General features: G+C 41.4%; 6 protein-coding genes across 18 annotated transcripts; 2 read left to right on the top strand and 4 right to left on the bottom strand.

The window, feature by feature from the left end:
* Positions 1 to 16,101: 16,101 nt before the first annotated feature.
* Positions 16,102 to 17,253, top strand: LOC147327651 (uncharacterized). The gene has a single exon (XM_086297568.1). It carries the CDS (start codon positions 16,181 to 16,183, stop codon positions 17,036 to 17,038), a length of 858 nt encoding a protein of 285 aa, XP_086153694.1. The 5' UTR covers positions 16,102 to 16,180; the 3' UTR covers positions 17,039 to 17,253.
* A 37,939-nt stretch (positions 17,254 to 55,192) lies between these two features.
* gab1 (GRB2-associated binding protein 1) lies at positions 55,193 to 114,069 on the bottom strand. Of its 11 annotated transcripts, none has more exons than XM_086295429.1 (14): positions 113,571 to 114,069; positions 113,282 to 113,437; positions 73,827 to 73,955; positions 73,233 to 73,398; positions 68,282 to 68,483; positions 68,011 to 68,103; positions 66,885 to 67,567; positions 65,519 to 65,613; positions 65,128 to 65,428; positions 62,888 to 62,971; positions 59,635 to 59,728; positions 58,065 to 58,140; positions 57,182 to 57,310; positions 55,193 to 57,086 (listed from the first exon to the last, which is right to left on the bottom strand). In XM_086295429.1, the coding sequence occupies exons 2-14, from the start codon at positions 113,351 to 113,353 to the stop codon at positions 56,928 to 56,930; spliced, it is 2,283 nt and encodes a 760-aa protein (XP_086151555.1). In that variant the 5' UTR covers positions 113,354 to 113,437; positions 113,571 to 114,069; the 3' UTR covers positions 55,193 to 56,927. The 11 variants fall into 11 exon arrangements, 10 of the variants coding, with proteins under 10 accessions (XP_086151555.1, XP_086151554.1, XP_086151556.1 ...); XM_086295428.1 differs by lacking the exon at positions 58,065 to 58,140 and adding an exon at positions 58,975 to 59,101 and having other exon boundaries at positions 55,194 to 57,086; XM_086295434.1 differs by lacking the exon at positions 55,193 to 57,086 and adding an exon at positions 58,975 to 59,101.
* Positions 114,070 to 117,541: 3,472 nt separating this feature from the next.
* Positions 117,542 to 127,104, bottom strand: usp38 (ubiquitin specific peptidase 38). 2 transcript variants are annotated; one of them, XM_086295425.1, is made up of 11 exons: positions 126,742 to 127,104; positions 124,868 to 125,558; positions 122,499 to 122,634; positions 122,002 to 122,131; positions 121,771 to 121,872; positions 121,210 to 121,368; positions 120,828 to 121,018; positions 120,646 to 120,739; positions 120,436 to 120,542; positions 118,906 to 120,238; positions 117,542 to 118,295 (listed from the first exon to the last, which is right to left on the bottom strand). In XM_086295425.1, exons 2-11 carry the CDS (start codon positions 125,547 to 125,549, stop codon positions 118,125 to 118,127), a joined length of 3,105 nt encoding a protein of 1,034 aa, XP_086151551.1. In that variant the 5' UTR covers positions 125,550 to 125,558; positions 126,742 to 127,104; the 3' UTR covers positions 117,542 to 118,124. The 2 variants fall into 2 exon arrangements, with proteins under 2 accessions (XP_086151551.1, XP_086151552.1); XM_086295426.1 differs by lacking the exon at positions 126,742 to 127,104 and adding an exon at positions 126,215 to 126,369.
* A 1,864-nt stretch (positions 127,105 to 128,968) lies between these two features.
* Positions 128,969 to 139,466, top strand: smarca5 (SNF2 related chromatin remodeling ATPase 5). The gene is made up of 24 exons (XM_086295423.1): positions 128,969 to 129,252; positions 130,224 to 130,352; positions 130,439 to 130,605; positions 130,706 to 130,806; positions 132,752 to 132,852; positions 132,975 to 133,154; positions 133,656 to 133,811; positions 133,913 to 134,044; positions 134,164 to 134,232; positions 134,322 to 134,431; positions 134,551 to 134,777; positions 134,932 to 135,053; positions 135,163 to 135,315; positions 135,428 to 135,560; positions 135,709 to 135,857; positions 135,948 to 136,070; positions 136,171 to 136,278; positions 137,289 to 137,402; positions 137,492 to 137,614; positions 137,726 to 137,858; positions 137,950 to 138,068; positions 138,419 to 138,631; positions 138,757 to 138,867; positions 138,976 to 139,466. Exons 1-24 carry the CDS (start codon positions 129,181 to 129,183, stop codon positions 139,039 to 139,041), a joined length of 3,111 nt encoding a protein of 1,036 aa, XP_086151549.1. The 5' UTR covers positions 128,969 to 129,180; the 3' UTR covers positions 139,042 to 139,466.
* frem3 (Fras1 related extracellular matrix 3) lies at positions 138,911 to 170,962 on the bottom strand. Its single transcript, XM_086295422.1, has 24 exons — positions 165,946 to 170,962; positions 165,019 to 165,108; positions 154,129 to 154,275; positions 152,430 to 152,660; positions 152,229 to 152,354; positions 151,736 to 151,987; positions 149,204 to 149,353; positions 148,908 to 149,117; positions 148,314 to 148,511; positions 148,036 to 148,200; positions 147,478 to 147,660; positions 147,255 to 147,385; positions 145,234 to 145,392; positions 144,801 to 145,104; positions 144,589 to 144,720; positions 144,158 to 144,489; positions 143,358 to 143,550; positions 143,163 to 143,267; positions 142,724 to 142,851; positions 142,499 to 142,633; positions 142,278 to 142,404; positions 141,996 to 142,183; positions 141,751 to 141,897; positions 138,911 to 141,009 (listed from the first exon to the last, which is right to left on the bottom strand). Exons 1-24 carry the CDS (start codon positions 170,960 to 170,962, stop codon positions 140,452 to 140,454), a joined length of 9,408 nt encoding a protein of 3,135 aa, XP_086151548.1. The 3' UTR covers positions 138,911 to 140,451.
* Positions 170,963 to 176,287: 5,325 nt separating this feature from the next.
* On the bottom strand, positions 176,288 to 203,624 carry LOC147327646 (uncharacterized). Of its 2 annotated transcripts, none has more exons than XR_015129872.1 (10): positions 203,463 to 203,624; positions 202,401 to 202,610; positions 202,103 to 202,252; positions 201,485 to 201,526; positions 200,509 to 200,588; positions 200,133 to 200,220; positions 199,908 to 200,018; positions 193,910 to 194,156; positions 190,991 to 191,075; positions 176,288 to 177,836 (listed from the first exon to the last, which is right to left on the bottom strand). XR_015129872.1 is itself a non-coding variant. In XM_086295424.1 (10 exons), exons 1-9 carry the CDS (start codon positions 203,488 to 203,490, stop codon positions 191,014 to 191,016), a joined length of 1,014 nt encoding a protein of 337 aa, XP_086151550.1. In that variant the 5' UTR covers positions 203,491 to 203,624; the 3' UTR covers positions 176,289 to 177,836; positions 190,991 to 191,013. The 2 variants fall into 2 exon arrangements, 1 of the variants encoding a protein (XP_086151550.1); XM_086295424.1 differs by having other exon boundaries at positions 176,289 to 177,836; positions 193,914 to 194,156.
* Between the last annotated feature and the right edge of the window lie 55,160 nt (positions 203,625 to 258,784).

Here is a 258,784-nt window from a genome sequence, read left to right as displayed (position 1 = left end):
GTCACTACCATCTATATCTGGATTGATCCGCCTATCACTAATTGGCACACCTGTCATGCACTGGTTAATGAGATTCTCGCTATTTCACATGCAGGAGACATGCACACACACACACACACACGCAGAGAAAGACGCAGTGTCAGTGACACGTCTGTTGGCAAGAAGCCGGAGTGAGAGCTGAGAGAGAGAGCGCACCCTGAGCCAGCCAGAACAGCGGGGCGACGGGTGCCAGTGAATTACATGCGTGTGGTTGTAAATAAAGAAATGTGTGAACTTGAGAAGCTGTATCTGTGCTGAGAGAAACTCGCCGGTAACAGTTTTTTGCTGCACTCCCATAGCAAGATGCTCGCTGGGCTATTGGCATATGTTTGTGTGTAAGTGAGCTTGGGGATTTATGAACCAAACTTAGTGTTCAAAGCAGTGGAAGGATCAAACAATGTAAAGCATCTTAAAGGTCAGGAAAAAATAACACAAATCTAAAATCAACACACTGGCTTTAATATTTCCTAAACCTTGATGTAGTGCGCTGGAGATGTCTGTGTGTATGATCAGTGGATTGCTGCTGAATGTTTAATTCTTGACAGCTGGGTCCAAGCGCTTTAATTCTTTTCTTTTCTTTAACCGACAGCTTCAGAAATTGATGTTGCTTTAAATAAACAACTGAATTTAATTTTACTGTTTCAGCAACACTTGAAGACGCCATCCTCATTCAAGAGCTAGCTAAAGAGCTGTTCTTCATCTTCAAGACAACACTATCTGTGCTGCGATGTTAAATGTGTCAATGTTTATGAATTGTCCAATCAAATACTTAAACAAGGCAGGTAATCCCTGAACATTGGTCAGGGATTGGATTTTCTTTTCTCTTGACGTTCAAACCCTCACCTGCTTTACTGCATTGCTTTTAAAATCTGTTTTTCTCAGCTGTAATTTTTGTGTTGCTTTGTTTTTCCTTTGCTTTCCTTTCTCTATGCTGCACAGTAGCTTTGGTAAAGCACTTGTGACCTTTGTCTCTGTGTGTATTAAATTCACTTACAGAGTTGCTTGCTTGCAGTGTTGGGGATTTTAAAGGATAGAAGGGATTTTGTGGAAAATGATACAAGTAAAAAAAAGTGCTCAATAATCAGGAATGACTCCCATTAGATCAATGTATGAACAGTCGCTGCTACAAACAACACAAACACCTCTCTTTTCAACCAATGACAGCTTGAACTGTTATAAATAATATAGCGCTGCAGGTGGTTTAACTGATCCACAGTCTCCTGATTAGTTTTTACTCAAACAGTGCTTTCAGACTGTATAATGCATAATTCATATACAGATGGTCAACCAAGTTAGAAACAGCCCAAACCTGGGTCTATATGGACTTTCCTAAAAGACCTTTGCTTTACTGCAAGGAGACTGCACACATTAGGTTAACTGTGGTATGTATTTGTGTGTAGTGTGGTGTTTGCAGTGTGTTCTTCTTCGGACTTCAGTGGTCTTTGCAGTGTTGTATAAGCTGAGCTGTAGGTTTTATAAACATTATGTTATGGGAATTATTGCTCCATCGACACAAGTGGAAGAAAGGAGTGAGGTGATCAATGTGCTTAACGGGTGAAAAACAGAAGAGAGAAATGATTTCTGTATGGATGGCGTGGAATGACTTGTTAAGATAATGGAAATAAAAATGCATGTTTGCTTAAAGAACTAACAATAACATTATATTATTATATATAGTTATATACATTATATATAGTTATATTATTGACATTCTGCAGATCCTCCTTTTGCCACCAATGAACCAGACCTGCTGGCAACTAATTATGGAATTAATTAACCAGCCTTCCTGGAGGACACTGTTTAAACCGCATCCTAAAAATTAAACTTTTACTTAGATACAAATTACTAGCAGAATTGATTGGCTGATTTTGATGAGATCATTAAATGATAAGAAGGTACAGTGAGAAATACTGGTGTTTTGTTGGAAATAATCTGGAGTTGAAGGTTGTGTGCTTTTATAGAGCCCAGCTGATCTGTAAGTATTAATCCACATATATTAATTTAGTTGCAATTATTTTATTCACAGTGTTACTGTATCAGTTTAGATACCAACAAACCTGGATGAGGCTTTAGACCAGGGGTCTCCAACTCCAGGCCTCGAGGGCCGGTGTCCTGCAGGTTTTAGATATAACTGTGGGTCAACACACCTGAGTCACATGATTAGTTCGTTACCAGGTCTCTGGAGAACTTCAGGACATGTTGAGGAGGTTGTTTAGCCATTTGAATCAGCTGTGTTGGGTTAGGACACATCTAAAACCTGCAGGACACCGACCCTCGAGGCCTGGAGTTGGAGACCCCTGCTTTAGACAGACAAAACCCTGGTCAATGAACGATGAGCCACGCTGACGTCATAACTGGCATCAGGTTGGAGATGATGTGAATATTTAAATGAGGATGAGAGCAACGAAATGACTTTAAGACTCCAGCTTTAGATATTATGGAAAATTAGAGTTAAATACAATAAATGCTGACTGAATGGACAGTAGTATAGTGCTGAATTTTGTCTGCACTGACACATACTGTTCATATTTCAGCTTCACTGGGTTGAAATAGAGGCTCAGCTCTTTATTTACCCGTTACTATGGTGAATCCTGGTATCAGAGCTCCATTGACAGTGGATTTCTTTCCCTACCCTTGCACACACTTAACTCGGGGTGAGCATAATTAGAGGTTTTTTTTTTTCTCAACTAACTCTGAAAACTCACACCATCTGAAAGTTCAGGGTTAGAGTAATTGTTAAGCCTATTTCTGGAGCAGGGCCTGGACATTAGCCATGCAGAAGCAGAATCTCTGCCTCTGCTCAGAAAGCTAAGTGTCTTGTTGAATTATGACAGAACTTGGAAGGATTGCAGAACACCCACAATAAGAAAGTTGAATAATGAGACTGAGATTTTATTGCAAGACACAAAATGAACCAAGAAAACTTCTTTTGGAGACTATTACCATGTGTAAGGCTGGACACTTCATGAACATGACACCCTCGTCTGTTGTTATGTCCAAAACATAAGGAGGTTAATATGAATGAATGAATACATTACCTCTTAAGTTACAACGTTTGTTTGTATTGTGTTCAGGAAGTGGGGACAGTAGAAGGAAGTCTTATTTTAAGCATCAGTAGGACCACACAAAGACAAATGTGTCCGACAGTTAGAGGTATAAGAACATGGAATTCTCTTCAAGAAAATCTCAAGAGTTGTACAAATACGCACCGTTTTAAATTGTGTTACATGCTTAAAACGATAAATCAATATGAAGAACACGAAAGTAATTTGGGCTAAATGTGGAAGGGACATTTTTTCTTTGCCATCCAGTAGTGCTGTCTATTGTTGATTGTACTGATTTCTTTTGTTTTGCATTGTTACATATTGATAAATGTTAGAGTGCTTTTTTGGGTTGTTGGCACCCTCTTGTAAGATTATTTGGAATTCAGATAGGCAGGTGCTAATAAGAATTTATTCTTCTTCCTGCTCCTTTTCACTCATGGGTGCAGTGTTATATAAATGGGAAAGAGGATTTATATGTAGGAAATGAAATGTAACAAAACAAATCCCATGGTTTTGAAGCTGAAGAGGATCTACTTCTAATGCTGAAATTTTGGGGAAACAATCTTAACACAGGTCATCTCGGGCCCTGCTTTCATGTGAGGGTGGTCAGTGTACTTTCAATGAAGCGAAGCACCAAGAACTCTCCAACTTTTTTTTTCTTTGAAGGTGAAAGCTCTGAGTGCTCCGAACCTTTGCTCTCCTTTACTCTCTGACTGACTGTCTTTGACACTTACAGGAGGATTTCTCATGAAAGAAAACTGAATCATCTCTAAGGGCTCTCTCAGCCCTTGAAGAATGATTTCCACTGACTTAGACATGTCAGCGCTGGAGACCACCTAGTGAGTTGAAAAAGAGGGTAAAAGCCCATTGGGCGCCATGCATCGAGGTGAGGACAGAGTCTGGGATGGACTGAGGCAACTGCAACAAATTCTGTCACATTCCCCTGGAAACAGGTCTCCTACGTATGTGCCCGAGGCTGCAGAGGGAAACAGAGAGTCAGCAGCTGAACAACAAAAGGCCTGGTGAAGGGTCTGATGGAGCAGTGATGGGAGCAGAGAGGTGGCTCGCAGCAGTACCAGGGGAAAAAATTAATTAATCCTGGCTTTGAAAGTGAAATATGGGAGCTGCTGGAATAACATGTTTCAGATGCCTGTTTGTGATGACAGGTGGGCAAGTCTATGTAGGCGTTTTATGCCCCAGAGATCAGAAAAAGAAAGAGCGAGTCGCGGAGAGTGACATGAAAAGAAAGAGAGGGAAAGCGAGACAGCCTGAGAGCTGAGGACATGGCATCGGGTGACACATGCTGCAGTCTAACCTTCATATTTGCTCCTGAAATAAGAGCCGAAAAGGAAGCTGAAGAAAAACAAAGTTAGTACAAAGAAAAACAATAAGAACTACTGAGAGCCTAACTTGACCTTTGAGGATTTGCATTTACATACAGGGAGTGCAGAATTATTAGGCAAGTTGTATTTTTGAGGAATAATGTTATTATTGAACAACAACCATGTTCTCAATGAACCCAAAAAACTCATTAATATCAAAGCTGAATGTTTGTGGAAGTAGTTTGTAGTTTGTTTTTAGTTTTAGCTATTTTAGGGGGATATCTGTGTGTGCAGGTGACTATTACTGTGCATAATTATTAGGCAACTTAACAAAAAACAAATAAATACCCATTCCAATTATTTATTTTCACCAGTGAAACCAATATAACATCTCCACATTCACAAATATACATTTCTGACATTCAAAAACAAAACAAAAACAAATCAGCGACCAATATAGCCACCTTTCTTTGCAAGGACACTCAAAAGCCTGCCATCCATGGATTCTGTCAGTGTTTTGATCTGTTCACCATCAACATTGCGTGCAGCAGCAACCACAGCCTCCCTTCAGAGAGGTGTACTGTTTTCCCTCCTTGTAAATCTCACATTTGATGAAGGACCACAGGTTCTCAATGGGGTTCAGATCAGGTGAACAAGGAGGCCATGTCATTAGTTTGTCTTCTTTTATACCCTTTCTTGCCAGCCACGCTGTGGAGTACTTGGACGCGTGTGATGGAGCATTGTCCTGCATGGAAATCATGTTTTTCTTGAAGGATGCAGACTTCTTCCTGTACCACTGCTTGAAGAAGGTGTCTTCCAGAAACTGGCAGTAGGACTGGGAGTTGAGCTTGACTCCATCCTCAACCCGAAAAGGCCCCACAAGCTCATCTTTGATGATACCAGCCCAAACCAGTACTCCACCTCCACCTTGCTGGCGTCTGAGTCGGACTGGAGCTCTCTGCCCTTTACCAATCCAGCCACGGGCCCATCCATCTGGCCCATCAAGACTCACTCTCATTTCATCAGTCCAGAAAACCTTAGAGGTTGTTCGATGATCACGCTTCAGAAGCTTTGCAATTTTGAGACTGCTGCATCCCTCTGCAAGATATCTCACTATTTTTGACTTTTCTGAGCCTGTCAAGTCCTTCTTTTGACCCATTTTGCCAAAGGAAAGGACGTTGCCTCATAATTATGCACACCTGATATAGGGTGTTGATGTCATTAGACCACACCCCTTCTCATTACAGAGATGCACATCACCTAATATGCTTAATTGGTAGTAGGCTTTCGAGCCTATACAGCTTGGAGTAAGACAACATGCATGAAGAGGATGATGTGGATACTCATTTGCCTAATAATTCTGCACTCCCTGTATAGCAACTGTACTAGTGCATCTCAAAAGGTGTATTTCTTTTTATGATTTAATTTAAAAAGAAAGGCTTTCACATGTTTTATATTCATTGGATGTGAAGTGAAATATTTCAGGGCTCATTTCATTTTATTTTATGATGATTATGGCTCATAGCGCATGAAAATTCAACATGTAAGATCTGAAATTATTAGAATATGTCATGTGTGTGTGTGTATGTATGTATGTATATATATATATATATATATATATATATATATATATATATATATATATATATATATATATATATATTACAGCACATTTGAAAACCATGTTCATTTATACATTTGGTACTTGGTTGGGCCTCCTTTACTATGAATGACAAGGCAATCAGCATATTTTTGGAAATATAATAATAATTTTAGTGCACCATTTTCAGTGTCCACGAGAGTTCCTAATCTGCCTCCACATCCCAAAATCCAGCTGTTTTAGGGCACCTTTGCATGAGCAACTTTTACTGAGGTTTCCTATGTCTGAATGTACTGCACATTGAAAAGATCTACCAATATAAAGTGAATAGGACTCAATTCCAGTTCAAATAAAGTTCCAGTAAACACCTTTCCACTGAGCTTTCACCTAGATGTTACAAAGACAGATTCTATCATCAGCTACTGATTCCTGGTTGTCTTTGGTTATGTGAAAAAAAAAATTGTTCTGTTTTCTGTAAAGATGATCCCACATTGCTTCAGTAACATAGAGGCCTGGGGAGGCCAGTCCATGACCGATAGGTACAAGGACTGGCATGAAAATGAGGGAAAAAGCAGCCAACATAAAATATATAAAATTGAGGGGCGGCTAAAGACTTTTGCACAGTACTGTAGCTATAACCCTCCAATAAACAAGCATAGCGTTTCAGTCATTCATGCATACTGTCTTCTCTTTTTCATTCCCACATGATCTTTTACAGATACTGCATCTAGGGCTGAAGACACTGATGCTAAAATTATCTCCTTCAATTTTTTTTTAACCCAGCGAGCCTTTTTGTCAGCCCCAAACTGATGCTGCGTGGGCGGCAACTGTAATGTACAGCTGATGGCTTGCATTTCTCTTTCACATTTCAAGAGCCCACATCAAAATGAGCGAGTTTCTGAGACTATCACAGAAACAAGAGAGCAAAGTATATGGCTGTGAGCACAGACAGCAAGTAATATGGGCTTTTGCTCTGGACTGAACTTTAGCTTGCTAAATAAAGAGTAAAAAAAAACATCAGTTCACTTCAATCTTTGGCAGCCCACCCTCTTAAAACCTTACACGGTGAAGCAAAATGAAATATTTAAATGCTCAGTTTGAAACATTTATCTGGTCACATTTGTTTTGTATTTTTATATATTACCTTACAATAAAATCCACAGTACTACAAACATTAGACTGGACTTCTAGTATTCAGAGCTCTGCAGCTAAAAAGAAAACATAAGAAAAGCAATTAAATGAAAGTGTATGAGACAGAAATGTGTTTGTGTCTTATGTGCATGTCTGTGAAATCTCTACAAATCATAAGTTACAGGTGAAGTGCCAGATATTTAATGGGACAGTATGACAGCTCACTAACTTTACATGCGTGGTTTCAGCACAGCACAGACATGGGATAAATTACTTTTTGACGTCAAGGTGCCGAACAACCCACAAACTACACCCTTTTTGGCTCCTACCTCAAAGCACACTGTGTTCTGTTGATCTTATGTGCTGCACAATAATGTTTAACATTTAGTATTTACTGTCATATTCCCATATATCATTGTGATGTTGTTTATTCTATTACTCTTGTTCTCTTCTGCTTGCTTTCTTTTTTCTTTCTCAGCAGGTGACCCAGGTGATTGATATATGCATTTTTTTTTTCTCTGCCCGTTCTGTTGGTTTTTGTCTTTTGCCCTTCTCCCCCGTCCCTCTTCTCAGCTGTTTCTCTTTCCCTCTTTCTTTCTCCCCTTCTTTCCCCCAGTCAAGTCTGTCCCGTATTCAGTAAATGAAAATAAAATAAACAATAAAAGGTGAATCAAATGGACCATTACGGCAAGGCTGGGATGGTCAGTTTGGTAAAGTAAATCCGCTGGGCATCTTTCTTTGCCTTTAGACAACAATTCTGATGGCAAAAGAGCCAAACGGGACAGGCCAAAAAAAAAAAAAAAAAGGTGCCGAACGACAAGTCCTCATAGCGGCAGTGATTCTCTGCAGAGGTTTATACAGTTCCTAACTTTAGGGTACACGCAGATATGGAGCCACGAAGCATTAACAGAAGATAACAGGAATGAGGAATGAAAACAATCACAGTCCAAACACTTAAGAACATCACACTTTAATCAGGCAGACTGTTTGTATTAAGTATAGTAAATATACGCTGCTCAAAGAAAATTAGGGGAGCACTTGGTCATCGCAGTCTAACACACAGTAAAGTGAACTTCACGGATATCATTCTGTTCGGTTAGGAAGGATAAAGCATTGTGAATCAGCTTCACCTGCTTTGGTGCGAGGGTTTACGGGTGGTGGCCACAGACCATATCTCCTTTTTCCTCCAGACTTATTTTTTGTCTTGTTTTGCAGTTTTTTAGTGTTCTTGTCACTGTGAGCGCCATGAGAAGGTACCCGCAGGCCATTCAGGGTCCAACTACTCCAGGATGGCGCATCCGTAAGCAGCATTACAAGGTTTGCTACTATATGTGTCGCAGCACATACCAGACCACGGCAATTACAGGAATAGAGAGCATGCATGAACAGTATTTGTTCCTTTGTGTGAGGACGAACAGGATGGGCGCTGCCAGAGTCCTACAAAGCTTTCAAAATTATCACATTAAGACTCCGTGAGGGTGGCGTGAGGGTTCAGCATCCTTTAGTGGGACCCGTGTTCCCAAGCCAGCACCACGAAGCCAGAACTGGCAAGTCTGCCACTGGCACTCTCTTCACTGATGATGGTGCAGAAAGCATAATGTTCACCACAGTGACTAGTTTGCATCCGTCACATGTGCTCAGTGTGAACCTGTTGATGTCTGCCCTTTTTTTTTGTACTTTTTATTTTTATAGGATCCATGTCCTTGCTTGACTGTTTCTAGTCTAGTTTCCTTGGGAACAATAAAGTATCTGATCTTACAGCATATCTTGTTAGCAGTATATTTCTAAAACATACAGTAATAGGTGATATAATAAAATCTGCTGTGAAAGTTCACTCATAGCTAACCAGATGATGCCTTTACATTTTTCCATACTTTCCAGTTGCAGTTGTGGCGATCCCTGATGTCATTAAGCTGGTTCACCAGTGACATTAATCTCCATCATCCTGGACTGCAGCTGTTGGTGGTGATAGTCCCTGTTCTGGCCTCCAGAAGACGAGCTATGAGCAGGAGAGCCACTCTAACCAAGAGCTGTTATTGGTGCGTGTGCCAATTCACCAAACTCACTTCATTGCAAAAAAAAGTGCCATAACGTCCGATGATTGATCAGCCATTGATCAGTCGCAGTCTATGACTGTCCAACACTAACACCGCAGGACAAGAGACTCAACTGGCTCACAGCTGAATATATTGTTCAGTTATTTGTTTATTTAGTTAACGGATCTGTGGGAAGAGTGCATCTGTGCATTCGAACAATGACTTTTATGAAAGTAGAAAGAACACAAAGGTCACAGAGATCAAAGGAGACAGGACAGGCTATTTTTTCCCACATTACTGAAGCACCTCGGATACACACATGTCCACAGTTGACGTTTGGCTTTTTGTGATATAAAATGTTATCGCTTTATTTATATATATTTTATTCTGTGAGACATTCGAAGGTCACAAATGACAAAGTAAGTAATTTTGAAATAACATTTTTTGATGGTGACTAAATAGAATTGGACAACTGAATGCAGGAGCAAATTGAAGATTGAAAATGGAAGCAGTGTCAGTCACTTCATTTTCAGATTATTGGGGAAATGTCTCTCTTTATGTAAAGGCAGAAACAAATAAATATAATACTGTATAATGCAATAAATAAACAAAATGCAGTCAGCCTCTAAGGAATTCTGTCTTGCTTTCCAAATATTTATTCTCTCGAAAGTCAACTTTTCTGATTTAATATCATCCCTGCTGAGTCAGCTCATACACAGGAACCATCCAGTCTTCTATTCTCGTTTGCATCTTTTATTTGGGTAAGCAGCCTCCTTAAGTTTGCTTGCTAATGAGTTAAACCATTTCTGATGTTTATAAGATGCATTTTTATGAATCATGTTGGACTTCTGTTATGTTACTCAAGCAGCATTTCAGTAAGTTTAGTTACCAAAGCAGCAAATAAACTCAAACAATGTCACCTGCTTTACAGCTCACTGGATGTTGAAAAGCTATCCAGAGGGGTGTGTGTGTGTGTGTGTGTGTGTGTGTGTGTGTGTGTGTGTGTGTGTGTGTGTGTGTGTGTGTGTGTGTGTGTGTGTGTGTGTGTGTGTGTGTTTAGAGGATAAATATGTAAAATATATACATTAATATATTAAACTCACGTGGATATTTTTGCATTAAAAAGACCTTTCCCTGTTATTCTACGTGAATGTCGATGCTTATTTTTAATGGGAGGACAAATGCACATATTCTCAGTAACGAATGTGGCAGATATTGTGTCCGCTATTTTTTCGTGGTGTAAGATGCTAAAAATAGCCTGCTGAGCTGTCTTCTTCAAGCCAGATCAATGACGCAGGCATCCGAAAGACGAGAGCGCAGCTTCTAAATGTGAATCTGCACATCAACTTGAAAGGTCACTTCAGTGGCAGATGACTGCACTTCTACTCACCTTTCCCCCTGGTTGGAAACTCTATTCTGTAATTGCAGGCAAAGTCACACACACAGAATACAAAACAACAAAATTTAGAAAGTTTAGGCCGTGCAGTACAGTAGACTCGAGAGATCAGGACAAGGACACTAAAACAAAACAAAGAACCTCACTGAAGAGCAGGTTTGTCAATGAAAATCAGTCACATGTATTATTGGAATGAAACTTTGCTGGGCTGAGGTTGAGCTGTTTGGAGACAAAGACAGAGAAGTAAGGTTGAGACGGTCTGGATAATGCAGGGGAGGGTTAGTGGATATGTTCAACAAAGGTTGTTGTAGAGGGAGCTGCGAGGCAGGAGGGGAAAAAGGAAGACTCGAGGACATGCAGAGGGTCGGTGTGATAGAGGACGATGCTAAGATTATGTAAAATGTTTTTCACAATAGAAATACAGATTTTTAAATTCTCCATTCTTATTGAGGACCAGATATTCATTGAACCCACTGAGCCTGACTTTACTGCTTTACACATTAACATTTTACATGTTAATTTCTTGTAAAAACAAAAACAAACAAAAGTACAGCAATCAAAAACAATTAAACAAAGTCAAATAAAGTCTTCCAAGAGCCCCGAATGTTGTCTGTTGTGTGCACAGCCCTGCTATGGTGTGGCTGACGTTTTAAAAGTAGCCAGTGGTAGACCCCTCCTGCCTGGCTGCTGTTTTTACGGCATGTTGTGATAAGACAGCAACATGTCAGCGTGTTATGAGCTGTCTCCTGTATCAGACACATCCTGCACTCATAGTTCAAACATCTTTCTATCAACCATGTGCTGCTCTACACATATAAATATATATATATATATATATCTGTGAGCTGCTGCTCTATATTTTAAGGACTTTTGGAGTGTTCAAAAATAATGAATGATGCAGCCACTGGGAACAAGCTATGAGCCATTATAAATAGCTTAAAATCGGCTATAATTGCATTCATTTCATTTGCCTCCTTGAAAACACTACAGATAGATACAGAGTACTGGCTCTACCCAAACTGGTCAGAAGTGTGGAACTAACAAGCCCCAAAGGATGTCGAATTTAAAGTCCATTCCTTTAAGATTCAGCATTTTTATCTGTGTTTTACTAATTACAGAGAGCTTCCTGGTCTCAGCAACGCACCATCATTGTCCTTACATACTCTAACACAGCTAAATGGATGGAAAAACATATGAGCAGTACATCATATACTTGTGGTGCTCTGAATATTTGGACAAAACATTCAGGATCTTTCTTTTTTTAAAAAAAAAAAACAACAACTGAGGACTGTGTATGTTAATCTGCAGAGATTTATCCTCAAAATAACATCTTTAGCCCGTTTAACCAGTCTGTGGGCCTGAAGACGAGTCTCTGGGCCGAATGCAAAAGATTTCCTTTAAATCTGGTTTACCATGACCGCCACTGTGTATTCTGACATGTTTCTATCAGAACCAGCATCAACTTTTACAACTTGAGCTACAGTAGTTTGTCCATTGGATCAGACCACACGGGCCAGCCGTGGGCGCCCATGCCCACCTTCACTGGTTCACCGCTGTTCTTTCCTTGGACCACTTTTGATAGATACTGACCACTGCAGACTGGGAACACCTCACAAGATCTGCTGTTTAGGAGATGCTCTGACCAGTCGTCACAATTTTGTCACAGTTTGTCAAATTAACTCAAATTCTTGCTCTTTTCTGCTGCTAACACATCACCTCTGAAGACAAAATGTTCAACTTCTCCCTAATACGTCCCACTCAGTGTGTATCAGTACATTGGAAGAATCGAGGCGGAAATATCACTACAGTCTTCTGCAGCTTTTAGGGAATCTTTGAAGTTTTGATTTTAATGAATAATCATCACAACAAATGTGGCAAAACAGGATGCATGTGGCCAGCAATGATTACTTTTTCATAGTAATGATGAATGTGCTAAAAAGGTACAGTGATGTACAGCCATGCACCAGGAAATAATCATGCGTTAGGAAATTTGCCTGATGTGACACATCTAAGAAAATTCCAGCACGCTGACATCAAGCTTTTGCTTTGCTGAAGCTTCAGCTCCTGAGTTAATAATTTAAGCAACATCTTGTGCTTTCTCTAAATGAAAAAAAAAAGAAAAACGCCTTGTGTTTATTGAAAGAAAAGCAATTATAAATTCTGCCTTTCATTCTCATTGCAAAGTGTTTCTGCGCAACAACGCATTATTGCAGAGACAAACCAGGCGTCTAGTAATAGGACTTGTGTTTATTATTCCATTAGAAGAGTATGAACTTATCCAGAGTCAGTTCGAATATTCTCCAAGTAGTAAACATTTTATTTAAACCGTCACAAGCTGTTCAAATAAACGCTGATAAAAGAGGGACAGTTTCCATTTATTGCTACAGCTGAACAGCACGCTAGAGCCATGATGTGAAACAGGGTTAAGTCATGTTGTTATATCAAAAAGCTTTATCATCTACTCGGTCGATATTTAAAGACACGTTTTATCAATTCAGTGGTGGATATAACACAACATGCTGTGTTGCCGACCATATCAAAAAGCGATCACTTACCTAATTTGGGCAAAATGGAAAATGGACTGGTACTTAGGCTACTGCTTTTCTACATTGAGGACTCAAAGCACTACAGAAAACAATCACCCATTTGCACACACATATTTAGCAGCACTTTTATTCTGTGCCTTTGAGACACACACAGATACATCTTGCCCAAGAACATGTCACGATGTGGACTGGGCCCTGGGGATTGAGCTATCAACCATCTGATTAGTAGTTGACCTACTCTACCTCCTAATCCCCTGTTGGGAATCTTGTTAATGTTGGGAATTGTGTAGCAGGGTGTGCATACACTGGTGTGTGTAGTTGAGTACCACCTGAATACCACTCAACCTGCAGCTGTTGGGCTGAACGTTGTGATCTGATGTACTTACACGGTCAGAAGACTTCCACTTTAGAAAATAATTTGAAAATATTAGAGGTTTTCTTTGGAATATTACTGAAAATATGAGCAGTGGTAGAGGAGAGCTCTCATACTTGTCAGTAACTACTACCATATTCTGCACTCTGAGCTTATCTGCTCACTTCAGGGCTGACTAAAGTTAAGCGACTAAAGGATTCACTCTTCTCTGGCTTTGGCAGCCGTTGCTACTTCTCTCACACATCAGACGACACTAACTTCTCACAAGTCACACAAAGTCACATATACAGGTGCATTTAGCCACTGGAGATTGGAGAACTGTTGAGGACCTAATTTAGCAACAATCTGCTGTCTCTCTTGTCGTTTTTCCCTCCTTCTCTGCTGCTCCGTGCACAGACTCCTGCCGGCTGCACTGTTAACCTGGCTTATTGTGCCCTGCACTGTGACTCTCAGGTGCCTCTTTAGTTAGTGGCTGGTCTGTAAAATCGAGTCACTGCAGTGAGGTGATGGTTTTAGCTTTATTCTATTTTCTGAACAAGCTGACAAACATTGCATTTGTTTGTGATGGTTTAGCAAAGTACTTTTAGTAGTTTTTGCATTATCTAGTTTTACTTAATATGCCAGTGGATGCATGCCCAGCCATTTTCAAATGGGTTGTACCTCTTTTAAAATGGGGTGTATCGCTTTCATATTCCCTCTCCTGAGGGAAATGTGTCTTTTTCTCTGTCTTTTTTTCCCTCCCATATGTGCTCAGGTGTTTGGGAGTTTGTTTTGGATTTTTTAGGTTGATGTGAATACCGTTTCTTTGATCTGCTTGCGGTTTCTATTTACTGCACCATTTATTGGTCTCTTGAGACACCCATGCGTGTCTGCTCCTTTCAAAAGTCAAAGAGAAGAGCTGTTTCATACCATTACTCTCCCATGGCAATCGGGAACTCATTTGACCAGATTTTTCTGTTTTTCTGTCCTTAATATCACTTCGCTTTCAATCCATTTCCACTGTCACATCTGTGTCCCCCTGTGTGTCTGATTTAATATGAGCAGTGTCTCTATATTGACAGACACCTCTTAGTGTTTGTGTTTTTGCTCGAGAAAGTGCTTTGATAATTGCACTGTTTATGGGTTTGGAGCGCTTTTGCCTGCATCTGTTTTTTGTTCATAAAGCATGGTTGTTCTTCAAGGTGCCATTATTATATGCTGACATGCTGCTGGCTGTCACCTCTATTAAAGGCATTGCTTCATCACGTTTGCTTACAGGTTTGGTTGGTTTACTGAAATAAAATGACTATAATGAATGGATTTTTTTCAAAAACAAAAGCTGAAGATTGCACTTCATACATGCAGTATATCTGATCATAATCAAATCCGAAGCCCAGGCTTATCTGTCATCTGGCATTTGATAACATGTATAACTGTGACAGATGTTAAGACAGTCAATAGTGAATTTTCTGAATATCTAGATACTGCTTTGTCATATCTCATTTTCTATTTATTAAAGGGCTTTGGAGGGACTAGGCTTGATGCGACAAGCACTGCAGCAGTCAAGACAAATCACATCACTCTTGTAGATTCACTCTTTGTATATTTAGATGGCTGACTCAGACTATGAGAGCATTTTTTTCTATACATAAAATTATGTGTAAAAGCAAGCTTTTGTCCTGTGAAAAACTGAGGACAACCCGTTAATCAGTAGCTTGTAGAACCATCTTTGGCAACAATAACTTGAATTAATCCTTTTGTCCATAACTTTATCATCTCTCATATGATTTTGGAGGAATTTTGGCCCATTCTTCTTTACCACTTTGCTTCAGTTCACTGAGGTTTCCATGCATTTGGTAATGCCCAGCTCTCCTAAGGTCCCACCAGAGCATTTCAAACAAGTTGAAGTCTGGACTTGGGCCACCGCAAAATATTGATTCTTTTCTTTTTCAGCCATTCTGTGGTCAACTCTCTGTTGTACTTATTGCCCTGTTGCATGACCCAGTTTGCACCAAGCTTTAGCTGTTGGGCAGATGGCCTCACGTTTGACTATAAAATCCTTTAGTATACAAAGCCATTCACAGTTCACTCATGACTCAATAACAGGTCCCATGGCTGTTAATCAAGCAAAAGTTACCACCCCTCTACCACCCGTATGACAGCCCGTATGAGGTGTTTGTGTTGATATGCTGTGTTTGATTTTCATCGAACGTACTGCTGTGCATTATGTTCAGATATCTTCACTTCAGTCTTGTCTTGTCCAAAATACATAGTTCAAGAAGTCTTGTAGTTTGGCCAGACTCACACTTAAGCTTTGTCATATTCTTTTTAGAGAGAAGATGCTTTCTTCTGCCAGTCCTTCCAAACAAACCATACTTGTTTAATCTTTTTCTGTATTGTCATGAACTTTAATATTTAACATACCAACTGAGGCCTGTAGAGTCTTAGCTGTAGCTCCTTGATTTTTTGCAGTTTATCTGAGCATTGCACAACCTCGTCTGACCTTGTGCTGAATTTGCTAACCCTCGATATGAATTTATATTACTGTGGTGGGGCGTGGTCTGCGGGGCCGTGCGGACGCACCTGCACGGCATCCGCAATCACGCCCGCCGTGTTAAAACACGGGGACTCAGGGGTTGGTGGTGGTGTGGTGTGATGTGAATCAAATAAAGTTGGCTCTGAACGTCGCTCCGTGGTCCCGCCGTGCCTTATTCATGCCACATTGGTGCCGAAACCCAGGAGGCGGCATGGCGGGTACCTACCAGAGCCAGGAAAGGAAAGAGCTGGCCGAGAGGGTGGCCGAAATAGCGGCCACCCAGCGGAAGCAGGCGGCGGAGGTGCGTCGCCAACAGGAAGAGCTGCGGAAGGAGAGCGAACGCCACCTGGGGAAGATGGCAGAGCTGGCAGCGCTGCTCTGGGCCTGGGCGCCACCCCCACAAGTGTGTCCCGAGGACAGTGAAGCGGTGGAGGAGCCGTGTGGGTCACCTCGGCAGCCGGAGGTGGTGGACGAGCCACGCGGGGGTCCGAGCCTGCCGGAGGAGGAGGAGCAGCCGGATGAAGGGCTGCTCCTGCCGGGAGCGGTGGAGGAGCCGCTCCAATCGGAGGCCGAGGACGAGGCGGGCGAGGGTCTACACCTGCCGGAGGCAGAGGAGTCGCTCCACCCAGAGGTGGGCGAGGGGCTGTGCCTGCTGGGGGCGGAGGCGCAGTGCGGGGAGCCGCTCCAAACGGGAGTGGCGGAGGCGGTGGCGGAGCAGCTGTGCGGGGAGACGGAGGTCCCTGCTCCAGGGCAGCCTGTGCAGCCGGAGTGGGAGGCAGAGGAGCGGGACAGCCCCGCTAGGCCGGGGATCGGCGGGCTGGCTAGTCCAGCCTCGCTGCCACCAGTCGATTCTGCGCGCCTGACGTCTGCCCAGCCGCCTGTGTGCAGGAGCTCACGGCCGTGCCTGTGGGGCCGTGTCCGCTTGCTACGCGGCCGACCTCCGGACCAGCTTCGCCGTTGCCGCTGGATGCGCGGGCGGCCACCAGAACGGACGCTTCCCCGTCGCTTGGTCAGGGGCTGGGGCGCCGATGTTTAGGGGCCGAGTCTCGCCCCAGTTCGCGGGGGGGGGAGTAGGTTCAGCCAGATTGCTCCCCGGCCTCAATCGGGCGATGGGGGTATGTGGTGGGGCGTGGTCTGCGGGGCCGTGCGGACGCACCTGCACGGCATCCGCAATCACGCCCGCCGTGTTAAAACACGGGGACTCAGGGGTTGGTGGTGGTGTGGTGTGATGTGAATCAAATAAAGTTGGCTCTGAACGTCGCTCCGTGGTCCCGCCGTGCCTTATTCATGCCACAATTACAAATCCAGAAACTTTTCTTTTCTTTTCTTTTTCCTGAAGCAACAATTTGACTTAAATCAATATTTAACTTGCTGTGTAAAATAAAAATGTAACTAACAAAGGTTGCTAAGATGTGAATAATTCATCATCTGGAGAACTTTTAGTCACATTTTAGTAAAGTTAGATGGTGTGGCTGTAGTAATGAGGAAGAAGACCTTAACAGCTATCTGTTAAGGTCTGTCATAAAGTGTGGTACGAGACTCAGATCTTATTGACAGGGTCAACATGTGTTATTATTTACCAAAAATATATCAATATTAAACAAAATAAAAATCTGGACCATTGTTGGATGCAGATGTCTATAGTGCACTAAGTTTTACAGTATAGGCAGAGAGGCGACACTCTTTCTATTTTAACATTATATTCCAGTGTAATGCACAATGTGATCCCTCATCATGAGCCTAAAACATTTTCTTTTTAAGAATTGTTAATGTCATTTTCATTATAGTCACCATTTACTGCTTAAAGATATAAAAGATTGTCTTTCAAGAGAGCAATTGAATGAAAGCCAAATTGAAAGCAGCCCCTCCAAAAAGCACTATTAAAGAAGATGTGTTAATCACTCTTTTTTGTTTTTAAGAGAGAGCTGATGAGGAGTATGTTTCCTCATAGGTTAATATATCTCATTTAGTAAAATGGCATTTTATGGGAGTGTGACAATACTGAATGCCTAGCCACAGGAGGAAAAACTTGCAAGACAGATATAGCCGAACAGTCAAGATCAAAGTAGCAATAGACTAAGACCATGTTATAATGAAGCAGTTCTGAGCAGATGGGTATTTAGACATGATTTAAAAATAGAAATAGAATTTCTGGTCTTGTGATCTGGTGGAAGAACATTCAAAAGTCTTGGAGCAGAGCAACTAAAGGCTCATAGTAGTGGGGCGAGTAGATTGAATAGACCAAAAAAAAGCTGAAAATGGCCAAGACGGTGCCCTGGGCACACCGTAATTAACCAAAATGGATTGCTATCTGTGAGTATGGATAGTGTTTGCAATAACTGCCAATGAGTCTTTTACAGCGCTGTGGAGGAATTTTGGCCCACTCATCTTTGCAGAATTGTGGAGGGTTTTCGAGAATGAACGGCCTTTTTAAGGCCATGCCACAGCATCTCAATCGGATTCAGGTCAGGACTTTGACTAGACCATTCCAGAGACTTCTTTTTGTTTTTCTTAAGCCATTCAAAGTGGATTTGCTGGTGTGTTTTGGTTCACTGTCCTGCTGCAGAACCCAAGTGTTTTTCAGCTTGAGGTCAAGAACAGATGGCCAGATATTCTCCTTCAGGATGTTTTGGTAGATGGCAGAATTCATGGTTCCATTTATCCCAGCAAACCTCCAGGTACCAAGGCAGCACAGCAGTCCCAGACCATCACACTACCAACACCATATTTTACCTGTTGTTATGATGTCCATTTCTGAAACGCTGAGTTAGTTTTAAGCCAAATGTAATGGGACACACACCTTCCAAAACATTCAACTTTCATCTTGTCAGTCAACAGACTATTTTCCAAATATCTTGGGGATCACTTTTTCACAAACGGCCATAAAGGTTTTTTTCCCCTTAAAAATAAATACGTTAATTTAGAAACTGCATTTTGTGTTTACTTGTGTTATCTTTGTCTAATATTTAAATTAGCACACAGGGGCACACAATTTTTTCAAAACACTGTAGTTGCGCAAAATCTATGGAGGAGGATGTGATGGGAGATTATATCAATAGCTGCAGTAATCCTTTTCTGTTTGACATTTTTAGTAATTCACATGATTGTTGAGAATTTTTTGGGCTTAGGATCATTCAGGGGGCGTAATTTCCAAGGGGGGTTGGGGGTTATGACCAGTGTTGGGTAACTTACTTTAAATTAGTAACTTAGTTACATTACTAGTTACTTCTATCAAAAGTAACTCAGTTGGCTGGGTTACTTTCAAAGTAACTAGTTACTACATAGAATACGACTATGCAGCAAACTGGCGCGAAATGACGTGCACCTGCACTACAGCGATGTTAAAGCGGCAGAGTTTACTTCTACGTTTAGAAGATAAATTATTGAAATTAAACAATGATATTCAGCGAGTTTAAATATTTTACAATGTAACGCAAGTACATTGTAAGTAACTGTAATTAAAATACCTAAAAATGAACAGTAATTAGTTACTCTACTTTTCCAGTGGAAAAGTAATTTAATTACAGTAACACTTTACACCCAACACTGACTGCAGGTCACAACTTCTTACCTGAAGTTCAGTTCACCTGACACTCAGACCGGCGGCCGCTACGGGTCTCTTCTCTTGCCTCCCCTTACCTGCTGCCCTCCACCACTTGCTATTGTCATTGAATCTGTGGAAGCTCTGCGATAGCCACCACACGAAGTAACGAATAACGAGCCTATCTAAATCCCAGTAACGAGTAACGCGTTCCTGATTTTGGCATAATAACTAGTTACCGTGCTCGTTACCACAATAATGACGTAGTTACTGTAACGCGTTACTTATTATTATTAGTCCCAACACTGGTTATGACCCCCCCCCCCCCCCCCCCAATAATCAGACCCAACCAATATAACCCTCCAAATAAAATTACGAATTATCTTGCATAAATAGACTTGATTTTCTTTACTCATTTCAGGTATTACCAGCAAAATAGTTGCATGTTTAATCATCTGGGAATTTACCCAGATTTATTTATTTATTTAAACAGAGCTCTTGACCGCCCCAATGTTCAGCACAAAGTTACGCCGATGGGATCATTGACCTGTTCCATGACCTAATTTCAAACAGATAGCCTCCCACATCACCCTATAATCCTTTAGTATACAGAAAAGTTCATGGTCGACTCGATGAGTGCAAGGTGCCAAGATCCTGTGGCTGAAGAACAAGCCTGGTATCCGTTTAAAACAAGTCATACTTGTTCAGCCTTTTCCTAATTGTTCTGTCATGAACTTTAATATTTAACATGCCAACTGAGGTCAGTGGAGTCTGAGATGTAGTGCTTGGGGTTTCGTTCTGAGCACAGTCTGACCTTGAGGTGAATTTCCTGGGAAGACTGTGGTATTGTATTAACATACAGCTGAACGCTCAAGACAGGCAAACTGCCAAAACTTCTGCTTGTATTGAGACTCTCACACTTGCTAATGATCAGTTAATCAGCTGCACTTGATTAGCAGTACATGGCTGCTACTTACCCTCTCAGCTCCTATAGTGGCAGTAAGGATGTGATTAGTTTAGTTCATCCATTTCTATTGGAACAGTTTTGACTTGCGTACAAAAAGGGGGAAAAATAAAGACAGAATTATACTTGATGACACGCTGTGTAATCAAAAGGAGCAATTGTGCATGTATGGGGTTTAACACTTGTTAAAACAAAATGAACAATGACATGATTTAGCCTGCATGCTGTAGGTGTTTTCTTTCTTACTTTTGGTGACTCTCTTTGATGCCGCCATTCCTATTAAAAGTGTTCTGATTTACATTTTTTTGTGTTTTGTTGCCCGACAACTGAACAAGAATGAAATGGAGACTGACTCGTGGCTCATTAAAACTACATGTTAACCAGCAGCAATCTCAAGCTGTTTCTCTCCAGTGTTGCAATGCTGGTTTTACTATGACAACGACCATGCTCGGATTTGAGCTACATAAAATAATCAATAATCAGAGAAACTAAGAAGGAGCACGTCTTTCCATTGCTCGAGTCACATGCCATGGAAATGCCATATGGATGCATGAAGCCTAAATAAGAATACGTTGCGATCAGAGTAAAATTTACTCCATTCCCTGCTCCTACTGATTGTGATGCTTCAACTGTTACCTATTCAGAAATTCAGTGCAAGTTACCACACGTATACAGCACAAAATGAAATATTAAATCCAAACATATTAAATAGCCCCAAGAAAATTTAGTTTTTGCTATAAGTAATAAACAATTGTAGCACACAGGTGCAGCCGTGGGTCATTCTTTACAAGTAGAGTGGATGTGTGGGTCTCAGCTCACAAACAATGTGTCATGGTCGGCTGTGTGGCAGGCAGGCAGGAGTGGTGGACCCAAAATGCAGGATTCTCAGGACACGAGGTTTAAACAGAAAATGCAGCTTTATTGCTGGAGCAGAACATCAAGATAAAATAAAACTCACAAAAGCAAACAAAACTCTAAAAAGAGATGCAGGAGGACTGGAAATCCTAAACACGCAGCAAGTGAGGGTGAACAGACGTTAACGATGCGACACCGAGTAGGGGAAGACACAGACACTAAATACAAGAGGTGAACGGAGCAAAGAGGAAACAGCTGGGAGACACGGCTGACGTTGATTACACTGACGAGACAGGGAGAGCACAAAGCTGAACGCACTGACAAAGGGCACAGACCTACAAAATAAAACAGGAAGCACACGCCAGACAGAGACAGACTCGTAAAGAGGCATAATAACGTCATGGACAAACAGAGGGACATACGGGCAGAGAAGACTAAGCACAGGCAACCTAAACCAAACATAAGGGCAAGATAACAAAACCTAAACCAGAAATAATCATCATCAACATCATCATCAGATAACTAAAGAATCAGAATATAATTGTAATCAAAACAGTATCACCAGAGAATAACTAATCCATAATGCAAAATAAACCAAAACATAAGAAACTCAAAATACTGGGTCGACCCGACCCAGGACCGTGACACAATGAGTCTTCCAATAACGTTTGGATGCACTGATTAATTATTAATGCGGCTTTGAGAATGGTGGCATTAAGCACCATTAGAGTACACTTTTTTTTTGTGAGAGGAACAAGCTCAGTTTAGTGGCTCAATTCTTATTCAGTACTTATGAATAAAAACATATAATTTATATGAAGTTCCACATGAATAGTCTTAAATTAAGGAGAATAATATTTTGAACTTTTAAAGTGATGGTCCCAAATAATTGCAGTTTGAAGTTTTAGTTGAGTTTAGTAAGTCCAGTGAAACCTTTCAGATAGTAACGAATGGGAGAGACACCCTTCAATTATGCTCTGATTGTTGATGCTGCATAGTTGGCCCACCAGAGGGCGTTCTGCAACTTCCATGTTGGCAAATCCTGTTTGGAACGCCAAAAACACAGTCGGCGTACATAAGTAGGTAAATAAATACATAGCAAATGCCAGAGAACTCTGTTTGTGTTTTGTTTGTCTGAAAGAATATATCCACCAAAAATGTTGGATTTGTGCATCACCAAATATCTGTCAGGCTCTACTTAGGATGCTGTGTATAAACAGTAAAACTGTTCTGCCAACTTGCTGTGAAATTCTTGAGGCTTTGAGAGTGAACTGATATATTTCAATATATTTTGCAACAGCAGGCACATCCAGCAACAGCTGTGACGACTTCAGCGTCTGTCAGTACCAGCAGCTACGCTCAGACCAAGACAGATGTGAAGCCTCCACTCTTGTTAAAACCCAAAAATTATCTCACAGTGGGACTCAGCGTCATAGCTGAGGATTTGAGGCTTGTTACTGCTATTCCTCATTCGTTTTTGTGCTGGAATAACCAGCTGATGTAGCTCTATTTTCAGAAATCATAAATATTGTTGGTATAGGCTGTTCTGCTCTATGTAACAGCTGATCAATCAGTCAAAGAGTTTGATAAAGTGGTCAGCATATGTCAAATAATCCCTTTGAGCTGCCATTAATCAGGCATCAGTCTGCTCTGTATGATGTCTTTAAGTGGTCATCGTTTGGAAAAGGTTTTGGTATCTGCATAACCCACACGGCATGCCAATTAAAACTTTAATTAAAAATGAAAACAGCCAATCAGAAAAAAAGTTGTATTATAGCAGCTGCAACAGCTTGTTTCAGACAGTGGTTGATCAGAAGTACTGCACCAAGACTTAAGTAGCAGAATAGAAAGGTTTATTTGGAAGCATAAAGCATGTAAAGCTACTGTAGTAGAGTCTCAAGGATAAAATATATCAACAGAAAGTAAAATAGGTCCATCTTGGTATATTTTGGACCAGTTGAACTAATTAACCGATATAACTATAATCATACCTACAAAAAATTGAGACACATTTGGCCGGTGTGCAATGCTGGTATTCTAAATACAAATTTCATTAGCATGAACAAATACTGTTACTATAGTCCCGTCATAGAAACAGTATTTGTTCACATGCACAGTGAGACTCTTGGCACTGAACTTCGAGGAGATAGAGTAATGCTGATTTTGACAGCGTATTTCTTGCAAAGGATTTGCAAACAATGGTTAGAAGAGAGATGAAATGCTTCATTCAGCCTCAAACTTCATGTGGCAGCGGGAAAGGCTGAGTGCATGCTAATCAAACCATCTTCATTTGAAGAGCATCCTGACTCTTGCAAAGCCTTAATCCATGACTTGTTCTGAACATTATCTAATAATTGGACCATTTCCCCTGGTGAGAATGGGCCTGCAATCTCTATCCCCACCATGACAGTGTAATGCATTGCTATGCACATTCCATATGGCTTTGAACTTATCTTTACCCCACCACCACCACCCCCAACCAAATTCTTAGTTGCCTCCCACCTCTCACTGAATTGAAATGCGGTACAAAACATTACTTCACCACAATCGCTTGTTCCTTTGAGTTATATACAGCAATGTTAAAGATTAATTTTAGTGTTTGCTGTTTAAATGATGTTTACTCTGAAATAACACGATAAAATAAGGATCATTATCACATCAGTTGCTGCATAGATCTCATTAAGTATGGATTTGGTTTTAATTCCAGAACATGTTTCATTTGCCCTCGTGGTCCTCGTGGCAAACTACCGAACACGTTTGCAGTGACCTAGTACTCGCATGTCACTCAGGTATACACACTTTACTGAGGCTTACAGGCACATTGAGGAAAGACTTGTGCTCCCTTGATCTCCTAATCTCATATACTGGCCTGCACTACGAGCCAGCTGACCAGCAGACAGGCAGCTCTGTGTTTTTTTAGCTCGGTGGGGAAACAGTGGACACAGCAGGTTGCACGGAGCAGGGTTTGGGGGCAGCAAGAGTTAAACATCAGCCCCTTTTCCTGCTTAGTAAACTAACAGCTCTGAGCGTCAACACTGCCTCAGTAGCCTATGTTTCAGACCTGCTGATTGCATCCACCACCACGGGCTCTGTTCAATAGATCATTTATTTTTTTATTTATTATATTTCCTACTTATGCTTTGAGCATTCAGTCAGTTCTATCACCCAGAGTTGAAAATCAGTTCAAGAAGAGAAATTAGGACATTTTTGTAAATAAATATGAAAAACAATTTTCTGGAAATAGCTTTATGAAGGCTGCACACTGAATGAGTAAGTGCTCGCCCAAAGTATGTGTGAACTTTGTCCACCACTGAAAAATCAGCCTTTGGTTCGACTAGTTTCCACCTCCACACTATTAATATATGAATATCGCACTACATCCTGGCACATGACCAAACACAAAATATGTCTCTGAGTGTTGGATGAAGAGAGCAATGGCCGTGGACACGCTGTACTGCCATGTCATGTCCTTGGCATCACTACTGAAGTCAAAAATGGACCTGAATAAAAGAAAAACCATGTGATCGGTCACCTTACTTTCCCTCTTAGACTTTTTTTTTCTTTTACTGAAGATACTTTGGCACATCAAAGCAAAAATGACTGCTGAATTCTCTTCATTGCATCTCTTTCAGCTTCCTGTTATTGTGCATGCTGGTTCAATGTCACGGCTTGCTGGAATACTTAAATAACACAAAAATTAGTGTTAATATTGTTTGCAGCATAGCTTTTCCAGCTGGATGAATCAAAATGGCTGTTTGACAAAAAGTGCAACTGAACCATGAAAGCAATCCAAGAAACTGAACTCACTTCAGAGTGTCCAGATTCTCACCATCATGTGGTTAAATCAGATCCCACGATGGTGAGAATCCGGACACTTGTTTTTACTCTCACAGTTAAAGCCCTACTCACACAGGCCAAGAGACTAGTTGGCAACGGCCTGGCAAGTTGTTGGCGGTTGCTGACCGTCACTGTGAATCCAACTGCTAAAGCCCCAATCATGAAAGCCTGGAGAACAGTTGGGGGATTTAATCGTTTGAAGGCAGTTGGTGGAGGAATTCAGTGGCAATATGAGCTGGTACACGGGAACTCTGTTAGAGAGGAGGCAAGAGAGTAAGTCCAAAAGGAAGATCGGGAACATAAGAGTATGGGTTAACAGTTTTACTTGAATAAGCAGTGAGCAGTGCCGTGGGAGGAGTGAGGAGGCAACTGGCAAGTTGGCTGAGAAGGTGAGTCGAGAGCAGGCAGGTGAGCGGGCACGTTCTTCCTTTGAAGATTACAGAGAGCTGGCGAGTAGCACTGGAGGTTTACGGAGGGGAGCATAAGAAAGGAGCCATCCCAGTAATTTCACCTTAAGCTTCAAAACAAGGAAAATATTGACAAAAACAAAAAGAGGGTTTCAAGCCACCAGCTGCCTCACAACAACAGTCAGTGACACTCTGGTAATCACCGGTGGCTAGGTTAAAATGTATATTCTCTGGCCAGTTGGTGAGTGTTTGTGGGAGACTGCTTGCTGTCACTCAGAGATAGCGGTTGTACAGATGTGTATGATGTTGTGCATAAAACCTCCTTGTGATTCCTTTGATCACCTTGATAGATTACTTGGTTGGATGGAAGACGCAAACACTCAACAAATACTCGGTAAGTGGCAGGAAACTGTGAAAAGAATAATGGAAACCGGGCACGGAGAACATCTGCATTTGACATTAAAGTTGCAGATTTTGAAATGTGTTGCTTTAAGCAGTTAGAGCCAACGTTTACTTTGAAGGCAAACCTCTTCCATTCTTCACCTGTGCTTTGCATGTAGTTAGTAACTTCCATGCAAAGTACAGGTGACTGCAGCAATCTTCTGGTGATTAAAGCAATCGCAAGGTTTTTAGGTTCAACACTTTTCTTTTTGATTGATTTCGCCTGGCAAAAGCCAGAAATCTCTGGCAACCATTAGCCAACCAGTTAGGGAATCCGCATTTTACTTGTGGATGGTCGCCCGCTGGTCTCTAGGCCTGTGTGACTGAGATAATCTAGTTTAGTCCCCAACCAGCCACAATGGCCAGAATAAATCTGAATATCACCAGACAGTGTTGTTTCACCAATCCGACACTGGCTGGAAAATTTGTCTGGCATGTATCACTCTGGATAAGGAGAAGTCCCAATCAGAGGATCAAGCCTGAGGGAGTCAAGGGTCCTAAAAGACATCAGCTAAGTTAAGATACAGCACTTATAATATCCCTAACTCCTCTGCTACATACCTTCTCCTTGCCTCTAAATCAAACACCGGGGTCTTTTATTAATAGCCTGTCAGGAGAGTTAACATTTATTTCATGTGTATTCATCTGAACAGGTTTTACAAATGGCCTCATGCTTGTGAACATGCTTATGAAAAATTAGGCTTGTTTCTTTTTACCCCTCACCTCATGAATTTCAATGAATAACTGAATGTACAGCTATGCATCTACCTAAATGCAGTTTTCTGCCTTGGGGTAAAAATGAAAAACTGCTTTATTTAGAAAAGCTCAGAAATTTTGCAGCTGGTGGTAGTTTGTTAAAGTCTGACAGACTATCATGGGACGTTGTGATGACAGTTCATAGTGTAGAAGGAAATGCTCACTGAACCCCAGGTGAAAAATGCAAATTATCAAAAGAAACTCAACTAGTAATGAAAGATAAATAAATAAAAAGACACTGTTTTTTCCTGGGATTTTCTGTTGGGTTTTTGGGATTTTTTTTTTTAAACAAACAGCTTCAAACAGCCTCCTAGTAATTGAAAGTGGTTGTTTACTCTTGACAACCAAGGCACTTGAAAACTGAGATGTGAGAGAAGGGGAGTCCCACGGGGCCACTGGTACCGGTACAGAATATGTTATCAAGCGTTATCTGGTGGTGATCTCCCTAAACATAAGTGAAACAGACAGCGCCTTTCCACAGAATTTATGGTTATTTCTTTTTGTGAATACCAAGCGTTCTCCCAGCACTGGCACTTTCAGAGAGAAACCTGGTACACTGACACAAATTGATTATGGGAGCGAGTAGACAATCTGTTTCTTCCTCTGAACTGATAGCAAAGAAGGACGGGATGAAAAACACGGGCATGGACATAGACGAAGAACGCGCGACTGAGAAAGAGGCTGAGGGAAAGAAATAATGGGATGGGAAATTAGAAGTGAGAGAAAGGATGCGGCGCAAAGTTTTGCAACAAATTCCCATTTTCAAAGACAAACATGCCAATGAAAGTGTTTTGCATTGCAGATCCATCCGGTGATAGTGCTGTACCTGACAGAATTTCAATGATAAACACATTTCCACACTTTGCTGTTTATAAAACTGATAGCGCAAGTATATTAACTCTACGGGCAAGGCCTATTCTGCTTTCTTGTTCTTACTGCAGCTGATCCGACAGCAGGAGTCACTTTTCATGGCTGTAAAATGAATCAATATTCACAACAAAATGAATGACACAATGTCATGAAAGTTTTATGATTGTATCATGCATAACCTACAAATGGCTTACAAGGAACCATAGTTAAGCATACAAAACATTTTCAGACCTCGTGTTTTCTCACCTAACAATAAAAGTCTAATGTATATGTAATATTCCAGTTGCTGCATAGTAGCATAGCTTGTGTGCCTCAGTAAATGGACTGGACTGGTTCTTATATAGCTTTTTTTCTGCTCATCACTCATTCACCCATTCATACAAGCATTTTTTTTCTATCTAACATTCACACTCTGATGTGACACATCAGAGAGCAATATCTTGCCAAACTGTTACAAACTGGAGCAACCGACGATTGGACCACCAACCTTCCGATTACTGGATCACCCGCTCTACCTCCTGAGCTAAAGCCAGGTGGTAAAGCGACCTTTATCAGCGGGAGCTTAAGCCCATGGAAGATCTAATTAAGCTGAGAAGGGTAGAGTTCCAATGAAAATGACCCTGTCCCAAAACCATCAAGTTACAGAATCAACGAAAATAGTTCATGTATAATGCAGACGTTTCATGTTCTGACTATGTTCAAAACATCAGAAACATTGCAGCTCGTCAGTGAGACATTTAGGTTTGGCTTTCGTGGAATTTGTGAACACCACTGACTCTGGATTTTAGTGGTTAGTGATGGATCAGTCATCCTGTCTTCTGGACATGAGAACCACGATGTTGCAGTGAAGTTGGGTAGAGACGAACTGGAGTCTATCCTGGCTGACATGAGGGTGAAAAGAGGTTTAAGTCCGGGACAGATTTCCAGTTTTGTAGTCTTAAAAATAAACATGTATCCACACAATCTCACACTCACATGCAACAGCCAATTTGGAAGAATATATCCAAGTAATGTTTATCAACAACAACCCTGCTCTGTCACATTTTGTGTGTCATATCTACACGATTTCATCTTTTAGCGTGCCATTTAATGGTTGGCATGAAGGTAAGGGACAAAGCTATGATGATAAAGAGTTCCATAAAATAGCACAAATACCAAGAAAATGTGTATTACCCATTATTTTTCATTATAATCCATTATGCATTATTTACCAGATACATATATTATACATTAGATTTTCTCTGGTCTGATTTAATGAAATAACCTTATTTTGTGTTCTGCAAAGTTTCTTTCCTTAAAGTTGTTAAATAACGTTGTTAAATAACATTTTTTGCACATGTGCCTCATATATCAGCACTTCAATAACCCCCCTCAAAAACATCTATACTGGCAGACTTCAGCAGAAAGCCAGCATCATCATCAAAGACCCCTCGCACCCTGGACACTCACTTTTTTCCCCCCTTCCCTCTGGTAAACGTTACAGGTCCATCAGGTCAAAGACAAACAGACTCAACAGAAGTTTTTACCCACAGGCTGTCAAACATGCCCTACCTCCACCCTGATTGGAGAATAACTGCACTGCCAACACTCATGGACATTACACCTTATTTATAAAGGTCGGGGGTTCGATTCCCCTGAACAGCTACCCTGAGGTACCCCTGAGCAAGGTACCGTCCCTACACACTGCTCCCCGGGCGCCCAATGGCTGCCCACTGCTTCACTGAGTGAATGGGTTAAATGCAGAGAGGGATTTTCCCCACGGGGACCAATAAAGTACACTTTCTTCTTCTTCTTCTTCTAAATTGTATTTCTATTATACTTCAATGCAACCAACACCCCTACCTCTTTAAACTGTATTTATTATAACCTTATTTATTATAACATGTATGTGTATGTATATAGATGTAAGCGTGTAAGTGGGAATGTGTGTGTGTGTGTGTGTGTGTGTGTGTGTGTGTGTGTGTGTGTGTGTGTGTGTACAGATGCATATATGTATATATACATATATGTATGTATGTGCATGTATGTATGCAGGTGTATGTATAACTTGTACATATCTTTCTTGTGTAAATGTAAATTTGTCTGTTATTGTGTAAACACTTACGCTATTGTGTACTTCACACATGGAGAAATGCCAAACTGCCTTTCATTGTTCTTGTAGCAGTGACAATAAAAAGCTATTCTATTCTATATGCATTTGTACATTGCTGTGAAAAAACAATTGCCCGTTTCTTGATTTTTTGTGGGGCATATTTGTTACATTTACATGTTTCAGCTCATCGAACAATTTTTAGTACTAAATGGCCTGTATTTGTATAGTGCTTTTCTAGTCCCTAAGGACCCCAAAGCGCTTTACACAACCTGTCATCCACCCATTCACACACTGGTGATGGCGAGCTACATTATAGCCACAGCCACCCTGGGGCGCACTGACAGAGGCGAGGCTGCCGGACACTGGCGCCACCGGGCCCTCTGACCACCACCAGTAGGCAGCGGGTGAAGTGTCTTGCCCAAGGACACAACGACCGAAACTGTCCAAGCTGGGGCTCGAACCGGCAACCTTCCAATTACAAGGCGAATTGCCAACTCTTGAGCCACGATCGCCCCACAAAGACAAAGATATCTTGAGTAAATACAAATTGCAGTTTTTAGGCGATGATTTCATTTATTAGAGCAAAAAGATGTTCCGAACTACCTGGCTCTGCACTAAAAGTGCCTGAAGTTTCAAAGCTGCGAAAGCTTTGAGTGGGGATGAACACTGGCTGTTTATTCTGGGATCAAAGCACTGCAAGCTCATAACGGCATCCAGTAAGAAGCATGTGACATCACTGTCAAATGCAATTATTAAATTAATGCCAAAAGAGAATTAAAATCTCAGTTCATCACTTCGAGGTTTGCGAGCCAACTTGCTTTAAGAGCTACACAGACAGCACTAATCTCCACTCCTTACTTTATGTATATGACAGCACAGGTAAAGCTGCAGAGATAATACATTTGTCCTTCAGTACATGACACCTTAGCCTTACTAATGAGCCATTTAACATCACAGTGAAGGGAACAGCAGTTTAACGAAAGGCCCCTTGTGGATTTGGTAAGAGCATGTCAAGACTGGAAGAGACAGTAATACTTCACTTTGACAGGTGGAAGAATGAATAATGAGAGGTTTTGCAGGTCTTTCAGTATGAAGCTAATCACTCTACATTTTCCATTCACTATCTATCTGTGGAGGTGTAACAGTACCTGCACAGCATGCCGCAAAACCAGCTCATAATATGCTTCGCATTGTCTTAACTTACCATTATATGGCTCCAAATTCATTTATTATCTGATCTTCTGTGAAGCCAACAGACTTTAGTCTCAGAAAAATGTTTTTGCACTGTAGACACGGAATGACACTGAATATTTAAATACCCTCTAAAGCATATTTCCTCTTCATGTCTGAGCTATTTTAAAATATTCCTCCAAGATGCACTTGAGGGTCTAGGAACCAGAGAACTAGTTCTTGTGAGGTTTTTTTTTTTTTTTTTGCACTGAGGCCTCTTGTATTCATGAGCTGGAATAGGTAGTACTCTCCAATGGGATTGAAGTGTGTGATCAACAGAAACTGTCAGTCATTGTCAGTGTGAGCGGAGAACTCATGGGACATTGTTAACTTTTCATTACAACACAATACTTACAGTTAGACTCCAGCAGCTCGCCTCAAAAGAGCCAAAGCATGTGGAGAACAAACAGAAGAGGCTGGCAACCCGCAGATGTTCATGCATGTTGAAAGTTAAGACATCATTTTATCTCTAACAATTTCATGCAACTTTAGTTTTTTGTGAGGGCAAAAAGTAATACTCCAATTCCATCATCAATTTTCCCCTCAAGGTTAAAAAAAATGCAGTAACAGTGTTGTTATAACCCATTTTCTCATAATTTTTCCCAACCTCACCCACCGGAGCAGCTATTCTTTGCAGGAAATCTAAACCTCTTTCATATTTGTGTTAGGTAGCATATTGTGGAGGGTACCAAAATGAAACATATTGTTCTTATTTTATTTATGCTACATCATTGCTAGCCACTATCCAAGGATGGCTGCCTAAACTCTGTCTGGTAATGGATGTTGTAGATAGCCAAGAGGGAACCAGCAGCATGGTTCAGTACTTTGATTTTTAAAAATAAAAAGTTGCATTAGAAAAACATTTGAACTTAGCCAAGCAACCGAAAGCACAAGGATGTAAATGCTAGCTTGGAAAAAACCAAGACCATTGATGCAAACAGTGCTGAGGTTAGCTAAATTGCAAACTAATCCGACAATGTTTTTGCAATGTCGTATAGTTATTTCACATTTCAGCAACATTTACAAGGAACGTGATTAATCGTCTCATATAGCTAGAAAAATCCAAAAGTCTTCCTTCATCGAGTTTAACGCCTTCCTTTTATCATATGCTGTGTTTAAAATTTTTTTGAAGGATTGTCTGTTTCTTACTTTGATATTTAATATGAAGCAATCTCAAAATGTGCTGTTGATTACACCAGGGGCATAATCCCCCCCCCCCCCCCCAATAATCAGACCCAACCAATATAACCCCCCAATAATATTATGAATTATCATGCATAAATAAGCTGTTGATTTTCTTTACTCATTTCAGTTATTACCAGCAAAATAGTTGCATGTTCAATCATCTGGGAATTTACCCAGATTTATTTATTTATTCAGACAGAAATTTTGACCCCCACCCCCAGTGTTCAGCACAAAGTTATTGATGGATTATACTCTATGATATCCCTTAGAAAGCAATCTGCTTTGATGACAATTTTTTTTTCTGCTTTCATCTGCAGTGTGGTGCCCTTTTTTTTTTTACCCGTATTTACAAATCTCCAAACTGGGAAAGAAGGCAACTCTGTTATATTTACCGAGATCAGCAGCAAACTTTTAAGCTTGAGTTGATAAATATGTGAAAATCACTCAGCTTTGTAGCATGCTTTACAACTTGATGGACTGTAGGTTCTAATTTGTGAATGATGTCGTACGGCCGTGTTGGGAGAGGGTAGTCACTTCTTGAGAGGCGCAACTCATATCTCCAGTAGATGGCAAATAGCAGTGCTGGTGCATGGCTGCAATTGAACAATTTGAAAGAAGGAGCTGTACAACATACCTTTGTAGGAAATTCTGACGTCAACAATTATGCAAGTGGTGTGTCTCCTGACGCTGTCAATCTGTTTCATTTTTTTATTTAGTTCATTGTAGTTTTTGCTCTGAAACAGCAGTGCTCATTGGCTTAAGGAAAAGTTGAAACTAATTAGGATCCAGTGTCGCTGGCAGTGTTTTATGGCATCGACTGCAAGACCTGAAAGTGAAAGTCAGTTTTCTGAAATGTATCCGATCCACCCGGGCAAATCACACAATGCTCATAATTGTAGTTGTCCAGTAAAATCCTCCGAAATTCATGTGTCACTAATAATGTTGGTCATTAATACTAGTTCTGTTTGTACGCTGATAATCTCGATTCTCATTTCTAGTAATTACTGCAACACTGAACATGATACAACATATTCAATTTCTGTCTGAACAAACCTCTGGCTTAACTGCCTGGAAAACCTAATACCGTGACCTGCTCATTAACCACAATCCATTGTTTTATTTGAATTGGCTACTTACCCTCTTACCACTCCACTTGCCATTTAGTGAAAAGTGAAAAAAAATTAAAGAACCACTGTCAATAAACTGTGGATAATACATTAGACATCACGGCATTTCTCTAACTACTAGTAATTTATGTACAGCTTCCTTTCAGAAAAAGGCAAAGGATGGAGAAAAGACTAAAAGAAATTAAGGAAGACGGAGGTCTTGCAGTGGTGGAAGTGACAGCCCAGCATGCAAATGTGCCCATCCATCTTACTGGGGAACACTCACTGTGCTTTATCTCATCTAGAAGGAGCAGTTCATCTCAGTTGGACAGCCATTTGGAAGCATTACACTTAAAAAGCAGGGCTCTAAATTGGATAGCAATTGTAAAACTGCACATATCTGGGTTTGCCTATGCCTAGAAAGTCTCCTCTGCACAAAGCATGTCAGTGGTGACTCAGCCCTGAGCTGCATGCCATGTGAGCTTTAGTTAAGGCTACCTGACCCAATTTACATCAGCAGACTAAAGGAAATAAAACTGCATATGTGTGAGTAGGTTAATAGAATCTGTGTGCAGCATTTTTGTTGCCACTGTAAGAGGGGAACATGTGTATGTATGTATTCTTGAGAGCTTTTTGATATTGGCCACTACACAGCTAAATTAACCTAAACACTGACCTAAATTGTTTTGTTTTTTCCATCAAACAGCTTTTCTTAAATCTAGACTTTCATCCATTTAATAAAGATTAAAATGAAAATCATGGTTATCATTGTTATTCACAGATTTTAAAATTCAAAACAGAAAAGAATTGATCAAGCTAATCAATACATTAACTTGTGAGCTTTAATGAGTTTCTAGGCTATACGATCAAATACAAAAATATAAAAATGTAAAATATTTCTCAGCTGTGCTTCATTATTTTTTCAGTTGTATCATAATTATATATGTGTGTTTAAATACATTTCCTTGTGTCTTTTGTAATACTAACTATGGTATAGAGTCTATAATATTGGCAGACAAAAGCTGCAACAGCATACGATTTGTAGGTAGAAAGGTGTCGTGACAAAGCCTTAGTCACGTCCGACAGCATCCGAGTCCATCTTCGATATTTGTCTGAAAAGGAAAATTCCTGAAAAGGGCCCAAAGGATACTGGACTCACAGGGTGGTAATACTGCAGTATGAAAAACAATTTGAGGGATTTATTTTGATCTTACCTGCAAACCAAACTGATCAAATCAAATCAAATCACTTTTATTGTCACATCACATGTGCAGGCACACTGGCACAGCACATGCGAGTGAAATTCTTGTGTGCGAGCCCCACAAGATTAAAGGGTTAAAAGATAAAGACCAGTTTTGATTACTACTTGTATGTTTATAATATGTAAAAGCACTGCAGGAAATCTTTTTTCAATTGACTTATTGTTTAATGCAAAATGAGCCTAGATCATATTAGAATGTAATGGATACAACATGCTCAGAAAAGTAGTTCTGGGGACAAATACAGTTACATTTTTTTCCTGCTTTAATCATCCCTCTGATGTTCAAGATGAGATAAAATTATAGACTCAAACACAGAACCATACTGGAGGCTTAACACTGAGATTTCCCAGCACTGCCACTGCATTAAAACAAGTGTGGAGACAACACTGGCTATGCAAGACTACATAAATGTTAGCTAATTAACATTTATTGCTCTTAATACACTTTTAGCTAAAGATGCCAGACAAAAAACTGTAAAGTCTGTAGATTTAGTGTTATTACCAACAGCATACTTTATCACTTCATTGGTTTGCTTTTAGCTGACCAAGGTTAGCCATAGGTGGGTGACTCTTGCGTGCTTCACATAAGAGGAGTCATCTTATTCACGCCTTCAACACTAAGCCAGTCAGTTTTCCACTTTTCAGCAGTAGAAGCTGCAGCTGCCTTTGCTGTCTTATTTGCTGGGTAACGTAGGTGAAGGCCAAGCATTTGGGCGTCTTTGGTAATAGTTGGAGCTTTTCTAATAAGGGTACCATTCCATCACAGCAGCCAGTTTCAGCAGAGGTACAGGACTGTCTATCCTCTGCAAGATTACCTTCTTATATGATGTGAACAAGAGTGTTGTTTTTTGTCAGCATCACATGGGCATTTCTCATGGCATTTTGCCCTCGCCTCTATTACTCTATTAATTTCCACAAGCAAAATTTCAGGGTTATTAGATGCTGCTGGAGTCTGCATGATTTACAGATGTTTGGCAGCAAGGAGAAAAATAGCATTAACCAGGCATTGGGAAACAGCTGTGAGCATTTTAGTGTCACTCAGCTGCTTGTTATACTCTAAATGCATGCAGACGTTTAAAAAAGCCTGATAATGGAAAGTGGTGGGTTCTTTTAATAGGCAGCTCATTTTTGTTGATTTTTTTTCTAAATCAGAAATTATTTTTTGCTAAGATGTCAGTAAAGATAAAACCAGGGGGAAACATCAGCAGTTTACACAGTTATACACCACAAACCACATTTACTTCAACCACATTCAGTAACATATCATATAAAAGGGCATAATGAGCGCTGTACACCACACACTTTTTTTTTCCCAATAAGTTGTGTTCTGTTCTGTTTAATAAATTTGCAAGAACTTCAAGACTTTTTTCTCTTTGTCATTATGGAGTTTTGTGTGTAGAACTGTAAGATGAAAATGTAATTGAATCCATTTTGGAATAACGCTGTAACATGACAAAATGTGGAACAAGTGAAGCGCTGTGAATGCTTTCAGGATGTAGAGTAAAATGACAAATGTGGCTTTGAGCTGGAGCACTGTTTGGGTGAAGACACATTAGGTGATCATTGTGTGCAAGGACACCAACCAACACAAGGGTGGCCAATTAATTCTCCAAAGGGGCCACACCACTATGCTTAAAGAATTAGAATTAGTATAGAGTAGAACTGAATTCACCTTATTGGTGTTGCCCTTGACAACAATCACAATTTCTCATGTGCGACCTCGGGAAAATGATCTAACTATCCTTGCTGTGGGAGGAGAAACTATTCTCAAAAGACACCATGGCTTTGAGCTAAAACAAACAAAAAATTACATATAGTATATGGAAAAAAACACAACTGAAATATTGACTTTGCTCTAAGCGAGTGTTAACAATTTATGGTTAATCTTTTCACTTTCCCCTTTGCCCCTATTAGAAATGATTACTATAGCAGCATACATTAAGTGAATCGCACCAAACTCTAACATGGTTTAAAATGCAATTAGACTTTGCAAAGTTTGTCTTTTTGCGCTTTGGGAACAGTCTTTTTTTTAAAAAAAAAAAAGGTTACGTTTGAAACAAAACAATGGAGGCTAGCTTCTTGTTACTGGAGAATTTGCCTCTGCAGCAAATGAAAATCATAAAACACAATTAAGAAAAAAGGACAAAATACACTTTTCCTGAGACATCTGAATAAGGAGTAAATAACATTTAAATGTTAATGCAAACCCATTTTTCTAAAACTAAACTCCTGCAACACTACATTTAACCAAAGTTGATACAGCATTAAACAGAGGTGCTGAGCTGAGGAGAACAATACTGTATCCCTCAACTCTCTTAAATCTAGTGACAGCCTCCTTGTCAATCCCTGCTTTTATATCTTAATAATGATTTAATTTTATAAATAATTATTATATTGGCTGATTTAGAAGAATTGCACAATTATATGTTATGCGTTGTATTATCCACTCCGCATTACCGCAGATGCCACTGTGCTTTGGGCTCATGTCAACAGAGAAAAGCGAACCCTTGAGCATCATTTACCAAATGGAAAGCTTTCGAGAGAAACATATCCCGTGTCCTGCTTCTCTCCCCTCTGCTCATATAAATCAGCGTCATTGTCACTGACAACTGGACAGACTCCAGTTTTTAAAAGGCATCTCAGCGTGCCAACTCTGGGACGCATAAAATGTATCCCTAAACATATTCCTGTCTTTATGCTTCACTGCTATTCATATTGGCCAAGTGTTAAACTGCTTTTGTTGTGAGAGCCTATAACTTCAGAGTGCAGCCAGTATTGTATGATGTAATTTATTTGCACACTATAAATGTATAATGTGGCCCTTTCGGCTTTTTTTCTGGACTTCAAATGGCTGGATGCAAGCCTGGATGAAATGCCCATGCAAATTGGCCTGCACACACGCAAATAAACTCACTTACAACCAAGCATAATAATAGCATCTTTTGACCTTGATTGCCTTCAATAAAGGCTTTCAGAGATTCTTGCAAACGTCTGACATCTGTCTTTGTGCAAAAGCTTCTGACTACCTAATATTTGCCTCCTGTGTTGTCATTGTTTTCTTTAAATGCCTCCAAGGATTTTCAATCCGTCAAATCTTGAGGGATCAGCAATAACAGGCATTCCAGAGGTAACGCCTAAATGATGAAGCTGAGGCAGAAGTCATAAAGTCAATTTTACCAATTAAGACTGATGCAGGCTCACTAGGTAATGAAACTTGTCAATCACACATCGTTAGCTAATGGGCATTCCCTGATTTTCCCTTCTTTGTGACTATAAAGGAAAGCACATTTACAAAATCAACTTCATGTTCTATTAAATACAACTTGAAGCTAGTAATTAAGCCACGATCAAATCAGGAAAGGTGTTGAGTGACCTGCTTGCTGGGCACTTAAGAGAATGTGAGCTTAAGGCACTTCCACACTGCTACACTGTTTGAACAGGCAGCTATTTTGGTCTCTTATATACAACCTATTTCTCCATCACACCATTCATATAACAGGATTGACCAAACTCCGTACTCCATACTGTGAAATTACCCGCACTGATGTCGTTCTGTTGTCGTGATACAGGTACAAAACATATATGTATATGCAGCTACTGTTGTTACTGTTGTGCACATTTCAAATTCCAAGGCCACTTTTTGCATCTATCAGCTTTGAATAAAAGCATGTGATGCATGAATGTTTTACCATATGAGTTTTATTACGGTATGGTGAATTCTTTGTGAGATTTTTTTAACCTCTTAAATCCCAACGGCGTTACCATGATTCTATTGGGCGACCGTGGCTCAGGGGGTTGGGAAGCGCATCTGTAACCGGAAGGTCGCTGGTTCGATCCCCGTACTCTCTGTCCTGGTCGTTGTGTCCTTGGGCAAGACATTTCACCTACTGCCTACTGGTGTTGGCCAGAGGGGCCGATGGCGTGATATGGCAGCCTCGCTTCTGTCAGTCTGCCCCAGGGCAGCTGTGGCTACAACTGTAGCTTGCCTCCACCAGTGTGTGAATGCGAGAGTGAATGAATAGTGGCATTGTACAGCGCTTTGGGTGCCTTGAAAAGCGCTATATAAATCCAATCCATTATTATTATTGGTGCAAATAATTAAAAGGCGGGGTCAATCATGCAAATACACCAATAGAAGCTGAAGTTATTGCTCTGCAGAGAGAAGTTGCAGAGACTGATTTCACTGTGCAAAAACAAGACCAATTGTGCATGTGCGTGGGTAATCCTTAAAAAGTATATTAAAAAAACAACTATTTTTATGCATTTAAATAAAGTTAAATCAGTTCTGCTGTTCAACACCTAAGAAATGTCACCTCTCACAGGTTCTGCCAACATGTGCCAAATGCTCTTTCACTAAAACAGCTGTAACTTTGCTCTGGTGCACAAATAATGTCCATATGTTAATTAATAATTTTCTGGAGTTTATTGTCTCCCGCAGCATATTTTCAAGGTAGTTGAGGAAAAAATATTCTTATTTCTCTGTGTTCCATCCTCAGTTACTTTGACACAATAACATCTGCTGTAATATTTACACCTCTGATGAAATAGCTTTACTTTGATACCAAAATTGTTTACACAGAGTTTATAATCGCAGAAAAATACTCTATTCGTTTTGGGCATGTCATTTTCAAGCAGGAACCTCAGAAATGACCCTTGGGCTTCATTAAACATTGCGTGTGAATGCATGTTGACCACGAGAGACTTGTTCATATTGTGACGCTTTCACAGGTATTTTTGAGCATATTAAAGGTAACGGTTCAAGTGGGTGTGAAACTCTTTAACTTTCAGCTTCTGTGTACCTTTTCTTAACATGATATTCAAGAGGAAGAAAAAAATAAAATAGATTCATTGAAATCTAATCTAGTCTGAATTTTTTTTTATACCCTGTTAACAGGACATGAAATGTTCTTTGTTTCAGTTCTTTCATGGGAGAAAAATAACAAATTGCGTTTCTGGCAATGCGTGGAATTGCAAAAATTAGAGAGGGGATAGAGAGGATAGCCTAACATGTGAAAAAGGAAAAGACCGCTGTGTAATTTATTTCAACAAAGTAACTGTATTCTAATTATCACCTTTTTAAATGGTAACTGTAACAGAATACAGTTACTCATATTTGGTATTTTAATTATGTAACGCCGGCACATGTATTCTGTTACTTCCCAACACTGTGGTCTTTAAAGGACATTAATATGTGAGCACCATGTTAGTATCTCACACTATGTCAAATATCTCCCCCTCTTTTTTTTTTGGTGTTGTTCTTTTTAATTTTCGCTGTGTCTTCTGTATTTACTTATCCGTCTCCTTTTTTGACTGTGGGCTACTCTTGTGTCACCTCTAGTGAGTTCTTTAATCCAGACCTAATTACTTGTGCTTATGTTCTGTTAGTCTATTAGTGTATTTATAGTCCTCTCCAACCCTCAGTCTTCAGCTTGCCTTTTCTCCACATCTTCTTTTTACTTCCTTTAAATGTTTGGAACACCGTCAAGAGCTTTTGTGTTTTATTCTGGATCCACAAAATGCATTCCCTTTGTTGTATTCATCTTCCTGTTAGTACCTTGTATCTTCCATTTGGGTGCTCATGTTGATGAAAACATAATAATTGCTTTTATACCTGGCCCTTTTTTGTGGAGAAATATCTTAGGTTGCAAAGCTCTTTTGAAAGAAAAACTATTGAGTCAGTTCATATATTGTAATTTATTGTGTCAAAGTGTGGCATATCCAATCAGCATAGAGACTTTGCAGAGGGTTTAAGGTCAAACCTCTTTATTATCTGTAAAATATGCCACCAAGATCCGTACTGCAGCTGAAGGACCATTTATCATCAGACCATTAAGCCCCTATCACACATGTAGTGCTTTAATTTCACCGTGCTCTGACCTGCACTCTCTAGTTGACAGTTCAAAGTGCACAGCAGGAGATCCAATGCACCTATTAACTCAGGCCTGTATTTCTCAACAATAGATCCAACTGAAAGCCACAGTGTATTAGCTCTGTTTGCTTATCTGTGCTGAAAAGCTGGAAAGTGTGAAGTAAAAGAAGACATTTTAAACTTAGCTTGAATACAACATACAAAAGTGTTTTTTCTTACTTTGTCAAGGTTAGAAAAATCAATAGAGTCAATTACAGTTTGTTTTTTTAATGCATTTTACTGTGAATGTACATTCACCACACAACCGCTCATGTTATGACCTTAACAATTAACTTTCTGAGTGCTGCACTCTCGAAATGTACAAGAAAAAGTTTGTTTTCTTTTAAACAATTTAAGGTTATATGACAATATTTACAAAAAGCTTATTTTGTTAATATGCATTAGTTATGTTGGGGATGTAAAAGAGACGTTAAATTTTATATAATTTTTACTTACTGAAATTCAATAACAACACAAAGAAATGATGATAATAAAATAATGAATTTGAATAGAATTATAATTAAATTGTATTTTTGATAGTTTTATATTTTGACTAACTAAGATTGACAATAACTAGGTATAGTTATTTTAGCCTAACAAGGCTGCATTAGCCATTTCACATTTTCTATTGAGTATGGTGCCAGCTGTCTCTATAAAGGTCACATTTCATATTCATATGTGCATTTTGATAATATGTTAACATAAAGCTTCCCCTGTTGCTGACATCTGGACTTTCATTGGGCATTTGCAGCACCTGGGCTCTTTAATTTTTCAGCCATTCTGTTGTAAATTTGCTGCTGTGTTTTGGATCATTGATCTGTTGCTTGATCCAGTTTGGGCCAAACTTTAATTATCAGAGCGATGGCCTCATATTTGACTCTAGGATATTTTTGTATATCGATGAGTTTATGGTCATCTTAATGACTGCAAGGTGTCCAGATCCTGTGGCTGCAAAACAAAACGAATTCACCTCTGTCCTTGAAAGTTGGTATGGGGTGTTGGCATGAGACATCTTGTGATTTCACCAAACGCAACTTTGTAAACTTAAGCTATGTTGTGTGTATTTGAACTGTAAAAGATAAAAGTCAGCCTAAATGTCAAATTAAATTCTACTTGATACTTGACATCATGGAGTACAGAGGAGTTGTGTGGTACTAACACTCATGGTCAGTATATCCAAAGATTTTAATAAATGAATCTAATACTATGTTGGATGTAGAATTTTTACTGTGTTGTTAGTTTCATTTAGCACTCATGTCTTAAATTTTAGCAGTGCGCACAACTGTACTGTCAGGTGCACACTGCACTGTGGAGTCACCTCAGTGCTACTCAATCTCTTCACCTTACCTACACATCTTTATTACCTGCATGTGGATTACTTAGTAAACTCTTGAAATAAAGCCAGTAACAGCTCTAGCAGCAAAAACACACTATATAATGTTATGAATCGAATCGAAATGTAAGCCAAGTTCATCATAACAAGACATATTACAAGAAATTTGATCGAGAAAAGAGTCCAAACTCCAAAAGTAAAAGGATTCCTCTAACCAATGTTCAGTATTCGAGCCTGTTGGAATAGCCACTAGTTTTCAAAAGGCACCATTCTGAATTGAACTTTGTATAAAACTTGTGAATGCGCATCGTAAGTGAAAAGCTACTTTGTCCAAATAAACCAATTAATGCTGTGTCAAAACAAAAAGGGTCAAATTAAAGCATTTGGTTTGATTTAAAAATATGTTTTTTTTTTAAACAAAAATATCACTGTTGTCATAAAACAAATCACGATGTCACAACTCTGAAATTTGCTTTCACGCACGGGGCTGTTTGCTTCTCGAGCATTTCCAGGCACAAGCTCCAATTACCAAGAACAATCATCTCTATTCAAGCCATTAAACTTGCATTTTCCAGTTTCCATTGCCTTACAAACTGAAGACTGTCCAAGATGTCAGACATAAACTTCTTCTCTGCTGGTAAAACAGTCTGAAAGATTAGTAGCAGCACAGCTGATATTAGTCCACGTTAGCTAAATTATTTATTGCTTCATATGAACTAGCAGTGAACTTGTAAAGATCAGAGTTCAGCTTGTTCCAAACACAACACACCCATAAAGAGGCATGAAAAATTTTTTTTGACCAATCTGAGCTGAATTTATGACAGCTTAATACATTTTGAGGCGTTTTATAAATAGACGCGTGTGAGACAATTTTCAAGAATTCAAAGGCGGCCGCTACAGCAGCAGCATCATGAAGGAAAATATGTCATTTTCAGAAGTACCAAGTACACCGTTACTGCTCCCACAGGATTATTAGGAAGGCAGGTAGCAGCCAGGTGCTCTAATCAAATATACTTGATTTAGTGCTCATCAGTGTGTGAGCACCTCTATAAAAGCAGAAATTTTGTCAGATGCTAGTCTGGTGCGTTCAGGTGTGTGTTTAAAAAAAAGCCACAATTTGCCAAAAGTGGACATTCTGGCAAAGTCACCCCAAGGTCAGAGCGTGCAATGTTCAGAGAAACTACTAGAACCCAAGAGGTACATCTCAGACTCTACAGCTCTCAGTTAGCATGCTAATGTTAAGATTAAACGTTAAAATTCATAACAGTAAAATTAGAAAAAGACTGGCTTGTTGCATGGCTTGTTTAGAAGGGTTAGCAGGAGAAAGTCTTATCTCTCTAAAATAAACATGTCAGCACAGCCCAGCCTTGCAAAGCAGCATTTGACCAAACCACGAGACGTCTGGAACAATGTCCTTTGGACAGACAAGACCAAAGTTTACATGCTTGCCCATAATGTACAGTACCAATTAGGAGAAAACCAAACACAGCATATCAACACATGGATCTCATACAGTGACTCAAGAGGCCATCTGTCCTACAGCTAAAGCGTGTCATGCAACAGCACCATGATCTCAAACAGTAAATCTGCAACAGAAAGCCTGAAAAACTAAAATAATCAAGGTGCTGCAATAGCCTGCTGGAACAATCAGTCCAGACTTCAACCTGGTTGAAATTTAATGTAACCAGTCCTGGTGTTTGTGATCAGCAAGGTCCTGTTTTGTGTTTCATGTTAAAAACTCTCTTAGCCTTGTTTCCGTAGGGTTGAAAGTGAATAAAAGAAGAAAGAAGAGATCCAGCTTAATGCACTTTTAGCAAATATTAACTAAATAAATCAACTGAGTAAATAATTATCAAACTTTCTGCTGTGTACTAAAGAGGCCTACCTTACACGATGTAATGAAAAACCTTCAGAGTGCTACATTACACATTTCTTCTTATCCATAATGGACGGTGGGTGCTGTCATTTTGTCCCAGCTCAGGCTCATCAAAAGCTGGTCTAGCCTCCTCTGAGCTTTCACCTTCCTGCTCCTCTAATGTCTGGCCGCCCTCCACATAATCCCCTGATAGCAATAAGTCTGACGCCACCTTGGACAATTCTGCATATTCCAGAGGGCATTATCCTTCTCCCCTTACCAGAGACAAGATCAAGATCATTTGTTTCTTTGATAGACTGCCTAGTATTGAAGTATCTCTCTCAGCTTATTGAATTAAGCACCCAGTACATCTGGATCCCCGTGTATCCGAGTCATGCCGTGTACACAAATGTACTGAAAAAAGTTTCAGTTTTAAGCACGTCTTCAGAGACGAGCACCTCCCTGTGGTCCGTATGCTTTGACATTTTCAAAAACACGGTTGCCTAATTAATGTTTTAATGTTGCCCGCTTTCGTGTTTCATGTCAAAAACTCTTTCAACCAAAATTGCAATTATTTGAAAAGGCCCTTATTTCTCCCTCTGCACACTGTAATGCCTAACCCTAGGTTACACCTTTTTTTTTTACCCATAATGGACAGTCGAAAGCTGGTATGTCCTCCTCTGAGCTCTCGCGTCTGTCCTTCCTCCACCTCATCCCCTGACAGAGAAAGTCTGACTCCCCTTCTACAATTTGGAGTAAAATCCTTTTTGCCTCATTCGGCCCTCTGCTTTCTGAAGTGGAGCCACTGGTTGAAAAAGGGAGTTAGCAAGTCCTGCCATCCACTACGAAGGACACTGAATGAAACTTTTGTTTTTAAAAGGGTTAAAACTGTAAAATCATAATAAGATTAATTTAAGAATGTCATATTAAAGAAATAATTTGATTTTTAGCTTCCTTGTGGACATTGCATTGACCATGAAAAGAAAAGAAAGCTATAAAGCCCAGGATGTCCTCTTGACTGTACAGTAGGGCTCAGATAGTAGTCTATCTACTATCTAACTAATACGTTAGCTAAGGTGATGTTCAAGTGTATAAAGGAGTGTTTGTTTTATATACAAAGGGTCTGGATCTACAGGAGGAAATCGAATCTACTCCAAAATTGATCTTAAGTGTTACTCTTAATAAAACAGTGGATTATGTTGGTGCTAGTATAAATGCAAGAGAAAGCTGAAATTCTGTGAATATCTTGGCAACTCAGCTGTGAACAAGATCAATATCTGATTATAATAATAATACTCTTATTACTCAAATACTCAAAATAATGACTGAAACTGGATACGTGAAGCTGCTCAATGAGGTAGCAACTTATTTCGACTGTGAGCAGAGGCGAGCTAATAATTAAGCTATTACTGCATCTCTGACTTGTAAATATCAAATAAGGCGCTTACAAAGAAGAATGTGCACTGATGCCACACAAACCGTGCACAGTGAAGGATTTAAAGGCTTTACAATGGAAGGTGAATGAGAAGAGGACAGCAACTGCCAAGATATCACACGGCATCAAAGCCTGCTCACTGCTTCAATGGGCTTTTACAGCTTATCAGAGTCGCCTTCCATGGCAAATGCAGGATGGTCTCAAAGTGAATTGCTGATTCTCGGTAAACTTTTGACAAGGCCTATTACACAGATGGATAGCTGTTTTCAGCAGGCCTGTCTCAGTGTCCCTCACCAGCACAGCCCTGTTAAAAACACTCCGGGCGACACATATCTGATAAGGCGCCCGCTTTTCAACAGGACCTGCTATGATACAAAATGCTGTTACCTAATCACAGCACTGATGGTTCAATGTATGAAATAAAAAAGTGGTGGGATGCTGCCACACAGCACAGCATCCAGCCCATTACAGATCACATCTTTCAAGGAGCTAAGCTTCTTACAGCCTTCTCACAATAACTGATATTACCTGCATAAGTAGGATAAAAGGTATTAAGACATAACAGTGTCCTCAGCGGTGATGGATCGCATTATGTTTCCCAAAAAATAAAAAGAGTTAGGGCACATCAAGGTTGGAGTGTCATTCACAACAAGGTTTTACGATGCTTCGAGTTAAAATATATTTCGGAAACGGCTTTTCACTTAATATATCCCCCCAACTTAGATATTTCCTGACAATTGTGGGAAACAAACCCCGCTGACACCCTGTCAGACTGGCGAGCTCCAAGATGCTGTGTAAGACAACCACCCTGCAGATGAACAGCTGACACACCACAAAACAAAAAGTGAAGACAGAGACAGAAACATGACCAGATATTTCCAAGACCAGACTCAGGGAGCCGATCTATATTTGAGTCAATGCAACTCCAACAGCAAGTCCTCTGCAGGCAAAAAAATAAATAAATAAAAAATGCCATCATCAGTCATCTGTGTAATCAAAGATTGATATTTTGGTATGCAGAGCTGAATACCCTTTTACGGGAGTTGGAGGGGAATGGTAACAAAATCTTTTTCATAAATCACTCAACTGTTGGGCAACAGTCAGTCCTGTGGTGCTGGAGGGAGGGTTGTTAGCCTCAGCACAACAGTACATTATCAGAAGGGATAAATTTAGCATCGTCTTCAGGCAAACTCCTTAAGCTATTAAAAATTAATAGTACCTCATTATGCAGCGCAAAGTTAGTATGTGGAAAATAGAAATGTGCAGTTATATCCTTGCTAATATAATAATCATCAGCTTAGTTAATGGAGCACTGCCAATGTGCAATAAATGAAGTGAAACACAAATCACACGCAAAACTATGACTCCCCATCGAATACTGCTCCCTAAATACAATTATCACTCTTTCCAATACTGTAATAGCCTTACCGCTCCACATCTGTGCTGATGACATTGCAGACAAACACAAAAACTCCAATCCTCAAGCCTTTGCTAAATCTGATTAGAGCCAGCTTTGGCGAGAGTGAGAGAGCAAGGAGAAAAAAACAGAGAGCGTTAGAAAAAACAAAAGCGAAGAAAATCACTCAATTTTTCTTTTTCTTTTTTTTAATCTTCTGGCCTCTGACCAGGAAGTAGGATCCAGAGTATAATGCCAAAGACGGGGCACGGGTAGGCAGGTGAGGCCAAGTTGTTGCTGAGTGATTGGAACTCGACAGGGGAGGAGAGGGCTGCTTTGATCTGGAGAAATAAAGAGGACATAAATAGAAAACATGCTTCCTTCTACATGTGCAGTGCAATCTTTATACGCACTAACGAGGCTGCAGCACCAAGCTGAAGGCAGATGTACAAAAAAAATAACCTCTACTAAACTTTCTTTTTTTTTTTATGTAGGTTTCAGTCTGTCTTGCTCTTTATTTTGTTAAACCGCTGGTGTTTTTTTATAGCACCTATCCGCCTCTATAAATTCTACAATGGTGCTTTTGGAAAGGAAGTGTCAAGAGGATATTGCTGGATGGCTGATTTAAGAGTTGGACAAGGAGAAGAAATTGATTTTGTCTGGGCATAACACAAAAGAGTAGTGTAGCTGGGCTCGGCGAGCACTGATGGTATGTTGTGGCTTGTTTTAGATTCACTCCAGCATTGGCTCGAGCCATAATGTGATTAGAGGTTTGAATCGGAGACAAAAGAGGAAAAGCTGGGGAGACACTGAGACAAAGAAAAGTGGACACATAGATGTGGAGGGAGCGGGCTGAGGGTAAGGGGAAAGACGGATCGGCTGCCAGGACTGGAAGATGAGGGAGTATGACACGTGTGATAAGCAGAGCTATAGATGGCTAAATACAGGCCTGCCAGGAAGCACTGTAATGAGATGCATTTAATTAAAAGTACATCCAAGATTCGGGATTTTCATTCTGGGAGACAGGTAAGCTGGAGTTGAGTTCACCCAACAGTCACACAGAAATACTGGCAGAGTAGAAAGTGAAGTAAACAAACTGCCAACGGTGTAAAATTTGCCAAAAGAAATGAAAACCATGTTGAGAACATGCCTACTGTTACTAAGAGGGATGCGCTGATCCAACATTTGGTTTTGTTTGGGTTTTTTTGCTTTTGTTCGCAATACCAGCACAGATATGATGGTTTTGGGTAACGGCCAACACAGAGCCACCACAATCTGATACCAGAGACTGGGAATCAGTCATTTATTTGCAACATCAGGTTTGAGCTCAGCATTAATTTCCTAACTTTGTAAAGCAAAAAAATCTAACAAAATGTAGACACACACACACACACACAAAAAAAGCTTATCAACGGTGGATAATGAATAATAATGAATCTTTTGACTCTATTAAGTGGAAAGTTTTATTTGCAGAACTGTCTTCATTATGACGTCTACCCAAGACTTAATTGCTGACTTTGACAGTGATACAGCTGCTGCCTTGAGAGTGTTCTTGACTTGGTCAGACGTTGTGAACTGTGGAAATAATTGTGTCATCGTGAACTTCAGTTGTCTTCTGTGGTCTTTCTAACTGTTTGGTGTTGCTGAGCTGGTCAGTGCATTCATTATTTAGCAGGTTGTTGTTTTGGCCACTTGTAAAGCTTTTGTTGTCTCTCTGAGCTTTATAATCACCTCCCTCACTTGCACTAACGTCTCATATTCAAAACTACTTTAAAATGACAGTGGAAAAGATATAAAATACAAATTCAACACGCTACGTTTGATAACAAAGCGAGCAGGCCTCACCTGAAATTAAAACTGGATGTGAGTCAGCTGTCCCATTAATTTTGAAGCTCTGAAAATGAGGAAAGTGCATAAAAATCGTAATACTGCATTCGAATCACATATTGAAGGTTTGATTTATAATGCACTATAACTGTGGGCAGTTACTATGTTCTCTTAGACATGTTAGCAATGCTGGGAGGTAGTATGAGAAGTATAAGTATTTTTAAGTATAAGATATTTTCATATCCAACTTAAAAATAAAATATAATAAACTGTGCAGGTTACCAGATTTACATTTAGCACGTTAAGGTCAAATGAATGATCTTTGAAAGCAACTTTTCCTGCACTATGGATAAGTAAATACAATAAGGATGAGGGGAAGCTGAAGTTTGTTCTTATGGTCTCATGTGATCGTCTTCATCCTGTATTCTCTTTTATGTCACTGTTATTTCAGCTGTCTGCTTGGAGTTCAGCAGAGATGCATTCATAGGTCATCATACGTTCTTTTGAGTAATATCTAGCAATTTTATCATCCCTTCAAATTCACGCTATATTTTCATTCGTGTGAATAATTCTATGCAAGGAGACAAAACCTGCATTTCTCGGGATAAAGTGCGACTTTGTTTTCTTTGCGGTAGTTTCCATCATGTTCACCAAAATCTGCAAAGCCTGTAACTTCCTGGTGACTTCTTTCCTTGTTGGCTACAGCATTAGAAAGGATAACCTCCACTTGAATAGAGCAAAAAGCCTTCCCTGTTTTCTTCACATGAGGTTGACTTTAGAAAAGCGCACATCCTGCTGAGCCAGTCAAAATGTGGGACATTGTCTCAATATGTGGGACAGACCGACAGACTATCATGTGGTCATAATACTTAGGCATGCATTTCAAAACAAATCATGAATTGTCATGCTTCTCACTACAAATGACGGACTGGGAAGATGTGCAGTTGGGGATGGTGAGGGTGGTGCACGAGTCCTGGATTTTCGGAGCTCCTTCAAAGGCATGAGGACACCTCATCGCTGGTTCCAAGAAATGTAAACAAGGACGACGAAAGACTCCCCCTGCCTGCAGCAAAGGCTTTGTTCCTGTAGCCGCAGAGGTAGGGTAGGCTTGGAGGCTCCTGCTCTCTGATCTGCGGGGCCCCCACAGAGCCACAACCTGCGACAAAAACCTTTTTCCTCCTCCACAGTAGACCAGCTGGAGCAGAGGGCAACTGCCTTTGAGCTCGTCTTTTATCCAGCCGTGCTTCACAAAACCCCAGGGCATCATGATTAGGTTGAGATAAAATTAATGGTTGATTCAGTCTTTTCAGATTGCATTTATAAGTGGTGTTTTGATTGAATTTTTACTTCTTATTGCTTCTGCAAGCATTAAAGAAAGCATATATCCTGTTGAGTAAAGCCTTAAAATCCTTAAAATGACAGTAGCCTCTTCTCAGCGATTTAAAACTTCAGATAATGAGCACCTACATCAGATCCTTAATCGAAGTCTTTAACCTGCTGTCTGTAAATGGAGGAATTAAAATTTCCTCAGTATGAAAGCATACTTCTAGTTTAAAAACTATCCAGCAACTAAGAGCTGTTACAATAATAAGGAAGCTGCTGTGAACCAAAGCGTTTTCATAGGTATTCCTGGGGTGGGCCAGCAGGGGTGCTTATGAAAAGGTAGCAGGGGATGCTTTGGGGAGAAGACAGTTAGCAGCTGGATGAATCTCCTTAGCCTCATCCATTCAGTAAATTGATCTTGTTGATGAGTCAAATAAGCTACGCTCACTATAACATGAAAGTTGTACTGGGGTGTCAGGGTAACACCATGTTATTTGCCTTATTTATTGAATTGCAGCTGCCATTCAGTTACATATTTAATGTGGGAATTAAATTGAGAAGATTGACACATTGTAACACAGACCTGATCCAGCTGTGTGAGCCAGTATAAGGCCAATACAATTACTGGTCATGGAATACAGACTAGTAAATTGCAGACTGGTTAAATCTAATGCAGTATAATAGCTTACGACATTTGTGTAATTGTAAGTTGCAGGCCATGACTTTATCAGCTTGTGGGCAGAAACCGCTGTGGATGCCATGTATGAGCAGTTGTCCCCGTTATTCTGCTTTTTTAGCTCCAATTATTGTCTGCAAGAAGGATGCATGTGTAGTTGGTGCAGTGTGTCTGATGTCCTGCATCACCATTTTCAGAGTGACTTCTGAATCATTCTAACATAAAAAAGGCTCCTTACTCAAGGGGTGAACCTGTGCTGTCTAGTATATGCATAACAGGCAACTTAGGAAAGAACTGATTTTAAATTGTCTCCCAGCACTTTCTTACTAGCATCCTTTCACTAAAACACATCATGTGTTCAAATTTCTTTAGTTGAGTCTATGAAGAATACTAAAGATAACACAGTTCGACAAGCATAGCATTGTATTTCTTTCTTTTTTTTTTTCTTTTTTTTTTACCAACAATGTGATTCCCAAGGAGCTATTAGCTGGAATCTTGGCACATGTCAGCATAGTGTGCAGTGGGAAACTGGACAAGTGGAGGACAAACGTGGCAGGCTTAAAGATCTGCAGCTGATGAACAGTATTTGAAAGTCATGATCTTAAGAAATAGAAAAACAGCAAAGATCTGACACAGGAGCTGAGACATAGCCCTTAAATTGATCTACTGTTCACTGAAGCCTCATCAGAAATGTTCTCAGTGGAAGGGTGGCTGTCAAGAAGCCACTCTTAAGGACTGGAAAGAGAGAGAAAAGGCTGAGTTTTGCCAAAATAACAAGAACCTCACTGAAAATCAGTGGCAGCAGGTCTTGTAAAGTGATTAATCCAAACTTCAGGATGGAGTTATGAACACGAAAAAGTACCAACAGATTTTGATCCACCATCACATACTATCTGCTAAGCATGTGATTGGCAGTTGCTTCATTTTTCAGCAAGACAATGCAGTAAAAGCATACCTGGACAGAAAAACATGTAATGGAACACCATAAGTCATGGATCAGCGTCCCCAGAGCTGGGACTTCAACATAATGGAAGGGGTGTGGGATCATCTTGAGAAAACAGAACGAAAGACAGCCAACATCCAAAGAAGAGCTTTGAATGTCCTTCAAGAAGCCTGGAGAACTATTCCTGAAGACTACTTAAAGAATTAAGAAGAAAGTAAGCCTAAAAGAGTTCAGGCTGTATTGAAGAATAAAGTTGGTCATACCAATTTCCCATTTTCCAAGCAACATATAAAGAAATAAATAGTGGCTCAAGACATTTGCACAATACCTCGTGATCTATAGCATCTGTGTCTCTCCTGCATTCCTTGCACAGTTCTGGTAATGGCTGCTCTCTAGCTCCATGATTAACCAGCAGAGGACATGTGCAGCTGCCACTGTGCCATCAGTTAATTGCACTGCAGCCCAATAACAGCTACTAGGTTAAACATGTCTCTAGAGGAATGTTTATTTTCAAGGCTTGCAGTGTGTTCCCCATTAATATGACCTGCATCTGCATAATCTACTGAAGTCTCGAGTGCTGACTTTTCACTCATACTAATGGTGTTAATTAGCCACGCGAGTTGTTTGGTTTTTGTTGACAAGAGCATCACCGCACTTTCTCATTAAAATCTCCACCCTTACGGCATGTTCACAAGCAACTACACAGTTCCCCGGATTGGTCTGGAAATGATCGTGTTACTCTGCCATCGCTCTCACCCACGTTTAGACCAAAAACACACCGCAGCTGTCCCTGCGTACCTCTGTAACAAGCCCCACGAGGCGGCACCTCAGGCCACCTCAGAGACTGCTCACATCAGTTCAGGCAGAGGTCCAAGTCAACAGGCCCGACCCAATAAAGCTCACAGAGCTCCCCGCTGCCTGGGAGCAGCCTCTCAGCTCGCCTCATAATTATTCTTTGGGCCCCGTTAAGAAGCCAGAGACTCTTTCCTTGCCCCATTACTCACACAGAGAGCCAAAGATGCTGCATAGAGGCTCCCCAGGCTGCACTATCACAAAGCCACAGCGGTGTAGGTAGGTAGAGGCGTACGTGCAAACAAACGCTCGGGCTCAAGTTGTATTTTAATGTTAAACATTCCGTCACTATCACCCACACAAAGTGATTAAGATGCTTTTCTCACAGAGAAACAGCTTGAAGCTTTTAGCTGGATAAAGGATAAAAATCCTCGATGCGCTCTCAGATTCAATCACTCCTGTGTTTGTTTAACGAGATCTAAGTTGTTGTTTTGGGGGGGAGGGGAATGCTGATATGGTTTTTGGGTTTAGACATGCCACTTTGCTGCCTGGGATTTCATTCATTACCACAGACCGGGAGAGCAGCCTTATTACCTGCACGTGTGCAATGGTTGGTTCAGAAGGAGAAGAAGTGACAAAGCAACAAATTACAGCTTTTAAATAGGTAATTTGTGTGCTTGTGGGGAATCTCGGAGGGTGTGGGGTTTTTTCCCAGGTCCCTGCGACCGAGCATGAGGTGAAAATAAACTTGAGCCTAGATGATGACATTATCGGTAATCTAGTTCTCACTCATCAAGCATGCGAGCCAACCACTCACACGAGCACTGAAAAAGTAGCAATCATTAAAGAGAAAATGAGCCAGAAACCTGTCAAATGTTATACGCTAACCCGTCATCCCACGAGCCGCATCTGACAGCGTGACGTGGAAATTCAGGATGGGAAGAAAAAAATTCCACCGTGTGTGACGCTACCTGATGGCAACATTAGACAATCTGCTGCATGTCTTACAAACATTTATAATATATGCCAACGTGACAGTGACATTTGCTTTAATTGGGTTATTTGCACAGTGATTAAAACGGATCATGAAGGACAGATTTCTATACGATGAATTCTATTTCACAATGTCTACTACAGATTTATGGGATTAGGCGTGACCGTGATGCCAATCAGCCCATATGCTGGATTTTAATAAACTGGAGCCCTGCACTGAATCTATAAATCTAAACAATTAGCCAACAGAAGTAGTTGTCAGAGCTGGTACATGTCTTATTAAGTAGAGGGAGAAAACAGGTACATACATCAGTATCAAAGTTAACATGGGGCTGATCTCGCACGGATAACACTTTAAACTCCAAATGCATGGACGCTCACGCACACCTGCTCTGATGCAAACGAGCTGTTTGCTTTTTTTTTTTGTAATTTATGATCACATCGCTCTTGTTGATTTAGTAAGCTGCCTTAATTCAAGGCGCTGTTGCTACCCACATTTATTCCACAAATAAAAGAAAAAGGAGGGAACAATACCTGAAATCAACAGGAATCTGTGATTGTCTCTGGACCTTTTATGAGAGCCTACATTTCAAAGCCTAATCACCCCTCTTTTTATTCATTTTAAGGATTGTAGCTGCTGCACACAGTTTAGTGGAAATGTAGTGCTTCAAATCTTGGTTACTACAATAAATGACAAGGTAAAAAGGTTTATTTTTATGTTTTTGAAATCCTGCTAAAGATGCACCTCAGTAGGCAGAACATTTTGGGTAAACAACATTGAATTTGCTCTGTATATACACTGTAGTGTATATTTAAAATGATCATTGTTATTACATGGGGTCTGTTGGGGGCCTCTGTAGGAGCACAGGGGAGCAGCAGCACAGCCTGTGAAGCTCACGGTGAAGCAGCTGTTTATGTAATTTTGGCTGCCACAGCACTGCAGAGCCTCAAACAGGAGATCAGGGGAAGAGACTGCACTGGAGGGGTGTGGACTGAGGGAAAGGCATGAAGGCAAAGAAGAGCCGCCATGTAGTCTTTCAAACAACAGCTCCATCTAGTGGTCAGCACAGATAAAATAAAAACAGGGGTATTCCTTAAATTTTGGTTGAGCAGTGACTCTTGCTAAGAATTACGTACCGCTCCCTTTGTAGGAGCTTGTGTAAGAACTTGATTTGAGGCTATATCTTATAATACTGTCAAAGCTCTGTGGCTTAAAAACACTGCAGTGAAAAGTGAGAATAGTAAGAACGAGAGTGCAAATGGACTTAATTATCCTTTAAAGCAGATTATAAAACCTGGATTACAATTAGGATGCCGGTTCCCTGTCTTAGTTAAACATCTTTATGAGTTTTAAACCAAGGTTTGCCATGAATAAACAGAATCTCTCAGTTGTGGTTTAAATGTTTTAGCAGTCCACAAATCAAAGATGCACAAGTGATATGAAACTTGACTCTGTCATACAATTATTATATCTATATATAGTGTAGGTCATTTAAGGATGCCACAGATGTTGGTGTCAGACAGATTTTCCCCACACAACCATGTTTTTGGTTTAAAGAGAATGGTCTGAAAAGGAGACAATACCCAGTGAGCTGCAGTTCTCGGAAACGCCTTGTTGGTCACAAGAAGCGTCACAACTGGTTCTTGAAGACGACAGCGAGCTCTCTGTACTCAAACGGCCTCCACAGTCATCAGATGTCAATCCAGTAGAGCACCTCGTGGTGGAACGGGAGATTGACATCATGGACGTGCAGGAACTGTGTGATGATGTCACAAAAATCACTGAGGAGTGATTCTAGCACTTTGTTGGATTTATGCCACAAAGAATTAAGGAAGTTGTAGTGCTCTGCTCTGAATGTAATTTTTATTAGTCCAAATGTTTTACAGCTGCCATGTACGATTAGCTTTACTTATGTTTTAAAGTAGTTCAAAAGTCTTCAACTGTCACAACTGGATAGAAAATGTTTTGACAGTTTTGAGATGTGTCCGTTTCAGATGACCGAGGACTGCCTTGATGTTATTTCCTTATCAGAAATCCCAATGATTAAACATACTTGGAGGGCATAGCTGGAGAATATATGTAGGTCCCAGGTTAAGTGTAAAAGAAATGATTTCTTTAATTATTCTACGACTGGAAAAATTACAGAAAGAAGTGCAAAGAACATAAAAAGAAACTTGTAGATGGGTTTGAGGCTGGATTTTATTTAGTCCACTTTTAAAATGTACATTTCTCTTGAGATTCATTAAAAAAGATAAAGCATTATCAGCTTTGCAGTCCATTTCACGAAGAGACTGCAATAAAGGAAAGAGTGAAGTAGGAGGAAGATGACTTAGTAGGCACATCTTTCAAACGATACATGTTAAATCTAATTGATGGCAAAATATGTACAGCTATGAGTTGTTTTTTTGTTTTTGTTTTTTAAAATCACGTGGTAGCACATGCTTGGGATTTCTGCGGGAGAGCCGACAGTCAAGTAAAGCAGGGATGTATGTAGGCAAAGACTTTCCGTCTCTAAAATATGCATCAAGTTGACTGCACGAGGCAGTCAATTTCCCAAAACTGTATGCCAGTTCAATTTAAAATAAATTAAACCTAAGTGGAGAGAGAAATGAGGAAGAGAAAGGAGAAATGAACCTGTGAAGCTAATTGACTGCTTGTCAAACGAAGCATTTTAGCAGACTTTAGCAAATGTTCCTCCATATCAATCAATACCGAGCTAAAAAAAAAAAAAAAGAGAGAAAAATGGACAAGACCTGATACAATAACTCGAGAAATAAATTAGAAATGGAAAGTTGCATTAATATGCATTCATAAAGAGTACCTGATTTTTCTCTCTCTCTTTCTCTCTCTCTCTCGCTTTGATACCTTTGCATAACTTAGAGAAAACCTGTCACGTTCTTTTAAAAACTCACAGTAATTCATTCATTTATCACAAGTGCTGATACCATCGAGTCAGGTACGGGATTCTACCCTGCAGAATCCATATACCTTAGAGTCAAACATGCTGGATATTCCATACAAATAAAGGACACTTTTCCTGTTTATATACATAACACTATTGTACAGTCTTTGCACTTCCATTACAACAGATCGAAGCATCTCCACTTACTGAATAAATGGAAATCGAATCATGTTCAGTGGATTAAAAACCTCAAGTGAATCCGAAGCTTGAATTTTAGTACAGGTGCCTACGCAAGTGGAAGAAAAATCTAAAGTAATGCTTCTCTGAAATTTTGTCGTACTGGCTTTCCAGTTTGAAGTTCGCCTTAGACACAGTTCGGGGTCAGTTTCCTGAGCTGCTAACAGTGTCCATAGTAACTTCACCCTGCTCAAACAGCAGGGAAACAAAAACGTAAAACAAAAACACAACACCGTTAACGTGCTATGCTAACGTTTAGTGTTGCGCTGACAGAGCTGTGATCATGTTATAAAGTGTTCTCACTTGCACTTCAAAACGACATCAAACAGCATTACAATTTTTAGGAAATGTTAACTCTGGATCAGCCCACAGGCCGCTGAAAGGTGAACGACGACATAACTAATCCAGAAAGAAGGCAGTGAATGTTCAAAGTTGGTGAGTCTGCTCAGGTCAAATCCTGCAAACAAGTCCAGTCTTTCCTCATGCTCTCAAACTGCATACAGCTTATTCCTGGACCACGCCCCTTTCTACAGCTGTACACACAGCGCTCCTTTAAGCCCGACAGCAGTGTAAACTAAACAACGTTGAGTGGCTATGACGCTCCACTGGCTCTTACACACTAGGGATCTTGTTAGGTTGGAACGAGACAGCTGGATCGTTCCAAAGCGAAAACCAGAACCAGCATTAGTGTGGAAGCTGTGGCGTTTTGGTAGTTTAGAGTGGGTTGGGTGGTGGGGTTGTGTTGTTGGGACAACAGGGTCACTTGGGTCCTTTGGAAGGGGTGTCTGTCTCTGTCAATTGGCGGCCATCGCTCCAGGCCTCCCGGGTGCTCTTAAGGGCCTGTGTTCGTTGCTGGTCCACAACTACATAGTCGACACGCTCGTCTGATGCTGTGATGCCAGTTCCGTTGCTTTTCATCTGAGGAGAGATGAGGTCAGTCTTAAAAGTTTGGCCATAAATTTCCTCTAAGTTAGAACGTGTGGTTTGGAGTATGGGCGCTGGTAAATTCCTACCTTCCTAGGTGGGGTAGACTTGCCGGAATCGAGATCCAAGTCCAGGTATTCTACCTGCTTGTCTCCCTTTGGTTTTACCACAGGGCTACTCCCACCGTCAGCATTCATGGGCGGAGCGAGCTTCGTGATCTGCGTAAGTCAGAAAAGGGATTTATTTTTATTTTATTTTTTAATTGATAGCAGAGTCACAGAGAAACACAGCTCATACTCAAATGCACCAATGTGTTGTCACAATGTCTAAAATATTCATGCAAATGGGTTCAGGTCTGGGAGCCCTAATCTATCTTTAGAGGGTTTTTGTGCACGTAGGGTTACAAAAACTCATCATAAAAAGTGCAACTGTTGGGCACCAGTTTACCCCACTGGGTGAGCAAGTGCTCATATGCCTTGCGGCCACTCACTCTCCCTCAATTTACTATTTACTCTTTCCTGCAAGGCTGTCAAAATAGAGGCAAAAAAGCCCCCAAAATATATGTATTTTTTGAAAAGACTGCAATTGTAGAGGAATGAACATATTCAATCAGTGACCATCTTTTCACGTAATTTGTCCCATTACTAATAATAGTTTCAAACCTTTAAAACAAAGAAAATTTCTACTTTAGGCATAGTGACAACAACTTGGGCCTGTAATTAGTGTTAATTATGAAATACAGGTACGATGGAGAGATTAATTCGAATTAGGATGGTGACACAAAACTAAGAAATTCTAACTGTAAGGAAAGTGATGGTAGATAACGTCTGAAAATTCACTGCAACCTTTATATTCAAGCCACAGCTTGTAGGTGGTTTTTGCACAGCAAAGTCTTCGTACTTTCTCATCTCACAATAGCACCCAAAAATGACAGGGCGGGCTATGCACGTCTAACCTGGCAACCCTGCTCACCTCCTCTATGGTGTCAAGTTCCTCCACCTCCCTCTTTACAGGGGTGATGGGGACTGTGCAGTAGAAGGACTCCTCTCTACACAGTAAGAAGAAAGTTGCAAAGGATGAAAGAAAAAAGGAGGAGAAAACAGCAGGTGGTTAAGAACAAAATGCAGGAATAAGGATGACGATGGTAGAGAAATGAGAAACTAGGGAGAAAGCAAGAAATTAAAAAAGACTGATAAAAGTTCAGGAGGTCAGCAGACGATAGCAAAGCAAACGTTGGAAGAAAGTAAAAAAAAAAAATTAACAGCAAAAAAAGAGAAAGGAAAAAAAAAAAAGGAAAACTGTGAATCGATTACTCAAAGTGTAAGAGAAAGTATCCCCGTAGGTAGAAAAGTCAGCTCATATAATAGTATCATTCTTCAGAAAGAGCAGTCAATTTTAAATGAGACACGTTAACTTCATTTCTTAATAGCCAATATTCCGATTTAAGACAACACCTGAAAAGTAAATGAAGAGAAAGAAGGAGCATAAAGAAAGCAGAGCAGCAGGGCAAAAGCAGAACTGCAAAGAAACGGGTTGAAGTGGCGAGGAGTCCATCTGCAGCAGCCAGTAATTTGTCCGCACTAATGTGTGGCTTAGGGAGAAGAGCACTGGAAATGGGATTTCTTAATAGTTTCAGTAAGCAATTACAGCTCAAAATTGCAAGTTGCATGGTGTATGATCCTCCAAACTGTCTGCCTTAAACTAAAGCTTCTGCTGTGTTTATTTGTGTGTTTGCAGATTTAATTTAAACGAGATGAAACTGATTGCAGACACCACAAAAAAAAGAAGACATTTATCAGATTATCAGCTTTGATTATCTGTGAATAGAAAAAGAAAGGAGAAAAGTAATCTCTGTATCAGAGTATAGTTGTGTGTTACATACTGCTTCATCTGTGGACATATTAGGGTTCATGGCTACGTAATTCGGTTCAGTAGAGTCCTCGGAGTCAGTGCTGGAGGCCGTGCTATGCACTGACGGGGGTCTCGTTGGCATTGGAAACCTAGAAGGACTAAGCAGCATTCACAATGTTTACACACTGACTTCCCAGAAATTGCAGTCTCTGGTGAGCACAAAATATAATATAGACATAACAGCCCAAACCCACTGCAGCCAGAAGAGTCCCTACAGCACGAAAGCACACAAATTACCTCGTCTCAGATAAGCCAACAGACTTCCTTCAGTATAATACAGAATCCTGTTTTATGAGCAGTGCTACTTTGGTCACAGAGTGACTACAGTAAAGCATGAAGTATTAGTGCCTACATCTTTAGTTAACTGGATCTATTACAAAAGGGCACGTTCACACCAAAAGAAAAATATACTTTCACTGCATGTTGTGGCAGAGAGTAAAAAAAACAGGACAATCCAGACTTAACATTAGCTGCTATACACATGCAGTATGTTTAAGGTTCTTAACAGGGAGCGAGGGACGGTGTGTCTTCTGGGACAATGATCTTGCTGCAAAGAGATGTGTGAACATGCCCTTATTTGTTAGCCAAACACTGAACTATAGAAAAGCTGAGGAACGTCTTAGGTACTTACTCTCGAGCGAACGACCGTGTCACTGGTGAGCGTACAGGTGTGCTTGGCTCATCCCATTCTGGCACTGGTTTGATCTCTAGTGGAGCAGGTTTTACTGCAGGAAGGAACACACAGCAGTCAGCCACTGCTCGAAAAGCATCCTTAAACTGTACAGGGTGGGCCATTTATATGGATACACCGTAATAAAATGGGAATGGTTGGTGATATTAAAGTCCTGTGTGAGGGGGCAAACTCCTCAAGATGGGTGGTGACCATGGTGGCCATTTAGAAGTCGGCCATCTTGGATACAACTTTTGTTTTTTCAATAGGAAGAGGGCCATGTGACACATCAAACTTATTGGTAATGTCACAAGAAAAACAATGGTGTGCTTGGTTTCAACGTAACTTTATTTTTTCATGAGTTATTTACAAGTTTCTCTTTGTTCGCAGCCATTGACATGTTGAAGAGGTTAACATGTGAGGAGCGGATCGAAATTGTGTTATCTGGTGAACGCAGTAACCGGGTCATTGCAGCAGATTTCAATGCAAGACATCTACGAGACCACCCATCTCCCATGCTACAGTTAGCAAACTGGTTCAGTGTTGGATTTGCCAAAATGTGGACGCAAGAAAACTGTCACTAATGAAGAAACATCAGTGGCTGTCCTAGCTTCATTCAGCAAGAGCCCACAGCGTAGCACTCACCGCATGTCACTGAAGAGTGGCACTAGCCGATCATCCCTTCGGCAGATATTAGCTACTCACAAATGGCACCCTTACAAACTCCAGCTACTGCAGCATCTCAACGAGGATGACCCAGATCGGCGCACAGAATTTGCAGAATTGGCAAAACAAAAATTGGAACAGGACCCTCAGTTCATGCAGAAGATTTTGTTCAGTGATGAGGCAAACTTTTATGTGAAAGGTGAAGTTAACAAACAAAACCACCGCTATTGGTCTGACACTAACCCACATTGGATGGATCCCTCCAAGACTGTTGGACAACAAAAGTGATGGTTTGGTGTGGTATATGGGGTACAACGATAGTGGGTCCATTCTTCATCAATGGAAACATCAAGGCCACTGGATATTTGAAATTGCTACATGATGTGTTTCCCTCTTTGTGCACTGAAGCTGGCACGTTCCCTGAGTTTTTCCAGCAAGAATGTGCACCACCACATTATGGGTGCCAGGGCCGAGTATTCCTAGATGAGCAGTTTCCTGGAAAGTGGATTGGTCGTCGTGGGCCAGTTGAATGGCCCCCAAGGTCTCTCGATCTGACCCCCTTAGACTTTTATCTTTGGGGTCATCTGAAGGCAATTGTCTATGGTGTGAAGATACGAGATGTGCAGCACCTGAAACTACAGATACTGGATGCCTGTGCTGGCATTTCTCCTGCTGTGTTGCTATCAGTGTGTGAAGAGTGGGAGAAGAGGGTTGCATTGACAATCCAACACAATGGACAGCACATTGAACACATTTTATAAGTGGTCAGAAACTTGTAAATAACTCATTAAAGAATAACGTTACGTTGAAACCAAGCACACCATTGTTTTTCTTGTGGCATTACCAATAAGTTTGATGTGTCACATGGCCCTCTTCCTATTGAAAAAACAAAAGTTGTATCCAAGATGGCCGACTTCTAATTGGCCACCATGGTCACCACCCATCTTGAGGAGTTTGCCCCCTCACATATACTAATGTGCCACAAACAGGACTTTAATATCACCAACCATTCCCATGTTATTACGGTGTATCCATATAAATGGCCAACCCTGTACATAAAGACTGACAGAGGTCAAGAGCAGCATAAATGTTTATATTTTGGAGATCTGTGTGTGTATTAAAATGCACTTTTAAATGACAAAACCATATTCAAATCTAATCAAACCAACATTAGAATTAAAAATGTTAAAAATTAAAAGTTTGATTGTAAAATGCTCAATAACACAAATATAAGTTAGTGTTATTTAACATCTCATTCATATTTCTTCATGTGATTGCACTCAAAACTATCCTTAACCAAACCAGAACTTATTTTTTGCTTTTATGAAACGGTGTTGGAATATTTCAGATGTAAACCTGAGAACGATGAGCCATGTGCTGCTTGTATTGTGATAAGTGCCCAATGTGCAACTCTGTTTAGATGTTAGCCAGGGATGGATGATTTCCCAAAGCTTCTTATAAAGGGACTGGACTAAATGCTTTAAGCAGGCAGTGGGTGAGAAACGTGAGGAAAAAACTATATAAAGTGTCTTATTATGGTAGTGGGCAACCTTGCACTATAGCACTGGTTCTCAGAGTTTCTGGAAGTCTTCTGATGAGATGAACTTCATTTTTTTTTTTTTCTCATTTGGTGTCTTGACGGTGTTTACAGGGAGTGCTGTTTGAAGCCAGCCTGAGCCTCCCATAGACATTAAAATGGACTCAGAATTACTTGGTGATTGTATCAGTCCCCTCATGCCCTAACGGTAAGATGCTGTCCTCCTATAAGACAACACTTCAGGACAGAAACTGTGCAAGAAGAGTCAAAGTTACACGTGCACTAAACCTGTGCATAATGCCCTGCACAGTACAAAAGAGTTGCATGATCCCTTCACTGCAGATGGTCAAGAGCTTTGGGATTTTCCCCAAACATCATCTGTATGTACGGAAGCTAGCGATATCGCTTTTATTAGATAATATCGTTGTTCAATTTCCTCCTGAAGAGAAGTCTACTCTTTTCCAAAGCCCTGTGTGAATGCTTCTCTGACAATAAGTGTGTTCTGGCTGTTACATCCCAATGTGCTATGAAAGTAAAATGTGTTGAACTGCAAACAAAAACACAGACACAAATGTTTGAGCAGAGAAACGTTAGTGAGTCATTTGGCTCCACGGAAGAAAAAAACATCACATTGAAAGTGAGGAAATATTTAGGTTAAGATGGTAGAAATGGTTTATTTTGAAAGGCGTGTTATGACTCTTAATGAGCTTCGAAGATGTAACAAGTGTAATCCACCATGCGTGAGGTACACATTCATCCATCCCCTGCTGGGATTTAAAATGATTAGACTGGATTAATGCAACACCTCCGACACTTCATACACTTCATATTTTTAGAACACACACACACACACACACACACACACACACACACCCCTGAAGAACAAAAATTGTAAAAATCCCCACAGTACATTTACTTACAGCATGCAGAGAATCAAGATGAAGTAGAGTGTGAAAAGGTCACAGAATGAAAAGTATTCAGATGCACAGCAGTTCAGTGTGGTGTACCTACCCTTGCGTCGTCGACTTGGGAATTCACCTACGGTTTGAGAGTCAGTTCGCTCTAAACCCGCTCTTATTATTTTAGGACTGTGACCTGATTGGTGAAAGAAGACTTTGCTGATTACAACATCTTTTTGGTGATCATAACAGTTCAGCCCTACTGTAACAACTGCTCTGCCATGCAAAGCGAAAGAGACGAGACTTTGATGAAGAAGAGCAAAACTGCAACCTCACGTACACCAATTTACCTTTTTTTTTTTTTTTGCACAGCACACTTCAAGAGGATGATTGTCATGACAACAGAAGACCCATACTGCCCAACATGCACCTCACTCCATGCACCACGACTTCCCACACAAAGACTGACATCACAGCTGTGCATGCACGACGAGCTGTGTATAAGCGCTGAGAGAACACTGAGAAATCATGTCATGTTGACGAGAGCTCGGACCAATCTGCAGAACAGAGCAACTTGAGGACGACACGCACTGCTCCTTTGCACACTGATCACAACATTTTTCTGCAGTGCTGTCAGAAATGCGCTGCGATTGCAGACAAAGATAATTAATTTTAATGGATCCACGTATAGTGGAAATAAGATGCCGTTTGCTTTGAATACACTAGTCAAAGTGTTTGCAACATACGGCTCAGACATCCAAAGCGGAGAGAAAAGTGCACGGAAGATGAACAGAGGTTGCAGAGATTCAGATTAGTCTAGAAAATGGAAGAAGTGGATGGCTCATTTTAAATATAGAAATGAAAAACATCACAGAGCTGTTTAAAGGTGATGCGACATCCTACCCATGCATAACAATGAATACACCAATGGTCTCTACTTTAAAAAGCTAAGGTCCAAAAGACAATCAGCACATAATGATGCTCCTAAAAAGCAACATCACTAACATTAATATAATACCATTTAAGGATATCAGTTAAAAAATACGAGTTTATATTCTTATTCATGTCTATGTGGCATTTTCTAACACAAGAAGCAGCTGTGCACAGATCCAAATATCTAAAACCTGCAATCCAAGTAGAGTAAATTTATGCCAGGAGCAATGGGATTGAACACTGGATAAATATATTTTAATGATAATTTTAATATTAGCTAAAAAAAATAAAAAGTGAATGAGATAAAACAATACTTTAAAAAAAAAAAAAAAAAAGCAAAAAGATTTGGGCTTAAGCAATAATACAAAACTCAAACTAGACTACAAACATTTACAATTAGCATTTTTATTCGTCTGCTGCCAAAGATATTCAAAAGTGTAAAACCAAGTTTTATTAGCAGTGAGGATTAGGACTGTGTGTGTGTGTGCGCGTCTGTGTGTGTGTGTGTGTGTGTGTGTGTGTGTGTGTGTGTGTGTGTGTGTGTGTGTGTGAGAAATAATAATCACTTCAAAGCGGTTGCTTGAAAAGCAGCTACTTGATATGATTTTTTTATTTAGACACAGCAGTTCAGCAATGACCAAAGCCAAACTTGGAGCTGACTGACTCAAGGGCCACGTGAAAGGGAGAATTCCCAATCTGGAAATGTAAAACTCCAGAAAACTGCTCCGTTTTCGACAGTGACAGTAACAGTACCGGCTTTTGATGTGCCTCTGTGATTATTTCCCATCATTCTTCAACTCTCTTTCAGTCTATGAGGTCCCCAATCAAAAGGCTCCATTCAGATGCTGGGAACAAACGGGATGGAGGTGACCAATTAAGGCCTCAATGACTCCGTGGCACAGACAGCAGACCCCTCCGAAATGGCTAACAGAGCCTCACGGGAGCTGGAGGCAAACGCGGTTTTGACAAGGAACTAACTGTGTTGGATGTAATCAAATGTAGGGAAATAAACTAATTCATCAAGAGGTGAAATAAGCTGGTCAAGGACGGGCGCAGAGGGAGACGGTGGTATTTAATACACCAGACAGACCAAAGAAGACAAAATGAGAGAAACATTTTTCCACATTAATTATGACAACAACTAAAGCAGGATGAAAAATGACACCGCTCTGAGAATGAAATTTTGTGCAGATGGCTTTATGACCATGAGCCATCCACTGTGGGAATAGCAGCAGAGTGTGAGACAAAGCACGTACAGTTGGTGCATTAGTGAACGCTGAGCATACTAAACTAAGCTCACAGCAGCAACAAACTCACACACACCCCTGAAGCAAGAACTCCACACACACACGCACACACTCACACACATCACTTATGAAGTCACAGCTATGCATGCAAGCACACCTACTGTCTGCTCACCTTTGCGATCGGGTTTGAGATTTCGGTCCACAGGTGGGGGCTGGCACTCACTAAGCAACGGCCTGCGGGGAGGGGTCTTCGGGCTTGAGCGAAATCCCATGTGGGCAGGTGGAGGAACCTGTTTTCCCAGGGATGAGAACTCCATAGTACCTGGGGTCATGGGGACGTAGTTGGTTTCGTGCATTGGCTCTGGCAAACTGCCCGAGTGATGATGTGACGGTGAGTTGGCACTCATAGGCACGTAGTTTTGGTCGACCTCTTCTGTAGAATGGCTACCCACTGGCATCATTCCTTTGCTTTTCTGAGGGTGACAAGGGAAAACCGATTAACATACACATTTCTCCCTAAAGCCACAGAACGATTATCCAGCAGTTACACTTGAAATACTCACAAAATAGGTGTTGAAGCTTTCATTGAAGTCAAACGAGCAGCTTTTGTCAGAAGGGAATGATCTAGGAATGTCATAGCAGTCCTGGGATCCAAAGTCTACAAAAAGCAAAACCATGATTACAATGCAGTTTATAAACAGCCCTTCTACACAGAGAGCAGCAAATGATGTGCACTGTACATTATTAGCCTTCTTTCAGGCCCATTTATGCTACAGGACAATTCCCACATAACAGTTGTCCTCTATTGTGTGTTAAGTGTTTTCATGACTTTGCAGATTTAGTCTGTGAGACAAAGCTCAAAGGCACCATGTAAGCACTCTACTTTGCAGCATGTAATTACTGTATTTTTTATTTTATTGTCATCAGGTACTCATGCAGTTGCTAATGCATTCCACTTATGACCACAAGAACCACAACAGCGCGAGAAAAAGCTTTGAAGACAAATGAGAGTCTCTTCCGGGGAAGAGTAAAAAGGAGGGGTGAACATTACAAGGAGACATGAGACTGTTTTGGCTCTCCATCACTCCCCCTGTGGCTACCATGCAAGTCTCCCAAGTTGCTCGAGTTTGCTGCAACTCGCTCAATCTGTGTCGAAGCCATCTCACAGCAGAGGCTGCAGGCCAGCAAAGACCGGTGCTCCTGAGACCGGCGTGGTGTGGTAGGTGAACAGCACGTTCACCTTGTTTTTGTTACTCAGTTATTTGTTTTTCCATGGAGTTCTTTCTAAATAAGGACATCCTGTGTAAAAAAAAATCTCTTTTATGAGGTTTCTTAAGTAAATAAATTATAAAAAATTATAATATTTGCTCGAATTTAAAAAATGTGTTTTTTTCCATAACAGTGCAGCCCTGCCCTAGGCACAATAATCTGCTCTGTCACCAAGACACAAAGCATAAAAGGGAAAAAATTCACAAATGCCCCAAATTTATTGGGGGAATAACCACTGCTCATCTAAAACAATAAAGCAAGACGTAGTCAAAGGACTTTGACTACGATGACCTCGATGACTGAGAACCTTCACAGAAATGAAGCAAGACCTATTTTGCAATTCCGATTGTCACCACAAGAGGGAGAAGCAAGAAGAATCGACACCATGAGTTTCTCTTCTCTTGCCAGACTATTTTAAGGCTCTGTAAAAAGGATGTTGGCCATGGATTAAAGAACTGTTATTAAAAAGGAAACTCAGAACATTTTTATCTGCTTTTGTTAGATTTTGGTGCAACAAATCTTCATAAGATTAAATAATAGAATATCCTGCCTACCACATATATGTGCCGTATTGTCGAAAAGGTAAAGGTGAGAATAGGTTTTGAAATTAAAATAAAGTGAAAAGGGCACCACAAACAAATAAACCTCTACAATACAAACCTTTGCGGAGGCGTGAACAGTCCACAGTGCCAATAGTGTTGCTGCGTAAAGCCTTACTCCCAGCGCTTGTGGGCACACAGTAGTTTCCATCTGTCTCTGAGGCTGATCGAGGCACACTATAGGTGTCTGTAGGTGAGCGCTCAGCAGGAGGCGGCGGGAGTCCTGAGCTGGAACTGAGGGAAGGCTTGGGTGGTCTGGGAGGGGGCACTACATCTCCCCCGCTTTCTGAGCCTCCTACCCCTGTGTTCGATACTGTGCGGGGCACTTGGTAGGTGCTGTTTGCACCGGGTGTGGGCGGGATGTCGTAACTGATAGAAATGTTGCGCATCTGTGTCTCTACTGAGGGCTTCCGTGTCGGCGTGTTGAAGACATAAAGGTCAGAGGCATCCGCGCCGTCTGGATGAGCCGGAGGGGAGGAGGCTGACTTGGGGAGCAGCACAGTGTCCTGGGAGTAGCTGCGAGGAAGATGATAAAAGCCACTGTCAGTTGAGAGGGAGGCACCGCGTGATGGAGGCGAGTCATAGATGGAAGGGGCGGACACAGGAGTCTGGTGCGGTGGGAAGAAGCCATTGTGTGAGGTGTGTTTAGCCGAGGAAGTGGAGGATGTAGGCGTGCGGTGAGATGGAAGGTTGTCATTCAGGTCTGTCTCTGAAGAGGTAGACTTGGAGCACTCAGCATGAGCTCTGATAACACAATACACATAAACACCAGATAATTAATACAAAAAGTAAAATACGTTGATTTGCAGATCACACAGTCACACCAAGCCAAAAACACTAGTATACAAAGGCTATGTTAGTAACTAAGTCATATCCAGACAGCTTTTATCATTAAACTTTTCCAACTCTTGCCATGTCAGCACGCTTTTGTGGATAAAGTGGAAGACTGAGGTTCTTGGTAACTGTTTGTAACCATGCAGGAAATAACACAATTATTACACTGTTAGGCAAAACACCCACGTCTTTTTCTGTTTAGAAGGAAGGCCTTTTGCTAAACAAATGCAACCTAGATTTAATAACCGTCATTTACATTTACAACATTCACAAGTGTTTGGAGATCTGTATTTTATGCGTGTGCAACACTCCACACAAGCAGGCAGTTCCAGCTGGATTGGCTGGCCACTCACAGGCTAGCCTGTGGAGGAACAGTCTTGCTCTCACACTCCTCCAGGAGCAAATACTCCTGGTCCCTCTCCAAGAGAGAGTGATGCTCCACTGAGCTACACACAGCATACGGCAGAGACAAGGACAGGAGTGGCAGTACAGTTGAAAGTATACAAAAAGAATAAATGGCTTGGAAACCACACTGAAAAATGCTTAGCTCACCATGCGACACTCCAACATAGAGAATATGGAGACTTGAACCTATAAAAGAAGCATATTCGGACATGATCTCACCTGCTGGGTTCAGGCTTTTTGCTCTCACAGTTAGCAAGCCACAGGTAATCCTGGGGCTCCTCTGAACTGGACTGTGAGTCCAGGTGTCGCACACTGACTGGCTGGTAAGGGGCCGGCACATTGGTAAACACTCCTGGACCTGGGTGTGGAGCGTTTTCCACCACCAGTCCCATGGCGGACTGGTGAGCAGCTTTTGCTGCATCTGGAGGACAAAGAAATGAAAGCTGAGGATAACTCCTGTCAAAACTTAATGTTATTTAGTGAGTAGTACACAGAACTAAAGAATGAAATACAGTAAAGCTGTCTCCATAACTGACCACAGAGGTTTCAGGCCACTGCCAGTGAATTAATGTCTAAGCAGCAAAGGGAAAATTTAATGAATGACTAAGATTAATTTCTTACACTGATCACACAACTAAAAAAAATAGCCACAAATAATGCCAATAAGACCTGTCACATGTGGCTCAGCAGATGTCAGTAAATGCCTGCTTCACAGTTTTAAGTGCAACACCAGCAGAGCACATTAGCATTTCTGCTACATTTCCAGCTGTTTATTCAACTTTGACTCCACATGCATTGGCAGTCACTGATGAAGAGCAAGGAGCTGCACCTACTGTGGCCCTGTGAAACCCACTGAAAATGAAAGAGAGGCCAGAGATGGTATTAAGCACAAAGTAAAAAGTAAACTGTATGTGCCAATGTCAACTCTAGCAAAGTAAACTTGGACCCAAGCTGTTTCCTAGCAACCCAATTCCAATGTAACGCTCAATTGTTTCCATTCACGCTGACACTACGTCAACTTTGCGACTGTATGTGTGAACTTGAGCAGCTGATGTATATACGCACATTCTGACGAACAGATGTGCGTCCCTCTACTGTGTATATCAAACCAAACCTCAAATTAAGGTCGTTAGCCTGCAGCTAAAACACTGTTACTGACTGACCCAACAAGCTACTACAATTACCTCACTTCCTTCTTGGGGAGAAATCCCACAGGAAATAAATCCAAATGCAGCACGCTGCCCAGCATGAGGCCAGGAACACTGGCACAAACAACTCATGTCAAATTAAAGCAGATGGATGTCACCGATATCACGACTCTGCGTTAGCCTACATCATTTCATGTATAACATGTCACCCGAATAAAAGCTTTGTGTCGACAGACTACTTTCTGTTTTTTGCCTTCCAACAAGCTACTCCTCAGACATCATTTTTAAAGGTCTCTCTGCTTTCCCACATGATGAGCTACTAAACAAACCTGCTGCTCAAGCTGATTGTTCTACTGCACTCAGAGCCAAGATAGCTGATGCGTATATGTGTTTTCGTTCCACATTTCTCTACTTTTTTCTCCTTTTTCACAGCTCTCCTCCCACACTCTTCTATAACTGATGTGGTTTTATCTCATGCAAGGTCCCCGAGTTCTCTTCTTTTAAAAGTCAGTTTCTCTCTTTTACGTGCATCATTTGCTCCTCTCATCTCCTCCGCTATGTCCTTGTCTTTTTTTTTTACATTTGTTTGTTGAAGCTTTAAGTGCTGATTCATACAGGAAAAGGGAAAATCCCCTCTGCGTGTACTAATCTATACCTCCTACACTCGCTCTGAGAGCCTTCATTCCCCTAGCCCTACTAATGTTCCCTGCCCAGCTATGAAGCACTCTACTGTGGCCACACCCACACGCGACAGAGGAGTGAGAGTTCTGTCTCACATGCAGAGAAGTGCAAGAAAGCACAAAACAGAGAGCCAGGGACATTCTTTTGTACTGAGCAGTGAAGGGTATCTGCAAAAGATATCCGTTTTTACACCCAGGCTCTCCTTTAACCGTCTTACTATGAGTTCGTACATCGGGGTTTTCAAAGCCAGCTCTGACATCTACAGAAAAGGTGCCATCAGTGTTGTTATCATGGTTACCCTGCAACACTAGCTATTTAACAGAGCTGGAGGCATAGTCACACTTTGGAGAGAATGACCTTGGAGGAGTATCAGTGACTCAGTTGCCAGGTTTGAAAAGCACCTTCGTCTCCAACAAGAATCAGAGTTGTGTAGCATAGAGCAGGGTGATATGACCAAAAATATTTATCACGATATACATTGTGGGGATAGGTTAACTGGAAAATCCAAATTGCCATTAGGTGTGAATGTGCGAGTGAATGTGAGCGCAAATGGTTGTCTGTCCCCGTGTGTTGGCCCTGCAAAAGACTGGCGACCTGTCCAGGGTGTACCCCGCCTCTCGCCCTATCAAAGTTGAGATAGGCTCCAGCGCCCCCCGCGACCCTGAAAAGGAGAAGCGGAAGCGAATGGATGGATATACATTTGAAAATTTGCGATACCGATATAACTGACGATATAATTGACACTAGACAAAATACTTTACATCTCCACAACTTTATTAGTGCAAAAAACCCCATCAATATATTTTCACTTAAACAAGCAGCTGTTTTTTTATGCGCATTAAAGTTATATAAAAATGTAACAGTGCAAATTCCTTGCTGACAGTTTAACCAAAAGGCATTTCTAGTGGAAATTGGCCAACATATCCTCAGCATAACATCCACAAAACTTTGTTGATAATTGGCGTCTGTCTTGTGTCAGTGACGTAAAAGATGGATTTAATGCGACATAACCATTCAAACAGCAGTCGCTTTCTAAAACATCAGATATATCTCGGATTCAGAGGTTATACACACAATACGGTAATATTATGTTGAAGCACAGTACGTATCAGTCCGCGAGACTCCTGCCTACGGTAGCCGTAATGCTCTGACAATCCATCAAGCGGTGCGGGTTCGTAGTTTAGCAAAGTCGTACTAAAACATTTGACAGATTTTCGAGCGCCGTGTACATAAAATCGTTTCGAGGTCAGTAAACACAACCGGAATTCATACATAAGGCACACGGGATTATAAGGGGCACTGTCGATTTTCAGAAAAATCAAAGGATTGATTTTAAGTGTTATTTTCCAAAAAACAGGGTAATAACGACGGCCCGCTAGCATGCTCTACCAAAAATAGTGCTTTGTTGTGTATCTGACGGACGAAAGCCAAACCAGTTCCACGCCACTGAAGTTGCAGCATTTTTGCAAACCAATTCTGGTTCATCCGTTTCATTCAACGATCCGCTTTCGCTCTTATCATTCTGCGTCGCCGCCATGTGCGTATGTAAACATAGGCACTGCGCATGCGTGTTTTACCCATATTCTATCGCGATATTTCATTTTCCTATCGTTGCCCAAAATTACACGGTATTACCGTGAACGGTATGATATAGTACAGCCCTAGTGTAGCATGTGAAACAGTGAACATGTGCAACGTCTGTGCCAGTTCTCACCACACTAAAAATGCTCATTGCTTCGCTGATGAGGTCAAGAAACTATAGAAGACATTTAGACAATTAGTCTCAAAGACAGAGCGACAAGAGAGGAAAAGAGGAGTGTTCAAGGGAGAGGAAATTAAAACCAGATAAGAGGAAACGAACGAAAGAAGGCCAGTGAGAGTGACAGGCGTACAATGCTTTTATTATCCAGTACTGGGGGGAAAAAAAGAGTAACGTGAGCCTCAATACTGCACAAAGTTCAACACATGGATCATTAGACCTTGGCTGAGAACTATGCTGAATAGAGACCTCTTGACACATTTAACTGGTTCCCTTAGTTCCTTCAGAAAGAAAGATCCTGACATCTGTGAGGTACAACAGTGATATCCAAAAGAGACCCATCAAATGTAAATCATTTATCCTCTACTTTTATCCTGTATTGCTCAGCTGTGGTGATAAACTGGTGTCATGGCTAAAAAGAATCCCCTGATGCTCCATGGCATCTTCACCATGTCCAAGCGCTTTGTTGAGAGACACCAGCGTGGACAAATAGTGATTTCCTGTAGTCATCTTCTAACAGGGGAATCCTTGGATCGCTTAAAGCTGCGGTTCTTACCTGGAGAAACTTACATGGCCATGCTATAGGATCGTTTTGCCTGTTCATGCTGTTGCCATGATATACTGAATCTCACTTAAGGAAAAGGAAAAAAAGAAAAGAAAAAAAAAGAGAGAGAGATGGCACGTGTTGTTCATATGCTAAAAATTATTCATTGCTGTCCACAGCTACTACGCTTCTAGTTACTAGTTACTACTTCTAGTTACATTATGCATTCTGTGGTAATAATGAGATTAGGATGCTTTTCTAAGGTGTTGCAGGTGCATTAACGCTAAAAATGGGTTGCTTTAGCCCGGTGCTAGGTGGCTGCAAACCAACATGATGATGTGAAAATATCCGATGCAGATAAGAGAGCCTAACATGTGCCTGTGCACCACTTTTGGTGGCTCAATTCCTGATGGTCTAGGGCATAGGTGTCAAACTCTGGCCCGCGGGCCAGATTTGGCCCGCAGACTAATTACATTTGGTTCGCGAAGCCATAACAAATTACTATTAGAGCTGGCCTACTGGTATTATACAGCTAATATATATATTGTTTAGTATTAAGCTTTGCTTGTTCCATATTCAGTTTTTCAGCAAAACTTGTTTGAGTCCATAAGAAAAGATTCATTCTTATATCTAGAGGAAGATTTTTTTTTCAATAAATATTAACGTTAGCCCGCGACTTTGTTCCAGTTTTGAATTTTGGCCCACTGTGTATTTGAGTTTGACACCCCTGGTCTAGGGGAAGTTTGTGGAAAAAGAAACACACAAACATGCAAACCGAGATTTTGTGTATTATGGTGAAACATAACCAGGTAATTATTTCTGATCTACTGATGTTCTTAAATAAATCACAGCCTGTGCCACAAATGTAACAAAATCACCCTATTTCAAATATCAACAGTTCAAAGTAAACTTTCTACTCGAAAGACACAGAATATAAGTATATATAAACATAAATATCACTGTGTAACCTCGACAGTGAAGCAAAACATCAGTGCCAATAGTGCCCAAACAGAGTGATGTGTGGCTAATTGTAATTACCGTCATCGGTGGGGTTAAAACCACAAATGTCGCAGATGTGGCGGACCCACTTATTCATCTCGTCTTCGGTGTCAGCCACCAGATAAAAGATGCGGTCAAAGGTTTTGATGTCGAATATGTAGCTGTTCTCCAAATCTTTCTTGCTGAAGGTCAGACCGGCGTCCACCTGAGGGAGAGCAACCGACACGGCTTAGCTTAATGTGGCATCAGCCAAGGAAAGACTGATCACTAATAGAGCTAACCAAAGAAACGAAAAAAAGGGAAAATGTATTAAAGTGATCATTCTTAATTAAGAGAATTTGCAAAAATAATCTAAAAGGTAACTGCTCTCTAAGCAACAAATGAAATTTGGAGCGCTAGAACCCAGCACTTAAACTATTATGCTAAAACATTTGTACACCGCAGTCACGTACAGGGCATTTTCATTATTTTACACAGATTTTTAAGGACAATTAAATTCATCTTGGATATTATGCAAATATTCATCCAAATACATCAAAGTGACATCATGCAAACCTGGATCTATTCAAGATGGTAATAATTTATATAACTTGTGCAATAAAACTACAGGGCAGAAGTAAAAGGGGAGCATACCTGTTCACATAAGTTGAGGTCAATCACACGAATGGGCTTCTTGGCATGGTCATTCTTGTAGTACTCCAACACGTCTGGGTCGCCTGTCAGACGGCCGCTGCGAAGAACAAACCACCGCTTCTTCCATGCCTGCAGGGTGAGCACAGAAATGAGGCCAAAGGTTACATGTGTGTTCTCACAATGGCTTCTCCATTCCCAGATGACCACAGGCTGGCCAAATGCTGTACTTTTTTCAGTTTAGCCACTGTGTCCTATCATAGCTTGTGTCTTTGTGTGCATTCTCCACCAGCTGCACTGCCCTTGCTAAAAGAACAGTGAGCCAGAGGGAAGAGGCCCGCAACCAGAAATATGTGTCTGGGATAACCAGAACAAAAGCCACATAGTTTGGTCTAGCACCCTGGCTGCAGTGAACAACCAAATCTATAATAAGAAACAGGCAATTGGGTCCTCTCTTTCAAATCCAATTTATTGTCTGTGAGAAAAAGACATCACATAGCAGACAAAAGAGTTCAAACTCAGACACAGGGAGGGGGGGAGACATAAGCAGACGAGAGCTCAGCACTGTAAATAAAGGGTTGAGCAAGCAATCTAGCAATATAATCCTTGAATATATTAAGGACATTAATGAAACAATGGAATGGGACCATGGGAGGCTATTTACCATAATCTAATGCATCAGTAATAAATAGTGATGAAAACATTCCTTTGTGCCACTAATTCCACGTACAGTTCATCTGTAATCATGATTAGCTCTTCAGATATAGGATATGTAAGACTGCCAGCTTCATCACTATGTTAAAGTGACAGTTACTGTGATTCACTGCTAGGTTGCCTTTTATAACATTATTCTTCGAGCCATAATAACTGTAATATTTGGAATACGTGCAAGAGTTGTTACACTTGTGGCAGCAAACATTTTGATTGGGTCATTCATCCTGGACTTTCTCTGTTTGTGTGTGTGCGCCTGTCCACTCGGAGCCTCACGTTCACTCATCGATGACAAAACTCAGTGCCATTCATACCCAAGTGGAGCAAAGTACAGCATTATCAGGCACAGGAAGTTTAACCCGTGCTTTAGTATGACAGCATGCATTCAAACTCCAAGGGTGCTCATTCACACCAGAATCACTAAGACTAGGACGGATACAGGGTGTTGCTCCGAAACTGACCCCAAAAGCCTGGATCAGATTACCTAAGGTAAGCATAGCAGCAGCAGTTAGGAGGTATTCCACACCTGGTACACCGACAGCTCTTATTTGTAGGTTTGCAGTTAATTAAAAACATTTTCAAAGTATCGTCAAAGTGAAGCGGCATGACTGAAAAGATCAGAATACGACTATGCTTTCTTTCTCTCTCGCCCACTTTCACTCCCAACATGTTGGTTTGTTACGAAGCTTTTATTTTAGTAACTTAGCATGTTGTCCTAAACTCAGTTAAATAATATTTCACTCCGGCTCTTTGGCAGCTCCACACGTAACTTGTGTTTGTGAAGAGAAAAAAAAAGTAAAATAAAAATATTTTATTTATTTACATTTTACTTTTAAGTGAGTAAGCAGTTTACATCAAACATGAGGAATTAGCAAATTAGGATTTCAGCTTATTATTTTAAAACTATGTTTGGATCAGTATCAGCAGATACCAGTATCAGAGGATCCCTTGTCAAGACAACAAGACAACAGGTTTAGATGCATGAGAGCACCTTATGGGAAAAGCCAATAGTAAGTTCAGGTGGATAAGCAACAGTATTTGGGGTAACTGGACAAAAAAAGTTCCATAATAATAATCAGAACACGGGTTAAAGGCTCTCATCTGAGGCTGAATCCTTTCAGTGCAAACAGGTGAGAGCTGCAGGAGCAGGGCCGTCCATTTTTTTAAACTTTTGTGTTTTACTTCTTTATATTTCTTCTTACTGCAGATTCTGAACTTGTTCACATGTTCACACTACAAATAAAATGTGACAGCAAACGCGTTCTAGTGTGAACCCTCAAAGCGGCCCGCATGCGCAAAAGAAGACGTCACACACAACGCGCTCAGCTTAGATCCAGACCAGACAGTACGGTTTGACTGATGGCCCTTAATATAAAGACTTGTTTCTGACTTAACGTTTCCCAATTTTGCTTTAAGGTATAAAGTTATTTTGTTATTTACAAATGGCCTAATAATTATCCTTATTGCTGTTTTAGAGAGGAGCGGTGCTTCAAAGGATAGTTGCAGATTTCTGTCAGAATCTGCAGATTATACAGTACAAATAAAATGTTCACGTTTCTCCAACGTTGTCTTCCCAACAGTTTTACTGGATCGCCAGGAAGCTTTCGCGATGTCTTCTCGAGCGCTTCTCTGGCGCTGATAACTTTCTTGTCTCAGTGACGTAAAAGATGGATTTAATGCGACATGACCATTCAAACAGCAGTCGCTTTCTAAAACATCAGATATGTATCAGATTCAGTACCACATACAAAAGTGACCCAGGTCAGATGTGAAAATATCGAATTTGTGCTGTTCGTACTGTCACACCATGATCGGATATGGGTCGCAAAGTTTAAAAAAGTCAGATTTGATGCGCTTTTGCTTGCAGTGTGAACGTAGCCTAAGAGTCAGGGGCCCACTTGGGTGTACAAAGCCAAAGGAAGGATTGCTTTGTCACTGCATTCAACATTCAATAAACACACAGACACACATAAATGCTGAGTCAAAGAAGTCATGCTCTCTTGCTTTTGTTGAGTCATGGCAGCTGAAATGAATGTTTGTTTTAGAGCTCAAAATAAGCTCTCTGTGAAATTATTAGTGAGAATTGCCCAAGACAGAAAAGGCGATTTTGTAGAGGACAGAGGATTTGTCCAAAAATATTTCACTTCCTTTTACTGCTAAAGCCAGGGGCCGAGGAAAAAGGGATTTTCTTTTCTTTTTTCAAAGATTTATCAAATGTCTTGCAACACCAAATGGAAACGGCCAACCCAACAGAACCTCTGAGCGATATTTGACATGTGAGTTTAAAATGGCACACGAGATCTAGTAGACAAACAACCACCACTGAGATCAAACAGATAAGGAAGCATACCAGCAGAGTGTGAGGAATGCAAACTAAAGCTTTGTTGTTGCTATTTTGGAATAAGATTTTGACCCTATTAACAATGCTCTGGCCTTGTTTTTTCATCCACAGGGTGTCCTTTGTTAGTGGGCCAAGCGCCACACTGAGACGGCATGAAGAGCATCAGACCTTTCCCTCCACCAACAGGATGAGCAAACAAGCAGACCTGCAGAGCTCTTGGATTTTCAATTACAAGCACACAGATATACAAGAATCAGACTGAAACGTTTAACAAAGAACATTCACATCACACACTTGCATAGTGCACTCATGCATGCAGCCCATGTTTCACACACTCTAGTTCAAAAGGCCTGCATTATATAATCACAAACACACCCACACAATCCGAACTGAGGCTTAAACCTATTAAACCTACATCCTTTGAGGTAGGCCCACTTAAATATCACATTTCAAATATCAAAGTACAAAAGCTTGGGTGGTGAAAAAAAAGAAAGGGAAAAAAAAAAACACAAACAAAAAACACAAGGCTCATGTGCCCGTGCTGGTTTGACCGAGATGGTGGGTGTGGAGAAGGAACCTCTCTCTCTCTTCCATATGACAAAGCGATCCTGGGTCAGGTTACCCTGCAGGGAACAGAAGGACCAAGAGCTTGGGTTACAGCGAGGCCAGGCCCGCCCAGGGAGAGAGTGTTGACAACTGAGTAAGTCGTATACACTCAAGACACGGGCAAGTGAAACCTGCTCCACAAAACTGCTTCACAGCCACAGAGCAAAGTTCTTTTTAAAAATATACACCATCCATCCATCCATCTTCTTCCGTGTATTCAGGACCGGGTCGTGGGGGCAGCAGCCTAAGCAGAGAAGCCCAGACCTCCCTCTCCCCAGCCACCTCCTCCAGCTTGTCCAGGGGAACACCAGGGCGTTCCCAGGCCAGCCGAGAGATATCATTTCTCCAGCGTGTCCTGGGTCTGCCCTGGGGCCTCCTCCCGGTGAAGATATACACAGGACTGATCATTTACGTCATGAAAAAAAAATTATAATAATAACAAGAGACAAATATGTCACACAAGCAGACAACATCTGCAATTCCTGCACAATGACGACTCAAACTGAATACACAACAGCATGAGATGTTGTTGATTAACAAAAATGTGCCTTCTGTTTGAAAAACACACTTGAAGTCATTCATTATAATAAATGATAATACATATGTTAAAGCACCTGTCCAGAGAATAAAAGTACTGAAAATGTAATAATGAGTTATTATATCAGTTAAAATATTGATGATTCAGTCCTGGGACAGATTGTTAAAATATAATAATTTCAAACTATGTATTTACAGTGTAACAACAGATGCAAACAAAAGCCAGTTTTAAACCTACATGCAATACTGTGTTATGGGCCAGCCACAGTTAAAAGCAGTAGTCAGTGTTGCCATGAATCCGTGCGCAGTGTTTCTGCACTGCCACATTAGCATGGTCACAGACTGAAGTGGTTCTAGGAGGACAAGCTGTGTGGTAGCTAGAGCATCTCTCCTCCATCTGTGGGATTTCACACAGTTTTTCTTATGCACAATTATACACACTCGCACTGTTTTTTTTTTAACCAAAGATCTGCATTGCCCAGCCAGCCCTAGGCATATGAATAAAAATTAACACCTACATAGTTAATAACGCACAAATGAAAACACCACCCAGGGTCTTAGCATCCCTGACGGCCAGCTCCTCACACAGCTCCTAAATCGCACCTCATGTCACTGGCATGGATGCATAATCATGTTTATGCACACAAGACAACATGAAAGAAGTAGAAATCAAATCAGTGCAACGAACTGTGGAATATATTGGCAGGAACTGCAACAAAGAAGTTAAAAACCATGCAGTGGTCCGTAATCACATTTCTCATTTACCTCCTACCAGACTGAAACGATTTAAGATTTAAGTGTGTTAAAAAGTGTTCCTTTTTTAAAAGTGCATGGGGAGCGACAGTGTAGTCAGGCACTAGCCGTGAGTTTCCTTTGGATTTACCTTTATATAAATTGAATAGAACAATGCTACAAGTAATCATCTTGACTTTCATTCTTTCAAATGCATGGTGCAGTTTTTGTTTGTTTTTTAACTTTTGGTGATGCAGAGATTTAACTGGGCCTTTTTTTGATAAATTAAAAGTCTTTTAAGCCCCAAAGTAATTGAGAAAGGATGGGTTATGTTACCTCCAATAAAATATGAGATGAAAAAGAAAACAAAATATATAAAAATTCTGCACATCCTTGTCGTTAGTGCATGTACAGTACACAGACAAAATGGTCAACACAAGCACAACAACACAAGAGTGCAAGGCCAATTGATTGCTGCCCACTATTACCCACCTCCTGTGGATGCTGATGAAGACTATGATGGGGTCTTTAGTCCTGCTTTGTGGTTTGTATAGTCCATTGTAGCTGCTGCTGTGTTCAATTCATGGCTAAATCCAAGTTGATCTAAGACTGCTTGCAGTGCCTAATGACTACATGGTCTACGCATGTCTATTCCAGCATTCTCTAAATCACTGTCCTAGTCTGAACTGTGAAGTTCACCCACAGAGCCCGCTTCAGCTTGTAGAAGTCTAGTGTTCGTGGCTCCAGGGCTGGGAATGGGACAGCATGGGACGATGCTGGATCCGGATGGGGAGGGCTCCCTTGGTATGGCAGCTGTGCCTGCCAGCCGTGGTTCATCCCTCAACCCGTTTTCTCCAAGTAAGCCTTCTGATAGGATGGGATGGGACACAGGAAGAGACCCTCTATTTGCCCACCCAGGGCCTGGAGCCTACTAGGAGCAGACAGAGGGGGCATTGAGGGGCTCACTAAGATGGTGACACAGGAAGGGAGGGTGGGAAGTTTGAAAAGAGATGCCAACTGAGTGGAGTCACGCTGCCGTCAGAGCCCTCATGACCCAACATCACTGAGAATGACGGAGGCAAGGGTGGGGGAGAGAAGTGGGGAAAGAGCATAAAGTGGGGGGAAATCTGCAAATGTTACAGTCCTATTTAATTCCACAAAGAGAGAAATGGTGAAAGGCAAATTAGCTGTATCTTCTAGCATCAATCACAACAGAGGGTAGGCCTACCCTAGATTTTATTTATTGTGCAGCGCCTACCTAAACACGTAATCTCAAGATGACAGAAAGAGAGCTACGTGATTTACCTAGAGGAAGCTATAATCGGAATTCGTTAGATGGGTCTGTGGAGGGACCAGGACTCCTCCTCTCAACCTGTATCTCCATGCTGGTCTTTTGAGAGCATATATGAAACCAGCCTGCACCTGCAGACCTCTGATGGTGGAGGCTGCAGCCTACGACAAACTGTAGCTTTTGCTTTATTCATCTGTTTTTGTTTTTTCAGAAATGTCAGTCTTTTATTTTGTAGTATGTTAACCCAACACAGGCAGTTTGAGCTTGTTGATGTGGAAAGTGAAACAACTTGAAGGAGTCTGGAAACATTCCCACTGCACTGGAAGCCAATTAGACAAACTATGCCTTTTAGGCATTGATTGGTATCAATACTGACACTATCCCCTGTTTCAGCTTGTTGGCATTTGCTTGTGTAACATTTCAGTATCTTACTTCTATGCCAACACATGAAATAAGCTAGTTGGGGAAAGTATTGCTAGTTACCAAGTTATGCCAAAGTCCATAACAGAGGAAGAAATGACTGAACCAAAATGATACCACAGTGTGTTGATTAAAGACTAAGCTCCCAAATGCAGTATGATTTAAATAAATACACACTTCTGAGCTATGTGCTTTTCCATGCTGCTGCTGCCAAACTTGACTAAATGCTGAAATAGTACTCAGAGTACAAGAATTTGATGTAATTTATTACTCTGAATTTGTGAAACTGGCTGCTAGTGAAGCACCCTGCCAACAACACTCAAGCTCCAGCAACTCCAGCTTTACTACGCTTAAAAGGCTAATTGCGCTTCATGGTTTAGATAGCTTAATGTAGCTTTAAAGGCCTTTAAGTGCCCTAATTGCTAATGCAAATGTACTCTCATCACAGGCTGTTAAGCTGCATACTTAAACTCCTCCATATGCCTAATGGTAAATGACAGAGAGGAAGGCCTATGTGAATCTACAGTTGCACATGGGCAGTCGGGATGTTACATAACGTCGTTTGTTCAGGACACAGTAAGGTGTGCCGTCTCACTAATAAATCTGTTGGACAACATGTGAAGAGTTATTTCTGCTTCAGGGAGAGTTTGTCAGTGTTTAATGTGTGCCGATCAGTGGTAATGCAAGCACAAGTCGTGACTATGCATATTAAATGCAGTGTACCAAAGTCAATTGTCAGGAGGCCAAAAGGACACTTACAATAACTGATTACAACACTATGCTGAAGGGCTGCACCCTCTGACTGAAACAAATAAGCAGTGCTTTTATTACCACTACTTTAGTGAGAGCAGCCAAACGCTCAAATCAGAGGAAAAAAGACCAAAACATACCTTACTACTACTACTGCTGGTGAACTTAATGGTTCCAAAGTTGTGAACCTGAGGGCATGTAAATCTGGATTGCCAGCAGAAAAATAAACTTGAATATATGTGGTGTCAAAAGACAAATAAAATACCAGAAACTGAAAGTACCAGCGCAAAAAGCAATCCAAGTAAAGGTAATGTTAATCCTCAGGATTGGTAACATTACTAAAGTCAAGCAACAGACCAAAGACAAGTTTCAGTCCAAATGACTCATAACGTACCTAAGCCTCAAACTGCTGATTTATTAAAATAAATAAATAAATAAATAAATAAAACAGTGTTGCAAAGACTCAGCGAAACAGCCAAAGACAGAACACAGGGAAAGAGCAGTTAACATTTCATTAACTTGCTGTGAATTAAACAAACTCCTAAAACTACAAATTGAAAGACGTCGACCCCAAACATCAGAAACTTTGGGTCAGAGCATTAGCAGCTCTCCAACTAGTAATATTAAAGTTCAACTGCCAACTAGTCAAAAGAAGAAAAAAAAGAAAAAGTGCTGCATTTGCACACAATCAAAACATCTGCACAGACAGCATGCAAACAAATCCCATTCACTTTCCTGTTTTGAAGGAAAAGGGGGGCTGCTGGAGAATACTCTAGTTTTAAATAAATTATGACTGTGAGAATTCAGGAAATGTGCTGTGCTGAAAAACAGCACAAATGTTAGTAAGCATTAATATGTCATCCTAAGAACAGTTATTATAAGACGCTGCCTTTAAATTTAATCTCTAACACAGTTCGCAGTAAAGTGTCTTCCAGGGTGGCTACTTACTGTGTTTACTTTAGGTCAGACTCAATAGACAAGTGGCGGGGAAAAAAGGTGATGTTAAAAATCATGTGTTTTGCATAAATTCTTGATCCCCCCCAATCTCTGAATCACAGGCAGAGAATGTCAAGTAAAGACTCACAGAGTCACAACGGCGACATTTACAGGAAACACCAGAAATATCCTTTAACCTTAATATCACAATGCAAAGCTGAACCTTTCAGTCCTGGCGTGAGGCTGTTTTGTCATCGTCATGATCCAAACCACATTGGAGAACAAGGGACACGGTAAAATAAACAAGAAAAAAAAAGTGGCACATGCAATCTGAAAGTCAGCTTCCTGGTTGTTCTGTGCACAAACCGTGCCACATTTGTATTCAGCTATATCCTGGTCTTTTTTTTTGGCCCTCTGTCAATTTTAAGCCTCAGCCTCAAACATGTAACCATAGCTGAGCCGTGCTGTGTCAGGATTTCACACATGACCTTTGCTGTAAAAAGAAAACTCAGTACCTCACTAACCTACAGTCAAGTAAACAAGTAAACGTAGTTTCTATCGTTATACCGAACTCCCGTCTTGAGCTATTGAGTCATCACCTGTGCATTTTTCTCTACCTATAGATCTGTGATTAGCTGAACCCTTTGCACTCAGCGTTAGCTTTAGCTTAGCTCTGGGTGCACAGTTTACACCAAGCAGCATGCGACTGGCTGAGCCATCTGTCCCATCTGAGTGGGCTGCGGGTAAATGACCTGCACCCCAGCTGCACTGACTCATCTCGTCTAAGACAGCTTCTCTGTTTGTTCAGAAAAAGAAGAAGAAGAAAAAAACCACAGTGTGAGGTTTAGAGCTGAAGGAGAGACGGGGCACGGGATACGCACGAGGTGAAGCTGAGGGAGAAAGAGAGAAGGTCAAGATTTTGGTGATAATATGAAGAAAAAACAAAACAAAACAAACAAAAAAAAAGTAAATGATTCTCTTTTATCTGCCAAAAATCACCACCAGACTCAATTTTTATGACCACATAGAAAACACATCTCTTATTGGTTATTTCATATAATATAAAAAAAAAAAAATCCTTGTATTAGCCTCACACTCACACGATAAATCTTTCCACAGCAGGAAATTAAATGTACTGCAGTAACCAGTGTGTCTGTATTGATTTGTGTACTTTTCAGAGTTGTCTCATTCTAAGGGTGCCTGGAGGGAGGTGAGGAAAAAAAATTAGATGTATTAGATGCTCTAATCTTACTTGGTGTTCATGAGGAAAATTATACATGAAATTCAATCCTTAGTGCTGTAAAAGAGGATATGTCGATCTAATCAAATTCTAGCTTCAACCCAAACAATTAAAGCCGCTCCTGTGTAAACACTTAAGCATGTCGCGTATCTGAACGAGTATTTCTTCCACTGTTGATATGCATAACTAATATAGAAATTCTTGTGATTAAGTGGAGTCAGAGAAAGGTCACACTACAGCAACCCCAAAACAGTAACACTGTTTCCTCTGTGCTGCCAAATGCTGGCCAGTTTTATTTTAATAGTTATCAATTTTCAAATCGAGTTGGGGGGGGGGGGGGGGGGGGGGGGGGAGAACTGAAGGAGCGAATTTCACAGAGTCCCTGTGACATTTTCAGCTATTTGGGTTAAATGCCTGATTATTATGAAATTGCGATCGCTGACGCAGAAAGGCAAACAAACTACTACAAAACATTTCCATGACACTGCGATCTTACTGAAATGCGGTAAACAAATGCGCAAATTTTTAGAGACCACACTGCTTCCCTGAGTCTCGCTATCACGTCCTTTATACTTTGCTGAACAAAGGCTGTTTTAAGAGAAGAGTGTCAAGAGCGTCAGAGATTTTGGCACTCACGGCCTTGGTGACGAGGTCTGCAAAAGGAGTAGGAGGGGAGGGACAAAAGCTTCTCTATGCTTGGTGCTGCAACTTGTATAAATCAGTCTTTGTTGGTGAGACATGACTGAGATTCTTGCTAAACAGCTATTTTTACATCCCTGAGCACTGCAGAGGGCAGCTAACGTACCAGTAAGAGTGCATGGCCTTTGGCTAAGTGAGGCCGTTCAGCCAACGTCATCTGCCCCTCCGCCTGCTGGAAAGAGAGGGGACCTCCTGGAAAGCTGTGCATGACCGAGGTCCACGGTCAGTGAGCGGTTGCTAATAGCCAGCTAACGTTATGACCAGTGTCGGACTTCCAGGTAAACACTGGTGATTACGCTGGTGAATCATGGTCATGCAAGCTGGAGTATTGTTAGACCAATCTAATGCAATGACCCAAAGTGAACAGCTGGCACAGCAGATGGCCAGTGCAACAGCGAGTCCTCCATAAGCATAAAAACCATACAAAAAAAAGACAATTTCCTACACAAAGAGCAGAAAGAGCTAGTACATAGGTGTTTTCTTCTAATATTACTGACACGCAAAGGCGCCTCTTTAATTCTTTTCAGCCATCAAATAAGTAGCATTGCCAACTTTATCAAGATTTTTGCTTAACATTCATTTCACTCAAACATGACACCTGTTAGCAGATAGCAAAGAGACAGTGGAGAGTAGAAAAGTTAGGATTAGGAAAAGTTTGGATTCTAAAGAAGACTTTCTTTGTGTCTCACGGCTGCTTCACTAAGATTTAAAAAAAACATTCTTAGCTTTAATGTTGAGCTTCTAACAAAGGATCTACCAATACATCTTTGCCTCGGTCTTAATATTTAATCTTAACTGATGAAAAATCTGCTGCCATTTCAGTTAAACCTGACAGAGCACAAGCGCCGAATGACAGGACATTAAGTTTGGACGGAAATTCTGATTAAATCAGCATTCAAGTTGGATCTTGTTGAATTACAGATGATGAGATTTTCTCTAAATGTCTTCTTGAGAAATTGTTTTTAAAGACAGCCCAAAGAAGGATGTAATTAATGTTTTAAAACCAGCTCTTTCTTTGTATTTCATTCTAATTTATACAGACTGCATGCGTAAAAGAAGGCACGAAGAAAGCTCTTCTTCCTTCATGACTTCAATTTCATACATGGATCCATAAAATGAGCAGGGATTGTTAATGCGCATTACAAATAAGCTTTGATGAACTAATGAAAACTCATTTTCCTGCAGCACTGCTATATGAAGGAAAAAGATGATTTTCAGGTATTCCAGTTACGCTGTATGGCAAACCTTCTAGCCCAAATATCATCATCAAGACTGAAGAAAAAAAAAAGATTTTAAAAAATACAGAATTCCAGAGCTTGAAGTACAGATTGTCCATGACGGCTAAAAATAGTGCCCCTACCTTGGAAGCTGCACATCTGTAGTACAAAAGTTTCTTAGCAGTATTCTGCAGTATTTCTTGATGGTGAAGCGTGTGTGGCGCTGTTTTTGTTGTTGTTTGCGCCTTTTGCCTTTATCATGTGGTGCAGTGTGTGTGAGGGTCTGCAGTTTGTAACCTCTCCCTCCTCCAACTTCCTTTTCAGTGTAATCAGGTTGTCCCAGACCTTCATAGTTGCCACTTCTAAATCAGTGGGGGTGGGACCAGGAGAGCTGCAGTAAGCGCTACGCGTACAGAAATATGGAAGTACCACAACGTATTCCACTTGATATTCAAATAAATAAATAAATCTCGGTGTAACTATTTTTACTTTTACAGTTTATCGTTATTCAGCTGCAACACACTGCATATGTTCAGTGTCTGCATGAAACCCTTTAAGTGATAATTAGGACAAAATATCAATAATTATCCAACAGGGACGTCAATATCAACATCGTAAATTTGATTATATACACAAATATTAAGAAAGAAATATGTAAAGTGACTCCATGGTTCGGTGTTTAACGCGTTCACCTTCCATGTGGAAGATTCCCAGCCCAAGACTGGGAGGACACACAAGCCCTGCCTCTGTGGTCACACGGCAGCGCAGTCGCAGTGCCGATTGCAAACCGGGATAAATAGAAAGATTGCCGTCAGGAAGAGCATCCGGTGTAAAATCTGTGCCCAATCAACCCATTGTCACAACCCGTTGGGAAAAAAGGGAGCACTCGAAGGATATCTTTTAGATCTACTTGAATATTTAATTAAAAAATAAAGACACTTGATGGTGACAGTTATGAAAAAAATATTGTAGTAGCTGCAGCTCTTCTGAGCAGCGCACAAAGCACGATTTCCTCCTGAAAAGTTGTTCGACACGGTGCTGCTGGAGAGTTCCATCTACCTGCAATCACCACACTGTGTGCCTTAAAGTCAAAGTATAATGCTGTATTTGAATGTTTATTTATATATATATATATTTTTTTACGTTTCAAAACGTGATTTATAGCCAGTTTTAACGGCACATTTACCCAGACTATCCGCCTGTGTGATGATGGATATTCAGGATCATTTTTTCCTAACCAGGATCTTGCTTAAATAAATATATGAAAATATGTTTTCCAATGATTCATGTTGTTTTTTGGGATAGATTTCACACATAAAGCTCTTCCCCCAGGTTACAGCAGTGAAATATTAATTTCTTAATTTCCATTCCTAATTAAATGTCTATCCGTAACTCATAATTCTACGGACGTTGCAGTCTTTGCATTTTTTTTTCTGCGGCAGAATCTGAAGACTGCATCCTCTTCCCTGGATCTGAGCCTCCCCCCTGCTTCCCGTGGAGACTTTATGATTTGGTTTCCCATCTGCACTCTCAATAAAAAGAGGTCAGAGATGCCACAGTGTGCATAGCTTTCTGTACTCGCCTCCTTCACAAAACCACTACCGCAGTAGAAGACAGACCCCAAATGCTTCTCCCAGTGCTGCCAACATACCTTGTTGGTGACTGGAGGTCAAGAGACAACAAGGGGTGATGTCTCACTCCAATGTGTTTTCTATGTGGAACAGGCTGCGTGTAATTATATTAAGATGAATGATAATTAAAGCAACTTAAAAAAAATAGTAAAAGCATCCTTGGTAGCTAGGCAACAGTAGGAAAATGAATATAGAGTTATTACAAGCATTACCTTACTGTAGATATCAGACGGTGAGAGAGGTTTGCTCATGCTTAGCTGTGGTTTTTGTGCTTTAAAATGACATAGCTCTAAGCAGTGCAACAACAGTGAGAGTGTACATGAGTAGCTTAACAGATTAAGAGTCACCTGTTAAACAACTGTGACTGATCCAAAGGGTTACAGCCAAGTTACGCAGGTTACGCGAAGTGCAACGGCACAGTGCATTAGCGATGTATGCGAGCAATACATTAGATGGATAAAAGCTGTCACTCTCATTAGACTGCACCAGAAACACTAGTTTGTTAAAATAATAACAATTAATATATTTTGTGATGGGATGAGCAGGGACGAGAGCCGGCTGAGATTTTTGGTAAAATTGATCTGAGCATCTGTTTAGCCAGTTTTTCTTTATTTGATTGGACTGATCGCTCTTTGGTAAAGTGGATATGTAATGTTAATTAGCCGTGTGCTGCTGATACTCCTGCTTCCGTAGTCATATGGAGCTAATGTCTGTGAGCGTAAAAGCTGGTTGTAAAGCATGCTAGTCTGACCCAATTTTAATCCGGTGTGAACTGAAAATACACGAGAAGAGTCGAGTTTATGTTTTTCTTTAACTGACAAAAGTTGTTTTAGCCTCACCATATTTTATATATTTTCATTTAAGTGCATTCAGTTAAGCCAACAGCCCGAAACAGGTTGATATTTAATAGTTGGGTTGCGGTCACATGGTTCTGATGACATGCGGAGGCAGCGCGATTTTTGAGTGGAGGGCGGAAGTAAACATGGAGGACACTGTGGAGAGTCAGGAGAGCAGCTATTGTGCAACTTTAGACCCCGTTTCTCGGGAGAGATATAAACAGATAGTTAAAAAATATATCGGACGTGATCCGTATTCTTTGAAAATGTCCGAATACACCACAGAAGTAAAGGATTTGCCTACTATCGAGGCTGTGGATATCACCAACTACTTGGTCCTCCAGACTTCTTACTACACTAGGCAGCAAATGAAAGCTTTCAAGAGTCTGGAGGCGTACAATTTTTTTGTCAGCGGGTGGGTCCACAACCTTGGAACAAAACGTCTCCGTGATGGATACAGTTTGGTGTTTGCAAGGGTGAGTGTTTGTTCTTATATTGCTTTATCTTAAACACGCTAACAGTTAGCGGTAGCGGCTTTAACGTCAACAAACATGCCACATCCTTAGGACTTCGTTAGAGTGACAGTTGTTTGTTTCAAGGTAAACCATTCTCAGCGGTCTAACGAGACACCTCTGAAGACTTGGGTAATTGCAAAGGAGGATGGAGAAGTGATTGCAGCTCATTGCAATTGTATGGCAGGGTTAGTAGCCTGTTCTCCACTGTCACTAGGCTCAAATCCGGGCTCTCAGCCGTCTGTTGCATATCCAAAATCGCCTCTGCACATTGATGCTGTTCTGCCTTAAGCTTCATTCTTTTCTCTCGTTTGAGAACTGATTCCGATCTGGGTTTTCGTTCGTAGCCGAGATTGACCGTCGGAGCCCAGTCCTCTTCGTCATCCAAAGCACTTGGGCAGCCTATAGTCCCAATCAAGTCAATATTAGACTACTAACTTAAAAGCACTAAGTAAACGAGAATTTAACGACAACCTAATGCTAATAAGTTCGTTTGCAAACATAACATTACCTCTGACGAAGTGGTCGCTGCAGACACGGGCATTGGCAGACTCCGCTCCTCCCGACTGTAAACGTAAATTTAAAATCCATTTTTTCCTACGTTTTTCGGTTAGAATTTTCCATTTTTCTCCTCTTCGTTGGGCTATTTTTGGTACCCTAAAATACCGTTTATCAGTTTCTCGGGTCGACCTACTGGAGCATCCGTAAACACAACAGGACATAGGCATTTTGCGTACTGTCTGTCTGTGATTTTGCGCTTATCTTTTTCACTTCCGACCGCCAGTCAAATTTCGCGCTTTACGTCGACGTCACGTCTACGTCAAATGAAACCTAGCTATTTACTTCCAAGAAGCAAGCTGCCATGACAGAAAGGAAGACGCTGGAGAGTGTTTAGCATTTTCACTGGAAAAATGATTAACTAGTGATTGAAGTTATCATGTATTTAACTAGTCATTTTAGGTATTACAATCAGGAGAGATTAAATTGTCCAAATAAATTATATCATAAGAAATGCACAATTCAATGACCTGCAGTGCTGAGAGGCCAAAGACGGGAGAGGAAATTAACAAAGAGAAATAGAAAACAGAGCTAAAGATAGGACCACCCAGGCAAACAAACCGAAGTAACTACAATACCAGCTTATGTGTGTGTCCCACTGAACCTTTAAATGTTCATCTTAGAAACACCCACAAAAAAAAAAAAAAAATCCCAACTGGTTCTTAACTTCTCAATTATGAACCGTTACCACAGCATAGCCATGCTCCCATCTCAGAGTCAACCTCTTCATTTCTCTCTTCTCCAAGAGAAAACAAGAACCATCACATCGTTCCTTTGTATGCAACTACCCCATCTTCCCACACAGGTCAAAAAACACAACAGTGAGAATCCCAAGTCTCAATTCTTTCAGAAGAGCCAAAGTTCAAGACCAACAATTCACAAGAAAACAGACATTTTCACTTTTAATTGACTGCAAATGACTAACCTTGCATTAAAGTTCTCTGTGTTATTTATTTATTTTTAAATCCTGTGTTCATTTTCAGACATTTTTTAATATATTTCAGCAAAGTTTTATGACGAACAGCAGACACAAAACTGGATGGGTATAAAGCAGTAATATTGATGAATTTTGTGCTTGCTCATTCTGTGGCTGCACATAGCTCTGTACAGACAACAATGATATTTTTACTGCAATATGAGCCTATACCACGGACTCATCAGAAAATGTTGCCCGAAATGCAGGGAATCAGAAACGTCATCCGAGTCACGAATGTCGTGCCAAAAAATTCAACATTACTCAACAAAGCCCATTCAAAATTTCCTGTTATTTCTTCATTTGGTGGGGATAGGCCCGAAACATAAAACAATAACCTATCTAAGTAGCATGTCTATTAAAGTCAAAAGATACAGGGCCTATATTAAACAATGTAGATTAATTTTTATTTTTTTTAACTGTGCAGGTCTTGCATAGCTGGTATATTTTAGTTTTTCTAAATGTAAACAACAATGAATGAATGATCTGCAATATTCAAATATCAATATGGAAATTATTAAAGATGTTATCATGCTATATATTTCACATGGTAAGACTAATGGTTGACTAATTTTCATGGCTTTCTGAGATTTATAAAGCTTTATAAGTTGAGCACATGAGATTTCACACTAGAACAGGCTGGAGACATGTAATTATTCTGAAGCCCAATATTTCAATATAAGAATGTCCTTAAGAAACTGTTTTAAAATGCTTAATTACAAATGATAATATCTCATTATTGCACAACCAAATATCAAGTTAATGGGGATCTGTGCAGAAACTTGTGCAGCAGCTACAGCCAGCCTGGGTAGAGGCTGTTAAGACCAAACAAACATGGCGACATGGCAGTTGTTTTATGCAACTGGGCATATATGATGGAGCTACCACTTGTGCATTCCAACTTTGCCAGAAATAAACCGGTGAACAGACATCTGCTGTGTACAGTAAAAACAGAACGTGCGCTCTTCAGCAGTGCGCTGACCCATTAGGAACATCTACTGCAGGATCAAAACATGCCAGTTCGCTTCCTTCCCCATCAACACAATCAGTCATTCCCTCCCTCGATCCACCATCCTTCGGTCACTTTGCTTTCATGTGCAGCTGTGAAATTCTCACCCAGCCAGGCGCCATCTGACCCCAGCCCCAACAATCTACGGTAGCGGTCCAAAGAACACAGACCCCGGTAGTCATACTGCTATCTTTGCAAATAGCGCACACAAAGATGAAAGACCATCTGAAGGGCAAACAGGTGTTCTTCATTTATGGGCTTTCACAGGTGACCTAATAGTAGGATAACACCATGATTCTTCAAACTCTATTACCTCAAAAACTACTACAACTTAAAGCAAAGACCACAACCACCTAGCCATAACTTCAAATACACAGTAGGACAATCTGAAACAACTAAAAGGTGGTAATTTTTTTAAAGTGTGGCGTGACCTTGAACTTCGAGGGTGAAGAAAAAAAAAAAAGATCTACAATTGAAACGGTAATGCTTACCCAGGTTTGCAACAGCAGGCAGTTTGTTCTCTGAAGCTTTGTTGAGGATGTGCCCTAAACCAACTGCGTGACCTTCGTCTCGTGTCCATACAGCCCAGGACCACAGTATCCCTGTTACTTCTTTGGCTTGGATAGGCAGCTGTGCATTTGCTGTCGTTTCTGCACTAACTCTTCCTCGCAGGGCGGAGACAGGAACTCTCAGCCAAGCAATCATCCCATATCATTCATTAGAGTGTGCTCCGACAGCAGGAGGGAAAGACCGAGAGAGAGAAAGTGAGAGGGAGAAGGTGGGGGAGATGAAACAGATGAGAGCGCGAGGAGGAGAAGAACCGATAAGCAGCTCTGAAGAGTAGCTGAGAGAATGGTGGGTCACCCCGGCCTCACTTTCAGACAGGCTCAGACTTAAACCGTACTCACAAGGTAAAGCATTAACTCCAGTGGAGCGGGTTTAAATATTAACACAGTCTCACATCCCAGTATGACTCAAGGAACACAGAAGTGTCAGTAGTTTCCTATAATGTAGGAAACTACATATACATAGATATACTTTTTTTTTTTTCTCATCGTACCTAAACCAAATACCTCTTGCTAGGTTTTCCAGGAAGCACGAGTCTTTGTGAAATAGCAAAAAGGAGAGAAAAAACACACACAAAGCAAAATAACATCCCTTTGTGGAAGTTTCCACTTTGTAAGCGCTTTTTATCTTCCTGGTCATCTGTTCCCAACACACAAGCCGGGCAAAAAGATTTCCTGTTTTGCCTTCTTTTGTCACCGTGGCTGTGTTTGGGGGCTGTTTTGTCGGGTGCTAACTTTAGAACCTCGGCTAAAAATTTACCTGTTACCGCAACAGGTAATGTGTCGGCTTCTCCATTAAAACTACGTGGCCCAAATGATGCAATTTGACAGTGATGACTGTCTTCTTTGGAAGCTAATGACTCACTGAGGGGATTCCTGTGCACGTTGTGCTATAAATGCTATTAACGTCTATGCAGCGGGTAGAGGAAGCAGAGACGGTAACACATCTGCACTGTGAAAACTTTATAAGAGAATTCAAGGATTTGCTCACGTTGCACAGCCAGTGTTACCTGATACCAATGTGTGGGTGAGAGATTGTATTTAGTATACATATAGTATTACTCTAGTTGTTAAACAAAACAACCAAAATGTCCTTGTGTGCAGCCAGAACCAAAGCACAAACAAGGAAAAACATAAGTGTTTAATAACCATTTTAGAGTTAAAGACATGGCAGGTGAATTGTATGGCACCATGGTCATGGATTTTTACTTCCCAATAAACGGTGCTTGCCATTTCAGGTGGCTTTAAAGTGTCTCTAATGCATTCAATACTGCTCTTAAAGACAGTTTCTTCTCACACAAGAGCTGTCACAGCACTCGCTGGAAGTTGCTGCAGTCAATGATGGTCATTTCCTTTTGCATAGGCAAAGCTCACGCTTATGTTTAAAGAATTTCCAACACAACTGTGGCCATTTTGAACACCTGGCCCTGTCTGTGATAAACAAAACAAAAAAAAGAAAATGCCTTGTGTTCATTTGGGAGCACTTTTTTGTGATACTCATTCATAACTTTTCAACAAGGCACTTGAGGTTGTTCATTTACACTCAATTGTTTACATATGGTTTATTTAAAGATTAATTGTGCTGTAACAACACATTTTTGTGTACAAGTGTAGCCATCAGTGATAGTCACAATCATTTGGTCCAAATACACAACCATAAAGTGGGATTTAGGCTACCTAAGAGTCGTCAAAACTTCCACCCACTTCCTGTCTTCTATATTTCCTGCATACTTTGCCTCAAGTACAAATTTCAATTTAAATGTCTGATAAATACTTGACTCTATTTCTGACCTACTGCAGAGGGTTACAAAGCTACCGCTGTTTGTTAAATAAGCAAAGCAGCAAATCTACAATGACACAAAACAGAATCCTGAATGAGAAGCTGGCTGGTTACTAAAGAGCAATTAATATATCTTTACCTGGTTCTGACGAGTCCAAGCTTAGCTCAGATAAAAAAGAAAAAACGGTGCAAGAGAAGCAAGGTAACCAAGCCGCTGACCAGCCACTGTTGTCGAGTGAGTCTGGTCACTTTCCTGCCTACCCTACTGACTTCCCTCCCCTCCTCTCACTCTGTCAAGTCTCCAACACCCTGCTCCAATAACCCCTGACCCACAGGAAGTAGACACAATGGACTGAAAATAACACACCACCTCCCCTGGCAACAACTGCCCACCGCAAACCCCCCACTGCACACCATTTCTACACTGCAGAACACCTACAACAGGCTGGCTCAAGATAGGTGGGTAGAACCAAAAATATCAGCCACTACTCAACAAGCTGTGCCCACACGCCACAAAGTGCACCATCCCACTTTGCATTCCAAGCATGACTACTACTTTTTTTTTTCTTTTTTTTTTTATTCACTCCTGCAGTACAAAGAGAGACATCAATGATATTATATATTAATATCGTGGATATTCTGGTATATTTATACATCAAGTCTTCAGTTTCACACTACAGCAGGTTGTGCTGCAGACTCATGATGATCCCACTGCACCCCCACTGCACAGTGAGATGAATGACCTCTCCACAGTCAGGACTAAAAAGTAGTGGTGTGCGGATCGATACTGAAATATCGATTCTTCCGATACCAGCAATTTATGTTCTAGAATCGATTCTCATATTATAATATCGATATTTTAGTACTCTGGGGTAAATTTGTAGTTTTTCCATTAAAATGAACGCAGTGGAAAGAAACTATATCATTCAGATCGTCTAATTTGGAAGGAACTACTTTCTCTTATGCCTTTCATAGTCATATGCGAAATACGGCTGTATAAATGTGTTGCAGCCCATGGCGTGCACACTCACAACAATGGCTGAGCGCAAACAGAGTCATGTGTGGACGCGTTTTACCTCCACAAACAGCCCAGACGCAGTTTGTGATATATGTGGCAAGACAGTGAGGTGTTGTGGCAACACCACTGACCTCGTCAAACACCTCGGAGTAAATCACATCACAGAATATGATGAGCTTATGTTGAGGTGAACTGAAGAGGAGGAGAGGGAAAGGTGCTGCTAGAGCGAGACAGACGTCTCTCGCAGAGTCCTTTAGTGCTGCACGCAGGCAACATGCTCAAATAGCGCACAACGTCAGTTTTTTTTTTATTTCTATATGATTATTCTGCATTATTAAGCAATAAAAACAAGTTGTCTGATGTCCTCTAATCATTATGAAGCAATATGGTTATGTTATTATTACAATTACATAATACAATTATATATTGTATTATGTAATGCAATGAAACATTAAGTTTTTGTACAGAGTATCGGTATCGGATCAGTATCACCGATACCACCCTGAATTTTACTTGGTATCGGATCGGAAAGGAAATCAGTGGTATCGCACATCACTACTAAAAAGCATCTGTGAGTGCCTGTGTGGGTGTATGTGTGTAAATGTTAGGCTTATTTGTTATGTTAATAATGCTTGCCCTCAAATGAAGTATACACCAATGAACCCCCGGCAAGATATCTATAAAAAATAAAGATATTTATATTACTATTTAAAAAATGGCATAAAAAAAGAAAAGCTGGGTAACAGACACTGTGTTACTCCACTGCATGTGTGCATCTAACCCAGTTCTTATCCATGTAGCAGTCTAATCCAATCAGTCCAATGAAAATTATTCCAAATCAGATTTAGTGGCCAGTGAGAGGTTGCCTTAGACGTGATCTAATTAGTCGCTCCCTTGGAAGAGTCTGTCCACTAGGAAATGGCTTGAGATGCCGAACGCAGAGATAAGGAAATGGAGTCTGATATGTAATTCTGTGTGGCTAGTGGTGTTGCTTTCAAAAAAGTGGTGCCAGGTTACAGAAGAAGGAAAAACATTTTTTTAAAAAAGCTCGGTGTTATAAAGATCAGAGTTACAAGTTAATGACTCTGCTGCAAAAGATAATTCACTAAGCTGCCTTTCACAGATCTGAAGCGCACCTTGTTGATTCTTATTTTCATTAACGTGTTTGGTGTCCTGTTCTTAGAGCTGATGAGCATGCCCGGGCTTGTTTCTCAGCCAAGGTAAAGACACACCTCCTTTATTCACCAGTCCCCTGAAACTGGTACACACCTCTGCTCTCTGTTGTCACATTCAGATGATACTACTTTACTTTCAGCTGAAAGCAAATTTGTATGTTGTAAACACATACCTGAGAGGTTGTGTGCTGCATCAGTGGCTGTGTGCTTCCCACACACTGGTTCGCCTTTACCAAAGAATGTGTGGAATTTCTTGTACACACTACAAGCGGCAAAGACAACAATGCCAACAATTTTTCAAACTAAATTATTACACAAAACATTGTGGCTTTTTTTTTTTTTTAAGCGTTTACATGTTTGCTGACTTATTCTCACTTATGGGACACTTATCTACAAATTAAACCTTTTATACAAAAGGTTTAACTTCCTAAAACGTATAGTCTATATATAAAGATCTTGCTCTGTAATGTGGAACGGGGGAAAAAAAAATCCATGCAATTGTGCATTTCAAGGTTTTATGGCCATCTAATGCATGCTGTAGCGAGAAAGCCAGAGTTTGATCCACCACTTAAACCGCAATTATGCATTAACTCCTTTGTAAGAGCTGTCTCCATTAAAAACAAAGTGGTGTCCCATACCCTTTAATAAACAATTTACCATTCACCTCAATAGTCCTGACCACAGACTGCCTCTTTTTTTATATGAAAAAATATAAAAAAATTGCAGGACAATGAGGATTTATTCATAAGCTATAACATTTTTGCTGCTTCTGATGATGGTTACAAAAAGATGCCCAATTTATCAGGAGACTATCCTAGCTGTCACTCAGACAAGAGGCAGGATCCACCCTGTTAGTCCTGTGTTAGACTTGGCTGTGTTAGACGCAAAAGGGTAGACAACCATTCCAATTCACATCTACACCTCGAGACAACTTAGAATCAGCAGTTAACCTAACAAACATGTCTTTGGACTGTGGGAATCCAAAGCACAGACAGAACGTGGAAGCTCCACGCAAAAACGCACTTTTTTGCTGTGAGGCGACAGGATGACCCTCCTACAAATTCATATGTTTAATGCAACTCTATAAGATTACACAGTATTTAAAAAGTACAATCAGAGTAAGCTACACTTTAAGATATACTAGTGACAATCATGGTCACATCGCATGTGAAGGAAGAATAATCAGGGGAGTGTATTGGATGCATAAGCAGAACTGATAGCCGCCTATTACCGGCTCCACAACCTTCACTTCAGGGACGAGGAGAATAAAAAACAGCACATAGAAAATGCAGTCATCCTAACAATTATGAACACATCTCCGAAGTGTAATTAAAAGTGCATGAAAAGATTGACTCCAGAGCTGGCAAGGTCACAAATCTGACCGACTGGACTATAAAAATCAGAACAACGATGCTGCATATTTTGATCCTCGGGGAACATGACTGTTTACAGCTTATGGTGAAGATTCTCCAACAAGGCCTGACTCCACGAGATCAAGATTCATGAGACTGACAAGAACGTGGTCATAGATCGAGGAAAACTTGTGTCTGAGAGCGGATATAAGGATGTCCAGCTGAGTAAAGTGACTGAAGTGCCATTTTCATTTATTCCCATTTATTTATCTCAACTGTTTGCCGACAGCTGTCAACAGTTTCTGATTAGTAAGACTAACTTATGAAGTATCCTGAGACATTCCCACTTCCACAATATAGCTAAGATTTCACAGAAATTCCAAATTTTCCGTGTTGTAAAATATTTATTCATGTAAAGATAATTCTAATTTAGACCAGTGATCTCAAGCATTTTTTTTTTTTTGGGGGGGGGGGGGGGGTAAAACTTGAATTTTAATGACACAGTGGTTCATCTGATTCATCACAATCATCACCATTCACAGGTTACTGAATTGTGTGAAGTACATAAAGAAAATTAAGTTGTCAGAACTAGAGATGGCACGATACCACTTTTTTATGTCCGATACCGATATCATAAATTTGGATATCTGCCGATACCGATATGAATCCGATATAGTGTGTTTTAATCAACAAAACTGTTTTTTTAAATATCTTGCTGCATTTTGTATAAGTTCATACTCAAGTTTAAAACAACAACTACACTAAAGCTATTCTGTTATACCTGTATGCAAAAAAAATATTTCATAGTTCAGCAATACTGATCAATCTAATAAACTTAAACCTACACCATCCTCCCTATTCTGGTATTTTAAAGGGTACTTAGCATAAATATTAAGCAACCTAACTAATAGGGTTCCAACTCCCAGCAACAACAAAAATAAAAAAATAAAAAAATAGGGAACCACCCCTCACGCTCCACCTCATGATGCTTAAATAGATTCAACATCTTTCTTCAACAAAATTGCAGACTGCACAGATGGTACCTTCCCAAAGGAAAAAGTACTATAGCTTACTAGGGTATATATATTAGACTTAATAGTCACTATATACAGTAATTGACTTCTATTCATTTTACATCAAATTAAAACTTTGGGTGTAAGATTTGGATAATTATTTATTAAAAGCGAGACATTTTAAATGAGAATAAGAAAGAAAAGTATGTCTTTGTGCCCCCTTTTCCCTGTTAATGCCCTATCGGCCCCCCTGGCTAAACTTTGCTAGATCCGCCCCTGCACAGTTACCAGCGTCAGCTACAGTACGTAGAAAAAGATCCTGGTGTAGAAAGTAATATTAAATACATTCTAACAACAGCTGATCAAGCTTAAACGTGCTGCTGTTGTTCAGCCGCTGGTTTCCTCTTTCTGGTGCAAAGTGGGCCAAAAACAAACAAGAGAGACGGACTCGCGACAGAAAAGCCGATCAGCTGATCATTAAGCAGTTTCATGATTGAAGTAGCAGCAAGAAGAGGCAGTCGCTCGTTAAGCTTAACGTGGGAATGCTTTACAAACATTCAGAGATGGACTTACACACTTGCTTTACTTCTCTCGGGATAACTTTGTCGGAGATGAAATGCCGGGTTGCTAGCAAAGCTCCACATGCTATCCAGACCACCGATAGGTCCCGCATGCCACAGCCGCTCTATCACGTGATGCATACTGCTCCGACGTGCTAACGTTCTGAGGTGAGTTACGGCGTGTTGCAAGTTTTGTGAGGTTATTTCGTGATATTTAATGGATCGGATTACATTTTTTAATTTTCTCCAATATCCGATCCAGTAATTTAGGTCAGTATCGGACCGATACCGATACGTAATATCGGATCGGTCCATCTCTAGTCAGAACTGGTTGGCTCTATTGTACAAAGTAATGAGAATTAAATTGAAGGAGGCTCACGCGTTTACAACACAGAAGGAGTCCAAACATGGATGAAATAATTGCCAAAAAAAAAAAAAAAAAAAAAAGAGTCGCCAATTCTGGATTTCTTTGGCTTTAAACTGGATGAAAGAGGTAAACCTAAGGATGTAACCAAAGCGGTGTGGTGCCTGTGCAGACCTATAGTGCGAGCAAAGGAGTCAAACACAACTAACTTGCATGAGCATTTGATCACAGATAAAAGAGGCTGCTGTTAAAACAGTGCTATTATTTTTTTTATGTTGACTGCTTCTATTAGCTCCATCATTATTAGCAAGCGTACTCATGGGCAAATAAACAAATAAATCGCCCTTGTAAAAACAATCCCTAATAGTCAGGACAAAATAATCTTGTTTTACTAAAATCTCCAATGCTCCAAGAGGAGTAGTGATTTTGTGACTTGTGGTCAGACGGACAGATGCCTCTACATTGCATAAGCTCATCAGCTCATCCAGCTGAATGAGCTGAAGCTTCAGTCACACAAACCTAGAGACAGGGTGCCGACCACCTGGTAACGACCAGTTGTTGGGGGAAAAAACGTGTATTCCCTGACCAGTTGGCGATCACTCAAGGCTATCACTGTCACTAGGTGAAACTGGACACAATTTTTTGGGTTTTTTTTTTTTTTTAAACAACAACAACAACAACAACAACAACAAAAAAACACAGGTAGAAACAGAGGCTTCAGCCTTACTGCTTGTTACCTGATAAGGTTCAGTGGCTAGCTTAGCGTTAGCATGCTGTCTGTGCAGGTACTTGCAAAGAGCTGAAGTTGTGTTACCAGCACGATGCAGCCATTTCTGTCCTGGATGCAGTTTGCACTTTACCATCACGCTCTTGTCCTTTTGTGCAATGCAAATAAAAATTATGTCCGTATCCACACTGTAAACGTGCCTACTAATTTCCTCCTCCAACAACTGAAATCAGCTGATTGTAGCGCAAGTACAAGAACTGATAAGCGGGACAGACAGGCAAGCAGACAAACAATTCCAAGGAATTCAACTAAGAACCGGTTATTTTAGAGAACCTGTTCTTATCCTTAGCTGCACCACCGTACAATTGCTTTGGTTGTGCGTTTGCATGGAAGACACCAACTTGTGTGCAAACAGTCACTAACCAACCACTAAGCCACACTGAAACTTGAGACACAAACTGGAAACAGAACGTTTGCCTTCAAAGTAAAAGTTGTACCTTAATATTAAAACCAACATCTTTCAAAAGACGCAGCTTTTTCTTTGAGAGCAAATGGTCTCCTTTTTAAGTATGCGTCCCACTATTCACAGTTTGACGATGGTTTAGTGAGTAGCTGTCGAGTGTCCACAGTCTTCCACGCAAACTACAGGGTGATCATAGCATCAGCTGCAGATTAAAGTAATTGCACGGAGGTTTTCAGTGCAGCGCCCTAAATCTCAAACAATTGCACTCATTGACAGCAAGCAACCTCAAGCAGTCACTTGCCAGCTATTTGGGGAATACACAGGGGGATGTCACTGACTAGTCTCTAGGACTGTGAGACTCATGGTTTTGGTAGTTTATTTCAATCTCCAGCAACCACTCACAACCAGTGGGGAAATACTAATTACTTCTTAGAGAAGAAAAAAGTTCTTAATGCAAAATTGTAGTCTTTCTTAAATAGTCCAACTGGGCAACTGTGGCTCAGGTGGTAGAGTGGGGTCATTTGATAAGTGTAAGGTTGGTGGATCGATCCCCGACTCCTCCAGTCCACATGCAGAAGTATCATTGGGAAAGGCTAAACCCATAGTTGTCCCTAATGCATTTTTATAAACTAATTGTAAAATAAAAAAATAAAGCCTGTATACAAACAATGCAAAGTCAAAAATTCAAGATACATGTATCACCTACATATGCCATTGTGAAATTCAAAATGAAAATGGAGGCGCATTTGAAATGCATTCACCAAATCATTAAAAGACATCTTCACTATTACTTTAATATCCTTCTCACTTTCTTGTAATTCATACTATTGCTTCTCTGCCATGGTAAACGACCATCAACATTGGCTTGTGGTAGAAAGGGCAAAATCCAGGTTAGCAATCAATGCCTATTACCGACTGAGCAAGAAAACAGCTCAGGACATGAGAAAGACAGACTGTGCATCTATTGCACTTTAGGCCAGGTTTTTGTTATTATTTTAAACATTATCAGAGCTTTTCAAACTAATTTCTTTCCCACTCTGCACGCCGACACACCACAGAAATGTTCTTCACAATCATGCCTGAAAATGACAAAATAACCTCCAATCATTTTCATGATTGCCAAATAAATTGATGAATTGTTCCTCTAATAAAGGTTATGGTTGCTGAGTCACTAACAGATACCAAATACAACTGAAATATAACCAATCAGAATGGTAGCTGAAAATTATTCCCAGACTCAGTGTTGAAATAACCTTGCTCATACAGGGAGGGTGGTTTGTGAATGCAGGCAGCATTCTCGGCCATGAGAACTAAAGCTGTAGCACAGATAACATCTGCTTCTCACTTCAGGACACATTACTCCCTAAAACACAAGTTTATCATATTCCTGCCATATCTCCTTGGCATGTTGGCTTTCAGTTTTTCACTTTTTCCTCCCAGATAAGCAGAAAGTCAAAAGTATGCACACTTTGCCACTCCACAGCCTTGACACTTTAAGATGGTTACCCATTACATTCATCATTTTTGATTACCTGCACATTCATTCAAGGAATTTGCATTTGCACTGTTACATTTTTATAAAGCTTTAATGTACATAAAAACCAGCTTCTTGTTTAAGTGAAAATAAATGGAAGGTTGTCTTTTTGCGCTAGTAATGTTGTGGAGTTGTATTTTGTCTCGCATCAATTATATCATCAGTTATATCGTTATCGCAAATTTTCAAATATATATCGTGATAAATATTTTTGGCCATATCGCCCTGCTCTAGTCACATGCACTTGTCAAAGCCGCATGGTTAGAATTCAACACATTCTTTTGGCATAGCAGACTGTTCACATGAGCATACCGTTTCTTAACCGCTGACGAGACGGGCTCAAACAATTCAGCTTTCAGCCCCCGAAAATAAACAATGCAGTGCAAGCAAACGGGAATCTGACAGAAACAGCAAAATAAGGAACACAGATGTTTCGTTTTTATCATCCTTTAAAACGAATAGAAACTAAAACTGTGCTTGTTTCACACGGGACTTAAAAGCTCAAAATTCAACATAAAAGGTTACCTTAAACTTCAAATACACTGTTTAAAATAGAAATGCAACACCAAATCAAGTTTTATGGATTTAAACACTTTCATTTTCGCTCACCTCAAACGCTTACAAGCATTAGTTGCTTATATTCAAAGGAAAACAACTTATCTTATACACCAACCTTGAATATCAAATGTGACTGGGTTATCCAAATGCCATCGTTTTAGAGTGGAGGCAAAAACGTCAAGGTATTCCACAAGTTTGTTTTAAAAAAAAAAAGTAAAAGGAAGAGAAGTGTGCCCAGGAAACTTTACACACAGCTAAACAAGAAAGGTAGGACCTCCAGACTCTCAGCTTCCAATCAGGCTACGAGTGAATCGTCTACAAGAGCAGGAGTTTTTCTGTCTCTCTCAGCGCGCATGTGTGTGTGTAGGTGTGTTTGTGTGTGTGTACATGACTACAGGTTTAACAACGTCCTTTGGCTGGAGGCCAGGGCAAAGATACTAGGTAGTACCATCATAACTAACGCAATTATGGACAGTAGAAGAAACAGCAGCAGTAGTAAATACCAAAGAGACCCTTTTTTTGATGTTTTGGTTTCTTATTAAATACGATGTTTAAGACCAAATGAAGAACGAGACTATTAGTTGATAAGATTCACTGTAAGAGCGGCCTGTGAGTCACAGTAAGTTAGGAAATTACACAGGTCAGTAGGAATATTTCGCATCTAGTCTCAAAGCTGACTTGTCAACACCCACATGTCTAACTCAGCCTGTCTAAAGAGTGGGACAAACATGCACACAAATTGGTGCTCGCAGAGCGAGGGAAGAGGGGCAAAGAAAAAAAAAAGTACCATGACAGCAGCGGGCTATATTAAGGGGCTGCAGACACAGCGGCTAGGGTCAGATCACACAGCACTGCATAACTCGAGTGCCAGCTGTGTATGTGTGTGCAACAGGTGAAGCGTTAAATGGGAACAGATACAGTCACACATACTTCTACCTTCCAAAGCAACCCTCAAACCATCCAACATATTCAAGTATTAAATTCATCCATGGGCTCAATTCAGGAAGAGCAATACAGAGTATACTGCAAGCCCAGCGGTGCCTAAGTTCACCATCCAGGGGGACTTTGTATTGGGCATATTTTTTAAGCTAAATACAATTATTATACAAATAAAACAGCTCAAAATTGGTTGTTATGACTTGATACCGTTTTATCTTCTTCTCCATCATCCTACTTACACAGGCTGCGGTAGACTAAATCATTCATTGTTGAATGTGAACAAGGTTAACCATGATTTTTGTGCTCTCACTCTCACTGCTGTAGCCTACAGGTCAACCACAGCTGCAGTACAGAGCATCTTATCTAGTGCAAACTCTGGAATAAAACAAAAGTCTTAGGAACAAGCTCGGAGATTCTGCAAACGCACAGCACATGTCCAATTATCCACGGGAACCTCTGGGACCTATTTGTAACACTTGTGTAAGCCATTTGAATATCTGATGTGCAACTACAAGTTTTGACACAATGGAAAATTTCTTGTTTATCTTTGGCATTTGTGAAAGGAAAAGAAAAAAAACAGAAGAGGAAGTTGCCTTTTTTTTCTTTAAGGCTTAGATCACAAGACGTGGCAGCAAAAGCTTCTCTTTGTCGAGCTAACGTGACGATAAACATCACATCAGCAGATACTGTTTCCTGTATGGTATTTACAGGCCTCAGGCTGCATATATGGGTCAACTGCTGATTTAAAATTCAGTCAAATTCAATAATAATCTGTTCCGTATGAAGTAGTAGTAGTAGTAGTACCAAAAACAACCTCAAAACACCAGAACTACAACTAGTTGTTGCTTGCAAAAAGGACACATCTGAAGGTAACATTATGCCAAAATAATCTAGCATTTGGCAGCCAATTAATTAGGATATTACTGACATTTTTAAACAAAAAGCATCCCGCTTTCATTGGCTACATTTTCTTCCTATTTTCTGTTTTACCTATTCAATGTACCACCATGAAAATATGTGCTGTCGTACTCCAGGTGTGTCCAAAGACACCAGCAGTGAGTGCTTCTACGGTGCAAGAAAATAAAACAAAAAAAAACAAAAAAAACACTGCAGTGACTTTTAAAAGAGAGTGTGTCAAGAATGGCTTTTCAAAGTATACAACTCTTCAGTGAGTCACAGATCACTAGTGAGTCACAGTGGAGTCTTTCGTGAGTATAACTCGGAGGTACATAAACAGCTCGGTAACATTAAGTTCCAAATTCATCTTCTCATTATCTGTTATTAACATAAACATTTGCAGCTATATTATATATATAAAACATATTAGAGAGCAGCAGAGGACATATGCAGGAGTTAACAATATAATAGCCAAGGAAAGAAAAAGAAGAGAGCAGGGGACCCTTCCTCTGTCTTCACTCGCCATCTGGTAGCCATCACACCACACACAGGAAGTAGCAGCCATGCCTTGCTGGGGCGCCAGGGAGCGGCTCCTCTTCCCTCATGGTGCTGGAGAAACAACAATCAGCCAGCGCATTGCATTGCAGAGCAGTGCAGTGCACGGTAGTGTAGTCCAGCCCATTCAATCCTCAGCTGAGGAGCCAGCAGCGGCACCACCACCACCAGCAGCAGCAGCAAGGGACCAGGCGCTCACACCCCTGCAGACCAGCAAAGAGGAGCACAGAGCAACCTCGCATTCCTGCTGTCTGAGCCTGCCAAGAAGCACTGGGAACGGAAAGAAAGAGGGAGAGAACAGAGAGCTGCTCTCACTGGAGGCTGCCTAATGGTGGGGCTTTGAGAAGCACTCCAGTCTTTTTCATCTTGATTGCTTTTATTTTTTTTTAAGCTTTGCTCTCCTCCGCAATGACAATAAAATTATTGCCTGCCCGCCTGTCGTTTCCTGCACACATATTTATGGTCCTTCACCTTTAATCTTGGAGAATGTTTGCGCGCTTTGCAAGAATCCAGAAAATGCAAATAATCAGACATTTGGCCCGACTCGCGATAGCTTTCGTTCCCTCAAATGACGTGCGCCAATCTGGTGGGAAGAGGGACCCCTTCGGCCTTTGTGTTTGATTTACTGTAAACCATCTATGGGCCTTCTGTGTTCTCCCTACTAACACTGTTTTATTTCCACACAAGACTACAACTACACCCTGGAAATAGAAGCAGCCTTATGACACGTCCTATTTTTACCGCCTCGTGTCATTAGCTGGCAAGTCGCAACACGAAAACCAGGAATGAGCATTGTGATCAAAAAAAACGTTCAGCTTTCTTTAACCTCGGCCTGTGTCACTTCCTTGCATATGAGACAACCGTCAGTCATCAGAAAATAAGACGCATTATGACGTGTGCAATTAGCCCAGCAGCAAAGCTCTGAGGGTTCTGTCATCTGCATTTAATAATAGCTTCTCTTGAAACTCTTCGACTTGGCGCAGTGACAAAAAAAAAGGAATAAAAGGATCATTTTACAGCAGAAAACACAACTCAGAATCTGTTCCCAGGTTTCGCACAGCAAATCCAAGCCTGCATGAGAACCGCTTTTCTGCAGCCACTCCACGAGTTGCTTTGCGGACTTGGCACACGACACAGTAAACAGCTGCGACAGGCAAAAAGAGACACATCTGTTTACAAAATGCTCCATGTTAGCCTTGACCTACCAATTAAATCAACGGTGTCATTTCTGCACTAAGGTAACAAATTAAGTTTAAAGGGGCATACACAAATGATAATACAAGTGAAAGTTAAGATTTTGGGAGGTAACTCTAAGCATTATCAGCACACAGCGCCACCTATGAATCAAAAACAAGCCGAAAACAGACATGATCACAATGATGATCACATTTCCTTTGTTCTCATACAGAAATGACATTTATTTCTGAAATCTAACCAACTATGCGCTGACGTGCACTCAAAAGCAGAACTTCTTAAATCTTTTTCTTAATGACTCCTAACCGATTACATCCTCCATCCCCTTTCAGCTTAAAATAAATTTGCAAGTAACATACTCACTGTAACCTCTCACTCTTTTTGGAGCGCACACACTAAAGTTTAGTCTGTAACGCGTAAACAATCATCTTAAACTTCAGCTTCATTTTGAAGCAGTGGCGTGCTGGTATAAACAAAGGTTTACTGTGCTCTGAAAAGCAGCTGCGTCGCTCAAGAATTTGCATGAAAGGTTATGCATGCAAGTGTCTAGTTTACATAACAGGACATAATAGTATACATATGAGAACGTGATTTCGAGGTTAGCTCAAGTTCACGTTTGTTGCGTTAAACCCATTTTTTTCGTCATCATGCACATAATATCAGACGCTGCTTACAAACGCCTGCATAAGAGATGAGAGACCTTCTGTATCGACAATGAAGCATGCGCTCACAAAGATCGACAGCACCAAACGCTGCTGTTAAGATCCCACGGAGACGATCAAAAACACAGACTATGTTTTAGGTGACTGACATGCACCATGTGTGTTGTCATCACTCTCAAAACTGATGTCACATGAAGCACCGATGAAAAAAAATGAAGAAAATAAAAAGTGTCATATTTTTGTATACATCACCACTTGAGTAATGCTGTGACAGGTTTGACAGTGATTTACTATGCCCCCCCCCAAAAAAAATAAAAAAAAATAAAAATTGCTCTGTGCTGCCAACTTCCCCAAGGGCTGGCTCCAACTGAATGTTTTGTTTTCATGGCTGTGTTTTTCTTTGTGAGGCAATGACTTGATTTCATGCTTAAGACTATAAATACCCAGAAGAAAATGCAGAACAACCACACTCATGTTTACTTCGATTGTGTTTTAAAACAAAAGACCAAAACACCAGTACAGGACTCAGAACAGCTTTCAGTTCTTTGGGGGGGAAATGGTTGTGAATATTACAGATTCTACACATTTCCCCCCACCCTCATTCCCACAGCTTTTTTTTTTTATCCTTTAAACTGCTGTACCAACAGTTAGGCTACGATGAAAATGACACCGCCTATGTATAACACAGTGACGATAGTCTGTGTCAGGGATAAAAGAGACAACTACTGTAGTAGCACATATATTAATAATTAATGCTTATTTGTTTGTAATGGGCATTGAATAATTAATGGCATATTCAACCCATTTCCAAGCTGTGGCAGATCACACAACAGTAGTCTGCTTGCTCCAAATGGAGAGCTGTGCTGCTGGTGCTGCTGCGATGAGGACACAGTCCAGTAATTTTTCTTTGTTAGCCTAAGAGGCTAATGCTGCACAAGTACCCCTCTGTTGCATCCCGTTTGGGTAGCTTGTTTGTTTGTTTCTTCAAGCACGTAGGGAGGGGCGGGGGGAGGGTTAACAGAAAGTGAGCGTTTGTTCTCTGTTCCACTTGCTAAGCAGATTTAATGAATCCTCTACTTAATCAAATGAGCTATGCCTTTGTTTTCGTTCGACCACGTTGTTACACTGGTGGCATACAGTTTTCTTTAACTGTGTGTAAATGACAACTTTTTACAGTCAGCCACAGACAAAAGCTAACAGCCACTTTGATGTACACTATAAATGCTTTTTTGTTTTTCAGCTAAGAGGCCATAAGACCAGCACGGAGTAGGTCCTCAGTCTCCCTTTAGAGCCAGAGGAGGACCTTCAGGGTTCAATATTTTCCTTCATCCGGTCTACCCTGCAGCCCTGTGCTCTTGCTCTGAGGCCCTTGTAAGGGCTGCACAAAGTGTTCAGCAAAATCCTAATCTGTTTTCAGAAAGTGCATGCCAATAAACTACAGGGACTACAATGGTCTATGAAGCTATGTGCACCGGAAGGCAAGAACTGAGAAACTAAGAGCTAAGCAAAATTATTAAAAATCAAGGAGACAGTTATTTTATACATTTTCAAAACTGCTGCTGTTTAATTAATGTTTTGAACTAAAATTAAGGATTCCTTTCAATAGGAATTGTATTATTGTAATATGAACAAGCCGAACAATGACGTTTAATTGAAACATGGCGGCTTCAAAATGGCACGCATAAACAGCCGTTTGAAGCAGTTATATACATATCTCTCTATCAACTCTAGATTAGATAGAGAGGCTGATTGAGAACTAAAGATTCTCGACAGAGAACCGGTTCCAAACTGTCCAGTTTATATTAATTGTCTGTCTCAGAGCTTATCAATTGCTTTCATCAGTGCTGGCATCTTGTTTCTTGCAGTTTCACATAACAAAGCATGACGTCAAACCCCCGGCAGTGGAGCTTTTTCCACACCTGAAGTACATACCTGTTGGTTTTTGTTTTTTGTTTGTTTAAATCTGGTTTCTACATCCTACATCAGACCCTGATGATAACCAGCAGCACTGATGCTGAAAACCTTTGTAGACCTACATGTTTCCCCAACGCAAAATATTGATCACCGATCAATGAGAGAATCCGTAAAAACAGACCTAGAATAAATAATGGCATCGGTATCAATAAAATGTTACCAGTAACTATCCTTATTCATTTCCTTTATCCGTTTTCACCTACACCTCCATGATGTGGTGGCAGAATTAACTGAGATACACCATTTTATCGAGCAGTGACGACAGCAACCTTGTAACTCGATCTCTGCATCTCCTTGGGTCCATGTGACAACACAACAGATGTCCTGAAGACATCCATCTCGAAAGCTGTTCCTTTAAGGATGCTTACACTAGTGGACACTGAGACAAATATGCACATTAGTTAAGAGAAATGAAAGAGAAAAAGGAGAAATGGATGGAAAAATGCAGTGCCAATGAAATGGAAAACCCCAGGGAGCAAGGCTGTACTGACCCTATGGTATATTTTGTATTTTTTAAAGCTGAGGTGAGTAGTTTTAGATACAAAAAACAAAATGCCCACATCGGTTTGGTACTAAATAGCGTACAGACAGCAGTTTATTCTGGTCCCTGTTCTCAAAGGACATTGACAAACTAAAATGCTTGCACCAATGTAGCTGTAATGTGATTTTACCACAAAAAAAATAAAGTCAGTAATCACTAGCTTACTTTGCCAGCAAACCTCATGTAGCATGTGGCACCAAACTCACATTTAATCTAGGACTGCTCAATTGTGCCAAATAGTGAGACCAACATCAGTCGAACTTAGGGCTGTGCGATATGACCAAAATCTCATATCCCGATATAAGAATTCTATCGTCCCGATAACGATATAAATCACAAAAATGTAACATTTTCTGTAAATTCTGTGAATCTCGGGCAGCTCGTCTTGCGGGAAGTGTTTCCAGCTGCGCGTCATGTAGCTGGAGTCGAGTGTTTTAACAGATGCATGAAACTATACATTTTTAGACATAAGTTGTAACGGCCACCGTTACATTTGTGAGTATTTATTACACGGCGTGCTGCAGGGAAAAGCCTGTTCTAACGTTTGAGTCTAAGGTTTATTTTTTAGCACCTGGCGGCTCTTTTTTTACTTCTCATCCGTAAATAATCTGCTCTTTCACGTGATTCAGTTCATTTTGAAAAGTCTCAACAGGATCTTGAGCTTTATTGTGAAAGGTTTATGTGGAACATAAACAAGCGGACACGTGATGGTGTTACCGTAGTTGTTGCTAACGACAACGCATAAAAACAGGCGCTTGTCCATCCGTAGTGTGGTTATATAAAATATAAAAGAAAGAGAGAACTTTAAGAAATTAATATAGCCACTACAGTGACCATCAGAACGATGAAAAAATATTGCCGTAAACAGTTTATTTTGCGACACCACGAAACAAACGATAGCGTAAAATGAAACGATAAAAGTTTTTATATTATCATCCGATATATATCGTTATATCGAACAGCCCTAGTCCAGCTGAAAACCAAATAATTACCTTAAAAAAAAAAAAAAAGTGGCTTGGGGAACTGCAGATAGAGTCAGGGCCGCCCACATAGCAGCAAACTCGTCCACCTTCGGAAAAAAAAAACAAACTACAAAAGCCCCGGGGAGAGCTGCAGGTTCGCCTGCACCATTGCAGCTCAAAACATACGCTGACCTTTGTGTCGATTACATTAAATGCTGTGTCAGAAGGATAGCAGCTAGAGTTAAAAGGGAACTTTTACAGGATGTGATGGTATGGAGACAGTGGCACTGAAGAAAGAAAAAAAAAAAAAAGAGCTGGTGTAGCTGCAAGCAGCAAAGTTAAAAGACACTAACATTTTTGTTGGGGCTGAACAAGATTAGATAGAAGTACATCAGAGGGACAGCTAAGTCTGGGCGGTTTGGAGACAAAGTTAAAGAGAGATAGGATGAGATGGTTTGGATGTTTGCTGAGGAGTAAGGATAGTGGATATATTAGATAAAGGATGTTGAAGATGGAGCTGCCAGGCAGGAGGAAAAGAGGAAAGGCACAGAGACGATTTGTGGATGTCCCGAAGGAGGACATGCAGAAGTCTAGTGTGACATCAAAAGACGCTCCGAATAGGGTTAGAGGGAAGGTGATGAATTGCTGCGATGACCCATTAAGGCAGTAACCGAAAAGGAGAAGAAGAAGAAAAGGAAGAAGCAGCAAGGAAGTAAAACAATTCAAGAATGTCTCATCTAATCCCACAAAAGCTCTCATGCTTCATAACCAGCTGAATTGTTTCAATTTAAAAAAGAAAAAGAAAAACAAGAGAGAATCAACTTCTCTATTTATTTGAGTTAGTATAATCTGAACAACTTGTAAGTACTTCCACTAATTACACAGCTTCATGTGACCGAGCTTGCTCAAACCACCCTGCTGTGTTTCCCAGTATTTTTAGATTTTAGATTGCTGCACTACTATAGAGGGCATTGTTGAAAGTTAGATCAGAGTATTAGTCACTGAAAAACAACTCTGATATGAACAGTCTGTAGCAGCCGTAGAAAATCTAATAAGAGCGAACAATGAAGAGGAAGAATCATGACCCACAATCTGAAGCTGTATTCTCGAAAGATTTAGCTGAACTCTGCTGTTACACTCTTATGGCCTCAATAAGTCAAACAGAAATCTAAAGTGTAGAAATATATTTTCAAACAGGATTATGTCGCTACCTGTGACAGAAAGACTAAAACGTGGCATTTGCGTTGATAAACCCCCCAAAACGAAAGAAACCAGCTTGCAGTTTGTTCCTTGTTTGTATAAAAGCAATGGCCAACATTTAACTCAAAAATGTTTTCTTAACATTAAACAGGGAAAAAAAGATGCAGTTTATGCAGATATAAAAAACAACAACTATAATTTCGCAGCTTTAAACAGCTTAACTTCTACCTCACAAAATCACGAGTTTCCTCAGAGTTCTTAAAACACTAAAACAGTTACACAACTTGAGCAACAAGTTGTCATAACCATTTGAAAATAACTAGGTCCTCCAGTAGCCTACTTCTTTTTTTCTCCTGAGAAACTAACATTTGGGGTCATATTAACTTTTGTATTGTGGATGCAAACATTATTGTTATTTCAAATCATTTCAAAATAAGAAAGAAATAGCATGTTTTAGTCATTGATATTTTTAAGCGTCCCATATTGTATTATTCCCTCGCACCATGACTCTGTTTGATTAAAGTAAGTCAGGAATCAATATGAGGAGTTATATTGCTGTTGCTTCATGATTCATTTATTAGCCATTAGTTGTGCACAAGGCTGTTGGGAAATAGTGCAACTTTGAAAAAACTAAACAAAAGACTTTTTTGTAATGACCATACGAGATGCTGACTGCAGGTAACACAACAGTGATACCAAAGCCTGCCGCTACAGGCAAGATGCAGGTTTACAGAACTGGACCCCTCCATTTAATGCAAACTTTGCAAACAAAATTTCTAAACTTCTACATTAATAAGCAAAACACAGATTTCATTCATCAATCTTTGGTTTTTCCTATGAATTTTTAACTTGATGATGTCAAACTGTATGCATTCTTTGAATTTCTGTGGTTTAGTTGAAAGAAAAAAAAAAAAGGAAATGGTTAAATATTCGCTTCGAGCACATTCATAAATTATTAAACTTCTGATAAAATCTATGCTAGTTTTACAAGAAAGCATTCGTCGATGACTATTCAGCACGCGTAGCTGCACCGACCAGGGGTTTTTCCCCCTCGCAGCTGAGAGGTTTCCTGGATGAGTACCCATGACAAAATAGTTTGCATGTCTGCCTTGCTTATTTGCAGTTTATGCACCAGAATCTGTTCAATAAACTAAATTTTTCACAGACAGTTTTGCAAGATATCCGCAGACAGTTAAAGATAACAAACACTGGAAGCATTGGAAAGTCCAGTTTTTCTTGATTGCCTCATTCTTTAGCTGTTTTTTGTGCACGAACAGGATTCTTGTCTTCTCTGCATCTATCCCCATGTTTTCTCATGCTGCGTCAGAGCATGCATATGCAATGGGTGGGGTACACTTAATTATGAGTGGTCAGTAAAGGCACCTGATCTCACTTGGAGAAGGATTGTCCATTCCTGATCAAATCCTGGCCAACTCCAGATATGAACAGGGTCCTGGTTTTAAAAAAAAACAGCTGGAAACTGTTGTCACAAAGTACTGTACAACAAGGTGACCTCTGTCATCAAATAAAACACTATTCTGTAATAGATGTGATGCAGGCACTCAATGAACCCTGCTTCTAAGTGTATATTTTATGCTCTCTTGAACTTCTGGTTTCTGCAAAAACATCCCTTCTCTGATCTTACAGCTCTTGTATCAATAAAGATGCCGTGCACAAAGAAATCAAATGGGCTTGATGGCTAACAAAGCAGCTAATCAAGTTATTTGCTTTAGCCTTATATGAGAGGTTCTTCCAATAGCACACTAATTAAACAGAGAGAACAGGAACATAAAACTGTCAGTTACACTTGTGGGGGGGAAAAAAAATCAATGGCATGTCATAACTGATTGCATATCGTTTTAAAAGTATGTAAGACTGAATAGCAGGTGTGAGTAGAGACTGACAGAGCTGCAGATAAGACAACACAGGGATGTAAACAATGGCAGATATAGTAGATGTAATGACAGCCACAACTAGCTCTGATTTTGCAGTTGATTTGTAAATCATTTAACTCTCAGCGACCACCTTTGATACTCTTGACTGCGTGACTTCAAAAGGTAATCAAAGCACTGCGTTACTGGTCAAAGACAATCAAATTCTCCCGAGATAATGCTTGCCAGAGTCTCATGTTTGCTTCCCAAACAGCGGCCATGCGCCCCGCTGACGTGCCCTTGAGCAAAGCCTGTTAAGTCACGCTTAAGTAACTTTACTTTATATAAGTAACGCACACTTTCAGGTTCACCAACAAAAAGGGTAAGGGGGGGAGAGACAAAAGCTGATTGTTGCAATGCACACAAGATGAGGCCTACACATCGTCTGCACCCGGGGAGAGCCTCCAGGGAAAAGCATGCACGTTTTTTTCCTCCCTTTGGTCTAACAGGTTACTTTATTACAACGTAACAAAGAGGATATAAAGCGCACTTACGTAACGTCTCAACTTTTTTTCAGGAGGAGACTTTCTCAGCCACCCCGAGCACACCACCTCTCCCCCGCTCATTTCTGCTCCTTTTCTTGCTCTCTCTGGAGTTTGAGCCCGGATTGACGCTTGGCGCTGGTTGTTTTCGGGAGTGTCTTCTTGTACCTGGGGGGAAAAATAACAATAAAACAGTTAATATGAGGCTAAGACGGTGAAGTCAAAACATACTTCGAATATAAAGTTTGTTTTAAAAAAATGCTGTGCGTGTATGTGTGTTTTTAAAGGCGCAATAACCAACCGTCACTCCTCCGAAAGTGGACTCGCCGACACGTCAGTTCTGTGAAATGCACAGACCAAATTTCCACGAGTTGTACTCAAATAAACGTGTCTCCTTAGCTTGGAGTAAACATAAACCCCGGCGGCACCGCCTTTTGAACAAATATCAGCGGTGACTTTTGTATTTTGTTCAAACTGGAAGGCTGTGGGGGCAAAAAAAAAAGAGGAAAAAAGAAAAGAAAAAACAGGCGCAGACAAATGAAAGTCGGCAAGTTTTTTTTGTTGTTGTTATATTTAACGTCTCATGCTAATTCCCGTCAAAGTGAAGCGATTCCCATCTGGAGAGGTCGGGTGTGCATGTCCCACACTGTACCGGTGCATAGTTGTCGTCTGAACGCAAATTAAAACAAGCTCGACCGTAAACACGGTGGTTTCGCCTAGCTTTCCTACCAGTTTACTCCCATGGTTCCTTAATTGTGATTGACAGGGTGGCTCCGTCTTTCCCTAAACTCACCCTCCTCTGGAACACTACTGAATGGAGTTAACAGCCGCATAGGCGAGAGGACCGGAAGTTATTGGTTTGTTTTCAAAATAATATTAGCACGCTTTGAAGCTGCCTTTAGTTTAGAAACGTAGTAGTGTAAGTTGCTATTTTTAGTCTTGATTGACAGGTTGACATCTACCTTTTCTCATCTAAGCAATACTGTAGTACTATGGCTAGTTCTGTAAATTGATAAAGGCTACATTGTTATAAAGAACATAGAATATATTTTCATTTTTACACTCCAGAATATTTCTTCATGGTAATATTCGCACATACGAGGCACGACTCAACGTGGTTTAATTTCTAGAATGTTATTTTGAAATTCAAAGTCGGAAGTTGATGTTTGTTCCGACTGCTTGATGCGGTTCTTCAGAGCACAAACTGGAGAGGCGGCGGCGTGCAGGGAAAGCTGTAGAGCTTCCATCATGGGACATGTAGTTCAAACAGTTCTCTGTGTCCCGTTCCTAAAAAAATAACAGTGTTGTTTAGCTTTTTTGTAGATGACGCATAACGTTAATACAGAAGCATGCACCTCTTGGTGAAGACAATGAGCTTAAAAAAAGCGACAATGAAAGGACCCGCCTCAACCCCTAGGGTCCCAACAAATCACTGCATGTCTAGACTACACTATCCACAATGCTGCTGGAGTCCCCAGAGAGGAATCTGTATACAATCATGTTAAAATAGACTCAGTAGTCTATTTACATGATAGTTTTTTAACGTTTTTATCTATGAATCCGTGTCTCTATTTATTTACAAAGCTATATCATCTCTGTCACTGCTAAATTTAAATCTACTTCCCATACCATTTATTTGAATCTAAAAATCCACAGAGCCTAAAGCTACCAGCAATCTCCTCACAGGCTACAGTCCAGCACCAAAGCTGTTAGAAAATGTTTTTTCCTGTAAGCCTGGATGTGGTTCACTAGAAATATGTCAATATCCCGGGGGACCAAAAAGACCATCTATAACTGGTCCTTTCTACTGGCAAAGGCGTGTTTCCTGTGGAATCCGAGTGGAATTTGAGGAATCCTATTGGTATGGTTATGCTTCTCCGAAAGGATGTTTCCCTGTTATTCTGTGATTAATGACTTTGCCAGTCTATTGACACATGGCCTGTTTCCACAGCATTAGTCCTGATGAAGAAACAGGGAGCAATTAAAGGCTGTAGACACAACACAGCAACCCCAATTAATTCTCTTTGAGAGCCATATGTGCACATCATCAAAAAGCAAAGGCCCAGAGTCTCCAGAGTTAAGATTTAAAGGTTCATGTGGGTATTATGTTACCTGTTTCCAGCTTTTCAGTATTACCTAGAAAGACAGACCTAAGATATGGTGTCAGTATATTCCAGATGAGCTATAGATTGTCTGCAAATTATCTAACATAGTAACAGGCTACTGAATGGATACAGAATATTGAAAATACATCCACAAAAAGCAAAAAAAATCCACCAAACAGGAGGTTTGCTTGCTTAAAAAGGAGTCTTGAGATTTTTTATTTTCCAAATGTCCTTTGAAGGCTCACATGCCACTGTGTATTTACCACATCAATTAAAAATGTGTAAAAAGTAAACATTTGCTAATGATTTTGTGTTTCTGCATAAAAAAAAGACAACTATAATTTGCCTGTGGGAACAGTATGTGATGGCATGTGACTCTGCAGTTCCCTTTTCCAATACTGGTTTGAGTAGACTCCATTTGACAAAGCGATTTTGAATATATATATATATATATATATATATATATATATATATATATATATATATATATATACACACATATATACACACATATATACATATATATATATATATATATACATAATATATATACACATATATATATACATATATATATACATTGGAGTCTTCTCTCACCCCCGTTCTCTGCGACCTGCTGGAGCGGGGGGGCTAGGAGGAGGAGTTGGCCGTCCGACTGCGGTCTGGAGTGTGGGGCCTCCCTGCTGCTGCGGAGTCGGGGCGGTCTGCCTCCCCCCACCGCAGGGAAAAGGGTAACACCACCTGGGTCTGGGTGCAGTTCCCCCCTCCAGGGGCAAGGGTACCTAGACCCGGTTTGTAGAGTACGCTTGGGGAGTGTGATCGTGTGTACAGCGTCTCTTTATGTCTGTCTCCATGTTGGTTGAGTGTGGAGTAAGTGCATATGAGAGCATGAGGGTGGGAATGGATGTTTGTATATGTGTGTGCCTGTATTTCTGTGTCTATATGTCAGGTTGGGTGTCAGGCGCCACCTCTCTGGGGACATCTCAGGCCCTCCAAGGTTTGGAGGCCTATCTCCCCCTACCACCACTTCCCCTGCCAGTGGCGGACTCCCTCAGACATCGGTGCGTTGGTGGTTCTTTGTGTCCGGGGATGGGCGTCCAGGTACACACCGGCTCACTCCTTGGCGGCCGCTTATCGGGGCCTGGAGCCTGGTGCTCGCTCGGGCCACTTCGGAGGTGGGGTGCCCCCGGCCTCTCGGCCTGGGGCTTGGTCACTCAGGCACGGCTGACTGCCGGCGGAGCTCACGGGCGCGTCACTGCAACTCCCCCTGGCTTCTGCTCCGCGGCTGCTGAGTGAGCCCTCATCTGGGACTCTCCTCAGCTCTTTCTGGGACAGTGGCGCGGCTGCCCCTCTGTTGGTCTTCCTTGGTCTCTTGTGTTCTGGGGGCCTCTGGATGTCTGGAGTTTTGATCTCCTCCATACCTGCTTCATGCCCTGGTGGACGGGGCTGTGGCCCCCCACACCCTCTAGCAGATCATTACATGAAGGAACCTTTAAAAAAAAAACAAAAAAAAACAAGCGCGTCCATGCTCACAGGTGTACACACGGGTGATCACACCCACAAACTACACCCTTTTTGGCTCCTACCTCAAAGCACACTGTGTTCTGTTGATCTTATGTGCTGCACAATGTTTAATATTTAGTATTTACTGTCATATTCCCATATATCATTGTGATGCTGTTTATTCTATTACTCTTGTTCTCTTCTGCTTGTTTTCTTTTTTCTTTCTCAGCAGGTGATCCAGGTGATTGATATATGCATTTTTTATTTCTTTTTTTTTTTTCCTGCTCATTCTGTTGGTTTTTGCCCTTCTCCCCCGTCCCTCTTCTCAGCTGTTTCTCATTCCCTCTTTCTTTCTCCCCTTCTTTCCCCCAGTCAAGTCTGTCCCGTATTCAGTAAGTGAAAATAAAATAAACAATAAAAGGTGAATCAAATGGACCATTACGGCAAGGCTGGGATGGTCAATTTGGTAAAGTAAATCCGTTGGGCATCTTTCTTTGCCTTTAGACAATGATTCTGATGGCAAAAGAGCCAAACGGGACAGGCAAAAAGAAAAAAAAACCAAAAAACAAACAAACATATACATATATACACACACACACACACACACACACACACACACACGTGTGTATCTATATAGATACACACAAGTCAATACCGTAATCAATTTGAAGTTCTTTTATTTGAAGTCATATGTACATTTATTGCATGTCTTGTATGAAACAGAGTACAGATCCCAGGCACAATATCCTCAATAATAAAATACCACAGCTCACAATAAGCTGAAGTAAAAACTTAAAGTATGATAAATAAAAATTAAACAAATCTGTATTTCCAACAGATGAATGCCTTCTGTCTGTTTATTAGAAGATTAATCTGAAGTCGTTTGTATAATATTGAATCATATCCTGCCAAAATTCTTTCATTTGAGACAGAAATATATTTGCACCAGTGAGTATTAGCCACCCCGAGTTTTGACATTTGTAGGATTAACAGGAGATTACAATGTTTTCAAATCACAAAAATAAATAAAGAAAAATCATAGATGAGGACTAACCAAAACTTTTAGATTTAAAGAAAATCAAATGAAGAATCAGAGCCAGTTTTGATGTGTGTTGCTAGATCATTTCAGTGCTCCTCCTTTGCTATACATAGTGAGAAGATTCAGCGTCCTGTGGGATGAGCCCAGAACTCCCTTAGCACCAGTTCATCTGGATTTCCTGCAGCATTTTTATGCCTCTCTCTCTCTTTCAGAAGACCAGTCTACTAATTGTATTGAAGCCTCCGCCTCCTCCTCCTCCTCCTCCTCCAGATGGGCCGCAGCTCCCCGGTGGGTTATTGTCATCTGAACCGTTGGGCCTGAATGAGCAGGAGGATGATGGGGCCTGAAGAGCCTGGGTCCGAGCGCTGAGCTCCTGCTCCTAACGACAGCAAGCAGGGGAGAGAAGTGTTATTTCCAAGCGAGATTATATTTAACCTTAAACAGCACTCAACTTTGCTGTGACAAAGAAGCAACGCTAGTTTGCGTGTGCTTGAAAGTCCATCAGAGCTTTCGCTGCATGTAATTATAGCACCCCCTAGAGGAGATTTACTGCAGTTGTAATGAAAAAAAAAGTGTGGTGGAATGTCAACTCGATGGAGCACAGTTCAATGACTCGTGAAATTACTCTTCACATCTTGTAACAGGACAGTTCAGATGTGCAGTCCAAATAAAAAACTCCTACACACTACATCTCCAAGTTATCCGTAAAAGCACGGCCTGCTTTCCCTTCACCTCTTTCCACCTCGGTGACTCTCTGACTTTTATAACCTCGATTCTTAGAAGTGTTAGTGTTAATGAGGCTTTAAGTCATGTTTGTGTAAAACAGGCAAAATAAGCACAATTTCTATCCAAATACCCTCAGAGTTCTTAAACCACAGATTTAATACGAGCTAATCGCTTCACACTTGAATTTATAGGCAGTGACAGTTTTAAAGGGTAACTGAACACCAGTATATGGAAGTGCATTTCATGTGTTCAACCCAACGTACCTGTAAATAGAGCTTGTTGTCTTTGATAATAGCATCCAGTAGTTCTTTCTGCAGAGGAGGCTCGGCACTCAGTCTCATTCCATTTGCCATTAGTCCCCCATTTAAGCTTTGCCCTGGTAGCTCCTGTTTCCTGTACATGAGCACATAAGCGGTGTCCTTGGGGAAGCGATTAGTAATGTTTTGCACTGATTGGAAAGATGTGAATGTTACTCTGCTATCATTGAAGAGCAGCCAATCTTTTGCCTCCTGGCTACTATTAGGCAGCATTTCGCTTTGTTCACGTGGAAGCGAGGGAGCTGAGCAGGTGTAGAGGTTGGACTCGGCCTGGGCGTTCCCTAAATCCTCTTTGATGCTGTACTGGTTGTCTGGATGCTGTGCCCCATCTGTTCCATTAATATTACGACCATAAGAGTAATAGTGGCCGCTCTCTGACGATATACCAGAATGTATTACGACCGAGCTGAGGACATAGGGGACCGACTGAATCGCCCTGCTCATCTCCTCTGCTCCATCTATCCTTGCCTTCTCCTCTTCCTCATCGTGTTGCGATGATTTGAGTTTCTTGGCCAGATTCTCGCTGCTCTCAGGAGAATCCACTTGCAAAGGAGACGAGGTAGAAGAAGAACACTGTGTAGGTACGGAAGGGTCATGTACAGGAAGTCTGATCAGCGGTGGGATGGTGACATTATCAAGAATCTTCCTACGGACATGGCATTTGGCGTCATATGAAAATCGCAGCAGAGTGAGAATCAAGTATTCAGGGGCAGACACCACTTTAATGGTCTTCTCTGCCCGCTGGAGGGAGCTACACTTCTCGCAGAAATAGGCGTTGTCTCCGTCGAGGATTTCCGGAGCCAGAAAATAATTCACCAGGTCAGGCACGGAGAGAGGAGGCTCATTTGTTACTGGCACAAAATGGGCATTGCTAGCTGGAGCTTTGGCCGAGCTTGGCTCAGGAGCTTCGCTGCCACCATTGACAGATCCCTGACAGAGAGCTTTGGGCTCTTCTGATTGCCTCTGTGTTTGAGGGCCATCCTGTAAAGTGGTACCTGGACAAAAGGCCAAAGAGAGGTCTGTAAAAGGTTCTTCTTTCTCAGAGATGCAGTTGCACAGCATACAGCAAATGCTCGTGATTAGCTTCCCTCCAAACATCTTTTCTATCAAAGTCCTTGTGTCATCTCCAGGTTTGGCCTCTGCTAGAGGCAAAATGGTCTGTTCATTGTCTTCCTGAGCAGACGTTGTTGCAGGGTCTTTGGAGCTCGTGTCAGCTGGGGAGGCAGCTTTTGGTTCAGCTGAATCCAGTGCCTGAAGGGTTTTCTCCTCCTCGTGTAACCTTGGGATCAGAAAACACTCAGCTTTTTATTGAAAAAAAATCAAACAAATTAGTGCAACGGCTATGTCTTTGTTTAAACACAGTTTACAAACAGTATTCATACGCAGTTAGCACTCACAATGCTTTATATTCATTAACATTTATTCCATTCCGCTTTCAGTAATGCAAATGATTGACAAGCTATTAATTTAAAATACCTGTCTAAAAGAAATCTGAGGTACTCTGAACAGTCCTGCTGAGAACCCACGTTGAACCAGGGGGGGCGGGACGCTTCCAAGAAGTTTCTGGGAGCATAGGCCGCCCTCTGTAGGACAGATAAACACAAATGAATGAAACACGTTAATATCTGCTGCTGTAGTTCTCCACTAACAATGCTTGTAATTGCTACTTAACAGGGCAACACTAACCTGAGTGTGTGCGAGGAAAGCAAAGAGAAGCTGAAGCTTTTTCATTAGTGTGTTGGAACCGTTTAGATGCAATGATAAAACATGCCTCCTGAAACTGAAGAAAGAGAAAGAAAAGTTGGTTTCATATTTCATTTCACAACAAGAACACCTGCTTTTACAGATTTTATGTCTAAAAGACTCACTCTGTGGCCATAAAAAGGGTCTGGATGATGCTGTTCATGTAGCAGGTGTTCCCCAAGTTGACTAAGCCTGTTTTGCCCGTCTCAGACTTAGCTTGCCTCAGCAGACCAGAGGCAAACGAGTTGGACTGAGACGTCCAGGCACTTTGATTCAACACCAGTTTGATCTTCTCTTCTGCAGATTTTGGTAGATCCTGAAAAGAAAAGAGACGTTTTTAACACAGTAAAAATGCAAAGTAAAAGTAACAGAAAGTCTAACTGAAGCTCCTCATTGCATATCATGTTTCATTTATAATGATCCAAATAAATAAAACATGGACCTGATGTGTTTTGTTATCGTTGAAATATCCAACTACAGAAAGAAGTGTTCTCCCCACTTGGTTACCTTGATGGCCTCCAGTATGTTGTCATAAAGGTCAGGGAAGCCAGAGTACTGGTACATCATGCAGTGTATGAGCTCAGTGAACTGCAGCAGGAACGCTTTGCTAGTGGGAAGCCCATCTGTCCTTAAGGACTGAACTAGATCTACTACATGTGGAACAACCTAAGAGAGAGAAGGGAATAAAGAGAAGAGAAAAATGTTGACTACACCGTAGCGCTGAAAACAGCAGAAGGTACAGCTAACATTAATCATAAATATCTGTGGTGCGGTGAGCCACGGGGTGGTTGCACATCAGAAACCCCACAGAGGTCTCATTTGCAGAGTATTTTTGAGCCTATTCATGTTTTTAGAATCTAATGAAATTGGCCAATTCAAGGGCTATTGCTCTGCATTTAAGTGCTTCACACATCATTAGTGAGAGTGTGGTGCCAAGCCCAGAGTTCTGGGAAAAGACGTCTATGCAGCTTTGAAGTAATTTAAGCCAGAAGAGACGAAAATGAGAAAACCAATAAAGTGGCCATACGAGAGGGAAATGGGCTGTGAGGACACAAGAGACCCCCTTACCAAATGGAAGGCCTCGGGAGAGTGCTGGAAACTCAGCAGCATGTGAGAGAGCACGGCCAGCGCCCCCTGACGCACAATGGGGTACCACAGACGACTGAATACCTATGGGTGGAGTTTAAAAAAATAAAATAAAATCATCTGTTGCGAACATGTTTATTTATAGAGGTGCTTCAGTAAAATGCACACAATTTCCATCTATTAGAAACTCATTGAAGAGTTCTCATTACAAACCAGTTCAATTTTAAGCAGAGTGACATCTATGAGGATAGTGAACTTCTGAACAGCAGCCAGGCCTTTCAGCAGAGCGATGACCCAGGTATCTACATGTTGGGCAAGAGGCCAAGATAACCAGTCAATCATCCTAGATGGACAGAAAAAGGATATGTTAACAGCAAATGACTGGAACAAACCCACCCACTCTTATTAAATAGATCCACAGATTTTCAGTTAAGATAATGTTCAAGCCATTTATACATGCATCCTAAAAACTGTACTTCTCCAGTTGTACAGTACTCTGTTTATAGTAACCATTGTCCATATGTAAATATGTAAGAAAAATTGTGTATGTTTCTGTTCTGTGTCCTGTGTACTGTTTGTTTGTATGTGTCTTTCTGGCTGCTGTTACAACCAAACTTCCCCTTGTGGGACAATTAAAGGATTATTCTATTCTTGTATTTAAATACTGTGGCACTTCTTTTGAACTCAAATAGCTCAGTGTGCAATTTCACCTGCAGAGTGCTTTAGTCATGTTTGCGTCTCTGACGTTCTGGTCTGTGGTGAGGCTCTTGATAAGCACTGTGATCATCTGGACAGGGATATGCTGGACCAGGCTGGCCAGTGCAATGGCTGGGTCAAAGGAAGGGTCTGCGATAATCAAATACATAATGTTAGTTTTTCTTTGTGTTCCAGCGGACACGTGTTGGGATACAAATTACACTTACAGTCTGTAAGAGAAAATAGAAAAAGAAACAAACACTAAGGTTGAACAATATGAAAGTAGAGGTTTATCATCATGAAAACACGATCACAATCATCTATGGTGCTTTATGCATCCTCTATGAAGAGGGGGGATGCTCTGCGGATATTAGGAAAGCATTCCAGGGGCACTGTTCGCCTGAACAATATCAATAAAATGGAGGCCGAGGGACCTTTCAATCCAAAGCGGATCTGCTCACAGAGCTCAAACACATACTGTCCATATAATATTTGAAACAATTTCCTGCTTCAAACCCAGAACATCAATAACATTTACCATCAGCCACTGCAACTTTGACTTCAGCTGAAACTCTCTCAACTATTAGAAGAGTGAAACTGCCCAAGAAAAAAAAAGACTGTGTGTGTGTGTGTGTGTGTGTGTGTGTGTGTGTGTGTGTGTGTGTGTGTGTGTGTGTGTGTGTATACACATACACTCAGTCTTTTTTTTCTTTATACTTTTTGGGCAGTTTCACTCTTCTAAAAGTCTCATATATCTCAAATACACAAAGGAATAGTGGGAAGTGGGGAACTGGAAAAACTTAAAAACCATCATCACATAAGCAAGTTAAAACAAAAATTTCTGTGACTTAAAAAAAAAAATCAATATACTTTTCATGCATTTTGTAAATCACTCTTATTTATTAGGGTTGGAGATGGTTTTGATCTTCCATACTTCAAAAAAATAAATAAATGAATCAGTTGATATGAGTGCATAAATTAGGACTAACCATGATTTTACAATGTAAGATGTAAATTATTAAATAAACTAAAACAAATACTTTGTGTGGCTAGGTCATTGTACCCACCAACTCCAGAAATGATTAAGAGCTGTAGCTTCAGCAGAGTGGGTGTGCGTCTTCAAGGAGGCGCACACACGTTTTCTTAAAAACAAGAATAAATCACGCTAAACAGACTGTGAGAATAAATGACAGTAAGTATTAGCTGTCTCTCCACTGAGCTTCTCTTCAGTTGGATGGGCTCATACTCCACCCATCTGAAGTGCACTCCTAATTCTGCTCTGGAGCCTAGATGAGGTAACAGTGTAGCAGCAAATGAACCAGCACTCAACCAGCTGCAGATTCTGGTTGGAGTTCCCCTCCAGCTCTCAATAAAAAATCCAGAGCAGATCAAAGAGTATCATTACTAGCTGAAGTCCAAGACAAGACAGTTATACTGCCCTTCACATACCTTGCAACTCAAAAGTCCCTCCCTAATTAGCGTGTTCCAGAAAGAGCGAGAAAGAACAACAACTTAAAACAAAAAACAAACAAACAAACAAACCAGGATTTGTTTGGCTTCTTAGCAATGTAAAGCTATTCAGGAATCAATAGCAATAGAGCAAAAGTCTTGCTCTTTTCTACCTTAAAACACCACTGCACAATCATGTTAGAGCCTGGTCTGTGCTTAGCTTACTTAGTAAGTCACAAATACATAACAGTGGCAGTACAAATGAAAAGTTTTATGATTTTCCTGCTATTTACATTTAGTGCCACCATGTTTGTTAACTGCAGGTTACTACTCTGACTTCGCAAGTGGCAAAAGCAAATCAAAGGGGGAGTTTGAGATTCAAATTTTGACTGGGAACTCAGAAATTCAGGCTTATTCAGGAGCACATCATTAGTCTATCAAACTGGGGGATGGGTATCACAACAGTAGCCTGATGAACCTCTCAGGAGATGGTAGAAGACAGGAAGGGCTGGTACTAGCGTGTTTGCTGTGACTGAACTTTCAGAATAAGAGTACGGGCATTACCCAACAGCATCATTAATTGGTGGATGGCAGTATGCCAGGGAAGCCCACTCAAATGTGTGTCGAAAATATAAACAGCTGAATTCAAAGTCATTTAAGAGCATTTGAGCTGTGGGCAATCTCTGAGGAAGAGATGTAAATATCAAATAATATTTCTGTTTGAAATGCCCATCCTTAACGCTACTATTAACAAAATCCAAATTTGCTCTTTATGTTGAGTATTTCTTTTTTTTTTCCCTTTCTTTTTTTTTTTAAATGGCATCTATAACAACAAATGTCTCAAAACTGAACCCATTTAAAAAAATGTAATCACGTATGAAATGACTTTCTTGTTCCTTTAAGGCACAATTTATATGGAATCAAAGAGTCTTACCTGTAGAGGCGATAATAGCAAAGACCTCCTGGAGTGAGGGCAGCAGCGTGGCTGGGTCAGCCTTCCAGATGTTCTGTAGCAGCGCGCTAACTTTCGTCACCTGACCAACATACTCTCTCAGTTCCTGCTCTTGGCTAGAAAAGCAGTGGAAGGAACTGATGGTCCTCACCAGCTGCTGGCAGAACAGAATACCCGACTTATCTCTTGGGATGCACTGCACAAAGTCTGACAGCAAAGTGCTCAGGCGGGCACAGAAAGCGGGATCAGGTCGTTCACACACCATCCTTAAAACCTCCACCTGGATCACACTAAAAATCTCCAGCACCGATGGGCAGCTGATGAGCAACCGCAGGCAGCAGTGAATGTATTCTACTATGGCGGGGTCTTTGCGGTCCAGCTGGCCGTAGCCCTGCTGGAGCAGACTGAGGACGAAGTCTTTGCTGAAGAAACGCTCAAACTCTGGGCGGTGGTAGCGTGCATAGGCTTCAAGAACCTGGGAGCCAATTTGCTTCTGGAAGGCATCTTCACCGAGCAAGATGAGGCGGGTGGTGAGTGTGAATAGTGCCTGACACTGATCCTCTGTCACTTCTCTCTCAGCTGCTTCCACTACCTTCTTCACAATGGCCTTCTTCACTGGAACAGAGTGATTGGAGCTCACCAGGCCCTCCAAAATCTTGTCCATGATGTCGATCTGTAGAGGAAAATTGAAAAAGTAATTAGGTGAACCATTAAAAAAAAAAAAGAGTCAGAAAACATCTGCAGTCACACTAAATGGTGCACTGAACATTTGTTCTGTCACAGTTTTTGTTTGTGATCACACACGTCACAGAAAACATTTTGACTTATGACTATAAAGCAAAGGTGTAAACAGTAAAATTATTAGATTAGAAATCACAATATCAGCAACACCGCTCATGTTGAGCAGTTTGGGAGACAAAATTAGAAATGCAAGGTTACAATTGGCCAGGCACAGACTCCAATGGGGTCCCCTGGATGGCTCTGGGAAGTGGGATTGAAGGCGTGCATTTTGGACATTTAACTGTATTTTTAAAGGTTTTACAACTTTACACCAAAAATAATTAAGTAATACTGTAGTTAACAATTAAATGACAGAACGGTTGCTTTTTCGCGATCTACATGACATCCCGTGACTTTTTCCGTAATTTTACAAATTTCTTAAAATTTACGCCCAAAGAGCGGCGCTGACAGATTTCTTTCATTTACTACCGTAGCATTTCTTTATCGTGTAGTAAAAACGAAAGACACTTATTTTAAGATATCGATGTAGATATCGATATAGCTGTTAAGATACCTCTCGGATTAAAAGGTGTAGTTGAACTTATTTACCTTAACGGGAAGGGGGGCATTTAAGGTGGTTTCAGTGGATCTGTCACTAAATATAACGCACGACTTTGCTATACATTTTTTTTTCAAGTTCAGCGTAATAAAACAAATTTAATGTATTGTCCATCTGCCTTGAAGACTGCACATTACATTACTATGTGCTATTTCACACGTGTTTTGCCTATGATCTATGACTCCTGCCGCTCTGTGTTGCTGCTGCTGTGGGGGATACACACAGATAGCCGACTAGCTTGCTAAAGCTAGTTGTAAAGTTAGCAGATATTTCTATATGTCTAGAAACTAAAGTACGGCTAGAATGAGCGTTAAAACTAAACCTGAGAAACAGTGCTGACCTCTCCATAGCGGCAGTTTTACTAACAAACTGCCCCCAACAAAAATACAATTAAAAGAATTTTTAAAAAAATTAGAAGAAGAAGAAAGAAACAGCCGAAGAGGCCTGCCGTTAGCCTACAAACTGACTTAGCATAAATGCCATCATGTAACTCAAATAATCCAACATGTGTGCTTACCCAAATAAAGCATGTCAACAGCGTCCGACCAGAGTAGCTTCTGCCGTCGGTCAGAGCTAAATGTCTTCAGAGAGATAAAACAGTTTTATGTGTATTTATTTTGGTCCATTTCCTCGCTCGGAAACAGCTGATTAACCGTACAGCGACGTCATTCCTATGGACAGAGACGGTGGTAGGACCCTTGGGGTGAAGCTATTTTTCTCTTAACTTTGCCTGTTCCGCTTTTGTTACATTTGTGTAACGGTCAGTCGTGTGGGTTTCCACGGATGGCGCTGCTGGCCGTTTGACACGCTTCCAGTTAAACGAAGCTGCGTTTCCGCGAGCATTTTCGAGAACCTTTATCCTTTTATTGTACACTTCGTGTGTTGCGTTCAACCACTACTCGTTCATCTGCCCTTTTTGGGATAACGCTACGATTAAAAAAAAAATCATGAAAAGATGGAAACCTCCCAGCTTCCACCTAACATCCAGATTGAGCTGCATCTTGGAATTGTGATTATCAAAGACTTTATTTTCAAATTTTTGCATCCATCTGCACTTTCACACTGAATTAAGGAGATGTTGTTTGTTATACGAATGGAAGAGTTAGGCATGTGTAATTTAACAAGAGATAGGGGCATTTTCTTCTCGGCCCAGTAGGATATGTAATCTTGTTTGTACATCTTTGTTTTTTTGGGTTTTTTTTTTTTTAGCGTTTTTTAATACTACTACTACTACTACTAATAATAATAATAATAGATTAAATGCCTTTCCGGTAAGGGTATTAACAGTTTGTTCTCCACCTCAGCTTCAATGTGTCCAGTTTACAGACAGTCCCTGAGCCTTAATGATTCTCCCAGCAGACTCCTGAGTACACTGTGCTTCCCATAGCAGAGTAACATAGAATTTCCATCATTTGGTGCACACATTGACTCCATTAGTAAATAGAGCCTGCTCATCCCCAGCCTCTGTGTTGGTCTTTCATTTCAGCCTGTTGTCCATGTTGACACCCAGGTACAGTGCATGTATGTCTGTGTAGCCATCTTCTTCCAAGGGACACCTCCCTGGTCTTTTTCACATACAGAAGCAAATGATTGCTCCCAGACCACTCCACAAAGGCATCCACTATAGTGCTCACTAGTCTTCCTACTGCCCATTACTAATACATCTACTCACTGCAGAACTGTCAGGGGATTTCTAAAGGTTCCATGACCTAGAATTGTACTGAAAGTCTGAGGTGTACAAAGTGAACAGGTGTGGAGACAGCACAGTCTCCTGTGGAGCTCCTGTACTGCACATCAACAAATCAGACTGAGCACTGCCCAGTCTTACATACTGCAGCCTCTCTGTCTCTCTGTCAAGCAGTCGGTAATCAATGAGATGGTTGATGTGTTTGCTGACATTTCCTGTAACTTTTCCCTCAGCAGCAGCAGCTGAGTTGTATGAAATGCACTTGATAAATCAAAGAAGCTTATCCTCACAGTGCAGCTCTTACTCTATAAATGGGGAGTAAGCTCTCTACAGCACATAGATGACTGCATCATCCACTCCCAGAAAACGTGTTACTTTAGGAAACACAAGTGGGACTGAAATATTACTTTACTATAATATTTCACCCTATCAATCACAAATATTGACTTGGCTATGTCTTTTCTCTAATCAGTGAAACCCATCAAACTTCCTAGAGGGGTGATGCTAGTGTCATTGGCTTCAGAAATGAGTTATAATATTAAAGCATGTAACTTTGGAAGTGCAAGGAACATATCAATGTATCCATATATATGTCAGGTCTGGTTAAAATTTTTTTGAAAATGCATTATTTATTTTTGTTTTTAATAGTTTTTGTGTTAGTCTTTTTAATTATTCATTGCATGGAGGGCATATGTCAGATGCTAGATTCAGAACAATAAGTAAAGGTATTTCAATAAAAAAGAAAACTTTTAAAAGAAGGTGAGTCCCGGTCTTGCTGACATCCAGAGATTCAATAAGCAGCAAAACCATCAAGTTATAATAAAAGTGTTTTACTAAACCAGCAAATACTAAAACTAATCATATTAACCTATACATTGTTGCAGTTTAAAAATCGTTTTAGTTAAGTTTAATTTTTTAAAGGCTTTAGTTTAGATTTAGTTAACTATAGTAACCTTGGAGATGACTGGAAGCTGTCATATGAGCCATAACAAAAACAAATACTTTCGACAGTCTGCGAAGGCAGCATAATAAAATCTCGCGATAGCGCGCTCAGACCCGGTAACTATGTGAACGCGGGTGCGCGAGAAAAATCTTGCTAGCGCGAACGTGCTGCCTGCGACCAACCGGTGTGTCTTTCATTAAAAACAACAGGATTGTCCTTATTTACCTAGAGGAAGTTCCGAAAATTCTCAACGGCTCTTAAACGGGATCACACAAGTCACCTAATAACAAACGATATACCTGAACGGAAAAGGAAAATCGACAAAAATGTCCGAAAGCGCAAGCTGCGTGGAACAGCGGGAAGAGCAGGCTGAAGTTGAAGACGCCGGAGGAGCGGAGGTAAGATGTTTCAAAATGGGAATTATATCCTTTCGACGCTGACTTCGTTTCTCACAAAGCCGACACACGAATGTATAACTCTGAAAAGGTCCATCTCTTGTTCAGGCATTTTTCGAAATCAACTGTGTGAAACTTTCAGTTTGTCAGTTAGCTAGCAGCGGCGCTACCATTAGCTCCCGAAGACAACAGCCAGATCCACCAGCGCAGCAGCGAGGCCAGCCGTTTTCATGAGCGCCCACTCTACTAGCTTAGCCCCGCTAGCTGCCTGTCTCGTATCGCTCCAGAAGTCCTTACTTGTTCTATGCTTGCTCTCAGACCTGGTTCACTCAGTGGGACGCTTATAACAGTGAGTCGGCTTTTAGAAAACCCCGTGAAAACAAATTGGGGGGGCAGAAGCAGTCCTCTCAGCTGTACCGTCTGCCCCTTTGTTTTCGGAGCAGACCGCGTAGCAATGGCTGTTGTGACCGGGGAAGGATGCTGCTTCGCTGGCTGCGTACAACTCGGCCAAAAAATGATTTGAAACTTCTATCAATATAAAAATCCCACATAAAGAAAGCTGAAATTCCAAAACACCGTCCTTGCTTTGTATTGGAAGCATTTTCTCCACAAAAAGTCTTATCATTATCACCTCATCTTCTTTTAATAGAGATTTAAATTCACAAATTTACTGGTACTTCTCAGCACGTCTGATAGCAGAGGGGTAAAAGAGACTGATTTATTCTGTGACGCAAATGTGCTATCAAAAGTACCTTCCCGTGACAGTATATGATTAGAAGAAGAACTGACGGTATTTCAGTCAATACATGCCCTGTTTTCTGCAAATGTGAATACCGATGCACCTTGAAATTTTGGTTTGCCCTTTGGCTTGTTTTTGAGCCAGTGAGCTCATCTCTTCCTATCAGTTGTTGTTGTTGTAAACATAAGGACGACATCCACTAAGACTGGTTTGTTTTCACCATACACTCCCTTAGGAGAAGTCTGACTCTTCAGATGCTGGAAAAGAGTCCTCTTCAGATGCAGGTGCTGATGGACAAGATGCCTCCTCCTCCTCATCTTCCTCCAAAACTAAAGACTCTACTCCAGGTTATGAGGAGAAAGTGGTAAGTCCTCTCTTCCATCATTACATGGCTCACCACTGTACTCCTGGGTCGGAAGATGAATGGGACTTTCTTTCTGTGTAATGCAGCAAACAGACCGGACCAACAGATTTGAGTATCTGCTGAAGCAAACAGAGCTGTTTGCTCATTTCATCCAACCAGCTGCACAGAAGACCCCCACCTCACCGCTCAAGATGAAACCGGGACGTCCTCGTATCAAGAAGGACGAGAAACAGAATTTGCTTTCAGCTGGAGAGTGAGTATCTATCCCTACAGAACAGTTTCTTTTCCTCCATTTAGAAAGTTTTCTCCCATTGTGATTTATAACGCTGTGTCTTTTATTATTTTTTTAAAAGCAACCGCCACCGTCGCACGGAACAAGAAGAGGATGAAGAGCTTCTTAATGAGAGCACAAAGACCACAAATGTGTGCACTCGCTTTGACGAGTCTCCCTCCTGTAAGTAAAGACCTGTTTTTATGGGGACTCAAAGCACACACTGAGCATGAGCAAATAACAAATATGTTATATACAGTGGGCCAAAAAAGTATTTAGTCAGCCACCGATTGTGCAAGTTCCCCCACTTAAAATGATGACAGAGGTCAGCAATTTGCACCAGAGGTACACTTCAACTGTGAGAGACAGAATGTGGAAAAAAAAATCCATGAATTCACATGGTAGGATTTGTAAAGAATTTATTCGTAAATCAGGGTGGAAAATAAGTATTTGGTCACCTCAAACAAGGAAAATCTCTGGCTCTCACAGACCTGTAACGTCTTCTGTAAGAAGCTTTTCTGTCCCCCACTCGTTACCTGTATGAATGGCACCTGTTTGAACTCATCATCTGTATAAAAGACACCTGTCCACAGCCTCAAACAGTCAGACTCCAAACTCCGCCATGGCCAAGACCAAAGAGCTTTCGAAGGACACCAGGAAAAGTCTTGTAGACCTGCACCAGACTGGGAAGAGTGAATCTACAATAGGCAAGCAGCTTGGTGTGAAAAAATCAACTGTGGGAGCAATCATTAGAAAATGGAAGACATACAAGACCACTGATAATCTCCCTCGATCTGGGGCTCCACGCAAGATCTCATCCCGTGGGGTCAAAATGATCATGAGAACGGTGAGCAAAGATCCCAGAACCACACGGGGGGACCTGGTGAATGACCTGCAGAGAGCTGGGACCAAAGTAACAAAGGTCACCATCAGTAACACACTACAACGGCAGGGAATCAAATCCCGCAGTGCCAGACGTGTTCCGCTGCTGAAGCCAGTGCATGTCCAGGCCCGTCTGAAGTTTGCCAGAGAGCACATGGATGATACAGCAGAGGATTGGGAGAATGTCATGTGGTCAGATGAAACCAAAGTAGAACTTTTTGGTATAAACTCAACTCGTCGTGTTTGGAGGACGAAGAATACTGAGTTGCATCCCAAGAACACCATACCTACTGTGAAGCATGGGGGTGGAAACATCATGCTATGGGGCTGTTTTTCTGCCAAGGGGACAGGACGACTGATCCGTGTTAAGGACAGAATGAATGGGGCCATGTATCGTGAGATTTTGAGCCAAAACCTCCTTCCATCAGTGAGAACTTTGAAGATGAAACGAGGCTGGGTCTTCCAACATGACAATGATCCAAAACACACCGCCCGGGCAACAAAGGAGTGGCTCCGTAAGAAGCATTTGAAAGTCCTGGAGTGGCCTAGCCAGTCTCCAGACCTCAACCCCATAGAAAATCTGTGGCGGGAGTTGAAAGTCCGTGTTGCTCGGCAACAGCCCCAAAACATCACTGCTCTCGAGAAGATCTGCATGGAGGAATGGGCCAAAATACCAGCTACTGTGTGTGCAAACCTGGTAAAGACCTATAGTAAACGTTTGACCTCTGTTATTGCCAACAAAGGTTATGTTACAAAGTATTGGGTTGTATTTTTGTTATTGACCAAATACTTATTTTCCACCCTGATTTACGAATAAATTCTTTACAAATCCTACCATGTGGATTCATGGATTTTTTTTTTTTCACATTCTGTCTCTCACAGTTGAAGTGTACCTCTGGTGCAAATTACTGACCTCTGTCATCATTTTAGGTGGGGGAACTTGCACAATCGGTGGCTGACTAAATACTTTTTTGCCCCACTGTATGTGGCTGATCCTGATACAGCCAATAAAGGAAGCACTGAAGCACATTGTCTTTGTACTTAGCAGAATTCAGCCAGCTCATCTGTGTCACTTCACTCAGTTAGGAGCCTTCCTAAGCAAATTTCACTTGACTTGCACTTGTTGATCTATTACTGCCCCAATAAGAGGCAGCAGAAGCACTCCCCCTAGTGGTGGGAGTTTTTATTAGGCAAAACAAAATTAAAACAATTCTTACAGAATTTTGTTTTCTTGTCTGTAATGTAGATGTGAAAACAGGGAAGATGAGGGACTATCAGGTCCGTGGTCTGAACTGGCTCATTTCTTTGTACGAGAATGGAATCAATGGTATCCTCGCCGATGAAATGGTCAGCACTTTTTCACGTTTCTACTTATTCATGGAGTTAAATTACAGATATTTTTATCGTGTCATAATGTTTTTGTTTTTGTTTTTTTTTTCTTCATTCATGTTTTCTTTTCTTATTGTCAGGGATTGGGTAAGACTCTCCAAACTATTGCACTGCTGGGTTATATGAAGCACTACAGAAACATCCCTGGTCCTCACATGGTGCTGGTTCCCAAGTCCACCCTCTACAACTGGATGAATGAGTTCAAGAGATGGGTGCCTTCCCTTCGTGCTGTCTGCCTGATCGGAGACAGAGATGAGCGGGTAAGCTGTGTCAAAAATGTATCAATGGTGTGAAAATCAAAGCATTTTTTCAGATGCTTTGGTTGTCCTTCACCAGTTCTATTTGGTGGACTCCATATTGTTTTGTTTTTTTTGTTTTTGTTTTTTGACTCCCACAGGCATTTAAAAAAGTTTTAAAAGGTGTTAAATACTGCAATCTAAACAATAAGGCCTTAATTGTTGTTTAATGTCTTAATTCAGTCTTTAAAAAGTCCTTATGCCATACGTTGTGGGAGGTAGGCTCTTAGTAGTTGGTTTTTATGACTGCAATTTAGATTGCTAAAATAACAGGTAATAACATCTATTTTTGAATAATAATTTATTGTTTGTTGTTTGTGACACAGGAAACGATTGTGTAACCGACAACACTCATGTATTGTTCTGGTTTAAAATTATTATTTTTTTTATGTATTGTAGACACATATTTATGAGATTAATCTGTAGAACTCTGGTGGTAAAAACAGTTTTCTGCTTCAATGACAGACTGCCCTGATCCGAGATGTGCTGCTGCCTGGAGAGTGGGATGTGTGCGTGACATCCTACGAGATGCTCATCATTGAAAAGGCGGTGTTCAAAAAATTCAACTGGAGATACCTGGTCATTGATGAGGCTCACAGGATCAAGAACGAGAAGTCAAAGGTCAGACAGCTGCTGAAACAAAATAGTTACACATGTCAGCCACCTAACCTTTAGTACTGTGAGATGGTCAGATCGCTAAGGTTTTCTTTGCTTCTCCATAGTTATCAGAAATTGTGCGTGAATTTAAGACCACCAATCGTTTGCTGTTGACTGGAACACCCCTGCAAAACAACCTCCATGAGCTGTGGGCTCTCCTGAACTTCCTGCTGCCTGATGTCTTCAACTCATCAGAAGTAGGATTTCTATAGAAAACCACAAAATCAGTAGTTTATAGAAGAAGTCTTGAAAACGCTTTAGAGAAGAGGTGTTTCTGTATTAAGGTGCCAATTTAATTTCTCTTCTTTTTTCTCAGGACTTTGATTCCTGGTTTGACACAAATAACTGCCTGGGTGATCAAAAGTTGGTTGAACGTCTTCACACTGTATGTATTTAATGCGACTATCCAGCACGCTGCTGTACGTTGTAAGGTGTGTTATATTTCAGTTGGGTTAATGCGCTCCCTGCGTGTAGGTGCTGCGTCCTTTCTTGCTTCGTCGTATCAAAGCAGACGTGGAGAAAACTCTGCTCCCCAAGAAGGAGATCAAGATTTATGTTGGCCTGAGTAAGATGCAGCGGGAGTGGTAAGCATCCCCAGTTAAAATGGACTTGCTATAAAACAAGACCTGAGCTGTTTTTGTGTTTTTCCCCTGCTGTATTTGTGGATGCTGAACTTAAGTTGTTGTGTGCTACTACCCGTCAGGTACACAAAGATTCTGATGAAGGACATCGACATTCTGAACTCGGCGGGTAAAATGGACAAGATGCGTCTGCTGAACGTTCTCATGCAGCTGAGAAAATGCTGCAACCATCCTTACCTGTTTGATGGGGCTGAGCCCGGCCCACCGTACACAACAGACATCCACCTGGCGGTGAACAGCGGCAAGATGGTGGTGCTAGACAAGCTGCTGCCCAAGCTAAAAGAGCAGGGTGTGTGGATTCTTTTTGTTCAGTATTTTAGTTATCTCTTTATTACTGGCGGGAGGGCTCATGCTCCCGTTTGCATATACATTTTTAAATGCTGGTAGAATTGCAAAATTGTTTTAATTACGTCTCTTAACGTCTCCACATCCCTGTTTTGTAGGTTCACGTGTGCTCATCTTCAGTCAGATGACCAGGATGCTGGACATCTTGGAGGACTACTGCATGTGGAGGAACTACGGTTACTGTCGCCTGGATGGGCAAACTCCACACGAGGAGAGACAGGTGAGATGTGGATTTGTCATCTTCCATAACCAAAAGCAATTCCTGAGTGTTTGGTATTGAGAGTGTGACTATAAAAGCACTTAATTTTCACGTGTTTGTGTATTTACAGATCTCCATCAATGTTTTCAATGAGCCCAACAGCTCAAAGTTCATCTTTATGTTGAGCACCAGGGCTGGAGGTCTGGGTATTAACCTGGCAACAGCAGATGTAGTCATCCTCTACGACTCAGACTGGAACCCTCAAGTCGATCTTCAGGCCATGGTTAGTAGTCTAATATGATGATCTACCTGAGCATGAGTGTAACCAATGAACTTGATTGTTTCGGTCAGATTACCTGACTTTTTTGTTTGCTTGTTTTTTTTCATCTGCTTAGGACCGAGCTCACAGGATTGGTCAGCAGAAGCAGGTCCGAGTTTTCCGTTTCATCACTGAAAACACAGTGGAGGAGAGGATTGTGGAGAGGGCCGAGATGAAACTGCGCCTGGACTCGATCGTCATCCAGCAAGGTAACTCATCTCACTTAAAGTCAGCCTGTTTAAACTTGTTTTAGTGTCCTGCATGCTGCTAAGAAATAAAATATGAAGTTCACATAGTGGTACTTGTTGGAAATTGCGAAATAAACTAAACTTTATTTTATTTATTTTTTGAAAATAGGGAGACTTGTGGATCCGAGTGCAAACAAACTGGGTAAGGATGAGATGCTCTCCATCATCCGCCACGGTGCCACACATGTGTTTGCTTCCAAAGAGAGCGAGATCACAGATGATGACATCGATGCCATCCTGGAGAGAGGTGAAAGGAAGGTGAGTCTGGTTGCATTAGCTGAAAAGCATCAATCGAAAGTTATTGTGTGAATTTAAAAAATCAAACACTTTGAAATGATTGTGTACCAGACTATGGAGATGAAGGAGAGAATGTCATCGCTGGGCGAGAGCTCTTTGAGAAACTTCACCATGGACACGGAGAACACCAGCGTGTACACCTTCGAAGGAGAGGACTACAGAGAGAAGAAGAAGGTAAATAGGTTGGCCAGCATCGGTATTTATAATCTGGGACTGCCTTTCTTTTGGGAAAAGACTTAAATCCTTAGCTTGTGATTTTCATTTTTCCGTTCAGGTCATTACAAACTGGATCGAGCCGCCCAAGAGAGAAAGGAAAGCCAATTACGCGGTGGATGCCTACTTCAGAGAAGCTCTGCGAGTCAGTGAGCCCAAAGCACCAAAGGTAGGAAACCATCACTGTTCAAACATCATACAGACAGAATCTATTAAAGCATCAGGATGTTTAATGTTTATTTATTGGGGGTTTGACTAAGTTCTTTGATGACTAAACAAGGAAAAACTCAAATTAGTCCAGTGAACTAGTGTAAAACTAAGAAACATTCAGTTATTAAGTTAAATTTGTTAACCGTTTAATATACAATGTCAAAAGCCTTGTAAAGAAAACCATGTGATACCATTAATCACATTCTTCAATAATGAATCATGTCGCTTAACTGTGTGCCACCTTACATTGTGCATTATGGACATTGCATTGTATTCTCCAAACAGGCAACTAAGAAAAACACGTATAATAAACTGATGTTAAATATGATATGAAAACATGTTATTACAAAACATTGTTTTATCTGTGATCTCAGTCTTTCACCTTTTTAAAGAACTAACATGAAAAACTAACAATTATACTATTACTAAAACAATCAGGCCTAGATTAATGGCGTTTCTCAGCAGTGATGCGCCAACTGGTGGCAGGTGGCGGCATAACATTTAGGAAACAACCATTTACTGCAGCGGTCCCCAACCTTTGCGCCAGGGACCGGTTTATGCCCGACAATATTTTCATGGACCGGCCTTTAAGGTGTCGCGGATAAATACAACAAAATAAAACTAGTACCTGTACCGAAAAAAGAAAATTTATTCATAACACACGTGAAAAGACCAAGGAAAACAGAGTAAACGATAATAACAAAATAACGCTGAAAACCGATAAAACCCTGAAAACTATACATTTCACACCTGAGCCTCAACTCTCGCGGCCCGGTACCAAACGACTCACGGACCGGTCCGAGGCCCGGGGGTTGGGGACCGCTGATTTACTGCATTGAGTATCAATTGTAAATCAGTTAGACTGAATGAATACGTTTGGTACAGACTAGTGACAATAGCGATGATTAGGTGACTAGTTGTGCATGTCCCTATTACTTATTTTGGATTGCCTTTTTTTTTTTTTGCCAGGCTCCTCGTCCGCCTAAGCAGCCAAATGTGCAGGACTTCCAGTTCTTCCCTCCACGTCTTTTTGAGCTTCTAGAAAAGGAAATTCTCTTCTACAGAAAGACCATTGGATATAAGGTTCAAAGAGATCAGACACATTCCTATTTGTCCAAATTTTGTTGTCTTTTGAGAAGACTCTAACTGGATCTGTGGCTTTGTCTCTTAAGGTTCCTCGCAATCCAGACATACCAAACTCTGCTCAGGTCCAGAAGGAGGAGCAGGCTAAGATCGATGAGGCCGAGGCCCTCACAGAGGAGGAACTGGAAGAGAAGGAAACCCTTCTGCAACAGGTGGATTATTTTTCTTGTTGACTTGCAGCCAGTGGCTGATATACAGGAAATGAAATGTTTGCATATTTCTCTAAATTGTGCATTAACGGATCAACTGTACGCTTGTCGCAGGGATTTACTATTTGGAACAAACGTGACTTCAACCAGTTCATCAAAGCAAACGAGAAGTGGGGGAGAGATGATATTGAGAACATTGCCAGAGAGGTTGAGGGGAAAACTCCGGAGGAAGTCATGGAATATTCTGGTAATGGATTTTTTTTTTCTTCTGTCGAAAGCAAACCCAGATATTTAAATTGATTTATTGTGTGACTTCATGTTCGTGTCCTTTCCTGCAGCTGTATTCTGGGAGCGCTGCAATGAGTTGCAGGATATTGAAAAGATCATGGCTCAGATAGAAAGAGGAGAGGCCAGGATTCAGAGGAGGATCAGCATCAAGAAAGCACTGGACTCAAAGGTAGCAGTCAGTCAACTTTGAAATAATAATAATAATAATAATAATGATAATAATGATGGATTGCATTTATATAGCGCTTTTCTAGACACTCAAAGCGCTTTACCATTCCACTATTCATTCACTGTCACATTCACACACACTGTGGTGGAGGCAGCTACAGTTGTAGCCACAGCTGCCCTGGGGCAGACTGACAGAAGCCAGGCTGCCATATCGCGCCATCGGCCCCGTATCATATAGTATGTTTTCTAAAAAACCCCAAAAAAGATTCTTTTTGTAGTGCAAGTTGCTGAGTAGATTTCTCATTCAGCATTGTGTTTATCCTTCAATGTGTTTCTCAAATCCTCCTTTAGATTGGCCGCTACAAGGCTCCTTTCCATCAGCTCCGTATCTCCTACGGGACTAACAAAGGCAAGAACTACACAGAGGAGGAAGACCGCTTCCTCATCTGTATGCTTCACAAGCTTGGCTTTGATAAGGAGAGCGTGTACGACGAGCTCCGCCAGTGCATCCGCAACTCACCACAGTTCCGCTTCGACTGGTTCCTCAAATCTAGGACTGCAATGGTGAGTTTGGATTACTTCACTCTTATTTCTCAGTTTTTTTTTCTTCTGTTATTTAAACATTTTTTAAAAATTGTTTTAATAATTAAAAATGCAATTTTTATTTTCTCCCCCCATTTATCGTGTAGGAGCTCCAGAGGCGATGCAACACCCTGATCACCCTGATAGAGAGAGAGAACATGGAGCTGGAGGAGAGGGAGAAGGCGGAAAAGAAGAAACGGGGCCCAAAGACCGGCTCGGTAAGCTACAAATTCATCCCATAATAAACAATTCAAACTATTTTAAGCTGTCTATTAAGGACAACATCCTTTTATTATTATTTTTTTAATCCATTTTTTCCCTCCCAGGCGCAGAAACGAAAGTCAGAGGGAACTCCAGACGGTCGAGGACGAAGGAAAAAGCTCAAGTTGTGAAGCTGCTGGAAAAACCCGCATTAACAGAATTAAAGACGGCAGCCAGCTATCATTAGTCCTAGTGTCTGTGTTTGTTTGCAGGCTGTGATAATGTACTGTGTAAAATCCCTGACGGACTGATATGGTTGTTTTAGGTTCTAGGAAGTGTTTCTTTACAAGCCTGCCTTGTTGTCACTTACCTAAACACTGCAGCTGTGCTGGGTTAGATTTTGTTTGCTAGTCCTTATTTTTTACTAGTACTTAATTGAAATATGTGTATTTATGCCTGTTGGTTGTACCACATTCCATTGCTTGAAACAAACAATATGTACCCTTTTTTATTTTTAAGAAAACATCTGTTCTTGTATCTTATATTGTAGAAAATGTCTTTTTGAGCATCGCAAATAAATCTCCCCCCTTTTTTTAAAAAAAACAAACAAAAAAGCTGATAAATGACACGTTCATAAAATATTTCTTTTCAGTTTGGCAGTTTAAGTTTACATACATCCAGTATTTGGAAAATTTTCACAAAGTTAATAAGCCATAAAAGTCTACTAATAGTTGGCACATTAAAATATGCTGTCACTTGTAGAAGGAAAAAGTAGAGTTTTTATACTGCACTTGTTTTCAGGCCTTGATCAACAAACCAGACAGATTTTTCTTTTTTCAAGTTTCACCAGGGTGTAGTAATACTTTTTTTCCTTTTACCCATAGTCCTACATTGATATGTACACGGATAGGTGTGCATCTGATTTTAGCCACATTTATCTAGAAAATGTAAAAAAAAAAGTGGATTTCTGCATTTTCAAAAGACTAAAATAACATTTACAATCCCTTTCAGTGACACCACAGTAGTACTCTTCTCAGTAGTAGTATTGCAGGCTTCTTATAGAAGGAAAAAGAATCACATCATTCATTAAGCTCAGTTTTGACTAACATTCAGTCCTTTTTGTTCTCCACTAAAAAAACATAATGAACATGGTGAAATACAGCAATTAACAAAAAAAAAAGACTGAATAGAAAATAATTTGCTTTTATGAGATTTAAACAAGGATGCCATTTACTCACAAGTTACATTACATGCATTTGCAAACACTGGATAAAGAGCGATATTTTACAACTTGGAACCTAAATGAAACAGATATATTTTGAGGGGCTTCTACTTATATCCATGATCCTGCATAGGTTGTAATAAAGGCACGAACGTACAGTAAATTAAAGACAAACAATTATCAGAGATCAGCAAGCCTCATTATTCTGGTGCATTCACTGCCTGTGGGCCCCGAGTACTGACATCCTTTGCTGTCCACAGACTGTTCTGGGCTCTTTTCAGTGCTACACAAGTTTGGCATCGAAGGCACATTGGTGGAGGAGACTTATCAAAGTCCCTTTAATAGAGGACAGATGTTTGAACTGGAGCCGGGCCCACATTTACACCTCTGAGCTGTCTGAGCCACCCCACATGCCTGCTGGGCTGTGACTGTAGCCGTTGTAGGCTGAAGAAGAGGAGGTGGCGTAAGGAGGGTACTGGCTCTTCTTTTCACGCTTCTTGCGCCGGAGCAGGAGAATGACGACGGTGGCAATGAGGCAGGTGAGGAGGATCAGGCCTGCGACGCCCACCAGCAAAGGTATAGTGGAAGTATCACTCGGCTCTCTGCCTGAACTCTCCAGCAGGGGGCGCTCTAAGAAACTGTCACGATTAGGGAGCCAAGGCTGGCGCTGGCTGACCACAATGCGGTCTCTTCGGTCCAGGGCGATGTGCTGGATGTTGGTGCCCCGATTATTTTCGATACCGATGTCTTGGGCTACAGCAGGAGCGGAGAAAGAGGGGGCGGCACGGCGGTGGCGGGTGGAGGAGCGGGGTTGCTCAACAGAGAAGATGCTGTGATGGAGGTACTCTACGCTGCGCTTGCCAATGTTGCGGTTGGCATTTTCTCTGGAGCGGACAGTGTAGATGGTGTGGATGAACCATTCTCGACCAGCAGCCACCTGAAAGCACAAGATGTGTAATTCTCTTTAAGTCTGGGCCTGTGCAAAACAACTACGGAGGACCAGAAGTGCCAAATTTAAAAAACAAACAAAAAATATTTAATAATAATAATAATAAATAAAGTATTTTATCATTAAATGTACAACCATTATTCCTACTATAATATTTGTAGCATATGTACGCACATATGTCTGTAAGTATCCTACCTCGTTCTTACCGGGTGGGCCAGTCGCAACAATACTTTGCACAAACATTGTCACACATACAGCGATCATTAATATCAAAATATTTTTAAAAACATTTATATTTCCATTTAAATTCGTTTCACCCTTCGCATTTAACATATGTTGCTTGTAGCTTTATGGTAACCAAAGCTTGTGTCTTTGATTGAATTTTGTTTGATAAATGCGAAACAAAGACTTTGAAAAGAAGAATTTGAAAAAATATTGCAGGCCGTGCTAGTTTATTCCATCGCTTTTGCATTAATTCCCATATTTATTATCATTACCACTTAAAATTCAGTTTTGTATTATTACGTTATGTGTATTTATTGATTTTTATCAATTTTGATCAATTTCTACTTTAACATGAGGGTGCTGTCATTCAAAGGATCAACATGGAAAAGCATGTCTATGTTTTTCACCATATTTACTTAAATTATTCATTTATTTATGGTTTTTTTGTTTCTTCAGTTTTGGGCCTCCATATATGAACATATTGTATCTGAGAATAATGCAGACCTGAAAAAGTGGAGAGGAAGACAGTGTGAAGCCGTCAGTGCCTGGCTGTCTGATCAAAGACAGAGCTCCTGGTGTGTCCTGCGCCAGTGTGGCCTTAAAAGAAACGTCACCAAATGATGTAGCTTGAGTCTCTGGCTGGGCTTTGTCCTGCAGAACGGCACACACACACAGAAAAATCAGAAACCCCATCTACTTTTTTCACTTCCACAGTATCCAATCATACTTTGTGATCTATTGCATCATACCAGGATCTTGAATCTGTGCAGTAGAGAGGGTGCGTCTGCCAGGCAGCCATACTCTTTGTTAGTGGGGTTGTATTTGGGAACGTAACCATCCATTCCGGTGCAGAGGAAGACTTTCTCAATGCTGCAGGAGAAGGAGTCACCCAGGTTCTGGACTGGATCCACCATCACACGGCCATAAATCATGGAGCCTGAATTGAAGTACAGATGACGTGACATTCCCTGTGGGTCATGGTTTCCCACTGTGATGTTACTTAACACCACTAGATGGCAGCAGTGTAGTACCTTCTGAAAAAGCAGCATCGGTTCCTTCTCCAAATCCCATGGAGCCATCGGACAACCACAGCTCTTTCTTGGACAGCAGGAACATTTGTGTGTTGAGGCTGAACTCGGCTGCCACCGGGTCACTCACCTGCCGAGCAAGGATCATTAAAAAGGCAATAAATAATGCATCAAAGTGTAAATACAACACACTGAAAAAGCCTTTAAGAGCGATCAGCTCTAACCTGCTGGAAGCGAATGTCCATATCAAAAGTAAGCGGCTCCCTTGGGTGGCAGACAGGAGGGATGCTGAACTCCCCATTGGGTGATGCAATGCAGGGGACCAGCTTCACTGTATAAGTCCCGGAGTAGTCTCGTACCTAGAGGTTGGACAGACATTGAGGAATGGGGCTGTTTGGTTTGCTATTTCTTTACCAGTTGAAGGATGCTTTCACAGTTAAATGACTCACAGCAAAATCAGAGACAAAGCTCCACTGCTGCATGGGCTGGTTGTATGTAGGCTCAGTCCTGACCAGGGCTAGAGTGAACGTCAGCCCAGAGTGGTCAGCACATATCACCATAGATGACACGCTGGTTCCTGAAAACAAACATGTATACAGTCATAAATCTTCACAAATGCAATTTGCCCAACCTAAGCTAGTAACAGTGTCTACTTATTTATAGAGTGACCTTTCACACTGCCTGTGCTACTTGCGGCCTAAAAGTAAACGCTGTTGGGTCATTTTGACATTTGCTGAATGACCTCTGGGTCTTTCAAACAGGAAGACCCCTGAGGTGGAACTCCATAAATAGATAACGACAGGATGTGGACCACAGGGTAATCAGAGGCGGCTTGTACAGAATGACCCCACAAGATGGGTTTAGGGTGTGTACACTGTACATGCATACCTGGATGAGACATGACAAACTGCCCCCTGAAGCGTGCCTCGGTCTTGAAGTTGACAACGAGTCGGCCCTCCTCATTTATACGCATACTGGTGGGGTACATGGCTCCTACGAGTACAGAGGGGAACGTTTTCCAATGAGCGTCACCAATTTACATTTTTCCTCAGTAAAGACTAACAGCGTTGGCTATGAAGATACCTTGTAGTTCAGCTTCAGGTGGGCTGCCAATGCCATCCTGCCACAGAATAGCTGTGTCATACACAAAGGTGAGCTTGAGCTCTGATTGCAGGTCAAAGTGCTGCCAGCCTCCGACAGCCACCGGAGAGTGGAAGACGTAAGACACAAAGAGAGGAACACGCAGGGTGACATAAGACTGGACCAGGTTCAGCACCTAAATGGGCAGGGAAAAGGCACCGTCGTGAATAATACCTATTTCTTTGGGAACTAATGCTAGTGAGTGTCTTTAATCATCCAGGTAAGAAAATCCCAGGAAGTTGATTCTGCTCATCTGGACTTTTTCAGTGAAACACACTTTTTGTCCCTCATCCAAGTGACTTCTTCAATCTCAGCTGGCTGCAGGTTTCTCCAACCTTACAAATGCTACAGTTGCAATAATGACCAAAACTAACACCACTGGCTAACAAAACTGAGCTAACAGCCCGAGCTTCAGTCATGCAGCTGTATCATTTATAAGGTTGGAGAAACCTCTAGTCAGCCGGTCACTTGGATGAATAACGCGACCTCCAGATGAACACAATCAACTTTATGGGGTACTGCTAGCAAGCTAGCTAGAGACAGGCTCACCAGGCAATTCAGCTAATACCAGTTGAATCACAATATCTCATTCATAATGTTACTATATAGCTTTCTGCTGGAAAACCTTGGATCCTGGCCCTCCTGTAAATGTTACAAACTTAAAGAAAATATTCAGACTGAGTAAAATGTGGTGATTTTAAAACACATTTTACCGTCTTCACTTATTTAACTTTTTTTCCTACCTGTCCATCGGTTCCGATGGATCCTCCACAGTCGTTCAGCAGCTCTGACATGTCATAGTAGCTGGTGAACTCCCAGAGGCAGGCCTCTAAGTTGAGATTCCTGTAAAAGCGCAGAGAGTTGGCTGAACGCATGACAACGCTGTATTGATAGGGCGATGTCTCCCCAATTATTTCAGGGTTCTTTGTTGCGTCTGTGATGAAGCCGTAGCCGGTTTGGATCTCATTGAAGTCCAGCAAATTGGAGCAGCGATGGTTGCCCACACGTGTGCCATCCGGGCTCAGGGTAAGCTCAAAGTTGGACAGAGGTCTTGTGGAGATCACTGGCAGCATTCCTGATGAACGGGCAAAAGATTGTTTTTGTTTTTTTTTTGTCACACACATTGGCTATATAAGGGCATATATTGAGATTTGCAACAAAATTTGCCACTTACCGTCCATGTGAGGCATGTGGACTGTCAGTTTGATGAGGTTGGGAAAGTCTGGATCATCTGGACCCGTGTAGCGAATCTTTGCAGAGAAAGGTTCAGCTCCAACAGTACCCGGGATACGAGGCTGACACATACCTGCAAAAGGTAGGGTCAGCTAAACCAGATAATTCTACATCCAGTATTTTGTCTGTAAATCTCTGCTGGCTTCTTCTTACCCTCCTCTTTGCTGATCACAACTATAGAACTGACGAGCTCCAGGCCAGCATCTCCGTTGGCATTGAAAGCCCTTGCTGCACACTGAACCCTAGAGCCGGCTTGGAAGTAGATTGAATCCAAGGTGATGGACTTGGTGTTGGTGAAGAAAGTGTTAGTGTCCACTTCCCTCATGGGGCTGGTTACTCCATCTGATCCGGTGGGAGCGCTGATGAGCCAGCGGTACTGAGTGAGCGTGTCGTTGATGTTCTCCGCGGCACAGATGGAACCCGTTTTATCAAAGTCATGATATTTAGGGTTGCAGGCCTAGAAACAATATGATAAACCTTACATTTTTAAAAACAGCATTACCAATATGTTTTATATAATAATTACTACTGAAAAAGTGCTTTGTTTGATTTTATATTAGAGTAAATAAAGCAGCGTCTCACTCACCGTCACACAAACAACAGGGTATCCATTGGGTGGGTAGGGTCTGTCTTTCATTTTAGATGTGTCGTCATACATGAGAAGGGAAACCACTTGGGGGATGGCAGGGAAAGTAACATCTGCCACACTGTCCATCTCCTCAATGTAAACAATGGCCTTGTTCATCTGGGAAACAGAGAGAAAACGCAGAGTCAACTGGCTGTCATCCTAAACAACTACCCAACACTTTAAATAAGCCTATAGCGCTGCCATTTAGACTATTAGATTATGGGTATCATTAATGTGTATGCATGTGTAAAAAGCACATACTCTAACTCATAATCTAGTGTGGCAAAGGTTTAGAAGTAACATATTTATCTCATTGAATGCTTTGGTTCAAAACAATGCAGTGTGATTAGTCATTACCACAATTTGGTGTACAGTCACTGGACACCTTATTAGGTACACCTAGCAAATCGAATGATGCAGTTATACTGCGATTCTTCTTCACCTAGTCCTTTGCAACTTTCCCTATGTGTGTTTAATCATTTGTATTTCTAGTTATTAGTTACATGTTTAGTCAGTTCCCTTTTTAGGTTGTCTTGGTCTCATCTGTAAGTCCTCTCCATGTCATTCTCTCTCGTTCTCCCTCTCTCTCAGCTCTGTCATGTCTCTCTCTCGTGTACAAGTTTGTGTGTCTCTGTGTGTGTTTTCTGTTTTATTGTGAGTCTTTCCCTGTGTGTATTAAGTTCTGTTTCACTTCCCCTTGTCATTAGATGTATTTAGTCCAGCTGTGTTCCCATGTGTCTCCACCACTAATCACCCTCCTGTGTGTATACAGTGTCAGTCTCCCTTGTCAGAACATCTGTTATGTTCCAATCATGTATCTTTTAAATTCCTGTCCCTGGATGTCCTCCATTGTGTATCCCTGTTCTGTGCTCCAGTTTCCCTATTGCTATTCCCAGTGTAGATTCCCGTTTATGTTTTGGGTTTTCATCTTCGTTTGTATCTGTTCCAACGCCTCGAAGGGCTCGCTTTCTGTTTAACCCTTCGTCTGCCTTTGTGTCTGCATTTGGGTCCTCATTACACTCATTCAAGAGAGTCTATATGAATTGTAGTCTTACTTTCCTGTTTTTAGCCAACGGGAGTGGCACCTGGTGTGGTCTTCTGCATACCTAAGATGCTCTTCAGTTTCCGAAATACTCAGACCAGCTCATCTGGCACCAACAACCATTTAAATCAAATTTCATCCTTTTTCTGATGGTCGGTGTAAACTTCAGCAGTTTGTCTTGACCATGTCTAAATGCCTAAATGCATTGAGTTGCTGCCACGTGATTGGCTGATTAGATATTTGTGTTAGAAAGCAGTTGAACGGGTGTATTTGTTAAAATATCTGAGGAGTGTATCTGAATGAAGCCAGCCCGAAGAAATTTTCATCTGTTTTCACAAAATTGTCTTTTCAATGCACTGTTCACAAAGAAATACACTCTGAGTAATACTGCAAACACACTGGGTGCTGGAGATTAATAGTTATGCCACAATGGATTTTGATTTGCTCCTAAACATGTTTATCAATCAACTCTTGATAAACAAATTAGTTGTGAATTCAAAACATTGCTATTATAATATCTGCCGTGCAGCCCTCGAGATTAGTTTAATTTCACCGAAATAAAACATTGTCATTTTAAATGATACAGTGTAATTTCAACACACAAATTGTACTGTAATCACCTATTTCTGTCACGTGAGCTGTATATGCCTGCTGTAGAGTATATGGGCAACATGTCGCCATTCTGTTTATAGGTTTGTCTTCTGTTTGGCCCTGCTGGGACATTCCCCTCAGCATCTCATTCCTGCTTTTTATATATCTGTGGTTCAGGCGTGCTGACAGCATTGCCAGCTGCTGCCTGCTTATTTTAACACAGGCTGACATGACAGGGCTCCTGTGTAGATCTGCAGTACTGTACCCCGCACATACACAACCTTCTTCTGGGTTTATATTTGTTTATGCGCATCTGCTCGTGCATCCCACGTGGCCGTCGTCTCACCTGTATTTCAGCCACCATATTGTCATCAGGCTTCATGTGCACAGTGAAGGCCTCTCTCATCTCTCTCTGACCGTCATACAGGACCTCAATCTCCACAAAGTGTTCCTTCTCGCCCTCCTTGAACGCCACATCTTAAAACACAAACAGTGACGTGTGCAGTCATATCAGGAGGCAGCATGCAAGTTACTTAGTCACTGTGTAGCTGCTAAAACCAGGTTCTCACCCTCTGACATCGGGTTATAATCTTCTCCAGAGGTTGCAGACCCATCCTTTGTGTGCACCCTCACTACTGAAACCTTTGAAGTGTCACCAAAACGAAGAATAGGAATCTTCACTGTGGCCACTTCGCCTTTCACCTGGGGCTCACGCACACTGTACTTGATCTCAGAGAAACGGATGATCGGCTCTGGAAGAAAAATTGTATTCACGTACTATAAACATTTAAATGAACATATTTTTTTTTCTTTTGAACATCTTTGATTTGAACTCAGATTTTACCAAATAACAATGTGGTTTATGGGAATAAGTGTTAAAAAAGGCAAAGGTACTGAGATTCTCGTGTTCTGTTGTTAGCAGATGTTATGAGACGCAGCAAAATAATTGAGCTATTCTATTGTAGTTATTTACATCAGTTTTAGCTAACTTAGTACAAATACACACTCTTTGGCTTGGGCCAGGGGTATCTTTTTTTTCCTCAGCCAAGATATTTGATACATTTTTTCCCACTTGTGCAAATGTTGTTTTATTATTTGCAATATATTTAGTTCCAGAAAACACGTACTGTCTTTCTCATCTGTGATAGTGACCAGTGCTTCCTTCTGCTCCCCGATAGAGGCTCCGTAAGGAGACTTGCTCTTAGGAGTTCCCAGCACCAAGCGGAATTCCTCATCCTCCTCATGGATGGAGTCGTCTACCAGGGTAACCACACATGGCTTTTCACTCTCACCTGGGGAGAAAATTAGGGTACAGAGAATAAATATTATATATATGTATAAATACACCTCAAATGATACATGAAAGATTAGTTTGGGTGGGAGGGTGTCAGAGGGAGGGTGTCACCTGGCAGAAAGGTGATGACTGATGCATCAGTATTGGGCCTTTCGTTATAGTCCATCATGACCTGAGCAGAGCCTTGGCGAGTGTAACAGCGTGCAGTGGATCTGAGGCTGATGTCTCCACTGCGGTACACTGTGGCTGTTACCTCCCCATCAGACTCATCCACCTTGTAGCTTCCTTCCTTAAACTGAACCTTAGGCACTGAGAAGCCAACAAGCAATCAATTACAAGAAAGTCTTCACAAATTTAAAAGAAGATAGTGTTTCATGCTATGAAGAATCCATATTTTTTTTAAAGCGATCTGATATTTTTTGTCCTACAATTTATGTGTAAAACCATTTAATAAATGCTTCATAATGTACATATGTATAATAGTTAAGAGCCAGCATATGACATCTTACATGAAAAGTATTCAGAAAGTCTTTATTTGTCCTTAAAGCTACATAACAGTGCGCCAGAGTAGCCATTAAGTCATTGTTTATTTACTGATAATGAACTTTTTTATAAGTAATATGAATATAGAATATCTACTGAAAAGATTATGAGTGCAGATTTATAAATCCGTACTTTGGTTTGATTTCTAAACCTGATACTCACAGTCAGTGACAGTATCATTGATGGTGATGGTCGTCTTGCTTGGTTCTCCTAGCACCGCATTCATGGGCATCCGCAACACAAGGTCAAAGGTCTCGGGTCCCTCTAGTTCCGGCTGGCCCAAGTCATCCAGGATGGTTACTCTAAAAGTCTGCATTGTCACCCCTGGAGCAAAGTCCAGGTTGCGGCTAATGCCAACGTAGTCCTGTCCAGCTGGCAGACAGAGAAGAAGCCATTAAATGATGGTGTTATTTAATGCGATTGAGTGCTGTGGATTCTGTCAAACGTCTGATTTTTACCTTCAGCAGAAACGGGGTCGCTTTTCCTGGAGCGGATGGTGACGGTAGCGGTTTTGGACAGGTCAGTGCCTGTCCTCCAAACCTTTACCTCGACATAGCCTGAGCTCTCATCCACGATATACTCAGGCTCACCGAAGTACAGTGAAGGCTCTGTGAGAGTTGGGAATATTAGGAAGGGAAATTAGTAAATAATTGAGCCATGATCAGCGGTCAGTATTTTCTTAATGGAAATATTCTGACAAAGTAGTTTCCAAAACCGCATAAAGTGAAGGAAGTAATCTGTGTTTTCTCTACAGGCTCTTAAAACAAAGATCTTTTTGTGGCACAGCATAAGCCCAGACATTTGGATGTTGGCAGTTAATTTGTGAGGATATTTAGACTACATGTTTTGTAGTTCAGGTTCAGGGACAGATTGAAGTGAATAGCTGAGCAAAATGCCCCCATTTTTTACTCAGCACAGGAAGAGAGCTGTCATCCATCTTATCCTGCCTCAACCTTCCTCCCCCACTTATCTAAATCCCGACAGCTCTCTCTGAACTCAACGCCAAAGGGTTGAGGGTACACCTGATGAATAAGCTGTGTGCTTGTATGTGCACAGGCAATGATGGGTAAGCGAAGGGACGTTCCTGGAGTCTGATGACAGAGAAGCTGATAAGAAGCATGGTAAAGGAGGGGAGGGGGGTGGTGGCAGAGACAGAGAGGCAACCGTCTCCTTTGTAAAGACAGAGGGCAAGAATTCAGACCGCTGGAACACATTCATCTCTCTTCACTTGTGTATAAAGCAGGTTTTCAACACACTGCGTCCGGCCAGCGCTCTTAGAGATCTGACCTATAGATAGACGTGGAGATATAGAGGTTCATCTTTTCAGAGCTGATATGTAACAAAAGTCAATAAAAATCTATCACTGTATCTGTTAACCATTTCGGGACACTATGAGTGAATGTCAGATGTCTCAATAATTTCCCTCTCAGTAATTACTACTTGAGGAGAAACGGCAGATCTGCTCTTAAAGTTTACTTAGAAGTCGATGTATGCTGCGAGAGACAACTGAAGCTGAGGGAATGGTTGCTGGGATGCATTCAGTGCCTTCCGGCTTCTATTTAGCACCAAAATAAGGGTGAGAGGGTGAAGTGAGTGCCAACATGGCAACCTTAAGATCAGTGGGAGGAAGATCCAGACAAACAGTAACAATAGAGGCTCGTCGTTGGCAAGGTCCCAAACCACAAGTTTACTCAGGCAGGGCTGATTGTTTAACAGAGACGCACACATTACAGGCACTGAAGCAGATTTGTGGCGCGGTGGTACTTCAGGACCCACCAAGAAGAAGAAGAAGGATCACAATAGAGGTTTACAATAAAGACTCTTCTCTTGTCTCTTCACGTGTCTGGGAATGCACAATGGTTATATTTATATAAAGATCAATTAAACTCCAAGCAAGTGCGAGAAATGGGCGAAAGGCGCGAGAGACGGGGTAAATGTGAGAAAGGAAAATAAATCTGTCATCAATGATTCAGAAAAGAAAGTACAAGAGGCTCTAATGAATGTTGTGATTCTTTCTCAAGCTAATATGTTGAGACTCCTTAGAGATACAGACCACATAGTGCTGGAAAACATGCCAGTCATTTGGATTCCCTGCATAATAGCCTCCCCCCACCCCCCCTCCACCACCTGCCTTTTGGTCCCTTCATACAAAGGGGTGCCCTCTGTTTCCCCCTGGGCCTTCCTAAATGCCGGTGAGGGTCGCCCGCGGAGCACGGTGAGATTTAAAGTCCTTTGATCTGTCGGGCTACAGTGTAGCATAACATTCACAGAGGTCGCCTTTTCCCCACTCAGCACCTGTCTGCTGTTATCTTGTATCTGACGCCCAGACAGGCTGAGTATAGTGGATAACTGTAGCATAAACACAGCCATACTGTCGAGCCGCTGATGCAGGCGCAGCATCCAGGTCTTTAGGCTTTGGTGATTGTGGTGATCAGACTGTCTGCGCACCTTTGGTGGATTAATAGCGAGCAGACATGCAAATGCAAACACAGAGCAAAGAGACTCTGTAAGCAACAGGATCAAGCACACCTGCCGCCCTCTGTGGCTCTCTAACTGCAGCAAAGGATGTCAGCGTACACCAACAAACCTGGTGACCAACTACAAGAAGCATCTTACTGCTGTGTTTTGCTCAGGGTCAAATACTTATTCCACTCAATGACATGCAAATCAGGTCATAACTTTTATGTAATGTGTTTTTCTTCTGGATTTTTGATTTTGATATTCTGTCTCTCTGAGTTAAAATGAAACTAGCGTAAAATTTGTGAGTGTTTGAGTAAAACTACAAATTCAGCAGGGGATCAAATAATCATTTTCCACACTGTACGTGCAATAGTTTCACGAGGTCCCTCCTTCTGTCTGTAAACAGATGATTGATGGAGATCCCTCTCTTCATCTTCAACTCCGGGTCTGATGCGGGTCCAAAAAGAACGAGCTCAGCTCAGCATACGTTCATCATTATTTTTCTCAAATGATCAAACGCTCCCACTCACCGTCATCGCTGTCTGCCAAAATGGTGACTTTGGCAGACGGGAAGTTGGCGCCCACCTGGCCCCCCATGGGCATGCTGAGGCTGACGTTAAAGCTCTCCTCTTCCTCGTAAAGGGAGTCATCGATGATAATGACGCGACAGGCTTTTTCGCGCTCATCCTTATCGAAGCGCAGCACGCTGGTGTGGTCCTCGGGCCGGGTGATGTAGTCAGAGTAGGAAAGGACTGTGCTGGGTATGGTGCCGGTGGCTGTTCCTGAGGAATTATGGGAACAGAAAGATCAGTTTGCAGGGAAACTAACAGCAGGAAGTCATTGGACTAAAAAGGGGGAAGTAAAAAATAACACAAAATAAATACTAATTAAATAATCAGCCCTACACATGAACATAGAAATGTTTGCTCTAATATATCACCAGTAGTCAAAAGTAATGAAAGAAAAGGTTCCACTCCTGAAATTTCATTTATTTGTGTTTTGATAAAAACAGATTGATCTCACCTTGCTGAGTGTAACAAACTACCAGGAGCTCCTGGCTGGCATCTCCCGAACGTCGCACTGGCACCAACAGCTCTCCAACATCCTCCTCTATCTTGAACTCTGACTGAGGGATGTAGACGGTCGATTCTGTTTTGAAGGAAAACAAATGAAGGCCAAGAACAACAATTTTGTTCAAATAACTCAAAATAACCAGATTCTTACCATCACCAGGGTCCACAATCTCCACCGTCGCGACGTCAGGAAACTCCAGTACAGCCATGACAGGGTCTGACAGCTGTATCTCAAATGTTTCCGAGGTCTCAAAGTCCTGGTCTGTGAAGATTTTCACTTTCCAGGTCGCTGTGGTCTGGCCTGGGTTGAACTGAACCTGCTTCTGGGCTTTACCACGGAAATCCTTGTCCTTCTCTGCTGTGCCGTCCTTAGTGGCAATACCTGAGGAAAAGCATTCCAGTGGCAGCAATATTTTACCCCAGTGCTTCCTCCTGGGGCTTATGTCAAAGTACAGGCTTTCATATTTGAACAGTACACATGATAATTTCAATCTGATGCAACAATAACAGGTAGAATATTCTGTCTGCTGACGCCGCAGAATAAGAAAAAGATAGTTCGAGTTTTACGTTCCTTTGCACAGCGAGTGAGTGGCCAGCATGCAAGCCTTACTAGGAAATGTCATACATGAATTCAACTGAACCTCTGTCACAGACAGGACAGGAAATGGAGCAGCAGTCAAAGAAGAAAACAAAAGCTTTGCTCCTTTGGGGACATGTCTGCAGCGTGAGTGTGGAGTTTTTCTTCGTTTGGCTGCAGGGATAAGCTGAGGATAAGCCCTGCAGCCTTAAAAGGAATGTTTAGAGATTTTAACTAAAGGCAGCTATGGTCATGCTTTATTGCAGGTCTGACCTTTAAAAACACATAAATAACATGAAAGTCTAAAGAGACTTTAAAAGTGGGTAATAATTCATTGTTAAAATGTCAGTTTAATAAAGGGTCGTGTGGTATCATCATCCATCATATCTTTTTATGAGTGACAAGCAAGTGGCCCCTTAGGAGCTAAAAAATAAGGCCATTATGGGAGTACCAAAAACTGCACTTTCTTGAAGGGCCACTTGAAGCTGGCTCTAAAAACGAGTGAGTCCCACAATGCTCAGGATCATTTCCAGGAAAGAGTTTAAATTTAGTCATGTGGAAAAAATGTATCTGGACTTTTTAATGAAGTGAAAGTTATAATCCAGCTTACGTAGCTGATGATGTATTTATTGTATATTTAAAGAAGCTAAAGTAACTATGAGGATGGCACTTCATATAACTGGGGAGGACGTGGGTCAGGAGGTGGAGCATGTCATCTACTACTCAGACGGTTGGTGGTTTGATCTCTGGCTGCTCCAGTCTGCATGCCAAAGTATCCACGGGCAAGATACTGAGCCATGCTCCTGATGCGTTCGTTGGAGCGTGAATGTTGGATAGAAAGCACTGAGACAAAAACGCTCTTATGTTTGTGAATGGGTGAATGAGACATGCTGTGTTTTGAATGCTCAAGCAGACTAGAAAAGCATTAACCCGTCCATTTACCATTATATTGTTACCATTATATTATTGGATCATTGCAGCTGTTGATATTAATTACTTATATATTGGTAGCTTGAGTCAACGTATCTCCAAAATAAGCTACTGAAGCTTTAAAATAAATGTTATGGAGTAGAAAATACAATATTTGCATCCAAAATATGAAGCAGACAGTAGCATAACACATAAAAACCTGTTTATGTCTGCAGATTATAGTAAAAGCAATCATTATGTTTGTAAAAACAAACAAAAAACTCACTCATTTCTAAAGCATACAAATTTAATTAGGTTTCCTGCAGTTAATTAGAAGCTAAATAAATGACTTGTCAGCACTTACTGACAAAAGAAGTTTCTCCCAGGTAGCCTCTGCGTTTCAGCGTCACCTCCAGGAATTTGGCATCTTCATCCACCAAATAGTATTCCCTCTCCAGAGAGATCCAGGCCCAGTTGAGTCGGAATGGCTGGGGATTTAGTTTATTTCCACCTAAAGAGAGGCAGGGGGAAAAAGAACCTAACGCATTAGCATTTCATTTGAAACTTCTTTCCGATGGAGACTACAATAATCTGGTTTGTTCCTATCGGGACTCACTGAGGCATATAAACTGCAATCTGCTCTGGGCTCAAGGATAAAAGGAATCAAAGGGATATTTTAATTTAGGAAGGGAAACATGATAACTTAATACCAGGGCTTCTCTAAAGCTCACTTCACCAGGAGGAGTTGCATTACTTGTTATTTCAATGGATTCTTATCCACGTCTACCTACAGCTCTCTCTTATTCTCAGGCCTCAGTAGGATGCCTGCGAACTCAGATAAAATGGAAATTGTCTGCTTTTGAAAAACTCATAGAGTTTTATCTTTATTGAACTTGCCATGCACTGTTCATGCTCTGTAGCGTTCCCTTGTGAAAATAATGAAGTGGAGTGGGGCATTTCCAGGACATAGAGATGAGTCGGATATTATTAGTGACCTCAAAGAGCATATACAAATGATTACATGTTTCTGGCTTTAAAAAAAGTGAGCACAATTACCCCTTTCTACTAATTTCTGACTTTTTATCATACATTAAGCCAGGGGCAGCCAATTAATATTCCCCAAGGGGCCAGATGAGAAACTGAGACTGTTGTGGAGAACTACTTATGGGTGCGGCCATCCACAACAGTTTCTCATGTGGCCCCTTGGGGAATATTAATTTCTTGCCCCTGTTTTAAGGATGATTTAATGTGTGGATGCGCACAATATGAGCCTGAGTAAATACTGAGTGAAAGAGGCTATCCTCCAAAAGTGAAACACATTTGACATGAAATATCAAAAGGTCAGAGTCATAGATCCCGTCTTTAATCCACACTATCTCATGACTCATGTAATCCCTCTAACTGCCAGTTTGGTTTCTATCACTGACTTAATGCAGACAGCTTCAGAAATATGTCAGCGAATAAGTTCTGCTGCATACTTGGAATCTTTTTTTTTTAGCAATGGCGGTAAAATAGCTTAATGCTTTATCCTTGAGTGAGGCGAGCCTGGTGACCTGTGACTTTTGAAATGGGTCAGGCTCAGCGGATTCTCTGGATCAGAGAGGTTAGAGACAACTGGCTCGCTTTAGTTTTGCTCGGCTGGTCACACTGAGAGCAGCCCCGCTGACCTAACTCTGTAAAAAAGTTGCTTAGAGGAGTGAGAGGACTTGACTGAATAAGAAGAAGCAGAAGTTTTTGGGAAGATTTTTTAAAGGTTTGATACAGGTGTCAGAAAAAATAAAACAAATGTGAACTAGACATTACACCAGTCAAAGGAGCATGAACAAAAACAAACAACGGGACAATAGAAAGGAGCCTCTCCTTGTCCTCACACTGAACCACCATTGAGCTCATTTTTGCTTCAGTGAAGAAGAAAGGGGCTGCAGTCTTTATGCTATGTGACCGGGGAGAATGAAAACACTGGGGAGCTGAGTGTGGGTATTCAGGATGGGAAGGGGGCCGCTTCCTCGAACCCACATGTCAGCGCTGAAGCCAAGCCAGGTCGTATCACAATAGAAACGATCCACATGGACCAAAAGGCAGAAGCATGATCAGATTCAGCTGATGTTTGATTGAGTAATGATGACTGTCTGGAAAATGTGGGATAGTAAACATAAATAATCACTTTTCATTTCTTTCTCGAAAACAGACTGTGGACAACTGAGTTCAAGTTAAAGAAAGAGTCTTATTCTGTTTAGCGTACACGGATGGATACATGAATGCAGGCTATCCTCTTGCGAAAATGGAGCGGCAATGCCTGGTGAGCACTCTGCACCAGGCTCGTGCTCAGGTTTCCTGCAGCCATGGCTAAAAATACAGGAAACAAGTATCATGTCTGTTTTTGCTTGACCCAAATTCTTCAAGTGTTAATAGAATAACGGGCTTTTGAAAACATTCGACTTTGTTGTGTTCTGAGCAGAATCGACTCAGTACCTGCTAAACAAGCAAAACTCTTAAAGACACAGATTTGCTCTCAGCACCCAAGAAGGAAAATGCACCAATTCCAGCCTGATGTACAGTCACACACAGAAAAAAAGACTTGAATCATCAGATTGTTTCTGTGCTGGAAAAAAAAGTGCTTGCTGGCAGTTGGCCCTATTTGGAGCTGATATGAGGAGAAGCTCATTCAGAGTCTCTCATCAGGGCTTATTGAATGAACACAGCAAAGACAAAAAACTGCTATTGTTTTGGCACCAAGCAATCAGGCAGCTTTAGGTTTCTGCATTACTACAAGGAGTAAAACAAAGGGCTTTTTATGAATCAGACCAAGTGTGCTGGGCTGATATTTCACAGGCTGTTGAATAACAAGCATCGAAATTGCAACGACATATTTCTACAGTATTCAAATGACACTGAAAAGTTACATTTTACGACACCTCTGTGACTGTTTCTAGATATAAATATAATTGTACATATATGGGGAAAGCTGGGGACAAATGTAACATGTTTTATATCTTATTACATTACTATCTGAAACACACTACACATGTTGCTGCTGACATGATGTGTTTGCCATCATAAGCAACAAACATTCTAGCTTCATTTTTACATTTTACGTTTTCATTTTTCCAACAGTAAATAACCTGCAGAAGTGAATAAATGCAAATCCTGTACTTTTAAAACAACAGGCCCCATTACACAGCCGAATAACGGTCGTGCTGTGTGTTTCACAGCTCTGCTCTGGGGACGTATAGTGGTGTCTCTTTATGATTGCATTTACAATCATAAAGAGACACCACCACAGAGTTACATCTGGCATTGCCTACTTGTTATCCACAGCGTGATCCACGGTTGTTTTTAATAATCTTTTTATCCAAAATAACAGCTGTCACTGCTGTTTGAAATGGCTGTTTCACATCTTCCTTTTTCCGTTGCACCTCACTCCTACAGTACGAAGAATGTGATTTGCTGTTATAATATATGCTCAGGAGGAGCAGAAAGCAGCACTACTGTTTTCTGGCTAAGAACATCAAAGCGAAGATCTCCCTTAGTCTGTCAGTCTGTCCCTCCCTGTCTCACAAAACCTTCCTTCCCGCCAGACTCCCAGATTATGTGTAGCAGAGTGACAGATGTACTCCACAAACCTCCTCCCCCTCTGTGTTCCCCTTCCTCCCTGTGTCGGCTTTGTTCGCAAAAAGGGGATGAACAACTGAGAAGGACAGCAGGCCGCAGTCTGGGTGGGCCAGATCTGCCGCCATGGCGTGCCTCCCTGCCTGCCTGCCTCCACATTTCTCTGAATTCTTTTGTGCGTGCTGTCAGACGCTGAGGCCGGCGCTGGCATGAGGCTGAGCAAGCCAAGAGTCGGGATGCCAGGCGTGCACATAGCACTTCAGAAATAAATGAAAATGGTTTAGCTTTGCCCAAAATAGAAAGACCCGCACAAAAAGTAGCTGCAAACATAGGAGCCAGATTGCTGTGCTTTATGATTAATTCTTTTGATTTATTGCAATTGTTATGACGCTCATGCTATATTAGTCTGGCTATCAAATCCAATACACTCGGCGACTGACTCACTAAGCTCACATTTCCATTAGCTTTTTAAACTGACAATCATTATAATTTCTGCTGGGATGAAATGTTTTATAGGCTCCATGTATTTCCAAACCTTCCTGTTAGCAGCCATCTAATAAATTAGCTTCACTTTGATTGATGCCAGTTGGACGGCAACGAATGCTAAAGAAATGTGTTCTGTTATACGAGCCGAGTGACACAAACTCCTAACAAGCACTAAGAATGTGCATCAGAAAACACAGAGCAGTTACAGAATAACAGGATGACTCAGCACAACATCATGGCTTATTTACAGGACATTGCAGCCTCACAATTTCTCTGCAAAGGCGTCCTTTAACGGCGCATTCTCCCTCAGCTCATATTTACACAGCGGCACTGCCGGAACCATACATAGATGCAGTGGTACAGTGGGTCAGGCTGGAGGTATCACTTGAGAGGAAGGTCAATATGAAGCTCACCAGCATGATGCAAGGAAGAGCAACCTTCTAAGAATATCCTCATTGAGTGACAAGCGTCACGTTATTGCATTTCGTCATCAATCATCCAGTTCATATGAATACTGGTGAGATTCCTGCCAGCTATGCTCAGCATTTAATATCACTGGCTTTAAGTGTGGTCTGTTAAATCTAGAGGATGTCAAACATCTGGGTAAACAGACAAAAAAGGAGATCAGGTAAGATTCATCTAAAATTTAGGTTTCTTAGATGCAATGATGACTTTAATCGTTCAGTTTCAGTGTGTGCTATGAATCAACGAATCGAAGTGTCTGCATCACAGCATCTGTTCAGGACATTAAGGACATCTCTGCAGGAAGTTGAAAATAGCTTTGACCCATGTGTGCCAGTAGGCGGGGACAACAAAACGAAAACAAGCAAACTTAGACAGCACTGACATGTAGATGTCAAATCATGCAAAAAGTTCAAAAGCAAAAATAATGAACAAAACAACACTATTGATTTTGGTTTGCTAGTGATTGTTTTTAATAGCATTCACCAAATTCTTTGCTAATGCTAACCGAATGCTCACACAACATGACTTAGTCAGTTGCAATGTTAATCGTGGACCAACATTATTATGATGACATGGACATATCTACTTAAATTGTATTAATACATAATCAGTCTCTTTAACTAAATGCCTGTTCGGTCTGATCACAATGACTGAATGACATTGAACGGCGTACCTTGATTGCATATGGGGTTTTAGTGATTTAGCTGATTTACGCAATTATGTGATAAATAATGTGGCTTGCTTTGTGACCTACACTTTTAGCGCTTTATTGGTCTGCTGCTTAGCACTAATCAGCAGCTTCCCGTATTGGTGCAACGTGCACATACAGTCAGTGCTTCCCTGCATTGAACATCATTTCCCTCCACCCTGTTGTTCATACATGGTCCCTTGTGGCACCAGAAAAATTAGCATCAGGTGTAGCATCAGGTGTAGCATCAGGTGTAGCATCAGCTACCGGTGTAATGCTGAAATATAAGGAGGCTCTGGTTAAGACAACTGAGTCAAAAAATTATGAAAAACTGCACCTGATTAATCTTTTGAGGCACCTCGACTGAAACCAGGAAGTTCAAACTCTTCCTGGTGTGTCATGAATGTACCAAAACTAATCCATTCAAAAGCTGTTGAGACATTTCACTTCAGACCACAGTGAACCAACAATCCAACAAACCAGTGTTTCCTTCTCTGCAGCAAAGTCACTAGTGCGGCTGAAAAAAAAAAAACATGGCACAGAGTAACTCAGTGACAGCTTTGCCACGTGGGAGCAGATAAGAATAACCGCTCTAGCTATACATCATAACTCTGCACCCCAGAAGTCCACCAGTCGCCATAAATCAAGGCTCAAGATAAAGAACAAAAAGAGAAATAGAGACAAAGAGTGAGGGAATAGCAGAGCTCAGTGAAAGGGCCGGAGGGAAACGTGAGATAGAAACAAGAAAAAAGAATAGTAATACCCTGAAGGGCTCTTAGAGAAGAGGAAAGGGGAAGGAGGGTAAGTGAGAACAGGACGGGGTGCGGTGGAGGAGGACTGAGAGGCCTTAGCTTCTTTAAGCCGCGGGGGCCCTGACAGTGGCACCATTAGCCAGTAAATCTCCCGGTGACTGTTGACACGAGTGACATGTAAGATCCCAAAACACTGTTAGGGAGCAGAGGTTTAGCATGTCCATGTCAGCCAGCCTGCAGTCCACATGCAGCAGGGTACCCTTACAGTACTGAAGAAATGTGACCAAAATGCTGCCCCTTTAAAAATATTTCAAGTTCCTTTTCCTCAGTTTCCCCTTTTCTCTTCTGGCTTGATATCATTGCACCCCTCTGGGGAGCTGCCCCCTCCAGAGCGGGCAACTCTTACGCTGGAAATCTGTGGGTTATCGGGCTATCTGAGATTGGGTTAGATTTCTGCAGAGCTGGGAGTGGGGTGACCACAGGCTTTGAAAGGGGATCCCTCTGGAGCCTCCACTCTCACGTACACACCTGTCTGCCTGGGATACCACCTCACTTCTAGGCCCTGCTCTGTCTGTGGCCCTGGAGTCTGGAGTCCCATAGGAAGTGCATTCCTCTCCCCGGCTCTGAATGATCACATAACACTCAACTCACCAGGGCCCATGATCCCCCTGCAGAACTGGGAGACTATATTGTTGCAACTAGAAAAAAAACCTTATCTTAATGCAAAGCTATTTGTTCTGTCTTTGGTTTTTGTCTTCTGTTTGGGGTGCACTTTGACTTGCACCAAAGATTAAGAAGAATGAAATGTTTGTTTTGTTGTTGTTGTTGTTGTTGTTGTTGTTGTTGTTTTTAAATTATTGTTCCAAAACACTCCAAAATCTTTACATTTACAAGGTTTAACAGGCCTGACACAAAAGGGTTTCTTTTCTTAGCCCGTGGCTCACTGGACCCATTCCTGATGGATGGGGATATATGTGAGCTGTGTCACAGCAGGTATTTACTGCTTCAGTATCCCACTCTTTGAACGGCTGTAAGAAATTCCAGAGTTGGTCACTTGAGTGCAAGTTACTGCTTGCAAACGGTGTGAGGATGGCCCAAGTTGAATCCTAGTTTGTTTCTAAGATCATCATCACAGATCTGTTAAGTCTGGTATTCTGAGTACTTAGTAAGAAGCCATTAGTTTTTTAAAATGACCGCAGTAGCAGATGATAATTATACTGGTTTCTTTCTACTTTAGACGGGATTTGCTGGCAAATAATTATAAGATATTCAAAATTTTGTGATTAAAGATTTTTCTTTATGCCTCCAGTCTCCACCTGACTTTAAAGCAACTTTCTGCACCTATTTAACTTTCCACAACACAGAAGATGCATAGAAGGAGAGTGACAGTGAGGCTGGACAGTGGTGTGGACAATCAGTACTGATGACGTTGTCGTGTTTTTAAAAGATTTTTATTGCTCAAATCAGCATTTGAGAAAATCTTTCTTATTGTTAAACTTGTAGCAAGGTGAGGTGCTGTAAAAGTAAACCAATGACTTGAAAAACCGTTACACCTTTAAGTATTTAATGTTACATAATAGCTTTCTTGTGAATATACAGATATGAACATGTATAGAATACCTCAAATGAACCAGAGGCTGCAGAAACTGTAATGGAATCACAAGACATTAAAAAAAGAAACAAACTATGCACCATATAGTACGGATAATGCAGATCAAATGTAGAATTTAGATGTTTTTCACTGTAGATTTAAACTTTAAGCAACAGAGGAGGGTTTTTTTTTCTAACAACTGACTGCTATGCTAACTCTATGCTAATGACTGATCCTCACAGAGACCCCTGAAATCAAACCGAGTGTCTGCTCCTGACTTCTTACTAAGACCAGTGTTGGGTTTAATGCGTTACTAAGTAACGCGTTACTGTAATTAAATTACTTTTCCACTGAAAAAGTAGAGTAACAAATTACTGTTCATTTTTAGGTATTTTAATTACAGTTACTTACAATGTATTTGCGTTACATTGTAAAATAATTAAACTCGCTGAATATCATTATTTAATTTCAATAATTTGTCTCCTAAACGTAGAAGTAAACTCTGCCGCTTTAACATCGCTGTAGTGCAGCTGTACGTCATTTCGCGCCAGTTTGCTTTATAGTCGTATTCTAAAGCGGAAGATGTCGGACTCGGCTGAAGCGAGTGGCTGTTTTTTGAAATGGACATATTCCCGTCTCTTCACTTACATGGTAACTGGTCGGATCACTTATTATTACAGTAATATGTAAGCTATGTCCTGGGGAGAAAAAACTATCGGCTGCTGTTAATAGCAGGAGTAATCTACTGAAGCGCCTGACACAAGAGCATAGACGAACACTTCTGAGTGATCCTTGTTCATCATCCATGGGTAACACCGCGGCAGCTCCTGCTAAGCAGGCAAAACTCGATTTTACTTCAGCAGCACAGAAAGCATCTGAAGGTGAGCTTAAAAAAGTGATTGCAGGCTGCATTGTGGAAGAGATGCTACCGCTGCATACTGTAGAGTCTCCGTCTTTAAAAAAATGTATTTATTATTTAGAAAGTTTAATTTCTGTTGTTTGCCCACTCAAGGTTTATAGGGATTTTAAGAAGTATTTAGTTAAATTACTTATTTAGTAATTAAGTTACTTTTCTGACACAGTAATTAGATAAGTAGTTTAAATACAATATTGACTAAGTAATTAGTAATTAATTACTTTTTTAAAGTAACTTACCCAACTTACTGACACACATGCTCTTACAAGAGCCATACTTCCGCTTTGCCTGGCCACACATACACACACATACCCACACACACAATGTCACTGGTCTGCACATCATTGGTTTATGTTTGATTAAGATCTTAATTTTCTGTATCAGCAGATACACGGACTCGAAGTTACATATGTACATGTATGCTTGCAACATTTGAGCCTGCAGGGCTTATAGAGGAATGCCAAACTGCTTCAGTTCCACATGAGGATATGTTAATTATCCGAGTGTGTATTCTTGACCTGCTCGTGAAGAAGCATCACTGGAGCGCATGTAGTGGCAGGTATCTTTTAAAGGCTGCTAAGACCCTTAGGGAGCTTCCCATATCAGTGCATCTGAGGGGTATTTCCGGAGCGTGAGGCCACATTCAGATTGTGTGTATTTGTGTAAAACTTACTAGGTTTAGAAGTGGTATGTTTACACTCGATTCAGGATTAAGAATTACTGGAGTTTACAAAGGAGGTTTAAAACCCACTGATTTTGAAAGGATGTGTCTGGATCTAGAACTACTTTGATTAGATAAGAATTCATTATAAAGAAGTTTAATAGTGTTTTTGTGGTGTTTAAGCACATATTTCTATTTAACCTTAGGTTAGGTTAATGAAGTCGCATTTGGATTTTCTTTTTAAGTACAAAAGTTTGTTCCCTGAGGCCAGTGAAAAATGGATTATCTTGGGTGCTAATCTCTACTGACCCACCATCGGTTCTCACACAAGCAGCTCACCCACTGAGATTTGTTATCAGAGAGCCTGACCATCACTGTGCTCTCCACTCACATGCCCCTACATGTCCAGGATAAAGCCACATCCCTCAGGGGTCACCTCTTCAACACTTCACATTAGCGGGCCACCAGCTGGCTCGACTCGCTCTCATGTATTATCTCTTTGATCTTTTCCTGGACGTGTCTTTGTATTTGTGTGTGTAGTTATGTATATGTATGGTGATGATTTTACTGATAAGTGTATCCATTAAGTGCAGTGATACAGATGCAGTTCATCACACAGATGATGTGGCGCTGCCACACGTGTCAGCCGTGGTCATGTAGAAACAAGGTCTGGTTTTACGTCCCAGTATAAGCTCCACTGCACCTGGTTCAGCTGAGTTGGCTGGAAGCTTAAATAAAGTGTGTAAGCAAACAGAAAAGGGAGCGCTGAGCTAATTGAAGCCCTTGTGTTCCCTTCCTGTGGTAAAACCCACACTTAAAGACAGAAATTCTTAGCTTTAGGCATCTTATTAAACCACATGTGGAAAAATGTTGGCCTAAATGAAGATTATAGGATTAAGGCACTTTTATCTAATCTATGTTGATTAATGTCAGTGCTACTGATTCTCATTAAAAATAAATATATCACTCACAGTCTGAGGGTAAGAGTTAATACGGAGGCATTAAGGCGAAGCTAAACTAAAAACAGACAAACTCACGTCCTCCTTTTTCTCAATGGGTGTGATGGTGGTGTTAGGAGGTGGAGCATGTCCCTCCAAACAGCATAATTATAGACTAAACTTTCCCTTCAGCATTGATTGCCTTTCTAAATCTTGTTTCATATTTTACAGCCAATGCTAAAATAGTAAAACCCACCTGCTGCATTTTATCGCTTTGCATTTGCTATAAATATGTAATGCTGTTAGAGGTGAATGTGACAAGGCAACGAGTGATTTTATTATACCCTGACCCATCATATACCATGCATATCCGATTCATTTAAGAGAATTCTTTAGGGTAACCGATGTCGGCTGTCAGATTGTCGCATTATGCTTGGGGTGGATATAAATAATGTTTTAATAGTAAGGCAGTGTTACAGAAAGCCTCAGTGCTTCAATGTTATGTCAGAGTAAGCGAGTAAAAACAGAGAGAGAAAGAAATTGAGCTAACAAAAAATATGAAGTTCTTATATTTTGGATAAAGTTGGTTATTTATTAAAAAGAAATTTAAGAATCTTTTAATTTGAAAATCTTCATAATGTCAAAATATTCTGCAGATTTTATTTCACAAGTCATGTCATTGAATAGTGGATACTTAGAAAGATAAAAGAAGATGTTTGTGAGACTTGCTGTAAGAGGAACCAGATATATCAGCATACCTATGCACATTTCACTGTGTCACTTCAGGCAGATGATGAAAGGTGGCGTTTGAAAGCCCAGAGAAGCGCCCCAAAGTATAGGACCCTATTGTTCAATAACAATACAGTTGAGAGCATGTGGTAGTCTTTTACTTTTACTAACCCACATTCAGTGTTTGACTTAAGTCCCCTTTGACCCCTGTCCTTTAAACCTGCTGCCCTTTCCAGTGGGGCGAACAGAGGCGGCGCCTCGGTACTGGGTGTCAGTCATGGCCAACTGCTTTAAGCCTTTGTGATGCAAACACTTAGGTGACCGACAGAGAGCAAGAAGTTTAAATTTTAAGCAGCCATTAAAAGTCAAACTCAAAGTGGCTTGAAGCCACTGCACGTTAAATATCAGAGGGGTCCTACCGTTGTCTTCAACTATGAAGTAGAAGATATCACTGGTGGCGTTGCTCCCATCCAACAGCACATAACAGATCTTCATGTCATTGATATCAGCTGTTTGCATAAAAAATATGGAGAAACAATTAGCTAAAATGATAACTGTGATGACTAAACCACTTTTATAAGGTTGTATAAATACAAAGTCAGAAAATATAGTTTACAAAGATATATTTAATCTCCTAAGACCTGAACCCTTTCAGGGCATGCAATTTTAATTTGTCTTTACCATTTGGGCTGATTGGGACCTGATGAATGTAAAAACAAAGAGTTACGTGACTTTTTTCCCTGATTTTTGTTTCTGAGAAAAATGAGATCCACATATGAGGACATTAGCTTGAAAATTTTGACAGAACAGTGGCAGCATAACGTCCTCATAAGTGGAAATCAGGCCCTTGTAGAGCAAAATTTTGTATTTTGGTCTAGACAACCCAAAATTTGATGTCCACATATGTGGACGCCAGGTCCTAGGAGGTTAAAATTGTTTTATGGGGTCTGTAGTAACCAGTTAAGCATCATTATATTAGTATAAGAATGCAGCCAACTGGTTTTAACTGAATATTATTTATTTGAATATTTTTTATTCTTTGCTTTTTCACCGGTTATAAAAAGCTGTCTTTCTGTTTTACACATTCAGGATTTGGATTTGTGCTTCTATGCATCTTATTAAATTCTATAAAAACAAGTCTTTGTAATAAATCCTGGGAGAATATCTGGTGTTCTGTCAACTTTATACTAACTCAAAGCTGTTGGCATCATGAATTCAGAACAATTCTTTCCTTTGTGCCACACAAAACATCCACTCTAATCCAATATTAACTCTAAAACACTGATGAGTAAATCTTACCTTTGAAAAACGTTGTTACAAGGTTTAAAAATGTGACATCATCTTACCTTGTGTGAATGTCTTGATGCTGTCATTGCCCACGGCGGTATTCATGATGAAGCCGTGCAGTGGAGCCTCGGACACCGTGTACTTCAACACCTTCTGGGGACTGTCCCGGTCCTCTGATCGAAGGACCTTGCTGGTGATCACAAAGCCCAGGTGTCCAGTTGGGAGGACTTTCAGTGAAGCGGCAGCCTTATTTACCAAAATCTGGGGGACACCGTTATCCACCGTATTGATGTGAATAGTCATCATTTGGGGTTTGCGTGTCTCATAGTCAGTGTTAGGGAAAACGTAAAAGTCGGTGTGAGTGCCATCGGTGACAGTGAAAGAGAAGCTGTCTTCACTGGTCTCAGTGCCATCGTGCTTATAGCTGATAAGGTTCTCGTTCAGGTCCTGCTTGGTAAAAGTCGTAATTGGCTGGGTGTTGTTGAAAAGCAGCAAACCGTGTACTGGCACTTGCGTGATTATAAAGCGCAGCAGGTGGTCTGGAGTGTCCCGGTCTTCAGCAGTAAGTTCAAAAGGTGTGATGAGTTTGGATTCGCCCTCCTCCACAAGTAGCCTCGTTATGGTTAAGACAGGTTTCTTATTATCCACATCGGTGATGGACACTCTGAAGGTTCGGAAGACGGGATTGTAGCCGTCTGTCACCTCAAACTCGAAGCTGTCCATTTTAATTTCATCATCAGAGGTGTGGATGTAGTAGATCTTGTTGCCAGCAAGCTGCAACTGGGTGAAGGTGGAAATAGGAACACCTGGGAGGTCAGTGCACTCTAAGTGCCCTCTACTAGGCGCTCTCGTGATGCTAAAACTGAGGTATTCATCAGGGCTGTTGATGTCAGAGGTGCTGAGGAGGTCAGTGGTGAGAGTTACTTTTCCACCTTCTTTGAGAGTCACACCTTTGTTAACAACATCTGGAAAAACCATATCAATGCTTCCAATGCTGATGTAAAAGTAACGGTCAATAAGTGGATTTATACCATCTGTGACGTCAAATTTCAGCAGGTCACGGATTCCTTCCTGGCCTGTGTGCACATACTGAATGAGTTGTCTGTCAATTTCATCTTGTGTGAAATTCATTCCCAGGGTGATATTTCCTAAAACGTCTCCAAATTTGCTGATACGCTGCAGGTAGCCTTGGCCAGGGCCGTATCGCGCAACATAAGTTAATTCCTTGTCTTCGGAGTCAAGATCTGTTGCCTTTAAAACGCTGTTGCTAATCACTTTTGTTTCTCCGATCTCCACATCGAGGCCATCGTTAATGGCCATTCTTGGTGTCTCATCATCAACAGGAATGACCACGATAGGAACTGTTTTTTCCACTTTGTGTTTTCCATCAGATAGTCTGATTTCAAAGCTGTCTTCCTTGGTTTCAGAGTCATCATGTTCATAGACAATGTTGGATGCCTCTATGAGCTGCTCCAAGTTGAACTTCTCCACAGGGATGGTGCCAGTGCTGAGCTGCTGAACAATTGTCCCATGCTTGGGTGGTTTGATGATCTCAAAGTCCAGCTCATTCTTGGGGATGTCAGCATCAGCTGCGTTCAGAATTGGGGAGTCAATGACCAGACTCATTCCCTCCATTACCACAAACTCACGGACAAAAATCTCAGGCTTCTCATCATTGGCTGGAATGATGACTATGGGGAAGAAGTGGCGCTCAGAGAAGTTAATACCATCTGAGCAGCGGAACGTGAAACGATCTTCCACAGGTTCAACCCCTTTGTGGATGCTTTGGACATAGTAGATGTGGCCAAGGGAAATTTCTTTAATGGCGAATGCGGTGATGGCCGTCCCAGCTCTTGATTTCTCTGAGCCTGCTGCAGGTGAGATGTTCTCCACATAACCAGAAGTTGGTTGGACAATGATGGTACACAAGATATCCTCGCTGTTGGTGTCAACATCCTCGGCATGAATTTGCTCCAGAGTAATGACGTTCTTCTCCCCTTCCACTACTATAAACTGCTCGCCGACGCTGACAACAGGTGGGATGCTGTCAACAGGAAGGATTGTCACATGGACTGTCACACCTTGGATCTTGTTGCCACCAACGACCCACTGCTCTGACATGTCAGACAAAGTAAGATTGAAGGAGTCGTGCTCTTTGGTCGGCCCTATTTCACCAGATGTGTGAGCATACACAACCACCCCGTTAATTATGTCCTCCTGAGTGAATCTCTCAGCAGGAGCACCATTAACCAGGATTTCACCCAGTCTCGGAGGTTCTTCAACAATAAAAGTGAGCATGAGGTCATCTGTATCTTCATCGTGGCCCTGAATGACGTTACTTGTAATCTCCGTGGCTCCATTCTCCAGTACATCTATGGAGGCTCCGAGCAGGCCGGGTGGGAGCATAATCGTGGGCCTTTTGTCATCAACTGGCTCGATTGTGATCCTGATGGCAATTGGTACCTCATGGAAACCATCACTTACAGAGAGCTTGATGACATCAGTGAGAGATTCTTTTCCTCCGTGCATGTAAGTTAGACGACCGGTTGTGATGTCTTCGAGCACAAATGTTTCGCCATTTGACATATCAATCCCCAAATACTGCAGCTGCCCATACTGGGGAATCTGGGTCACCGTGAAGATGATATTGTCGTCATCTGTATCCGTGTCAGTGGCGTGCAGCTCCTTCCTGGTAATGACATATGTACCTCTTTCCAAAACAGTGAATCCTGTGTTGGTGATAAGTGGAGGTTTGTTGTCAACCGGCTGTAGGAAAATGGTGAACAGTCCATCTGCTGTGTTGCCAGCTGTGTCTTCCACAGTGAATGTGAACTGAGCCACTTTTGGAGTGATGCCCAATTCCTGGTCTGGGGGCTTATAAGCTACTTTGTGGTGATTAACCTGGGCTTGTGTAAACTCTGTAATTACAGTGTCAGGGCTGTCAGTCAGTACAATTTCACCCAAGAGGGCTGGATTGTTCTCATCTGTGTCAGTCGGGGGCTTAGTGATGGTGTACTTCAAATCTCTGTCATCTGAATCAAGATCAGTATAACACAAGAATTTCTTCCTAAAGTATGTGAGCTCATATTCCTGCACTGTCATGTGAAGGGTGGTGCCTGGGAAAAGCTCTGGGGCAAGGTCATCAACGGGATGGATTTTGATAGTGAACGTGTGCTCGCCTGATTGATTGGGAGGATCGTTATCGTCCTGGACCCGGAATACAAAGTGATCGGTTACAGTGGTGGTGCTGTGGGGCCCGATGTGACGATAGAACAGCTTTCCATCCAGAATGTCCTGCTGAAGCCACTCAGTCACCACCTGCTCAAACATCTCATCTGTCTCGCTGAACTTCCACAGAGATGGGTCAGACGGTAGCTCTGCTTGCCTAAGCAGGAGTTGCCCTATGGTGGAGTATGGTGCCTCCACGACAAACTTAATAGTGGAGTCTTCTGAATCGATGTCTGTTGCACTTAGGATGAATGGAGAGATCTGCATGATTTCATTCTTGAACAACACCAAGCCAGTGTTTGCATTAATAATAGGGGGCTCGTCATCAGTGGGGACAATGGTGATGGGGAACAAAAATTCCACTTCATTACTGCCGTCAGTCATTCTAAAAATAATGTTGTCGCTATAGGTGTCGCTGCCGTCATGCTGGTACGCAACAATGCCAGCGTCTAGATCGGCAGGTGTAAAGAACTTCCTGCGTGTGCCGAGCATGGTAAGGTCTCCGTGCTTTAAACCATCGATGACTGTGATTCTCACGTCTTCCAGGTTATCCTCATCGCTAATCTCTAAATTCTGAGAGCTGGAGAGAGCTCGAGATTGCCCTTCAAACAATAGCTGCCCTGTATTTTTGGTTGCAACAGGAGCCAGTGTATTCATAGGCTTTACCACAATCATAAAAGCAAATGGATCTGACACTGCACCATCGGTGTCTACAATTTCAAACTCTAGCTGAAAAATCCTCTCTTGTTCTGAGTCATCTGAGGGTGGCTTATAGGCTATTTTAAGCTCTTTGATGTCCCTGTGATAGAAGGAGGTGATAGGCAGGTTCTGATCATCTGTGCTGATGATATAACCCTGCTGAGGGTTCAGCGGAGACGTGATGTTGAAGATTAAGTCATCTGGGTGAGATTCGACATCTTCAGCCGACAGCATGTCACTTGTAATAGCTGTCATCACAAACTGATCAACCTCCATCATCATCATAGCTACAAAGCTGGGTTTGGGAGCAGTGTTCTCTGCACCTTCTCTGATTCTAACCATCATTTGGAAATGCTCTTGCATTATCATGTTTCCTTCGTTATCCTGCAGCTCTACCATCATTGGAATATAGTCTCTGTTTGGTGAGTTGGTTTTAGCCGTGTGCTTGTAGCGAATACCCTGCTTCACAAACTCATCACAGTCAACCATTTGGCCATTGGAAGGGTTGTTCAAAAGAGTGCCATACCTGGGAAGACCTCCAGCGCCGACCAGAGTGCTGATCTTACACTGTGTGACACCATCCTCATAGGAAAACTCCAGGCCCTTTTTGTCAATAGGATTGCTCTCTCCATTGAGCTTTTCAACATTAAGGGGCATATTCCTGGTGAGGATCTCAAGCTGCTGGAAAACAACCTCTACTTCCAACATGAAGGGGACAATGACTGTGTCTGTGTGAGAGTCATAACGAAGCTGCAGCTTCACACGATCCTTACTGGGGCTCCTTGATCCAAAATGCGTGTATTTCACTTCTTCAGATCCAAATGAACAGGGAAACTTTTTAGGGGTTAGCATCCCAGGCTTCTGGGCCAGTGGATCATTGTCCAGGACTGTGATTTGGCAGCGGTCACCGGGCTGCACTTCTGTTACCAGGTCATTCACAGGGTCCAGAAACACGGACCGCCCAAAAGGCACTCTGATCCCATTGTTAGCAACAATGATATCATCTTCATTAGGTCCGGCCCTGCGGTGATAGAGGTGAGCTGAATCAAAAGGCCCTGCACATACTGAGGCAAAACAGAAGCTGAGAGAAAAAGCCAAAAGAAGGCAACTCTTTTTACAAAGTTTGCAACTTTGCAGACAAGCAGCCATGTCTGCTGCTAGTTGCCTTGTAATTTAGTTAAAACAAGTGAGCAGCAGCAGGAGGCTGATGCTTCTTAAGTGAGAAAAAAAGCATAAAAAAAGAAACTTTGGGCCGGCTGGAATCTCCTCTGTGTGTTTCTTGTGTGGCTGCACAGACCCAAGTGTGGTGAATGCTGCAGGGCTGTGCAGGTGAATGAAACAGTAGTCTGTGACTTGCACAGGCTCCTCCTTCTGTCAGTGCAGGGAGGGGAGCCTCCAGCCCCCAAAGCTAATTTAAGAAAGACCATTGGACAAGATTGCCCCAAACAACACCTACCCTTCTCCTCTTCTCTCACTAAAAAAAGGGTGTTGGGGTGGGGGTTGGAGGATAAAATCCTATTCAAAAAAACAAGTCTTATTTGATTATATGGAATCTGTACAGTTAAAACCCCTGACACTATACTGTATAGGTTAGGAAATGTGATGTACTATAGATAGATATCCATGTTTTTTCATATGATGCATCATTTTATAAATACATTTAATTAAAAAATCAACTGAATATAATTTGATATCTTGTTCCTCCAAGTTTTTTCTTTTAGACACAAGTGTGAACATGCAAATGTGTCAGAATGCAACCCAGTTAATGTTCCCTGTAAAAGGGTTAAAGCTAAGAAATAGTAGAAAAACAGTAATAAAGCCTTTACCCAGCGATAAAATGATTCTTTAGCTATTTAATCGATTTGTTTTTAGTTACTTTAAAATGAACAGTGTCTTCTGATGTTTGATCACTGACCTGTGTGATATCACACGCAACTTCATTATTAAGGGTGTAACCTATCCTATCAACCAATCCCTTATATTACCATGGAGGGCGGACTAAGAGAAGGCAATGTAATATGCCCAAACAAACTATCATTATATCAAAGATGAGCCAGTCAGCAGGGATTCAGACACTGAACAGGATTCTTAGAGTATCAGAAGAATAAAGTTTAGTATCTCAACCAAAGGCGTGTCTGTGCAGAATGATGACGTGTGGAGATATTTCTGTTCTCTTCTAGAGTTAAGGGCCTCTAAGTTCAGGCAACTTTCGGCTCCGGAGGGGCCATTTGTTCCAAACATGGGGACAATAACCTGGCATCAGCTGGCACAACAGGTGTTGGAAACTGTTTGGTCTCACACACACACACACACACACACACACACACACACACACACACACACACACACACACACACACACACACACACACACACACACACACACACACACACACAGAAAAAACATTATACAGCTGAAAATATGCCACCTAAGCCACCTGTGATGGAAATAAATATATAATACGCCGCATAAATATAGCACGGGACATCTCTGGCTTCATTTCTCATAAAGTTTAGTTGCTGAGCAAGCGCTTGTAATAACCGAATCTCTGCAAGCAATGGCTGCGTGTTTTGAGGTTAAATAAGATTCAAATGAGGGAAAGTCCCCTCGTCTGTGATTACAGCATCTGCATATTTCATGCAACCGAACACTGTTGTTCGGCAAACTGAGTGCGCAAAAGAAAGTTTCAGCAGAATAAGCAGGTGAAGAAAATTTGACGTTCTTTTTCTGCAGTGACAAAGCAGAGCGTGGACACATCGAGCACTCACACTGGATGCAGCGAGAATGTGAGAATGTGTATTCAGTATGCTACACAAGGTCATGTTAAGATAAAAATACCTAGTAGCCTTTTATGGGTCATCTTTTAAGTTGAGCCTGACACTTGACGAAGTGATCCATGTGCAGCGCTGGAGCATTTTCACACTTTCCTTCCAGCTGCAACGCTGGAAATGTTTGAGTTTCGTTTTATTGTAACCGCTGACTGTGACATTTCTACGTACTAGGAAAAATCTTCTTTTTAAATAGTTTAACACACCAGTAAATTTATCCAGTTATGGACTGATAATGAGTTGCTTGTATGGAAGAATTTGTTGCTAGGTAGGGCACTTCAGTGCAATTTATGCTTCAATATAGTGAAAAATGAACCTTCAGAGCTGCTAGAATTATTATTCAGTGAAAGTGCTGCTTCTTTATCGGTGGCGGTAAAGCTTTTAGGACAACGCTGTGAACCACTCAGCAACCTTCCTCTAAGTGTGGGTCAAATAGCAGAGATGCCATAAGCATCCCAGCATTCTGTATCACACTTTTCATTGCATCCTCTAAATAAATCTTGCCCTCCTCGCTTGACCGGACAAGAATAAAAATGGGACATGCACCAAATGGTGTAACTATAGAAACAAACACAGTAAGCTTTTTATATTCTGTTACTCTCCACGTTCCTCCCATAGTGAGGAAAAAAGTGAAGACTTAAAAACAAGAACTTCCCATTCAGATAGTTAGAAAAGCCTGATATTGATTGCTGGGCTGGAAGCATGACTGATGAAACAGGCGTGTATAAATCACCCGATGACAGCTGCTTAAGGTGTCTGTCGAGCTGGTTAACTGGTTAACTTGCATTTCTCCAAATTAGACATTAAAGACACGACATGCTTTTAATAAGTGTCTAAGATAAACAGAGAATGAAGCTGGTGTGATGCCAGCCTCTGGTGCCCAGGATCATCTCTTCATCCAGGGGGAAGCCTGTGATGACAGCAGCACTAATGACATCGTGATAAATGGAAAACAAAGCACTCGTCCTTTTATCCCTAACAGCAACGGTGGCAAAATCCAGGATTTGCTGATTATTTTCCTCAGTTTCCCACAATTCCTGGTCTGCGTCATCATGTTCAGAGAACAGGGAATGCAAAGCTCTTTAGTAAACACGTTTCACAGTTTGACATGCTCTCAGCACAAACTGTTGACTTTACCCCCTCGTTTTAGTCACGCTCCAGGGCTCACATTGTTAGCTCGCTGGTTCACAATGAAACACCTCTTCAGCAACTATTGGAAGGATTGCCTTGGAAGTTTGTGCAGACGCTCAAGGTCCCCGGGAAAAGGATAGATCTTCTTCTGCGGACTAACCCTCTAGCACCACCGTGAGGAGGGCGTTTTTGGTTTTAAGTCAAAGGAGTAATGGATGGATTCACATGAAATATATGAATAAATGATTTTGTCTTTCATGTCTTGACTTTAAATTTGTGTCACGTACCATGATTTACACTTAAAAGTGTCTCCTTTTTGCGTTCTTCCCTCTAAACATAATTATAAGCATTAAGCATGGCTGACTTAAACATGAGGAAAGTGTCAAAGGAGCCACTTTCACGAGTAAATCATAGCATGCTGTTTTCTTGGCTCCAATGGTAATCCAGTTAAGAGGTGACTGTGTGTGATTTTATAGCTGACAAAATCACCGTACACAGAAGCTGGAGGTGATAGCAGTGCTGGGATTTTGTTTTTTGTTTTGTATGATGATCCCAAGTTATTTATTTATTTATTTGTTCATTTGTGTGAGAACCACCAGACACTGCAACAGGTCTGACAACTGTAGGGAATTTCTTTTTTAAATTTATGTAACTTTTTATTTGGCATCAACCTCGCCTGCGTTTGTCTTTGATTTTAAAAAAAGAAAGAAAGATGGGAAGTGTTTTAAAAAATGGGTCAAGAAAGCGACTTAGTAAACTGGAACTAGTTTAACATTCCACAGCTTAACACGCTGACATAAGCCTTAATGGGTGTTTTGCTTTTTTGAAAGCTGAAAGTTTTAGTGCTCATTCTTCAGATTCTCAGCGTGCCCGCAACTCTTTTCAGGCATGAACATCTCAACTATTTTTAAAGTAGATGAAACAGCTCTCTCCAGCTTTTGATGTGTAAGTGTCTGTAGAGTTACCAGAATACCTGATGTATGAAGATATTCAGAAACACTGGATATCTCAGTACATTATTATAAACATCACATCACATTTTGCTGCATCATTTGTTTCACATTTTGGATTTTCTGGCATAATTCAAGGCTCCTGTTTGAGGACAGCTATGTGGGTGACGATCGTGTGCTGCATCCTGTCCAACCGTATATTTAGTTCTGAATCAGATTGCGGTTGTGCCTCGTGGTTCTCTCCTCATCTCTTGGCATACAAGCATACACTCACCAGGCTTTATTAAGCTACTACCTGCATGAACCACCTTTTCCCGTCAAAGCTGCCTAATTTCTTCGTGGCACAGACTCTGACTTGATCACATCACACTGTTGCTGCAGATCTAACTGCTCCACACGAACACAGACGTTGGAAAACCTTCCACCTTCTCATCTCACATAGATGAAAGAAAGATCAAGGATGTTGAGTCCTGAACATCTCAACGTGGGTGGTTTTAAAAACTATGGTTACACATAGATTTGTGAATGACGCTCTTGCTGTTTGTGCACTGATTCAGTGTAACCGACTCTCTTCTTTTCTCTCTCCCTGGTGTCTTTTGCAGTCTAGATCTCAGCCTCACATAAATTATCTGATTATGTAGAAGTTATAAAAGAAAAAGCTGTTAGGGATCAGCTGCAGGAGGTGATAAGCACCTTGGTAAAGGAGCTCTGACAGATTCTTTGAAAACAAGCTTTGACATCAGAGAGGTGGCTCACCCCTGATAAACCCCTTGTCTCCTCAGAATAGCCGAGGAAGATTTCCCCCACATTCTCTTTGCTCTTGCGCTACTCGCTAGCATCCTAATCATCCAGCCCGTTGTAAATATACACTGCGTATAAATAGGGGATAACTGAGACCTTTGGATCCAGTTCCGAGGAGGAAGAGGTTTGTGTTTTGCTGCACTGGGTGGTTTGACGCAGGGTGTCCATGACTGCGGTCAGGCCGGAGGGGCGTGCATACGAATTTTAGAACCGCTCCTGCCGTCACTGCTGCTCTGCGGGCTCAGTGCAACATTTCATCTGCTTAATGGCGGATTAAAGCATCCTGTGGGGCAGATTGATATAGGCTGATGCTGTCATTTGTCATTAAAGGGGAGCGGAAGCCCATGGAAACAGGCTGGATATAGCAGCTGGATCGGCCCCAAACACTGGGCAGCTCATTGCTGTAGATGGAAATTATAAGAATATTATGTGCCTCATGAATTTAGACAGGAAACATAAATATAGGCCAGTCTATTAGCGATGAGCTGAAAATGGACATGGCAGTTAATTAGGCTTTATTGTGTGTTAAATTGCACGGCCGCGTCTGTAATCGTATTCATGTAGATGTAAATTTGCTGTACAGCACCATTAAATATGATTCTCATTTCAGCCAATATGTTCAGATTTAATTAGTACTAATCATGGCCTCACTACACTAAAAGGAGAAGCAGGTATCAACCTATGTGCAGCACAGTGTTACACCTCACCAAATGTTAATTACTATTTGCTAACGGTGGGGGAAGAAAAATAGGCTTCTGGACAAAGAAAAAAAGTTTTTATTTAATACAAATCAAATGAAATTCAAACGAAAGTCACGTCATAACAAGTGGTGCAACACGAAGCTTCACACTGTTATAGGAAGAACGTAAAACAGCAAAATGGAGCTTCTGTAAAGCACTTCCTCTTAAACTGAGGAAAGCACAATTTGATCAGATCTGACAAGCCTCTGTCATTTTCATATTATTCATATTTTACAAATACATGCCAAAAATGAGTAAAGAGTTTTGGAGCCAGGATTCAAATAACTTTGTTTGGTGAAGTAGCAGTGACCATATCAAGCCAATCATTGTATATACACACACTTATGCATGGATTTATTTACATTATTTATATCAAGGCCAGTAATACCAATGTAGAAAACCTTAATATGCATGTTTTAGTTTAAAATTGTGCTTAAATGATTAGTTAATAGATCCATTAGTTAGGAGTGCTTTTACATTATTTCTGAATGCCTGAAACGGGTGATTCTTAAACAACCATTTTGGAAATGATTACCACTTACAGCCAGTGTATTTATTAAGTGAGCAAATCTGAATGCATATTCTCTGCTTCACACTCACCTTGTAAATTTATAACACTTTTTTTTTTTTTTTTTACAATATGGCAAAAACGTGTAGTAAGTGCTTTTGTGTTCCTCTCAAATGGATTATGTATAATGTTTTAAATTAAATTAACATTTTTGTTTGTTTGTTTTTGATTGGTTAACAATAAGTGTAAACCAAACAAAATGGTTTGATTGGTGTTTGTCAGCCATTGGGTAAGAGGTGCAGTACACACTTGGACAGAGCGCCAGTCTATTGAAGGGGTTATGACCTGAACAGTGATGAATAAAAGCCACAATACATATTCAGAAGACAAGTTCAGTAATTACTAAAACAACGAAAAGCGAACAATTAACTTTGAAAAAGCTTACAGCACTGTCCAAAAGTCTTGAGATACACCTCAATTTAAAAAGTATTTTGCTTTCAAGAAGCCAGACGTTCTGGTAGCAGGGTCTTGATCAATAGTTCTCCAGGCTTTCTGAAGGTCTTTCAAAGTTTTTCTTTGGACATTGGCTGTTGTTTCATTCCAGTCGTAGTACCTGACATTTTCAGAGAAACATCCATCAGATTTTTATCCACTATGCCAGCGGTCCCCAAACGCAGTCGTTTGGTACCGAGCCAACATCCAAAGAAGAGCTTTGAATGTCCTTCAAGAGGCCTGGAGAACTATTCCTGAAGGCTACTTTAAGAAATGACAAGAAAGCTTTCCGTTGTCATACCAAATATTAACTTCACACCTCACTAGAATTATGCAAACTCAGTATTTGATTACATATTGTACGTCCACGTATACTTGGACATGTTTAAAAATAAAAAATGTTTCCGATTTGTCTCGCAAAATACAAAGAAATATTGGCTGGCTCAAGACTTTTCCACATTACTGTATATGCTACAAAAAAAAAACAAAAAAACAAGCTTGTATCACAGTTATCAGTGAATACACTTTGAATAGAAATATCCTTTTCCCCGACGGCCTCTTTTTTCCTTTGGTCTGCAAAAAAAATAAAGAGAGAGAGTGAGAAAAAAGAAACAGAGCAATGAAAACAGTGCATCCTTTCCCACAGTCACGTGTTCTGCAATCACCTGCTTTTTCCACTTGTAACTTCTGCTTTGGCCAAGTTTATGTGGCCTTTGACATGACCTTTGATCCCTATGGAGAACCATCTGTTTGAGGGAAAGGATGACTGACATAATGCTAACTCTACATCTATTGCTGTGTTTTATGGTTAACTAGTAAGTGTTTAAACAGAAACAAACCAAGTGACAACAGCACTGCAGGGCTCATTTTTAGAGTTTTTACAAATCTTTGTCCAAATAATGAGCTGACTTTTAATTTTTATAAAAGGTATTTTCAGAATCTTTACTTGAATACATCAATTTTCAAATTATGTACGGAAGCTTCAAAAGAACAATTAAAAAATTGGTTTAAACAAGAACCGTGACTACTCGAACAAAACAAATTTAAATACATCAACTTTACTTTTCTCTTCTGATAATAACCATCCATTCAAAATCCCATTTGTATAATTGCTGCTCATTGACTCTCATGATACCTCACCCACACAATTAACAGCTGAAAAGGTTACACCATGTGTCATGACCTTAAGTTGTGTGTTTTTTGTGAAGTTTTTATTAGGACTACTGACTTATACAGACTTGCACAAAAATACCTGGATGATAAAATGCTTCAGACCTGACAGATTGATTAGTCTAAGGTTAACTTTCCTGAACCAAGAGAAACGGTGCTCACAGAGGAACATGATGGCGATTTATAGTTTACCTGTAAATAATCACAACATCACCTCATATAATGACAAAAAATATTACAATCTGTGGCTTTGAGGTTCATAATCACAGAGATCTATGGACACTTACACTACGCTTTCATAAAAATAGCCTCAGACAAAGTTTCAGTTCACATCTTGCAGACTAACTGCAGCACCTTCATCTTTTGTGTATTCTGTGGCTTTTATAACACGCTGTTACTTTTAATGCAGTGCCTCCACCCAGACAACATAATCAGCGAGTCAAAGTAATAGTAATCTTAATATCATTACTCATGGAAGAATACACACACATTCAATGACTACAGTACAGGAATACGATGCGGTAAGATAAGAAACACTAATTTATCTCATATGGTAGAACTATTGAAGTTGGTGAGCTGCTCTCATAAGGTAGCTTAAAACAGCAGAAATTTTTAGTAATGTAGATTTTTAGCATCTACGAAGCTATTTAAATATATGTTTATAAAAGACAGACATCAAACATGGTTTTTGAATCAATGGTTTGAAGCCTCCAGTTTGGAATTTATGCCAGATATGATCATATTTTGGATGACAGAGTAGAGCTGGACAGTTTGCTAAGTGGCTAGCAGTTTTAGCTAATTTGATTAGCAGGGTGCAGCTGTAATTCAGTGATATTTGATGGGGTGCTAGCACAATACATGCTTAAAACACATGTACATGCAGAAAAACAAGCAAGTGCAACCTTAATGACTCTACCTCAACCTTTAAAGCTTCCCGTGACCTAAACCAAACTTAAACGTGACCTAAGTTAAGCTATAAAAACAGTAAAAATTAGACAAAGATACCATTTTTATTTATTTACCAGACTGCAAGCATGTTCATTTTTGAGTTTCAAGTTGTCATTTAAGGATCTATACGACTGCATTTGCTTCATTTTTTCACCTCTAGAAGTTAATGTTTTGCTTTTTTAGTGTTGTGGTACCAACAGTTTTACTTAGATTAGCTTAATGATTTTTTTCCCTCTTGAACACGTCTTTAGTGACTTAAACAACACCTGGGGACACGAGGAGCTGCTGCTGACTAGCGCTATAAAGGCGCGGGGTTCCTGGCTAGCTAGCATATTTGCCAGTTGGTCAATAATTAGTGCCGCTAGTAGTCGCTACACATCAAGTTTGTGGTGTGTATCCATTATAGTGAAATTATGGTTCAGTTGTAGTCGAGTGTTGGCAGCGTGTTGAAAGAAAGTGTCTGTCTTAGATGGGGCAGGTGTCAGAAGTCTGTACTATAGCCGGTCTCTACTCTTGCTTGTGGCCTGTCATGAAGAAGATTGAATTATAACCAGTGTTGGGACTGTAACGCGTTACTTAATAACGCGTTACAGTAACTACGTTATTATTGTGGTAACGAGCACGGTAACTAGTTATTATGCCAAAATCAGGAACGCGTTAGTCGTTACTGGGATTTAGATAGGGTCGTTACTCGTTACTTCGTGTGGTGGCTATCGCGGAGCTTCCACAGATTCAGTAACATTAGCAAGTGGTGGAGGCCAGCAGGTGGATGAGAGAAAGGGGACGCACAAGGAAGAGAGACCCGAGGCAGCTGCTGGTCCGAGTGTGAACTGAACTTCAGGTAAGAAGTTATGACCTGCAGTCTATCTGTGTCAGATATAACCCAAGTTTAGGTGGAGTTTATTTTCGTTATTCTGACTTTTTCGTACTGCGTACTAGCTAGCATGATGGAGTTTCTATACAGCTGGGTGGGTGCTATGATGTTAATGATGTTGAACTTTATTTTGTTCATAAGGTTAATTATTAGAGTTGCCAAAAAACGGAATCGTCTCATATTCAGAGAAAATATCACGCGTTTCGTATTGAGGTGAAAAGAAACACAGCGGATGTCGCGCTAAACAACAGCAGCACGTTTAAGCTTGATCAGCTGTTGTTAGAATTTATTTAATATTAATTTCTAGTATCAGCTGATGTTTGCAGGAGCCACAGCTGTAAAAGCTGCTGGTCATGATATCTGTTTGGTTATCTGGTGAGAGGGAAACATGAAGATGAAACCAGGAGATGTCCTTACTGAATCATCAGAGCTGAACAGGTGATGGAGAAACAGGTTTACCTTTTAGGTGACATGAATGAGTTGAAGGGAAGTTATGAACTGTTTCTGAGAGACAAATAACACCAGGATCCTTTTTTACATAGCTGACAGCTGGTAACTGTGCAGGGGCGGGTCTAGCAAAGTGTTGCCAGGGGGCCAGGTAGGGCATTAACAGGGAGAGGGGGGCACAAGGAAATACGTTTCTCTCTTATTCTCATTTAAAATGTCTAGCTTTTAAAAAATAATTATCTGAGTCTTACAACAAACGATTGTATACCATCAAAACAGTGTACATCACTGTCACAACAGCGTTTGTTTTCATTCAAAGGCTTTATGATTTTTCCCTATAATGGCGGGCTGGTCTCTAGTCAAAAGACTGGCAAAGTTATGGAGGCAACACATTAACAAGAAAATTATGAATAAAACCAAAGTTACTTTCCCTAGTAACTAGTTACTTTGAAAGTAACGAGTAACTTGAAGTAACTGAGTTACTTATGATACTAGATTACTAGTTACTAGTAATGTAACTAAGTTACTAATTTAAAGTAACTTACCCAACACTGATTATAACATACTTTTCATGCTGTCTTTTTAATGTTTTTAATCTGTGTTGGAGTTTTGTTTTCTTTTCAGCTTTTCTTCCTTTTCTGTTCTGGCCCACTCAAAATGTCAGCATTTGACAGATGCACAAGCGACACGCAGTAAGTTTTTTTACAGACTGAGCATGTTTGTGGCAGTTGAAAGCCCCTTTTTTAGGCTCCCTGTAGGCAAATACCTCCACAAATGCGCACAACCACAACATAAATTAAACATTAGTGTCTGTCAATGTAATATGCGGATTATAGTCTGCAGGTCTGCATAGATTTTAAAAGAGTCTAGTTTTTCCATTTGAATGCTTCGATATAGAAGAACTAAAAGCTTGACTCACTTCACAACATAAAAGCAAAACAAAGTTTCGACTTTTTAGGATCTGTCATGTGACCCAAGTTCACTTTAAACCGTGTGTTACTGATGAGAAACAGAGATGTAATAAAGTCACAGTGTGTTTCTGACAGTTTGACACCGCCTGAGGAATGTGAAGCTGATGCCGGAGGCGATACCAGCAGGTGGATGAATGTCCATCTGTCAGCAGGCCCTACTGATCACAGCAGCCCTGCCAACTGCTCTAAGCCCGAAGAGGAATGTTTAAAAACCAGCCCGGAGAGGACAACCAGAGAGGAAGCATTATGTTGCAGGCTTTTTGGGGGAATCGTAGGTCAGCTACATTAAGTTTTGGACATGAAAATGGTTGCATCTCTTGCCTTCATTGTTTTGGAGTAAATTTTGTTGGTCCACAGATCGGAAGATATCAGATTTGGTCCAGATAACACTCTATTTTTCCTCCATTCAGTCAGACAGGCTCACAGTGTTGATTTCTACTTCTACTTCTTTGCACCTGTAGAAATTTAATGCAGGGTTTGGAATCCCTGAAAGTCCAGCTAGTCTAAATTAGCCATAATAACTTTGATCAGTCATGTTTAACATTTGTAGAACGCTTTGGTTTGTAAATGCCAGGAAAACTTAATACATGCCCTCACCTTTGTTTTCTGCATCAGTTAATATATGTTACCATGGCAACAAGCTAAACTAAGATAATGAATATCGCAAACGTGACCTTTGGAGCATTGGTATGTCAACATCGGCAATGTGAACATGCTAACAGTCACCATATAGGTCTTAACCTAATTATAGCCTTAGACAGAGGCTAGCATGGCCACTTTCAGATTAGCTGAATTTGAACTGTATCATGTCTGAGTGTGACTGTCCCCGCCTCCCAGCAGTTACACTATTGATTGTGTCTAAAGATGCTTACATCATTCAAGATTCATGACAGCTATGCTTGAAGAAGTGACTGCTGAACAATGTGATATAGTATCCTCATCATTCCTTAATATTGAAAAGGACATGGGCAGGGATGGTCATACCAGGGGACTAGTGTACAGGGTTTATCTATGCAGGCTGAGCTGTAATGTACAGCAGCTGAATACAGCACAGAAAGTAGTGTGAAATGAATCAAAACTCTTTAATATATATCCAAGTTAACAATCTCATATGTTTTACATATATACAAAATCTCCCATGAATAATTCTGTGAATCAATTATCATGCCAAGTTCATGAACTACGTTCAGCTGCCATTGATCAAATTGCTAAAAAACTAGTAACCAGGCAGAGTAAAGGCAATACAGATACAGACTGCAAAAAACTGACCCACTGTGACACCACATTTTTAGTGACGGGCTAGTAACTCGTGTCATTCACCCAATCACACACATTCATACAGCGCTTTTACCTTATACACACTCTCACTTCCACTCTGATGAATGCATTGGAGGCAGCTCAGGGTTCAGCATCTTGCCCAAGGATACGTCAATTCACAGTAGTTCTAAGCTATTATTTCTGCTTTCTCCACAAAGTGTTTTCACTGTGCTTTCCCCACTGTCCTGTCCTTTGAGTGAAATGCAGCATGGTACACACATAAACTCCTAAATTAGTTCCTTTAAATGTTTTGTGGTTCCACTTTCAAAGCACAAAAGAAGAATCTAGAAAATGTGACACTGTGTAAAATGCTTCAAGTGTAAATAGCGAAGGTCAAGGTCAGGCATTCTTTGACAACTCTTAAAATAAAAAGATTGAGGCCAAAGGTAAAGTACAAATGAGACGTTTCCAGTATTTTTTAATTTCTATGTCTGGGAGTATGCACAAGTTCTCTTGGGTCAGTGCAATGTTAATATCATCGTCAAAGGGCCAATGCAAGGCTCTGTATTGGCGTCTGTGTGCCTGTTTGTCTGTGGACTGCACTCCCACCAGTTATGCATGCCTCCTCCAAGGAAAAGTATACAGTGGGGCAAAAAAGTATTTAGTCAGCCACCGATTGTGCAAGTTCCCCCACCTAAAATGATGACAGAGGTCAGTAATTTGCACCAGAGGTACACTTCAACTGTGAGAGACAGAATGTGAAAAAAAAATCCATGAATCCACATGGTAGGATTTGTAAAGAATTTATTCGTAAATTAGGGTGGAAAATAAGTATTTGGTCACCTCAAACAAGGAAAATCTCTGGCTCTCACAGACCTGTAATGTCTTCTGTAAGAAGCTTTTCTGTCCCCCACTCGTTACCTGTATGAATGGCACCTGTTTGAACTCATCATCTGTATAAAAGACACCTGTCCACAGCCTCAAACAGTCAGACTCCAAACGCCGCCATGGCCAAGACCAAAGAGCTTTCGAAGGACACCAGGAAAAGTATTGTAGACCTGCACCAGACTGGGAAGAGTGAATCTACAATAGGCAAGCAGCTTGGTGTGAAAAAATCAACTGTGGGAGCAATCATCAGAAAATGGAAGACATACAAGACCACTGATAATCTCCCTCGATCTGGGGCTCCACGCAAGGTCTCATCCCGTGGGGTCAAAATGATCATGAGAACGGTGAGCAAAGATCTCAGAACCACACGGGGGGACCTGGTGAATGACCTGCAGAGAGCTGGGACCAAAGTAACAAAGGTCACCATCAGTAACACACTACAACGGCAGGGAATCAAATCCCGCAGTGCCAGACGTGTTCCGCTGCTGAAGCCAGTGCATGTCCAGGCCCGTCTGAAGTTTGCCAGAGAGCACATGGATGATACAGCAGAGGATTGGGAGAATGTCATGTGGTCAGATGAAACCAAAGTAGAACGTTTTGGTATAAACTCAACTCGTCGTGTTTGGAGGAAGAAGAATACTGAGTTGCATCCCAAGAACACCATACCTACTGTGAAGCATGGGGGTGGAAACATCATGCTATGGGGCTGTTTTTCTGCCAAGGGGACAGGACGACTGATCCATGTTAAGGACAGAATGAATGGGGCCATGTATCGTGAGATTTTGAGCCAAAACCTCCTTCCATCAGTGAGAACTTTGAAGATGAAACGAGGCTGGGTCTTCCAACATGACAATGATCCAAAACACACCGCCCGGGCAACAAAGGAGTGGCTCCGTAAGAAGCATTTGAAAGTCCTGGAGTGGCCTAGCCAGTCCCCAGACCTCAACCCCATAGAAAATCTGTGGCGGGAGTTGAAAGTCCGTGTTGCTCGGCGACAGCCCCAAAACATCACTGCTCTCGAGAAGATCTGCATCGAGGAATGGGCCAAAATACCAGCTACTGTGTGTGCAAACCTGGTAAAGACCTATAGTAAACGTTTGACCTCTGTTATTGCCAACAAAGGTTATGTTACAAAGTATTGAGTTGTATTTTTGTTGTTGACCAAATACTTATTTTCCACCCTGATTTACGAATAAATTCTTTACAAATCCTACCATGTGAATTCATGGATTTTTTCTTCACATTCTGTCTCTCACAGTTGAAGTGTACCTCTGGTGCAAATTACTGACCTCTGTCATCATTTTAGGTGGGGGAACTTGCACAATCGGTGGCTGACTAAATACTTTTTTGCCCCACTGTAACAGGAGCAGCTACTTGGCTGTAGTGTCTGCAGCTGCCCTGACCTTAACAGAGCACTCACTCTCATTGTTGCTTTTGTATATTCTTCAGCAGGATTCCAGTTTAATATCATGCAGTAAAAAATAGGTGTATGATGGAGAAATACAGCTCCACTTAGAGTAGAGTGACTAGACGAATTGTTAAATGTGTGTTGGACGACTCATCGCAACGGCTGCTGCGAACACAGTTCTGCAGAGACTTGTTCAGTGACAGGCAAAGAATGTGAGCCAGTTCATTCTGACACTGAGGCCACATTATCCTTCTGCAGTCACTGTGTACCCTGTAATAAGGACTATGTGACCTATGACCTTTGTGAAGGATTTAAACCCAGAACCTCTAAAGTCAAGCAGCCAAAGAAAGAGGGTAAACTCTGTGGTTTTGTTAAAGATCGATGATGAAGTTCTACATATAAAAACACAGCACATAGTGTTAATCTGCTGTAAGTGTTGCAACGTCATGCTTTAAAGTTTTGCCCTGATTTCAGGTTGAAAAAGTCTGGATGACCTCGTCTGCGAGCCTTCTTACCAAATCAAATTATGACCTCAAAAGAGGCTCACTCCAAACAAGCACACTAAACAAAAACATGTCCCATCACTCAGTTTTGTTTAGAGCACATTTTTCTAAGAGATTTGAAAGGTGTTACAGAAAATGTCATCTCCAAAGGTCAAAGGCCAAACGCTACTGACAGATTTATCCTCTTTACATTTCATCAGGAAGAGTCAGTCACTTGTATGCCTGGAATGGTTAGTCAATGATTTGTTGACCTTGACCTCTGCTACAGGTCAGTTCCTTCCAAGCATTTTAAAGAATTCAACTAAAGCACAGTCTCATTTCCTTTAATGTCCCTAAAAACACGAGTTCAATTCCTAACTTTAGAAGCACATTTTATAGATTGTTTCTATATTGGATGCGCTAACTTGCAAACTATCATTTTCTGAAGACGATCTGAAAATAAAACTGTGAGTTGGTGATCATTGTTTGGAAGTTTGATTCAATTCTGAGCAATACTCCAGGAGAAATGGCGATTCTAGTAAATCATGGACCAAAACGAACAAACTTATGAGATAAGAAAAAAATCCAGCAAAGACCTGACACAGGACCTGAGAGACACAGCTATCATTCAGTTGATCCATTTATTGTTAATTAAAGCCTCATCACAAATGGTCCCAGTGGATGGGTAGCTGTCAGGAAGCAATGCTTAAGGAAGGGGAACTGGGAGAAAAAGCTGAGTTGTGCCAAAAAACCTCCCCACAAGACTGAAAATTAGTGGCAACTGATCTGATGGAGTGATGAATCCAAATGTGAAGTTTTTGGTTCAGTAAGTAAGGATGAGCTCAGGAGAGAGGTACAATAGTGAGTATCTACAGTCATCTGTAAAACACGATGCTGGCTCCTTCCATTGTTTGGGACTATATTTGAACCAGTGGTGTTGGGGATCTTTCAAAATTTATGGAAATATGAACAAAGAAATGTGCCATCAGATTTTAATCCACCATGTAATACCATGTTGAAAGCATCTGACTGGCAGTGGCTTTTTCAGCAAGACAATGATCCCAAACACTGCCAATGCAGTAAAAGCATACCTGGATAGAAAAACACACAATGGAACATTTATCAGTCACGGATTGGCCTCCCCAGACCCGGCATCTCAACATGAATAAAGAGTGTGGGATCATCTCGACAGAGAACAGAACAAAAATCAGCCAACATCCAAAGAAGAGCTTTGAATGTCCTTCAAGAAGCCTGGAGAACTATTCCTGAAGACAACTTAAAGAAATTAGAAGAAAGATCACCCGAGAGAGTTCAGGCTGTGTTGAAGAATAAAAATTGCTACAATTGTACAAACTCTGTTTTTGCCTTAACATACTGTATTTCCATCCATTTTTGCACACGTTCCAATAACTCACTCTGACTATTTCCCATTTTCCGAGCAAAATATAAAGAAATGAGTGATTCAAAACTTTTGCACAGTAATGTAAATCTGATATAGTAATTGATTTAAGAATATTTTGGCGATCGTGAGAGACTTTGATATAGATGACCATTTACTTATGATTTAGCAAGACTATAATTAAACAAAAAGAAAATCCCCTGCTCTGTGATCAGTCCATCCATCCACTAATGCTCATTTACTGCTATTTTAATCCATTATGTTATGCAGATACGATCAACCCTTACAGACATTTAGACGATGAATGTATTTTACCACAAGATACTTTAAACATGCCTTCTTAAATCGCATAAACTCAATGCTCCTGAAACTTCTCTCATCTCATAATAAATCATTGCAGTAAAACCGTTCACTCCACCATTCTCTCAAAGCTGCATGCACAGGATCATTCTGCAAACGCAGTGCAAATAACACAGGTGTAATTGCTGTCTTGTGACTTTGCAGTTGAAAAGTTTTAGCAAAAACTTGGTGCTTAGCAGCACAACGTGTAGGGAAAAAGGGGCTGATCCAGCCTCCGCCAGCTGTTTCTTTCTTTCTTCACTGTTTCTGCAGTGTGAAGGGCTTGTCGGTGTTTTCCAGCAGTCCCTCCCTTCTGCAAAGCTTCCCAGGTGTAACGGCTGACCTGCCAGATTGAACCACATCAAACCTCACGAGCAGGAAGCTTTCCTTCACTGTTATTACTGAGATAAAGACCCTGTGTTCAGCACTGCGCTATTGTCATCCAGCCCGCCACAAATTTATGTTTATATGTCTCCCAAGAAAATTGTAAGAAAATAGAGACAGCTTCTAAAAAAAACAGAAAAAAGTTTGTATTAATATTTTTATTTTCTTTTGTACTGTTTGTGTTACTTTGTGTTCCACACACAAAAGCTCAAGAAAGGCAAACCACCATCTTCAGCCACAGATCTTCATCTCTCTTCATCTCTTTGACCTGTTTCTACACCACCTTTCCAGTAAGTGCCTCTGCTGCTTCCCGCTAACTACTAGCTTTGCTTGTCTCAAAGAGTAAAATCTGAGTCTATCCTTCTTTCACTTCTGCCTCTTCCTCACCGTGAAATATTCTTCCCAGGCGGTACCGGCAGTTTCCACCAACATTAACCATCAGACATGAAAGCTTTGCTCTGACTGGAAAATAACACAGCAAAGTCTCAGGTCTAATTATGCTGGTTTAGTTTATGACCTGGCAGCTCATGTCCATTATCTTCCCCTCCAGCCTTTAAACTTCACCTTGCTCATCACTTCCCAAACCAGGTGGGGATCAGTGCAGTCTTCACTTTTCTTTTTTCTGATGGTTCTCCAGACTGCCTGTTCTCATTCCCAGGCCAGCTAAGAGAATCACATTCGCATCATGTCTCACTCTTAACTTGTTAGGTATAAAAATGTAGTTGCTTTCTTAGAAGCCTTTCATCTCTCTTCAAGTACACCTTTAAAACGTGCTGGGTTAGAGCTGAGTACTTTTTGGATTTATGAAAAAACAAAATAAAACAGAGCATTCTGGATGAGAAACTTTTGATGTCTGCCACCTTTGTGCCTAACTATATAGACTGCTAGTGATACTAAAAACACAGCAAGTGATATTATTTGGCACATAACTGCATAAAAATCCTCCAAACTTCAAAACTTAGAGGATTAAAGATCAAGCCTTGCAAGCAGCTGGTAACATCGACCTGTCACTCGTGTGCAGATTAGGCAGTTTTAACAGGTGAGTAAGAAGAGGGAAAATTAGTAACCAAAGGTTTTTTTTAAAAATTATTTTCATGTACACTTCTACTGTACAGGTGGGTATTTTAACGTGTCTCTAAGACTGACCATTCCATGAACTGCAGTCTTTGGCACCTCTGCACAAACACATGCTAGCTGTTTGATCTATGCCATCCATTTGGACCATGAATTAAAAAGAATAATAATTACTTCTTGACATGACTAAGATAGAAAACAATGTTTTTATGTTGTATGTCATGCTTATTGTAAATGAATCCTGCAGGGTAACTTATAAAAGCAAACTTTGTCTATAAAACATAGTCATATTTGGCTTTCCTGTTATGCAGAATTTACATATTTCTAGAGACAGTTACATTGTTCCATTGCACTTTGAATAAAGTAAGGTGCTATGGATGGCACACGCTAAAGTGGTTCTGTGAGTTTTAGACTCCGTAAGCGCTTTAGTAAGTGCTTTGTTAAGCATGCTCATTACTCACTCTGAAGCCTAAAATAATGCTGATTTCAGAACACTAGACCACATCCAGCTAAGCTTCTCAGACTAATGAACACACACGGCATCAAACTGATTGCATTTATATGCTTGGTGTATTATGCAGAGTTAGAGAGCTTGCATGTATATTTTCTGGGACTGTTGTGGAGGGCTGCACTGCTGAACTGAATTCAGTATTGAACTGAATTAAGTATTAGTATGTGTCTAGTTATATGCTTTATGTCATTTTTCTATTAATATTGTTATTGACATTATTATTGTTATTACGCAGCTTTCCACAACAGTCCCAGTTTCTCATGTGACTCCTTAGGAAAATTAATTGCCCACTCCTGCCTTCAGCAATATAATTAGAGAGGCATTTCATTGGTCCAACATAGCCAGGCATATAAAAAATGAACTTCAGTTACAGGAAAAGAAAAACTAATTGCCACCACAGAGTCGAAATCCACAAACAAAGCTGCCTGCCAACTACTGAAGAAAAGATTTGTCACAGAATGTACTTTGACGTGACACTGTAGAAAAATCACAGCTGCTGTTAGCAAAATGAAAGCAGTCTCAGTCCCATTCATCATTGATAATGGGAAAACCTGCACTTTTCCTACGGACAGCACAATAAGAACGTTTTGAAATAGAGGTTTGGATGCCAATGATCAAATAGTTAACTGTAATATTGTGTAAATGCATAGCTGATTTCACAGTCATGCTGATTGCCTTCATTTTTCTTATCTTAAAGACCCACTAAACATGTGAGCAAGTATCAGAGACAGAACTAGAAGCGATTGCCTTTGCAGAAATGGACATTCCCGGCATTTCTGAAGCTGCTGTTTCTGTGAGAGCGGAAATGATCCGTGACTGAAAACGCCGAGCTCCCGAGCAGTTAGCCTCTCAGATGTGAGCTTATCATCAGCTGTTAAGAGCAGTGTGAATTCCTCAGGCCTCTGGCTGCAGCCCGGAGCATTGTTGAGCTGATAGGAAGAGAGGGTGGACTGCAGGTGCAGATGTGGGCCTTACATCCAAAGCATGTGATGATTAGACCGAGAGGATCCGTGTTACTACTCGTGTGAGAGAAGGATGTCATCCATCAGCGAAAAACAGAGCGGGAGACGTCAGATGAATAAAGGAGTGATGTCAAGCATGACTCAGAGTTTGCAGAAACACATTTTGATAGAAGTGTTTGGCTTGGGTGTGTCTCTCTGTTATTGCCTAATTGTGGAAATGATGGCGATCCAGTCAGCAGCTTGCAAAATTGACTTTGATTCAACAATCAACTTAACTAACTCGTGTATGTAATACTACTTCATGTTTCACTTATGCTCGGTTTTGGTTGCAGTTTCCCATGATGAGTATTTATAAGCCGCTGGATGTCAGGCTGTCAAGATGATTTACAATTTCAGGACTTGGACATTAGACAAATTTAGATTTTATGGTTATGGTATTTCTATTTTTAATAAGTTACTTCAGGACAGGAAGCTGTAACACTGCACGCCCGCTGGTCGTATGTGGTTGACTTTCAGCTGGTGGCGGGAGTTGTCCTTTTATTAACAGCTAAGCTGGCTGAGCGGTGGAGCAGCTGCAGCACAGCATTTGTCTTGTAGTGTTATGTAGTCTTACCAAGTTTCTGAGGAACAGCACGGTTACCAGGCTGCCACAATATCTCCCACCGGACAGTCGAGAGGAACTTCCCAGAAGATCAAATCTATTCAAAAGAAACAGAAATAGGGTGTAGCTGTGGGTGCGTTGTGGATGCACACTATCATGTCAAAAACCACTTGCTTGACGGTCAAAACTAGAGGAGAAGTCAAATCAAGGATAAAACAAGAAGCGCACACCTCTGCAGAGGCAACTCACTCTCTGGGGAGCATTTACTTTTAAGGGAATAATGCTGTATTTAGTACATATTCATTTTGTTTTCGCCTTTCTGTTTAAATGCGCTTTAAGAAGTTTGCAGTGCAGCAAAAATCAGATAAGAGCGACGTGACAGATGTTTACTTTGATTACACAAACATTATGTAGGAGTAGATATTGATTAAGTAAATAAGTGGACACGAATAACGTGAACTTAATATGTAGCATTATAATACGGTATATGTCTAACTGGCTGGCAACACTCTCTTTAAAGGTGTAACAAATTTGGGGATCAGCTTAAAAGTAAGGCAGATGTGAAATGTAAAAGTGAGGTAAAATGTGATATTTAGAATCCCCATATCCTCGTAAAACCCCGCTATTAATTTTTGTCCTCTGTTGGGGGATATGAGACTGAGACCGCTACACCAAGCACCTTTTATGCAACCTATATGACATCCTGGGCTTCCATATTTTATGGCCACAAGGAAGGTTAAGTGATACTTCTATTGCTTAGACTCAAATTTCTTCAATTTGAGGATCTTAACTTTAGTAAGAGTTCAGAAATGCACCCCATTCAAAGTGAAACTTGTATTCAGTGTCCTTTGTAGTGGATAGCGGGACTTATAGCTCACATTTTTAACCATGAGGAAGCAGAGGGCAGGATGAGGCAGAAAGGATTTTACTCAGGACGGGGAGTCAGTCTGTCAGAGAAGAAGGTGGAGGAGGGCCAGACATCAGAGCAGGAAGGTGAGTGCTCAGTTGACATATTAGCTTTTGAGGAGTCTAAGCTGGCACCGACTGTCTGTAATAATAAGAACTGTTTAATGTAGGGCTCTGAAGGTTTGGGGGGAAATACACACCAGCTCAGAGTTTGATTTCTTCTTTTATCCTGTGGATTTATGAATTTATTAATATCTATGCTAAAATGCATTAAACTGTAGGTCTTCTGTCTTTATCAATTCAGTTTCAATCATACTGGAATTGGGTTGCAAATATTTTGAAAACAGGACATTACTACCCAAAATCACCACAAAGGACGTCCTCTCATTACATTGAACAGAAAACAGGCAACCAGGTTTTAGAAAAATAAAGTCAGAGCTCACAAACAAGGGGGTGGTGCTCATCACTGAACTGAAAGTAGCATTAATACCATACTGAAACTGGGTTGATTTGTTTTTAATGACACATGAAAACAGGACAATGCTGCAGTATTTAAACTGAAAAATACTTAAACTGACAACCCATCACCTGACAGTGATGGGTTGGAGGTTAGAGTCCACTTCCACAGTTATGTACAAAATATTTCTCTGCCCCACTAAGCCATTATGTGATCAAAAAAGACCTGATGTCCAGAAGATATTAAAGACATTTTGTGAAAGTTTGACCTTATTTGACCTTGAAGAACAGGTTAGAGGTCCGAAGTAACGTGATATTAAAAATCCACATATCCATATCATTGCCCGTATGCCCATATGGTGCCAATACAAACAATGGCAGTAAAAACATAGTTTTAAATAGCTCTATACAGCATTATTATCTCTTTACCGATCAATCATACTTGATATTTTTAATCTTTTTCCAGTAATTTAAGTTGACTATACACACGGCTTTTTGTCATTTTCCAACCAATAAATTAATAATTAAGTTGACACTGAAGACCTTGATGGACTTAAGCCAAATTTGAATGGTGTCATGGTTGTTGACAGAGTGTTTTGTGTTATTTATAGTCATTGATTTCATTATTTATGATTTTCTCTTGGTGTCTGCTTCTGTGCGCCTCCAATGCTCCATGTTCCACGTTCCCTGTCTTCTCAGTCAGTGTCATGTCTGTGTCTTTGGGATTCCTGGTTCTTAGGTTTTGTCCCTTTGCCTTCCATGTTTAGTGTGTCACATCTCTAGTGTAGGGTTTGTTCTTTCTATGTTTAGTCATCTGTCTTCCCTCTCAGCCGTGTCTCGTGGTTAGTTCTCGGTCGCCGTGCTTGTCCTGTGTTTCCTGGTTTACTTTGACAGTGGGGGAGCCTATCCCAGATGCCACAGAGTAAGAAGTGGGGTACACCCTGGATACACCTCTAGTCTGTCACAGTACTCTTTAAGTGATTTTGCTTACATAAATTTATCACAAAAAGACAATTTTTAGAAGATCAGTTTGATTCGAGTTCAGCTGATCGCAAAGATCACACCTACACATGCTGTTATTCCCTATTACTTACACTATCCAACCACTAGAAGGGGCATTCTTTCACACTCATTTTAGAGAAGATCCTTTACACAATTACACTGGCTAAGAACTGTGTACACATGTCAGGCTGAAAGAAAAAGTCTTAATCTACCTTCCAATGTTTCACAGTAATCTAGATTTTCAGGGTAAATAGAGGAAGGAATTCACAATATGCACGAAAGTTCTGCTTTTGTTGTTTCTCTGTTAGACGGCAGTGTGTTGAAATGTTGCATTTTGTTGTAACTCGGATATGAACACGGAAGAGCTGAACGTTTACCCCATATAGCAGAACAGTAAGTTCGCGAGCGAGTTTGGGATTTGTTAAGACAAATCCATGAGACCTGAGTGTTTGAAGGCCTGCATCATACTCAGTGTACTATACGGGCGTTTCTGTAAACTGTATTTTAGGATTTCCGAAGGTGAAGGACCTGTGATGAATGTTTAGAGGGAACAAATGATCTAAATACCAACTTCTCGTCTGAATGAAGCCAGCGTTGTTGCTGTTGTTCTCATTTGTCTCCTTCAGGGACTCCACTGAAGTCTTGTTGGAGACAGCGGCCTCATCATCAGTTTTGACTTCCACAGTGGACTCCACAGGTGCAGGAGGCTCAGCTACATCCGCTTTGGGCTTGTCCTCAGAGCTGTCTGGAGCGGGAGCAGGAGCTGGAGTTGCAGACTCAGTGCTGGGATCAGCAACAGATTTATCAGTCTCAGCTGTAAAGGACAACAAAAGCAGAAAGCACAGCTGTTTTTTGTGGTTCTCAAGATAAAAAACAGTGATTAAAATAAATGGAAACTGAAACAATGTGGATAAGTAGAATAAACACACGGACTGAGTTTGAAAATACTGGAATGCCCCTGTATTTGTGTCATACCTTTTCGACAGAATGTTAAACTTTTGCAATAAGTTAATTGTGTGAAATTCTTGAAACATTTCTTCATTTTTTCCTTTAAATCTAGATGACATTGCAGAACCGCTGTTTGAATTATTTAGGTGCCCCATAATCACAGCATTTCCACTTAAACAGCCTGAAGTAGTTTGTCCTCAGGCATGATATTTCTTGGGCAAAAGCATTTGAGGGGGCCACCATGTTGGTAATGATGCAGCTGATTAGTGATCACTTCCTAATGAGCCACAGCCATGCAGCTGTTGGAGGCTGTGGGAAAGTAGGGCGGCCCCATTATTATCTGACCCAGTCTTAGGGAGAGGGAAAGGAGAAATTAGGGAAAGAGGAAGATGGCTGTTCTTCAAGACGTAATTGTGGAATGACTAAGCTGGCTGGTCAGTCGTTATTCGAGCCTTTGCTAAACTATTCTTCACAGGTGGATTCCTGGCATGAATCAGCCTCTAACTACTATTTCGTTTGGGTTTTAAACATGAAGCCAATGCGCAACTCTTTGCTTTTTTTTCAACTGCCACCAGGGGGCAACACATCTATTTGCAAACAACAGGTCTAACGTTCTCAGTACTTCTTCATCACCACTCTCAAAGCAAACATCACGTCTGTAGAGCTCGTTCTTGACATGAAACCATGCTGCTGCTCACTGATCATCACCTCTCTTCTTAACCTTGGCTTCAACAACTAGCTTCATGGTATGATTCTTCAGTTTTATCTTCTGTAGTGACGCAGCTCTGCACATCCATTCTCCATTCCTCAGGCATGATCTCTCCCTCCAGAACTGTGTTAAACATCCTGGTTAAACGTATCTTCATACCGTCCATCTGGACCAGCTGCCTCTTCCACTCCTCTGCAAGTCCTCTGCACTTCCTGATTCACTGTCCTCCATCCGTCGTCCTTTTTCTCTCATTTCCCTTAATTATTAGCTCCTCAAAGTACTCTTTCTCAACATACTCTCTTCACTTTTTATAAGAGTTCAATGTCTATCCTTAACCACCCTAATCTGCTGCACATCCTTTCCAGTTTGAGCTCTGCCTAGCCGATCTTTACAAGCCTTTTTCTCATTTCTGTTCAGCCCCACATACAGCTCACCATAAGCCTTTACCTTAAGAGTAAAATATAGTATAAAGTGAGGAATACCTTGTAATTGAAAAAGCTGCACATGTACAGTTCTCCGATAAAAACAAAACAAAACAAAAATTATAACTTGGTTTTTTCCTACTTGTGGAAGGCTGTCGGTCTACTGTTTACCTCAGCTGTCAATGTTGGGTGAGAAACTTTATTCACTCTGGAAAAGGACTCTAAAACTATGTGAAAGGAGTGCAATGTGAATCAGCTCACTTTTGACCATGGCAGCCATACCGAGTTGAATTGTTGCTGGGGATATTCTGAGCTGTTGGTAAGTGCTACTGTTTTAGCTACTGTTAGCCTCTGTTAGCTGTTGTTAGCTTGTGTTACCTGCTGTTTGCCAGCATTAGTGAAACCTTTGAAGTGGGTCTAAAATTGCTGGACTCCACCACTAATTAAATAAAATTTCATATGACGTGAGTATGTAACTGTTTATCAGAGGAAAGGTGAGATTTTTAGGATACTCAAGCCTAATATTAACTGACATAATGTTAGCCTATAGCCAGCTGGTGTTTTTATATAGCAAACTTGTCAGCTGTCTGGAGACAGTAAGATTACATGTCTAATCTACTGAGAATAAGAACGTGCAATAATATCTGTAATTAATTAGCATTTGTGTTAGAGCCCTGACTTCAATTCAGTAGATGAGATTTTAGGTGAGGAGGAAAAGGATCAAAAGACCTCGCCTCTAATGATAAACCATAGTTATTATGCTTAATATCTTGAGTTTAAAGTTTGAGGCACAACTTACTACATATGTGGCCGGTTTTTAGCTGCAAATATAAAATGCCATTAGTAAGAAGCGAGGAGTCATTCCTGGCCACTGAATTCAAATATGGTGGGGCAGCTTCCACAAACCACAAACCCACTGCTATGTATTTTTAATAGATTTATTATAAGTTTATGAGAATGCATCGGTTTGTTGGAAGATGTAATAACACAGTGAAATGTGAAACCTAGCTGACATGTATACCAGTCAACTAGGTTTCATTTGACCAGATTCCATTTGGCATTGTAGTTATGTTACAAAGTTACACGGGACATTTACGTAGGATTTTGGGCATAAATATTTTTTTGAGTGCAGCAAAAGCAGCTGGTTAACAGCAGCTTGGATTTGTGTTTCCATTCAAGCACAGTATTGACTTACTCACAGTACAGTACAATCACTATTTAAATATTTACATTAAAAAAAAGGGGGAAAAAAGTGCTTCTCGTCAAGTTAACACATATAGTCTGATTCTAAATGCTGAAAAATAGAAGCACGTGTGTTCGATTTTTCAGTGGGATGGCTGAAAAAAGCACCTCAAACACTTCCTGTAGATATACCAAGCTATTATACCCACATTTGAGCAAATTATTGTGCGTTTCTAGACTGATGGCAGTTTTTATACATGCTGCCTTTCAGGTCAAGGGCTGTGCAGAGTAACTTGCTATCAAACTGACCTTTGATTGGTTCATTTCAGAGAGAGCCAGGACAGTTGCTTTCCTTGCTTTTGCTGTCAATTGTGAGTAAATCCTGCCTGCTTTGATTTGATGCTTAAACACACCGACAACACGTGAGTAACTATTGCTTATTTCTGGCTTTCTGTGTGAGCGTTATTTGATCTGTATATTTGAGATGTATCCACGGTTAAAACACAGTTTTCTGTTTAAAAATGGCCACTGTACAGAGAAAAAAAGAGAAGTATTTGTGATCGGTCCAAATACAAATGATAAATAATGTTGCCAACTCACTGGCCAGAGGAGTACTCGGTCCTGATAAAAGATCATAATGGGTGATAAGAGTCAGCTTTTGTGTCATTAGTTAAATCTTTCTATATAAAATAGCTGTACAGCAATTTTGATCCTGAAGAAAAATATTAAACCCAACCAAAATAAACTGTAACAAATGCACCGTTTGAATCAGTATGCAATATTTCTGGAAGTGCAAAGCTCTCTCAGTGGTCAGCAAGACAAGACAAGTGAAAAGTCTCCTAAAAACGTCAGCCCATACCCCTTTTGCACGACACGCAGTTTGCAAAAGTCACAACAATGTGCTTATCTCAATGTGTGGCTTTAAGATGCCTGTCAATGTGAGCCGCAGTCATTATTTTCTGCTACTCAGGGTCTGTGTTAGATCTGTGTCTGTGCACCGCTCTGCACAAGATTATACACCACTCTATCTGACATGCAAGAAAATAGGCTGATCTTGAGCTACACCTCAATAGTGTGAATGCCTGTGAGGCATTCACACTATTGAGACCCTGTTTCTCTTTATCCTTTATTATTCTAGTTGCTCCATTTCTTAACTACTCCCTCAGTTTTCAGTCGATTTTCACCGTTCAAACTTTAAACTGTTCTGCTATTTCTGCTATATCTTTTGGTGATGATAACTTTTATACTTTTTCAGATATTCAGCCTTTTATGCCATTTTTTGGCCCATTTGCTAACAGGGACCACATTATCAGTGTGATCACTAGTTTTGCTTGCTGGGCTGAGCCACGTTTTAGCTCAGTGAGAGGGGCAGTCGTTCTCTGACCAGGAGGCCCGGGATCGAATCCCGCTTATGGCAACATTTTTTTCAGTTAACACTTCCACTGTTTAAACTCTTTTCCACACAAATTTCAGCTTTTCACCTCTTTTTGCAACATTTTCAGTTTTTCACTACTTTTCAGCACAAATTCCAGCTTCTTAAGCTGTTTTTAGCACAAACTTCAGCTTCTTTTCCTCTTTTCAGCAGAAAGTCTGCTGATTCCCCTCTTATCAGCAGTCGGATGCGCAGCTGCCGTGAGCTCTGGTGGCAAGGGTTCGAGTACATGTGACAGATGCTGCACATCTTCCCTGCTTACATGTAATCTGCTTTCAGCAGAGTTCAGCTTCTACACAGTGTTTTCAACAGATAGCTCTCCTTCTTCTGCTGTCTTCAGATTCCACTACACGGCATTCACACTGCATTTTTGCAGGAAATGCAACTTTTTCTAGTTTGCTTTCAAGAGGTCTTTTTTTTGCCTCATATGCTGTATTTCCATTTATGATTGTGGATTTTTCATTAAATTGCTGCACCTGTTTCCAGTAAAATACAGAAGAAGCAACGACGGGCACAAGATTTTTTACACAGTACTATGTCATAAACTACCTATATGGAAATGACATGTGTTTAGCAGGCTTCAATTTCCAAAGCCTGAAAAGGGCGTATATGCTTGTTTCCTCTCACACCGAATTCAACTATTGCCCCCCCAAAATCAACTTTGCCTTCTTCAAATTTAAAATGATTTTTTCAAGCCCTAAAATAGTAGATATAAAAAAAAAATTTAAACAAACAATGAAACTAACTTGCTGTCTTGACACCTCTTTTGCCCACAAAACCAACAGTAGCAGTTCCCTAAATGTCTGCAAGTGAGTGTACATTTCTAGTAGGTGCTACAGATTCTTGTCACAGAGATTAGACAACATTAGTATCAAACGCAGATGGCAAAATTTCATTTTTACTGTCACACGAGAGGGGGAAACAAACAAAAAGCAGACCCTTTTCACAACAACTGGGACAAGACATTGTTGGGGAAGGCAGAGAGACACGCCACAATGTCACACAAGGAGAATACTAGGATCGGACAAACTTTATTCATTTATAAGGAAACGAAAATATTAAAGCAACAACATTTTAATGAGCAAGTGCAGGACAAAAAGGGAACAATGTTGTATATAAAAGTCACAGAAGAGCAAAAGCTCATCTCCATGATTCCCTGCACAAAGGCTTAGGGATACAGCTTTCCACAACCTCAGGATTTATTTATTTATTAGATCTTGCATCTACTTGGGTAAAGGGAAACTAACCATACTCCTTGTTTCTTAACTTAGCTCCCATTTCCATCAAGTGGTGGGCTAAAGTACTGCAGGGCATCTGTTGTGGGAGCTTTTTTTAAACTAGAAAACTTTGTTAGCTGTGCACACACACATTTCAGAATACTGGAGAACTGTGTGAGTCAGACTGGTGTGTATTGCATCAGATTTTCCCTCTAAACAAACTGACTTCATTTCATATTTTAAGTTTCGTGTTAACCGTTAAGTCAACGTCTGAGTCATGTACACATAAAGATTTCACTATTTCAATATTTACAGCATCCGTGGATGTTGCTACGGTAACGTGTGAGGAGCGGTGTCACGAACAGGACTTCCTTTTTGTTCTCTTAACACATCTTAAGAAAGAGGAAGTGGCAAACACCGTTATACACTCACACCATTTTTAATCCACCAAACACATGCTGTTTATCTGAGTTTCACACACGCGGAAACCATTTTCTTTAACACATCATAACAGGAAAGGCGCTGGTGTGAAAAATTCAAAGTGAATTATTGGTACAATATCAAAAAACCGTTGTTGAAGTTGTGAGTAAAATCTGGGTTTCCTATTGTGACAAGTCAAATATTGTGAAAAAGATCCAGACAGGTTTGTTCTTACCTTTCTGCTCCTCCTGTGCTTCGGGTTTAACTTCATCTGCGCCTCCTGGCTTTGCCTCCAGTTCTTCTGGCTCTTTCGCAGTAGTTTCTGTACTTTCGAAGGTTTTCAGACCTGAAAAATATTCAGACAGGAAAAATGTTTATTTATTCAGATGGAGGAACCTGGTTCAAAAAACAGAACGATGTTATATTTAAGGCGACACATTGTCTCCAGCCAATAACTGACCATTTTGAGGTGCGGTATCAACAGGCGCCACGGTGCTGAGAGGGATGTTGACTTCATCTTGTCTGGAGGAAAAATCAACTGAGTAGCGCTGAGGAGATCCAGAACACAGGGGAACGCATTAGTGCCTTTATTTAAATGTTTTTCTTTACATGCAACACAGATCCCTGGCTTAAACTGAGCAACAAAAGCTGCAGTTATATGACCATGATACCACACATTTTGAAAAAATCTTTGGACCAAACAAGGATATCAGTTCCCCGCACACTCCCAGTCTTTATGAATAAATCGCTGTCTGTACCTACATGTTTAGCAAACAGTATGAAACCCAGTCAAACCATTCTTTGTTGGGTATTGAATGTAGAGCTTCTTTACTTACTCTTCTTCTTTTCTTTGTCACGTAACAGACAAGTAAAAATGCCACAACCACGACGATGATAATGACTAGAATGATGATACCTGAAGGAGGAAATACAATTCATGTTTAGAGTGAAGCACATCTGCCAACACTGTGGCTATGCACTGTGACCCACAGACCTCCAAGTAAAGACCTACACTCACAGGACACTTCATTAGTTACACTATGCAATCAGTGATGCCTTGATTCTCCGAGGCGTAGATTCAACAGGGTGCTGAGAACATTCCTCAGAAGTTTCTGGTCCATTCTGACATTTATACAAAGCAGGATGGATCCATGCTTTTACAGCATATTGCTGACCCTACCACCAGAACGCCACAGATCAGGTAGCATTTTTCAAATTCAGTTTTCGAGTTTTGTTGAGTTGTGCAAACTGTAACTTCACTTTCCTGTTCTTATACAACAGGAGTGGCACCTGATGGGGCCTCCTGCTGCCGTTGCCCTTCTGCTTCAAGATTTAATGTGTTGTGCATTCAGAGACGCTCTTCTGCACACCTTGTGTCGAGCACAAACTGATAGTTTGAGTTGCTTTTCCCTGCAGTCAATCTATTATCCTCTCCTTCTCCCAGAGTACTGCCGCTCACTAGATATTTTCTGTTTTTCAGATCATTCTATGTAAACCCTAGAGATGGTTGTGTGGGGAAAATCCCACCAGATCAGCAGTTGTCCCAAATACTCAATCCTGCCCCAACAATCACGTGACATTTAAAGTCACTTAAATAAAACTTTCTTCCCATTCTGACGCTCTCTTGTTCATGCACATGCCTAAATGCATTGAGTTGCTGTCATGTGATTGGCTGAGCAGATATTTGATCGATGAGCAGAAGAACAGGTGGACTTAATGAAGTGGCATGTGACTGTAGATTTACACACTAGATTTGACAGAAAGGTTCTAGCCTCTGTGAGGCACAGACATGCTGACGTATGTTTAACTCACCAGTTTTGTCAGAGCCAGCTGTCTTTGGACTGGACGTGGAACCTGTGAGATATACAAGACGCTTGTATGAAATAAAAAACCTGCCAATGAGTTGTCATAAAACGTTAGTCTATCCATAATCCAATCGAAAAACACCCACAGCTGACATTAAGGATATTCATATTCATTTGCACTTTTGTTTCAAGCAATTTCAAGCAACTCTTTCCTCTAGCTCAGGGAAACTCATTTAAGATCAAGGGCCACAAAGATGTTCAGTGGACCAAATTCGTATCTTTGCTAGGCCAATTCTGGCCTCTGGAACTTATGTTTGCCTCCATCATTCTTGTTTTATTCCTGCAGAAAATATCTGGATGTTTAGCTGCAAAACGTGCCTCGATGCAAGCACGCCAGGGTTTATCTGAGGTTTTCCACTAAAAACGGTTGCATGACGAGGCTGTGAGCTAAATGAGGAGAACTGCAAAATCGTGCGAACCTTTTCAATTGGATTGTTGCAACAACTGTTTCATCTGTTTGATCTGCAGATGAAGGGTTTATTACAATCAACACAGTTATTGGCATGCAGAGAGCTATGAATAATCATGCTGATTTTGGTAATGTAAGAAATCAGTCCCAGCTTACTCTTCGGGAATGTGCCTTTTGTGGTTTGAGATGTCACAGGACCACCCGGTGCAGGTGTGGTTTGAGGTTTTGTGGTCCTTTTAGTTTCAGTGACAGTCTGACTGCTGGGCTTTGCTCTACCTGTAGTAGCAACACTTGTTGCGCTGTTTCCTACAACAAAACAATCAAAACATTTTTTTTATGTTAAGAAAAATAAGAAACTGTGAAGTTTGGACCATTTACAAGGGTTAAAATATCTGAAAGAACTGCTTTACAGTATAGGCTTTATTGTAAAAGGAGTTCAGATAATAGCTCTCACCAGAAGATTCAGTGCTGACGTTCATTTCAGTACTTGAGTTGCTTGTCTTGATGGTAGTTTGATCATAATTGATGGTCGTGTTCATTGTGCTGGTGTTGGTAATGAAGGTGGTGGTGTTGGTGATGAAGGTGCTGGTGGTGTTGGTGATGGAGGTGTTAAGATCTGTCTCAAGTATTGTTTTGTTTGCTATGGCGGTCCCCACAACCAAACCTACACAAAAAATAAATATAATGTTCTAATAGGTCAAAACAATATATCAAACCTGATTACCTTATCATTAAATTCAGTTTCAGCATACCTTTTTTGGCCTTTCTATGCATTTCCTCTTGTCTTTCCCCAGTTCCTTTTACCCAACACGCATTAGACCCACTGTTTCAGAGTGCCTTATCATTTAACACAGTATGAAACTCACAGGTAGTACAATACACACCTATAAAACGTCCACTTTCAGCTCATAATCTTAAAAAAATACGACATATATATAGCAAGAAAATAACTTTAATACAATGCATTAACAACTTGGGAAATTACTCCCCAGATGTTACAAAAACTTTCATTTCTACACATTTCTACAGCCATATGTGAAATCGTGCACAAAAGCACTACAGCAGGATATAAGACCTAGTTCCCATTATATAAAACACACGCAGCCTTATTGAACTGAATCTTCCTGTGTGTTAAGGCAGCGTGCCTGAGAACCTTTTTATGCACACAGTGGTTTAAGTGCAACGTACAACACTCTCACATTTAATCTGCGAAAACAATGTTCTGTCAGATTATGTGATTTTATTAAATTCACATTGTAAAAATTACGATCTGAACCCAGATGGAAGAATTTCTATTGAGGGACACACCCCATTCTCATTCACACACACACACACACACACACACACACACACACACACACACACACACACACACACACATTTTTATATATATATATATATATATATATATATATATATATATATATATATATATATATATATATATATAATATCTGTATGTATAATATAATATCTGTATGTATAATATAATATAATATAATATAAACAGTCTTACCCAGCATAAAGAAGAAACTTGATGGCATTGTAAGTCTGTTGGATGGCAGCAGCAGCTGGAAAAGCCAAACAGAAATAAATATAAAGTATCCGTATTTATATGCCTCCTGTCTAAAGGTTGTGCTTTCATATGCAGCGGTTCTTCCTTAATGCTTCAGAGCATTGCATGCCTGTACAGAAAAAAGAGGATCAACCAAAACTCTGACCACATTACTTGAAATAGCGGCGTTGCTCAAACGCCGTAGACGAGAAGAAACGTTGTTGCTCTGTTGCTTCAGAGGCGACTCTCTTCGCAGACCTGCTGCCACAAAACTCTGTTTGTTCCCCATAAACCTAAAGCTGTGAACAACAAAGCAGAGTGACACCTGTTGCCGACTGTGAGCGAACATCTCACTTCAGATTTACCTCTTTAGACCTGGGAACTTATGTTTCGGTGTATTTTCTCCAAGCAGTTAACACCTGCATGTGTTATTCTGGGGAAACTGTGTGTTTCTAAATATAAGCCTTTTCACCAATTGTTCATTATTGTCACTTCTGGCTTATGCTCACTAGATGTCACTGTGACTAAGGGGATAATGCAGGAAAAAGGTGCATCTTTTCTGATGGAAGCTTAATTATGTAGTAAAAGGGCATACAAAATGCATGAATAAAAAAAAAAAGTTAGGTTTTTCCTGCAGTTTGTCAAGGGGGTAAAGGCATGTTTGTGGTAATAGCAGAGTCCAGTGGTCTGACAGTGATGTTTTTGATTATAGTGAGAGTGGAAGATTGGGTTATTTGCTGATTAAGAGAGATGAAAGATTGATTTTGCACTTTAACATTGTCCTATGTTAATGTCTTTGAGGTTTTCGGACTGTTGGTGACTTAAAACTTAACGTTTGAATCTCCACGAGCCTCGATCTCCACGAGCTCCAGGAAGCTCGTGACTGTATTTGTTGCCATTCGTCATACAACCAGATGACAACCCATACCATCACCGAAAGCAATCTTTTCTTTCTGTAATGCCACCATGTTTTTGGTTGCTTCTGAATGTGTGCGCTATTGTGCAAGTGCGTGAGCCTGACTTGCCTTGTGTTGCGAAGGCGCATGTGTGCTCAGCCTTGTGGGTTCATTTATTACTGTTTATTTCCCCCCATGCCAGCGGTAATCAGCAGCAGGATTAGCGTTAACTGCCACCCAGTCACTGGCAGGCTCCACGTGGGCCGCTGCGCCCCCCTCCCCCTCCCGTCGACCGGGTCTCTTCTGGACCCACTAATCCTGCAGAAAAACCCATGTCTGGCTTCCTCTCTGGGCCACCTATCGCCACATCACAGAGCCCAGGCAACAGCATCAGTCCCGGCCTAGTGGATGAGCTAATCGCGGAGAGGAGAGGAGGAGAGGAGAGGGCATGTGTGTGTGAGAGACACGGAGAGGGGAGAGAGCTGGACCACCCACCCAGAGGATTCAGAGGCACAGGATTCACAGCCCATTCTGTTGACCTGCCACACCGCCCCAGCTCTGGGCAAGGCCCTCCCCAATTGTTCCGCCTGCTAACATGAGGACGGGGGTTAGAGGAGGGGGGGTGGATGAGCAGTAAACAGTGGGCTGAGCTTCTCTCCTTCAGCGCACAAAGGGGCTGAATTGTGTCGGACTGGAGCACTTTTTAGAGTGGCCCTGCCATGGGGCCTGAATGAAACATCTGTGGAGGCTGAGCCCGAGGGAGAAAATGCTATTTTGCTGTTCAACCACACTGACAACCTGTTTTCTCTTTCTTGCCCCCCCCCCCCCCCCCCCCACACACACACACACCACCACCACCTCCCCTCACTGTTATTTCTCCCTTGGCCTTGTAAAACTATTCATACTGTATACTCGCATTTGCCAAGCAAGTTACAGAGAAGTAACAGTACACGAGAAAGAGAGCGTGAGCGGTGGCCCGAAGGTTTGGTTGGACATGAAGTCAATTCTTTTTTTCTTTTTCTTTTTTTTGTAGTTTTCTTATATGTTTTTGATGCAGGACGTGATGTCCTTTTTTGTATGGAATTATATTTTACTTTAAAAAAAACCCCCAACAACATAAAAAAAAGGACAGCAGCTTCTGTCTATGAGTTGTAGCATACCTTTGTGTGTGACTGGAGGTTCTCCATCTAATATTACCTTGTAATACACTTGAGGTGACTGTTGTTGTGCAATATAGATATTAAAAAAGACAACTTAAAGAATTTCCTCTCATAAATATGGTGACTAAAGTAACGCATGGAGGATATTTGCTCTCCTCAAAAAATGCTGCAAGTACATGCATCCATCAGCATCACCTCTGCAAGGCCTCCTCCCCTGACTGAGATCCCCCCACAGTCCACCCCGCCTCCCCTGACACACACACACACTCTGCTTGGGTTCCCCACAGTCCAGCTCCACCATGTGAAGCTCAAAGAGAGAGACCACTGAGACATTTCAGTTTAATTGAAGGGGAAAAAAAGATCCCTGCTTATTTCCTGGTCACCCATTTTCTTTAATCAATTTCCTCTCTTTGGTCCTATATCATCTGTAATTACTTTCCCTTTCCCGCCCCTTGTGGGTTCCTCTTGCAGCAAAAGGTCTACACACACACACACACACACACACACACACACACACACACACACACACACACACACACACACACACACACACTTATTGCTAACCCCCTACCGTAAGCAGGCAATACCTTCAGCATCAATACTCGTTGCCCCCCTTTGGCTGCTCCAGCCTGAACAATGAAGAAGGCCCACTGGCTCCAGAACCCCACTAAGCAACCCCTGACCCTGCCCACCTACTCTACTAAACGACAACACACACACACACACACACACACACACTGAGGTTCATGTGGCATGTACTCTCATACTGAAGTCGCAGACATTGTCTCACACACACACAAGTCACACGAGCCTGAAGTGAATGGAGCGAGGGAGAGGGCGAGGGGGGTGGGGGTAGGTTTGGGAGGGGTTAGGCCCACTTTAAATACCAGCTCAGCTTGTAATCGCTGGAGTTTGAACTTAGAAGACTTCTTATGCTAAGAGGTCAAGAAGCCAGAACACTCATTCGCTCCTTTCTTTCTTCCCTGCTGCCCTCTGTCAGTCATCTCACTCAAAGGGTCTCGCTGAGCCGTTTAACCGGTTACATACAGTTACACCAGCGCCGAAACCCTCAGGAAACCGTCGGCATGGCGATTTCAACAAGAGCACACGAGACGTGAGACAAATTCATCGTGGCAAAAGCTCGGCTACCTCCTGAGCTCGAGCACCACAAAGTGAATCTTCTGCCAAATGGAAATTTTCAGGGAGCACTGAGCTCTGTTTGTGAAGAGTTACCAGAGGAATTCGTTAAATGTAAGACTTCCACGCCAACCGGGAATATGAAGACAATGCCTGTAAATGTATCCATCTAGTGTTGCAACAGCTGCTTACCTCGGGACATTTTGTTTACATCTGGTAGAGGGTGGATAAAAATGCCCTCCAAATTATACACCTTTATTGGACTTCACGTTTCCCAAATATGACCACCCAGAGAACATAGCCCATACCACCCACACACTATTGGGTGGATTTATCACTCAGCTGATGAATGAAAGCAGCTTACAGTATTGGCATTGTTGCCTTGTTTGATGGGGAAGTGAAACATCAGAAACACCTATATAAATAGGCATTAGGCATTTGAAAGGAAAAGGTGTTGTCTGCCAGCAACAATTGCAGTGTAACTGCCAAAAAAGGTTCTAGTGCAATATTGTAATAAAGAAAAAAGAGCTGAGGTGGAAATGTTAGTGTGTGGTACAGGCAGGTCTAATACAGGCTTCCAGTTAGTAAGCAGCATCATAGGATTATACAGATAAGGGGTAAACGGTGCCAGCCAGAGGATATGAATGCCACCATGGCTGATTAATATTTTCACACTGTGTGTGTGTGTTTTAAATAAGTATAAGAGCTTGTGAGGTGCTAACGGAAAAAAAGACTTTAAATTAAATCTTTCCCTCACTCTGCCATTCTCTTTCCTCTCCAAAAGTTAACCCTTTATTAGTGAATGGAGGCAGAAACAAACCATACCTAATGTCAGATACGCGAGCGGGCATGGTTAGTTCAGGTAACTACTGGACCTGACCAATGATGTGTTTAAGTGTCTGTTGTCCTGTCTACCTCCTTTATCCCCACTTGATTGTAGCAGATGGCTGCCCCTCCCTGAGCCATTTTCCACTGGATGTTTCTTCCTGTTAAACGTACGTTTTTCCTTTCCACTGTTGCCAAGTGCTTACTCATAGGGAGTCCCCTCATTGTTGGGTTTTTCTCTCTATTATTGGAGGTAGCTTACAATATAAAGCACCTTGAGGAGACTGATATTGTGTTTTGCGCTATATAAATAAACCTGAATTCAACTGAATTCAATTGAAAGATTCTCTTATATTTAGATCTGACATGGTGCTGTGATTTATGAATGTATTAGCTTCTTTTCATTCATTTCATCTGGTTTAAAAGTTTGAATGCCTCCAGTGCATCTGAGAATGTGAAAAGAACTTGTGGTGTAGATTCAGGGACAACTGTAATATAAGGCTAATGCCTACTCACATAGTAATTCCCATTCACTTTTAAAACTACATTCCAGCACTATGTCTAACTTCTGATGGATTTCAATATTTGAAAACACACAGTGAACAGACATTTTATTACTTGCACCTTGCTAGAACCGGATTGGACCAGTTTTGCATTTAAAACTGCCTTAAATCTTGGCGGCACAGCTTCAACAAGGTGCTGGAAGCATTCCTCACAGATTTTGAAGGTTTGACGTGTTGTGCCTTCAGAGACACTCCTCTGCATGCTTTGGTGGTGATGAGTGGTTATTTGAGTTACTGTTGCCTTCCTATCAGCTCGAAGCAGTCTGGCCATTCTCCCCTGACCTCTGACATCAGTAAGGCATTTCCGCCCCAGAGAATTGCCATTCGCTGGATGGTTTCTCTTTTTTGGACCATTGTGTGTAAAACCTTGAGATGGTTTTGTGGGGAAAATCTCAGCCGATCAGCTTTTTCTAGACCAGTCCATCAAGTGCCAACAACCATGTCATGTTCAGCGCCGCTTAAATCAACTTTCTTCCTCATTTTGATGCTCAGTTTGAACTTCAGCAGGTCAGCTTGACCATGTCTGCGTATCTAAAGGCAATGAGGTGCTGCCATGTGATTGGATATTGGATTAGATATTTGTGTTAAAGCGCAGTGGAACTGGTGTGCCTAATTCAGTGATTGTAAATGAAAAACCCAGAGCACTAAAATAAATTTTGAGTTATTCATTAGACATCAGGACTTGTAATAATAAACTTATACACACTGAACACGTCATGGGTAGGTGTGATGAGTTCTTCTTCATATAGACTCTTTGATTTGGCATTTTTAATTAATGCAACTGAAGAATTTTTTGTCAACCTTGGCAACAGCTGGTGATATTTGTCTTTTTAACCATGTGGCAGGCATGTGGCCTTTACTGATGACTGTTTATCTTGAGGAAGGACATGGTTCTTCGAACAGCACCCTTACAGAGAATAGGAGCAGTTGTGCTGCTGTTGTGTCAGAAACATATTCAGATATGATCGTCCCCCTCCATTAGCTACACAGTTATCCCTCCTTACTGTGAATCCATTCAAGCTACAGACGTTGTACTACCCTTAACCTCTGACATCTGAAATATGTCAGAATAATTCTCAGCTTACGTGTGGCCTGAAAGGTCAATAAAATGTTAATATTCTCGAAAAATATGTTTTCCTGCAGAGCCTAAGCCTTAATTGCGTAGATCTGTTCCCCACTTGTGCCCCATCATTTACTCCTCTGTCATCTTTCTCTCAGACTTTCCTAGAGAGGCCCCTTCTACTCATGTTGAAAAAGTGGTGTTTATGAATATTAATTGCTTCATGCATCATTTTTTTCTTACTCACCCACTGACTCACGTAAGGATATCTTATGTACTGCATATGTAGATAAATGGTCTTCTGATTTATGCATTTTGACTGCATTTCTTTCATTTTTTTGGTCTTGTTTGTGCATGCGTGCATTTACACACGTGCACAACTGCAGGACGCGTGATCTGTTGATGGGTCTCTGTGAGTTTGTTGAGCCCATGTGAAAAGGAGGTTTAATTCCCTCTTGTTGGTGTGATGATCGAAAGATTGAGGCCGTGTTGTGTGTCTTAGACACTAGGGAGAGAGTTTGAACAAGCGCAAATCACCACTGATACACACGTACAAACACACGTACAAACACACGTACAAACACGTACAAACACATACAAACACACGTACAAACACACGTACAAACACACGTACAAACGCATACAAACACATACAAACACACGTACAAACACACGTACAAACACACGTACAAACACATACAAACACACGTACAAACACACGTACAAACACACGTACAAACACATACAAACACACGTACAAACACACGTGACGCGCTTCTGATTTTGGCCTTCATGTGCGAGATTAAAGAAAGACGCCAGCTGAAGGACCAGGACCAATTCCTGGAGTGTTTTCCAAGAGTTTAATGTGCAAATGATAATGGTTCATCCAAACCGTGTGTGTGGTCAGGAGGCGACACACACACACATACAATGACGGGCCTGCCCACACACATACTCTACTCATACAGACACGCAGCACACATTGACTCTGTGATTGGAAGCCTTTGGTCTTCATCAGGTCAATCAGTGGAACCGTGAGACCTGGAGGCTGGATGTCCTTCTGTTTCCAGACTTCAGTGTGGCCTGTTCCAGTAACTCCTGAGCAAATACAGATCATAAGGATGTGTGTGTTCCTGTGTGTTAGTGTTAGCATGTGTGAGAAAGATAAAGAATCGCATTAGTAGTAGTAGTACAAGGAGGAGCTGGGAACTTGCTCTGTGTGGGGTACGAAATCAAAATGAGGGGGTATGACCTCATTTTCATTTACCGTAACACACATTATCCATCCAGGTCATTAGTGCAACCATCAGCTCTGAGGCGCTTGTAATGCTTATACTTTTAGGTACAAGATGTGTGGTACAGGAGATCAGTAGCTGGGAATATACTTCGGATAGAGTTTGTTCATGGAAGATGTAAAGATATGTTCGCTGTCGCACGCACACTGAGGCTCCACCTGTGACTGTGTCATGTGCACGCGTGTGTTTGTGTGTATATTATGTGCTTCACACAAACACACACACACTTTAGTGAAGCCCACAACAGAAGGTGAGCAGATGTGCTGCTGGCCACAAGCAAAGGCTGGTCTCGCATTCTGAAGTGATAGCTCGCATATGGCACACGGCAGCAATAGTAAAATCTGACATCATTCACATTCTGATATATACAAAAGGAGAAGGGAGACAGACTGCAAACCTATTTAGCACGAAAGGAATATTCATGAACGTTAAGAAAGCGTACTCTCTGATAAGGAAAACGTATAATCACGGCGTTCCACTTCGCTGCCGGTTTGTGTGACAGCTGGTGACTGATTTTGTTTGTGTTGAGGTTTTTCTGAAAAATACATGTTTAGCCTGAATTCAGGAGCCCATCAATTGGAAGACCATCGTCTCCTTCCTCAACATGAAGATTAACACAATTGTGTCCCACACACACACACACACACACACACACACACACACACACGCACAATTCAAAAACTCTCATTCTTGGCGTGCCCATGTTTTAATAATGTGCAAATAACGTTTTCATGTTTGCTCATGTTCGCATAAACAAAATAGCTCGAGTACTTCCTTTATGTTTAAGTCACACTGGAGAAAAAAACAGGAAAACAGAAAGAGAAGAAATTTTCCACGTTTGCAAGTAGCTGCGGTGACCAACTGATCGCCCAGAGGAGCGTGCAACATCCTGAAACTCTGAGCTACCGCTCTCGATTGCAAGCCAACTGCTGGTCTCCAAACTATAGAAGTAGAGCCTGTTATCACTCTCAGACAGATCGGGGAAGATCTAATAATAATTGTCTTGTGTTTCAGGTTGACAAGATGTTGCAATCACCAATTAGTGAAACAAGTCTCTTTAGAATAGTGGACTCGACTCAACTTGCTGTGTTCTGGTTATATACCGGTTGATGAGCACCTATGTCAAGTTGTAGTTGAATTGCCCTCCTGCAGAAACAACATCATTGTTTATGATTCTTTTACCAGATCAGTGATGTTCTTGCTAGACTTGCTGGACACCAATCACATGTCGCTGTATGAATATTACAAACTGATTGTACGTAATTGTCAACCTAATCCCATTCATTTACAAACTCCTAGCAGACTCACTATATGTTATTGCCATTTTATAGCCATCTTGATGCAAAGTTACTTTTAAGACAGCAGCTGATTGCGAGTGCGGACAGGCCTAATAACGAAATCGTGAGTTCACCGCACAAGGTCCAAATAATTTTACTCATGCTGGGGTCTCCAGCCACTGTTTTTCCAAATGTGACTGTAGCATTAAAGAGAATCTGAAGCTTCATTTGAATGAAGTCATGCTTTGAGTCAGGTGTTATCAAAATGCCATATCGGTAAAAGTTTTTTTATATTAGCCATCTTTGTTGTGTTATTCTGATATGTGCAGAGTACACTGGAAGCAGTTTTTGTAAACAGATATCTGAATGTGAACATGCAGAATCAAAAATTCTTGCACTATATCATTATTATATTACCTGTTCTCTGCACATCTTGGATAGTCAGTGGGTTTCCTATGCTATCACTAAAGTAACCCTTTCTGTTAATGTCTGCACTAAAAATAATTTCAATTTCTAAACCACAAAACACAAAGCAGTGTTGTTAGACATTATAACCAATCAAATAACAAAATCAAATAAGATTAAGTCAAACTTATTCTAACCTGTGTGCCCGCTTTTTCCTTCGTGCCACGTTCCCATTTATCTTTAAAAGGACTACATTTACCTCAAAGTGAATTGTTGAGACGATAATGTTGTTGTTGTAAGAGAGAAACCTGGCTGCTAAAGCAAAAAAAAAAAAAAGCTGAGGTTTGACGTTAATTTGAATAAAAAGAGGGAAGCGAGCGAAAGACAAGGACCACCTGATCTGTCAGCTCGTGGTTGCCAGAGTTGTTGGACAACTATCCACAAGTGGGACGCTGCCAAGAGTGCAGAAAGTAAGTAGAAGCGAGCAAGTGACGGCATCCACCAACGTCCTGCTAGTGATGTGAGAGCTCAAAAGCTTAACGTTCTGTTTAAATAAGGGTTGTTTTTTTGTTTTTTTAAAGAATTCTGATTAACTAGTAAAAAAAAACTTTTCGTGTTGTTGTTAGGGTCAGTTGGAAAATTGTTTGCAGATTAAAACCACATTTGGTTAACAAAACAGAAATTTTAGATTCATGCAGAAACTATTCATTCACACAGTTTAAACACAGATACATGTTCTTCAGCGCGTTGTTGCATAATAAGCTGAGATCCTTTTACACAAAGCAACAACTCAAAAATATGTTGGGTGGGACTTTTCTTCTTTGTGATAGAAAGTGCATAAAAATATAAAGTGCTGCGTTTATGTATTTTTTTAATCTTGCGAGGAGCAAGATTGATGCCATCAAAGTGATGCCATCTTTCCGAGTAGATACCTAACACCACGGAGCGTGAGTCTCCCCCCACCCCCCTTATATTCCACCAACAAACAGCTCTGAGTGAATTCAGGCCAAATGGTCTCAAAGATGATGAATGCAGGAAAAATACCCCTGGCTTCAGCTAAACTTGGGATTGCCCTGTTTCCTAAGAAAACCACAAATGTGGCAGATTAAAGCTATACCACACCAAGCCTGCCAATACCAACTAGCTTCATCTGCCATTTAAAGCCTTCTAATCCATCATTAGCAGGAAGCCAGGCCTAACCGTGCCACAAGCTTTTCTGTGCGCTGGAGTGCAACCACGAAATCTGCTCTGACTCGCTGCTGCCAGGTTCAGTAAACTGTAATCTCCCGCATACGAGCGAACTGGAAATCGTCTCGCTTCCTTACAAAAGCGCGGCCCTGTCACCGCCTTGTGAAACTTGCTTATCTGATTTTGAGTTCTTTCAGTAAAAATGATTTTTTATTGAAAGTGTCCCCGCTTGTTTATCGCACCCTCGAAACTTCCTTTTGATCCGTTCCCAAAACAAGAGCCTGCAACGAGGGCGCGGTGTCAGCCTTACAGTAAATGACCGACCCAGTTTCCCTCATTCCATGACACACGGCTCAGCCAGTAATGACCTCGGGGAGGGTCGGGTTGGAAATGGGGGTGAAGTGGAAGCAGAGCAGAGTGTCCAGCAATGCATCACCGATGTTCTGTGTGCTTTCATCTCCTGCTGATAAGTGCCATACCTAATCAGGTTAAAGCAGCACATGCCGCAGAAAGAAAGGAAATTCCGGCCAAAACGGTAACGTATTTGTTCCGCTCTCATGCGTCGCATTCCTCTGGCTAATTAAGAGTATATATCTGACCCTGGAGAGAAAACGTCCACATTAGTCCGACCAGTCTGTCGGTGTGGTCCATCTGCACTCTCTCTTTCGCTCTCCTTGCCCCCCCACTCTTCCCTCTCCCTCTAATTTGGCACACAGATGACAAAAAACGTAGGGGAGTTCTCAGTAGGTTTCTTTCTTTCTTCTGCGGCTCCCCTCCCTTTTTGTTCTCCAGTATTAGGCCCCATCATTACTGACAGGCTATCAGTTGTTCTCATACCAGATTATCTACTGCCAATGACCTCCGGGTCATGGCTCCGTGCTCTCTGCCACTTTCTCTCTTTGCTTTGGCTTTGTCTGGCCACAGATACACTTCAGCGAGTTTTAAGGCTTTGCTGACTCCAAATCAGAGATGCTGCTGATCATCACACCTCTCTGAGCTTCGCTGTTTGAATTGAATACAGTAATTTCAGTTAAACTGCAATGAGTTTATTAACTACAGAGAATATTAGACAGTCTCTTCTGGAAGGGGGAATTCCTGTTGTTGCACAAGGTTGCTCACATGGAAAGTGACAGCTGAGAGTGAAATAAAAACAATGTAGACTAAATGCAGACACAGTTTCAGGTTGTCTTGATGTTACATTCACAGATGGAGGAGATTTTAGGAGATCTTTAAAAACAACATCAAAAATGACATTAGTCAGCTGGGTTAATTTTAGCTTAATTTTGTCCCTAATCCTGCACCGTAGATGAGAGAGACTGATGACACTATGATGACTGTGACTTAGCAGCAAAAAATGTGGATTCAATGCAGATGGAAGAAGATCGCCTTCGGCTTTGTAAGGCTGTGGCTACACTGAGCATGAAACATACGCAGAGCGTTCATGGAGCAGACGTCTCGGCACTGCGCATAAACTATAATCAGTGATGCTGGCTGCTCAAATTGTGAGCGCAGCAGGTAACTGGATGAGTAGGTTTCCATATTTTTCCCCCGTATCTCTTAAAATTACAGGGATGCAGGAAATGACTGAAGCATCTGCATTTATTTTGCCGCTCTCAGTCCAGCAGCTAGACTACTTACATAGGCCACTAGTCTGAAAATGTTTACTTACCTGGATTGCATCAAACCTGTAAATAACCTCAGATTTCAGAGCACGTTGCTGCAAGTGTGACACAACACTTATGTGTACTGCACATGCTCAGTGAAGATTGAGGTAAAATGTATACTGGGTTTTTTTATGTTTGTCTTTTGTGACCCACAGTTTGGCTTTTTCCAGCGTTCTTACCCAAGTAAGAAATTAAACTGTCTTTGGGGAAAAAAAGTAAGTACACCCTGCTTCCGTAGGAATTAAGAGGGTAAGTTTTAGCAGGTTGCTGGTCTGAAGCATCCAGGTGTGCATTAACACAACGCTGCGATCTTGCCAAGATCTTTCCAAATTCACCCCAAGGTGAATTTGGTCTCACCAAGTTACAAGTTACAGTTCATGACAACATAGGTTTGCAAAGCTGCATCTGAACAAACCAAAAGACCTCTGGGACAATGTGCTTTGGACAGATGATACCAAAGTTGGGATGTTTGGCCACATTTGGTGAAAACCAAATGCAAGTACCTCATACCATTTATCAAGAAGTGATGGTGGAGTGTTGATTTGGGTTTGTTTTGCAGTCACAAGGACCTCTGTATCCTAAAATAATCGAATGGAATGTGCAAACATCTTGAGAAAGTTGAGGGTAAACAGGAATGTTTCCTCTGGATGAGTCCGACTCCACCAAAGGAAAAGGGGAAAGATGCAGAGAAGACAGCGCGTGTCCAACAGCTAAAGTTTGGCAAAGTGATCAAAAGCACAGCAGCAAATCTAGAGCAGAATCACTGAAAAAAAAAAGAATCAAGGTGTTGTAATGAGTCCAGACTGTGCAAAAACAAATGATCACAAACCTCAATGAAATGAAGGAATGTTGTGAAACCAACCATTTCCTTCCACTTCAGCGTTGTGGGGGGGCTCCAGCTTATCCCAGCTGTTGTATGGTATCGATACAGAAGAGTGGGCACAAATTCTTCTGCAATGATATGAGAGACTGATAAAGTCATACATGATGATGATTACTTCAAGTTATTGTTGTTAAAAGTGGCTCTACAAGCTGTTGAATCATAGGGTGTACTTAGTTTTTCTCTGCATTCTGGCTTAATGCAGGTTCCATTCACCAAAGACCTGGTAAAGGACGTATAAAACATTAGAACTGACAGAGGGGGGTGCTTTCTTTTTACCATGACTGTGCATTGGCTGCTTGGTTCAAACCCTCATAAACACTGCAGCTTGGTATTCAGCCTGTGAAGCATTATAGGGTTGTGTGTTTGATGGTTTGATGTCTGAAACATAAGGCGTAACAATGAGAGGCAGGTAAACGTTCTCACTGAGGTTTGTTTGTTTTGGGATTTTTTAAAATGGTCTTTTGCATGTTTTGTGTGCAATAAAATATAGAAAACAAGCAAGCATGACATACTATGAATGCCTAAACCCCTTTTTTTCCTCTCATAGCTCTTGTGCTTTGTTGATTTCATCAATCTGCAGGCAAAACATGTTGCAACACACATTGAGTCCTGGCTTCCATTTTCAAAGAAAAATTCACTGTCAGCTTCGTGTCATAATCAATTTCTGCAAAAGTTTCCACGCCACACTTCGACAGCTAAATCAAAACAGGCCAAATTACTTGGTAATTTGGCTGCTTCCATCCACAGTCCATGTATTTATAACTGCGCAAACAGACTCACTTTATGTCCCATCAGCTGACGTACGCAGCATGCCACACACATAGCAGCAGGAAGCAGCCCAGTGTACTACACTTGAAGTTGTTTACATTACATTGCAGAGAGAGGAAGGTGCATGAAAGGCACATCATGATCCTGACCCATGATCCTGTGCGCAAGTGGATGTCAAGCCACAGTCCACATGCTCCAAACTGGACTGTGGTCAAGGGAAACATTAACAGAGGTTTGGCAGGAAACTTCAAGATTGTGACTGTCTACAGCAGGCAGACAGGCACAGCAGTGTGTGTGTGTGTGTGTGTGTGTGTGTGTGTGTGTGTGTGTGTGTGTGTGTGCGTAGCACCACCACAAAACCTGTCATAATGTCACCACCTCCTTTCTGTAGCACAGCATTTGCAGGTCATATAGCATGAAATGAAGCTCTTTAACAGCAGATGGGACTAAAGTGTGTGGGAGGGACAAAGGTTTGTAAGGTCAGTGCAGATCAGCACATGCACAGAGGCTGTGATGATCCTCGGTTGCAGATATGGCGTAAAACACCAAAAAAAGCTGCATCGATGTAAGTGTGTCCAGCGAGACATTAGTCAACAAGGAGAGGAGGCCAGAGCTGTGATGATATTGCATTATGAACGCTAGAGTGTAGTCATCCACAAACAGTGCTCACGCACTTCAGACTATAAAGCATCTGAAGACCACATTCATCTGTAACAGCTACCATTTACACCAGGGTGGCTTGCAAAGTCTTTTTTTTTTTCTTTTTTCTAACTCATATTTACTCTGCAGAAGGTAATTAGTGAGTTGATCACAAACCATATTTATTCCCCTGTGGTCAACCACAGCACTCTTTCCACTTTGAAGTGTTTGCTGAGCTAAAACAATATTTAAATGCTTCCAGATATTAAGACAGGACCTATTCTCAGCTTACTTGTTCTTTTTAATGGCTGGAAATTATGGCCGACTGAAATAAAGTAATTCGTATGTACACGTGTGCTATAAATGCACTACAAGATAGATAGATAGATAGATAGATAGATAGATAGATAGATAGATAGATAGATAGATAGATAGATAGATAGATAGATAGATAGATAGATAGATAGATAGATAGATAGATAGATAGATAGATAGATAGATAGATAGATAGATAGATAGATAGATAGATAGATACCATCTTTGTGGCACTCCAACCCATTTATATTTCTATACTTTTCCTGGTTACCACCAATATGCAGGCTCCTAATAAACAATTGCATAGTATGCACATTTAAAAAAAAGAGTTTAAGGTTTTACACATCGGGATATAATGGAGTAATAAAGAATCGTTTAGTTCTTACCAGGTTCTTAAACACATGTTACACTCTGTTATTGTTTAGCAACAATGATCCAATAGCCTGTACAACCACTTTTAGCAACAGTAACTTGGAGTAATTGTTTCCTGTGTGACTTTATCAGTCTCTCACATTGTTGTGGAGGAATTTTGTTCCATTTTACTTCAAAGCAGTGCTTCAGTTTATTGAGGTTTGGAGGGATGCAGTTATACGCAAATACCCCCCAGCAGGTCAGTGACCAATGACCTGCTGCATGACCCAGTTTCAGACAGATGACCTCACATTTGACTCTGGTGTACAGTGGAGTTTACGGTCAGCTCACTTACTGCAAGGTGCCCAGACCCTGTGAGTGCAAAAACAAATCCAAATCATCACCCCTCCATCACCCCACCGTGCTTCACAGTTGGTGTGAGCTGTTTGTGCTAGCGCAGTGTTTGGTTTTCTCCAATTGAGGAGCTTTGCCAAGGCCAAACATTGCGACTTGGTCTTGTTGGAAGTCTTGTGGTTTGTTCAACTTTGCAAACCTAAGCTGTGCTGCCATGTCCTTTTAAGAAAAACAGAGGCTTTCTACCGGAAACCCTTCCTAGCGAGGCATACTTGTTTAATAATGCAATGTTTTGTATTTTACTGTCATGAATTTTAACATGCTAAATAAGCCCTGTAGAGTGGATTTCTTGGCAAATTTCTCATTTAATATTTAATTATTGTTGCTGTTGTTTAACTGGTTTTGGTCTGCACCAAGTGCTCGGGTCTTGGTCTTTAGAGGCTCAGTGCTCATCAGCTGTTTGCTTCTCTCCCCATTCTGTTGCATGGTTCTGAGAGGGTACTGTACAGTTATCTTTGAAGGGTTTTTCCACAAAACACAGCTGCAAAAGCAACATAATAAAATATAATAACGAGGAGCTGAAATCACTGTAATGTCAAATTCAGCTGAAAAATCCCAGCATCCAACCCATAACTTCTTCCACATTATTATATTGTCTTCATATTGTCCTTTGATTAACCTTTAATATAGTTTTACCTACTTTAAATAACAGATGCTAAAAGACGAGTGGAGACTTTAATGGAAAATGAATGGATTAGTTTGGCATGAAATAAAATGTGTGCTTCCTTATGGGCTCTTCCCTTCTATGATTGTCTGGACTGTTTGGCTTTTTTTGTGTTTATTATTTGTAAGTTTTATGTATAAGTGGTTTTTTTACCCACTGTTTCACTTACTGTAAGCATAAAACCTAAAACACGCTGCTGTCAGATGAGCAGAAATATACTTATTTCTGGTGCAAATTAAAGTTTACATTTCACCCAAGTGCTGGTTTGCCCACGAGAATGTGCACACACACACACACACACACACACACACACACACACACACACACACACACACACACACACACACACACACACACACTGGTCAGAGGTCTGTGGTTAGAGGCTTGTTGTAGTCAAACAGCATGATGAAGTGTGTGGAGGCTGAAGAGAAAGAAAAGCACTTCCTGGGCAGCGACGTGTGACGGGAGATATCAGAGAATCGGTGCAGGGTCAACCACTTCTGACAACCACCACACCTCTTGACATCCACCCGAGACCCTGGGAGTTGTGATGAGCGCATATGGGTCAGTGGAGACTTGAGATACATGGACTCATCACTCAAAGAGTGTATGACCGGCATTTATCTTTTGTGTGTGCGAGCCCTTTTATCTCTCTCTTTGCTTGTGTGCATGCTATCTGATTTCTCCAGAAGCAGCACGGGCTACCCAGGTGGTCCCGAGTCATGAGGAGAAGAGTCAGTGCATTCAGACAGTAAGCAGGTAACCCAAACCTTCACACCCCCTGCCTGCAGCTGCTTGGTCTCCTCCCTCAGGAACCCGGGCTTCTTTTACACGCTCGGCCCTTTGTTCCCCTCCCTGCAAAACATTAACACTACAATGACCTCTACAGAGAAACTCGAGTCCATAAAAACCTAATGGAGTAGGATGAAGGAGACAGGAGGAAATGGCTGCTGAACAGAAAAAAGATGCAAAACTTAATCTATATTCGACAAAATGAACCTTCATCATCTGTATCCCTCTATCAGTGGTGAGGCGAGGGGGTAGAGAGGAGGGGACAGTCTTGGTGTGGTAATAATGGTCTGTCATTTTTCATCAACATTCCTGATAATGCATGACCCAGACTGGAGCCAGAACACACACTTGGGAAGGTGACACAGTGCACAGAAATACAGCACTTGGGTCAGAGGGTCGAAGTGAGCCTGCATTTGTATGTGGTGATGTGTGTGTGTGGCTGGGTGGGTGTTTTGGGTGGAGGGTATTGCCCTCAATATCATATCTGGGAGGTTTCAAAAAAAGAGCAGACTGAGGATGGAGATCTTTTATGCCATCAGGGTGTATTTCTTGAGAGAAAGTCAAGCACACGAGCCCTCGAGCTGAGGTCCTCCTGGAGATGATGGCCACGCCACACAAACCCCCACGCCCGAACCTTACTCTTAGCCCCCTTCTCAAATTAGATCCCAGGTCTAATCAGAGACAGCTTGGCGTTGTGGGTGGAAACTAGCCACAAACCTCATCTTCGAATGACTGTTGGTTACTGTTAGAGGCCCCCCTGTTCTGTTGACAGGGCAGGATGTAGCACTATACGAGGCGCTCTCAATTCTCTTGACCACACAATGGAAAATGAGAGAGAGACCACACAACAATGAGTGATTTTCAACACAGCGGCTATCCAAAACCCAGATTCAAAGTGAAAAACATACCAGAATAACGCCAACCAAATTCAGTGCTGCTCAGTGTAATAGCTTTCTTTCTCTTGAATGGCAGGTGAGGACATTAAACAACAAAGAGAAGAAAAAAAGAAAAGGTAGTCTAGCTTTTTCCAAGAATAAAAAAAAGTTTAAAATGGCCTTGCACTTTTGAATGCGCAATGTTTTCTAGCTCAAGCTGAGGGAATCATGAGGAGTATGTAACTGGTGACAATACAAAAAAAAAAAAAAATAGCAATATTAAGCACACATGACATTAAATGTATTTGCTTGTATAGTTTTAAGAAGGTGAAGAGTGGCTGATCTCTCCCTTAGTGATAAGATACAGAGTTCATCATCTGGGGGTGACTCAGAGCAGAGCTGGTACTCATCTACACCTAAAGCAGGGGTCGGCAACCTGCGGCTCCGGAGCGGCTCTTATAGTGTGGCTCCGCGTGGTTTGGGAAAATAAATTAGAAGTATTTAGCTGAAGTGTAATTTATTTATGTTAGTTCTTTTTTAACTTGTATGTCTAAATTGGAAGATTATTGTCATATTGAAATACAAAAATACAATTATATTCTATTATTTTTTTCATCGCTCAAAATAAGCGTCAGACTCGCGGAAGCCGATATACCCGCCGAAACGCCATGCATGTATCGAGACTTTCGACCCCAGGTAGGCCAATTATGGACCTTTGGATCCACATTATGTCAGCAGCTATTCTCCACTGTGAACTATGTTAAAAACAAACACCGCTCACGCCTCACAGCTGACAGCTTACAGTCCTGCGTAAAGATGAAAGTGACTTGTACAGCCCCAATTTGCAGATGATGTGCGCAGAGGTTCAGGAGCAGAAGTCCCATTGTAAACATACCTCGACAGACCCGACGATGTTTCCATGAACACGCTTTTCAGCATCTCTTTATAGACCACTTTTCACACACAGTTGCTGTACGCATACAGCCGACACATACCAACACAACAGCATAGAGAGCACAGACGTAAAGGCGGCGAGGCCTGATTGCGGGTGCTGCTCAGGTGCATCGCCTCCCCTGCAGCGGTGCTGCAGACCACGCCCCGCCACACACATTAAACGGGTAAAATACATATTTAGGCAGAATTTTGCAAATATCTATTTTTCATCTTTTAGCAGCATAGTCCTTTTTTTCCAATTATTTTTTAAAGTCAGGTCAAGGCTCCAAAAGCCCAAAGGCGATATAAGGGTGGCGGCTCACAACAGTTGTTGTTTGCTGGATCATTTTAGTTCAGCTGGGTGTCTTTCCTTTGGTTATATTTCTTTAAGAGTTCAAAATGTGTTAATTACATAAATAAAATGTAATTTTCTCATTAGCACTTCAAGGATTTCATAAGCAACACACCTTAGTTGTTCACACAAAGCATAAAGGTAAAAAACAATATATACAGTGTTATCTTCATTTTAAATGTCAAAAAGTATTTGCGGCTCCCAGTGTTTTCGTTTGCGTGGAAACCGGGTCCAATTGGCTCTTTGGATGTGAAAGGTTGCAGACCCCTGATACCGTTTTGGTGAATCTGACAAGGACGTGTCCGAGATGACTCCAGGCATGTCCTTCAGGAGCGAGGCCCCGGGGCAAATCAAGGACACAGTGGAGAGATATTATCTCTCTCGGCTGACTTGGGAACACCTCTGGTGGTGATCAGTTAAGCCTCTTTTCCACTAGTACCTACTTGGCTCAGCTCAACTCGACTTGATTCAATTTGGAAGGTTTTCCATTTGGTGGTAGTACTTGGTACCAGGTACTATTTTAGTACCTGCTCGGTCGGGGAACCAAGCCAACTGAGTCGACCCAAAAATGTGGTGTCAACACACTGCATGCCACCGATTAGGCAGTTAATTACGTCACTTGATGAGTCACGCGAGCAACTTCTTCACAACAACCAAGACCACAATTTTTATAACCTGGCAATGAGGGAAATGGCTGCACAAAACACAACACACAAAAAAACCCTGTCTCACAAAAAGCTGTGGACCGAGCACCAGGTATACCATCGTCTCCATGTCCTCCATTGTTTTGGTGTGTTTGTGTTGGATACAAAGGACATCCAAGACTTTTGGACGCGTAGCTATAACAACCACCACACACATCAAGGTTAGTACTCAATTGTAATGGAAAAACAACATAAAACTGAGGAGAGTGGACTCAAGTTGAGTCGAGTTCAGCCAGATAGGTAGCTTGTCTGCTTTTCTGCTTAGACTGCTGCCCCTGTAACCTGGACCTGGACAAAGGGCAGATGGGTGGGGATGAACATTAAATGTGCTCCATGTCATTGTGCTATTGTAGGCCACAACACAACTCACTGAAATATAATGTTTTTCAACCACCCAAACACAATCTTCATTCAGTGCAGACTGTCTCCATCAGATTAGGTTTCCTTTGATCTTCCTCAAAATAAAATTCAGTTTGTAAGGTCTTCATTGAGATAGAGTAGAAGACATCCATTGCGCTTGTGTAGACCTGTGTAGATGCACAACTGCACGTCATCTGAACTAAATTTGTAAAAAATAGCACCAGCATTTTCAGAGGTCCAGATGTGCCCAAGGAGTCCACTTCCAAGAGGAGGTTGGCCAAACTTAAACCAAAGTAGGGACTCTGATTTTTATGGGTGGAGTTGCAGAGCTTTTTCACTGCACCTCATATATGTCCTTTCCCTTCCATTTTGGGTCCATTCACAGGTCAACAGGCAGACCAACATGTGTGGAAGAACTGAACTCTGAACCTCCTAACAATGAGGCAAGCTTCTTACCTTATCTCGCAGGGTGAGCTCATCCATCCATCCGTCCACCCAATCCCCTGGAGAACAGTCGTGTTGACCAATTTTTAATTACAATCTTATTCTTCTCCTCATCAAAATCTATAGTAGCAAATATGTGACCTCGGAAGACTTTGCAGATGTTGACGTTTGCACTAAATTAGACAGCAATCAGCCAACAATGAGGCCTCCTAAGCCGCTGGGATGAAACACAGAAAAAGAAAGCAGTGGTGAATTTCTGGCAGCCTCCCCTTTGGCAAGCCTTCATGATTATCACTTTGTGTGGAAGCATTCATTTTGCTCTCAATCGCAAGACAAGAAAAAAGTCAGTTCCCCTTATTACACTGGTAATGATAGATTGCTCTGGCAGAAAGCACATGTCTGGCCAGCCGACCTGTTGCTTTACTACCTACACCACTGATGCCAGAGCAAATGGGTCCTTATTTAAGTCTTGTCAAGGGTAAAATTGGGGCCTTAGCTAGTCATTACAACAGTGGCACATAGTCTAATTTGGGTCATGCTGCGGTGGCTTAAAAGCAGTGTGAGCACAGTTTTTACTGCTCCCCATGTGTCATAGTGAAAATGAAACAAATGTGCTTATTTTACATCAGTGACAAATGGAAATCTGTAATAGCAAGCACTCCATCCCTAAGGATGTTTTTCTACTCCCGACCAATAAACATTAAGAAACGAAGCACTCCCACCAGTCAGACTGTTCGCGGTGGATGTGGATATTTTCACAAGAATAAATGAATGAACAATAGCTTAATGTAGACATGACAAACATTCAGCGGAGTTTCCTCATCCCCCCCCCCTCAAAGTCACATCTGCTAGAGATTAAATTGTGGTGTTAAAATCACCTCAACCACATGATGTAGTATCAACTAAGCAAATGTTACCATCTCAATTCTTTTTCCATTAATAAAGACTTCATCTAAAGCCGGCCTCTTTCTCCGGAGTTAAATTATTAATGTTGAGTGCTCATTACAGCTGTTCAAACACTAAATAGCCAAATGACCCGCGCTCTAAGAAAACACAGTGATCTCTTCTGGCAGCGTGTACAGAATAATGTGAAGTAGACCATAATAACGTTTATCATATGTCATAGGACGTGGAGGGCCTGCCAAGAGAGGCCTTCAAACTCAAACACTGCGCATGAATGTTTGTGTGTATGACACAAACCAAAACAGGCAGCTGTTAACACCAGGCCGATGAAGAGGAGCGGGCCCAGTGACTGAGGCCCTCCTCAATGTGCTTGTTTCATCTGTTGAGGAGGTCCAGAGATCAGAGGGGCAGAGAGAGGGGGGAAGTCTCTTATGGAGCCGATGTCAAGGGCCAAAAATAGCGGAATAGCTCTTTTCTCTGTTTCTCTCCCTCTGTGACTCATCTGGAGTGTGGTAATTAGCAAGAGACGGTTCGCCACCATCGTGGCTGGAATCACACAGACCATGGCGGTGACAAGGCCCAAAACAAACGCTCCTTAAAGAGGGGCAGGGTTGCAGGGCAGCCGAGGTGGGGGTTTAGAAGGGAGAGAAGGAGCGAGGAATGAGAGGATGTGTCACACTTGGAACCAACTGGTATTACCAAATCCTTCCACGGAGCAGGAGGAAGCAAGAAGGAGGGAGGAGGAAACCAGGATGACAAGAGGTGAGCCAGAGAGAAGAAAAAAAAGACGAGACGAACAAGAGCTGTCTCATTGCCGGATGGCCATCTGCACCGCATTTTCCCCCTGGATTTTCCAATTATAACTGAAGTGAATTAAAAGTTCAACTCCCTCCTCTTCTCTCTATCTTCCATAAATGTTCTCTCCACAGCATGTAGTAATGGAGGTCTATTCAGCAGCTAACCCAGGAGCTATACCACAAAAAATCCACACTCAACTATAATTGGCTCACTAGACCCCTGGGCATTAAATTACACCCCTCGCACATCAATTGATTCACCTCCATTTTCTCTGCAAACAAAATGGTTCGTTCACATATCAGCACAGACCCCGCTGAGCAAATAAATGTCTTCATCATTGCTGTGCTGTATGTTTTGGGTCAATGTTTTCTTTGCATTTTGAGTCATATTGATTTATGTCTGGGCCTCATAGTCTGAATGTGTGTGCGATAGAAAAACAGAGAGATAGGGAAGACAAGCATACAAAGCAAGCATTTGTCTATGTGCACAAATGTGCACAAAGGCAAAAGATGCAATAAGCCTCTTACCTTATGTAGGGCGGCATATAAAAACCACACAATATGTTTTGTGGGAGGGATTATTGGGATCAAAGACAGAGGCAGATATGAGTTTCTGTTCCTGGCTAGTCGAGGAGGGGGGTTGTCATACCAGACATGGTGAGCACATACATTTCCTTGGGCCCTGGGCGTGTGCTTAGGTTCTCCTGGGTGGACTCATTACTCACTGTGAGCACTGGGGTTGACGGAGAAGCCTGTGTCACACCCACTACGCACTGACCGTTGTGTAATCCCTCCTGGGGTTTTGGAATGGGCTTGTAATGATGACTAGTTTGATATGGTTTCACTCTCTGTTTCACGCAGAGACAACTGGGAGACAGTCCTGCAGACACAGACAAGAACCTGCTGTGGTGTAAGCGATACTACCCTGCGAGAGCTTCTGTCCATAGCAGGGAGCACTTAGTAGAGGTTTGAATGTATAAACAAAAAAGTCAAGCGGTTTAAAATGAAGCTTTAACGTTGGTGCACCACCAACATGGAAAACTTAAAACAAAGAAAAAACCACTGTAGCTGTGTGTCAGCACCTGCCTTTATTGAGCCACCTGTGTAAGTATAAACCACTCCATGAAACACAGCAGGTGGCAGAATGCGCTATGAGCTTATAGTACAATTACAAATATAAATTCAAGCACTCTCTTTTTTTTTTTTATTAACCAACCAAATGAGCCTACTAAGGCTCCAGTCAGATAGGTGCGGAGACCAGTTGGTGACGCCCTGGCAACTGTACTCTGCTTGCTAGGGAAAAATGTGCATTTCCCAACCAGCTGGCAAGTGCTTGCAGGCATTCACTGTGAAACTTATTACCAAAGGCTGAGTCACAAAGGCCTAGAGACCAGTCAGTCACCCCTGGCAGTCACAGATTAGCTGGGAAAAATATGCATTCCCCAACCAGTTGGCAAGTGGTTGCTTGATGTCGCTATGTGAAACTGCTAAAGAGGTATACAGCAGTCTCCAGCAAACACTCCTCAACTGGTTGGGGGTTACATATTTTTTTAAGCAATCAGAGGTTGCCAGAAGATCATCAGAAGGTTGCTGAGTTGCTGAGGGCTAACTGAACAAGTTTCTGTGAATTTTTTTACGGTACGCTGTCTGAACCCCCTTAAATTTTTAGACTTCAGGCTGCTGTTATTTGATGCTCTATAAATTCAGTGAATTGAACTGAAAAACTGCACTAATAGGTGTTTTCAGAAACACAGGTATTTTCACCAGATGTTTTGTGTCATTCACCTTTTTAGCCTCTTTTAGCTAATTGGTTTTGATTGTATTGCTCACCTTTCCAAAAAGCGAGCAAGCTACCTTTGCGTTCCTTACTACGAGACAGGAAAAATTAGTGTCTAGGTAGAAAAACTAAAAGGGAATTGAATACTGGAACTACATTTGACAAGAGGTTTGACACAACTGCTTTTGGCTTGTTTTTGCCTCACATGTCAAAAAGCAGTTGATCTCACTTTTCCACAGTATCTTCATGCTGATCTGTGCCAGATCAGAAACATCTTTTTCACAGCAAAAACCTTGATTTTTGGCTTTGAATTTTGACTGATTTCAGTCAAGTTTGATCCTTGCAATTGCTTTTGTGACGGAGCTCCTCCTATTGGTGATTGAAAACATCAGAGTCAGCTTAGCTGTGGTGCATGGTTTGTTCCCCTTGGTGAAATCCAGTTGAAACACTGTGAAGATAAAAAAAAATGATCACAAAGTGTTTTTGCGGATAATAATATGATGGAGAAGCAAAAGTGTTAATGAACATAAAAATGGTTGAGGGCACTGAGGACTTCAGGTGTTCATTACAGACATGAAACTCAAGGAGCCGAATAGTATTAAGACATCACTGTAGTTTATTCAGCTCTCATTATTATTTTTCCAGCTTCACGCATTTATAATATTTGAAGTTTATAAGCAATAAAAATCGACCCACCCATAAAGAGGAGTGGTATAGTTCTTTGACCTGTTCACACTCTGGCAACGTTGGGCTCGCCCCCGTGATTTTGTCTCTTTATCAAGAATGTTCACAAATCCCTGTGAATGACATCATCTTGTTCTGGGGAGTTGTAGCCAAACAGACACAGAGAGAAGCAGCACCAAGCGTAGCATCCAGATCCAAGCCCTCAGCAGTCAGTGTCTTGAGCCAGCAGACCTGGACACCAGCAAAGAGAAATATGCCAAATACCTCCCCCCAACCACCATCCTACCCCAACGTTGCCCCCCACCCCCCACCCCCCCATCTATTATTTCTGCCCCTCTCTCTGTTCCTGAAAGCTTGGTTACATCATCCTCAGTGTCCACATTTCAATAATGCCTGTGAAATCTCCCACTGGCTACAGGACATGGGGGGGGGGGGAAGCTGGGATGGAGAAAGCTTGCAGAATGCGTGATAAAAGAACGACAGCACGCATACATAACCCATCATTTGTTGTAAGACAACAGTTCGAAACATACCAGTTGAATGTAGATTTCTGTCTGTCTTCTCCTTTCCTCGTAATCCCTGAAAACAGAAGTGTAATGGTAAGCATTTGTATTGACTCAGGCCGGTCAGCCAAGTCCCCCTCCCCTAACACAGCTCCATGCAGGCCCAGCCATAGCAGACATTTTTGTGGTGAAATCATTAAACCCACGTGCAGCTCTCTCTCTGTGGTCACTGGGGGTCGTGCTCCTCTGCCTTTAGCTGAATAAATCATAAAGTTTGCCGGGGGACCACACAAGAAGCCAGCCCAGTGCAGCCAGAGCATCCAGCCTATGCAGCCAGTGCAAAACACATGCACACGCACAGCCCCAGACCTTGTTATTTTTCTGAAAAACACCAGCAGTGAAACAGAGACAGAACGAAGCGAGACAGAAAGTGGCGAGGAGCGAATACAGCAGAGGCACAAAAAACAAGTGATAGAGCACTACACCAAAAATAATGTCAACGAATGTACAAGTTAACAGAAAAAATAATAGGGGAAAAATCTTGTAAAACAGAAAAGCATAAGGTAAAATACAGCAAGGTGGAAAAACAGACTGCCAAAGATGTCAACAACATTTGCTAGCAACATCAGTCAGGATACAAATGAAAAACTTTTTTCAGCATTGGGCTCAGGAGCATCATAAAGGAGAGAAATCCTCTCTCCCTGTCTGTCTGGGATGGATGAGCTTGCCAGACTGATCCTTCAGACAAGATGTGACCGCTAAAGGAGGAAACGCTGTCCTGTCTGAGGATCGCATACCGTCTGGGTGCATTTTTGTGGGATGCACCAATTTATACCATAAATTACTAGAACAAATTGCAAGTAAAACAGAGAGGAAGAGGAGCTTCTGTTTGCAGACACTTCACTATTACATTTCCATTGCAATTTTACATTAGAAAACATAGCTGGATGTCTTTATTCGAGTTACAAAAGACGAAATATTATTTATTTAAAGCCTCTATGATTATATAGCAATGTGAAAAAGAAAGTACTATTCTTTCAGTTCAAGGTTTTATGTATCAGTACATCATCTAGTCCTTAGCAGGTTCAAAAATTATGTAAACAACCTCAGATGAATACATGACACACTGTGAAAAAACAGTTACAGTAAAAACAAATACTGTTTTCATAGGAATTAAAAGGATAAGTAGTACTTTGGTGCTGTTAATTAAATGCTCTTGATGAGCAAGTGTGATCACCTCTGTAAAGGCAGAAGTTTTTGCACTTTGTTGGGCTGGAGGGTATGAAACACTGTTTTAAAACAATGCCAAGGAGAGAAGACATCAGCAGTAATTTCGAGGCTTTTGGCACCCATCAGCTTGAGAAGGTTTATAAGGTCATTTCCAAACAATTTGAATTCCTTCATTCTGCAGAGAAAGATTATTAGCAAATGGAAAACATTCAAGACAGATGCCAATGTTCCCAGGAGTGGAAGTCCCAGAAAAAAGGTCAAAGAACTGTGTCATGCTTACAGCCACTGCAAAAAAAAAAAAAACCCAAGAGCTACATTTCACACTCTACGGGTCTCAGTTAGCATGTCAAATGTTAACATTCATTAAACAGAAAAAGACTGAACAAGTATGGCTTATTTGGAAGAATTGCCACGCTTCTTCTCCCTACAAAGAACCTGGCACCATGGCTTAGGTTTGCTAAGTTGCATCTGAACAAATGAAAAGACTTCGAGAACAGTGTCCAAGGGACAAGAAAATGCCATAGTGGAGATGTTTGGCCAAAATGCACAGTGCCATGTTTGGTGAAAATCAAACACAACATATGACTAAAAGCACCTACTACCAACTGTCAAACATAGTGGTGGAGGAGTGATGATTTGGGGGTTTTTTGCAGCCAAAAGACTTGCGTATCTTCCAGTCACTGAGTCAACCATGAACTTGTCTTTATGCCTACATATTCTAGAGTCAAATGTGAGCTCATCTGTCTAAAAACTAATGCTTGGCCCAAAGTGGCTCATGCAACAGGACACTAATCCCAACTTTACAACAGAATGGTTGAAAAGAAAGGAATCAAGGTGTTGCAATGGTTCAGAAAATTAAAAGTCCAGACCTCAACTTGATTGAAATGCTGTGGTGGGACCTTATGAGAGCTATGCATAAACAAATGACCACAAACCTCAATGGACTGAAGCAATGTTGTAAAGAAAAAGGGGCCAAAATTCCTCCACACACTGGTTATGCGTTTTGGCTTAGTTTTTGTTAAATAAATAACGACATGGTGTAACATGTGTTGTTGTTTATCTGAGGCTGTATTTATGGGATTTTAGAACTTGGCAAACACCAGCCAACTTTTTATTGTGTGGAATAAGGGTGTACTTTCTTTTCCACGACTATATATCATGTAGGTATATAAATAATGGTTAACATTAATGGTTCACACTTAACAGGGGAACATAGTAGTGCATATAGTTCTTAAAGAGCCTGATGTTTCCCTATATAGTTGGTGGAGACCAAAAATGAGATCAAAAAACAGGTACGTCTTACAGCTGTCAGTTACGTACAAACAGAACTTCAAGTCAATTATGATATTTTTGTAGGACTGTTAAATGTGCAACTTTGCAAGTGCTTAAAATGTTTTTTAGTAGTATAATACATTGTACAGTTATTTCTCTACAATTTAAAGTCTCACATTCTTAATCTTATACAAGGAAAAGAAAGAAAAATGCTACTTAGAAAGTTTAGTCCAAACATAAAAAGTAATATTCTTCCGATAGTATAACATTACGTAACGGATAATACCTGATAAATAATGAGGCATTAGCAAGTAAGTAATATTTTTAACTTATTTTAACCCAATTTTATATATATTTTAAGAGAACTGCAGTTGATTCCAAAAAATATAGTACAAATGTAAAGTATTTAAAAATGTGAGCTCAAAGGTAAGGCATAACACAGCTGTGGCTATGAATTGTATTGTTACGGGAGTGATGAGTAAGAGAACCCAGACGCGGATCGCTCGTTAAGATTGAACAGTGTCTTTATTTACAGTGAAGCAAATCCAAAGTAATCCATAGTGCTAAGTCCCTTCCGTGCTCCCCTCTTGTGTCCATACGACTTTCGTAAACAGTGACGTCTCTCCTCTCGTATCTCCGTCTCACTCGTAGCCTGGAAAAAAGGCAAACAGATGCGGTTAGCCTCCCTCCGCTATCAAACGTTTGTCTAACACTCGCTGAATTCGAGTCACTACCCGGCTTGGTGGAATACTCCAGCGCTGTCTGTCACTCAGCCACACCATTAAATAGTTCTGTCACAATGGTGGATGATTGGCAGCAGCTGGCGAGGAATCAGTTGCAGGTGGGACCACTCAGAGTGGCGGAACTTCCGGGTCGGACATCTCCCGTTGCTACGCAACCGCGTAACAACTACAACGGAGACAAAAACAGAGCGGGAGAACAAACACACACACACACACACACACACACACACACACACACACACACACACACACACACACACACACACAGGTCGCCGGTCGGGGCACCGTCGAACCTGACAGTACCCCCCCTCTAATGGGAGCCTCCCGGCGACCCAGCAAACTTATCAGGGTGCCTGCGGTGGAAGTCTCTCACCATGGCAGCATCGAGAACCGCGGACCGCGGCACCCAAGAACGCTCTTCCGGACCGTACCCCTCCCAGTCCACCAAAAACTGAAAGCCCCTACCGCGGCGCCGGGCATCCAATATCCGCGATACGGAATACGCCGGCGAGCCGTCGATAATCCGGGCGGGTGGCGGGGGCCCGGAGGGCGGGCACAAAGGGCTGGTCCGGACAGGCCTCACCTGGGACACATGAAAGACATTGTGAATTCTCATGGAACGGGGAAGAGACAAACGTACAGTCACAGGATTCAACACGGCCAGGATGGGGAAGGGCCCGATAAAGCGTGGAGCCAGTTTCCTAGACTCGACCCTCAGAGGAACATATTTCGCAGACAGCCATACCTGTTGCCCGACCTGGTATGCAGGGGCCGGAGCACGGCGGCGATCCGCAAGTCTCTTGTTCTGCTCAGCGGTCCTCAAGAGGGCGGTCCGGGTGGCGCGCCATGCCCGCCGGCAGCGCCGCAGGTGGTGCTGGACTGAAGGAACCGACAATTCCCCCTCCGACACAGAGAGAAGCGGGGGCTGATACCCCAGGGAGGCCTCAAACGGGGAAACCCCAGTAGCCGCCGACGTGCTAGCATTATGGGCATATTCGACCCACGCCAGTTGATCGCTCCATGATGACTGGTTCGAAGAGACCACACAACGCAGCATCGCTTCGAGCTCTTGATTAGCCCGTTCCGCTTGCCCGTTGGTTTGAGGGTGGAAGCCGGACGACAAGCTGGCCTGGGCCCCCAGTTCCTTACAAAACTCCTTCCACACTCGCGACGTGAATTGGGGACCCCGATCGGACACGATATCTTGGGGAACCCCATGGAGACGGAACACCTGCTGCGTGAGAATCTTGGCAGTATCCAGGGCCGAAGGGAGTTTCGGCAGAGCAACGAAATGAACAGCCTTTGAGAAGCGATCGATCACGGTCAAGATGACTGTGTGACCCGAGGAGGGGGGAAGACCGGTAACAAAGTCCAGTGCAATATGAGACCACGGGCGGCTGGGCACAGGCAATGGACGAAGGAGGCCAGCAGGGGGTGAACAGGAGACCTTGTTTCGGGCACAAACGGGGCAAGCGGCCACATACTCCCGAGCGTCCTTCCCTAGAGTCGGCCACCAAAACAAACGTTGCAGAAAGGCGATAGTGCGGTTTTTACCCGGGTGGCAGGCAAACTTGGCCGTATGGACCCAGTGAAGGACCTTACTTCGGACCGCCGCGGGAACAAACATCCTCCCATCGGGCCCAGTGCCCGGATCAGGTTCCGACCGCTGGGCAGCCTTAATAACCCGCTCTATGTCCCAGGTCAGAGCCCCCACGAAGCACGAGGATGGCAGAATGGGTCTCTCCTTCTCATCTGGGTCGAGATCCGGGGAAAATTGGCGCGATAAAGCATCTGCTTTAAGATTGCGGGAGCCAGGTCTGTAAGAGATGGTCAAGTTAAACCGAGTGAAAAACAGAGCCCACCTGGCCTGCCGGGCATTCAGTCTTTTGGCCGCTTGGAGGTAGGTCAAGTTCTTGTGGTCTGTCCAGATAACCACCGGATGCTCGCTGCCTTCGAGCCAATGTCGCCACTCTTCAAGCGCCAACTTAATGGCGAGGAGCTCCCGGTCTCCAACGTCGTAATTGCACTCTGCAGGAGATAAGCGACGTGAGAAAAAGGCACATGGGTGTAATTTTGCATTCACTCGTTGGGATAGTATTGCCCCCACACCTGCGTCTGAAGCATCCACCTCCACAAAAAAAGGTTGACTGATGTCTGCCTGTACCAACACCGGAGCTGAGGAAAAGAGGTGCTTGAGTCTCACAAAAGCCCGTTCAGCGCCGGGAGACCACTGGAATGGCTGCTTAGGAGAGGTTAGGTTGGTGAGAGGCAGGGCGACCTGACTGAAATTGTGGATAAACCGTCGATAGAAGTTGGCAAATCCCAGAAACTTCTGCAGCTGCTTACGGTTCTTGGGTTCAGGCCATTCCACCACTGCCCTCACTTTGGCCGGACCTGCCCGCAGCCGTCCCTCCTCGATGATGAACCCCAAAAAGGAGACTGTCTGCACGTGAAACTCACACTTCTCTGCCTTTACAAACAGCCAGTTCTCCAACAGGCGCTGCAACACCATTCTCACGTGCTTGACATGGTCAGCTGGGTTCCGAGAAAACACAAGGATGTCGTCTAGATAAACGAAAACACAATGATTAATGAAGTCCCGTAAAACATCATTTATCATGGCTTGGAAGACCGCCGGAGCATTCGTGAGCCCGAAAGGCATCACCAAATATTCAAAGTGCCCACGATGCGTGTTGAACGCCGTCTTCCACTCATCCCCCTGGCGGATTCTCACCAGATGATAAGCACTGCGGAGGTCCAGTTTAGAAAAGATGGCAGCCCCCTGAAGGAGTTCAAAAGCAGAGGTGAGTAAAGGAAGCGGGTATTTGTTCTTAATGGTTATCTTGTTAAGACCTCGAAAGTCAATGCAGGGGCGGAGCGTTTTGTCTTTCTTCTCAACGAAGAAGAAACCTGCCGCGAGAGGAGAGGTGGACTGCCGGATTATCCCGGCCGCCAGCGAGTCGGTGATGTAGCCCTCCATTACCTCTCGCTCTGATTTCGAAATACTGTATAGACGGCTTGTGGGCAAGGGAGCGCCGGGTAGCAAGTCTATCCCACAATCGTACGGACGATGGGGGGGAAGAGACTGGGCCTTTTCTTTACTGAACACCTGGGCTAGGTCGTGATATTCAGCTGGAACTGCAGTCAAATCGGGAGGAGCGTCAGGTGAAGATGGGCTAGTGGACGTCTGGCTAACTGTAGCAGAACGTAAACACTGTTCATGACACTTAGGACTCCACCCAGTTATCCTGCTGTTCTCCCAATCGATCTGCGGGTTATGGCGTTCGAGCCAGGGGTAGCCCAAAACTAGCGGAGTGTGAGGAGCCTTGAACAGAAACAGGCTGATTTGTTCAACATGGTTTCCGGAAAGAGAAAGAGTCAAATCAGTAGTGCGATGTGTTATACTGGCCAAGGGGGCACCATTCAGCGCCGCCACCTGGAGGACCTCAGGTAAGGGTTCAACAGGTATGCCCAACGTCTGGGCCAGGGCTTCGTCAATAAAACTTTGTTCGGCCCCCGAATCGATTAAAGCACTACATGGGTGAATACAGGACTGGAAAATCAATTTGGCAGGACAGCTGAGGTGGGGCAAGATGTTTGCGGTAACGCCCGTCAGTATGCCCACGGCTACTGACGAGCAGCGTCTTTTCCCGACTCTGGGCATTTATCAGAAAAGTGTCCTCTCTTTCCGCAAGTGAAACACTCACCCCCCTGAGGTCTTCTCCATCGGGCCACAGACCTAAAGCTGGCTCGACCGATCTGCATGGGCTGCTCCTCCTCCAATGGCTGTTCCTCCCACTCCCGTCTCCACTCGAGAGAGGGCCCTGCTGAGGTTTTGCTGCCGCCCGCTGGTCGCCGTCCAAACTCACGCCTATGCTCATCCAACTGAATGCACACATTCACCAAAGCACTGAGCGACTTAGGCAGTTCTCTTGAGGCCAACTCACGTTTTAGATTTTCGTTCAGGCCGTTTATGAAAGCCCCTCGTAGTGCATTTTCTTGCCAGCCGGTCTCCTCGGCCAAAATCCAGAAGTCAATCGAGAAGTCCGCTACACTCCTCCATCCTTGTTTCAGGGAAAACATGCGATGTGCTGCGCTGTCGGCGCTGGAGCCTTTGTCAAAAACACAACGAAATTTGCACAAAAAATCTTCATAAGAGATAGCAGGTTGCATGCTTACCACGGCCTGGGCCCATTGTAAAGCGCGTCCAGTCATTGATTCCACCATTAACCCCACCTTGGCTCCATCTGAGAAATAAGACCGAGGCTGTTCTCTAAAAATGAACGAACATTGTGTTAAGAACCCGCGGCTCTTATCCAGATCCCCACTAAACTTCTCAGGGGCCGGCAGCGGGTGTTTGCGCTGCAGTGTGGGAGGGGAAGGAGGCAGAGGAGAAGCCGCGGCTGTGCTGAGAGACGGCCCGGGCGACGGAGCATCAGCTGCAGCCCCAGGGGGAGTTAGCAAAATCCCTTTTAATTCAGCAACCAGCTGCCGTAACACAGTTTGTTCTTCAACAACATGTTTCATCATTTTTTCATGGCGTTCCAACATCTCACCTTGAATCGAGAGTTCTCGCAGAACCGGAGCGGCGTCCGCTGGGTCCATGTAAGTGGCTGGAGTATTCTGTTACGGGAGTGATGAGTAAGAGAACCCAGACGCGGATCGCTCGTTAAGATTGAACAGTGTCTTTATTTACAGTGAAGCAAATCCAAAGTAATCCATAGTGCTAAGTCCCTTCCGTGCTCCCCTCTTGTGTCCATACGACTTTCGTAAACAGTGACGTCTCTCCTCTCGTATCTCCGTCTCACTCGTAGCCTGGAAAAAAGGCAAACAGATGCGGTTAGCCTCCCTCCGCTATCAAACGTTTGTCTAACACTCGCTGAATTCGAGTCACTACCCGGCTTGGTGGAATACTCCAGCGCTGTCTGTCACTCAGCCACACCATTAAATAGTTCTGTCACAATGGTGGATGATTGGCAGCAGCTGGCGAGGAATCAGTTGCAGGTGGGACCACTCAGAGTGGCGGAACTTCCGGGTCGGACAACTACAACGGAGACAAAAACAGAGCGGGAGAACAAACACACACACACACACACACAGGTCGCCGGTCGGGGCACCGTCGAACCTGACATGTATGGAAGCCAACACCGGCTTTTGTTCAAATGTACACTAGTCATTGCGTATGCGCACCATACATTTACAACAGTGCAACATCAACATCAACATACAGCCTACCACATAAAAAAACTTTCTGCAAGGCAAATTAAACACATGAACAAATCTATACCACCAAACTACTGCCTTGTAATTTTGTATTCTAACGCCATGTCATCTTGATTTGTTATCCACCTCCATCAAGCTTCTGTCACCTGACTAAAAGGTCGGGTCGTCATGCGTGTCACGGTGAGAAATGTAAGTGTTGGAACAGCCTGGAGAAAGAGGTGAGGGTGAGGGTGGAGGTTGAAACTCTACCCTCACCGTTAACGGAGGCCATAGCACCTCGTGACCCCAGGCCACACATTTCTGAGTGAACTTTGGCCTCGTGACCACACCAGTGGTGCTGGGTAGCTCCTCATGTCAGACATGCACTTACATACACACATAGTATATCTTCAGACTCCCTCTGGCTTGCAGTCAGGCAGCCATTACCTGGAGATTGTATCAGTGTCAGTTTGTGTGGGATTCATACTCCCCGGGGTAAAGCACAGAGGGCAGGCGCCTGATCTTTCTGTGAAATGTTAATGTGGAAAAAAACAGGCTGAACTCAGAGTGTAGCAATATGTGGAGCCCTGCTCATTGGTTAAGAAACTATATCCCCTCTAGCATCAATTGGGATGTGACCAAGCCAAAAACAAATCAGAAAGCTTTGAGTGCTTGATCAGTGGAGCATGCTTTACAGTATATCTGCTGTGCTCTGGTCTCATTTAAGACAACAATCTTCCATTCAAGCCACAGTTAGAGTGTCCATTAGTACTGGTATTTCAATTTTGAAGACAGTAAATTGACCAAGGAATGCAGCTTGTTGCCTTATCAAAGTCTAGAAGCCAGGGATCTGGAATTGCCTTGCTTTGTTGCACGTTCAGTTTATCTGTCCCGTAATTGCACATTGTAAAACTGTCTCTCTGGGCTTCTTGCTATCCCCAGTGGCCAATGTAACCATCTGGCCCTCGCAAAGATCTGACCAGGAAGTTATGTGAGACGTCAGAGGATAGGAACTCTGATAATGGATACTTAGCCTCACATGGAGTTAGCTGATTCTTCAACATTCCCGTCATTGTCTGAAATACCTGTTACTGCATGCTTTGCCAAAGTTGTCAGTCTTTACAGTACTTTTCCGCAATGAGATGGTCAATAAAACATTAACAAGCATTTATGTTTTTATTTGCACAACACTTTCTGCAGGGGTTCACAGAGCATGCAGATCAGTATGTTACTAAACCCGGTATAAATGGTAAAGTACAGGTGGATGGCGCACACAGCCAACTCTTTTTGTGCCCACTTGCATTGCAGTATGGCTTTTGGGAGCACCTGCTCTAAGTCTGCACACATATATCTATTATATATCAAATAAAAGTTCATGTATCAACTGCGTGATATGCTGCATTTTGCTGAATTGGGAGTGTGTTTGGGATCATTGTCACACTGAAAAATGAAGCTACTGCCATTCTTCCACATGGTATTACACGATGGGTTAAAAACTGATGGTATTTTTCTGTGTTCATAATTCCATCAATTTTGACAAGCTCTCCAATACCACTGGCTTAAATGCAGCCCCATGGATTTGATGAAAAGAAGTATAATCAGTGTGTGTTTTGTGGCAGGCTATTTAAAATATAATTTAAAATTGGTTCTTTGCTAAGTTTTCTGTTTCCTAGTTCATCCCTTGAGTTAGGTGCCTTGTTTATGCTCGAATGATTGATACATCAGTGTAAGGTGGTTAAATAAAAACCAACAAAAAACAACAAAAAAACCCCCTTATAAAATGGTCAGATATAAAGACTGAACTAAAAATTAAAACCTCTGAAAGACCCTCAGGAACTCTGGAAAACCATTGTTCAAGACCACTTTGAAAACTTACAAGAATGTAAGAAGAGGGGTTGCTCAAGACTTTTGCACAGCACTGTATGTATATTAAATATGAGCAGGTGGCTTGCAGCCTCTTACCAACCAAGTTACACAGTCCTGTTGATTGGATGAGAGCCAGTGTGATTACATCCTACCTCACTACCGTCATAGTAGGTAGAAGTATTACAAAAAGGCTGAACATAGACACAGTGATAGGAAGACAAGGAGGTCCGAGGAGAGTCAACCTTCACAGGGCACCCCCTCTGCACAGATCCCTCTTTATGCACTTTGAATCACCTTGTTGTTGAATTGTGCTATACAAATAAACTTGCCTTGCCTTGCCTATGCTCCTGTTTATTATGGTCCCAAGTAATCCATGCCTGGTGCACTACACCAGGGCTGCCATATGTCAACATCTTGCTGGTGGTTTGCAGGGTTTCAAACAACAGATAGGGTGCACTGAACCTACCATGTAAACTTTATAAAACAGATTCAGCAGAACTATAATTATTTACAAAACCGGAGTATGGGAATATTTTAGTAGAGAAGGCTGTTTTTTTTATTTATTTATTGACATCACACAAGTTCATTGTTCACCGCTCATATTTTTCTATCAGAAAGTGATATACATTGCTACGATGGGACTTTCCAAGCCACCAGATTATGAAATCAAAAAAGTCTGGCTGAGGAAAAATTGCTATAATCTACATAACCGGTTAATTTGCTCAGTTTTCCCCACCATGGCTAACACACAAATTTGTATATGTCAACATTAGTGTCTTAATGATCTAATGAAAGGCTCTGCAAAATTTAGTCCACCTTTCCATAGAGCAGGCGTGGCAAAAAAAAAAAAAAAGGTGGCGGGAGGGGTTGTTAGTGAGGAGTGAGGGGGGTTATTTTTGTGAGTACCCCTACAATGCTCCACCTGTGCTTCAGCCATACCCCAGAGGACCACCCACTTAGGGAGAGAGAGGGCTGTCGAGAATCCCTATAACCTCTTTGGGTGGGCAACAAGGCCTTGCGCTGGAGTAGAGTGTTTCAGGCAACTGAAAGACTCAGGAGGAATGGCTCCCAGTAAATACTATAACACTACCAGCAGAGAATAATAAGTGCTGGTGGGAACTGAAAGAGGTGCAACATTATCCATACATGTGCAGAGAGACTGAGTGAGTGTGTGAAGCTGATTAAAATGAACACAGCAATTAAGATTTATTGACCTTTCATATATGCTTATTTTTCATGTTTTTGCACCTTTGGAAAACCCTCCAAAGGTCAAAGACACACTCACCATTGCTGCAAGTTTTGGTCCAAAGAGCACCTGTACAGTAATGTGAAACAAAAGGGGTAAATATACATCAATATGTGAATTTTGTACTGTAAAATTATATGTCAGGGATTTATTTGAGTGTGTTTAGTCTGTCCATAAATATAAAGTTAATACACAAAACTTATGTTTATAGGTCTTGTAACTTCCTGAAATGGTCTAAGCTGGGCTTTTCTTTCTTTACCAGATGATTCCTGTCAATGTGTCCACTGGACATATGCATTTTGCCACACTATGCATCTTTTCACCCTGCCTAGCTGAACTTGAGTGAGGCATATATATCATTTAGTTACACAGTATTTCCCTGGGCTCTGTGAAATTAAAAATGAATCATGAGGAGATGTGACGATCAGTGTCTTATTTTGTTTGCTTGCATCTATCTTTGCTTACATCCAATTAGACAATCAAACCTATCTATCTTTGCTTATGCCTGTGGGAGTGATTGATGGCAGAGGAAAGAGGTGAAGGCCTCCTCCCCGGTGGTCTGGCTGGGCTCTTAGCCACTGTGCAATGACCGCTGCTGCTGCTATCCCTGACCCACATCACCACATCATTGACACTAAACCGACCGCCAATCTTCCGTTGGCCCGTTGCCTTTGGCACGGTCTGCGCTGGAGCTGTTTAGATTATAACCCTGCTGCATAATGAAGGATGAAAAATAACGAAGACGAACTCTGTGTCCACAAACTACAAGATAATGCTTGTTTGTCTATCATTATTGTCACACTGACTGATTTTTTTTTGTTCTTTTTAAAAAAAAATGTTGTGCACACAGCCGCACAGGCCAGCACTGCGGTGCATGTGTTAAGTGGCAAACACAAGGAGGATAAAACAGTTCAGGAACACTATCCCATGTTCAAATAAACAGAGGTGTGTGGGGTCTGAAGAACAAACACACATTCATTAGGTGTATTGGTGCCTCTGGACCCATAGTGTTTGAGCAGTGGTGCATACACACACACACACACACACACACACACACACACACACACACACACACACACATATGTAAGACATACAAACACACAATGGTATGGACTCTCTTACACTCTCTTTATATTGCTCATTTTCACACACTCACACAGTGTCCAACCAACCCCCAATTAGACAACCAAATCCACTCTGCTGACCCTTAGCTTCTCTGGGATTTGGAGTTTACACCCCGACATAGGCCGCCCACTCCTGTTTATCCAAGAAACCTGACTGATGGATTGTATTGTTTGGCCTTTCGCAGCTATAATTGGCTTCGTTGTATAGGTTAAAGCTTGGGATATATTCTGCAGACCCCAAACATGCCACGCTTGGCCTCTGGGTCAATAACACTCATATCAGTCCAGGGCCCCCTAAATGGTAAAGGGGTCAGGAGTGAGCATCACTGGCTTGCTAACGACATTAGTTGGTGGCGATCTTAACCCTCGTTTGCTCGTGAACCAGAGACACGAGCTCGGCCAAGTATGCCTTCTAACCTCCGCGGCACCCAGTAAATATTTAGCTAGGACTCCACACTGTGATACACAGCCAGTCCAAACAACCTGCTAAACAATTATCATTGGCATAATCTGTATACTGAACTGCCTCCATCATGTATCCATGTGTCGATATAGTGTTTGGCTTTAAAACGCTGTGTGATATTTTGTTAGCTTGAGATGTCAAATTGTAGCAACTGTCATTCTGATACCACAGAACAAGAAAATGTGCATTTCAAACACGTATTTATAGTCCACTCTATAAATCAGTGGTTGGGGATGTGTGTTTTGCTTTTAATGGCAATAGAGTACAGTAAGTACATAAAACAAAACAAAAACTTGAACTTCGCATACAGAACTCAGGGAGACGGTCAGGCTCAAAAGTAGATTACACCAAGTCAGCAAAACAGAGAAGGTGACAGCAAATAACAAGCCTTAAATTTCAGTGGAAGCATTCCAGATGTGCACTCAGAGATGACCTTGAAAGTGCCAAATTGAATTGAGGTATGGTTTTTGATTTTTTTGGCTATCAAGCTGTTGACCGAGAGCCATCACAACAGTGTTTTAGGAATACTTTTATCCACAGACCATAAAATCCACAGAATTGACTTGAATTGAAACTCGTTCCATGATTTAAGCATATATCTGCAGCATAAAATCATGCATTTTTTTTATGTACGTACCTGATGTTGTATTTAATTAGATAAAACAACTTATTGCTGTGACAGCTATTCTGGTTTATGGCCTTCATTGGGGACCCAGTACATTTTGGGACTGCGTGCTAGGATGGAAAGTGATTTCGTCATGCATCTACAAGAGTCATAAATGTCTGAACCACTGGTTGCTAAGCATTCAACAAAGACACTTACAAACATATGACACCTCTCTGTTTGGCCACGGGTGAAGTTGTCACACTTGGGTATGCAAACATTTGCTAAAATATGGCTTCCCCTCCTCTGCAGCCTACTAATGAGGCTGCAGGCATGGTGATTTAGGGATGTGCAGAAGTTGATCTTGGAGACCACACCATTTCCAATAAATGCAGCTATTCTCCTCAGTGCTTTATGCGCTCAGGTTTGTATTACACTCTCAAGTTACATTTCCGTCTACACTGGAGGTCTCGGCAGTGATGACTCAACGAGGAGTGTACAATAACTTTATTTGTGAAACGACAGATGTTTGTATACCATGACTGCGGATGTCAGTACCGCCAGACACTATTTTGGTCACCAGATGATGCTGTGGTAGCGATCCAAGGTGGGCTAGATAGGCAGAAGCTTGTCAGCACAAAGTCTGAAATGAGACAATTTAAAGGCCATGTGCTGAAAAAAGAAAGGGTGAAAATCTATATTTCTGTGTGTGGATCTAAAAATCGTTTCCTAGGACATACCAAAGCACAATGTAAAAACGGTTTAGACACTAACAAAGAGAAGTAAACAGTAGGGATGAAAGCAACAAACCACGGTAAAATCATTAGCTTGAAATGTGTTTAAAGTGCCTTAAACAGAAATGTATTCTGAATTTGTCCTAATGGTGCTTTTTGTGAGAAATAAAAAGAGAATGTAGTTTCAGTGTCAGTATTGTAAGATAAAGATGCTACAACAAAACCATGTTTCAACAGTAAAAACACTGCAATATATTGCAGTCTTTTTACTAGTATTATTTACTAGTAAAATTATTACTATGTATTATTTACTAATACTATTAACTAGTATTATTTACTATATATTATTTACTAGTACTTTTTACTAGCAGTCTTTTTACTAGCAGTCTTTTTACTAGTGTTCTTTTGGCATGTCAGCTATAGCTGACATGCCAAAAGAACACTTTTCTTTTCACTCACATTTCTTTGTTTATGATAGGCATCCTATCAGAAGACAGTAGACTTAAAATAAGGTGCTTTTTTTTCAAACAAAGGATGAATTGTAGCAGGTAAATATCGATCATATTTAGTCCAATGGAAAAGGAAAAAAATAGAGTTTAAGTGAACTCACAACCAACTCACAACTGACTTTCTAACATCTTAAATTTTCAGTCTCTTGGTATTGATCCACAAACTGACCTGTACATAATTTCCAGAGACATACGTACTATAACTGTACTTTCTCATTGTCAAGCAATTATACTCAGTTGGAACTCAAATTGACTGAATGATGGTGTTTTGTTAAAATAGAAGAAAATAGATAATAAAAAGACGTCCATTAAAAGGATAAACTATATGGTTATGGATGGATCCGGTGAATATGAACCCTCCCTTAGTTATGCTGCAATAGGCCTGGGCTGCTGAGGGCTTCCCATGATGCACTGATTGTGTCTTCTTCACTCACCTTTTTTTCACTCACTATGCATTTAATCATCGGTTATTACTCATCTCTGGCTCTCCTTCCCCTCACCCCCAACCGATCACAGTAGATGGACACCCCTCCCTGAGCCTGGTTCTGCCAGAGGTTATTTCCTGTTAAAAGAGAGTTTTTCCCTCCCACTGACGCCAAGTGCTTGCTTGAAGAGTGTTGTCTGATTGTTGGGTTTTCTCCGTATTACTGTAGGGCTTTTACCTTACAAAATAAAGCACCCTCAGGCAACTGTTGTTGTGATTTGGTGCTATATAAATAAAACTGAATTAAAATTAATTACATTATTGCTCCCATTTTATCTCCTGAGGCAATAACACTTGGACAGCACAGTGTAAAACATGAAGTGGGTTCAAGTTGTTTGAACATTACTGATGTGATCCGACTCCACAGTACTATCCAGATGACCACACAAATATTTGGAGCACGCGGTGATACTTGGCAGCCTCTGTCTCTTAAACGGCGTGCAAGCCACAGGTTGTGAAAGACTGGAAGAAAAAAAAAATCACATTCCCAAGAAAAAGACAAGTGTTGAAATTTGTTTGAATGTTTTATGATCAATCCATCCCCTAATTTGCTGGCTGGTTTATCTCAACAGCATCGGCGAGTTCCTTCTCTTTTGGTGGGCCGAGCGCACCACAAGAACATAAATGCTCAGTTCATTTAGCATGTTAATAAAAAACAGGCCACATGGTTTCTATGACTTGGACTGTAGACTCATAACAACCTTATAATCAAAGACATTGTGTATAAGGAATACTGATTCCAGTTGTGGCCTGAGGTTGGCAAGTCCCCCCATTTACTCTTTTTACATTCCACTGCCAAAAAGTGAGTAAAAATAAAGCCATTTACAACATTATACCACAAATGGTTCATCTGCGAGCACTGGCGCTAAACACCTGCTTGTGCTGAACATAATCTGCGAAATAATACTGCTGTGCACAATTATGTACAACACCTGTGCCAAATATACTTTATCAAGGGTTGGTTTGCCAAAATTAGACAGAGGAATCGTACTTTGCCGTAGTGTTATTTAGTTTTTGGATAATTTGGTGGGGCTTTTTGCAAACTGGCACTCCTTTTTAATCCATAATTAATGAAAACGTAACTGAAATGTATCTTGGGGCACATGAATTGAAACAGCTGAAAACTGTCTTTGAGACCCAGCAATGCACAGAATTTAAAGCTCTTCTTTAAGACTAGTCATCTAGGAGATGGCGTCTTACTGGCACAACTCTGCTTCTCTGACAAGGAGAGGATGGATAAGCAGCAGAGGGAAGCATTTTATCAGAGTCTTTGTACATATCAAGTCATGTAAGTATACTTAAAATCCTTGGTGGTCCAATGCTGCTATCAGCAAGTGGAATGTAGCACGGTGGGGACTGCACCCAGAAAGTTCAGCTCTGTATCTTTGCAATTAGCTGAAGATAAACTCGGGTTTTTACACTGTCCTGATTTATACTTTGTTTCCCAAATTATTTACAAAATGATCATTCCCACAAGAAACTACACACATGTTGCGTGTGTTTATGGTCACTGACTTTTGTTAATTTGTTGTCCGCTTCTAAATGGCTGTGAGGGGAGCATGGGGATAATGAAGCAGTGTTTATGTTTTTGAGTGCTTAGTGGTATAAGGAGTGCGACTGTTTGAGTATTTTATGTTCTCGTGCTGATTGGAGGACCTCAATGTGTTTCAGAGCATATGAGCCTGTCTGACAGACCATGTGAGCCTACCTCAAACCTTTACATCGTGTTAGTGTGAAGCTTTGAGGAATGGGAGGGTGCATACAGTGGCAGACAGGGCGCTGACCCCATTCGTCTGAATGAACCCCGCTGAGAGAAGTCTAAGGCCGGGGTCACAACTGCTCAATCACACTCAGCGCGTTAACATGCACGTTCATGACAGAGCCATTAGCCGATTGCCGCATTATGTTAAATAAATTCCAATTTTGCTTTCCTCACCCAGCTGAAAGATTAAGTGAAAGCTTAGCGAAACAGCAGGAGTCCCAACAAAGATTTTATTTTTATACAAATCCCACAATCATATATCATATATATCAAATCAATCATATATATTTGTACATTTGACCGTTCAGTTGAGCACTGGTGTCCTTACGACTGTGTTCACCATGTGCATGTTTGATGAATAACAAACAAATATCGAGTTAGATTTGCTTTTAGCCAAATTTAGGTTACTCCTGTTGGTTTGCTACTGATAGTTTTAGTATTAGCTAATTTCTTGGCTAATGTTAGCTGAATACTCAGTCAAGTTGACTGGTTAGTTGCTAGGGTCCTGTACCGACATTATTATGATGATGTAGGATCAACACCAACAATAACAGATCATGCCTTTCTTTATGCTACAGTCAGTAATTTTGAATCTTCACAGTGCCACTGATTATTGATCAAGTTATCAAAATAAGTTACTATAAAAATGCTTTCAAGAAAATAGCAGAAAGAAAATAGCAGCGTAGAGCAGATGACAACAGTGCAGGAATAAGAAGCTAAAGTTTGGGTGACTATCATCATGTCATGAGATACTATGAAACAACCTGTTGGGTATTAAATCTTCTGTATCGATAATTCAGTAGTAATGTGTTTATATATATATATATATATATATATTAGGGGTGCAACAATACTTGTATCGATATTGAACCGTTCAATACAGTTCTTTCGGTTCGGTATGCATATGTATCGAACAATACAATTTTTTTAATCTATTTTATCAACTTTTCTTCCGACGATGCTGTCTGTGTTGAGCGCTCAGCGGATCTGCGTTCGACTACTCCGCCTAGGCTGCACTGTCGAGCGCAGAACCACTGAGTGCGGCGCAAGCTAGCAAGACAGAAGCTAAGCTCGTTGCAACATGGCAAATTGAACCTCCCCCACCCTCATTCAGATCTGGCCTTTGGAACTATCTTGGTTTTCATGTGAAGCATGACCCTGATGGTAAGCGTGTCATGGACAAAAGTAAAACAGTATGTCGGATGTGCCACGCAATGCTCAACTGGTGGGAACTAGTGTGTTAGCGCAGTTAGCTTGTGATCCGTGGTAACTCATTAACAGAGATTTGCCGCGTTATGGCGTTAATGTCATTTTAACGAGATTAACGCTGACAGCACTAGTGGGAACACAATGAATATGACTCCACATTTACGCCAGCATCATCCTAGTGCAAAGACAAGTGGAAGCAGACAAAAACAACAAGCACGCATGCTACAAACTTTACCCGAGTCATTTAGACAGCCATTAGCACATGATTCTCCTTATGGGGACCTGATATGTTTAATATGCTGCTGAGAATATACCGCAGAAGAAGGGTATAGTATAGCTTTTATTTTGGAAAGAGCCATTTCTCTGTAATACACTCTCTTTTCAAAAGATGAGCGATTTCTCAATCAGATAGATTTATTTTTTTAAATTATTTTGTTGTTTTAGCAACATTAAATTTAAAAACTACTTTTGAGTTAAAATATATATTTATAATTTTAAATTAAATTAAAAAGGCATGAACATTTTGTGTATCGAAAAAATATCAAACCGTGACACCGAAGTATTGAACCGAACCAAACCGTGAATTTTGTGTATCGTTGCACCCCTAATATATATATATTTATATCTATATCTATATATATAGATATAGATATTAGTGCTGTCAGCAATCTCGTTAAAATGATGTTAACGCCATAACTGCATTAACGCAGCAAATCTCCATTAGTGAGTTAACGCATATTGCCCCGTGCGTGGAGCTGCACGGCATCAATGCGTTAGCGTGGTTAGCTTATTAACGCATTAGCGCCATCCAAAAAAAAACAACAATCAGATGACTTCTTATGGGCAAGCACTTGGCAAAAGTGGAAAGTGAGGGGCAGACATTGATATACTGGTAAATTTACCAGTATATCAAGCGTGACCTTAAACCAAAATGACACTGAAACACCCAAATAAGTTTATTTGGACAGTGGATTTGATAGCCCAGCTACTTAAAACTTTGTAGAAAATGAAAATGAAGCTAGTGCTCAAACACCAAAAACTGCAGTTTCTCCAGTAATCACCTCAAGCAAATATTGCTGACATTATTGTGTGACAGGGTGTGATCTTGACCACTAGTAGTTTGTTTGGCATCACTTTTTTGAGTTGCTGAACTTTAATTCTTAATTGTGTTTGTTGTTGTGGTGCTTTTTGGAGGTTTTCTATTGCACAACAGATAGTCTGTTCTTCAGTTCTAGTGAGTGAAATTCTAATACTGTCTTTATGTTTGCACTTATGTCAAATAGCAGATATCAGTGTCACTGTTATCCACCTATACAGTCTATGAATGCACAGTGGCTAACAAAAACCAAACAAAAACAACAAAAGCATGCCAACAGTATGTCCATCGGGGCCTGGTCATGTTAAAGAGTTCCAGAAAAATAGTCCTTTGACAGCAGTACAGGAGTTAGAGGAACAATTGCTACCTGTAGTAGTTGTGCATACTTGCGTTCTAAATAATAAAATCCAAAGTTCAACTGGAACTGAACCTGACTCCAAAACAGATTATGTTGAGTAAATCAATTTCCAAAGTTGACCTGAACACTATTTGTAGAACTAAGAAACATTTGGACAGCAAGTAAAAACTTTATGTGGTTCACTTTGGAGCCTGTTGCCCAACTGCGCTGTATACCCGAATGTGCATACAATAAATTAAACAACAGAAAGAAAAAGAAGCCATTTGTTCAAAAATCGATGACATATTACATTTAACACACATATAAACCCATGCTGTGATTTCTGAGGTAAGCTTGACTCTTCCTGGTAATCTTTTTTATAGGGCTTTGGAGCGTGATGTCACGCGGCCCCCTCCCGCCATGACAGTAGGCCAGACAAAGCACACGGAAGCGTCAGCTGTGGTTTGTACGTACTGTGTTGTCGGTTGCAACGGTAGATCACACCATAGGGAAGGCAAGAAGCTGGAAAATGGGCTCTCTTTTCATCGTTTCCCGTCATGTCACGGGAGGGATCTCATGTATCTGATAATACTAAACGAAGACGTCAGGCTTGGATTGCAGCGGTCAGACGAGCGGATATCGAGTTCTCTGCCATCCCCAAACGAGAGCAATTGCCCACCTGATAATTCATGTTGAGCGAGTAATAGGTAGTTTGCGTAACAAGTTCAAAATGCTACGCACTACAATGCCAATCTGATTACTCACATCATGTGAGGGTGAAGACACAACACTGCTTGATAAGATTGTGAAGGTGTGCTGTGTTTTGGTGAATACAGGGAGTGCAGAATTATTAGGCAAGTTGTATTTTTGAGGAATAATTGTATTATTGAACAACAACCATGTTCTCAATGAACCCAAAAAACTCATTAATATCAAAGCTGAATGTTTTTGGAAGTAGTTTTTAGTTTGTTTTTAGTTTTAGCTATTTTAGGGGGATATCTGTGTGTGCAGGTGACTATTACTGTGCATAATTATTAGGCAACTTAACAAAAAACAAATATATACCCATTTCAATTATTTATTTTTACCAGTGAAACCAATATAACATCTCCACATTCACAAATATACATTTCTGACATTCAAAAACAAAACAAAAACAAATCAGCGACCAATATAGCCACCTTTCTTTGCAAGGACACTCAAAAGCCTGCCATCCATGGATTCTGTCAGTGTTTTGATCTGTTCACCATCAACATTGCGTGCAGCAGCAACCACAGCCTCCCAGACACTGTTCAGAGAGGTGTACTGTTGTCCCTCCTTGTAAATCTCACATTTGATGATGGACCACAGGTTCTCAATGGGGTTCAGATCAGGTGAACAAGGAGGCCATGTCATGAGTTTTTCTTCTTTTATACGCGGCTGAGTCGGACTGGAGCTCTCTGCCCTTTACCAATCCAGCCACGGGCCCATCCATCTGGCCCATCAAGACTCACTCTCATTTCATCAGTCCATAAAACCTTAGAAAAAACAGTCTTGAGATATTTGTTGGCCCAGTCTTGACGTTTCAGCTTGTGTGTCTTGTTCAGTGGTGGTCGTCTTTCAGCCTTTCTTACCTTGGCCATGTCTCTGAGTATTGCACACCTTGTGCTTTTGGGCACTCCAGTGATGTTGCAGCTCTGAAATATGGCCAAACTGGTGGCAAGTGGCATCTTGGCAGCTGCACGCTTGACTTTTCTCAGTTCATGGGCAGTTATTTGGCGCCTTGGTTTTTCCACACGCTTCTTGCGACCCTGTTGACTATTTTGAATGAAACGCTTGATTGTTCAATGATCACGCTTCAGAAGCTTTGCAATTTTGAGACTGCTGCATCCCTCTGCAAGATATCTCACTATTTTTGACTTTTCTGAGCCTGTCAAGTCCTTCTTTTGACCCATTTTGCCAAAGGAAAGGACGTTGCCTAATAATTATGCACACCTGATATAGGGTGTTGATGTCATTAGACCACACCCCTTCTCATTACAGAGATGCACATCACCTAATATGCTTAATTGGTAGTAGGCTTTCGGGCCTATACAGCTTGGAGTAAGACAACATGCATGAAGAGGATGATGTGGACAAAATACTCATTTGCCTAATAATTCTGCACTCCCTATATGTGCCCCAGTGTGGTTGTCAAACCAGGGCCAAATGAAACTTGCTCTTGTTGAATATTCATAAAACTGCTGTGTTGCATGTACAGTTCATTGTAAATAATTGTACTTTCTGTAAAGTGGTTTCAATAAAACAGAAAAAAGTATGTTTATTTTTTTTATTCAAGATCTGTTCACTTGTACTTAGCAAGGACATACACATGAAATGCAAACTATTTACATGGCAACGCACAGCTGGCATCAATCGTGAATCGTTCATTTAGAGCAAATTTTGGGGCAGGTGCTGAGGAGAAGTCAATGTTATGTGCAACCTCTGGCTGTATCTTGGTCATATGGTCAACGTACTCACAACGTGCAGGCTTAAAAACGGCCAAATCTTGTACCCAACCGTTTGTGAATCAGATGTGCGCCTCCAGGGATTTATAATTACAAAAATGATTTCCCCTATGCGCTGACTCTACAGACAAGGTACGCAAAGATATCGGGATAGGACAACGGCGATAGGCTGTCTGGGTTTCCAGTCCACTGCACGCTATTTTTTCCAAGTACCATCTCTTGGCTTCTGGGCGCAATCGGTCGCGATACAGCCCTTTTGCGCTGATTTTAAGCATGGTTCTGGCAGTCCCGCTTCCAACACAGTGTGTTTGTTTTGATTTGTTGCCTTCTGACATGGTGCCGCAATCCCACAATGCACTGCGGCATGACGTCAACTCCAAAGACCTAGTGAGTTGTTTTCTCTTGCCCATTTTCATGATATAAAGCGACTGACTCAAACCTGCCATCGCTCTGCTGCTAATAAAAGGCAGGCCACAAGAAAGCAAAACACATCTGACTAACATGCATTTGTGCACAAGCAACTAGCTATCAAAGTGCTACGTGATTCATAAGGAATATTAGCAGAAGCGAGATAGATAGAAACGCACCTGAACATGAATAATAAAACAAATTTGCGTCACACTGAGTTCAAGTGCAAGTGAAGCTAAGAAAAGCAAATCAGGTACTTGACTTTTTTCAAGCTATTAGCCTACTTCAAAACTATCAGAACTACAACCAAAAACCTTCCATGGCTAGTATGAACCGAAATCACAAAAGAGACCAGAGTTTGAGTTACATTTAGGCAAGAAATGTGAAAATGTATACTGTAATAACTGGGCAGTGTTTTATAGCAGACATACCTCAGACTAAGTGAAAGGGATTACAACAAAAGCATCCTGACAGGAGAGACTGGTGCATCATAAAAAAAATGACTCATGCTTGGTAATCAGATCCCAGACAAAGGGGAAGTTTTCACTTTGACTTTTTGATACAGAAGAAAAAGGACCAGCCAAAGGAATATTACTCTGAAATCAGACCTCGCAACGATTCCCACAGACAATAAAACAAAGTCGTTTTTCAAACAGTGACCTTTAAATGGGAGCATGCAAGGCAAAAAAACCTCTCTAACTGATTCCACACCTTCTGTTCCAGTCACCTCTTTTCCTTTTCCGATGTAAAATGAGCCAGACGCAAAGAGACTGTGCAAACTGAGATTTCACAACTGACTACAAGTCCTGGAAAAACTATATGACGTCCAATTTTGGGAGAAGCTGTACAGGGCACTATCAGACCAATTACACCCATGCTGAGGACCACCTTGAGAACTACAGTACTTTTCCAAATGATGGAGTAAAATTCTTTCCATTTGCTTAATCTAAATAAGAGTGGAACTGATTAATCTGGTTGGTGGGCCTGCTACTCGTTTTGTTTGACTGACTCCTCAGATAAAATGTTCACGTTTAGCGAGAATTGATGTTTTCCACATTCGTCAAGCAAAAGCAAGAATTTGGGGTGTAAACTTAGCAGTGTTGTTCTTCACACTGGTAGAAATTGCTTGGAGAGAGAAACGCTGTTTAGATTTGAAAGAGCGTTAAAACAGTCACTTTTTAGGGTTTTTAGTGAGCAAAATGGAATGGGAGGAAAAAAATGTGTGCCATGGCTTTTGATGTCACCTTGACAGAGCTGGCCAGTTTAAGTAGTCGGCTAATAACTTTTGAAGGACCCTATTTATCAAACACTGTAGATGGTACATTAAAAAAAGACCTTGTGCAGGTGCATATGCTCAAACACACACACACACTCCTCTGCCTGGTTTATTCAGATGCCATGAGTTGAAGGAGCACTCAATGGCTCAGGCCTACCTGATGGAGAGCTCGAGAGGCCAAGCAGGAACAGATGGGCTGAGGACGGCGGGGTACTGGGAATGAGGGAGCAAAGGGAGGGAAAGAAGAGAGAGAGCATCGACAGTCAGGGACCACCATCATTGCTGCCCACACCAGACTGCACTTACCACCAGCCGCCTGCCTGCCCCCATCCCACCAAATTCATTTTCAGTACAGTGATTCTTCGCTGTAATGAATCTGCAATTTGCACACATATGTAGTGCCTAACATGGTACTACTTTGGGATCTGTTTAACCCCGATGGAAACATTTACAAACAAGTTACCATAAAGAGTCATCAATCTGCACATTAACCTCTTACTTGGAGGAGGGGAAGACCAAAGAAAGTGGAAAAAGGAGGAAAGGGAAATAGTCTCTTTCAAAGCAGAGTATAGGAGAAATTAGCCAAATCCTAACAGAACAACTTTATAATTGCTTCAATTATTGTCTGCTGTCTCCTTTATGACTGGGAAAAAAAAAGACTTGGAGCGAGAGATTCGAGACCTGTGAAAGACAGAATGACTCATCATAAGCTCTCTGAGTTGGAAATCTAAAGAGTCACTGTGTTGAAACATCTGGAAAGACATCTGTCTAAAGAAATGACTGATTGGCTTTCTACTTTTCCTGAAAGGAGCAATGGAAGCCAAAGCTGCTGTATTTATTTCCATGGAGCTGTGTCACTGTATTTGTGTGTATTTACATGCATCAGGCATTTAGCATAGCTCCAGCAGTTACGGGACACTCCATCTTCTCAGCTCGTGCCACCATACTAGGGAGCCCTGGGTGGCTTCACTTATTCATGCCATGTGTATACTTTAGCCAAACAAGGCCTAAGGACACTCCGGGGTGGTACAGAGGAAGGAGGGGCGAGGAAGCTAAAGGCGAGGTAGTGTGGTCTTATGGTTGAAGCCCGTGATTTAGAGGCTGTTGATACTGGGCAGACAGCCCAGGCTCAGTCACTGACTCACCACGGATGACGCTGCATAAGTCACTACACTTAAAATGTCCTCATGTGTTTAGATCTGTTCAAGTGGAAATCAGGCACACTTGCACAGCTGGGAATGGCTACTGGATCTGATTTTCTTGTTTCTCTCCTGCTTTTCCCTGAAGCTTTCATAAACAGATGGCAGAGGCTCATTAAGCTGTTGTCAGAACTATTAATGACATTGTGAACACTTTCCGAGGTCTGTATGCCTTAAGGCGCGCGATTGCCAAAGCAGGGTCATTAAAGAAGGTGTGAGAGTAACGCAATGCTGCTGTGTGCTGCAAGGTGAGGGATGGATGCCATGAAAGAAAAGTACACACATGGCTGGACGACTGTTAACAGTGAGCTGACATTAATGATTTCATGTTTGCAGTGGAGGGGAGAAAAATGAAATAACGTCATGTGATTTCAGCGCCGTAGGAGTGCGCTGAATGATTTCACTGTGCAGTGCATACTGTATGTATGAGCTGTATGTGCTTTGATTCTGGGGCTTATACCACTGTTAAATCAACTAAGTAATTTCATTCAGATAATAGCTTTGTGTTGCCTTTTGTTTTAAAAAGTGTGAACTGTTGAAATCCAAACAAATAAGTAGGACTACTTCACCATAACTGCATCTTTAGCAGGTGGATGACTGTTTCTGTGACTTTCTAAGACCAATTATCTGACGTTGTGATGGTCATACTTTTACTAGCCACATTTATTATGGTTATATGAATAAGACAGAAGGGGAGCAGTATTTTTCAAAAAGGCAATATCTTTTAGGCTGAAACAGAGATATAATCTAAAAATGTTCACTGCTATATCTGTACTGGGATTTTTGATGTGGTCAGATAGGATAGGGTATTATTCAATCTACATGAAGCACTGACAGTCTAATTGTGATGGCTTTGTGAAGCGACGTTAGAGCCCTCCTGAAATCTCCTTTCTCTCTTGGTCACAATAATACTAAAATGCTGATTTTAGGCAGGTGAAATGTTTATCGTATTCACCCTCATAGTATTCCATCTTAGCATCTCAGTAGGTTGGGTTACCAAATGCTGCCCCTTTGTCTTTTGTCTTGTCTCCCTCCCCTCGCTCCCAGTCAGTTGTGGCAGATGTCTGCCCCTCACTTAGCCTGGTTCTGCCGCAGGTTTCTTCCTGTTAAAAGGGAGTTTTTCCTTTCCACTTTTGCCAAGTGTTTAATGAGAAGTCATCTGATTGTTATTTTTTTGTATTTTTGTAGGGCCTTTATCATGCAAAATAAAACGCCTTGAAGCAACTGTTATTGTGATTTGGCGCTAGTAAATTGTCAAACCTGCACACGTCTCCAAATTATGCACAAGGTGTCCTTTGTTGTGCTCTGTCTAACGAGTTGGTCCATCAGTAGCAACTCAACACATATGGATGCCTGTAAACGATGCTTTTACGTCACATTTAAATTCATGCAGAACATTTAAAAATGTGCACAAATAAAAATTTACCTCCATGGCACTTAAACCCCTACGACTACTTCCTCTTTGGCCGGTCTCCAGCCACAAACATAAAACACAATTAGGCAGAATGGTGACGTCTATATCAGCAGCTGTATACAAGACAGTGGGTCAACATGACAGCTTCTACAAACGTGCACCCTTTTTAATGGTTGAATTCTGAGTTTGTTAGAAGATGTAATTACACACTTATTAATGTATATTTATGAACACAGTATCCTGTTCTTATGTTAAATAACTTCCAAAAACAACTGACTGCACCTTTAACTCAGAGCAAATGATCTTTTACTTGAACCAACCAGATCTAAAGCAAGCAAACACATTTCTCACCACAAACAAAACACAGTTGCCATATGACTGCAAAACTACGCCGGAAACATTGTTTTCACTCCAAATAGTCAGACTGCCTCTTGGAAAATTGGAAAAATTAATAATAATATTGTACTACATAGGTCAAATTAAAATGGATTTTATAATAAAATGGCTGCGATCAGCTGCCCACACAACATTCGATCCATATATACACAGTAGTGTTATCTTATGAGCATTTTTTTAATGTTTCTTTTAAAAACATATTTAAGACATTTACCTTTATATGTGTAAATCAATACCTTTCTCATTTTGTATTACTTGGTCATCTTCTTTCTAGACCCCACTAGACAATTTGCATAATAATCACCTCTACTGCCTTCCAATTTCAGGTTACAGCTTAGTAAAAATCCATCTCGCAATTTATTGCTTTTGCCCTCCTTTTCCTTCCCATGAGCTTTATTTTGTTCCATCTGAAAAAAGCATTTGATACACAATACTCCTTTTCACAAACTCTTGTTTGCTAGAAAGTTTAGGAAATATGCCCAGTTGACATAACCAGTGGTTATTCCTACAAAGCAAAAATTAATCCTAAAGGGAACACTGACATGTGTACCTAATCTGAATAAAAAATAATAAAGCCTATTTTTTTATAGCATTTAGCAAAACCAGCATTACAAAGAGCTTCCCAGAAACACAGAATAAAAGAACCCCCCCCCCCCCCCCCCCCCAAAAAAAAATAAAAAATTCTGTTCTAAAATTTGATATAATTTGTTGCATGAATGAGTCTTTAGCAGTGTTTTTTTTTTTTTTTTTTTTTTTTTTTTTAAAGAAGAAGCATTATAAAGAATTAAGCTTAACTTCTTGAGGCACAACTGAGAAGTCCTAACAGGAAAAGCTCGATTGCCTTTTAAGTTCGAGGTGGGAACAGTTAACAGGTTTCTTCCTTAGGATCAGAGGTTGTGTAATGGTTAGTGCAAGTACTGCAGTTTGGGTATAAAATCTGGGCCAGACAATGAATGGCTTTATAAGTAATAAGTAAAATATTTAAATCCTTTAAAAAAGTAATGGGCAGCCAGTATAGAGTCATTAAGACTGGAGTAATATCTTAACTTTTCTTGGCTCTTGTAAGAAGTCTGGCTGTTTAATGTCTTCTGATTGATATTTATTGAAAGACAATTACAATAGTCTAACCAAGAAGCAATAAAAGCATGAATGATAGTCCAAGTGTTATTAAAACGATTGATAATGTTTCTGAGCTATTCCTCATGTGGGAGTATCAGGACTGGCTGAACTTGTTTATATGTGTGTCAAAGTTGAGATTAGAATCAGATAATACTGATAATCGCATGGCTGCCACTCCCTGAGCCTGGTTCTGTCAGAGGTTTTTTTCTTATTAGAAGTGAGTTTTTCCTTCCCACTGTCACCAAAGTGCTTGTTCATAAGGTCATCTGATTGTTGGGGTTTTCTGCACTATTATAGGGTCTTTACCTCCCAATCTAAAGCACCTTGATCTTAATTTTTGTTTAAATGCACACACATGCATTTCTTAATATGAAGTCAGAAAGATCTATCCATAAAGACCACAAAAGATGGACCTAGCTTGCAAGAAAGGTGAAACCTGAACAGTGCTTTTAAACTGCATTCTTTTTAACAGCCACTAGGCGGCGATGCCCTTGATTGCAATAGGACCTATTAGAAATCAGTGGAAAAACAGTCCTGGACTTGACCTCTGTTGGCACTTTCATAATGAGTTTATAGGCTCAGCAACTAATCTGTGACCATACTGAATGAAAATTTATTTTTAAAGTTTCAGGAAGGAAGGCTTTCTGGGGTGATGCTCATTGGATAATGACTTGTGACTGACAAGTTGGTAGCTAATGAGTGTGAGATTTCATAGTCAGAAATGGAGATACAAATGGGTGATGTCATTCTAGCTATGTCCATCTTTGTTTGTGAGTCCATCCACAAAGCTGTATTAGCTGTAGAGGTGCTGTAGCTGTACTGATGCCCATGGAAACCCAGTTACCATTGAGGTACTTCAAGATTTCTAATTAAGAGACATTTAAAAATGACACCAACAACACAAGAGATAGAAATTGACTAATTCCAGTGTTTTGTTTTGTTCTTTTTTTCCACTGATTTTTAGAAAAGACATTATGTTCTGTTCAAGTTCAAGATTTTATTATTATTCAGTGCAATAATAAAAATTATATTTGTGCTTTCATCTTTGCAGGTGAACCCTGCTGACCCTGCAGTTAAATGTTGGCCACCTCCAACAACACTCAGAGACAACTTTAGGTAGACTTATGAACTGTTAGGTGTGAGGTGGTGGTTTTGACTGCCTAGAATGGAAACACTAACAAAATACACAAGTGGAGTCCTGTTGTTACTCCGTTGGTGGACGCACACGATCACGATGCTGAGCTATGAGACAAACAACGCAATAACAGACGGACTGAGAGAACAGAGTAAGCATTTCTTCAGTTTAGGGGGAAACAGCAGAGGCGGCAATGAGAGTCATGTTGTTGATGCTTATGTGGTCACATGCAAACCTAACCACCATCCCTTGGGATATCCTTAAAAGAGGTTCAGATGCTGATCGAAAAGATGATTTCCCCCACTGACCCTGCAGAAATGAAAGGGTGGAGCAGGTGGTATCACATCAGGAAATTATCACGCACTTTGCATGTGGATGTTTCACTTAGGTCAGCATTCTGAATATGTGATCTGAATGGGCCAAATGGGCCAAGCAAAGAGAGAGTCAGCGTCTGATTTTTGTTCTCATGCATGTATATGTGCCTCAGCTCTGAGCTTGTGCCTCACTATGTCAGCTAAGAATTGTGGTCTGTCTAACTGTGATTCTCTGGGTCTATCTCTCCGAGCAGATGTACTCTTTTCTGCTCCACAGCTGCATCCCACATGTTTTCACGCTGCTTGACAATGCACGTATATTCTCTTCTGCTCGGAGCTCTAATGTTAGTGGTGATACTGGTGGTGCTGGTGGTGGACGATTCCTACTATTCTTATGGCCCTGATCTGCCCTTAAACCAGAGTTAAGCAAGTAGCACTCCGGCCCCGCTTTGGTCCTGAAAAATCTCCAGTTCTGTAATGTGAAGAATGTAGAAGGTAGGGGGTCAGAACTGGCAGGGTCTGCCACAGCTTCATAGCACACTGAGTCATTTCCATAATTGCCCACAATCAAACCAACCCCTCTTGGATTCCACCCGCTCCAGATTCCTGTAGATAAGCTGTGCCGCAGCTTTGGTGAGTGCTGGAGACCCCCAAGTAAGAACAGGTGCCGCTAATGTAACTGATTTCAGGTTTTCCCAATGTTTCCCCGGTAATTGCTCTGGGTTGAACAGTCCCTTTTGGATTGCTATCATGTGACTTTCCTGAAGAGCGGAATGAAAGAGGGTTTGTCCCACATTTGGTATTATCAGGAGACTTTAGCCAAATTAAGATGCCTTACTGTAAGTACGACTGTACAGGAACAAATCACTGGGCATCAGATTGTTAGTGATTGATTCGCATTGTAGCCAATTTTCCACCGCCTACAAGAAAAGTACTGCAGAGCAAAGCCTTTAGACCATAAACGAAGTCAAACAACCCATGACACAATATGCAGTGTGACGTTTCTCTAATGCTACAGTCTCTTAAG

The sequence above is a fragment of the Aulonocara sp. 'chitande type north' Nkhata Bay genome, linkage group LG6, assembly GCF_057382095.1.
Source record: "Aulonocara sp. 'chitande type north' Nkhata Bay isolate Kocher_YH1m ecotype deep benthic linkage group LG6, A_spYH_male_GT1.1, whole genome shotgun sequence".
Lineage (NCBI taxonomy): Eukaryota > Metazoa > Chordata > Actinopteri > Cichliformes > Cichlidae > Aulonocara > Aulonocara sp. 'chitande type north' Nkhata Bay.
This window is presented reverse-complemented; position numbering and strand designations above follow the sequence as displayed.

Coding starts and splice junctions, on each gene's coding strand:
- LOC147327651 (XM_086297568.1), top strand. CDS start 16,181: ATGCCACATTGGTGCCGAAACCCAGGAGGCGGCATGGCGGGTACCTAC.
- gab1 (XM_086295428.1), bottom strand. CDS start 113,353: ATGAGCGGGGGAGAGGTGGTGTGCTCGGGGTGGCTGAGAAAGTCTCCT. Junction 73,956..113,281: donor AAAAAAAGTTGAGACGTTAC/GTAAGTGCGCTT, acceptor CTCACCCTGCAG/GCATGGAAGAAGCGGTGGTT. Junction 62,972..65,127: donor TCTCAAACCCGATCGCAAAG/GTGAGCAGACAG, acceptor TTCACCAATCAG/GTCACAGTCCTAAAATAATA.
- usp38 (XM_086295425.1), bottom strand. CDS start 125,549: ATGGACAAGATTTTGGAGGGCCTGGTGAGCTCCAATCACTCTGTTCCA. Junction 122,132..122,498: donor ATGACTAAAGCACTCTGCAG/GTGAAATTGCAC, acceptor CTGTCCATCTAG/GATGATTGACTGGTTATCTT. Junction 120,543..120,645: donor CTTTCCTCGCACACACTCAG/GTTAGTGTTGCC, acceptor TCTGTCCTACAG/AGGGCGGCCTATGCTCCCAG.
- smarca5 (XM_086295423.1), top strand. CDS start 129,181: ATGTCCGAAAGCGCAAGCTGCGTGGAACAGCGGGAAGAGCAGGCTGAA. Junction 134,778..134,931: donor GCCCAAGCTAAAAGAGCAGG/GTGTGTGGATTC, acceptor CCTGTTTTGTAG/GTTCACGTGTGCTCATCTTC. Junction 135,561..135,708: donor CTCGATCGTCATCCAGCAAG/GTAACTCATCTC, acceptor TTTTGAAAATAG/GGAGACTTGTGGATCCGAGT.
- frem3 (XM_086295422.1), bottom strand. CDS start 170,962: ATGGCTGCTTGTCTGCAAAGTTGCAAACTTTGTAAAAAGAGTTGCCTT. Junction 148,201..148,313: donor AGTCATCACCTTTCTGCCAG/GTGACACCCTCC, acceptor TTTTCTCCCCAG/GTGAGAGTGAAAAGCCATGT. Junction 145,105..145,233: donor ACCCTGTTGTTTGTGTGACG/GTGAGTGAGACG, acceptor TATTGTTTCTAG/GCCTGCAACCCTAAATATCA.
- LOC147327646 (XM_086295424.1), bottom strand. CDS start 203,490: ATGCCATCAAGTTTCTTCTTTATGCTGG. Junction 200,221..200,508: donor TGACAAAGAAAAGAAGAAGA/GTAAGTAAAGAA, acceptor GGATCTCCTCAG/CGCTACTCAGTTGATTTTTC. Junction 191,076..193,913: donor TGGCTTCATTCAGACGAGAA/GTTGGTATTTAG, acceptor TCTTTTGAATAG/ATTTGATCTTCTGGGAAGTT.